General features: G+C 44.7%; 3 protein-coding genes across 5 annotated transcripts in view; 2 read left to right on the top strand and 1 right to left on the bottom strand.

The window, feature by feature from the left end:
• The first annotated feature begins 14,991 nt into the window (after positions 1-14,991).
• Positions 14,992-16,239, top strand: LOC144667702 (Ig-like V-type domain-containing protein FAM187A). Its single transcript, XM_078529156.1, has one exon. The coding sequence runs from the start codon at positions 14,992-14,994 to the stop codon at positions 16,237-16,239; it is 1,248 nt and encodes a 415-aa protein (XP_078385282.1).
• A 36,476-nt stretch (positions 16,240-52,715) lies between these two features.
• On the top strand, positions 52,716-211,458 carry LOC144668071 (solute carrier family 15 member 2-like). Of its 2 annotated transcripts, none has more exons than XM_078529841.1 (22): positions 52,716-52,835; positions 73,222-73,309; positions 112,852-112,904; positions 114,648-114,729; positions 126,078-126,219; positions 127,749-127,835; positions 130,166-130,265; positions 132,568-132,658; positions 135,045-135,122; positions 136,516-136,598; positions 140,644-140,736; positions 141,788-141,955; positions 144,432-144,520; positions 146,122-146,203; positions 147,452-147,568; positions 154,773-154,943; positions 169,580-169,626; positions 172,331-172,465; positions 175,039-175,153; positions 191,190-191,321; positions 195,557-195,664; positions 207,472-211,458. In XM_078529841.1, exons 2-22 carry the CDS (start codon positions 73,243-73,245, stop codon positions 207,676-207,678), a joined length of 2,247 nt encoding a protein of 748 aa, XP_078385967.1. In that variant the 5' UTR covers positions 52,716-52,835; positions 73,222-73,242; the 3' UTR covers positions 207,679-211,458. The 2 variants fall into 2 exon arrangements, with proteins under 2 accessions (XP_078385967.1, XP_078385966.1); XM_078529840.1 differs by lacking the exon at positions 52,716-52,835 and adding an exon at positions 59,962-60,077.
• A 17,777-nt stretch (positions 211,459-229,235) lies between these two features.
• Positions 229,236-260,351, bottom strand: part of ace (angiotensin I converting enzyme (peptidyl-dipeptidase A) 1) — a 189,415-nt gene continuing 158,299 nt past the window's right edge. For both annotated transcript variants that reach the window (XM_078529837.1, XM_078529839.1), the window contains 8 exons: positions 252,683-252,780; positions 251,410-251,579; positions 247,800-248,023; positions 246,179-246,323; positions 242,104-242,202; positions 240,914-241,036; positions 238,341-238,522; positions 229,236-231,105 (listed from right to left, as the gene is read on the bottom strand). In XM_078529837.1, the coding sequence (XP_078385963.1) occupies positions 230,885-231,105; positions 238,341-238,522; positions 240,914-241,036; positions 242,104-242,202; positions 246,179-246,323; positions 247,800-248,023; positions 251,410-251,579; positions 252,683-252,780 (1,262 nt within the window). In that variant the 3' untranslated portion in view covers positions 229,236-230,884. The remainder of the gene's footprint in view (positions 231,106-238,340; positions 238,523-240,913; positions 241,037-242,103; positions 242,203-246,178; positions 246,324-247,799; positions 248,024-251,409; positions 251,580-252,682; positions 252,781-260,351) is intronic.

Here is a 260,351-nt window from a genome sequence, read left to right as displayed (position 1 = left end):
AATGTAATGCAGTGTGATCCTTAATTGAGGTGTGCCAAGGATTGAGCTGGAAACAGCATTATCTTATATATGCTAGGTCTGCAGTTAAAATCAAAAGGTTTTTGATTTGGGATTACAGTAAATGTAATTGAAAAAAAGATGTTAACAAGTTCTCAATCATCATAAAGGTAAGGCTCAGCATATGCAGCAATGATAATGTAGTGGTTAGATTACTGGATTAGTCATTTAGAAGCCTGGACCAATGATCCAGAAGCATGTGTACAGATCCCAGCAAAGTTGCTGGGAATTTTAAATTCAGTTCATGAAATGAAAACCTGAAATAAAATGCTCATCAATAATTGCGACCATGAAACTATTGGATTGTTGCAAAAACCCAACTGATTTGTCAATGTCTTTTAGGGAAGGAAATCTGCCAGCTTTGCCCAGTTTGGCCTATATGTGATTCCAGACCCAGAGCAACCTGGTTGACTCTTGACTGCATTCTGAAATGGCCCAGCCAGCCACTTCATAATACCTGATTAACAGGATGACCTTGGCACTGGACATGACAAAGGCACACTCAACCCAGTCAACCCTGAAAAGCTCTTCTCTGGAGACTTAAGCCATATTTGCGGCCATCCCCTTGACCTGGCCATCTCACATGGTCTTGCTAGTCCCATTGCATCAGTCATAGATACGGCCATCTCTGATCACTTCATTGTATCACTCACCACCCATATTCCCCTTCCACGCGCCAACACTACTTTCTTCTGTATCAGCCCCTTGAAAAGGCTATCTGCCCAATTCACTTACCACTGCACTATAAAAATCTCAGCAACATTTCTGCAGCCAACTGCACCCTCACCTCCACCTCAATGCCCTAGTCCCCAATAAAATTATTGTTCTCTCACACCCTGGCTGCATTCCCTGACACTGCTTCATCTCTGTTCCCTTAAGTCCAAAGGATGCAGACTTGGAAGGATACAGCAGACAACTGGTTTATCACCAAATCTGGCTGGACCACATAAAATGTTATCGGCTCCTGCTCTCATCTGCTAAAATTGTTCACCATGCCAGGATCATCCTGGAATACAAAGATAGCCCCTGACTTCTTTTCCCTACTGCAGGCAGCCTCCTTGAACACCTCCCTTGTCCCCTCCACCCTCAACTCCAATGATACATGCATGGAATTCATGGACTTCTTTGTCATTTAAGATTGAGATCATCTGCCTCTGCTGTCTCACTTCCACTGGGCCAAACTTCCTATAATGCTCCTCCCCTGCCCCAGCCCTGAACTCGCATCTTTCTCTTCCTCTCCTAACTCCCCCACGCCTCTCTGAACCCATCTTGTCCATGAGACCTCATTTTCCCTCAATCCTATTCCCAATAAATTGCTGACCACCTAACTACCCCTCCTGATCCCCGTGTTATTTGATATTGTAAACTGTCTCTTCAGGTGTTGTACCACTCTCCTTTAAATCTTCTGCCATCATTCCTCTCCTTAAAAAAAAAGACAACCTTTGACCTCACTGTCTTTGCAAACTACCATCCCATCTCCAACCTCCCTTTCATCTCCAAAGTCCTTGAGTATGTTGTCACCTCCCAAATCCATTCCCATCTTTCCCAAACCTCCATGTTTGAATCCCTCCAATCTTAAGACCATAAGATGTAGGAGCAGAAGTAGGCCATACAGCCCATCAAGTCTGCTCTGTCATTCAATGAGATCATGGCTGATCTGATAATCCTCAACTCCACTTTCCTGCCTTTTTCCCCATAACCCTTGATTCCCTTACTGATTAAAAATCTGTCCATGTCAGCCTTGAATATATTTAATGACCCAGCCTCTACAGCCCTCTGTGGTTAAGAATTCCACAGATTCACTACCCTCTGAGAGAAGAAATTCCTCCTCATCTCTCTCTTAAATGGGTGACCCCTTAGTCTGAGATTATGCCCTCTGTTCCTAGACTGTCCCAGAAGGGGAAACAACCTCTATGCATCTACCTTAAATCAGATTTCTGTCCCTGCCACACTACCGAGACTGCTCTTATCAAAGTCACAAATGACATCCAAGTGACTATGACAGGTAAACTCTCTCTGCTCATCCTTCTCGACTTGTTACAGCCTTTGACACAATAGACCACAATCTTCTCCTCCAATGCCTTTCCACTGTCATCTTGCTGAGCAGGACTGTTGTCACCTGGTTCAATTTTTATCTATCTAATCACTTGCAATGGTTTCTATTCCTGCTCCTGCACTGTTACCTCTGGTGTCTCCAAGAATGTATTCTTGGTCCCCTCCTATTTCTCATTTGCATGCTGCCCCTTGGTGATATCATTTGAAGGCACAGTGTTATTTTTCACCTATACGCTGACAACACCCAGACCTAGCTCACCACCACATCTTTTGACTCTTCGACTATTACTGAATTATCAGACAGCTTATCCAATATCCAATACTGAATGAGAGAAATTTCCTCCAATTAAATATTGGGAAGACTGAAGCCATGGTTTTCAGTTCCTGCTCCAAACTCTGTTCCTTAGCTACCAACTCCATCCCCCTCCCTGATGACTGAGATTAAGCCAGTCTGTTCTAACCTTGGTGTCACATTTGACTCCAATATGAACTTCCAGCCTCACATTCATGTTATTGTTAGGACTGCCTATTTCCATTTATGTAAGCTTGCCTGACTTTGCCCCCGTCTCTACTCAACTGCTGCTGGAAACCTCATTCATGCCTTTGTTATGTCTAGACTTGACTATTTCAACATGCTCCTGGCTGATCTCCCATATTCTCTCCTCTGTAAACTTGAGGTAATCTAAAAATATGCTGCCATGTGTGTTAACTCACATCGAGTCTTATTAACCTATCTTCTCTGTGCTTGTTGATTTATATAGGCTCCCAGTCAAGCAGTGACTTGATTTTAAAATTCTCATCCTTGTTTTCAAATCCTCCATTGCTTCGCTCCTCCTTTTCTCTGTACTGTCCTTCAGTCCAACAACCCTCCGAGATATCTGCACTCATCTAATTCTGGTCTCTTGTGTATCCCCAATTTTAATCACTCATTGGTAACCATGCCATCAGCTGCCTAGGCCCTAAGCTCTGGAATTCACTCCCTACACCTCTATCTTGCTTTCCCTCTTTAAGACGCTCTTAAAATCTACCTCTTTGACCAAGCTTTTGGTTATCCCCTTATGTGAGTCATATTTTGTTTTATAACGCTTCTGTGTAGTGCTTTGGGACATTTTATGATAAAGGCACTGTACAAATATGTTTTTGTAAATGGGATAGATACAGAACAGATCTTGCTGCTCAAAACTGAGTATCCATGAGGTGCTGTGGGCCACAAGCAGCAGAAAAATTGTTTTCCACCACAACTTGTAACTTACAGGTGAGGGAACCAACAACATACTTGACCTCATCCTCACCAACCTGCTTGCCGCAGATGCATCTGTCTATGACAGTATCGGTAGGAGTGACTACCGCAGTCGTCGTGGAGATGAAGTCTCGCCTTCACATTGAGGATACCCTCCAAAGTGTTGTATGGCACTACCACCGTGCTAAGTGGGATAGATTTCGAACAGATCTAGCAACACAAGGCTGGGTATCCATGAGGCGCTTTGGGCCATAAGCAGCAGAATTGTACTTCAACACAATCTGTAACCTCATGGCCCGGCATATCCCCCACTCTACCATTACCATCAAGCCAGGGGATCAACCCTGGTTCAATGAAGAGTACAGGAGGACATGCCAGGAGCAGCACGAGGCACACCTAAAAATGAGGTATCAACCTGGTGAAGCTACAACACAGGACTACATGCGTTCCAAACAGCATAAGCAGCAAGTAATAGAGCTAAGTGATCCCACAACCAATGGATCGGATCTCAGCTCTGCAGTCCAGCCACATCCAGTCATGAATGGTGGTGGATAATTAAACAACTCACTGGAGGAGAAGGCTCCAGAAATATCCCCACCCTCAAATGATGGAGGAGCCCAGCACATCAGTGCAACAGATAAGGCTGAAGCATTCGCAACAATCTTCAGCCAGAAGTGCTGAGTGGATGATCCATCTCGGCCTCTTCCGGAGGTCCCCAGCATCCCAGATGCCAGTCTTCAGCCAATTCGATTCACTCCACGCTACATCAAGAAACAGCTGAAGGCACTGGATACTGCAAATGTAATGGGCCCTGACAATATTCCGGCAATAGTACCGAAGACTTGTGCTCCAGAACTTGCGCGCCCCTAGCCAAGCTGTTCCAGTACAGCTACAGCACTGGCATTTACCCAGCTATGTGGAAAATTGCCCAGGCATGTCCTGTACACAAAAAGAACAAACCCAACCTGGACAATTACCACCCCATCAGTCTACTCTCGATCATCAGTAAAGTAATAGAAGGAGTCATCAACAGTGCTATCAAGTGGCACTTGCTTAGCAATACTCTGCTCACTGACGCCCAGTTTGGGTTCCGCCTGGGCCACTCAGCTCCTGACCTCATTACATCCTTGGTTCAAACATGGACAAATGAGCTGAACTCCCAAGGTGAGGTGAGAGTTACTGCCATTGACATCAAGGCAGAATTTGACCGAGTGTGACAGCAAGGAGCCCTAGCAAAACTGGAGTCAATGGGAATCGGGGAAAACTCTCCGCTGGTTAGAGTTGGTTGTGGTTGTTGGAGGTCGGTCATCTCAGCTCCAGGATATCACTGCAGAAGTTCCTCAGGATGGTGTTCTCACCCCACACATCTTCAGCTGCTTCATCAATGACCTTCCTTCCATCATAAGGTCAGAAGTGACAACGATTGCACCATGTTCAGCATCATTCGCTGCGACTCAGATACTGAAGCAGTCCATGTCCAAATGCAGCGAAACCTGGACAAATCCAGGCTTGGGCTGACAAGTGGCAAGTAACATTCGTGCCACAGAAGTGTCAGGCAATGACCATCTCCAACAAGAGAGAATCCAACCATCGCCCCTTGAAGGTCAATGGCATTACCATCACTGAATCCCCTGCTATCAAAATCCTGGGGGTATCATTGACCAGAAACTGAACTAGACTAACCATGTAAATACTGTGGCTACAAGAACAGGTCAGAGGCTAGGAATCATGCGACGAGTAACTCACCTCCCGACTCCCCCATAGCCTGTCCACCATCTACAAGGAGTACGCCCCAGTTGCCTGGATGAGTGCAGCTCCCACAACACTCGAAGTTTGACACCGTCCAGGACAAAGCAACCCACTTGATTGGCACCACATCCACAAACATTCACTCCATCCACCATCAACGCACTGCAGTAGTAGTGTGTACCATCTACAAGATGCACTGTGGGAATTCACCAAGGCTCCTTCAACAGCACCTTCCAAACACATGAGCACTACCATCTAGAAGGACAAGGACAGCAGATAGATGGGAACACCACCACCAGGAAGTTCCCCTCCAAGTCACTCACCATCCTGACTTGGAGATATATCACTGTTCCTTCACTGTTGCTGGGTCAAAATCTTGGAACTCCCTTCCTAACAGCACTAGGTGTACCTACACCACATGGACTGCAGCTGTTCAAGAAGGCAGCTCATCAGCACCTTCTCAAGGGCAACTAGGGATGGGCAATAAATGCTGGCCCAGCCAGCGAAGCTCACATCCCGAGAATGAATTTTTAAAAATCCGTGATTACCATCACCATCAAGCCAGGGACTGACCCTAGTTCAACGAGACATGTAGGAGAGTGTAACAAGTTTAATTCCTGACAGATTATGGTTCACAACATTCCCTGTTTATGGTATGAGACAAAACAAAATACACATGGAGGCCTGGATACAATGATTTTCTAAATGCATTGCTATGACTTCCTTAATAATGGATTCAAGCATTTTCCCAATGACTGATGTCAGGCCAACTGGCCTGGAGTTCCCTGTTTTCTCTCTCCCCCCTTTCTTGAATAGAGGTTTTACTTTTGCCAACTTCCAATCCACTAGGACCTTTCTAGAATAAGGGAATTTTGAAAAATCATAACCCGTGCATCCACCATCTCTGCAACTATCTCTTTTAGAACCCTAAGATATAGACCGTTAGGTCCTGGGAATTTGTTGACCGTTAGATCCTTAAGTTTCTCTAACACTTTTGCTCTTCTGATGTTAATTACCCCACATTCCTTACTTATCAGCCCCTTGTTTATGCACTATTTGTGGCATGTAACTTGTGTCTTTTACTGTGAAGATTCTTGTAGCCCAGTGGGTAGCTATCCTCCCTCTGAGCCAGAAGCTCCTGGTTCAAGCCTACTTTAGGACTTGATGGCGTGTTCATAATGTGGCCAAACAGGTTGATGATTAACTTGTAAATCCTTCCAACATACGCCAAAGGCAGGTGGCATGAGTGGGAGAGATTCCTGGTCAGCCATGTGATGGAAAGAAGTTGGAGCCTCTACCATCACTATCCTTAGCTCCAATGTACATGTAAAAATGCATGTTGCTGCAGCAACTTGGACTCCTTGGGGAGCTGCTTGGCTCAGTTGGCTGGGTACAAATAGCATGGGGGGTTGATCACAAAACAATAACAGAATTACCTGGAAAAACTCAGCAGGTCTGGCAGCATCGGCGGAGAAGAAAAGAGTTGACGTTCTGTTGAAGGGTCATGAGGACTTGAAACATCAACTCTTTTCTTTTCCGCCGATGCTGCCAGACCTGCTGAGTTTTTCCAGGTAATTCTGTTTTTGTTTTGGATTTCCAGCATCCGCAGTAGTTTTTTGTTTTTATTTATAGGGGTTTGATCCCTGTTCTGGCTGGGGTGGATTCGGGACCTGTCTCCTTTCCCTGCCCGTGGCGGAGTTTGTGGCACTGTGGGTTGGATCTCCCTTCGGGCAGAGAGCTCGAGAAGCAGAAGACTGGATATTTATTCAGTGTTTCTGCTATTTCCTCATTCCCCATGATAATTTCTCCGAGCCCTGTTTTGAATGGGCCAATGTTTAATTTAGCTACTCTCCTCCTTTTGATATACTTTTAAAACAATCTGTTTTTATATTCCTGGCTAGTTTACTCTCACATTAAGTTTATTTCTCCTTTTTATCAACTGCTTAGTCATCCTTCACTGGTATCTATCAATTCTCAGGCTTACTACTATTCTTCACAGCATTATAAGCCTCTTCTTTTCAATCTCTTAACTTTTCTAAATCCACAGATGGATATTTCTTACTGACCTTTTGTTTTTTTAAAGGAATGTAGCTTTGTTGAACATTTTGAATCATTTCTTGAAATGTTTCCCACTGTTTATTTACCACGATACCTTTTAGTTTAGTTTTAGGAGTTTGGACTGATGATCAGCATCAGGAAGACCAAAGTTATGGGCCAGGATATCCATCAACATTGACAACCTCGCAGTGGAGGTCGTCAACAGCTTCACATACCTTGGATCAACAATTACCAGCAATCTGGCCCCGATGCCAAAGTCAGCACCAGGATTGCCACGGTTGCAGCTGTCATGTTAGAGCTGAGAGATTGAGTGTGGACCAGCAGCAAACTAACTGAAAATACAAAGCTGTATGTGGACTCAGATCCCTCCTTTACAGAGGTGAGACATGGACAACTTATGCAAGCCAAGAAAACCAGCTGAACATTTTTCACCTCTGCTGTCTCAGTCGAATATTGGGCATCTCCTGGCAAGCCAGAATGTTGAACGTGGAAGTACATAAGCGTGCAGGGATCCCCAGCATATTTGCCCTCTGGAGGCAGTGGCAACTCTGTTGGCTGGGTCATGTAAGCCCAATAATGACGGCCATATCCCAAAGTCATGTGCTATGGCGAGCTTGCAATCTGCACGAGACCAACAGGTCTGCAATACAAGGATGTCTGCAAGCAAGACTTCAAGTTGACCCAGATCGGAGTAGAGGCATGGGAAGTTGTCACTGCTGACTGGAGTGACCATAAGATGTAGGAGCAGAAGTAGGCCATTCAGTTTATCAAGTCTGCTCTGTCATTCAATGAGATCATGGCTGATCTGATAATCCTCAATTCCACTTTCCTGCCTTTTCTCCATAACCCTTGATACCCTTACTGATTAAAAATCTGTCTATCTCCGTCTTGAATATACCTAACAACCTAGCTTCTACAGCCCTCTGCGGTAAAGAGTTCCACAGATTCACTACCCTCTGAGAGAAGAAATTCCTCCTCATCTCTGTTTTAAATGGGTGATCCCTTACTCTGAGATTATGCCCTCTGGTCCTAGACTCTCCCACAAGGGGAAACAACCTCTCAGCATCTACCCTGTAAAGCCCCCTAAGAATCTTATATGTTTCAATAAGGTCGCCTCTCATTCTTTTAAACTCCAATGAGTACAGGCCCAACCTACTCAACCTCTCCTCTTAAGAAAATCCCTCCATACCCAGAATCAACCTAGTGAACCTTCTCTGGACTGCCTCCAATGCCAGTATATTTTCCCTTAGATAAGGTGAACAAAACTGTTCACAGTATTTCAGGTGTGGTCTAAGTAGTGCCTTGTATAGCTTTAGCAAGACTTCCCTATTTTTATACTCCATTCCATTTGAAATAAAGGCCAACCTTCCATTTACCTTACCTACTATCTGCTGAACTTGTATGTTACTTTTTTGGGATTCATGCACAAGGACTCCCAAAATCCCTCTGTGCTGCAGCTTTCTGCAGTCTTTCCCCATTTAAATAATATTCAGCTCCTCTATTCTTCCTGCCAAAGTGCATAACTTCACATTTTCCCACATTATATTCCATCTGCTACATTTCTGCCCACTCACTTAACCTGTCTATATCCCTCTGTAGACTCTTTGTGTCATCCTCACCACTTGCCTTCCCACCTATTTTTGTATCATCTGCAAATTTGGTGATAGTACATTCACTCCCCTCATCTAAGTCATTAATATATATTGTAAATAATTGAGGCCCCAGCATAGATCCGTGTGGCACTCCACTAGTTACAGGTTGTCATCCTGAAAATGCCCCCCTTCTCCCAACTCTCTGTTTTCTATTAGTTAGCCAATCCTCTATCCATGCTAATATACTACCCCCAACACCATGGGCTCTTATCTTATTAAGTAGCCTTCCGTGCGGCACCTTATTAAACGTCTTTTGGAAATCCAAATATATTACATCTAATGATTCCCCTTTATCTATCCCGCTAGTTACCTCCTCAAAGAATTCTAATAAATTTTTCAAGCATGATTTCCCTTTCGTGAAGCCATGCTGACTCTGCTTGATTAGATTATGTAATTCTAATGCTCTATTACATCCTTTATAATAGACTCTAACATTTTCCCAATGACAGATGTTAAGCTGACTGACCTATAGTTACCTGTTTTTTGTCTCCCTCCCTTTTTGAATAAGGGTGTTACATTGGCAGTTTTCCAATCCTCTGGGACTTTTCTAAAATCTAAGGAGTCTTGTAAGATTACTACCAGTGCATCCACTATCTCTGTAGCTACTTCCTTTAATATCCCAGAATGCAACCCATCAGGTCCAGGGGACTTATCGACCTTTAGCCCCATTAGTTTCCCTAGTACTTTTTCTCGAGTGATAGTTGTTGTATTTATTTCCTCCCCCTCTTTTGCCCCTTGATTATTTAGCATTGGAATGCTATTAGTGTCTTCTACCGTGAAAACTGATGCAAATTATTTATTCAACTCCTCTGCCATTTCCTGGTTCCCCATTATTATTTCCCCAGCTCATTCTGCCTGGAGACAAGCAGTCAGGAAAGGCATGTAAAAAATAGAGGACAAAAAAATGATCAGATGGCAGAAAGGAGAACTTGACGGAAGGAAAAAGCATCAGTTGACCACAGGCCAACGCTATTCATCTGTGCCAGCTGTGGAAGGGACTGCCAGTCACAAATCAACCTCTACACCACAACAGATGTTGTTCATTCCAGAAGTGACATACATCCCAGGCGCAGTCCATTGTCTCCTGAGATGGACGGATGCCTAACGAACTAATCTTTTGGTCCATTTACCCAATCAACCTATGTAATTGGTTTGGATTCTTGTTTGGGACACGAGTGTGTTGCTTTCAAGGGTTATGGGGGGCTAGACAGCAAAGTGAAGTTGACCACAACTAGATCAGCTGTGACCTTATTGAAGGGTGATGCAGGCTCACAGGGCTGAAAGGCCTACTCCTGTTCCTAAGGGCAGCATTTCCCGGTCGGCGAGCAGGTGTGGGGCCCGCTCGCCGACGTGTAAAACGACGCGGGGTGACGTCGGGCGTGCGTCCTGCCATAACCCCGCGTCATTTAGATTTTCAGGTCGGCGGGCGCACAGCCAAGTCAGCTGCGCGCCCGCCGACCTGTCAACGGTCTATTTAAAAAAGTAATTAAAATGATTAAAAGACCTGCCCGTCCAGGCGAAGAGCCCAGGCGGCCTTCCGAAAAAGCAGGTTTCATGAGGGATTTAAAATGTTCGGCAAATTTTCAAATAAAAGTAATGGACATGTCCCAGCTCATGTGACAGTGTCACATGAGGGAACATGTCAGGAAAATGTTTTCTTTCCTTTAATAAATGTTTAAAAGTTCAACCGATCTCCCTGAGGCAGCTCTTTGCCTCAGGGAGATCTGTGCGCTCCTCCGCGCGCATGTGTGAAAGAGTCTACAGACCAGCTCAGGGAACCCACCCCCCCCCCTGCCCGCACAGGGAGCGCACAGTGCTTCCGGGCAGATGTCATGCTGGGCGGGCCTTAATTGACCTGCCCATGTAAAATGGCGGCGTGCCCCCAACTGTGGGTGCCAATCGGGAACCTGCCTGCTCACGCCCGCTCCTGCACAACCACCCCCCCCCCCCCCCCCCCCAAAAACCCCAACAGGGGGAAAATGCTGCCCTACGTTTCTTGATATGGAATTCAGTTGTATAATGATTACTTGTTTCCAAAGGATCTTGGAGCAGTCACTCTCCAAGACACTTGATTGGCATCCTATCCATCATCCTAAACATTTACTCTTTTCACCACCGACACATAGTACCATCTTCAAGATGCACTGCAGCAACTCACCAAGGATCCTTCGCCAGCACCTTCCAAACCCACGACCTCTACCACCTCGGAGGACAAGAGCAGCAGATTCATGGGAACACCACCACCTGGAAGTTCCCCTCCAAGCCACACACCATCCTGAATTGCAACTATATCGCCGTTCCTTCACTGTTGCTGGGTCAAAACCCTGGGGCTCCCTTTTAACAGCACTGTGGGTGTACCTACACCACATGGACTGCAGCGGTTCTAGAAAGCAGCTCACCACCACCTTCTGAAGGGCAGTTAGGGATGGGCAATAAAAATGCTGGTCTAGCCGGTGGCGATCACATCCCATGACTAAATGAATTAAAAAAAATGTTCAGCATTAGATTAACGGTAACGCTACCACATTCCGTGCACAGTTTAAAGAAAGATAGAAGGAACTTGTATTTATACTTTCGCTTTTCATGCCCTCGTTCATTATCAAAGTCTTTAACTGCACACAAAATACTTTTGAAGTTTAGTCACTGATAATATAGGGATTTTATTTTAAATGAAATTGATGAAAATACACAGCCCATTACAGAAGTAAGCTCCTAATCTGGATTAATACTTCAGTGCGGGCCTGTACTTTGTGGGTGCTGTTACTTGGAAGCGTATTAAACTGAGAACCTGTTAAAAGATACCATTGTGCTAATTGAAGGTCAAAGGTTCATCCTCTCAACCAACATGGCTAAAAGAAATTAATTGTTACTGGGAGCTTGTTGAATGTAAAATGGCTGCCAGGAGGCTAATACATCATCAGTTACTGCACTTTAAAGTAATTAATCTGTGTGATGTTTCTGAGAAATGTGAAAAGATTTGATATAATTTCTCTTTGCTCCAACATTCTCCTGCTTCTCCTGAAGCTGTAGAATTCCACTAGTGTGGCTGCCCCTTTCTACTTTGCCCAAGTTCCCAACCTCCTTGTGTCAGTCCAGACAGTTGGGTTGCAGGATGTTCAACTATGGGAGGCTTCTCAGCCTACAGCAAGTGATCAGCTAGGATCTGCAAGTAGAAAGGCTTTCTTTAATACCACAACTGTAATGGGACCCCCTGAAAACCTTATAATATTTTCAAAATTATTATGAAATGAATCATATGTTTTTAAAGTGCGAACAATACCGTTGCTGACCCACCTATTTCCATTATTTTTAAATCTAAAACTAAAACCTCGTTAGTCTTTCCACCCCACCCCCACTAGAGCTGTACTTTGAATATCCTGTCTTCCATTCTTAATTAGCACTTTTCTTAGACAAATATCACCACCTTCAACACCTCTTTGACCCTTTTGTCTGTGACATCTTTTGATTATCTGCTCATCTCCACAATCACCACACCCTCAATGTCTCTCTCCCCCCCCCCACCCACCTTAAACCAGTTTATATTTCTCCCTTCTTCTAACTATGCTTCAGTTCTGCCGAAGGGCCATGAAGGCTCGAAACGTTAACTGATTTCTTCTCTGCCGATGCTGCCAGACCTGCTGAGTTTTTCCAGGTAATTCTGTTTTTGTTTTCCACTTTCATCTGCTGGTTGTGCTGAAGAGAAACCTAGCTCAGCAGCACCACCAGCAGGCCTATATTGTTACTGCTGTTATTTGTTTATCCACCAATCTCTGCAGCGATTACTCTATCTTTATTCACTCTATAATTCCACCTTTTCTATTCTTTTCCTTTCTTTCATTCTATCTACATATATATGTGTGTGTCAGCTGTGGCTCAGTTGGTGGTACTCTCATGCCTCTGAGTCACAAGGTTCTGGATTCATGTCCCTCTCCAAGCTCGAGTACAAAAATTGAGGCTTGCACTCCAGTGCAGAACTGAGGGAGTGTTGCACTGTTGGAGATGCCATTTTTTGGATGAGGCATTAAACTGAAGTTCCTATCTGCTGCTGGACCTGCTGAGTTTTTCCAGCATTTTCTATTTTTATCCCATGCCACTAGTTTGAAGAAGAGGAGTGGGGTTATCCTCAGTGTCCTGGCCAATATTTATCCATCAAACAACATCACAAAAACACATTTTCTGGTCATTATCACATTTGCTGTTTATGGAAGTTTGCTGTGGGAAAATTGGCTGCTGTGTTCCCTACATTACAACAGTGACTACACTTCAAAATATTTCATTCACTGTAAAGCACTTTGAGATGACCAGTAGTGGTGAAACGTGTGATATAGGTACAAGATATTCCTTTTTTTTCTTTTCTTTATGTATGTATCTATGCATTTATCAGTCTGTTTGAATATAAGTTATCCAACCTTTTTATTTTTCCATGTGTGCATTCCATCCTTACCCCATGAGCTGGAATTTCATCTCAGGTCCAGGAAATGCAAGTCGGGGCAATTCCCAATTTCATCGACCCAAGCCCGTCACCTCTTCCCACATCCACCATATTTTCAACGTGTGCAAGCAAGGGTTTGGTCTGCTACCTCCCTAGGCAGACCCGAGGCTGTGTTGGGAGAGGCTGGGTGTTGCGATGGGCTGGTTAGAAAGCTTGTCTTGGTTCCTGGGGACATCAGCCTAGCTTTCCACATCATATGCTGCTCGTCATCACCCTCTTCTTCTAAACTGCTCAACCTTTCCTCATAAGATGACCTCTTCATTCCAGGAATCAGCCTGGTGAACCTTCTCTGACCCATTTCCAATGAAAGTGTATCCTTCCTTAAATAAGGAGACCAAAATTATACACAATACTCTAGTTGTGGACTCACCAATGCCCTGTACACTTGTACAGAGTTCCCTACTTTTACACTCCATCTCTCTCTTAATAAAGCCTATTGAAACTGAAAGGACAGTTGGCTATGTTTTTTTAAGCAACACCAGATGGCCTGTCATTCAAAGCAGTCCTGGAACAGGTGGCTGTTTTTTCTCTAAGTTAAAGCAGCCAGCCAATGTTTGCCAAAGTTAAAGCACTATGGACATTTAAGTCACTTGAGATCATGACCTGAGAGTTCCCAAGTAGTGTTTTCTACAGTTTTGGATGCACAGAAGCACTTTTTCCAAGAGAAAAAGTACTCCAAAGCATCTCAATACTTAGGCAATGCTGGTTGATGTAATGGTCAACTTATCTTTTCAGGACAGAGCCCTGTGATCAATCGCTGCAGTAAAAACACATCTAATCTATGTGATATTTGAAGTTGTCAAAACATGAAACACTTTCCTGATTCCTCAGCAGCCTTCCCCAAGGTTCCTGAACTCTGTAACCTGGCGGGTTTCCCAAAGGCTTCCAAAACCTACCTAGCCTGACACAATACTGTGGGACATGAAATACAAATTTCCCCTAGGCCTGTCAGTGGTAGCCCTGAAGTCACAGGAGACGCATGTAGGGCCATGAACCCAGCCGAACCCGAACCTCTTTCCACCTATGGGAAAATTGTTTGGGACTCTTTGTGAGAGGGGATTTCAAATTCCTGGTCATGTGACATCAGTTTTGCTTATTCCCACACCCATTCCTGACTATGGGACACGAAAATCCAGCTCCATGCCTCATCTACAATTCCACCTACATCTTCTGTGTATAACCTACCCATTTCTTTCAAACCACATGTACTCCTGGTGTACCATCTATCCTGCACATGTAATGTCACCCTGTTTTCCCATGAGAGAAAATGATTATTTGCGTGAGATAGTGAAGGCAGCCTCTTCCTCTGGATGAGAGGCAGGCAGGAAAAAAACTAATTAGAAAATAAGATGCAGCCCATTACTGGGAATTAATCTGACGAGTGTTTGTTACAAAATTGCGCTTTACACCGCTTTGGTTTGCAGTCATTGTTGGTACAATGGCAGTATCAGTAAGCACTTCCACCTGGACCCTGAACCAACTCCAGAATCCCTACTGCCTGAGACATTCTGGAATGTTCCACGTGCATTACAAGTCACTTTCACAATGACAGTGTTCTAGAACCAAATGATTTTCTTTCTAGAACTTTCCAATTATCTGATGGCTTGCCTTTCATTCTGAAGGGAGGCATCATCAACGCCTGCTTGTAAACCTACCTTCCAGGTGCTTGCATTCTTTCCCCCACCTAAATGTTGCTTACACAGGTTGTCCTCTCATTTGGGCCCTTTCTGTGGGCCACACCCGTTTATGCCAGTGAGTTCGTAATAGAAGAGAAAGAAGACATATTCAAGATACAGTCCTGCCCTGCTTTCTTAATGTTCCAGAACGCTGCCTACCTGGCCGATATGACCTTTGAGCTGCCTTGCCTGTGCAAGCCCGAGGACGTGACCTCGGTTGTTTGGTATTATCAGAAAGATCTGGGCATAGGCCACACAAAGGTGCTGAGCGATTTCCAGGGGACAAAGGTCTTGGATGCTACCCGGTTGCGTTCCCGCTCGGACATTCAGTCCAGGTTCAAAATCTTGATGTTCAGCCTGCTGGTTTTCAATGCACGGCCCCAAGATTCTGGACATTACATGTGTGGCACTGTGACGGGAGATTATTTCTACGGTTTTGACATTGACGTGCAAAGTTACAAAAATGCACACATAGCCTTCCAGGAGAAGAGGGAGGAGCCCCTGCCCGACGTGGATACCAAAACGTACAAGATCTTCACATCCTACTGGGATTGGACTGTGTGCGATCGGTGTGGGGTGAGAGGAGAGCAGCGACGCATCGGCTTGTGTTACATCCAAAGCCCTTATCTGTACTTCCGGTACAAGAAGATTGCAGCCAACGTGGTCTCTTGTGGCTCAGCTGCCGTTCCCCGCAGGTACCGGCACGTTTTGAAGAAGAGGAAAGCTGAGATCGTGGTGCGGAGCTGTTTCATGCAGTGCCCAACCCAGTATCCCTCGATAGAAGGGGAGAAGTTCATCTATGATGTATTTGGTTTTACGAATGACAAGAATAAAAAGGCCCCCATAGTTCCAGTACAGTCCCACATCCACCCCATTGGGTACCCCTTGATGATTGCCTGTCCAGAAGCCAGGGCGGAGCACGCTGTGGCTTGGGACAAGGGACGTCGGCCACTGTACAAGGTGGAGTACATGGTGGGCGTGAACCGCAGCATGAGACTGTACATTGATCAAGGTAATCACCTGGTGTTTCGCTCAGTTCAGCTGAATGATATTGGGACCTATTACTGCTGGAGGCAAGGCCAGATGATGGCCGGGATCAAGCTGAGGATTGGCCTCCCGCCCAGGATCCACAGGAATTTCACTGACGAAGAGTCCATCTTTGCGATGCAAACTATTCTCAGCTCTTACTTCGTACTAATGCTAATATTTATCTTCCTGAAGTGTTTGAAATGTTGCAATCATTATCTGGATTGTTTTTAAAATAGGAAGAGGAGGAGGCCACTCAACCCCTCGAGCCTATTCAAAGAAGTTGTTCAAAGTCAGTGTCACTTCGTGGAATTATATTCGTATGTTTATTTTTTTAAATCAACTTGTGCTTGTAGGAAACCCAGGTCATTCTACAAAGGGCCTTGGGCATCTCAGTTATTAAATGAGAAGGGTTAGCTCAGATACCGGTCTATGTGTTTGGTGTCCTGTCATGTAAGTGTATGTTATCTAACCTAAGGTGTGTAAGCACCAGCTGAATAGCCACAGAAATTTTATGTTAATAGATAGTATATGTCTACATATTAAAGATTGGCTGTGCAGTGGTTGTGATGACTGTATAAGTTCAGGACCGGAGTATGCCCTGTTTCCAGCCAATGAAGTACTTTGGGAGTGTAATCACTGTTGTAATGTAGGAAACACTAATTTTTACATAGCAAACTCCCACCAATAGTAATATGATAATGACCAGCAAAACTATCTTTTGAGATGTTGTTTGAGGGATTAGTATTGGCCAGGACACCAAGAACTCCCCTGCTCTTCTTCGAAATAGTGCCATGGGATCTTTGATATCTACCTGGGAGAGCAGACGGAGCCTCGGTTTAATGCCTCATTCAAAAGGTGGCACCTCTGACAGGGCAGTACTCCCTCAGTACTACACTGGAATGCCAGTCTAGATCTTGTACTCAAGTCTCTGGATTGGGATTTGAACCCACAACCTTCTGGTTCAGAATAGGTGTGTAGTAAGTTGTTAAAGAACAATGAGGGAAGGCAAGAGTATGAATATACTGGAAAGAACTAAGACTTCAATACTGCAGAGAACTAATGAGCTCTCCAGTGTGGAATATTGACTGTATAATAAACGAACAGAACATCAAAAGCCAAGAAAAAATTGTACCAGCTAACCTTAGCACTAAATGAACATGTATGTCAGCAGTTTACAGACAGAATGTGATAACATATAGATTACAAATTTGTTTTATCTATTAATGATACAATACATGCAGCTCCAGAAGAATTTCAACCCTGAAGGACTCCTAAACATTTGACTATAATTGGTAACCATATATCACATATATACCGCATGGAAGGGGTAGTGTTTAATTATCTAATTGACTTGATTTAATACAAAGTATTAACCAGATGTTTTCAGTGATTTATGGTTCTTGAGCTTGTATTGGAGGTAAAGAATGTCTGACAATATCCTGTAGTAGCTCCATATAAGTGACAATATCTTATAGAAACCCAACAAAGTGAAGGTGCCCTGAATATAGTGAAATTAAAAATCTATTCTTTACAATTTTGCTGTGCCAAGTAAAGAGAGGAAATATTTAATTATGTTCATGGTCTCAGCCCTCCCAGCCATCTGCCTGAAATGGCTTCCAGAAGCTCCACCTCGATCAGTAGCCCACCCCTTATGAGACCCCTGTCAGTGAAAGCATATTGACACTAACTGCCAGCAGGGGGAGCAGAACTGCCTGTCTCCAGAGCCCTAATAATGTTCTGGTGGAACCTGTTGAGCTGACCATGCTGAGCAACTGTATAATTGGGCAAGAAGGCTCAAGGCCTATTCCCTGACTGTGGGGAGACCCTGGCTTGCTCCAATACTCCTGCCCAGTGAGTGCCTGGTGATCTGGGAGCCTGTGCTGTTTATATGCTGTTTTAATGGTAAATCTCTCCATCCGAACATAACGCGATGTTGGCCACCTACTGGGTGCATTAGTTAAATATTATAATTATAATATCAGGTCCAGATCGTCTGTGCTGTCCAACAACCAAAGTTTATGATTCACCAATTCTTATTTTCATTATTGAGAAACTAAAGTTCCCTTCTCCAAGGTGAAGGACACCACCAAGCTCAGGAAGTGTGAAAGAAAAGACAAGTAGTGACAACATCAAGCTTGGGCTTCTTAAATCCTCCCCAGAGACCTGAGCACATAATGTAGGTTGACATTTCTATGTAGTACTGAGGGAGTGCTGCATTGTTGGAGGTGCAATCTTTCAGATGAGGCCTTAAAATGAGGCTCTGCCTGTCCTCTCAGTTGGATATGAAAGATCCCAGAGCAGTACTTTGAAGAAAAATAGGGGAGTTTTCACAATGTCCTGGCCAATATGTTATTGTGGCCACCTTCCACCTCAGAAGATGATGGTTTGCGCTGTGGGGGTCAACTCTGTATTAAGCATCGCCTGTTGTGGCTCAGGAGCTCCACTCCGGCCTGGCAGTCTCTGCTGCATTTGCTGCAAAGGAAGACAGTGGGCTGAGAAGGTGAACAGATGGATCGTATGGGTCAGCACCTTCCTAGTTGGGGGCTGCCTGCCTTGAGAGGGGGCGGTGGCTGGCCAGTAGGATGCGATGCTCCTTCCCACCATCAGACTCAGCCTGTAGCACCCTTTCTCCATGCCAATCGAGTTGGGCATGCCACTTGTAACTGCTGTCTGTGCTAACACTCTGCAGTGATACCTGGAGTGTTCTTTCCAGGGTGGAAGCCTGGGCAAAATTTATGGCCACCCGAGGCTGCCCAAACATCAGAGTGCCTCTCTCTACCTCCCTGGCTGGGTCCAAAGAGATGCAAAGTTCCACGTTTGGCATTGGCTTGGTTGCAGGAGTTACCGGAAAGATGACATATTTGGACATTAGGCTGCCTTTGAGCTCCACTCCAGATTTTGTTGTCAGGGTTTACTCCTTTAATTTTCAACTTTCCCAAGGTATCCACAAGACAGTGGAGCTATTTGCCAGTGCTGGAGTTAGGTTCATGAGTGCCAGGGCATGTCCGCATGCTGGCAAGGACAGGGTGACCAACCATCTCCAATTGTACAGAATTGTCCTGTATTTGAGACCATTGTTCCGTGTCCTAGGCTGCATGCATTTGGGATGCTATTTTGTCCCACATTTGGACCTTGAAATCTCGCGCATGCGCAGTACCTGTTCTACTCCTGTATGTGCCCTCTCACAGCTCTGGGCACACCTCCCCACTCCTTCCCCATCCCCCTTCCTCCCCCCCGCCCCTCCCCCCATCCCCGGCTCTCACAGCCCTGGCACCCCCTGCTCTAATGGACCCCAATGCCAGCGTGTCCCTCTCTTTGCAAGAGTTGGTCACCCTGTGCAAGGGACCCAGCTTCTGTGTGTCACCATGAGCAGATACAGCTGAGGACTTGCTGATGGAGTGACTCGTACTGACAGAGAGAATTACACATTTGGCTCTCCTTTTTTGCATTGCTGTTGGCTAACAGTGTTTGAAAATGAGAAGCAAACCAGCACACAAAAGCAGAAAGCATGCTAACTCTCTTCACCCACACTACACACATCACATCGAGCTGTTGGACACACTGGTCAATATATATCCCTCAATCAGCAACACTGAAAAACAGATTATCTAGTCATTATCACATTAGTTGTGGGAGTTTGCTGAGTGCAAACTACATTTCCTACATTTTAACAGTAAGAACGCTTTCAATGCACTTCATTGGCTTTGAACGTGCGAAATTGTGAAAGACACTACAGAAGACAAATATATGAACAATAAACCTCAAACCCATAAATTTACACTTCTCTAAAGTGTAGAGTGGAGGTCTTGTGGTGCAATGGGTAGCAACCCTGCCCCTGAGCCAGAATCTCCAGGTTCAAGTCCCACTCCAGGACTTGATAGCCAAGGAAAATGTGTTTATAACGTGGCCAAGCAGGTTGAGTATCAACTTGTAAATCCTTCCAACACATACCAATGGCAGGTGGAAAGAGTGGGAAAGATTCCTGGTCAGCCAGGAAAGAAATTGGAGCCTGTACCATCACTATCCATATCTCCATGCTACAGCTTGCATGTAAAAGCGCATGTTGCCACTGCAACTCAGGCCCCTTGGGGTGGGGGTGGAGGTGGAGGGGAGCTGCCAGTGTGGATCAGATTGGTGCTAAAAGCACAGAGTTCGAGCCCCATTCCAGCTGGGATGGATTGGGGACCTGTCTCCTTGCCCTACCCATGGTGGAAGTCATGGTGCTGTGGTAGGACCTGCCTTCGGACAGAGAACTGAAGAAGGAGAAAAATCCAAGCTCTTCTAGTCTATCTTGACATCTGAGATGTTTCAAACTAGGAATTAGCCTAGTGGCCCTTGCCAGGACCCTTTGCACAACCTTAATATCACCCACCATGTGAGGAGACCAAAACAGGACATATCATTCTGAGTCTTGACCAAGTTTTTGTACAATGACAAAATAGTATGGGCCAGATCTTCTGATGCCAACAACAGTGAATATTGAGACTTTACTTACTGAGTTGCACATCATTGCCCCTTAGAAGTTCTGAGCCACGCACATGCTTGGTAAATGCCTGGGAAGTTTAAACTTCTGATGGGCAGATTTGTGCTGCCTGAGCTCCTCTGAAATTGTCTCTCACAATGAGTTCCGTTGGAGACTTGGGCCTGTTGCTTACCTGGATACTTGTATTGTCCCACTGCTAATTTCTGGTGTGTGTCAGTGATTAACAACAGAACCAAACTACAGAGCCCTCTCCCATGCATCCCTCCACCCAGCCCCAATCACTACCCCCCCCACCACCAGACTGTTCCCCAACTAACCACCCCGGACCCAACTATCCCCCTCCTATCTGACTACCCAACCCCCAACCTCCCCAATAACCCAGCCTCCCTCCAACTACCCAGCCTACCAACTACCCCCTCCCCCGACACAAAGTCTCGACTTTAAGGACATAAAAAGTTAGGGCAGTAATTATCTTTGCAGTAAGCGGTGATTGCTCCAGCATCACTGCTGATGGGAAGATGTGGCCCAATGCATTATCTTATAATAAATTGCCCTATGAATGCACCCTATTCACTCCAGATATTGATTCATGGTATTGCACACAACCTTTAGAGCTGCATGCACTAGAACGTCTAAACCTCTTTCTTTCTCTACTTATAATTCCATCTGTTCATCCATGCCTCCATGCCTCCTTCCTGGTGGACCATTAACCCCGTTCCCATGCATCACTCTACACTTCGCCAAATTAGTCACAGATACCAGTCTTCAGCCAATTTGATTCGCTCCACATGATATCAAGAAATGGCTGAAGGCACTGGATACTGCAAAGGCTATGGGCCCTGCCAACATTCCGGAAATAGTATTGAAGACTTGTGTTCCCCCAGCCTAACAGTGCCAGTACAGCTACAACATTAGCATCTACCCAGCAATGTGGAAAATTGCCTAGTATGTCCTGTACACAAAAAGCAGGACAAATACAACCCGGCCAGGGACTGCCCTGATAGGAAATAGAGATAGTTTAAGTAAGTTATATTTGGGGTGTTAGGAATGAGTTTTAGCTTTCATGTTTAAGTTTGATTTGTATTTTAGTATCTGTGTGTTAAGATAAGGTCTAATTGGGTTTTAGTTTCACTTTAAAAGGTGCCTGCATTTCTAATGAGAGTTTTACGACCATTGCAGCTAAGTTAAACAAACAAGAGTAGACAAACTGTGCTGTTGCCTAATAACAGGTGTCCAGAGAGGTAGTTCCCTCCCATAGACACACAAAACTAAAGAAACAGCGGTTTTGAGTGTTCAGTTTGAAGACAGCTGCCAAACAGAAGCCACATAGAAGGGATAGATAGCGAGCACGGAGCCAAAATTGGCTGAAAGTAGCTGCCAGAGAGAGACTGGAGCGAGAACAGTTTGCAAGAGGCAAGAAGGTCCAAAGAGACAACTGAAGATCTGTAACTCTTTGCTCTGAGCATGTAAAGCAGTTGTGTACTGTTGAGAGAGGGTGCATGGAAGACAGCTTGAATGCATGTGGTGACCCAGGGAAGAGGAACATCAAAAAGAGAGTTGGAAACCCTGGCGGTGAACCCTTGCAGAAGGTGTCTGAAAGAAAGCGTCAGTTTGGGAAAAGATTCCAAGGTGAGTTCTTGGACAGGAGATTGAAAACCTTCGTGTGAAAGACGGAGTTCAGTGAGACTGGTTGGCTCAATGTGTAACAAGTGTCTGGGGGGAGTTGAGGAGAGATCCATAGCATCTGGTTGAGGTGGCATCTGTCACTTGGTTTCATAGTGTGGTGTGCCTGACTACAGGTCACCAATTGGTTTACATGGTCTGTGTACTTACTGTGTACATTAAAGTATATGATAGTTTTTGTAACTTGTGCTATCCTTACAAATATGTATATATCTGTAAAGGTATAGTTGTGGATGAAGGAATGTTGTAATACAGTTAACCTTTCTTGTTGAAAAAATGCTTTATTCTTTTGTTAAAAGTTCATCAGCTGACTCCTGTGACTCTGTTCAGTAGCTATTCTCCATCTATCTAAACATACAAATAAAAGTTAGGATCTATCAAGCTGGGTTCCACTCTGGGATGAGGTTTGTCCAGTGGTAACCTCAGCTGAGATCATAACAAAGTGGGAGCTCTTGCAGGATTTGAAACATGGATAGTGGATGATTGGACGCGGAATAATAGTTGATTCGGGATTATCGTTATAAGGTGGGATTGGAAAACCTAGAGCATTGGTGGGATCTGTGAATCATTATAAAATGAGTACGTGGAGGTAAAGAGGTTCTGGACATAGGAATTGGAGTTGCTGTTCATAAAACTATTTTATGAGTTGGAATCTGAAATGGGTTTGGAAGTTGGTAAGGTTTTTTTTACAGATGGAAAATGTAACTGACTGGTTTACAGAAATTAACCAAGAGTAAGTTAATGGAATTGGTGGATAAACTGGGGATAGAATTACCCAAAGAGGGGAAGAAGGTAGACATTGTTGAGATAATAGCACAACATTTAAAAATGGAAAGGATACCAGGGAAACCATGTTCTCCAGGAGTTGAGTCAATTGAGTTAGCTAAGATCCAGTTGCAAATGAAGTAACTTGAATATGCAAGAGAAAGAGAAGAAAAAGAAAGAGAATTGGAATTGAAAAGGTAGAGGACAAGAAAAGAGAAAGGGCATTTCAAAGGGAGCAAGTGGAAAGGCAGGAGAAAGAAAGGAAGTTGGAACTGGAAGTTCAGGCAAGGGAGAAGGATAAAGAAAGAGTGGCAAGGGAAAGAGAGAAGGAATGAGAAAAGGAATACCAGCTTAAAGAGCTGGATCATAAGAAAGGGATCTCAGATGCTGAGGAACGTTCTGATGATGAAAAAAACCTTCAATCCAAAATCCACTGTGGAGATGTTTAAGTTTGTGCAAGCTCTCCCAAAGTTTGAGGAAAGGGATGTAGAGGCATTCTTTGTTTCATTTAAAAAGGTAGCCAGGTAAATGAAGTGGCCAAAAGAAATCTGAACATTACTTTTACAGTCTCAGTTGGTAGGTAGAGCTCATGAGGTTTATGCTTCACTATCAGAAGAGGTATTGGTGGATTATGATGCAGTAAAAAAGGCTATTCTGAGTTCATATGAGTTAGTCCCTGAGTCATACAGGCAGAAATTTTTTAATATAAGGAAACAGCCTGGGCAGACTTATATTGAATTTGAAAGGGTAAGGCAAAGTAATTTTGATGTTGGATATGGGCATTAAAGGTAAAGACAACGTATAAAGCTCTTAGGGAAATAACTCTCCTGGAAGAATTTAAAGATTGACTTCCTCTTGTAGTTAGAACACATGTTGAAGATCAGAGGGTTAGAACAACTAGACAGGCAGCAGAAATGGTAGACAATTCTGAACTGGTCCATAAATCTAAACCCTTATTCCATCATCCCCATAAACCAGAGAAGAGAAGGGACAGTCGAGAATTCTCAGAAAATTTCTCCTCAGATCAGAAAGAAGGTGTTGAGGGTAGAAGTGAGATTCGAAAGCCCAAGTGTTTTTCATTGTAACAAGGTGGGACGTGTTAGGGCAGATTACTGGAGATTAAATGGTAAACCTATTACAGTAGTAGGAACGCCTAAGGAACCCTCAGGAAAGGTTGCATCAGAAAAAGAAATGGTGATTAAAATTATAGCATTGGTACAGGTGAAACATGTTCCCTCAGAACATACAGGAAAGGGGGATATGGTTCAGGATAGCCCAGGGAATTCTCCTTTGATTACTGGTGAAGGAAGTCAGGCTAACAGAGGGTCTGGATATTTTGTGTCAAAGGGAGAAATGTTCCCTTACTCCTCCAACAAAATAAGTAAACAGATTAAAATTTTGAGAGGTACAGGGGGGCAGATCAATCACTGATGATGGCTGATAATGCAATTTGTGTTCCAGGTAGTTTTGTGAAAGAAAATTATTGATAAGAGGTATTAATGGAATTTATGAACCTGTTTCTTTGTGTAAAGTTAACTTACAAAGTCACTTTGTAAATGGAATTGTTACAGTGGGAATTATTCCTAGATCACATATTGAAGGGATGGATTTTATTCTGGGTAATGGTTTGGCTAGTGGAGCCAGTCATGCAGCAACGACTGTATTGCAGTAGGCATGCTGACCTTAACCAACTTCAGACAACTACTGTAGCCAAAATAACATGCTTATTGCTGATAACAAGCAATTGAAGGAAAAGCTGAGTAATGTAGAAAGCCAACTTTCATATGTGAAAGAGGAGTTTGCTAATGAAAGAAGAAAATTGGTGAGAACAATTAAGAACCAGTCGCAGAAAGTAGAACACTTGACTGAGGACTTGAAATGTCTCAATGATAAACTTGTAGAAGCAAACTTAACAAAGGTCAATCTTCAGTTAAAACTTGATGAATTTCAAGCATTGGAAGTTGCTATGAAATATCAGGGAAAATACCTTGATCAGGAAAAAGAATTGTTGGGAAATCAAAATAATTGGTTGAATGCAGAATTAAAAACCAAAACTAACAAACTGTTGGAGCCTCGCCAGGAAAAGAGCAATGAGATTCTCGAACTTCAGTGCAAACTGGAGAAAATGAAGGGGGGAAGGTATGTGGTATGGAGTGTCACAGTTCCAAAGTTGTTCCTGTGAATATAAACTCTTTGCTGAATTGTGGTCCAGTTGAGCAAAGAATTGATACAAGTAAAATTACTGATATATCAACCTCAGTAATGGACAATACGAAAACAACTAAAGTGCCCGCAGAATTGGAAATCAAGAATTGCCAACAAAAAGGACTAAAAGCGCAAAATGGCCTGGAAAAGTCAATAACCAGAGATACTGATTTATAAGTGCTTGCTGGTGCTAATATACAAAATACAGCAGTTAGAATCCAGGCAAGTGGACGGTTTACAAAAGACCATCCTAAACCTGTAAAGTAGTGAAATGATATAGTTTATGGATCATGCAAAAGAATTGAAGGATTGGACCGAACTATGAAACTCCACAGGGAGAACATAATTGATGCTGCTCAAAGAGGAGTGGAAAAACCCTGTTCGAAATGGGATTGTGAGAAACAACAAAATCATAAAAAGTTTAAAGATCAAAACAAGCAAGAGTACAAAACCCCTTTGTATGAACATAAGAAGCAGCTCAACAACATCCTTGAAATAGTGAAAAGAGATTTTGATCAGTGAAGAAAAATATATGTTATTGCACAAAAATGCCATTTTGACTTTGCTAAGTTGAAATGAGAATTTACCACACTTGAGTTCGGAAAATGAGCTTGAGGCTGGAATTATGCCTACAGCAAACAAAAAGGATGATTGGGCTGTAGATTTAAATGAAACATTCTTGGCTGAGTTAAAGACTGAGAACAAGAGGAAAAAGAAACATAATGGTTGAGTTATGATAATACTATGATGTGCAAATTCTACTAATCTTGTTACATTTATTGACTTTGTTTAAGTACACTTTTGTAATTGTACAATATATGTAATTGTGAAGTGAGATGGGCAATTTGTTTGTATGATAGATAATAAGCTGGGTTAGAGGCTTATGATGTTAAGTTTGTGTGAGGTGGATGTAAGGCCATTGTTAAAAAAACCTTCTCTGTCCTGAAGCTTTCTTTCCTCCAAAGGGAGAGATGTTAGGAAATAGAGATAGTTTAAGGAAGTTATATTGGTATTAGTGGGTGTTTGGAATGATTTTTAGCTTTAATGTTTAAGTTTGATTTGTATTTCTGTATCTGTGTTAAGAAAAGGTCAAATTGGGTTTTAGTTTCACTTTAAAAGGTGCCTGCATTTCTAATGAGAGTTTTACGACCATTGCAGCTAGGTTAAGCAAACCAAGAGTAGAGAAACTTGGCTGTTGTCTGGCAATAGGGGTCCAGAGAGGCAGGTCCCTCCCACAGATACACACAGAAAAACTAAAGAAACAGCAGTTTTGAGTTCAGTCTGCCAAACAGAAGCCACATAGAAGGGATAGATAGCCAGCATGGAGCCAAAATTGGTTGAAAGTAGTTGCCAGAGAGAGACTGGAGCAAAATGGACAGATAGCAAGTCCCAAGCTAAAGAAAAGATCCCAAAATCCAGGGGAGTGGAACAGGAGAAAGTCCCAAGCAGACCTTCTAGTCAAAGGAAGGACAGGAACCTGGAAAAAGGTCATGTTAAGTGAAATTAACAGTGAGGGACAGAGAAAAAGGCTCCTAACTTCAGATTTAAAGAGACAAAAGCTGCAGAAAGCAGATTTAGAGTGAGAACAGTTTGCAAGAGGCAAGAAGGTCCAAAGAGACAGCTGAAGGTCTGTAACTCTTTGCTATGGGCATGTAAAGCAGTGGTGTACTGTTGACAGCTGAGCCAGTAAGAGAGAGTGCATGGAAGACAGCTTGAATGCCTGTGGTGATCCAGGGAAGAAGAAAATCAGAAAGAGACTTGGAAACCCTGGAGGTGAACCCTTGTGGAAGGTGTCTGAGAGAAAGCGTCAGTTTGGGAAAAGATTCCAAGGCAAGGTCTTGGAGAGTGGAGATTGGAAACCCTAGTGTGAAAGACGGTGTTCAGTGAGACTGGTTGGCTAACAGTATAATAAGCGTCTGGGGGGAGTTGAGGAGAGATCCATAGTATCTGGTTGAGTTGGCATCTGTCACTTGGTTTCAGAGTGTGGTGTGCCTGACTGCAGGTCACCAATTGATTTACATGGTCCGTGTACTTACTGTGAACATTAAAGTACAGGGTAGTTTTTGTAATTTGTGCTATCCTTACAAATATGTATATATCTGTAAAGTTATAGTTGTAGATGAAACATTATTGTAATATAGTTCATCTTTCCTTGTCGAATAAATGTTTTATGCTTTTGTTAAAAGGTTATTAGCTGACTGAAGTATCTCTGTCAGTAGACCCTCTCCACGTACCTAAACAAACAAATAAATAAAAGTTAGGATCTATCAAGCTAGGTTCCACCCTGGGATCAGGTTTGTCCAGTGGTAACCTCAGCTGGGATCATAACAGCCCCATCAGTCTACTTTCGATCATCAGTGAAGTGATGGAAAGTGTCGCCGACAGTGCTACCATGCCACACTTACATGGTAATTACCTGCCCTGCTCAGTTTGGGTTCTGCAAGAGCCACTCAGCTCCTGACTTCATTACTGCCTTGGTCCAAACATGGACAAAAGAGATGAACTCAAGAAGTGAGGTGAGAGTGACTTCTCTGGCATCAAGGCCACATTTGACCGAGTGTGGCATCAAGGAGTCAGAGTCAATGGGAATGAGAGGGAAAACCCTCCACTGGTTGGAGTCATACCTAGCACAAAGAAAGATGGTTGTCATTGTTGGAAGTCAATCATCTCAGTCCCAGGACATTGTTGCAGGAGTTCCTCAGAGTAGTGTCCTAGGCCTAGCCATATTCAGCTGCTTCTTCAATGACCTTCCCTCCATCATAAGGTCAGAAGTGGGGATGGTCACTGATGATTGCACAATGTTCAGCACCATTCGTGACTCCTCAGGTACTGAAGCAGTTCATGTCCAAATGCAGCAAGACCTGGACAACATTCAGGCTTGGGCTAGAAGTGACAAGTAACATTCGTGCCACACAATTGCCAGGCAATGACCATCTCCAAAAAGAAAGAATCTAACCATCTCCCTTGACATTCAATGGCATTACCATTGCTGAATCCCCCAGTATCAGCATCCTGGGGGTTACAATTGACCAGAAACTGAACTGGATTAGCCATGTAAGTACTGTGGCTACAAGAGAAGGTCAGGGCTTAGAATTCTGCGACTTACCTCCTGACTCTCCAATGTCTGTCCACCATCTACAAGGCACAAGTCAGGATTGAGATAGAATACTCTGCACTTGCCTGGTTGAGTGCAGCTCCAGCAATGCTCAAGAAGCTGGGCATCATCCAGGACAAAGTAGCCTGCTTGATTAGCACCACATGCACCACCTTCAATATTCACTCCCTCCACTACTGATGTACAGTAGCAGCAGTGTGTACCATTTACAAGATGTGCTGCAGCAACTCCCCAGGATTCCTCTGACTCCTTCTAAACCTGTGACCTCCACCATCTAGAAGAACAAGGGCAGCAGACACATGGGAACACCACCATCTGCAAGTTTCCCTCCAATCCACACACCATCCTGACTTGGAAATATATCGCCGTTCCTTCATTGTCACTGGGTCAAAATCCTGGAATTCCCTCCCTAACAGCACTGTGGGTGTACCTACACCGCATGGACTGCAGCGGTTCGAGAAGGCAACTCACCACCACCTTCTCAAGGTCAATTGGGGGCGGGCAATAAATGCTGGTCTAGCCAGTGATGCCCACATCCCATGGATGAATAAATTAAAAAAAAAAACCATTTGCCTGTCACAAACCCAATTCCCCCAACACATTAAACTTTGTCTACAGTCCAAACACTCACTCAGCTAAAGAGGAACTGTCCCTGTGGGATACCATGGGTGACTGGACTCCAAACAGATCTAACTCCACGTCTAACTACATTCTACCTACATCCTTCCAACCAGTTCTCAATCCTGCTCAATATAGCACTAATCCAGAGGCTTTAATCCTGTAGAGAAACTCCTTGTGTTGTACCTTGTCAAAACCATTTTGGAAGCCCAAGTAGAAAAACGTCTGCTGGGTTTTCCTCATCCACTATCTTGGTGACTGCTTCAAAAAATATAATCAGACTTGGAGGCCATGACCTTTTTATAAATTTCTAAATATTCCAATCACAAACAAAAATCTTAAACAAATACCAATTCCATAGGTATGAGGGGAGAACTGGCTAAGGTTAATTGGGCAAATAGACTAAAGGATATGGAGGTAAATGAACAGTGGGAAACTTTTAAAGAAACAATTCAAAATGTTCAACAAAAATATATTCCATTGAGGGGCAAAAACTCAGCAAGAAGGACCCACCCATGATCCAACTAGGAAGCCAAGGATCGTATTCGATTAAGAGACTTACAAAGTTGCAAAAAGCAGTAGCAAGTCTAAGATTGGGAATGTTTTTGAAATCAGCAAAAACCACCAAAATAGCTGATAAAAAGGGAAAAAATAGAGTATGAGAGTAAACAGGCCAGAAACATAAAAACAGATTGTAAGAGCTTTTATAAGAAAAAGCACGAAGAGAGCTTAAGTAAGAGTAGCTTAAGTAAACGTTGGTCAATTAGAAGCAGAGACAGGAGAAATTATCATGGGGAATGAGGAGGTGGCAGAGGCATTGAAGAGATTTTTTTGTGTCTGTCTTTACAGTAGGAGACATAAGTTCCATAGCAGAAATAAATGATAATCTAGGGGCTAAGAAGAGTAAGGAAATTAGAGAAATCATATCAGCAGAGATAAAGTATTGGAGAAACTTGAGGGACTAAAATCTGACAAATCCCCGGGATTTAATGGCCTACACCCTAGGGTTCTAAAAGAGATAACTGCAGAGATAGTGGATGGGTTCACCATGATTTTCCAAAATTCCTTAGATTTAGGAATGGTCCCACTAGATTTGAAGTTAGCAAATGTTACACCATTTTTCAAGGAAGGAGGGAGAGAGAAATCAGTGAACTACAGGCCAGGTAGCCTAATATCTGTTGTTGAGAAAATGCTGGAATCTATTATTAAGGAAGTCTTAACAATGCATTTAGAAAAGCATAGTATGATTAGAATAAGTCAACATTGTCCTACTAAAGGGAAATTCTGTTTGACAAAATTATTCGAGTTTTTTGAGGATGTAACTAGTAGGGTAGATAAAGGGGAGCCAGTAGATGTAGTGTACCTGGATTTCCAAAAGGCTTTCGATAAGGTTCCACATGAAAGGTTAATGGGAAAAATAAGGGCTCATAAAGTTGGGGATAATTTAGCATGGATAGAGGATTGTACATGGAGAGTAGAAATTGCAGGGGCGCTGGCTGTAATCTTTCAGTCTTCCCTAGACTCGGGGGTGGTGCCAAAGGACTGGAGAATTGCAAACATTACGCCCTTGTTCAAAAAGCATTGTAAGGATTATCCCAGCAATTACAGACCAGTCAGTTTAACTTCAGTGGTGGGCATGACTCTAGGAACAATTATTTGGGATATAATTAGTAGTCACTTGGAAAAATATGGGTTGATAAGGAAGAGCCAGCATGGATTTCTAAAGGGGAAATCGTGTTTAACTAACTTTCTGGAGTTTTTTGAAGAGGTAACAGAAAAGGTCAATAAGGGTAATGCTGTTGATGTGGTGTACATGAACTTTGAAAAGGCATTTGACACAGAGCCACACAACAGACTTGTGAGAAAAGTTATTGCTCATGGAATAAGAGGGACAGTAGCAACTTGGATACAAAATTGGCTGAAAAATAGGAAGCGGAGAGTAATGGTCAATGGATATTTTTCGGGCTGGAGGAAGTAGTGGAGTTCCCCAGGGGTTGCTATTGGGACCCTTGCTTTTCCTGATATACATTAATGATCTAGATCTTGGTGTGCAGGGGACAATTTCAAAGTTTGTGAATGATACGAAGCTTGGGAGTGTTATGAACTGCAAGGAGGATGGTGTTGAACTTCAAGAGGACATAGGCAAGTTGGTGGAGTGGCAAATAGGTGGCAGATGAAGTTCAATGCGGAGAGTGTAAGGTGATGCATTTTGGTAGGAAGGACATGGATAAACAATGTAAAATAAGGGGTGAAATTTTGAAAGGGTGCAGGAGCAGAAAGACTTAAGTGTATATGTGCATAGATAATTGAAGGTGACAGGAAAGCAGAGAGATCAGTTAATAAAGCATACAGTATCCTGGTCTTTATTAATAGGGGTATAGAATACAAGGGCAGGGAGGTTACGCTGAATTTATATAAGACACTTGTTAGACCTTAGTTGAAATATTGTGTACGGTTCTGGGTGCCACATTATGGGAAGGATATGAACACATTGGAGAGAGTGCAGAAGAAGTTTACAAGAATGGTTCCAGGGATGAGAAACTTCAGTTACGAAGATAGATTGGAGAAGTTGGGACTGTTCCCCTTGGAGAGAAGAAGACTAAGAGGAGATTTGATAGAGATGCTCAAAATCATGAGGGGGCTGAACAGAGCAGATAGGGAGAAACTGTTCCCACTCGTAAAAGGATCAAGAACGAGAGGGCACAGATTAAAGTGATTTGCAAAAGAAGCAAAGGTGATGTGAGAAAAAACTTTTTCACACAATGAGTGGTTTGGGTCTGGAATGCACTGCCTGGAAGTATGGTGGAGGCAGGTTCAATTGAGGCATTCAAGAGGGCATTAGATGTTTATTTGAATAGGAACAATGTGCAAGGGTACAGGGAAAAGGCAGGCAATGACACTAGGTCATAATGCTCATTTGGAGAGCTAGTCCAGGCACGATGGGCTGAATGGCCTCCTTCTGTGCCATTAAAATTCTATGATCCTGTGATTGGTTAATGGATAGAAACCAGAGAGTGGGCACAAATGGGGCTTTTTCAAGTTGGCAGGCAATGAATAGTAGAGTGCTGCAAGGATCAGTGCTGGGGCCTCAGCAATTTGCAATCTATATTAATGACTTAGATGAAGAGACAGAGAGTAATGTATCCAATTATACCAAGCTTGGTGGAAAGGTAAGCTGTGGGGAGGACACAGAGGCTGCAAAGAGATATAGAAAGGTTAGGTGAGTGGGCAACAAGATGGCAGATGGAGTATAATATAGGGAATTGTGAAGTTATTAGCTTTGGTCGTAAGAATAAAAAAGCAGAATATTTTTTTAAAAGATGAGAAACTTTTAAGTTTTCATGTTCAAAGCGACTTGGGTGTGCTGGTACAAGGAATGAAGAAAGTTAGCATGCAGGTACATCAAGCAATTAGGAAGGCAAATGGCATGTTGGCCTTTCTTGTAAGGGGATTGGAGTACAAGAACAAAGAAGTCTTGCTACAGTTGTACAGGGTTTTGGTGAGACCACATCTGGAATAGTGTGTGCAGTTTTGGTCTCCACGTTTCAGAAAGGATATACTTGCATTGGAGGCGGTACAGTGAAGGTTCACTAAATTGGCCCCTGGGATGATTGGGTTGCCCTATGATGAGGGGCTGAATAAATTGGACTTATATTCTCTGGCGTTTAGAAGAACGAGAGGCGATCTCATTGAAACCTACAAATTTCTGAAGGGGCTTGACAGGTTGGACACTGAGATTGTTTCTGTTGAGTCAGGGAGTCTAAAACTCGGGGGCACAGTCTCAGGATAAGGGGCTGATCATTTAGGACTGAGATAAGGAGAAATTTCTTTACTCAAAGGGTTGTGAATCTTTGGAATTCTCCACCCCAGAGGGTTGTGGATGCTCCATCATTGAATATGTTTATGGCTGGGAAAAACAGATTTTTGGTGTCTCAGAGAATTAAGGGATATGGGCAGTGGGTGGGAAAATGGAGTTGAAGCGTAAGATCAGCCATGATCGTATTGAATGGTGGAGCAGCCTCTTGGGCCCTGTGGTCTATTCTTCCTCCAATTTCTTATGTTCTAACTAGTACTGGGTGCCTCTAATCTGTTCCTCTCCATATCTGAGTAATCATGGGGAGACAGTGGCATAGTGGTATTGTCACTGGACTAATATTCCAGAGACCCAGGATAATGCTCTAGGGACCCGGATTTGAATCCCACCATGGCAGATGGTGAAATTTGAATTCAATAAAAATCTGGAATTAAAAGTCTGAAGATGACCATGAAACCATTGCTGATTGCTGTAAAAACTCATCTGGTTCACTAATGTCCTATAGAGAAGGAAATCTACTGTCCTTACCTGGTCTGGCCTACATGTGACTCCAGACCCACACCAATGTGGTTGACTCTTAAATGCCCTCTGAACAAGGGCAATTAAGGATGGGCAATAAGGGCAGGCCTAGCCAGCATCACCCACATCCCATGAACGAATAAAAAAAAATACTCCATCAAGTATCTGTCCAATTACTGATGTCAGACTAATAGGCCTATACTTACCTGGGTCCACCTGGGCTTTTTTTTAATGATGGGGACTGCATCAACCTCCTTCCAGTTCTTGCATTCTCCCCTGATGATTGTAGGATTTGTAACTTAAAGTGCTTCCCCATGTAGTCCTCCAGGGGGCATGCACATTCTGTTTCCTGGAATCAAATTCGACAGTCAGTTCACTACAGAGTCAGTGTGATTTTCTAAATCACAAAATAATTACGAAGAGGAAGGATATTTGAGTTATCTCAATTATCCACTTAGAAGGATCCTAAAGTTACCCACCCTCTCAGTCCCCACCCATTTCAGCATTCAGTTGTTTGTGAAATGATTTCCCAGTTTTGTGCCTGCTCCTGTCTAGCTGACAGTGTGAGCAAGGGCATTCTGATCTCAGTAATAAAGTAGTCTTTTATCATTTTGTGATCCCTTGTTCCACAATGTAACTGGTAGTAACACTCCCAATATTTGAAATATGGACATCGGACTATGAGTTATTGAATGAAAGAATGCATGTTTAATTCCTTTATGTGCCAGCTTCGGTGTTATTTTAGCGATAGGACTGTCAATCCTCCAGGATTGCCTTAGAGTGACCTGGAATTAAGACCATAAGACATAGGAGCAGAAATTAGGCCATTTGGCCCATCGAGTCTGCTCTGCCATTCAGTCATGGCTGATAAGGTTCTCAACCCCACTCTCCCGCCTTCTCCCCGTAACCTTTGACCCCCTTACCAATCAAGAACCTATCTATCTCGGTTTTAAATACACTCAATGACCTGACCTCCACAGCCTTCTGTGGCAATGAATTCCATAGATTCACCACTCTCTGGCTAAAGAAGTTTCTCCTCATCTCTGTTCTAAAAGGTCTTCCCTTTACTCTGAGGCTGTGCCCTCGGGTCCTAGTCTCTCCTACTAATGGAAACATCTTCCCCACGTCCACTCTATCCAGGCCTTTCAGTATTCTGTAAGTTTCAATCAGATCCCCCCTCATCCTTCTAAACTCCATTGAGTATAGACCCAGAGTCCTCAAACATTCCTCATATGTTAAGCATTTCATTCCTGGGATCGTTCTCGTGAACCTCCTCTGGACCCTCTCCAGGGCCAGAACATCCTTCCTGAGATACGGGGCCCGAAATTGCTCACAATATTCTAAATGTGGTCTGACCAGAGCCTTACAAAGCCTCAGCAGCACATCCCTGCTTTTATATTCTAGTCCTCTTGAAATAAATGCCAACATTGCATTTGCCTTCCTAACTACCGACTCAACCTGCAAGTTAACCTTAAGAGAATCCTGGACTAGGACTCCCGAGTCCCTTTGCACTCCAGATTTCTGAATTCTCTCCCCATTTAGAAAATAGTCTATGCCTCTATTCTTCCTGCCAAACTCTTGCCCACGTTGTATTCCATTTGCCACTTCTTTGCCCATTCTCCTAACCTGTCCAAATCCTTCTGCAGCCTCCCCGCCTCCTCAATACTACCTGTCCCTCCACCTATCTTTGTATCATCATTAAAGATTGATCTTTAGACACTACTGCGAACTAGCCCAGGGAAAAATGATTGGGGCATAAGAATAAATTGTATCTTTTGCATTTCCTTTGAACGCTTTTATTTAATAAGATTTTGGAGAGGGGGAAGAAAAGGTTGTTTGACATTAATTCAGTCAAGATTATTCCAACTGGATAACAAAGTGTCTCTTCTCTTTCCTTGAGAAGACAATGCACCGGGGTATGGATCACTAGCGGGAATCTGGGGATCGGCAGTTTAAGGCAGAGCGTCATATGATGAAATTTCCAGAATACACCCAGAATTTGCAACCCTATTTAACGAAGCCTCAGCTCTTTCAATGTGAAGTGTTACCAGCACCAGTGAAACAGCGTAGCACAAATATTGTGCTCCCTGCTTGCTGTAATCATAGGAATCATAGAATAGTACAGCACAGAAGGAGGCCATTCAGCCTTTCGTGCCTGTGCCAACTCTTTGGTAGAGTTATCCAATTAATCCTGCTCCTTTGCTGTTTCCCCATAACCCAATAATTCTTTCCCTGCCCATTTATCCAGTTCGTCTTTTGAAAGTTACTATTGAATTAGCTGCTTCCACCTCCCTTTCAGGCAGCGCATTCCAGATCACAACTCACTGGGGGACAAACCGTCCCCTCATGTTGCCTCTAGTCTTTCACCAATTATCTTCACTCTTTGTCATGGTTTCTCATATCTTGGGTCTGGCCTACTCCAGGCCTGGGCCAGTATTTGGGATCCAGGAATATACTTAGGGTCCAGCCTGTACGGTGATCCGCTCCTAGCCCCATACCCTCAGTATTTTCAGCCCCAGCTACAACTCTATCCCTCAATTTCAATTCCATTTCAGTGCAGTACTGAGGGAGTGTTGCTTTGCCAGAGGTGCTGCTTGTTTTGAATGCCATGTTATATCAAAGCCCTGTCTGCCTGTTCAGAGGGATGGGAAAGATCCATGCCACCGTTCCAAGAACAGAAAGGTATTCTGATTACTGACATTCATTACTTAACCAACGTTACCAGCAACCTAATTAATTGGTTAAGAAAGAAAGAACTTGTTTTTCTACAACCTTTCAAACTTCAGGAAATCCCAAAGTGCCTTACAGTTAACTAAGTCATTTTTTGAAGTGTAGTCACTGTTGGAAATGCAGCAACCAATTTGTGCACTAACTCTTACAAGCAGCAATGTGACAGTGACCAGATAATCTGTTTCAGTGATTTTAATTGAGGGATAAACATTGGCCAGGACACCAGGGAAACTCATTTTAACATCTCGTCTAAAAGGCAGCACCCCTGACAATGCAGCACTTCCACAATACTGCACTGAAGTGCCAGCCTTCTACGCAAGTGTATTGAGTGGGCCTTTGAACCCACAGCTTTCTGATTCAGAGGTGCTAGTGTTACCCACAGCTGACAGCCAACATATGGGAGAGTTGAGAGATAGGTTTAGATGCGAGAGTTGGGCACTAAAAAATAACTATCATTTATATAGCGCTTTTCACAGCCACCGGATGTCTCAATGTGTTTTACAGGCAATGAAGAACTTTTTGGAGTGTGGCCACTGTTATAATGTAGGAAATGCAGCAGCCATTTTTTCACACAGCAAACTCCCACAATCAGCCGTGTGATAATGACCAGTTAATATGTTTTTGTGATGTTGATTGAGGGATAAATATTGGCCAGGACACTGGGGATAACTCACCTGCTCTTCTTCAAAGTAATGCCATGGGATCTTTTACATTCACCCTTGCAGGCAGATAGGGCCTTGATTTAATGTCCCATCCGAAAGAAAGCACCTCAGGCAGTGCAGCATTCCCTCAGTACTGCAGTGGGGTGTCAGCTGTGATTTTTGGGCCCAAGCCCTGGAACTTGGTCTAGAACCTTGTGACTCAGCGGCATTAGAAAGATAAGCTTCAATGGGAGAGCTTGGAGGGATTGAGTTTGATGAGAAGATTAAGGAACTAGGAGGATGAGCTTTATTGGGAGAGCTCAGATACTGGATGGATGAGCTTTACTGGGAGGGCTGAAGCTCTGGATCCATGAGCTTTGTTAGGAGAGTTAGGGTACTGGATGGATGGGCTTTTTTTCTTGTTTTTTCAATGTTTTTAAGTGTTTACCCCTTCAAAATCATTTCAGAGGTATTCATGCCCTCCAATGTTAAGCTGATTGGCCAATAACACCCGTATTTTAGCTCTTCCAGCTATCTTAATAACTTTCCAAATTTTTGAGAAACTCTCTCACGTTTAATAAGCATTATTTTATTCATTCATGGTACGTGGATGATGCTAGAATCATTGAACCAAAGAATAGTTACAGTACAGAAGGTGCCCTTTCAGCCCATCATGTCCATGCCAGCTGTCTGTCACCTAATCCCACTCACTAGCCTTTTCTTCTTGAGCCTGCAATTTCATTTCTCTTCAGATAATTATCCAGTTCGCTTTTGAAAGCCACAATTTAATCTGCCTCCATCACCCTCAGACAAGGCATTCCAGAGGCTAACCACTTACTGCATAAAAAGATTTTCCTGATATCACCATTGCTTCTTTTGCTAATCACCCTAAATCGGTGTCCTCTGGTTCTGGATCCTTCCGCCAAGAAGAGCAGTTTCTCTCTCTCTACCCTGTCAAGACCCCTCATGATTTTGAATACCTCAATGAAATACATTTTAATCTCCTCTTCTCCAAGGAGAACAGCCCCAGCTTCTCCAAGCTATCTGAACTTCCTCATCCTTGTGAATTTATTTTGCACTCTCTTTAAAGCCATCATATCCTTCCTAAAGTGTGGTGCTCAGAATTGGATACAATACTCCAGTTGAGGCCAATGTTTTATACAGGTTTATCATAACTTCCTTGCTTTTGTACTCTTATGCCCCTATTTATGAAACCCAGAATCCTGTATATTTTATTAACTGTGCTCTCAACTTGTCCTGTCACCTTCAATGATTTATGCACATGTACACTCAGGTTCCTCTGCTCCTGCACCCCGTTTAGAATTGTACCCTTTATTTTATGTTGCCTCTCCTTATTCTTCCTACCAAAGCGAATCACTTCACTCTTCTCTGCATTAAATCCCATCTGCCCATCCCACTAGCCTGTCTGTGCCCTCTTGAAGTCTATCACTATCCTCCTCATAATACACAATACTTGTGTCATCCACAAATCTTGAAATTGTGCCCACTACACCTAAGTCTAGGTCATTTACATATATATTTCAAGAAAAGCAGGGGTCCTAACACTGACCCCTAGGAAACCCCACTATATACCTTCCTCCAGTCCGAAAAACAACCCTTTACAACTACTCTTTGTTTTCTGTCACTCGGCCCATTTTGTATCCATGCTGCTACCGACCCTTTTGTTTCATGAACTATAACTTTGCTGATAAGTCTATTGTGTGGCTCGTTATCAAACATCTTTTGGAAGTCCATGAACACCACATCAACTGCATTACCATCATCAACCCTCTCTGTTGCCCATCAAAAAACTCAGTCAAGATAGTTAAACATGATTTTCCCTTAACTATCCGTTCTGGCTTTCCTTAATTAATCCACATTTGCCTAAGTGACTGTTAATGTTGTCCTAACTTATTGGACGGAATTTTATGGCACAGTCGTGGTGGGGGCAGGGCTGTAAAATGCGGCGAGCCAGTTAAAAGTCCATTGACTTTGGTGTGACCATAAAATCCTGCCAGTTTAAAATTCCACCCATTCTTTCTGAAAGCTTTTCCACCACTGAGATTAAACTGGCTGGCCTGAGGTTGCTGGGTTTATCCTTATAGCCTTTTTTGAACAAGGGTATAACATACGTAATTCTCCAATCCTCTGGCACCACCACTGTATTTAAGGAGGATTGGAAGATTATGGCCAATTCCTCCCTAATTTACTCCCTTACTTCCCTCAATATGCTCGGATGCATCTCATCCAGTCCAGGTGATTTAGCAGCTTTAAGTACAGTCAGCCTATCTAATACCTCCTCTTTATCAATTTTAGCTCAATGCCTCAGTTACCACCTCCCTCACTATGACTTGGGCAATATCTTCTTCCCTAGTAAAGGTAGATGCAAAGTATTCATTTAGCACCTCAGCTATGTCCCCTGCCCGCCTTGTGTAAATCCCTTTTAGGTCTTAATTGTCCCCGCTGCTCCTTATACCACCATTTTTCTATTTATATGTCCATAGAAGACGTTTGGATTCCCTTTTCTTAAGTGTTAAGTAGGTAGAACTATTCTGGCCTGGCTGGATGAATATCACGGTGGAATACTCTCTTTCATACTGTATCATGAGAAGCGTGACAGGCCACGCTTGGAATGCTTACAACAATCCATCCAACATTATGGTTTGCCAGGCCTTCACAGATAACTGCCATTGGTCAGAACTTACCTCCAGATTTGCAGCCATCATGTGCACTGATCATCCGCCATTTTCTTCCATCTCTAAATACATGTATGTGTGTGCATAAAGAATGACTTGCATTTATATAGCACCTTTCACAATATTCAAGCTGTCCTAAAGAACTTTACGGACAACAAAGTACTTATTGAAGTGTAGGCACTGTTGTGATGTAGAAAATGATAGATATTAATAGGTGGGCTCCTATAGTACCATTTTTTATTCTTTCATGGGATGTGGGCATCATTGGCTGGGCCAGCATTTGTTGCGCATCCCTAATGGCCCTTGAGAAGGTGGTGGTGAGCTGCCTTCTTGAACCGCTGCAGCCCATGTGGTGTAGGTACACCCACAGTGCTGTTAGGGCGGGAGCTCCAGAATTTTGATCCAGCGACAGTGAAGGAACAGCGATACGTAGCCTGATTCCCTGCAATCCTGTTGCTGATTCTCCCCTTGTTCCTCATATAGGGATATGCCCATTGGAAAGTCCATCAGTACCAGCTGCTGTGCTGAGAGCAAACAAAAAATGAAAACAATTAGCAACTTCTTACTGAGCCTTAATTTTTAGTTCTCTATCACACTCAGTAAACTAGTAATCCTGTAGGCAATAGTTAAAATGTTAGGACCCATGGTAACACTGGGAAAGCAGGCAGGTAAAATAATTGAATCTTCTCCATGCATTGTCCTATCATTTACAGGCTGAAGCTTTCTGTGCTTGCTCATAGAAAAACTTCCATTTCTTATATCACAGGACATCCCAAAGCTCCTCACAGCCATTGATGTACTTTTGAAATGTAGTCACCATTGCAATATAGGAAACATGGCAGCCAGTTTGAGCACAGAAAGCTCCCAGAAACAATGTTATGATAATGACCAGATAATTTGTCTTAGTGATGTTAGTTGAGCAATAAATATTGGCCGGTACATAGGAGAAGTATTCTGCTCCTGGTTGCTATTTTAATGGGATCCTTTATATCCACTTGAGAGGGCAGATGCCACCTTGGGTTAACATCTCATCAAAAGGATAGCACCTCTGACAGTGCAGCACTCCCTCAGTACTATATTGGAGTATTGGCCTAGCTAATGCAGCCAAGTCTCTGGTGTGGAACCTGAACTCATAAGCAGAGGCCAACAGAGCTACCACTTAGTCAGGCTGGCAACTTTGTACATCTTGTACATCTGGGATGGAGACCTGCCCCATTCTTTGGACCTTATACCCCATGAACTGTTGCAGACAAAGTAGTAATAAGAGGAAGTTTGGCCCTTTGGTTCCTGCTCCTTACTATTATCCAGTGAACTCTGGTGGCAATGTATGTCTGGTAAGGAAAGGGGTGGGGATGTCTGTGATTTCCTTCACAGCCAACCAACATCTGGGGTTGAATTTTCCCAACCAGGCTGCGGTAGGTTTTGTGGCGGGCGGTGCCGGAAAATTTGGAGTAAGGCCAAAAGTCGGAAACCTGCCCTCGGGAAAACAGTTTGTAATTTTCCACTCACCATTTCCATGTCGAGCAGATGGCGGGTCAGGTTTCCCACTGGTCCATGGTGGCAACCCCATTTGTATTCATTACCATTTCATGAATGCTCATTAAAAATGCTACTCTCTGGAATCACAAAGCCCCTCACAATTATGTGCAACACCAGTGGGCAAGTAGACTGCTCTGAAACACATTTGGATATAAGTGGTGTGCAGCTGATGGCCCTCACTTGGCTCATGACCTAGATGTGAGTGCAACATTTGGAGCCTACCTGCAGCAGTGCCACGCTAGGTTCTCAACAAAGTCAGTGAGACGCTATGCTGGTTGGGTTGTAGGCTTGCTTCCCTTGCTGGCTTCCTCCATTGTTTGGGAGGGTGTTCTTTGGGGGCTCAGGCAGGTAGGAACCCAGACAGAGACCAGAATTGCAACTTGTGGGGGGGATGGTGGGATGAGGGAAGGAGACACGGGAGACAATGGGCAAAGCTGGGGATGGGGAAATGGGGAGAAGGAAGAAAGGAGATAAGGGACAATGGGCAAAGGTGGGAAGGAAGAAAGTAGACACGGGGCACAATGGGCAAAGGTGGGATGGGGGGTGGGGGAAACAATGGCAGGCAGAGGGGGTGCTGAGGGGGAAGCTGGAGCCCAATAGGAATGCAGTCACTGTGGGAGGTGGAATGGAAAGAGAACTGTACAAATTGGAGGGGAAGCACGCAAACTCAGGAATACTGGGGGTTGTGTGTAAGTTTGGCACAAGAGGGGAAAGGCTTGCACAAAAACTCATGGAGGTGGGGGAGGGGAAAGGAGTGCACATGAGGGATGAGTTGCACAGAGACTCATGGAAGGGTTGAGCGGGGGGAGAAGGCAGAATGTGCTGTCAGCAGTCAGGAAGGAATGGAAGAGCGAAGAGAGTCATAGTCCTTGGTCTGGGGCTAAGTAGCCAGGGTGCCAGAATGAAATCAGTCCTGGGGCTATGCATGGTATGCATGTCATAGCTCTGGTCCAGGGAGGGACAATAGCTGTGTGCTGAATTGGAAAAAGGCACAGCTTGGTGTGCAGGGTGTGGCCATGGTCTTAATGTTGCTGGCCATGATCTTGCCTTGCCTGGTACTGGGCTGCAGATGGGATGGTCAGAGTGAGAGGAGGTATCTGCAGCCTGTAAAGAGGGAAGAGGCGATACAGAGAAAGGGGTATGTGAAACTTTCCTGAGGTGGGTCTGGGGGACGTGGTTGGTGACGGTGTTGTCTCTGTATGTGAGATCCACAGTGGGCATTGGGACATTGACAGTTATCGGTTCAGGTTGTAGGATATCCACAACAATGACTGTTGGTTCCAGGATTATTGGGGGAGGCTGGAGAATAATGGGAGGCATCTCTACCAGCGCACTGTGGGGTTCCAGGAAGATTGAAGGCACAGTGACAGGGCATGGAGAGAGGGTCAAAGCTGGTCCCAAAATAAAATCTGAGCATCACCATCTTGTAAAGTCAAATTAATGGCGCAGGCTGAAATCAAACCTAGAAAAGAATCTGGATGGGAAGGGTCAGAGTCAGTGTGGGAGGAGACCATGGCTACACTATGGCCCCCATTTCATGGGGCAGCCTCAACCTGCTTGCACTCAATGCATTATGTAGTTAGAGATGAGAGAAAAGTGGAACGTCACTTTGAGAAGTTTCCATTGGAGCCATTGCCATTTCTAGCATTTTGGCAAGAGACTGCAGGAGTCACGGGGTGGAATTTTACACCAGCGGGATTTTATGGACCCGCCAAAGTCAATAGACTTCTGAGTGGCTCGCCACATTTTATGGCCCCACCCCCACTATGATGGGGTCGTAAAATTCCACCCATAGGCTTCACAACATAGTCGCTCCGTTTCAGCATTAACACACAGGAATGTGAAAAATGGGAATGCAGGCAACCATTAAGGAAGCACAGGTGCTGTGAATATGTCAGATCATCGATGAAAGCCTGTAACGTGTTTTCTTCAATTAGCATGGATAATGGCTCAAAGGGCACCTAGTCATAACTCATGTGCAAGTTAAGTGTAATCAATATGCCAGATCTAAGATTAGGGAAGTGAGTTTGATAACGTGGCGCATGTCATTATTGGCTCCAAGCCTTTTCCAACCTCTGTGGGATTGAGATGTTGAGGGTTGGCATCTTGTTCACCTCACCCTGCGAGTTTGTGCCTGAGCTGCATGACTGTATCAGCGACAAGGCTGGTAGATCAGACACAGCTTGATTTAGCCTGATCAAGCCTGATCTAGGAACTATGACTCACTGAGGTGTGTGTCTCTGCGCTGGTGGAGGATGCGGGTGAACACAGTTACAGATCTTCCTCAGCATCCTCACCTGAGGTGGGCTTGGGGCTGGGGCTTATGTTGGCCCTATTCCTCTGCCTGGACTTGCTGGTGCCTGTATGAGAGTAAAGAGAGATTCAGTTCATGAGCAGGCAGAATTTAAGATTTCATGTCACTCACTGTGAATGTCAGGAGGTGATGAACTGTTGGAAGTCTCATCTGTACTAAGTTGCCGAAGGAAACAGATCTTGCCTTTCCCACAGGAGCAATCTCTGTCCTTGTCCACCAACTCGGCGGCATCCTCCTCAAATTTGGACAGCTCTGTGATTTTGGATGTCCCTCCTCCAGTCTTGGATCTCTCTCTTCTGTTGTGGGCAAGCTTGGACTGCATGAAGACAAAAGGAAGGAATGTGGTGAGAAGGGATGAAGCAGAGTTTGGGAAATGTGCAAGCCTCCTGTGTGTGGTGAGCCCTCATCAGAAAGGGCTGAGGATGGAGTTTGTACAGCATGATAGATGAGATGGTGGTGATCTGGAAATATCCCTGAGACAATCAGTGCTGATATGTGTCCCCTATTAATGTTGTATGAGATCCCTGAATAGTGTTATCTGTTGAATGCATTATGTCACGAGGTGTAGTAATTATGGTTTTATTTAGTGTGCAATGTATCTTTAAGAATAATACTTGTTAGGAAGATCACGTGATCTGTAGTAACCAACAGGAGAGCAGTGTGGGCTACCTCAGCAGTCAGTGTAGAGATAGAGTTGGGATTGAAAGCATACGTGTAGTTGCTGTTGAGTATATTGTAAATAAACTTAAAGTTTCCAGCCAAGAAGTGCCTGCAGATGAACTCTATCATTAATAGCACAACTCAGCCACCCTACAACAAACTGGCGATGAGGATAAAAGAGGATTGAACAGAAGAAATCAGGTTAGAAAGAAATTGGCATTGTACTCACCCAGTGATTGTAAGTAGCAAGCTCCATTAGAATTGAAAAAGTTATCCCCTCTCAAAATGCCACAGTTTGGGAGAATTGATCCTTTTGAACCTGCCACAGACGATTGGTCTCAAAACATAGAACGCCTCACATTCTTTTTTTCAAGCAAACAAGATTACAGAGGAAAAGAAGGGACAAGCGATCCTCTTGAGTACTTGCGGGAGCAAAACCTAAAGTCTGATTCAAAGTTTGATGGCACCCAGTGCCCCATATTCAAAGAGCTTCGTGAAGGGTCATTTTCAACCAAAGCCCTCAGTCATGATGCAGAGGTTCGGTTTTAATTCGCGAAATAGAGCCCTGGGTGAGACAATTGCATGCTACATGGCAAATTTGAAGCAGCTAATGGAACATTGTAAGTTCGGTATGACTCTGAACGACATGCTCAGAGATCGTTTAGTGTGTGGTGTGAAAGAGGACACTATTCAGAAAAGATTATTGCCTGAAATGAATCTGGATTTCAATAAGGCACTAGAGATAGCGCTGGCCATGGAAAACGCAGTAAGAGATTCACAAGCAATACAGGGTGTGCAAAATGGCACCGTCCTCCACATCGGGCGGGAAACCTCAGCCGAAAGTGGCACGGAAAGGCAAGACTCCACCAAGAAGCGGAAAACAGCTCCTGCTAGCCAAAAAATAACTTAGCAGGGAAATCAAAGAATAATTTTAATACAGATGGAAACAATCAGTCTTTTAGCAATTGGCAGTTTAAAAAAATCGAATGCTACTATTGTCATAGAAATGGACATATGATGAGGCAATGCAAGGAAAGATTCAAGCAGGCTTGTAAACAAAAGCAAAAACCCAGTGAGATCTACAGTGTAGAAGAGCCTGAAACAACAAATTCAGATATTTGGAAAAACTCAGCAGGTCTGGCAGCATCGGTGGAGAAGAAAAGAGTCAACGTTTCGGGTCCACACGACCCTTCAACAGAGTTCTGTTGAAGGGTTGTGTGGACCTGAAACGTCGACTCTTTTCTTCTCCTCCGATGCTGCCAGACCTGCTGAGTTTTTCCAGGTAATTCTGTTTTTGTTTTGGATTTCCAGCATCCGCAGTAGTTTTTTGTTTTAAATTCAGATATTTACTCATTGTTTAATCTGAAAGTTGGAAAGATAGAACCAATCTTTGTCACAGTGAAAGTAAACCTATTAGAATGGAGGTGGACATGGGAGCTTCCACTACAGTAATCTAGTGATATCTTTGGATATTTGAATAATGGTGAACATCAATTAAGTTTAGAAGGAACAGCTGCCAAGCTAAAAACATATACGGGTGAAGACATTCAAGTAAAAGGCATAAGCAGAGTAACTGTACATTATGGAAGCCAATCGGCAAAACTATCCTTGATGGTGGTAGCAGGTGAAGGGCCAAGCCTCCTGGGGCATAATTGGTTATAGGAGATTAAGTTAGAATGGGCTGAAATTTTTCAGTTGAGAGCAAATGGGCTACCAGAGCTACTTAGAAAGTACGCCACTGTCTTTAAGGACAAACTGGGGAAAATCCAGAGCCTGCAGGCCAAGGTTCATGTGGATCTGGAAGTAACTCCTTGCTTCATGAAGGTGAGATCAGTACCGTATGCCCTGTGAGTAAAAGTCGATATTGAACTGAACAGACTAGAGAAACTGGGTGTTATACAATCTGTTCAGTTCTCAGAATGGCCATAGCCCCTGTCCTTAAACCTGACCAAAGCATCCAAATTTGTGGAGTCTACAAACTGACGATTAATAAAGTCATTAGGCTAGGCAGTCACTCCATTCCAAAAATCAAAGACCTATATGCCAAGCTAGCAAGAGGGACAATGTACACAAAGCTTGACATGAGCCATGCTTATCAACAACTAGAGTTGGATAATGCCCCCCGGGAATTTGTCGCAATTAATACCCACAAAAGGTTGTACCAATATACACGATTGCCTTTTGGTGTCTCCTCCGTTTGTGCCATCTTTCAGAGAACAATGGAAAGCTTACCGCAGGGTCTGCCCCAGGTTATAGTCTATTTAGATGATGCATTGGTGACAGGATTCACTGAAAAAGAGCGTTTGGCAAACTTTGAAGAAATCTTAAAATGTTTCTTGCAAGCTGGAGTGCATTTAAAAAAAGGAAAGTGCATGTTCCAAGCGAGGAAGGTAATCTATTTGGGTCACTGGGTAGATTCACAGGGCCTCCAGCCAGTTGAGGAGAAAGGGAGAGCCATAAGACAGGCATCTGCACCAAAGGACGCCTCAGAGCTCAAATCATTCCTAGGAATGATCAACTATTATGGGCGGTTCTTACTCAATTTGTCTACAGTGCTGGCCCCCTGCATTCCCGACTCAAAAAGAGTTGGTCTTGGGAAGCGCCCCAGAAAGAAGCTTTCATAAAGGTGAAACAATTATTGCACTCGTCCAACCTATTAATGCATTATGACTAGAGGAAAGAATTGGGGCTGACATGTGACGCATCTCCCTAAGGAGTGGGAGCAGTGCTCTCTCATCGGATGGATGACGGCATGGAACAGTCAGCAGGTTATGTATCAAGAACGCTCACCACGGCGGTAAAGGGATAATCACAGATAGAAAAAGGCCTGCCCATCATCTTTGGTGTCAAGAAATTTCACCATTACATATACGGACGCCATTTTACAATTGTTTCAGACCACAAACCATTGCTAGGATTGTTTAATGAGGACAAGGCTATACCCCCCATAGCCTCAGCAAGAATACAATGATGGGCTTTAATTCTGGCAGCGTACAAATACACTTTTGTACATAGGCCTGGCAATCAAATCGCAAACGTTGCCTTTACAAGGAAATGATGAGTATGTCCCAGTTCCACAGGAACTTGTTTTATTGTTAAATTTCTTAGATTCCTCGCCAGTATGTGCTTGACAGATCAGAGACTGGACAAGTTGGGGGACACAGTCCTATCTCAGGTACGAGAACAAGTGCTATATGGTTGGTTTCAGGAGCCCGTATCTGATTAAATGAAACCGCACTTCAACAGAAGACATGAAATAGCCAGCCACGATGGCATCTTATTGTACGAAGCATGAGTGATGGTTCCCCCAAAGGGAAGGGAGCCACTTTCAATTGAACTACACAGTGCCCATCCAGGAATTTCCTGAATGAAGACCAATGAACACAGCTATCTATGGTTTTTAGAAATTCATCCATGGCATGTGGGCTTCGTTGGCTGGGCCAGCATTTATTGCCCATCCCTAGTTGCCCTTGAAAAGGTGCTGGTGAGCTGCCTTCTTGAATCACTGCAGTCCATAAGGTGTAGGTACACCCACAGTGCTGTTAGGAAGGGAGTTCCTGGATTTTGACCCAGCGACAGTGAAGGAACCGTGATATATTTCCAAGTCAGGATGGTGAGTGACTTGGAGGGAAACTTCCAGGCAGTGGTGTTTCCATCTATCTGCTGTCCTTGTCCTTCTAGATGGTAGTGGTCGTGTGTTTGGAAGATGCTGTTGAAGGAGCCTTGGTGAATTCCTACAATGCACCTTGTAGATGATACACACTGCTGCTACTGTGTGTTGGTGGTGGAGGGATTGAATGTTTGTGGATGTGGTGCCAATCGAGTGGGCTGCTTTGTCCTGGACGGTGTCAAGCTTTGAGTGTTGTGGGAGCTGCACTCATCCAGGCAAGTGGGGAGTATTCCATCACACTCCTGACTTGGTGCCTTGTAGATAGTGGATAGGCTGTGGGAAGTCAGGAGGTGAGTTACTCGTCGCAGGATTTCTAGCTTCTGACCCACTTTTGTAGCCACAGTATTTATATGGCTAGTCCAGTTCAGTTTCTGGTCAATGATAACCCCAGGTTGTTGATAGTGGGGGATTCAGTGATGGTAATCCCATTGAAATTAAGGGGTGATGGTTAGATTCTCTCTTGTTGGAGATGGTCATTGCCTGGCATTTGTGTGGCAAATGTTACTTGCCATTTGTCAGCTCAAGCCTGGATGTTATCCAGGTCTTGCTGCATTTGGACATGGGCTGCTTCAGTATCTGAGGTGTCGCGAATGGTGCTGAACATTGTGCAATCATCAGTGAACATCCCCACCTGACCTTATGATGGAAGGAAGGTCATTGATGAAGCAGCTGAAGATGGTTGGGCCAAGGACACTACCCTGAGGAACTCCTGCAGTGGCGTCCTGGAACTGAGATGATTGACCTCCAACAAACATAACCATCTTCCTTTGTGCTAGGTATGACTCTAACCAGCGGAGAGTTTTCCCCCTGATTCCCATTGATTCCAGTTTTACTAGGGCTCCTTGATGCCACATTCGGTCAAATGCTGCCTTGATGTCAAGGACAGTCATTCTCACTTTACATCGGGAGTACAGTTCTTTTGTCCATGTTTGAATCAAGGCTGTAATGAGGTCAGGAGCTGAGTGGCCCTGGTGGAACCCAAACTGGGTGTCAGTGAGCAGGTTATTGCTAAGCAAGTGCAGCTTGATAGCACTGCTGATGACTGCTCCCATTTCTTCACTGTTGATCGAGAGTAGACTAATGGGGTGGCAATCGGCCAGGTTGGATTTGTCCTGCTTTTTGTGTACAGGACATACTGGGCAATTTTCCACATAGCTGGGTAGATGCCAGTGTTGTAGCTGTACTGGAATAGCTTGGCTAAGGGGGGGCGGCAAGCTCTGGAGCACAAGTCTTCCGTACTATTACCGGAATATTGTCCGGGCCCATAGCCTTTGCAGTATCCGGCACCTTCAGCCATTTTTTTTTATATCACGTGGAATGAATCAAATTGGCTGAAGACTGGCATCTGTGATGCTGGGGACCTCCGCAAGAGGCCAAGATGGATCTGGCAGAAGATTGTAGCAAATGCTTCAGCCTTATCTTTTGCACTGATGTACTGGGCTCCTCCACCATTGAGAATGGGGATATTTGTGGAGTCTCCTCCTCCAGTGAGTTGTTTAATTGTCCACCACAATTCACGACTGGATGTGGCAGGACTGCAGAGCTTAGATCTGATCCGTTGGTTGTGGGATCGCTTAGCCCTGTATATCATTTGCTGTTTATGCTGTTTGGCATGTAAGTAGTTCTATGTTGTAGCTTCACTAGGTTGGCACATCATTTTTGGGTATGCCTGGTGCTGCTCCTGGCATGCCCTCCTGCACTCTTCATTGAACCAGAGTTGATCCCCTGGCTTGATGGTCATGGTAGAATGGGGGATATGTCGGGCCATAAGGTTACAAATTGTGTTTGAGTACAATTCTGCTGCTGCTGATGGCCCATAGCGCCTCATGGATGCCCAGTCTTGAGTTGTTAGATCTGTTCGAAATCTATCCCATTTAGCACGAATGGTGGAAGTGCCACACAACACAATGGAGGCTATCCTCAATGTGGAGGCGGGACTTCGTTTCCACAATGACTGTGCAGTGGCCACTCCTACCAATACTGTCATGGACAGATGCACCTGCATCAGGCAGGTTGGTGAGGACGTGTTCAAGTATGTTTTTCCCTCTTGTTGGTTCCCTCACCATCTGCCGCAGACCCAGTCTAGCAGCTATGTTATTTGGGACTCAGTCAGTAGTGGTGCTACTGAGCCACTCTTGGTGATGGACATTGTAGTTCCCCCACCCAGAGTACATTCTGCGCCCTTGCCACCCTCAGTACTTCCTCCAAGTGGTGTTCAACATGGAGGAGCACTGATTCATCAGCTGAGGGATGGCAGTATGTGGTAATCAGCAGGAGGTTTCCTTGCCCATGTTTGACCTGATGCCATGAGACTTCATGGGGTCTGGAGTCAATGTTGAGGACTCCAAGGGCAACTCCGTCCTGATTGTATACCACTGTGCCAACACCTCTGCTGTGCCCGTCCTGACAGGTGATGGTGGTGTCTGGGACATTATCTGTAAAGTATGATTCCATGAGAATGATTATGTCAGGCTGTTGCTTGCCTAGTCTGTGAGACAGACTCTCCCAATTTTGGCACTAGACCCCAGATATTAGTAAGGAGGATTTTGTAGGGTCGACAGGGCTGAGATTGCCTTTGTCATTTCCAGTGCCTAGGTTGATGCCGAGTGGTCCATCCGGTTTCATTCCTTTTTCGTGACTTTGTAGCGGTTTGTTACAACCGAGTGGCTTGCTTGGCCATTTCAGAGTCAACCACATTGCTGTGGGTCTGAAGTCACGTGTAGGCCAGACCAGGTAAGGACGACAGATTTCCTCCCCTAAAGGGCATTAGTGAACCAGCTGGGTTTTAAACATGTTTTAATAACAATCAAGAATGATTTCAAGGTCATCATTAGACTTTAAATTCCTGATTTTTATTGAATTCAAATTCTACCATCTGCCATGGCAAGATTCAAACCCAGATCCCCAGAGTATTACCCTAGGTCTCTGGATTACTAGTCTCGTGACAATACCACTATGCCCTCCCCTTGAGTATATTCCCAGGTGGCTTGGAATGGATGGTGAAATCGAGAGTTTAGTAAAGTACTGTGTGTAATGTCAGCAACTGCAAAGGTTGACACTGACAGCTCTGTTACACCTATGGGAGTAGCCAGGTAGACCCTGGGTGCGGTTACACATTGACTACATTGGGCCTTTCCTGGGAACAATGTTTCTGCTCATTGTCAATGCCTGTTCAAAATGGTTGGATGTATATGAGGTGAAGTCACCAACGTCGGCCGCTATAATTGTGAAACTACATCAGAGTTTTGCAATTCACGGACGACCAGAAGTAGTCATTTCCGATAACGGCACAGCATTTACGAGTGCTGAGTTTCAACGGTTTATCAGCCTCAACAGTATCACTTATGTGAAAACTGTACCGTACCACTCTTCCTCAAACGGACTGGCCGAAAGGGCAGTTCAAACGTTCAAGGCAGGCATGGAAAAGCTAACTGGTGATTCCTTGGCAACCAAGCTGGCACGCTTTCCTTTTCATTATAGGACCACCCCTCACACAACAACAGGTGTCACACCTGCGGAGTTATTGTTGAAACATTGTCTCAGGATGAGATTGAGCTTAATAATGCCGAATTTTGAGGGGAAGGTGGAAAGGAGTCAGGGAATCCAGAAAACTAGACACAACTGGCATAGTCGCAAGAGGAAATTTACCGTGGGAGAGCCGATATATGTGAAAAACTTTGGGGAAAGACCAAAGTGGTTACTGGGTGAAATAAGTGTGGTGACTGGACCTCTATCTTAGCATGTGGAGCTGGAAGGCCAGATCATCTGTAAACATGTGGACCATTTAAGGAAGAGAGAGACAAATCGCCAAGATTTGGTTCCACCTGCGATCACGACCGGCTCTGCGTTTCCTGTTGAGGATACTCAACCCAGGACTGACATGTCTGATGTTCTTGTAAGAGTTGAGGATACAGAACTGTAAGTGCCCACCAAAGCACTTGTTCAGGCAACTCCGGTAAAGGAGGTCCCTGACAAAGGATCTGAAATTGTGGAGCTGCGACATTCCACACATACCAGGAAACCACCTGAAAGACTGAACTTGTAAATTCTAAAAACCATTGTAAATATTATGTTGTCTTGAAAAATATGTACTTCTAAATATAATATATATAGCCGAGTTAAAGGGGGAGGAATGTGGTAATTATGATTTTATTTAGTGTGCAATGTACCTTTAAGAATAATACTTGTTAAGGAAGATCATATGATCTGTAGTAACCAATAGGAGAGTAGAGTGGGCTACCTCAGCAGCCAGTACAGAGATAGAGTTGGAGTAGAAAGCACACATGTTGCTGCTGCTGAATATATTGTAAATAAACTTTCCACCCAAGAAGTGTCACCAGATCAACTCCATCATTAATAGCACAACTTGGCCTCCCTACAACATGTTGAGAGTGTGAGATTGGAGTGAGCTGGAGGTTGGCTTACCTGGGTGGAGCGGATGAGATCGTTCACCCTCTTCCCGAACTGGATCGCATTGCAGGGGCATTTGCCAGCTGCGATCACCTGACTTGCTATTGCCTCCTAGGCTTGAAAGGTGGGGCTTCCTGGAACCATACCTTGGGTACAGCAAATCCAGGTGTTGGCGTCCTCCTCTGATCAGTGCCTGGAGGGAGTTGTGGCTAAACCTCGGAACATTGTTCGTCTTCTGCTGCACAAACAGCTGAAAGACGTGATCTTCCTGAAAGACAGCTGGGCTGGAGAAAGTGAAATGTGTGTGCGCTCGAGTGGCATTTAAATAAGGTGCCCAGACCTTTGACCTCATTAGGTAATGGCGGGGCGGACGAACCAGTTCCTGACACGCCATGTGATTTGGAGAACTCCTCGCCTATGCATAATTAATGAGCATTTGAGCGCAAAATCGGGCATGATTTCTCGCCACTCCAGCCAGCAGGAAACATTCTGCTCCTGGATTTATGCTTGAAGAATAGGGATTTGGGAGCGGTTGTGGAGGGTGGGAACCTCAGGAGGGGACTGGTAACCCCCACAGGAGGAGAGGTTGGGGAATGAACATGGACAAATGAAAAGAAAATCATTAAAAAGCATGAGCTGAAACAGGTTGAATGACAGGGGCTGCTGGTGTGTATGGGGTGAGCTGGGAAACTCTGCAGTCACAGGATGTGTTCTGTGGGATGTGTATTTTCCAGTGGACTTTGTGTTTCCTGTGATTGCTTGGAATCCTAAGAGGAACTGGGCAGTTACCTTAGTGCGTGCTGCTCTTCCTGGCCCAGTTGTTAGTGTGAAATCTGATTGGAGGTGAGAAGTCTGGGCTGGCTGTAACATGACACTGTAAGCAGAACACAAACTGGTTTAAAGCAAAGAAGTTCACCAAGGAGACACAGAAAAGTACTCTCATACTTACCAAGTTCAAAGTAAATGTAAGTGTTTTAAGATAAGGTTTATTTTTTTCTGCATTGCCAATTTTTATATGTTTGTTGCTATCCCATTCAGTGTGTCGTACTCCGTGGCTGTTAGCTCGAACCAAGTTATTGCCTCAGTTTAGAAATTAAATACCTTTGACAAAGTAATAACACTAACTTGTTACCATGGTATCATAGAATCTTACAAACTAGCATTCACTTTGTCAATTTATTATCAGCTTCACTTCCTCCTTCTCCTGAAGCTCTCACTGGAGTCTAGGTTCCCTGGGCACTGCCTCTCCCTGGAGTCCAGTTTCCCTGGGCATTATCTATCACTGCATGCCAGGGTTTTCAGAGCGACTGGCTCCAGACATCAGCATCTCACCAAAGTGACTGCTGCAAATGTCAGTATCAGTTTGATTGTGTAGAAGGCCAGCTACATGGCTGAGGTTCTTTCTTTCCAATAGGTTCCGTCTTGTTCCAAAGTTAACATGTATATATAGCTTCCCAGCCTAGGAAGAATAGGATACAGTTCAGGACAGGGAGCTTGGGCTAACCTTTCACTGCTAGCTCATGGAGAATGAGGCCAGAGGCAAGCAGTCCTTGGCTGACATCAGCCAACTCAGTGCAGACCAACGAGGAAAAGCTTGACCATCCTGTCCTTTTTAACTTAGTACCTGACCAGTACAGTCACTGAACTATCAGAGGGAAACTCATCTTAATACTTTCCACCAATTTATGTAAATAGCGTTGCTGGTATTCTCAGTGAGGTGACTGGTTTTGAGTAATCTATTAATTTACTGATTTATTTCCTGTTCTTCCAGTGTGTGCACAAGTTTGTACCTCAACTTCATTCATCACCTTTGATTCCCTATCCCAAGTCCTTAACACAGAAGTCTAGTGATCTCAGTCTTAAATGCTTCAGTTGAACCCAGCATATACAGCCTTTTGGTGGAAATCGTAGGTTCGGTAGATACAGATTTTCACTACCCTTTGTGCAGGGTAGCAATTTCCTGATTTCCCTCCTGAGTGGCCTGGCTCTTATTTTAAAATTATGCCTCCTTGTTCCCACCAGAGGAAATAGTCTCTGGTCTATGCCGGGTGCATAAAACTGGATTGTATTCCATTGAAGTTAGAAGGTTTAAGGATGATTTGATCGAGGGTGTTTTAAATAATAAAGGCATGAGAGATGGTAAATGTTGAGGAACTGCCTCTAAGGTGGATGTAAAGATCCAGCCTCTGTTCAGAAAAGAGCAGAGGCATTCTCCACTGCCCAATATTTATCGCTCGACTGTTACCTAAAAACAGATAATCTGGTCATTTATTTTATTGCTGTTATGAGATCTTGCTGTACAGAATTTAGCTGCTATTTCTCATACATTAGAATAGCAACTACCTTTCAACAAGTACTTAATTAGCTCTAACTCACTTTAGTACTGAGGGTGTGAAAGGTGCTACATAAATGCAGCACTTGGGACAGTGGGTTTCCTGTTACTTATTCTATGCAGTCTGAGAGGGAAGTAGATTGCATCATTGTAAACCATCAAACTGCCCAACCCCTGTCACTAAGAATGTGTTTATCTCTGTCAGATTGCCCCACCAGGTACTATAGATGGTGGTGGTGGATTCTTGGTGGCTGGCTGCTCTGAGTGAGCCTTGAACAATTTCTGCAACTATGCTTGATGGAAAATTTTAATCAGAGTTGGGAAGGATCGACTGTGGTGAACTGAGATCACCTAGAGAATCACTTTCTTAGGGAAAAATTTCAGTCTAAGCGCAGCCGAAATGAGGTTGAACTGAGGTAGCCAACTGTGGCTCTCATCAACACCCCAGTTTATTCGTTATTTCAATTCTATGATCTTAAAACCCCTTAGATTTTAACCCATTCTCAGCACAGGCCTTGCAATCAGACAAATATATTTTTGTCAGTTTTCTCCTTGTCCTGTGGTACTTCACACAGCTGTCCATTCTTCATGTTTAAGCCATAATTAAGTGTTGACAAGCCATTTGACTGTAGGTTGCAACACACTAGACTGTTTATACAATCACCCTGGTCTGCTAATGTGCATTTTCCAGTCAGTGGCCACTGGGCATTGGTTAGGAGCAGGGCCTGGATAATTTCTCTTGGCTAATTTCCCCTCGCTGAATTCCCACTCCAGGGGCATTGACGCATCTGGGCTGCAATCAGCTCAGAAGTGTGTGGAACTTGGGGGCATTCTGAACAGTGTTGCTCAGTGCCACATGAGTGAACGCATTTACCCGTCACTCCATGGAGCGAGCTTGCAGGTGCCTGTTAAAGGGCTCTGGCTTTTCTAAAATTAAAAGTGGCAAATCCTTCTTCTTTTGCTTACAAAAGGAAAAAGCGCTGACAGATATCACATAGTGAGGACAGGAACTCTGCTCAGCGTTCCAGTTGGAGCTTCACCAGAGCACCTTAGAGCTACAGCACGACACAGATAACTCGGACTTGATTGATTGATTGCGTCAAAGTATCTTCGGACTAGAGTGAGCAATTCCACAGGGTGGTCCACTGGTATAAAATCTTCGCTCAGTATTGATTGCCTTTGAAGCACTGTTTCTTGCACAGTTTGATGCAACAAATTGTTGCATATTTAGTATCACAGTTGCTGAGCGCAGTTATTGTACATTATCTGTAAATGTTGCAGCCTGAGGGGTGGCTATGTATTAGCTAGATAGAGCAAACGCAGCCTGGCCACTGATGTCAGCTGAACTCCTTGCAAGTGTGGATGGCAGGTTCAGGTTTCCACTGTTACAGCCCCATGTCTGATAGCGCTCCATCTTGTGAGGCTCCATAGTGGGTGCCTTTAGAACTCAAGGGGGATCTGTATGCTCAATTGGTAGGAATTTGCATCAATTCAGGAAAGGCCGTTAAATTGGACAATATAAATAGGTACAAGAGTCAATTGGATGTGGTTCTGCTGAGCAAAGGAATTGGGGAACCAGGGGAGAAATTGGAGAGATGTGACTAATCTATGAAAAATGGACAAGATTGTTGGATATAAAAAGGTTCCTAAAGAAAGACTTGCATTCATATAGCACCTTTCCCAACCTCAGGACATCCCAAAGCGCCTTACAGCCAATGAAGTATTATTTTATATAACTACGCTGTTATAATGTAGGAAATGTGGCAGCCAATTTGTGCACAGCAAGCTCCCACAAACAGCAATGTGATACTGACCAGATAATCTGTTTTAGTGGCATTGATTGAAGGATAACTATTGGACTGAGCACTGGGGAACTCTCCCCTGCTCTTCTACAAAATAGTGCCATGGGTTTTTGTATACCTAACTAAGAAGGCAGAGTGAGAGGCAACAGTTCTACCACTGAGCCACGGCTGACAGCTTAAAGGTTCTCTAATTCTGCAGAGCTGACTGTAAAATGTCGATGACATCTTTTCAGTTCAAAGGCAGTGATGAATTGTTGATAGAGGTGGTGCTGTGTGATAGGAGCAATGCCTGTTGTAACGGGCGTTAACTGCGTCATGGTAGGTTGTTTTTTTTCCTGTTGGTGAAACCAGTTTCAGACCAGCTGAGTGACTGTAATGTTGTGCCTGGGTGTGCCTAGCATGATAATAGGGTGGAGTAACTGTGCATAACTTAATATACTGTTCAACTTTTCAAATTATACCTATATCATTTCCTATACTTAGTATCAATATCTTGGATTAGTAAATTTGAGAGATCAGCATTGCTAAATTATCAGACTGCTTATCCGACATCCAGTACTGGATGAGCAGAAATTTCTTCCAATTAAATATATGGGCAAGGCTGAAGCCATTGTTTTTGTTCCCTGCTCCAAACTACTTTCCATGGAGCCATTGAAAAGTTATGGCACAAAAAGAGGCCATTCAGCCCATTGTGTCTGTGCTGGCCAAAAGAGAGAGAGAAAAAAATAAACTAGTCGCACATCTTAATCCCACTTCCCAGCGCCCTAGTTACCAACTCTATCCATCTCCCTGGCAACAGTCTGAGATTAAGCCACTCTGTTTGCAACCTTCATGTCACATTTAATCCCAAAATGAGCTTCTGACTTCAGATTTGTGCCAGCATGTTGACCACTTCTTTCCATAACATCACCCAACTTCGGCCCTATCTCAGCTAATCTGCTGCTGAAACCCTCATTCATGCCTTCATTACCTCTGGACTTGACTATTCCTGGCACTCCTGGCTGGTCTCCCACATTCTATCCTCCATAAACTTTAGGTCATCCAAAACCCTGTTGCCCATGTCTTAACTCACAAGAAGTCCCTGTGCTTACAGATCTACATTGGCTCCTGGTCAAGCAACATCTTGATTTTAAGATTCTCATCTTTGTTTTCAATTCCCTTCATGGTCTTGCCCCTCTTTACTTCTGAAAGCACCAGACCCATAACCTTCTGGGATATCTGTGCTCCTCTAATTTTGGCCTTTTGTGCACTCCCAATTTTACTCACTGCACCATTAGTGGCCGTCCCTTCGGTTCTCTTGTTCAAAAAAGAGGGGATAAATCTGGAATCTACAGGCTAAGTCTTATTGTCAGTTGTGGGGAACATTTTAAAAGACACTACTCTGACAAAATTTATTGTGACATGGGAGGTCATGTGTCGAGAATGGCAGCCAACATAGATTAGGATCATAAAATAGAGGAATAGGAGGAGGCCATTTATCCAATTTGTTCTGCTACTTAGTGAGATGATGGCTAATGTGTGACCTAACTCCATATACCCACCATTTCCCCATATTGCTCAACAACTTCGATAGATTTTTATGAACCAATCTCAGTTTTAAAATTAACAATTGATATAGCATTAATTCCAGTTTGTGGAACTAGAAACAGTTCCAAACTTTTACACCCTTCTAGTGCTAAAGTGTTTCCTAATTTCACTCTAAATTTTAGATAATCCTCTCTAGTCCTAGACTTCCCTAACCAATGGAATAGTTTCTCTCTATCTGCTCTGTTTCCCTTGATATCTTGAAAACTTAAATCAAGTCATCCCGTAACCATTCAAAATCCAGGGAGTTGGCAAAGCCAGGGGCAGAATTGTCCCAGATTTGCACTAAGTGCGGTAGCGGGCAGGAAAAAGGATGTTTTATCTGCCGGCCGCAATGGCAGCTTTTCACGCCGCATCGTCCCATTAATTATGTATTCCCAGGAAACACGCTGTTTCGATGATGGGCAAGCTGTCATTCACCTGCCACGCCATCACTTCACCGCTTCTCATGCCGGGTGTGTACTGTGGCAGGGGGCTTAAAGCAGAGGAAGGGAGATTGAAGAGAGGTGTTTGAAATAATGAGGGGTTTTGATAGTTTCTCCCATTCAACTGTTTCCACTGGCAGGTGGGTCAGTAACCAGAGGACACAGATTTAAGATACTTGGCAAAAGAACTAAAGGGGGAATGAGGATAATTTTCTTTACAGGTGGGTTGTTGGGATCTGGAATGTGCTGCCTGGAAAAGGTGGTGGAAGCAGATTGAATGGCAACTTTCCAAGTATTTATCCAATTCTCTTTTGAAGGAAATATTTTCAGGGTTATGGGGAATGCACAGAGGAGTGAGTCAATTTGGATAGCTCTATCAAAGAGCTGGGACAGGCCTCATAGGCTAAATGGTCTCCTTCTATTCAGTATGGTGCTATGAGTGAAATTTAATTTATACCAGGCTCTTAACCTTTGTTACTGCTCCAGATCAGGCTGCACTCCCTTACAGCTTCCTGTGCCTGAAGTTCTCTGCGGTACAGGAACTGAGGTTGTTGGCGGACAGGTGAACTTGCACAACTGTGGATGGGCCCTCAAAATAGAGCAGCTTTCTTAATGCAACTCCACCCTGAACAACATTGTTACTGTGGCACGTTGATGATCTGAGAAGGCAGCGTTAGACAGGAACTATCCCACAAACAATTACCCAAAAACAAAATTTTGTTTCAGTGTTATGTAAATGTTACCCCAAAGGCAAAAAGCTCTTTGTGCATCATAGAATCCTCCACCCTTTCAAAGACATTCAAATTCCACATAAGAATCATTTAAGCAATGACTTCCATGACCTTAAGCTGTTCTAAAGTACTTCAAAGACAATGAAATCCTTTTGAAGTGTAGACACTATTATAAGGTAAGGATCTCAGCAGCCAACTTACTTACAGTAAGATCCCACAAGCAGCAATTAAATAAATAAGAAGTTAGTCTGTTTTAGGTAAATATTGTTGCAAGACACATCTGCCCTTCTTTGAAATAGTGCCAAGGGATCTTTCACTCCCACTGGAGAGAGAGAGGATAACGCTTTGGTGTTTGGTGTGGTGTCTCATCTGAAAGGTGCCACTTCTGACAAGTGCTGCACTGATGTGTCAGCCAAGATTGTGTGTTCAAATCCAGGACCCTTTTAACTCAGAGGAAAGCCTCTCCTATTGGCTGCACATTTTCAGAAGTCGCAGGACAGGACATTTTTGATTTCTTGCTGGGGCTGAAAAACCAAGCTCTGTGCAGTCAGCACAAATTCACACACTTGTCCCTCCCCTTCTCTAAAGTCAGGACAGTTGAATAATTGGCATAATGTGCCTGTGTAACTTTGTACTTGTGCCAGCTGTTGCCTAGTGGAAATTTTGGTCAGCAGCTCGAATTTAAAAGGATGGTCCCACTTGAAGTTAAGTGGCTGTGGACAAGTGATGCTTCAACCTTACAGGGTTCAAAGTGGAGTTTAAATATTTTTCAGCCTTTTCCAAGGTTGTGTGTTGGAGAGGGGACTATGAGGAAGATTTAGGGTGCAAGGGTTGTTGGCATGTGAGGGGAGTGTGAGGAGAGTTAGGGGCTGAAGGGTGTGTGAGGAGGTTGGCATGTGAAACAAAGTGTGGTGAAGGCTGCTCTGTATGGCACTCTTTTCCTGCATCCATCTGTCACAAAGTTCAGTGAGCCCAGGACTCAGAGCCTCAAGCCTCTCTTCCACCTGCAACAACCTTATCATTGCCAAACTACTGAAGGCTCGTCAGACCCAGTGAGCTTTTCACTTTCTCCACAGCTTTGCTCCACCCGGCCCTCTCACACCCTCTGTTTTATCATAGATACAGTGCCCTGAATTCTGCTCAAAATTACTCCATCTCAACATAATTCCTCACCTCCTAAAGACCCTTTTTAAGCATCTTTTCAGAATTCTCTCTTTTTGCCCCTTGGTGCCCATCCTTTTGCCTGTTAGCTGCTGGCTGATGTTGTCAATGCTGCAGATACAGGTGTAGTCTCCACTAGACATAGGCACATGGACAGCATCCAATGACAGCAGTGAGTATCTGACAAGTGTTGACCTTTGTATTGGGAGGCTCATCACCAGGAGAAAGCCTCTGCAGGGGAGTTGCTTATCAGGGTGAGACAAAACCAGTTTCTGCCCAGATGGCAATACCAAGAAAGGGCAGCACATTAAAAGCAGCAATTCCAAGTTATCACCACAGCAACTATCACAATATTGTCTTTGAGCCCATACGCATCCTTTGAATCATAGAAACTAGGAGCAGGAGTAGGCCATTCGGCCCTTCGAGCCTGCTCCGCCATTCATTATGATCATGGCTGATCATCCAACTCAATAGCCTGCTCCTGCTTTCTCCCCATATCCTTTGATCCCTTTCGCCCCAAGAGCTATATCTAACTCCTTCCTGAAAGCAGTGTTTTGGTCTCAACTACTTTGTTGTAACGAATTCCACAGGCTCACCACTCTCTGGGTGAAGAAATTTCTCCTCATCTCAGTCCTAAATGGTGTACCCCATATCCTGACTGTGACTCCTGGTTCTGGACTCCCCCACCATCGGAACATCCTTCCTGCCTCTACCCTGTCTAGTCCTGTTAGAATTTTATAGGTTTCTATGAGATCCTCCCTCATTCTTCTGAACTCCAGTGAGTATAATCCTAACTGACTCAATCTCCTCATATGTCAGTCCCGCCATCCCACGAATCAGTCAGGTAAACCTTCTTTGCACTCCCTCTATAGCAAGTACATCCTTCCTCAGATAAGACCAAAACTGCACACAATATTCCAGGTGTGGTCTCACCAAGGCCCTGTACAATTGCAGCAAAACATCCCTGTTCCTGTATTCGAATCCTCTGGCTATGAAGGCCAACATACCATTTGCCTTCTTTACCTCCTGCATGCTCACCTTCAGCGACTGGTGTACCAGGACACCCATTGGCTATAAATTGAGGGGAATATGCATTCAGATAATAATCTGCCTTCCTCTTTTTGCTACCAAAATTGATAACCTCACATTTCACATTATACTGCATCTGCCATGCATTTGCCCACTCACTCAGCTTGTCCAAATCACACTGAAGCATCTCTGCATCCTCCTCACAGCTCACCCTCCCATCTAGCTTTGTGTCATCTGCAAATTTGGAGATATTACATTTAATTCCCTCATCTAAATCATTAATATATATTGTGAATAACTGAGGTCCCAGCACCGATCCCTGCGGTACCCCACTAGTCACTGCCTGCCATTCGGAAAGAGACCCACTTATTGTTTCCTGTCTGCCAACCAGTTTTCTATCCATCTCAATACACTACCCCCAATCCCATGCGCTTTAATTTTACACACCAATCTCTTATGTGGGACTTTGTCAAAAGCCTTCTGAAAGTCCAAATAAACTATATCCGCTGGCTCCCCCTCATCAACTCTACTAGTTACATCCTCGAAAAATTCCAGTAGATTTGTCAGGCATGATTTCCCTTTCATAAATCCATGCTGACTCTGTCCCATTCTGCCACTGTTTTCCAAGTGCCCAGCTATTAAATCTTTTATAATGGACTCTAGAATTTTCCCCACTACTGACGTCAGGCTGACTGGTCTATAATTCCCTGTTTGCTCTCTACCTCCTTTTTAAATAGTGGGGTTACATTAGCTACCCTCCAATCTGTAGGAATTGTTCCAGTGTCTATAGAATCTCAGAAGATGACCACCAATGCATCCATTATTTCTAGGGCCACTTCCTTAAGTACTCTGGGATGTAGATTATCAGGCCCTGGGGATTTATCGGCCTTCAATCCCATCAATTTCCCCAACACCATTTCCCTACTAATACTGATTTCTTTCAGTTCCTCCCTCTCACTAAACCCTGTGTTCCCCAACATTTCTGGTATGTTATTGGTGTCCTCCTTTGTGAAGACAGAACCAAAGTATGTATTTAGTTGGTCAGCCATTTCTTTGTTCCCCATTATAAATTCCCCTGTTTCTGACTGTAAGGGACCTACATTTGTCTTCACCAATCTTTTTCTCTTCATATACCTATAGAAACTTTTAGTCAGTTTTTATGTTCCCTGCAAGCTTACTCTCGTACTCTATTTTCCCCTTCTTAATCAATACCTTGGTCCTCCTTGGCTGAATTCCAAACTGCTCCGAATCCTCAGGTCTGTTGTTTTTTCTGGCCAATTTGTATGCCTCTTCCTTGCATCTAATACTATCTCTAATTTCCCTCGAAAGCCATGGTTTGGCCACCTTTCCTATTTTACTTTTGTGCCAGACAGGAATAAACAATTATTGCAGTTCACCCATGTGCTCTTTGAATGTTTGCCATTGCCTATCCACCGTCATCCCTTTAAGTAACGTTTCCCAAACCATCGTAGCCAACTCGCGTCTCATACCATCGTAATTTCCTTTATTAAGATTCAGGACCCAAGTCTCAGAATCAACTACGTCACTCTCCATCTTGAAGAAGAGTTCTATCATATTATGGCCACTCATCCCCAAGTGGCCTCGCACAACTAGATTATTCCTTTCTCATTACTCAATACCCAGTCGAGGATGGGCTGTTCTCTAGTTGGTGCCTCAATGTATTGGTCCAGAAAAGCATCCCGTATACACTCCAGGAATTCCTCCTCTACGGTATTGTTACTAATTTGATTTGCCCAATCTATATGCATATTAAAGTCATCCATAATTACAGATGTTCCTTTATTACACGCGTCACTAATTTCCTGTTTAATGCCATTCCCAACTTCACCACTACAGTTTGGGGGTCTATATACAACCCCCACTAACGTTTTTTGCCCCTTAGTGTTTCTCAGCTCTACCCATACAGATACCACATCGTCGGAGCTAATATCTTTCCTCACTATTGCGTTAATTTCCTCTTTAACCAGCAATGGTATTTATTAGATTTTTTTGAGAGAGTGATACTAACCTTCTCCTCCCCAGGCCTAAACTCTAGAACTATCCATGAGTCATCAGGAATTGAATATGTCCAGAAAATTGTTGGGAGCAATGCAGGAGAAAAATCAAAGGCGTATTAAAATAAAACACTTCTTTCAACACTTTATATTGCTGATGGGAAAGAAAAACATGTTGCCTGACAGTTCAGAATCATCCAACTGGAAAATGGCGATTCTGTTTTTTTTCCCCCAATTGTCTGGGAATGTGGGGTGTTGGGACAATGGACAGGTTGGGTGACCAATGGGGGCAGTTGGAAGGAGGAAGTCATGTGACAAAAGCCTCCATCGTTCACCTTTCCACACTTCTGTACGCCTGGGCTCCACTGAACAATATGGACACCCAGGGGATCGGCCTTTACTGGAAGGCACACTCCTAGACCCACATTGTCTTGGGTCACAGGTGGCATTGGTTCTCCAACTCTGCTAGCACTATGGACTAACACACGATGTGTACACAGGAGTCCGTATACAAGGGCCTGTACACAATGGCCACAGACACCATAACATTGAAAGATTGCATACAACAAAATGTTCCAGCATTTAAAATTTTGCTTTATTATTAAGGCAGTGAATAGGGGCTTATCTTTAAATGCACCTTTCTGCAGGTTTGTGCTTTAATGGTTAGACAATGATGGTGCAGATGGTGGGGGGAGGGGGGAAAGAGAGAGAGAGTGTGATGGCAGAGGTGATTGTGAGGGGTTGTGGAGGAGCTGTGAATGTTCTTGGTGCCCAGCGCCCCCAAAAGCTTCTAAACCTGGCAGTGATGGAGCATGGCAGACAAAGGGAGAATTGCCAAATACAAGCATACAAAATAGGAGTAGAAGTAGGCCATTCAGCCCCTCGAACTTCAATAAGATCAAGGCTGATCTGTTTGTGTTTTGAGTTCCACATTCCCATCTACCCCCGATAACCTTTGGTTCCCTTGCCCAACAAGAATCTCTCTACCTCTGCCTCAAAAATATTGTGACCCCCCACCTCCACCACCTTCTGGGGCAGAGTTCCAAAGTTGCACAACCTTCTGAGAGAAAAAAAAATCTCATCCCTGTCCTGAAAGGGTGACCCCTAACTTTAAAACAGTGCTCCCTAGTTCTGGACTCACCCACATCCTTTCCATGTCCACCTCATCAAGACCATTCAGGATCTTACATACTTCAATCAACTCACCCCTCAATCTTCTAAACTCCAGTGGAAACAAGCCCAGTCTGTCCAACCTATCCTCAGAAGACAAGATGCTCATTCCAGGTATCAATCTAATAAATCTCCTTTGAACCGACTCCAATGCATATGCAAACTTCCTTAAATAAGACCAACACTGCACACAGTATTTGAGATGCGGTCCCACCAATGCCCTGTATAACTGAAGCATAACATCCTTCAATTCCTCTCATAATAAAGGATAGCATTCCATTAGCTTTCTTGATTACATGCTGTACCTGCATACTAACTTTTTGTGACTCATGCACTAGAACACCTAGATCCCTCTGCACCTCGGAATTCTGCATTCCATTCAAGTAATACTCTGCTTTTTTATTCTTCCTGCCAAAGTGAACAACTTCACATTTTCCCACATTATACTCCATCTGCCAGATCTTTGCGCACTCATTCAACTTATCCATATCCGTCTGCAAGCTCCTTATGTCTTCTTCACAACATACTTTCCTACCTATCTTTGCGTCTTCTGCAAATTTAGCTACCATGCCTTCACTCCCCTTATCCAAGTCATTGATGTAAATTGTAAAAAGTTGAGGCCCCAGCAGACCTCTGAGGAACTCCACTCGTCACATCCAAAAAATACCCATTTATGCATACTCCACCAACTACACTGAGCTTTTATTTTCTGTAATAACTTTTTATGTTGCACCTTATGAAATGCTTTCTATAAATCCAAGCACAGTATGTCTATAGGCTCCCCTCTATCGACCATGCATGTTACCTCTTCAAAGAACTCTAATAACTTGGTTAAACATGATTTCCCTTTTATAAAACCATGCTGACTCTCCCCGATTAACTTGAGCTTTAAGTGCCCAGCTATACCTCTTCAATGATTGACTCTAACACCTTCCCCATAACAGACGTCAAGCTAACTGGCCTATAGTTTCCTGTTTTCTGCCTCCCTCCCTTCTTGAATAGAGGGGTTATATTTGCTACTTTCCAGTCTAATGGAACCTTTTCAGAATCTAGGGAATTATGGAAAATTAGCACCAATGCATCTACTACTTCATTAGCCAACTCTTAAGACCTAGGATGAAGTCCATCTGGATCTGGAGACTTGTCAGCCCACAGCTCCATCAGTTTGCTCAGTACTACTTCCCTAGTGATTGTAATTTCACCAAGTTCCTCCCTCCCCTCCACCTCCCAATTTACAGCTATTATTGGAATGCTTTTTGTATCCTCTTTAGTGAACACAGAAGCAAAATATTTGTTCATTTCATCCACCAATTCCTTATTATCGACAATGAACTCCCACATTCTCACTCTCTAGAGGACCAACACTCACTTTACCTGCTCTTTTCTTGTTTAAATGCCTGTAGAAACTCTTAATATCTGTTTTTACATTTCTAGCTAGCTTCCTCTTATACTCTAATTTCTTTCCCCTGATTGACCTTTTAGTCATTCTCTGCTATTCTTTATATTCTGACCAATCATAGAAACATAGAAAATAGGAGCAGGAGGAGGCCATTCGGCCCTTCAAGCTTGCTCCGCCATTCATTATGAGCATGGCTGATCATCCAACTCAACAGCCTGCTCCCGCTTTCTCCCCATATCCTCTGACCTGCCACTCATCTTTGCAGAGTTATATGCTTTTTCTTTCAGTTTGATGCTCTCCTTAACTTCTTTAAGTAACCACGGATGGTGGGACCTCCCTTTAGAATTTCTTTATAGTAGGAATATACTTATTCTGAAATATCCCTTTAAATGTCTGCCATTGCTTCTCTATTGATCTATCCCCTAGCCTAGTATCTGAGTTCACTTCAGCTAGCTCAGCTTTCATGCCCACATGGTTACCCTTATTTAAGTTCTTACTAGTAAGTTCTTACTAGTCTTAGACCCGCTCTTCTCCCTTTCAAACTGGATATAAAATTCAATCACATTGTGGTTGCTGCTACCTTGGAGTGCCTTTACACTGAGGTCATGAATTAACCCTGTCACATTACACAAAACCAAATCTAATATAACCTGCTCTCTGGATGGTTCCAGAATGTGTTGCTCTAAGAAACTATCTTGAAAGCATTCTATGAACTCCTCATCCAGGCTACTTCCACCAATCTGATTTTTCCAGTTTCTATGTAGATTAAAGTAACCCATGATTATTGCCATCCCTTTATCACAAACACCCAATATTTCTTCTTGTATACTTTGTCAAACATCGTGGTTATTGTTAGGAGGCCTGTAGACCATTCCCACTGGTGACTTATTTCCTCTACTATTCCTCATCTAGACCCAAACTGATTCTACATCCTGATCTCTTGATCCAAGGTCATCTTTAACTATTGCACAAATGCCATCCTTGATTAACAGTGGTACTCCTCTAACTTTACCTAGCTTCCTATTCTTCTTGAAGATCATATACCCCTTAATATTCAGGACCCAATCCTTGTCATCTTGCAGCCATCAGATCATATTTATTTAGTTCAATGTGCACTATTAATTCAGTTACTTTGTTATGAATGCTACACGCATTCAGATACAGAGCCTTTATTTTAGTCTTTGTTATCTTTGTGACATCTAGTCTTGATTCTTTGCACTCTTAGGTTTTTTTCTCTGTCCCTTCCTGTCATTCTCTGGCCCTCATTTCCCATATTACTATTTTCCACTTACCTTGTCTCTACTCCTTGATATGACACATCTTTCCACATTTGATCCCTTGACCCCAATATTTAGTTTAAAACCCTCTCTACTTCCCTAGTTATGTGATTTGCAAGAACACTGGTCCCAGACCAGTTCAGGTGTAGACTCTCCCAATAGTACAGCCCCCACTTTCCTCATTGCTGATGCCAGTGTCCCTCAAACCAGAACCCATTTCTCCCACACCAGTCTTTGAGCCACATATTCATTTCTCTAATTTTATGTACCCTATGCCAATTTGCACACAGCTCTGGTAATAATCCAAAGATTATAACCTTTGAGGTTCTGCTTTTCAATTTAGTGCCTAGCTTCTCATACTCTCTATGCAGAGTCTCTTTCCTAGTTCTATCTATGTCACTGGTACCCACATGGACCATGACAACTAGCTCCTCTCCCTCCCACTGCTAATTCCTCTCCAGCCCTGAGCAGATGTCCTGAGCCCTGGCCCCGGAAAGGCAACACAGCCATCTGGATTCTCGCTCTTTGCTACAGAGAACAGTGTCAATCCCTCTCACTATACTGTCCCCTACTACCACTATGTTCCTTTTTGCTCCCCCAGTTGAGTGGCTTCCAGTACCACAGTGCCATGGTCAGTTTGCTCATCCACTCTACAGCCCCTTCTCTCATCCAAACAAGCTGAGAGAACCTCAAATTGAACAATTGCAGAGGCTCACACTCCTGCCCTCTGGGTCCCCTTACCTGCCACACTCACAGCCACACCCTCCTGTCCCTGACCACTGACCAAATCAGAAGACCCTGTCCTAAGTGGTTTAGATGAGCACTTGAAACCCCATAGCATACTGGACTACAGGCCAAGTGCTGGAAAATTGGATTAGAATAGATAGGTGCTTGATGGCCAGCACAGACACGATGGGCCTAAGGGCCTGTTTCTGTGCTGTATAACTTTATGGGGAGAATTTTCTCCCCATCGTGCGGGCTGGGCAGGAGGGGGCGCAGGTGGGCACACAGCCAATTGCTGCCCACAATCAGCTGTGCGCCACCATTTTACATGGGCGGGCCAATTAAGGCTCACCCAGTGTGACATGCACCCAGAAGCGCTCAGCACTACCTGTGCGGCAGGGAGAGGAGGGAGAGTTGGGGCTTGTGCTCTTTCACACATGTCCGATTATTTTTATTATGACGTCTTGAAAAAAAAAAATAGAAAAAATTATTCAGACATGTCCCCTCATGTGACAGTGTCACAGAGCTGGGACATGTCAATGAATCTTAATAAAAAAGTTTATTTGATTTATAACCCTTCAGGAAACCTCATCCCGCCCATTGATGTGGTTTTATGAGAACTTCAAAGGCCGACTGGGGTCTTCGCCTGCCGGCCAACCTTAAGGTTGGACAGGCAGCCCAGACAATTAGTTTAATTAGTTGTTAAATAGCCTTAATAGGCCTTTGACAATTCAGCAGGCACACACCCAACTCCAGTGCACACCTGCCAAACTGAAGATCGGAATGATGCACGGTGGCGTTGGGAGCATGCCCAACATCACCACACATCATTTTACACTTCAGTGAACAGGGCCCACCCCCCTACACCAACCAGAAGATTCAGGCCTATGATTCTATGACCACCTCCTGGTACAAAGCATCCAGGTAACATCCCCCCCCCTCCCTGATGTGTCAGAGTCTGCAGCTCAGCCTCCAGTTCAATGATTCTGAGTCAAAGTTCCTCAAGCCACAAACATGACAGATGTGTTCACCCAGGATCACAATGTTATCCAGGAGCTTCCATGTGCTGCAACCTCAACACATCACCTGTCCTGCTATCCTTAATGTGTTTTAAGTAATTACATTAATCACTTATTTATGTTGCTTTTTTTAATATATTTTATTAACTTTACCACCAATTTGCATACTATTTTAAACCTTAGGGATATAATAGAACTTACTCACTTACCAGATACTTTGCAAACTGTGAAAGCTAGCTGCTTTCCCTGTAGTAGAGCACAAACCAATTCCTACAGGTGAGAAAGATAGAAAAAGGAAATAAACACCTCTTTCCCTGAACTCCAAGTCTTCACTCAGTTAGTCAGCTGCACTCACTTGCCAAGGCTGTACTAAAGGGCCCTGAATTTATAGTAAACTGAACTGGGGCTACAGTGACCAGATTCAACCAGTTAGCTAATTAACTTCTCAGCTCCTACAGCTGAGAGTGAGTTTACCCTGTCTAAACTGCAAGAAAGAAAGAACATAGCCTGCTTACACAGTACTTTCCAGTTACTGCTAATTACAGATTAGATTTTCAGAGCAAAATTTGGATGACACCAAATTGGGTTGCATTGTTAACAGAAAGGACGACTGTGAAAATACAGGAAATGTTAACAAAATGGGTGTGTAATTGGCACCTAAATTTCAATCTAGAAAGTGTGAGGTGTGCATTTTGGTAAAATGAATATGGAGGCCAAATAATGCTTGGAAAATAAGGGTCTAAATGTTGCAGAGAAGCAAAGGGATCAAGAGATACACATTCACAAATGATTCAAAGTAGTGACACAGGTTAACAAAGTTATAAAAATGCAAACAAAGCACAAAGAGCTAAACCGCTCTTGGAATACCTGAACAATTCTGTCCTCCATATTATAACAAGGATATAGAGGCACTGGTGCAAAAAACTTACATAGTTATTACTACAACTGAGAGGTTATGGCTGTCAGGAAAAACTGAACAGGCTGGGGCTATACTCTCTAGAAAAGACAATGTGACCTGATAGAGATTTTTAAAATTATGAAGGGATTTAAAAACATTCATTCAAGGGATGTGGATGTTGCTGGCTAGGCCGGCATTTATTGCCCACCCCATCCCTAATTGCCCTTGTCCAGAGGGCATTTTGTTAAAGAGTCAACCACATTACTGCAGCCCTGGAGCCACATGTAGGCCAGCAGATTTCATTCCCTAAAGGACATTGGTGAACCAGTTGGTTTTTTTACAACACACAACAATGGCTATCATCAGACTTTTAATTCCAGAGTTTTATTAAATTCAAATTTCACTACGTGCGGTGGTGGGATTCAAAGCCAGGTCCCCAAAGAATTACCCCGGGTCTTTGGAATACAAGTCCACTGGCAATGCAACTACACCACCACCTCCCCTATTTGATAGGGCAAAAGTAGAGAAGATCCTTTCACTTGTGGAAAAAACCAAAACTAGGTGCCATAATATTAAGATAATCACTGATAAATCGAATAAAGAATCCAAGAGAAACTTCTTTACTCAGAGACTGCTGAGAACATGGAACTTGTTTCAATATAGAGTAGTTGAATAATGAGCGTAGATGCATTTAAGAGGAGACTGGGTAAACTCATGAGGGAGAAAGGAATAGAACAATATGCTGAGACAAAGAGCAGTGGGAGACTTGTGCCCTGTTGGGCAGAATGAGCTCTTTTCTCTGCTGTAACTTTTTTGGATTCATTCATGGGATGTGGGTGTCAGTGGCTGGGCCAGCATTTATTGACCACCCCTAATTGCCCTTGAGAAGGTGGTGGTGAGCTGCCTTCTTGAACCTCTTCAGTTCATATGTTGTAGGTACACCCACAGTACTGTTAGGCAGGGAGTTCTGGGATTTTGAACCTGTGATAGTGAAGGAACGGCGATATATTTCCAAGTCAGGATGGTGTGTGGTTTGGAGGGGAACTTCCAGGTGGTGGTGTTCCCATGCATCTGCTGCTCTTGGCCTTCTAAATAGTAGCAGCTGTGGGCTTGGAAAGTGCTGTCTAAGGAACCTTGGTGAGTTACTGCAGTGCACATGTAGATGGCATACACTGCTGCCACTGTGAGTCAGTCAGTGGTGGAGGGAGTGGATGTTTGTGGGTGGGGTGCTGATCAAGTGGGCTGCTTTGTCCTGGAGGGTGTCAAGCTTCTTGAGTGTTGTTGGAGCTGCACTCATCCAGCAAGTGGAGAGTATTCCATCACACTCCTGACTTGTGCCGTGAAGATGGTGGACAGGCTTTGGGGAGTCAGAGGTGAGTTATTCACCGCAGGATTCCTAGCCTTTGACCTGCTCTTGTAGCCACAGTATTTATATGACTAGTCCAGTTCCGTTTCTGGTCAACGGTAGCCCCCAGGATGTGATAGTGGGGGATTCAGCAATGGTAATGCCACTGAATGTCAAGGGGTGATGGTTAGATTGTCTCTTGTCGGAGATGGTCATTGCCTGGCACCTGTGTGGCATGAATGTTACTTGCCATTTGTCAGCCCAAGCCTAGATATTGTCCATGTCTTGCTGCATTGGACATGGACTGCTTCAGTATCTGAGGAGTCGCGAATTATGTGGAATGTTGCGCAATGATCAACAAACATTCCCACTTCTCACCTTATGGTGGAAGGAAGGTCATTGTTGAAGCAGCTGAAGATGGTTGGGCCGAGGACTCTACCCTGAAGAACTCCTGCAGGGATGTCCTGAAGCTGAGATGATTGACCTTCAACAACCACAAGCATCTCTCTTTGTGGTAGGTGTGACTCTAATTAGTGGAGAGTTTGCCCCTGATTCCCATTGACCGCAGTTTTGCTAGGTCTCTTTGCTGCCACACTCGGTCAAATGTGGCCTTTATGTCAAGGGCAGTCACTCTCACCTCACCTCGGGAGTTCAACTCTTTTGTTTAAGTTTGAACCAAGGCTGTAGCGAGGTCAGGAGCTGAGTGGCCCTGGTGGAACCCAAACTGGGCATCAGTGAGCAGGTTATTGCTAAGCAAGTGCCGCCTGATCGCACATTGATGACCTCTTCCATTACTTTCCTGATGATCGAGAGTAGACTGAAGGGGTGGTAATTGGCTGGGTTGGATTTATCCTGCATTTTTTTGTGTTCAGGACATATCTGGGCAATTTTCAACATAGCCAGGTAGATGCCAGTGTTGTAGCTGTACTGGAACACTTGGCTAGGGGTGTGGCAATTTCTGGAGCACAAGTCTTCAGTATTGCCGAAATGTTGTCAGGGCCCAGAACCTTTTCAATATCCAATGCCTTCAGCCGTTTCTTGATATCACGTGGAGTGAATCGAATTGGCTAAAGACTACCACCTGTGGTGCTGGGGACCTCTGGAGGAGGCCGAGATAGATCATCCACTTTGCACTTCTGGCTGAAAACTGTTCCAAATGCTTTAGCCTTATCTTTTGCACTGCTGTGCTGGGGCTCCCCATTATTGAGGATGGGGATATTTGTGGAGCCACCTCCTCCAGTGAGTTGTTTAATTGTCCACCACCATTCACGGCTGGATGTGGCAGGACTGCAGAGCTTAGATCTGATCCATTGGTTGTGGGATCACTTCGCTCTGTCTATCACATGCTTCTTATGCTGTTTGGCATGCAAGTAGTCCTGAGTTGTAGCTTCACCTGGTCGATACCTCATTTTTAGGCATGCCTGGTGCTGCTCCTGGTATGCCCACCTGCACTCTTCATTGAACCAGGGTTGTTCCCCTGGCTTGGTGGTAATGGTAGAGTGGGGGATATGCCGGGTCATGAGGTTATAGATTGTGGTTGTGCACAATTCTGCTGCTGCTAATGGTCCACAGCACCTCATGGATGCCCAGTCTTGAGATGCTAGATCTGTTCAAAGTCTATCTCATTCAGCATGGTGGTAGTGCCACACATAACGATGGAGGCTACCGAAGACAGGACTCATCTCCACAAGGACTGTGCGATGATCACAATGCCATCATTGACAGATGCACCTGCAGCAGGCAGAATGGTGAGGTTGTGGTCAAGTATGTTTTTCCCTCTTGTTGGTTTCCTCACCACTGCTGCAGGCCCAGTCTAGCAGCTATGTCCTTTAAGACTCAGCCAGCTCAATCAGTATTTGTGCTACCGAGCCACTGTTGGTGATGGATATTGATGTCCTCTGTTCAGAGAACATTCTGCACCCTTGCCACTCTCAGTGCTTCCTCCAAGTGGTGTTCAACATGGAGGAGCACTGATTCATCTGCTAAGTGCAGGTGGTGGTATGTGGTAATCAGCAGGAAGTTTCCTTGCCCATGTTTGACCTGATGCCATGAGGCTTCATGGGGTCCGGAGTCGATGTTGAGGACTACCAGGGCAACTCCCTCCTGACTGTATATCACTGTGCTGCCACCTCTGCTGGGTCTGTCCTGCCGGTGGGACAGAACGTACCCAAGGATGGCAATGGTAGTGTCTTGGGCATTACCTGTAATGTATGATTCCGTAGATGATTCATACAAGTCAATGTAGTTCTATGTATTTGATGTTTATTAATGCAAGCCATCTAACCATGTGTGTGTACAAGTGGTTTTGTATCTGTGCATATATATTTATATATATATATGTATGCGTGTGTGTGTGTGTGTGTGTGTGTGTATGTGTCTATATATCTTTGTCTCTTCGTGTGTTTTTACAGTGCCTCTAACTGATTTCCTTTTTATTCAAGGTCTTGATATGTTGTACTGATATGACAATGCCTGAGTATGAGACATTGGATGATCGCTGCTCGCCAGGGAGTGACTGCGTGGAGCCAGGTACAGTCTGAATCCATTCAAATGTACAGCTGGCTAAATGACAAATCCCAGAGTCAGATTTGACTATCATCCCACAACATTATACAGCCTTACACCCAATAAAATACTGAAACTCCTGAACATCATTAAACTTCCTGTCATTCCTTGATGCCCTTGCCAAATAAAAATCTCACCATCACAGCCTTGGAAATTTCACTTGACTCCCAGATCCCATAACCCTTTTCAGGAAACAAGTTTCAGATTTGCACTAGCCTTTGCATGAAAATGTGCTTTCTCTTTTCACTCCTGAAACGCTTTCATTTTAAGATTGTGTCCCTTGTTCTGGATTTCCCCAGCAGGGGAAATAGTTTCTATATACCCTATTGAAGTGTTTTATAATTTCAAAGATGACGATTAGATCATCCCTCAACTTTCTCATCTCAAGGCAAATTACGAACCCAGTTAATGCAACCTAGCCTCATGATTTAACCCTTTCAGTCTGGCATCACCACGCCAGTGAGAACATTCAGAAAAGGACTTCCACATCTAAATCAAGTGAGTGAGAGTCCTTGTCATGGCAGATCCTTCAGTCATCTCTATATTTGAGACATTAGGTGCCACCCTCTTGGTTCCCCCTCCCCACCCCCAACATTATGGGAGGATCAGTAATTGGTTGTATGGGAAATGCCATAGAGTGAGGGCCCAGGTCAGTTTGGAGCTATCCAAGTGTGAAACAAGCACCAGTTGGCTAATTTCACTGAGCCCCAAACACGTGTCAAAGTCTGCCAAGTCAGCTCAAAAACTGTTTCAAAAAATTTATGGGGTGTGGGGATCACTGGCAAGGTCAGTGTTTTTTGTCCGTTCCTAATTGAAAAGGTGGTGGTGAACTGCCTTCTTGAACCACTGCAATAAAGGCAGTGGGTGTGGGACGGAGAGTGGTGTAGCGGTATTGTAGGTGGACTAGTGGCCCAGGCTAATGCTCTGGAGATGTGGGTTCAAATCCCACCATGGCAGCTAGCATCTGGAATTATAAACTTATTCTCAGTAATGGTGACCATGCAATTATCATTGATTGTTGTAAAAACCCATCTGGTTCACTAAAGCCCTTTAGGGAAGGAAATCTGCTGTCCTTATCTGGTCTGGCCTCCATGTGACTCCAGACTCCAGACCGACAATGACTCTTAACTGCCCTCTGAGATGGCTGAGCAAGCAATTCAGCTCAAGGGTAATTTGCTAGTGACACCCACATCCCATGAAAGAATAAAGAAAAAAAATGTCCATATGGTGTAGGTGCACCCACAGTGCTGTTAGGGAGGAGATCCATGGTTTTGACTCAGCAACAGTGAAGAAGTGGCAATATATTTCCAATTCATGATGGTGTTTGACTTGGAAGGGAATTTGTAGGTGGTGGTTATCCCATGAGCCAGCTGCCTTTGTTCATCTAGGTGATGGAGGTTGCAGGTTTGGAAGGTGCTGTCAAAGGAGTTTTGGTGAGTTGCTGCAGTGCATCTTGTAGATGGTACATGGTGCTGTCATTGTGTGCCGGTAGTAAAGAAAGTGAATGTTGAAGGTGGTGGATGGGGTGCCAATCAAGTTGGCTGTTTTGTCCTGGATGGTGTAGAGCTTCTTGAGTGTTGTTAGGGCTACACTCATCCAGGCAAGTGGGGAGTAGTCCATCACACTCCTTACTTGTGCCTTTTAATATACTGGACAGGCTTTGGGGAGTCAGGAGATGAATTATTCACCACAAACTTCCCAGCCACTGACTTGCTCTTGTAGCCACAATATTTTTACGCCCGGTCCAGTTAAATTTATAGTTAATGGTAACCCCCAGGATGTGGATGATTTGGGATTCAGTAGTGGTAATACTGTTGAATGTTAGGGGGAGATGGTTAGATTCTCTCTTGTTGGAGATGGTCATTGCCTGGCACTTATGTGGCACTTGCCACTTATCAGCCCAAGCCTGAATGTTGTCCAGGTCTTGCTGCATGCAGACATGCACTGCTTCAGTATCTGAGGAGTTGTGAATAGAACTGGACACTACAATTATCCCCACTTCTGACCTTATGTTGGAGGGAAGGTCATTGACAAAGCAGCTGAAGATGGTTGGTCCGAGGACACTACCCTGTGTCAAAGTGTGCCAGACTCTTCTGAAGGCATTGAGGGAAGTTGACTGCAAAGATCATTAAGGGACATTTGGGCGATGGGTGTTTTCTAATTCATGCAAATTAAAGTTTACATTACTGGCAGACTGTGGAAAGGTCCAACCTCCCTGGGCGAACCAGTTTTACATGTTTTCAGCTTTTGCCCTGTGACACTGTAATAAACACAGAAATTCCAGCAATAAATCTCATCAAACATCAGGAATAGATTCTTCACTGAGATCATTGGGAAAGGCTGGGATCAATGCTGTGTCTCCAGCACTCCCTGCTTGCAGCTCACTGCAGAGAGAGTACGTGGCACATTGCTTTGTGTCTGTACAGCATGACATTTACATGTTTATTCCTCCAACAAATAGCAAGCAAGACATGACCTCCTTCACTTAGCCAAAGATACACGAAATCCACAGGGAGAGGAGCACAATGGGTCTTCAGTGTTAGCCCGGTACTCAAGTATTCATAAAGATAAAAATGAAGGCTAGGGAACAGCTTGTGTACTGTGTGACCTGTGAAATGTGTAAGGTGTAGTGTAGGTACATACCTGAGCTAGGCAGAGTGAGTGTACATATAATGGTTGTCATGGAGTCATTAGATTCAGGAAATAGACGCTGAGCTATGAAAGAGATGGATACATTGTGCAGTGCATGGGCTAGGAAAGCATTTTTAAACTAGACTTCCATAGCACAGCTAAGGTGAAGAAGGGGAGAGGGCACGGAAAAAAGAATTGAGGTTCTGTGTGCTTAAATAAATCACCCATGCAGGCCTACAACAATTAGAGAGAATGTTGGTGATGACCTCTTTAAAGCCTACAGGAAATGTCCGCCCCTTGATTTGTACCATTTATGGTTTGTGGGCGGGATTAGGAGCTGGTGGTAACAATTTTTAAATTCATTTACGGGTTGTGAGTGTCGCTGGCTAGGCCAGCATTTATTGCCCATCCATAATTGCCCTTGAAAAGTTGGTGGTGAGCTGCCTTCTTGAACTGCTGCAGTCCCTGTGGTGTAGGTACATGCACAGTGCAGTTAGGGAGGGAGTTCCAGGAGTTTGACCCAGTGACAGTGAAGGAACGTCGATATATTTCCAAGTCAGGATGGTGAATGGCTTGGAGGGAAACTTCCAGGTGGTGGTGTAATCATGTATCTGCTGCCCTTGTCCTTTTAGATTGTAGTGATCATTGGTTTGGAAGGTGCTACCTAAGGAGCCTTGGTGAGTTCCTGCAGTGTTTCTTGTAGATGGTACACACTGCTGCCGTTGGTGGTGGATGGAGTGAATGTTTATGGAAGGAGTGCCAAGCAAGCGGATTGCTTGTCCTGGATGGTGTCAAGCTTCTCGGGTGTTGTGGGAGCTGCACTCATCCAGGCAAGTGGGGAGTATTGCATCACATTCCTGACTTGTGCCTTGTAAATGGTGGACAGGATTTGGGGAGTCAGGGGAGGTGTGTTACTTGCCACAGGGTTCCTAGCCTCTGACCTCCTCTTGTAGTGACAGTATTTATATGGCTGGTCCAGTTCCTTTTCTGGTCAATAGTAACCCCCAGGATGTTGATAGTGGGGGATTCAGTGATGGTAATGCCATCGTATGTCAAGGGACGATGGTTGGATTCTCTCTTGTTGGAGATGGTCATTGCCTGGCAGTTGTGTGGCATGAATGTTACTTGCCACTTGTCAGCCCAAGCCTAGATATTGTCCAGGTGTTGCTGCATTTGGACATGGACTGCTTCAGTATCTGAGGAGTCACGAATGGTGCTGAACATTGTGCAATCATCAGCGAACATCCCCACTTCTGACTTTATGATGGAAGGAAGGTCATTGATGAAGCAGCTGAAGATGGTTGGGCCGAGGACACTACCCTGAGGAATTCCTGCAGTGATGTCCTGGGACTGAGATGATTGACCTCCAACAGCCACAACCATCTTCCTTTGGGCTAGGTATGACTCCAATCAGCGGAGAGTTTTCCCCCAATTCCCACTGACTCCAGTTTTTGCTAAGGTTCCTTGATGCTACACTCGGTCAAATGCTCCTTGATGTCAAGGACAGTCGCTCTCACCTCACCTTGGGAGTTCAGCTCTTTTGTCCATGTTTGAACCAAGGCTGTAATGAGGTCAGAAACTGCGTAGCCCTGGTGGAACTCAAACTGAGCTTCAGGGAGTGGGTTATTGCTATGCAACTTGATAGCACTGTTGATGACACCTTCCAGCAGTTTACTGATGTGGCAGTAATTGGCTGGGTTGGATTTGTCCTGCTTTTTGTGCACAGGACATACCTGGGCAATTTTCCACATTGCCAGGTAGATGCCAGTGTTGTAGCTGTACTGGAACAGCTTGGCTAGGGGCGCAGCAAGTTCTGGAGCAGAAGTCTTCAGTACTGTTGCCGGAATATTGTCATTGCCTTTGCAGTATCCAGTGCCCTCAGCTGTTTTCTGTTATCACATGGAGTGAATCAAATTGGCTGAAGACTGGCATGTGCGATGCAGCCATGGATTAGCTAAGGGTGATCAACATAGGGAGGATCAGCTCCTGGTCATCACTATGCAGTGACTGGGATATAGCCTAGTGCGTCTTTGGCTGGATGAGCAATTCTCATCTTACCACTGACCAATTTGTCTAATGAGACCAGACTAACTATAGGGTAACCCCCTTTTCAATTTTTGGATGGATCTATTGGTGACAGGAGCATCTGCTAGAAAAAGGCAGGACCTGATTAGAGTCACTCACTCTGGTTGAATGAATTCTTGGAGATTTTATCACCCCCCCCTCCCCCACCACCACCACCCCCCCGCCCCCAAACCCCACACCCCCAACCACCCGGCCAGTCAAACAGACTTTTCCCCATCTCCAATATTTTAATGAATCAAAATAGGATCATACGAATTAGGAGCAGGAGTAGGCCATTCGGCCCCTCGAGCCTGCTCTGCGTTTGAATAAAATCATGGCTGATCTTATTGTAGCCTCTACTTTTCTATCTACTCGCTATACCCTTTGACTCCTTTATCAGTCAAGAAAATCTATCCAATTCGACCTTCAAAATATTCAATGACCCAGTCTCCACTGCTCTCTGGGAAGGCAATTGCATAGATTAAATACCCTCTTAGAGAAAAAAAATTCTCCTTATCTCCATCTTAACTGGGAGATCCCTTATTTTTAAACTGTGTCCCTAGTTCTAATCTCTCCCCAAGGGGAAACATCCTTTCAGTATCTACCCTGATCTTATATGTTTCAATAAGATCACCTCTTATTCTTCTAAACTTTAGTGGATACAGGCCCAACTTGTCCAACCTTTCCTCATAAGACAACCCTTTCATCCCAGGAATCAGTTGAGTGAACCTTCTCTACACTGCTTACAAAAATGTTCAAAGAAAATGTAAAACGCTTGTTTGAATTCTGATGCTCTTTCTCCTTCGCGCTTGCAGCAATGTCCAGGAGATTCACCTGGAATTCCTGGAGATCCTGAGACAATTCTGCAGGGTTGGAAACCTTAGGCTGAATGAATATCTGCCTGCTGAGGCCAGATAATCTTGTCAGGATTCCCAGTGCCATTTCGGTTGCCATCTGCGTGGCTACCTTCACTTCCTAATCCCATCCACAAACTAAAAATGGCACAAATCAAAAGACAAACATTCCCAGCAGGATTTAGAGGGATCCTCACAAGTTCCCTCTTTTTTTTTGGAATGCGTGAGTAATTTATTTAAGTGTGTGTCTCCTTTAATGTTTTATGCACAGCTGCATGCGCACGCTAACTTTAAAGGGACACACTTGTCATGCCTAATTACACAGGGACTTTATTGTTACTCTGTGGCCATGCAGCTTAGGGCGAATTTTTTGTATGTTCTCAGCTAAAACTCTATAAGATTTTGCTTGTATAACATTGCGGCGTTTTGCTACTGAGACAATTTCAAACTATTTGCAATTACTGTAGAACAAACAGAACTCCTCTGGCAACCCAATATTTTCTTCATAGTATCAGATGTGACTGGCTGGGTGGGGTTCTTGTCTCTGAGTCTATAAACGTTGTTGGAGAAAATCCCTCTGCAGAGACTGGAGCACAAAATCCAGTCTGACGTTCCCATAGTACTGAGGGAGTGCTGCACTGGTGTAGGCGCCTTTCAGATGAGCTGTTAAACCTAGGCACCATCTGCCCTCTCAGGTGGACTTAAGATCCCATGATGCTATTTCAAAGAAGAACAGGGGAGTTCTTCTGCAGTCCTGGCCACTCTTTATTCCTCAGCCCACAAAAATAGATTAGCTGGTCATTTAACTCAGTGCTGGTTGTGGGTCTTACTTGTGTGCAAATTGGCTGCCATGTTTTCTACATTAATACAGTACTCCATTGGCTGCAAAGACTTTGGGATGTCCTGAGGTGATGAAGAACACTGTATAAATACAACCCTTTCTTCTTTCATGAGACTTTCTGGCAATTTCACTGTAACGAAAGGGTGAGGGGGACCATGGCTGCACCATGGGAGGTGAAAAAGCTTTTAAGATGCTTGTCAGGGACCTCTGGTCTGAGCTTGAGAGGATCTGGCTGCAGATTGCAGCATCCAGAAAGCTAACGAGATAATCTGGCCCTCTTAGCTTTCTTGTACCAGGATGGGGATTGGTTGATGGAGGTGACAAGGGTCCAGATATGTTTTCCTCCTGAGAGATAGCAAGATGTTTGATTCCCATTCCAGGGCAGCAGCTCAACACGTTCACTCCTCTAATGTAGCTGGGAAATCCGATTGAAATCCACATTCCATATGATCGCCCAGCTCTCCAAGGTGAAGATGTTGGATTTCACAGTCCCAGCATGATCATCCTGAGAGATGTTATTTATTGTGCCAGAGACTCCTGCACCCTAGCTGCAGCGATCATTGTGATGACTCTCCGTTCCCTGGAGAACTGGAGAGATGCCATGGGCTGAATTTTACCAGCTCTCTGGAGATGGGCTGGGAGTGGGAGGGCATAGAAAGTATCGTGAGGGAGGCTCGATGTCCTGCTGCTGCCACCACAGGGTATTGTTAATGGTGAGAGTGGCAGTGTCTGGGGCAGGTGACCAATTAATGCAATTAATTAGCCAATTAACAGCCACATCCTGCCCCACTACCTCTTTTTAACAGCATCAGGATGGCCACATGGGGAGACCGCCAGATATATTGAGACGGCCTCCAAGTGGATCCCGGGGTAGGAGGGGCTGCACAGATCCTGGTAAATATCTCAGTTCAATATTGGGTCATGCATCTTTCCCATATGTCCTTGGGACACAGGAAGTTTTTTTTATACTTGTTCATGGGATGTGGGTGTCACTGGCAGGGCCAGCATTTATTGCCCATTCCTAATTGTCCTTAAACTGAGTGGCTTGCTAGGCCATGTCAAGAGTCCACCACATTAGTGTGGGTCTGAAGTCACATGTGGGCCAGATCAGGTAAGGATGGCAGATTTCCCTCCTAGTGAACCAGATGGGTTTTTACAACAATCAATGATAAGTTTCATTGAGATCTGAAAAAGAGTCATATGGACTTGAAACGTTGTCTCTGCCTCTCTCTCCACAGATGCTGTCAGACCTGCTGAGATTTTCCAGCATTTTTTGTTTTCGTTTCAGATTTCCAGCAGCCATAGTATTTTGCTTTCATATTAATGATAGTTTAATGGTCGCCATTACTGAGACTAGCTTTAAATTCCAGATTTTATTTTAATAATTGAATTTAAATTCCACCGGCTGTAATGGTGGGATTTGAACTTGTGCCTCCGCTGGTTAGAGTCATACCTAGCTCAAAGGAAGATGGTTGTGGTTGTTGGAGGTCAATCATTTCAGTTCCAGGACATCACTGCAGGAGTTCCTCAGGGTACTGTCCTAGATCTAATTATCTTCAGCTGCTTCATCAATGACCTTCCTTCCATCATAAGGTCAGTGGGGATGTTCACTGATGATTTAACAATGTTCAGCACCATTCATGACTCCTCAGATACTGTAGCAAGTCTGTGTCCAAATGCAGCAAGACCTGGACAACATTCAGGCTTGGGCTGATAAGGGGCAAATAACATTCGCACTGCACAAGTGACAGGCAATGTCCATCTCCAACAAGAGAGAATCTAACCATCGCCCCTTGACATCCAATGGCATTACCATCACTGAATCCCCCACTATCGGCATCCTGGTGATTATCATTGACCAGAAACTTAACTGGATCTGTCATATAAATGTTGTGTCTACAAAAGCAAGTGAGAGTCTGGGAATTCTGCAGCTAGTGATTCACCTCCTGACTTTTCAAAATCTGTCCACAATCTGCAAGGCTCAAGTCAGGAGTATGATGGAGTACTCTCCACTTGCCTGGATGAGTGCAGCTCCAATTTCCTCCAACCACTCCAGAAGCTCAAGTATCCCACTTGATCAGCACCCTATCCACCACCTTAAACATTTACTCCCCCCACCACCGATGCACAGTGGCAGCAGTGTATACCATCTACAAGATGCACTGCAGTAGCTCACCAAGGCTCCTTGGACAGCATCTTCCAAACCCTTGACCTCTGCTACCTAGAAGGACAAGGGCAGCAGATGCATGGGAACACCACCATCTGCCAGTTTCCCTCCAAGTCACTCACCATCCTGACTTGGAAATATATCGCCGTTCATTCACTGTTACAGGGTCAAAATCCTGGAACTCCCTTTCTAACAGCACTGTGGGTATATCTACACCACATGGACTGCAGCAGTTCAAGAAGGCAGCTCACCACCGCCTTCTCAAGGGAAATTAGGGATGGACAATAAATGCTGGCCTAGCCTGCGATTCTTACATCACATGAAAGAATAAAACAAATTAATAGAAAGTTAACTGAGTGACAGGAAAAAAGAGAGTAGTGTTGAATTGTTTCTTTTTGGACTGGAGGAAGGCAAACACTGGAGTTCCCCAGGGATCAGTACTAGGACCATTGCTTTTCTTGGTATATATTAATGACTTTGACTTTGGTGTGCAGGGCATAATTTCAAAATTTATGGATGACACAAATCTTGAAAGTATTGTGAACTGTGAGGAGGATAATGTTAGACTTCAACAGGATACAGACAGGTTGGTGGAATGGGCAGACAGGTGGATGATGAAATTTAATGCAGAGAAATATGAAGTGATTCATTTTGGTAAGAAGAACAAGGAGAGGCAATCTAAAATAAAGAGCATAATTCTCAGCAGGTACAGGAACAGAGACCTGGGGCTATCTATACACAAATTGTTGAAGGTTGTTGGGCAAATTGAGAAAGTGGTTAAAAAGGCATATGGGGTCCTGGGCTTTAAATATAGAGGCCGGGAGTAGAAATTTAAGGAAGTTATGATGAATTTTTATAAAACACTGGTTTGGTTGCAACTGGAGTATTGTGTTCAGTTCTAGGCACAACGCTTTAGGAAGGATGTTAAGATTTTAGAGAGAATGCAGAAAAGATTCGCAAGAATGGTTCCAGGGTTGAGGAACTTCCGTTACAGGGATGGATTGGAGAAGCTGGGGCTGTTCCCCTTAGAGGAGAGAAGGTTGGGAGGAAATCGGTATTCAAAATCATGAGGGTTCTACACAGAGTAGACAGAGACAATGTTACCATTGGTGGAGGGGCTGAGAACCAAAGGACAGGGATTTAAGATGATTGGCAAAAGGACCAAAGGCAACATGAGGATTTTTTTTTACACAGCGAGTTGTTGGGATCTGAGAGTGTGGTGGAGGCAGATTCAATTGTGTTGTTTAGAAGGAAATTGGATAATCACCTGAAGATAAGAAAATTGCTGTGTTATGGAGAAGGTGTGGGGTATAATGGGACTAGCTGAATTACCCTTGGAGAGAGCCAGCATGGACAGGATGGGCTGAATGACCTTATTCTGTGCTGTAACTGTCGTATGATTTGTGCAATAGTGTAAAATGTCTAATAGTAAGTTGGCAATTCATTTTACATCACTCCTGGTTTTACTTCCATTCATATTGATAGGACAGAGTCGTGTGGTTAGGATTTCTCCTGTGTTAGGAGCATGGCTAGTTCTGGAGCTCAGGTTTTCAGAATTACAGCTAGGATGTTATATTAGAACCTGTAGCCTTTGATGTGTTCAGTGCACAACCATTTCTTGATGTCACATGGAGTGAATTGAGTTGGCTGAAGACTGCCATCTGTGAAGGTTGGAACCTCTGGACCAAGCTGCAGAGGGTGGTTAAAGATGTTTGCAAACACTTTCATCTTGAGTTTTGCACTCATGTGCTGGATTCCACCATCACTGAGGATGCGGATGTTTATGGAGCCTCCTCCTCCCAATAGATGTTTAAGTGTCAACCACCATTCATGACTGGACATGAATTTTGACCTGATCCCCTATAAAAACAGTCACTTTGTAATACAGAATTTGACTATTGCTGTAAAGAGACATGTTGTTGAAGCTTTTCATCTTGCACTCATCAGGATAAACACAAGAATTCCAAATTTCAAACGATCAATTGTTGTGATTGTTTGAAATTTGGCATTCTTGCATTTGTCCTGATAAGTGCCTGACAAACATGCCTCTCTTTTTAGCAAGATTGCTTATCTGCATACCTGTTCATAAAATATGAGACAAACATGTCTCACACACTTGGGATACCAGGTAATCTATAAAACCAGGGACAGGTTAGGAAACAGAATTTTAAAACTCTAGCAATTGAAAGGAGCACAGCTAGGTCACCATACTCTGGGAAATTGTTCAGCCACAGGAACATTTTCAATAAACAATTCAATAAAGAAACAGGATCTGCTTTCTTTCAGACCATCATACGGTAAATCAGAACCCTGACAGGCTGACCTGTACTGAGAAAAATAAGCACACACTCTCACGCACACACACATGTGCACCAGCTCATGGACACACACGTGCACACAAACCACACACATTGACACGCTCATGCACATATATGTGCACACACACACACATGCATTCACACACAAACTATTGATCATGGGCAATGCGTGGAGGAACATTTCACCCGTGAGAGTCGTGTCAGCGTGACTACCCCTGTCAGCTCATTTACTCTACCTGATCTCTGCTAGCTTGTGCCCTGGCTTAGTACCTGAGTCAGCTTGGGGCATTAGTTGCTATAAGAGTTTCATTATATAGACAGGCTTTTGTTAATTTGCTTGGCCAACACCCACAAAATGAGAAAGTTTTATTGAGCAACACAAATGCCCTCGAGCAGGCTCATTTTAAAACTGTGTAAGAATCCACAGTAGCTGATTTACGGGACCGCACCCCCTACAACCAGATGTTGCACCAATCACTTTGCGTTGCGCCCAAAGGGTTGACTAACGCCACAGGAATGTTCCTCAAGTCACTCAGTGAACAGTTTCCTCCCCAGCTGATAATATTTTTTGTGGATCCTGAGACTTTGGAGCTCGATACGTTGGCTTGTGGAAGGAAACCTCTTTTTATTAAATGTTCCTCGTAATTCAGCTTGAGCATATTGCCCACAGACAAGTTTGTTGCTGACACACCAAAAATATAATAACTAATACATTTATACAATGGCCTCATACAGCCTGGTTTCGTGCAGACATAAGGTGGTCAAACTTGGCCCCCGTAGGTGATGAAAGTCCGATCGTCCTGTGAGTTCTGACTGCGAGATGGACCGCTACCTGTTCTTATGTAACCCTCTTTACCCATCTATCTTGGGCCCAAAGAGCTTCCATGCTTCCTTAAAGGATCTTCCCCTTTAAGGTGACTCATATGATATGATGTACAGAATGCATAAAGAAATGAATTTCCTTCTCAGTAAACCACTATACCTTGACATAATGGCTACCTTCATAGAATCAAAGAATGCTGCAGCACAGAAAGAGGTCATTTGGCCTGTCAAATCCATGCTGGCTCTGCTCAAGAACAACTCAGCTAGTCTCAGTCCCCTGCCCTTTCCCCTTAACCCTGCAAATGTTTCCTTTTCAGCTGCTTATCCAATTCACTTTTGAAAGCCACAATTGAATCTGTCTTCATCACAGTCTTAGGCAGTGCATTCCATTTGATGGATGGTTTAACTGCTAATCAATTTAACCTGATATCTCGAGCCTAACAATACAAAGGATCATGATCTTGACCATCCCACAGAGTTAATGTGATTACAGGCTGGTCTAATTCACCCGTATTCTGTACCTTCATTGTTCTAGCTGGCCTCGCATTTTAACACAGGTCCTTACCGGACAGTGACCTCTGGGAAACTGACATAAAGCAAATTGTAACAGCTCAGTGAATCAAACTCCGTTCAGTAAATGATCTTAGTGTCTTGGTTTGTACAGTCTGGGATATGGAGTGATCACAGTGCTGAGATTGTACTGTCTGGGATATGGAGTGATCACAGTGCTGGGTTTGTACAGTCTGGGATATGGAGTGATCACAGTGCTGAGATTGTGCAGTCTGGGATATAAAGCGATCACAGTGCTGGGTTTGTACAGTCTGAGACAGGGAGTGGTCACAGTGCTGAGATTGTGCAGTCTGGGGTATGGAGTGATTAAAGTGCTGGGATTGTGAAATTTGGGATATAGAGTGATCACAGTGCGGGGATTATGTGGTTTGGGACAGGGAGTGATCACTGTGCTGAGATTGTACAGTCTGGGATATAGAGTGATGGCTATGGAAATCTGTGCACTTCTTTGAAAGGTCTATATAAAATCTCATAGCTAATAACACCCTCCAAAACATGTAGTAGAAACTTGTGCCTGTTTCAGCCTGACACAGCTAAACAAAATAAGTGGCAGCCATTCAGTAATTCATTCCTCAGGGCAATGCCTTGACCAATCAGGGTCAAGCTGCCTGGTTTAAATTTCAAACAATGCTTGACAATTAACTGTCAGTCACCATCAGTGGTGCATTCTCCATGGCAGTGCCACTTGCCAACCAATCAACACTCTCTCCGCATACAGTATAAATTGTTATTTTCCCCTTGTATTGGTATTCTTGCGAATGTCCTGATGAGTGCAAGACAAAAAGCTTTGACATGTCTCTTTTTTCAGCAATACTCAAGTTCTGTACTACCAAACGACTATAAGTTTGTGAATTTAAATAACTGCTGAATTCTAAAGGAGCTATCAGTCAAACTCACCAGAAAATCAGTCAGCATGTTTATGTTTATATTGTGTGGCTTAGCTCCTCTATCAACCAATTTACTTAGAGACAGGCAACTGACTGATCTTTGAAACATCATGCTACTTAAACTGGGACCAACATCACTGAGTAAAGCTCATTTTTAACTCCTTACGGGCTATGACTGAATGCTAGGAGCCAATAATAGCCTAAAGTGAGGAGAAAAATGTTTCATTTGATACTAATGGGTTCCCAGAAAATGAGACGAAGACTAAAACTGGATTTATTTCTGGTAAGACAGCCCATTCCTTTTCACCCGTTAGAGGACTATGTTATAACTATATAGGATTTTGCTCCATCGCAACATTTGTGTCTTAACAGGAATGGTAGCATGTTGGTATTTGGGCTTGGTATTGGTTATTGGGCTTGTAATCTAGAGGCCCAGAGAAATGCTCTGGAGATACAGGGTCAAATCCCACTACGGCAGCTGAGGGAATTTAAATTCAATTAACGAATAAATCTGGAATAAAAAGGTAGTCTCAGTGATGGTGACCGTGAAATTATCAGGTTTTCATAAGAACCCATCTGTCATCCTTACCTGGTGTGGCCTACATGCGACTCCAGGCAAACAGCAAAGTAGTTTGACTCGTAACTGCCCTCTGAAATGGCCTTGCAAACCCACTCAGTTATATCAAACTGCAACCGAAAGGTGGGACAGCCGACCTTGACTGAGACACCAAAAATGAGAAGGCACATCCTGCCCAATCGACCCTGCAAAATTCTCCTTACTAACAGCTGGGGACTTGTGCCAAAATTGGGAGACCTGTAACACAGACTGGTCAAACAACAGCCTGACATAGTCATACTCATGGAATTATATCTTACAGACAGACAATGTCCCAGACATCTAGGATTGTCAACTGTGATTAAATGTATTCCTGGAGTTTCATCATACGACTTGCCCCCCACACTCTTGCCATTAATTGGCCGACACATCCATCCTTGTGATGTACGGCCTTCCTACACCAACTGGAAAGCAAAAAGACTCATTACCCAATTTTATGATGCTTGCCAATCAGCTGTTTCTTTCACGTCTTCAATATTTTTACATCTTGTGAAGAAAAATGTTCAAAGAAAATGACCAAAAAAAAAATATATTTTTTAATGCCCCAATGATTTTTCTCCAGGATTGCATACAGCAATATGCTGGAGATTGAACTTCAATTCCTGGAGACTACAGGCCAATCCTGGAGAGTTGGCAACCCTACGAGACACCACCATCCCGATTCCTGAGTATGTCCCGTCCCTCTAGCAGGACAGACCTACCAGAGGTGGCGGCACAGTGCTATAAGGTTGGGAGGGCATTGCCCTGGGAGTCGTCAACATTGACTCTGGACCCAATGAGTTCTCAAGGCATCAAGTCAAACCTGATTATTACCACCTACTGTCCTCCCTCAGCTGATGAATCAGTAGTCCTCCATGTTGAACACCGCTTGGAGGAAGCACTGAGAGTGGTAAGGGCGGAGAATGTACTCTGGGTGGGGGACTTCAGTGTCCAAGACCAAGAGTGGCTCTGTCGCACCACTACTGACCACGTCCAAAAAGACATATCTGCCAGACGCCCAGGTGGTGACAGAATCAACATGAGGAGAAAATTACTTGACTTCATACTCACCAACTAACCTGTCACAGATGCATCTGTCCATGACAATATCGGTAGGAGTGACTATCGCACACTCCTTGTGGAGACAAAGTTCCGTCTTCACACTGAGTGTACCCTCCATCATGTTGTGTGGCACCACCACCGTGCTAAATGGGATAGATTTTGAACAGATCTAAGCAACTCAAAACTGGGCACCTATGAGGTGCTGTGGGCCATCAGCAGCAGCAGCAGAATTGTATTCAACCACAATTTGTAACCTCATGGCTCAGCATATCCCTTACTATATCATGATCGTCAAGCCAGCAGACCAACTCTGGTTAAATGAAGAATGCAGGAGGACATGTCAGGAGCAGTACCAGGCATACCTAAAAATGAGGCGTCAACCCGGTGAAGCTACAACACAGGACAATATGCATGCTAAACAGTGGAAGCAGCATGCAATAGACAGAACAATGCAATCCTACAATCAATAGATCAGATCTAAGCTCTGCAGTCCTGCCACTTTCAGCCGTGAATGGTGGTGAACAATTGAATAAATAACTGGAGGAGGAGTCCCTGAAAATATCCCCATCCATAATAATGGTAGAGTCCAGCGTCTCAGTGCAAAAGACAAGGCTGAAGCATTTGTAACTATTTTGAGCCAGAGGTGCTGAACGGAAGATGCTTCTCAGTCTCCTCCTGAGGTCTCCAGCATCACAGATGTCAGTCTTCAGACAATTCAATTCATTCCATATAATATTAAGAAACAGCTGAAGGTACTGGATCCTGCAAAGGCTATGGGCCCTGACAACATCCTGGCAGTTGTACTGGTGACTTGTGCTCCAGAACTAGCTGCACTCCTAGCCAAGCTGTACCAGTACAGCTACAACACTGGCTTTGACTCAACAATGTGGAAAATTGGCCAGATATGTCCTGTGCACAAAAAGGACAAATCTAACCTGGCCAATTATCCCATCAGTCTACCTTCAATCATCAGCAGTGATGGAAAGTGTCTTTGATGGTGCTATCAAGTGGCATTTACTGACCAATAACTTGCTGACTGATACTCAGTTTGGGATATGCCAGGGCAACTCAGCTCCTAACCTCATTACAGCCTTGTTCCAAACATGGACAAAAAGGACTGAACTCTGAGGTAAGGTGAGAGGGATTGCCCTTGATATCAAGGCAGCATTTGACCCAGGGTGACATCAGGGAATCCTACTAAAACTGAAGCCAATGAGAATCAGGGGCAAAGTACTCCACTACTCCACTTGCTACAGTCATATCTAGCACAAAGAAAAATGATTGTGATTGTTGGAAGCCAGTCATCTCAGCCGCTGGGAACAACCTGATTGAGTTTCTGATAATCTATTCTAGAAAGGATAAAGTAAAGGCTTGTATTTATATAGTACCTTTCACAATCTCAGAATGCCTCAATTTGTCCACAACAAGGCTCCACAAAGCAATATGGTAATAATCAGATAATTTGTTTGAGGTGTTGATTGAAGTATTGGCCAAGACACTGGGGAGAATTCTCCTTCTCTTCTTCAAAATAGTGCCATGGGATCATTCACATACACCCAAGAGGGCATATGGGGCCTCAGTTTAATGAGTCACGTGAAATGTGACAGCTCTGATGGTGCAGGGTTCCCTCAGTACTGCACTGGAGTGTTGGCCTAGATTGTACGGTCATAAGTTTTTGGAATGGGCCTTGAACCCACTGGCATTGTATAAATACACAGTCCCTCTTCTTTCATTCTCTGTGGTGCTCTCTAACTATCCATATGCAGATTGCTGGCCAATGCAGGCAGGACCAGGAAGATGAAGAAGTGTCAGTTTGTGGGCACACTTTGAGAGTGCTTTTTCAGACATGGCATCTGCTGCTGTCAGACTGATTCAAGTCTCTGGACATAAAATAAAAGGGATAGAAAAACAGCTCCTCCATACTGCCTTAGGACTTAGATGCAGCACGAAATTAAGATCAAGTAAACACACCAAGGGATAGCACCATTAGTTTCACAGCCACTATTCATTTATAGGTCAATAAATTGGGAGCGCTTTATTTTGCCTTTACTAGAGAGTTTCCTTGAGTAGACACATTAGGGAAGCAGAGGAAGGATAGATGAGCAAGGTAGGATAGCTATCAACCAATTATGAGGTTTATTAATCTTCGCTATCTGTTGGGAAAGATTTTTTTTTTGGATGCCACATTTGGCATCTAACTGCAACAGTTCCCTAGTGGTGATGGGTTCACCATTCCTCCTCAAAGTATGTCACCTTCCCAATTTTTAAAAATTATTTCATGGCATGTGGTAAAGCCAGCATTTGTTGCCCATCCCTAATTTCCCTTGAACTGAATGGCTTGTTAGGTCATTTCAGAAGGCAGTTAGGAGTCAACCACATTGCTGTAGGTCTGGAGTCACACGTACAAAAGAGCTGAACTCCAGAGGTGGCGTGAGAGTGACTGCCTTTGACATCAAGGCAGCATTTGACCGAGTGTGGCATCAAGGAGCCCTAGAAAAACTGGAATCAATGGGAATCAGGGGGAAAGCTCTCTGCTGGTTGGAGTCATACCTAGCACAAAGGAAGATGGTTGTAGTTGTTGGATGTCAATCATCTCAGTTCCAGATCATCACTGCAGGAGCTCCTCACGGTATGTCCTGGGCCCAAACATCTTCAGCTGCTTCATCAATGACCTTTCTTCCATCATAAGGTCAGAAATGGGGATGTTCACTGATGATTGAACAATGTTCAACACCTTTGGTGACTCCACAGGCACTGGAGCAGTCCATGTCAAAATACAGCAAAGCCTGGACAATATCCAGACTTAGGCTGACAAGTGACAAGTAACATTCGTGCCACATAAGTGCTAGGCAATGACCATCTCCAACAAGAGAGAATCTAACCATAGCCCCTTGACATTCAATGGTATTACCATCACTGAATCCCCCACTACCAACATTGACCAGAATCAGAAATGGACCAGCCATATAAACACTGTGGCTACAAGAGCAGGTCAGAGGCTTGGAATCCTGAGGCGAGTAACTCACCTCCTGACTCCCCAAAGCCTCTTCACCATCTACAAGGCACAAGTCAGGAGTGTGATGGGATACTCCCACTTGCCTGGATAAGTGCAGCTCCAACAACACTTGAGAAGCTTGACACCATCCAGGCTAAAGCAACCTGCTTGATTGGCACCCAATCCACAATATTCACTCCCTCCACCACCGATGCACACTGGCAGCAGTGTGTACCATCCACAAGATGCACTCATCTTGCAGGAACTCACCACGGTTCCTTAGGCAGCACCTTCCAAACCCACGACTGCTACTGTCTAGAAGGACAAGGGCAGCAGACACATGGGAACACCACCACCTGGAAGTTCCCCTCCAAGCCACTCACCACCCTGACTTGGTAAAATGTCGCCTTTCCTCTACTGTTGCTGGGTCAAAATCCTGGAACTATCCCCTAACAGCACTCTGGATGTACTTAGAGCACAGGGAGTGCAGTGGTTCAAGAAGGCAGCTCACCACCACCATCTCAAGGGCAATAAATGCTGGCCTAGCTAGAGATGCCCACATCCCATAAAAAATGAATTAAAAAATGTAGGCCATAATAGGTAAGTGTGGTAGATTTCCATCCCTAAAGGACATGAGTGAACCACACGGGTCTTTACAAGAATTGACAATAGCTTCATAGTTACCATTGCTGAGAATAGCTTTATATTCCAGATTTATTAACTGAATTCAAACTCCACCAGCTACTGTTGTGGGATTTGAACTCATGTCTCCAGAACATTAGCCTGGGCTTCTGGATTACTAGTTTAGTGACATTACCACTACACCACAGTTGGGGCCCATAGTCAAGTGCTTTCATCTCTATTTGCAATCCACTACCCATGATCAGTCCATGCAACAGAATCTTTGCTCAAGCATCCAAAAGTTATGCTGAACCCCAGTTGCATTTCAAGCCCGTGCCTCAGTGTGTTTGGTTGCTCTGAGTCCCCCAACATTGAAGAGAACAGGATCAGTCTCCATGCGGCTATTCCCCCTGTGACCCCTCTGCTCAAGATCTCAAACGAAATTGACCTGCTTTAACCCCTCTGGTCCCTTTCTTCTTCTTATGCACTGAAGAGACATCTTGAAATATCCACTGTGCATGTGAGCAGCATTGTAGAAAGGCAAGTTATTGTAGTTGGATTTCCTGAGGTGAGAATCTAAATGCTAGGATGCACTGAAGAGATGCAGTACGGTTGATAGCGTGCTAATCATGGCGTTCAACTCTACAGTCTCTTTATTGAATTATTAGCTGTTTTTAGATCTATTTTCCTGCAGTAACTACACTTTGGAGAGAGCAGTCTGTTCTGTAATCAAATTAGTCTTGACAGGGTAAGGCTGCTACCTGAGGCCAATGTCTGATAACAGAGGATTGATGCACTGCAGATCATGAGTTGTAACCAGCCAGGATTTAAATAAACTATTACGACCTGAAAGCCAAAACATGGATGAGGACAGAGGCTTGTGAAAGTGAATGGACTCTGTGCCCTTGGAATCTTAGCAGTAAAGACAAGAGAATAAATCAGCAAGAACAATTTGCATTTATATAGCACCTGTGTAAAATGCCCCAAGGCACTTCACAGGAGTATTATTAGACAACATTTGACAATGATCACATAAGGAGATATGACGTCAGGTGAGCAAATCAAAGAGGTTTTAAGGAGTGTCTTAGCAGAATTGGAGAGGTGAAGAGGTGGAGAAGTTTAGGAACATAGGGCAAAGTAATATAGGAGCAGGAGTAGGGTATGTTCTGCCATTTAATGAGACCATGGTTGACCTGCGACCTTACTCGTGTGACTTGCTTGCAGTTTTTTATGTCTTTGTTAACCTGCGTTGCTACTTTTAATGATGTGTGAGCCATGATCCCTTTGCTCCATTATTCCATTTAGACTTTTATTCTCCTATGGTGACAAATAAACAAATATTAAGTAAGATGGCATACAGCCAGCATCCATTAAACTGCATCCTAACAAAATGACAGCACAGGGAGGGAATTCCAGAGCTTAGTGTCTCAGCAGCAGAAGGCACGGCCAGCAATGGTGGAGCGATTAAAATTGGGAGTGCACAAGAGGCCAGAATTAGAGGAGTGCAGATATCTCGGTGGATCCTGGGCCTGGAGGAGATTACAGAGATAGGGGAAGGGCGAGCGCATGGAGCGATTTTAAAACAAGGATGTGAATTTTTAAAACAAAAACAGAATTACCTGGAAAAACTCAGCAGGTCTGGCAGCATCGGCGGAGAAGAAAAGAGTTGACGTTTCGAGTCCTCATGTGAATTTTTAAATCAGTCCCTTTTAATAAGTTAAAGGCTATTGCCAGTTGTTGCCTCTGTTAATGCAGGTGGCAATGTTAAACACATTGTATCTGTGTGTATGGAACAGTACACATAAAAATACAAGAAAATGTCAAAGGCAAAATAGCATTAAGATGCAATGGGCCAGATACACTGGCATCATCATTGACAAGTCAAACATACATTTAAGTTGGAAAGAAGCTTATTGGGTATTTTTGAACAAAGCATGTCATATTTTAAACTGAAAATAAATATATTTATAAATAGAAGGGTAAGTTTGTGAACCACGGACCTGGCCACTGAGCCTCAGGAAACCATAAGCAGAATGCATGTGATCTTCTGATCCATGCTGTGGGGCCTTGAAATCTTTACCCGAGCATCAGTATTATCCGAATCCTTCGCATGCTGTGACATGGGGGCTGACTATAACTGGATCGTGGAATGGGAGGGAACCCCTGGCAGAGAGCTCAGGCCGGGGCCTGGACCTCCACTTAAATCTTCCCCCACTGTCTCCAACCTGGGACCGACAGGGCTAATGTCAGAGCTTGTGGGTGGGACTAGGAAATCGGGTCAGAAGCCTAGGAACACCAGGGATTCAAAGGAATGTTCACTGGCATGAGGTTAGTGCTAAGGAGGGTGGGTCTCCCTGAGGATTCTAGCACTGCGAGGGAGAAGGCCAGGGCAGGGGATACCCAAGGACTCCTTGCAGCATCTTTGGGGTGCCCTCCTGCCCCTTGTGGCTAGGGTTGCCAACTATGATTAAATGTCTTCCTGGAGGTTTGCCCCATGCTCCAGCCATTCGTCGGCCAATACACCTGTCCTTGTGATGTACCACCTTCCAATGCAAATTGGAAAGCAAAAAAACTCATTACCCAATTGGATGATACCTGACCAAGTCAGCCAAACAGATTTCTTTTTTTCCTATTTTCAATATTTTTATATCCGGCAAAGAGAAATGTTCAAAGGAAATGAAAAGGAAACAATTTTTTTTAATGTCCCTATGATTTCTCTCCAGGGTTGCACACAGCAGAGTCCTAGAGATTGATCTTCAATTCCTGGGGACTCCAGGCCATTCCTGGAGGGTTGGCAACCCTATTCCTGACCCGTCAGGAATCCCCCAGAATAGTTCAGTTAACATTTACCATTGCCTTTTCGATGACTCCACCATAGTGTTGGTGTAATCTTCATGTGGGGTGCCTGATAGCAATAACTATAACTTACACTCATATAATGCTTGAAACACAATAAATGCTACAAAGCACCTCACAGGAGTGTTATCAAACAAAATTTGACACTGAGCAACAGAAAGAGATATCCAGATAGGTGGCTAGAATCTCAAAGAGGCAGGCTTTAAGCAGCATCTGAAAGAAGGAAAGAAAGAGACATGGAAAAGGAGGGGTTTAGAGAGAGAATTCCAGAGCTAAGGGCCTTGGCAGCTGAAGGCACAGTCGCTAACAGTCGAGCGATTAAAATTGGGATGCTGCAGAATTGGAGAAGCACAAAGAGCTTGGAGGGTTTTACTGCTGGAGGAGATTACAGAGATAGGGAGGGGGTGAGGCTTTGGAGGGATTTCTAAACAAGGATGAGAATTTTAAAATCGAAGTGTTGCTCAACTAGGAGCCAGTGTAGGTTGGCGATCACAGGGGTGATGGGACTTGGTGTCAGTTAGAACATAGGTAATATTGTTCCGAATGAACTTCAATTTATGATGGAAGAAGAGATGTCGGCCTGGAGTGCATTGGAATAGTTGAGTCCAGAGATAATAAGGGCATGGATGAGGATTTCAATAGCGGATGAGCTGAGGCAGGGGTGGAGATGGGTGATGTTATAGAGTTGGAGATAGGCAGTCTTAATGATGGAGATGTGGGTGGAAGTTCAACAAGGCTGTGAACAGTCTGGCTCTTTCTCAGACACTTGCTAGGGAGGGGGTGAAGAGATGGGAATGGAGTTTATGGCAGTTATGATAGCGTCTCACACCAATGGCCTCTCCAGGCCCGACTTCTGTTCATACAGTAGGCCACCTGCTTGGATGAAATCCCTTCCTCACCTGTTTCAAGGTAAGTTATGACGGCGAGTGGGGGGCTGTAAATACATTCGGATTCCTGTGCAAACCTTTAGTCATCTTAATCCCCTCGCCTGCAGCATTCTCACCATGTGTGGAGTTAAAATAGGCTCCTCTCAATTCCTCGACAATCAGTTTTAACTCCTGATAAGAAACACATCCTGGTGAACTGTAGTGGAAAGGCTGCACTTGGTTTTAACAGACGTGACTCATTTGTGTGTTGCTTGACCAGAACTGCTGAGAAGTTGATAGAAAGTGGCTGCTGGGCCATTAGAATTGGTTAAGAGGATGCCGAGGGCAGGGGAGGTCCAAAGCTTCCCAAACCAGCTCAAAATTTTCAAATCCCAGTAAAAGTGAGTTCCATTTTAAGATATACCAGACCAGCTCAGACAAATTTTACTGGTACCCTTCATTTCCAAGTTTTACTGGTTTTTCCCTTTGGACGACCCCTGAGCCTAGGGCACAGAAACAAATGTAAAAGCTCATAACAAAAGCAAAATACTGCAAATGCTGGGAATCTGATATAAAAACAGAAAATGCTAGAAATACCTAGCCAGTCTGATGGCATCTGTGGAGAGAGAAACAGAGTTAATATTTGGTCATCGACCCGAAACCTTAGCTCTGTACCCTTCCCCGTAAAAATTTATAAGTTTTACATGTGAGACTTTAAAAAAAATAATGTAACATTAGTTAAGATATATCATCAGTGCTGTGCCTTGATAAGGGCTGGGGGCAATGATCAGTGAAGTTTTGGGCACATGTGGGGGGACTATTAATAACTTATTATAAAATGTATTGAGACATTAAGTTACGTGGTGGGAATAGTTTCATGATAATTGATGGTATTCAAAAGAACCTGGACTAATTAATTGAATGAGCTGAGGAAAATCATGTGTAAATATAAAACGCAATAAAAGTATCTTTCGGATCACCAGGACATCTCCACGAAGCACTTTTGAAGTGTAGTAACGTAGGGAAATACCACAGTCAATTTTCATCTAGCACAGCCCTGGAAAGCAGCAATACAACGAATAGTCGGTTAACTTTGTGGTATTTTTGTTTGATGGTTAAATGTTGGCCAGGACAGTTACTCAACTCTCCTTCAAATACTGCTGTGTGATCTTTCACATCCATCTAATATGTCACCTGAAATAAGGCATCTCCAACAGTACAACAGTCCCTCAGTAAACTGCATTGAAGCTTCAACCCAGAACATAATCTCAAGCATTTGGAGTGGGGCTTGAACCCACAACTTACTGACTCAGGGGCAAGAGTGCTATCACCTAAGTGAAGGCTAACACAGATACAAATGGGAAGCTGTGACTTCCAATAGCAAAGCTCTACAACCGTTGAATGATATGCCAATCAACCCTAAATAAAACTGAGACAAATGCCTGGTTAGTTTGGATTCAAAGGCATGAGGATAGACTGATACATTCAAATGCTCTAGGATTTACAATGTTGTCATGATCACAAAATAGCCATCACTGCAATCTACCTCATGAAGCTTAATATAGTCAATTAGGGTGTTTAACTGAATCTTTGTTAGGTTGCTAGGTTGTGTTCTGAGTCATTGCAAAATGCTACTGAAAGTGGTCTATTACCTCCTTAAGGAGATTAGCTGGGTTGGGTTAGGAAGCTCATAGACAGAAGGTCATGATTGCCTTTCTCTCTTGCATAATGTTAAATCAATTCAAGGATGTTCCTGTGTCCTAGGATGAGTTCTGGGACTCTCGGGGTTGGGGAGGGGGTATTGTTGAGGGAATTCAGGCTGCTTGCTTGGCCTGAACCTGACAGGTGAGGTCCATACATGCCCTTGTGAAAGCTGGAGTGTCCCACCTTCACCTTCACTCATACACTGAGTTCCCATCCACCTGAGGAGTGACTTAGGGAGACCCCACTGCTGGTCCCACTTTGGCCATGTCCATCCCCACCCACTCTGTTACCGTATAAAGAGTAGGCTCAGGATTCCTTCCTTACAAGGCAACAGGAAACTCTCCCAAAATATAACTGGCCCTGTACCACTCTCTCGGGGATTATAATGCACTCTGGCTGGAGTGATGGAAGGAGACTAGTGGTACCCCACAGGAATTAGTGGTCGAGATGCAGTAGTGATTGCTGCTGACTGGCTAAATGGCCTTTCTCAATCCGTCTTTACTAGTTTTCAAGACAACCTGATGGTGTACCTGAATTTTAGAGATATATAGGCAGAGACCAAACGCATGGGGCTTGGGTTTCTCAATCAATGCCTACTGCTGTGGTGGTGGAATGTGTTACTGTTTTTGAGAGGGAGCAGTCTTTTTGAGGAACCTGATTGGCCACATTCTGAGATTTCTTAGAATGTGATTGGCCGTTGTTTCCTGCAATGTGATTGGTGAGGGAATCAACGCAGAAAATACCAATTAGAGAGCAGAGAAGTGAACTGTGACAGACAATTAACCAGTGAGAAGGCAGAAGAAGCTAGACTCATAAACAGAGCAATATTTTAATAACATACTGATGAGAAATTAGTCGGGGGTGGGGTGGGGTGGGGGTGGGGGTGGTGTTTAATCCCCATGCAGCAGAAACATGTTGGCGAGGGAGCAATTAATACAATCTGGAGATTTATCCTCTGATCTTCAATCCTGATCCTACCAACTGAAATTTTAGACTTTAGGCAGGGTACTTGTCAAATGCCAGTGGGGCCCTTGCATAAATATGTGGATCAAACCCTGACTGAAATATTCACCACAGGCCAATGCTCTTGGGACATCCCCACTAGGGTAAACCTGCTGGGAACAAAAGCCAAGGTTAGAAGACCCTGTGAGGTAGCTTTATTCAAATGCTCCTCCACACCAGACACAGGGAAGAATTTTCCCACCATCGGGGGGGAAGTGCAAGAGCGGGTGCGTGCAGGTGCGCTTACGATCGGCGCCCCCAGTTGGGGGCGGGCCGCCATTTTACGCTATGCGCTCCCTGTGCAGGTGGGGAAGGATTCCCTAAGCCGGGAGTGGGCTCTTTCCCGCATGCGCGTGAAAGAGCACGCTCATCTCCCTGAGGCTAAGTGCTGCCTCAGGGAGATCGGCGCCAAATTCAAAAATGGTCAATGCACAAACATAAAATTTCCCTGACACATCCCCTCATGTGACAGTGTCACATGAGTTGGGACATGGCCATCACTTTTATTCAAACTTTTATTAAATTTTTAAAAACCTTCATGAAACCTCATCCCACCCGTGGATGAGGTTTGATGCTTTTTCTGAAGCCCGCCAGGGCTCCCGGCCTGCCCGACAACCTTAAGGTTGGATGGGCAGGTCCATTAATTACTTGAATTAGTTTTGAAATGGCCTCAATTGGCCGTTGACAGGTCGGTGGGCACACAGCTGATTTGGCGGAGCCCCCGCCGAACTGAAAATTGAAATGGCGTGGGGTGACGTTGGGAGTTCCGCCCAACATCATCCCGTGTCATTTTACACGTCGGCGAGCGGGCCTCGCCCCCTGCTCGCCGACCTCAATATCCCGGCCATGGAAACAATGGACATCCCTTGCCCCTGGCATCACTCCCTCTCGCTCATGCTGCCCCATTATCATAAAACCTAGGACTACTCCCTCTGCTCTCCGGCTGTAGCCTCCTGCCACCCAATTCCTGTTTCTCACCAACTGCCCAGTCATTTTAGTCAGGGAATCAGTGTGGAAAGTTAATGAATTGTTAATATTGGGCGAAGCTGCTTTGGGATGGGCCAGCCCCTCGCTAGACCTTGTACCTGTCCAAGAGTTAAAATCCAGCCCTATTTCCCTGCCTCCCTGCATAGGACTCAGGCTCCTAGCAGAGCTGGGGGAGGCTGGAGTGGTTATCGCAGAGGGATTCTATCTGGCTGTGCCCCTCTTAATGTCACTGTGCAACAAAGATGCTCTTTGTTTGCCTATAAGTGAGGCTAATTGAGAGTATTTAAAACACAAACCCCAATCCACAAATCTACCATCGCTGGAGAGGCCAAGTTAGTTAAACAGCAGTGCCGTCCTGAGGTGATTTATGGAACTGAAAAATCAGGTGGAATTTAATGCCCTCCCTCGACGCGTGTTTGCTTGTTGGAGGGGCATATAGTTGGGTGGGAGGGTGCCAACTGGGGACCCCAGTGCCTTCCCACCTCTGTCCTGATTAAGTCCGAAGCGGGCAGGCTTGTGGATGGCCTTCCTGCCCCACAGCCAATTGAGACCTTTAAGTAGGCAATGACCTGCCTACTTAGGGGCAGAGACACAAGGAACAAAGGGGGAGGAGAAAGAGAGGAAGAGCAATAGTGGTAGGAGACTCAATATTGAGGGGTACAGACAGTCATTTCTGCGGCCGCAGATGTGACTCCAGGATGATGTGTTGGCTCCCTGGTGCCAGGGTCAAGGATGTCACTGAACAGCTGCAGGGCATTCTGAAGGGGGAGGGTAAACAGTCAGAGATTGTGGTTCATATTGGACCAGCGACATAGGTAGAAAGATGGATGAGATCCTGCAACAAGAATTTAGGTAACCAGGTAGCAGATTGAAAAGCAGGACCTCAAAGGTTGTAATCTCTAGATTACTCCCTGTGCCACATGCTAGTGAGTATAGGAATAGGCGGGTAGAGCAGATGATTGCATGCCTGAAGAGTTGGTGCAGGGGGGCTTTAGATTCCTGGATCACTGGGTCCGTTTCTGGGGAAGGTGGGAGCTGTATATGTCCGACGGGTTGCACCTGAACTAGAATGGGAGCAACACTCTTGTGGAGGGGGGGGTTTGCTAGTGCTGTTGGCGGGGGTTTAAAATAATTTGGCAGGGGGATGGGATATGGAGTGGAGTTATAGTAGGGGGTGAAGTACAAACAAGTATAGAAGAAAAACCAAATCAGTCTGGAATGCCAGAGTGTATATAGTCAGACTAAGGAAAAAGGGAGCATGGCAAGGCTGGATGGCATTTATTTTAATGCAAGGAGTCTTGTGAGTAAGGCAGATGAGTTGAGGGGGGAATATGATATTGTTGCTATCATGGGGACATGGTTTTGGGAGGGACAGGACTGGCAGTTCAATATTCTGGGGTATACAATCTTCATGTGAGATGGGGTGGGGGAGCGTAAAAGAGGGGGTGGTGTCGCAATATTGACCAATGCCTGCCATTGAAATGGCGTGTTTCCCAGGAATGAATGATTAATGAGGCGATTGGGACGATACAGTGTGAAAAGCCACCATTGTGGCCGACGGGTAAAACATTCTTTTCCCCGCCCACTTCCACACTTAGTGCAGTTATGGGGTGATTCCTCCCTATGATTCTATGATCCCATCTTTAACTTCTTTAGTTAGTTTCTTGCAGAGTCTTTCTTTCTCTGTGGAATAGATCTTTGTTGAGAGTCATGAAATATATATAACTTGAGTAGTGCTGAAAAAAGAGACATGTCGAAGCTTTTCATCTTGCACTCATCAGGATACTTCACTAGAATACCAATATAAGGGGAAAACAACAATTTATATTGTATGTGAAAAGGGTGTTGTTTGGTTGGCAAGTGGACTCTAATTGGTGGAGGTATTGCCATGGAGAATGCACCAGTGATGATGACTGACAGTTAATTGGCAAGCATTGTTTGAAATATAAACCATGCAGCTTGACCCTGATTGGTCAAAGCATTTCCCTGAGGAATGTGTCAGTGAATGGCTGTGACTTATTTTGTTCAGCTGAAACAGGTGCAATGTGTGTACATGTTCTTTCTGTCTGCAAAGACCAGGGCCCCGTGTATTAATATATGTAGCTCCCAGTACATGGAAATGTGCCACACTGCAAGCCCGACTGACAATGTTATATTGATTGTCAGCATAATTCTTACTTAGCGCATTGAGGATTATTTACCAAATGTTGTCCAGTCATGGAATTGCATCTAATGTTAAGACATTGTGTTTGGAGTTTTACAAGGATGGGCTGGTTGTGTATGGCCTGTACCTTGCCTGTTGCAAACAGCGGCTGGGGCATACTGTTTGATATGATCCACTAGTCTTTGGGATGTATGGCCTACATACCAAACATAACATTTGCATTGAAACTCATATACCACATTACTCATTTGTGTGATAGGCAGGACGTCCTACTGGCTTGACAGCAGCATCCTGTTAGTGGTGAATGCCACTCATGTTGCTACTGCGTAGTAAAAATGTGAAACAGCTAGCTTCACCTGTTGCTCAAATTTTTGAGACACCTTGCCCTTCGAGGTTAATCTGAAGTAGACCAGGCAGTTTTCAGGACCAAAGGCCCATTCATGAGTTTGTGATATGCAGCGTGAAATGATCTGATCAGGGTAGCCATTATCCTGCAGGATGCCTTTGATGCCCCTATTTCAGCATCAAGCCTGCATGGTCAGCAAATGGCTCAGGCCCTATTTACAAGGTTGCTGATAAGACCAATCTTATAGTGGAACTGTAAGAATCCCAACGCATGTATTGACCAGTGAAGATAGGCTTGCGGTAGACCGTGGTAGAGAACTTCCTGGCAGATTTCCCAACTAGTACATCAAGGATGGAGAGTTCATTTGACTGCTCCATTTCAAAGGTGAATTTGAGTGCAGGATGAAGTCCATTAAGGCATGCAGGGAAATTATTACATGCAGCTGCGGATTTAAATATAGTGAATGTATCATCCACATATCGGAAAAATGCGAGGGGTAGGAGGTTAGGTGTCATTCCATCGAAGACACGTTTCTCATGGAACCCAACAAAGATGCTTGCGAGAGCTCGGCCTACAGGCGATCCCATGGCAACGCCATCTACTTGGGCATGCATGGTGTCTTTAAAACTGAATTCAATTGCGCAAGTTGCCAAGTTCATAAGTTTAATGAACACTGATTCATGCAATGGTGGCAGGTCTAGATCACCATGATATAGTGCTGCAGTGTAAGTATGCCTTCCTTAAGAGGAACATTGGTGAATAGTCTAGCAATGTCAAATGAGCACATGGACACAGCATTGCTATCGATGTGCAAGTTCTGTCTGGTCTTCTCAAATGTGAAGGATTCCTTCACTGTGTATGTGGAAAGCTTGCTCAAAACTGGTTGTAACAATTCTCCCAATTATTTGGCCAATTCATGTTGTGCAGAACCGGTCATAGATAAGATAGGTTGTAAAGGGACATCACTTTTGTGTGTCTTGGGCAGCCTATACATACGCAGATGCAGAAAACCGTGAGGATGAACCTTGTCATATATATCATGCGGTAGCTCATTGCTCTTACACAAATCCAGCAAGTTTTTTTTTTAGCTTACTTTTGAGTAAGGCTGTCCGGTCATGTTGAGTGTCAAGTCTAATAGATATGAATTTGGGCTCATCATTAAGAATGGCGTGCATTTTGTTGATATAGTCAAGCTTGTTGAGGATGACTATTCCTGTCCCTTTGTCAAGTTTACCATGTGCACATCCAGGTTGGTCTTAAGGCCTTGCAACGCTGTAAGGCATTTGTGTTGTGAAAGTCAGACAGGTCATTCAGAATCTTGCAATATGCGTGCGCTTGATCAGCTAGGCGCACTTTCAAGGATTCATATTTATATATGATATATATGGATATATTTATATATATGGAGATATATATATATATATATATATTAAGAGGCAAAGACACCTCCAACCCCATCAAGTCCCTTCCTCCCCTCTTCTTTGCATTCAGGGAGTGATGTTCTGGAGCTGAGTGCTTGCTAACCTACTTTTTATCCTGGTTTCCAAATCCCTCCATGGCCTCACCTCTTCCCACCTCTTAATCTCTTCCAGTCACACAACTCTCCAAGATATGTGCACTCATCTAATTCATACCCCTTGAGCATCCCCCATTTTAACTGCTTCACAATTGGTGGCTGTGCCTTTAGCTGTCTAGGACCTAAGCTCTGGAATTTTTTCCTAAACCTTTCTTCCTCTTTGTCGCTCCTTCCTTTAAAACGTTCCTTACAACCTTTCTCTTTGACCAAGCTTTTTGTCATCCTCCCTAATGTCTTGGGCAGCCCATACGTACCGGGATGCAGCAAACCGTGAGGATGAACCCTGTCACATATACCACGTCTTTGGGATGTATGGCCTACATACCAAGCTCATCGCTCTTACACAAATCCAGCAAGTTTTTTTTTAGCTTACTTTCGATGTCCTTATGTGGCACAGTGCCAAATTTCAATTTATACTTCTATTGATCAAACCAGAAGGTTGCCAAGAACTAGGAGCTAAATGCCCCTTCAGAAAGAGGTGTCACTGATATACAGTAACAAAAAACCAAAACCTTTAAGGAAACTTTGTGAATCAGCTTAAAGTCACATACCCAGGGTTGATAGTGGAGACCAAACCCCACCCTGATGTCCGCCGGTTGCAATACCTCAAGTGTATTGGCAGACAATCGCTCCCTCTCTTGGGACAGGCAGGCAGGCAGTCAGGCTGAGTGACCCCGTCGATTGTTTGCGGCCTAGACCTGTTGATGGCCACCTTTAGCCACGCCCAGGAACACTCCAATTAAGAAGTCTTTGATCTGCCCGCTCCATTCCACACCATGTGGCCAAAGATCAGGTGCAAAGGACTGAAATGCAGCCAGAAATTGAGGGGCAACCCCCTCAGATTATGCAATAGGGGCTGCAACCTCTCCCACTCTTCATAGATGTGAAACATTAACTCCTCCAGGCTGCAGAAATTACAGCAGCCTTGGAGTCCATGAATCGATTTAATAATCTACTGCATGGGACCACCACATTTAACACTCCTCTGAAGCACCTTGGGGCATTTTACTCTGTTAAAGGCACAATATAAATTCAAGCTCTTTTATTGTTCTTAGCCTTATCCTGAGCCTTAACTATACTCAACAATGCAGTTTCCACAACCCTTTGGGGCATTTTCCTCCCCTCAGCCCTAAATGATCGGCACTATATCCTGCGACTGTGCCCCAGTATTCTAGATTTCCCAGCCAAGGCAAACAACATCCCAGTGTCTACCCCAAGCCCCTTATCGTTGGCTGTGCAGCCCCTGTGCTGCACTACCTTGGTGAGGGTGTAATTCAGTGTGCAGAGCAGTAGAGGGCAGGGCAGTCAGTGCATCTGTCGCTACCACCAGACAACACTATCTTTCAATCAATTCAGGATTGCCCTGTTTGATTTTTGTTTGTCTTACCCGCCTCCTTGCTGAAATTTCCCTTGGGGCCTGGCACCTCCCCCATTATTCAAGTGGACAGTGACTTATGGAAGGGCTGTTCAACCCTGGTGGGCCGGGCATGGGGTGCTTTGGAAGGGGTCCTCATCTGGGAGGCTATAAAATCAGCCCAGGGTCCTGCTCCGGATTAATATCCAGTGACAGCTGTTGTTATTGTTATTGTTGATTATGTTGGGACACACATCTGGGTGGACGGTGGGCAAGGATGGTATCAAGCTTGGATGTGATACCCCCACTGTTAAATAGCCACCTGTACTGAGGTACAGGCGGGTTGGCAGTAAGAGTAAAAAGAATGGCAGAGAGAACTGTGTGGGGGACAGGAATGGGAGATGAGAAGAGTAATACTATAAATGGACTGCATTCCATTCTGGGTGGGGGACTTCAATGCCCATCACCAAGAGCGGCTCGGTAGCACCACTACAGACCAAGCTGGCTGAGTCCTAAAGGACATAGATACTAGACTGGGTCTGCAGCAGCTGGTGAGGGAACCAACAAGAGGGAAAAACATATTTGATCTCATTCTCACCAATCTGCCTACTGCAGTTGCATCTGTCCATGACAGTATCAGCAGCAGTGACCACTGCACAGTCCTTGTGGAGACAAAGTCCCGTCTTCACATTGAGGATATCCTTCATTGTGTTGTGTGTCACTACTACTGTGCTCAATAGGATAGGTTTCGAACAGATCTAACAACTCAAGACTGGGCATCCATGAGGCGCTATGGGCCAAAAGCAGCAGCAGAATTGTACTCAACCACAATCTGTAATCTCATGGCCCACAGGATTACTTACATGCCAAACAGCTTAAGCAGCAAGTAATAGTCATAGCTAAGCGATTCCACGACCAATGGATCGGATCTAAGCTCTGCAGTCCTGCCACAATCAGTTGTGAATGGTGGTGGACAATTAAGCAACTCACTGGATGAGGAGACTCCACAAAAATATCCCCATCCTCAATGATGGGGGAGCCACCACATCAGTACAAAAGATAAGGCTGAAGCAATCGCAACAATCTTAGGCCAGAAGTGCCAAGTGGATGATCCATCTTGGCCTCCTCTGGAGGTCCCCAGCATCACAGATGCCACTCAATATCCTGGCTTGGAACTATATTGCCATTCCTTCACTGTCGCTGTGTCAAAATCCTGGAACTACCTTCCCAACAGCACCATGGGTGTGCCTACACCACATGGACTTTAGCAGTTCAAGAAGGCAGCTCACCACCACCTTCACAAGGGCAATTAGGAATGGGAAAAAATGCTGGGCTAGCCAGTGATGCCCACATTCCATCAACGAGTTAAAAAAAAATGATGACTTAGTGTCCCGTGTGCAGCTTCCTGTGCACTGAGGGAGGACAGGTCAATAATACTATATTAATACAATAATAGCCCTGATTGGAGTATATGAGTAAGGAAGCCTTACTACAATTGTACAGGCTTTGGTGAGATCACACCTGGAGTACTGTTTTGGTTACCAAGGAACGTAAGAAACAGGACAGGAGTAGATCATGCAGCCCAGTGAGCCTGCTCTGTCATTCAATACCACCGTGTTTGATCTTCTGCCTTAACTCCACTTTCTCATCTACTCTACATATCCCTTTACTCCCTGAGAGGCCAAAAATCTATCTATTTTAGTCTTAAATATACGCAATAATGCAGCACGCATGACCCTCTGGGGTATTCTCATCTTAGTCCCAAATGATTGGCACCGTATCCTGAAACTGTGCCTCAATATTCTAGATTCCCCAGTCAGGGCAAACAACCTCTTATTGTCTATCCTGTAAGCCCCTTCAGAATCCTATACATTTCAATGAGATCATCTCTCATTCTTCTAAACACCAGGGAGTATAGATCCAACTTATTCAGTCTCTCATCATAGATCAATCCTCTCGTCACAACAATCAACCTAGTGAAACTTTGCTGTACCCGTTCCAATGTAAGTAAAACATTTCTTAAATATGGAGAGCAAGATTGTGCAAAGTCCTTCAGGTGTGATCTCACCAAACTCCTATAGAATTATAGCATGACTTTCTTATTCTCGTACTTCACTCCCCTTGCAATAAAGGCCAAATGCCATTTGATTTTCTAATTGCTTACTGCATGTTAACTTCCTGTGTTTTTTATAAGTATCTCTGAACATCAACATTTAGAAGTTTCACACCTTACAGAAATATCCTGCTTTTCTATTCTTATTACCAAAGTGATAAACATCATAATTCCCCGCACTATACTCCACCTGCCGCCTTGTTCTCCACTCACTAAACCTGTCTGTATCTCTTTGCAGCCTTTGTGTCCTCTTCACAGCTTACATTTCCACCCAGTTTTGTATCGTCAGCAAACTTAGATACAAAACTCTCTGAATCTTTGTCTAAGTCATTAATATAGATTGTAAATAGCTGAGGCCTCAGCACTGATCCAACTTGAAAATGCCTCATTTGTCCCTACTCTTTGCTTCCTGTCCATTAACCAATCCTCTATCCATGCTAATATATTATGCCCAACTCCATCAGCTCTTATCTTGTGTATTAAGTTTTTGAGTGCCATCTTATTGAAAACTTTTGGAAATTCAAGAACTGGTTCCCCTTTATGTACCTTACTAGGAACACCCTCAAAAAACTCTGATAGATTTGTTAAACATGATTGATTCTGGTCATACTATGATTTTCCATGTGCATTACTGAGACTTACATAATCATGGATTCCACTGGGACTGTTCTAGAATCTAGCGTATTTTGGAAAACCAGTGCATCTGCTATCTCTGCAGCCATCTCTTTTAGAACCCTAAGATATTAGATCATCAGGTCTTGGGGAGGGGGAGTGGTGAGATGGAGAAGGGAAGTGGCGAGATGGGGAGGGGGAGGCAGGAGATGGTGAGGGGGAGGAGGGAGATGGTGAGGGGGAAGGGGGAGGGGAAGGGAGGAGGGCTTTTAGTCCGTTAAGTTTCTCCAAATCTTTTTCTGTGCTAATATTAATTACTTAAAGTTTCTCACTCTTGTTAACTGCTTGGATACCCTCTATTTCTGGTGTGAAAGATATACTTGCCTTAGAGGGAGTGCAATGAAAGTTCATTAGTCTTGTTCCTGGGATGAGGGGGCGAATGAATGATGGCCCCTGCACTCCCTGCTTTGTCCATGTCTGCCTGAGTGATTGAGGCTCCTGTTCTGACTTATACTGCTCAAAGTAATTGAAAGGAAATGAGGTGCCTAGAACTGTAGACCAGGATTGTGGAGGGTCAGAGTTCTGAGCTGATATTAGTCTGGAAACCGTTTAACATGGATGCTATGAGAAGCTGAGGGGATGAGAGAGGGTTACTGTCAGGAGCCGGAGCTGATGCTGGAGAGTGGGTTGGGCTTTACTTCAGGCTGAGCTCCTCCATTAACTCATGGCCCAATGCTTCGAATAGAAAAATTATTAAATTTTTCGCAAATGATTTTTTTAACAGGTACAACAGTTTTTTTGATAAGCTTGTTGAAAAGCAGCAGAGTTGATTTATGAAGTATGTGTGTGGATGATTACATATGTGCTCAGCCTGACTTGGCAAAGGACAGCATTGGAAAGTGGCTTAAATGTGCACAGCTCCTCATTATCAGAAAGAAAACCTTAAAAAAGATTTAAAACATTCCAGTCTTCAAATTGCACATTTCTGACCATTCAATCTTTAAAGATGGCTATTGACAGCTGAAGGCTGTTACTCAGCCCTATAAAAACAGCCTATCCCATAGTATGTTTTGATGTTATTGTTCTGAGGGATCTGGCATTGGATGAAAAAGAAAGACTTGCATTTATACAAGTGTTTTTTTATCACCTTAGAATGTCCCAAAGGGCTCTACAGCCAATGAAGTGTAGTCACTGTTGTAATAGAGAGAAATACAGCAGCTACTTTCCACATGGCCAGCTCTTAAAAACAGCAGTGTGATAAATGACCAGATTATCTGCTTATTATTGATGTTGATTGAAGGATGAATATTGGCTAGGACACTTAGGATAATTCTCCTGCTCTTCTTCAGATAGTGCCATGGGATCTTTTACAACTACTTGACAGTGAAGACTGAGCATTGTTTAAACATCTCATCTGAGAGACAGCACCTCCAACAGTGCAGCACTCCCTCAGTCCTGCACTGGAGTGTCAATCTAGATTATGTGTTCAGGTTCCTGGAGTGGAATTTTGAACCAATAGCTTTCTGAATCAGAGGAGAGAATTATGGCCAGGATATTGCTGTCAGCGTGCGGGGGCGGGCCCAACACGCCAATGCGCAAAATGACCCGCGCTGACATCGGGCGTGCGTCCCAATGTCATGGCGCATCATTTAGATATCTTGTTCGGTGGGCGCGCGCCGGAGGCGTCTGCGTGCCCGCCGAACTGTCAAAGGCCTATTAAGGCCATTAGGAAAGTAATTTAGTTAATTACTAGCGCTGCCCGTCCAATCTTAAGGCTGTCGGGCAGGCGAAGAGCCCAAGTGGCCTTTGCGTTTTTCAGGAAACCTCATCCACGGGCGGGATGAGGTTTTCTGAAGGTTTAATAAAGTCAATAAATAAATTATTCTAAATTGACAAACGTGTCCCAGCTCATGTGACACTGTCACACGAGGGGTCATGTCTAAATAATTCTTCTCTTTCTTTATTAAAAAATTTCAATATGTACTTAATCTCCCTGAGACAGCTCCATGCTGGGCCTTAATTGGCCCGCCCACGTAAAATGGCGGCGCGCAGCCAATTGCGGGCATGCAAATGGCTACACACCCGCCCCTGCCCGCTCCCGCCTAGCTATAGGTAAGTTTCTGGTCTATATTAACTGAGCTGTGGCTGATGCTGAAATTATGTTTTGTGTATGTGATTTATATCACAGAGCTGTATTGAAGGTGCTAAACCCATCCTGAGAGTGATTAAACTACTGGCCTTAAGCAGGCAAAGGTCACCTCTGACACTCAATGTTGGTGCAATCTCTTGCAGGTGTGGTGCTGGAGGTTTTGAGCACGGCTAACATTGTACCTTTGTTTAAAAATGGAGTGAAGGATAGACTGAATAATTATGAGCCAGTCAACCTAATGTCAGTGGTGGACAAATTATTGGAATCAGTTCTGAGAGACAGGATAAACTGTCACTTAGAAAGGCCCAGAGTAATCAAGAATAGTCAGCATGGATTTGCTAAGGGAAGCTCGTGTCTGACTAACTTGATTGAATTTTTTAAGGAGATAACAAGGAGGATTAATGAGGGTGGTGCAGTTGATGTGGTCTACATGGATTTTAGCGAGGCTTTTGACAAGGGCCCACATGGCAAACTGGTTAAAAAAATAAAAGCCCATGGGATCCAGGGGAATGTAGAAAGCTGGATACAAAATTGCCCCAGTAGCAGAAAACAAAGGATAATGGTTGACAGGTGTTTTTGCTACTGGAAGGCTATTTCTAGCGGGGTTCCACAGGGCTCAGTACCAGGTCCCCTGTTTCTTGCGGAATATATTAATGATTTGGGCTTAAATGTAGGGGGCATGATAGAGAAGTTTGTGGATGTCAAAAATATTGGCCACATGGTTGATAGTAAAGAAGGAATCTATGGACTGCAGGAAGATATCAATGGACTGGTCGGGTGGGCAGAAAAGTGGCAAATGGAATTCAATCTAGAGAAGTGTGAGATGATGCAATTGGGAAGATCAGACAAGGCAAAGGAATACACAGGGGAGGTGAATGGCGAAGTGGTATTGTCAGTGGACTAGTAATCCAGAGAATCAGGATAATGCTCTGCGGACTTGGGTTCAAATCCCACCACACCAGATGGTGGAATTTGAATTCAATAAAAAATTGGAATTAAAAGTCTAATGATGACCATGAAATCATTGTTGATTGTTGTAAAAACCCATCTTGTTTACTAATGCCCTTTAAGGAAGGGTTATGAAGACTGTGTGGTTGACTCTTAACTGCCCTCTGAGAAGGCTGAGCAAGCCACTCAGTTGTATCAAACCACTGCAAAGTCACAAAAAGGAATGACCTGGCATTGACCTAGGCACTAGAAATGACAATGGCAAACTCAACCCAGTTAACCCTGCAAAGTCCTCCTTTGGCTAGTGCCAAAATTGGCTGTAAAGTGTTTTCCGACATTCTGATGTCATGAAAGGTGCTATATAAATACAAGTCTTTCTTTCTAGCTAACGATCTTCATTTGGAACTTATTCCTCAGAATTTGATTAATGGGTTCCCACAGTGATGTATGTTGGGTGCATTAATGACTTAAATGGGATAGAAAGCCACATATCTAAAGCTGCTAATGACATCAAGATGAGCAGCAGTGTAGCTGGAAGCATAAGATTACAAAGAGCTATTGGCCTGATCTTCCACGAAATGGCAATCATTGTTGGATCACCCGCTTGAACTTTTCCACGCCTAAATGCTGCCCTGCATTCCTTGCTGGGGTTCTGAGGCTGGTTCCTCCAGGAATGCGGAGTGCAGTGTCCATCAGAGAGCTCACTCACAGCGCTGTAGAGTCAGGGGTAAGACAAGGCAAGCCACCTTTTTATGGCACTAGCTCCTGTATGGTAAGTTTAAATGTCCAGTGTGAATGTTAGTGAATGGGTGAGTGGATAAATGTTCATAAATGGGTAGGGTGGTAGGCTGGGTAGCCTAAGTGGGTGAGGTGGCAGGTGAGTAGGGTGGCAGGGGGTCGGGTAGTAGGTGGGTCGGGTGGCAGGGGGTCGGGTAGTAGGTGGGTCGGGTGGCAGGTGGATTGGTCAGTGTGAATAATTCAGTCCCATGGAACTGGTTGAAGTCTCTGACTCTAGCTCAGAATTGGAGACATTCACAGTGGGTCTTGGGACTTCTGCGGGGTCCCAATGTGCATTTTGGGTTGTACGTCCAGTCTCCGACAATCCAGAGACCAGAAGATCTGGGCCAATGATAGATTAAATGAATGGGCAAAATTGTCACAAATGGATTTCAATGTAGGTAAATGTGAAGCCATCTACTTTGGAACTAAAATGTATACAACTGTGAAGTTTCTAAATGATGAGAAACTAGAAAAAATGGAGGTTCATAGAGATTTCAGGGTCCAGGTTCATAGATCATTAAATAGTTATGTACAGGCACAGATCATAATTAAAAGGGCTATTGGAATGCTGGCCTTTCTAGAGGGCTAGAATGCAATGTGATTGAAGTCATGCTACAGCCACACAAAGCCCCGGTGAGACCACATATGGAGTACTGTGAGCAGTTCTGGGCATCACACATTAGCAACCATATGATGGTCTTGGAGAGAGTGTAGCATAGATTTACCAGAGTGATACCTGGACTCCAAGGATTTAATTATGAGGTGAGACTACACGAACTAGGGTTGTATTCCTTGGAATTTAGAAGGTTAAAGGGTTATGAGATTGAAGTTTTCAAGGTATTAAGGGAAACAGATAGAGTAGAGAGAGTGAGAAAGAAATTATTCCCACTGCTAGGGGCATAGTTTAAAAATTAGAGGAGTAAAATTAGGAAACACTTCTACATGGAAAGGGTGGTAGAAGCTTGGAACTCTCTTCTGCAAATGGCAAATTATGCTGGATCAATTGTCAATTTTAAAGCTGAAATAGAGAATTTTTTGTTAACCAGAGGTAACAAGGCATAGAGACAATGGGGGAATATATGGAGTTATGTTGAAGGTCGATATGATCTCATTGAATGGTGGAACAGGCATTTGTTTGCAGGGGTGGTCGGGGGGGTGGAAGGTGGGGTTGGTGGTACTGTTGTTAAATGGCCCACTCCTGTCCCTTTGTTCCTATGTTCCACTGCATGATTAGCCTTAGGGTGAAATACTCCTTACTCCCAATTTCCTTCCATTAGATTTTATCCTTCCACCACAGGGGACATTGTTTGGATCAATTCCTTTCATAATCCAGACAGCTTCAGTTTCAGTTTGGTTGTCACAAATGAAAATTCATTACATTTCTTTGAAGTTTAGGGGGTACATTTTGGGAACACTAGAGTGAAAATAACTTCCCTTAGATTCCCAAGTCTGGGGTCATCCTGATTATTCTTCATTATATATTCTCAACACTGATGATGTCTTCTTGTGATGTCGTTGGCTCACTCACTAGCAAAACCCTAGTCTATTAAGTAAAGCTCCACACACACTGTAGTATCTCACTGTCCTGAAACCCATCAGCATCTTTGTGTCTCTTGTTTCAGCTTCAAAGCCGGAGTCATCCAAAGTGAGCGGACGAGCCTGGGGAAGGTTCCTGGTGAGTTTGGGTTATGTGCTGGGGTGGGATGAGTTGCTGGTGAGCTGGCTTTCTATCTGCCCACACTGTCTCGTATAACTTGACTCTGTAGATGAGGTTGAATGCATTAATGTAAATGGAATTGTTGTAAACTCGATCTTCACCTTAACGAGTGATTCACCTGTATCAGGGAAATTTCATTGTTAACAAAGTTTCACGATAAGAGGGAGACTTCACTTTAATGGTCTGTAATTGTTTACTTTTTAAAACTCCCCTCCCCAGGGACCTGACTCTGACAGTAGATCAGGACCATGATCATGGACACTTTCAAACACATGGTCATCCTGCCTGTGTGAGTACAGCCATGGATGCCCTCAAAGCTTAGCCCAATCCTGTCTCCATGTAACATTCACACAGGATAATGACCTGGATCAGGCACACTTGATCACAGTCCAGCTGATAGGGAGGCCATATGTGACATCTCTACTGGGGCCCTGACTGGCACTCAAACCTGGGATTTGAGCGAGGTTGAGATCAGGTTGGGCTGTGATATCCCACCACAGCTGAACATTCAGTATCGAGGCCAGGGGTCTGCAACCTGTGACTCCAGGGCCACAGCTCATTTACGCCTCCCAACCTTTTCTAGTTGGATCATATGAGCATGAAAATGCCTAAAACAAATTAAGCTAAGAAAAGTAAGAGCTGATCATTATGCTGCAATTTACAGTTTTGAATAATTATTTTAACAAAAAACATGATCATGCTCTAGATAAACCTGTTGGAGCAGTATAGCTACACAATAGTTACAGAGATTCAAGGAAAGACCATTATTATTTTTACTATAGTTGAGATGATAAATTATTTGAATGTACTGTTAGAAGCCTTTTAGGTCTTGTGGTGAAGTGGATAGTGTCCTGCTTCTGAGCCAGAAGCTCTGGGTTCAAGTCCCACCCCAGGACTTGATGGTCTAGGAAGGTGCATTCATAACTTGACCAAACAGGTTGATTATCAACCTGAAAATCCTTCCATTACATACCAATCGGCGGTGGTAAGAGCGGGAGAGAATCCGTTCTTACCGAATAATCCCGAACCAAAATCCTGGTCAGCCCTATGGCGGAAAGAAAATTGGAGCCTCTGCCATGACTCTCCACAGCTCCAGACTACAACATGTATTTTTAAAAGTGTATGTGGTCACAGCAGCTCAGACTCTCTGAGTGAACTGTAACACATTAAAAGCTTTTTATTAAAATCACGAGAATCGATGGCTGAAAAAATGGTCTTAATTCTACAAATCTTAAGTTAAAGTTTGTTTTAAAGATGACTCTGCTGACAAAATTATAGTTAGAAAAGTCAAAAAAATGTTACAATTTATAGTCAGGTCTACTTTAATTTCTATTTTTCCTACTGATACACAAATTCAATATTTATTATATATGCAAATTATGCATTCACCCAGAGTCACTTGGCAATTTGCCAAGTGTTTGGTGTAAAAATGTCAAATTTTGATTTTGTGTCTCGCAATAGCTTTTATATTAGATAATTTAAAAAAAAAATAGGTTTGCTGACCCCTGGTCTAGCTTGATGTGGGATGACTCTGGTGTGCTAATGGAGGATACCTGCTAGCAACGAATCTCTACTTCAGGACAGCAGGAGAGAAAATTGGGAAATAAGGATGGACACTAAAGGCCCCCGTTTAGGAATAGGCTTGGTCCAATTAAAATGTTGGTTCCAGACTCTGGTTTAATTGTTGTTTTTTTTTTCCAGAAAATCTTCGATTTGTCTTATGCTGCTGTCTTCACTGTGATCACTGAATTCTTTGAAAAACTTACTTACTTTGGGGTACGAGGTAAAGGAAAATTTTTATAAATATCTGGGGTTAAGTGTTGTTCCCTACATATTCCAGGGGCCATAGATTGTTTCCTAAGGATCCTTGAGGTCTTCTCAAAATATCTTAGAATCGGAGAGTCATTCCATAAATATGTTTGGCTAAGAGGGTTTCACTATTCAGGGGTAGGAAGGCTTTTAATAAATATCCAGAAATTAGTGGGCCATTGCCAACACATCATAACTTACAGCCAATGTCCCAGACTCCTCCATCACAGACCCTGGGTATGTCTTGTACATCAGTAGGACCAACCCACCAGAGGTGGCGGCGGCACAGTGGTATGCAGTCGGGAGGCAGTGGCCCTGGGAGTCCTCAACATTGACTCCAGACCCCATGCAGTCTCATGGCATCAGGTCAAATCTGGGCAAGGAAACCTGCTGATTACCACATACCATCTTCCCTCAGCTGATGAATCAGTACTCCTCCATGTTGAGCACCACTTGGAAGAAGCAGTGAGGATAGCAATGTACTCTGGGTGGGGACTTCAATATCCATCACCAAAAGTGACATGACAGCACCAATACTGACCAAACTGGCAGAGCCCTAAAGGACAGAGCTGGCAGTCTGGGCCTGTGGCAGGTGGCGAGAGAATCAACATGAATCAACCTACATGACCGCATCCTCACTAGTCTTCCTATCACAGATACATCTGCCCTTGATGGTATTTGTTGGAGTGACCACCACATAGTCCTTGTGGAGATGAAGCTCCATCTTTGCGCTGAGGACATGTGTGGCAGTAACACTTTGCCAGCTGGGACAGATTCAGAACAGATTTAGCAGCTCAAAATTGGGCATCCACGAGGTGCTGTACGCCATCAACATCGGCAGAATTGTATTCAACCTGATGGCTCAGCATATCCCCTCCGCCCTACCAATACCTTGAAGCCTGGGACCAACCCTAGTTCAATAAGAAATGTAGGGACACATTGGAGGATTGGTACCAGCCTTACTTAAAAATGAAGTGCCAACCTGGTGAAGCCAAAACACGGGACTAATTGCATGCTAAACAGTGGAAGCAGCATGCTATAAACAGAACTAAGCAATCCCACAACCAATAGATCAGATCGAAACTCTGCAGGCCTGCCACATCCTGTCGTAAAAGATGGTGGACGCTTAAACAACTAACTGGAGGAGGGGGCTCTACAAATATCCCTGTCTTCAATGATGAGGGTCCAGCATGTCAGTGCAAAAGAAGGGGCTGAAGCATTTGCAACTAACTTCAGTCATAGTGCCAAGTAGATGATCCATACCGGCTTCCTTCTGAGTTTCCCAGCATCACAGATGCCATTCTTCAGCTGTTTCGAGTCACTACATGTGATATCAAGAAATGGCTGAAGGCACTGGAGATTGCGGAGGCTTTGGGTCCTGACAACATTCCAGCAATAGTACTGAAGATGTGTGCTCCAGAACTTGCCACACCCCTAACCAAGCTGTTCAAGTACATCTACTACACTAGCTTCCACTCGGCAATGTGGAAAATTGCCCAGGTATGTCCTATCCGCAAAAAGGATGACAAATCCAACCTGGCCAATTACCACCCCATCAGTTTACTCTCGATCATCAGCAAAGTGATGGAAGGGGTCATGACAGTGCTATCAAGTGGCACTTACTCAGCAATAACCTGCCCATCAATGCTCAGTTTAGGTTCCACCAGGACAACTTGGCTCCAGACCTCATTACAGCCTCTGTTCAAATATGGACAGAAGATCTGAATTGGATAGCTGAAGTAAAGTCACTACCCTTGACATTAAGGCATCAGTTCACTGGGAGTGGCATCAAGGAACCTTGGAAAACTGAAGTAAATGGGAATGGGGGAAAACTCTCTTCTGGTTGGAGTCATGCCTAGCAGAAAGGAAAATGGTGAGCCCAGGACAACACTGCAGGAGTTCCTCAGGGTAGTATCCCAGGCCCTATCATCTTTAGCTGCTTCATCAATGCCCTAATGGCAGAAGTGGGGATAGGAACAAAGGAAATAGGAGCAGGAGTAGGCCATTCATCCCCTTGAGCCAGCTCCGCCATTCAATTAGATCATGGCTCATCTTCTACCTCTATGCCATTTTCCCCTCACTATCCCCATATCCCTTGATATCTTTACTGTCTGGAAATCTATCGATCTCTGTCTAGAACATACTCAATGACTGAGCCTCTGCAGCCCTCTGGGGTAGAGAATTCCAAACATTTTCTACCCTCTGAGTAAACAAATTCCTCCTCATCTCTGTCTAAATGGCTTACCTCTTATTCTGAGACTCTGACCCCTGATTCTAGAAACCCCAGCTAGGGGATACCTCCTTTCTGCATCTACCTTGACCAGCCCTGTAAGAATTTTGTATGTTTCAATGAGATCACCTCGCATTCTTCTGAACTCAAGAGAATTCAGGCCCAGTCTCTTCAATCTCTCCTCATATGACAATCACGCCATCCCAGGAATCAGTCTGGTGAACCTTTGTTGTACTCCCTCTACGGCAAGCATATCCTTCCTTAGGTAAGGAGACCAAAACTGTACACAATACTCCAGGTACTGTCTCACCAAGGCTCTAAACAATTCCAACAGGATAATTTACTCCTGTACTTAAAATCTCTTATAATAAAGGCCAACATACCATTTGCCTTCCTAATTGCTCGCTGCAATCTGCATGATGGCTTTCAGTGACTCATGAACAAGCACAACAAGGTCCCTTTGGGCATCAACGCTTCCCAATCTCTCACCATTTAAAAATACTCTGCATTTCTGTTTTTCCTACCAAAGTGGATAAATTCATATTTTTTCACATTATATTCCATCTGCCATGTTCTTGTCCACTCACTTAACACGCCTAAATTCCCTTTGAAGCCTCTTTGCATCCTCTTCACAATTCACATTCCTACCTAGTTTTATGTCATTAGTAAACTTGGAAATATTACATTTGGTCCCCACATCAATGATATAGATTATGAATAGCTGGGGCCCAAGAATTGATCCTTGTGGTACCCCACTATCACAGCCTGCCAACCTGAGAATGACCCGTTATTCCTACTCTCTGTTTTCTGTCCTTTAACCAATTCTCAATCCATGCTAGTATATTACCTCATGTGCTCTAATTTTGTTTACTAACCTCTTATGTGGGACTTTACTGAAAGCCTTCTGAAAATCTAAATACACCACATCCACTGGTTCTCCCTTATCTATTCTGCTAGTTACATCCTCAAAAAATTCCAAAAGTGATTTGCCTTTCATAAATCCATGTTGACTCTGCAAATCCTACCATTATTTTTGAAGTGTCCAGTTATCATATTCTTTGTATCAGATTCTAGCATTTTCTCTACTACTGATGTCAGGTTAACAGGTCTGTAGTTCCCCGTTTTCTCTCTCCCTCCTTTCTTAAACAGTGGGGTTACGTTTGCTGCCTTCCAATCTGCAGGCACATTTCCAGAATCTATAGAGTTTTGTAAGTTGATCACCAATGCATCAACTATCTCTACAGCCACCTCTTTCAATACTCTGGGAGTAGATCATCAGGTCCAGGGGATTTATCAACTTTTAGTCCATTAATTTCTCCAGTACTACTTTACTAATACTATTTTTTTTCCATTCCTCATTCCTGCTAGTCCCTTGGTTCTCTAGTATTTCTGGAAGGTTTTTTGCATCTTCCTCTATGAAGACAGTCACAAAGTATTTGCTTGGTTTCACTGACATTTCCTTATTTCCCATTATAAATTCTCCAGTCTCTGCCTGTAATGGGCCCACATTTGTCTTTGCTAATCTTTTCCTTTTTAAACACTTCTAGAAGCTTTTAAGTCCGTTTTTATGTTTCTCGCTAGTTTACTCATACATTCAATTTTCTCTTTCTTTATCAGTTTTTTGGTCCTTCTTTGCTGAATTCGAAAAAACTCCCAATCCTCAGGCTTACTACTTTTTTTGGCCACCCCTTTGATCTAATATAATCTTTAACCTGTTTTGTTAGGCCATGGTTGGCTCACTTTTCCTGTTGGGTTTTTGTACCTCAAAGGGATGTACATTTGTTGTAAACCATGTATTCATTATTTAAAGGCTAGTTATGGCCTGTCTACCATCACACCTGTTAATGTAGTTTCCCAATCTACCACAGACACTGCATAGTTTCGTAGTTTCCTTTGTTTAGATTTAATACCCTAGTTTTGGAATGACCAATATCATTTTCAAACTTAATGTAAAATTCCATTATATTATAGTCACTCTTCCCTAAAGGCTACTTTATAATGAGATGATCCCTTCCTCGTTCCACAATACTACATCTAAAATAGCCCATTTCCTAGTTGGTTCCTCAACAACTGTTCTAGAAAGCCATCTTGTTTACATTCCAGGAATTCATCCCTCACAGCAGTAGCGCTAATTTGGTTTACCCAGTCCATATGTAGATTGTAGTCTCCCATGATTACTGCATTATCCTTGTTACATGCACCTCTAATTTCTTGATTTATACTGTGCCTTACCTTACTACTACTGTTAGTTGGCCTATAAATAATTTCCACCAATGTTAGCTATCGCTTGCTGTTTCCTAGCTCCACCAATCTAAGATCCTGTCTCACTAATGTAATGATCTCATCCTTTATTAACAGTGCTACCCCACCTCCTTTTCCTTTTGCCTATCCTTCCTAAATGTTGAATATCCTTGAACATTCAGTTCCCAGCCTTGGTCACCCTGCAGCCAGAGACTAGGTTCTCTGTGATAGCAATTAGATCATACCCGTTTACTTCTATTCGTGCCATCAATTCATCTACCTTGTTGTGAATGCTGCATGCATCCAGAGAGGGTGCTTTTAATTTTGCCTTTTTAACATTTTTCTATATTTTTACCCTATTTGGTGCTGGCCTTTGTTTCCGCTGCCTTTCAATTTTTCTTACTACTTTTCTTCCTACTAAGCTGGTGCTCTCTTTCTCTCCTATTTGAGTTCCCTCCCTGGTTTACATCTCCCTACCAAACTGGTTTAAACCCTCCCCAACAGCACCAGTAAATCTCCTGGTCCTGCTAGGGTGTAACCTGTCCGCCGTGTATAGGTCCCGCCTGCTTCAGAACAGGCCCCAGTGCCTCAGAAACCTAAAGCCCTCCCTCATGCACCATCTCTCCAACCACTCATTCATTTGCTCGATCTTCCAATTTCTGTACTGACCAGCAAGTGGCACTGGGAGTAATCCTGAGATTACTGCCTCTAAAATCTTGCTTTTTAATCTCTTTCTCAGCTCTCTAAAACTTGCTTTCAGGTCCACATCCTACTATGTCGTTGGTACCAATGTGGACCATGATTTCTGGCTGTTCACCCACGAATGACCTACAGCCGCTCAGTGATGCCCTTGACTCTGGAACAAGGAAGCCACAACACCATCCTGGAGTCACATCTACGGCCACAGAAATGCCTGCCTGCTCCCCTAACTGTCAAATCGCCTATCACTATTGCTCTTTCACTTTTCTTCCTCCTCTCTTGTGCAGCTGAGCCACCCGTGCTGCCATGCACTTGGCTCTGGCTGCACTCCTCTGAGGAACCATTGCTCTCGCCAGTACCGAAAACAGGAAACCGGTTAGTGAGCGAGATGGACCCAGGGGACTCCTGTACTACCTGCCTGGCCCTCCTAGATTGTCTGGCATTCACCACCCCCTCTCTGCCTGTTCTCTCATAACCTGCAGTGTGACCATCTCCCTAAATGTGCTATCCACGTAGTTCTCAGCCTTAGCACCTCAGCGAGACAGAGAGATCACCGGGAGATGTAACCGGGGAATTTACACCATCTCTCAGAGAATCACCGGGAGATGTAACCGGGGAATTTACAGCCATCACTCGAATTCCAAAACCTGGAGCTCAAGTTTTTGAATCTGGTGACACTTCCTGCACATGTGGCCGTGTAGGCCACAGGAAGCATCCATGACTTTCCACGTGTTACAGGATGCACATTCCACATGTATGCCCTGTCATACCTTAACTTTACTTTACAGACTATTTATTATAAATTGAAGACTAGAAATATAGTCCCTATTGCTCCTAATTAGCTTTACTGTTGCTAGTAAACATTATTAGTACTAATTAAACCTTACAATTACCCCGAAGGAAAAAAACAGAGTTTTGAAAGAAAAATGAGCAAAATACTTAGCAACCAATAACTTAGCTGTTTCCCTCTGACATCATTCTTTGAATTTATCTCAAAACAGGGTCGGTCCACAGTCTGAGCCCCCTGGATCTTATAAACTGGCCTGCTGCTCTCCACACTCATTTAAACTCAAAGTTAAAGTGGATACTTTTTAAAAAATTCATTCACAGGATGTGGGCTTTGCTGGCTGGGCCAGCATTTAATGCCCATCCCTAATTGCCCTTGAGAAGGTGGTAGTGAGCTGCCTTCTTGAACTACTGCAGTCCATGTGGTATAGGCATACCCACAGTGCTGTTATGGAGGGAGTTCCAGGATTTTAACCCAGTGACAGTGAGGGAATGGCGATATATTTCCAAGTCAGGATGGTGAGCGACTTGAAGGGGAACTTCCTGGTTGCGGTTTTCCCATGTATCTGCTGCCCTTGTCCTTCTAGATGGCAGTGGTCATGGGTTTGGAAGGTGCTGTCTAAGGAGCCTTGGTGAATTCCTGTAGTGCATCTTGTAGATGGTACACACTGCCGCTACTGTGCGTCAGTGATGGAGGGAGTGAATGTTTGTGGATGTGCAGGTATGTGCAGGACATACCTGGGCAATTTTCAACATAGCCAGGTAGATGCCATTGTTGTAGTTGTACTGGAACAGATCAGCTAGGGGCACGACAAGTTTTGGAGCACAAGTCAAGCGGGCTGCTTTGTCCTGGATGGTGCCAAGCTTCTTGAGTGTTGTGAGAGCTACACTCATCCAGGCAAGTGGAGAGTATTCCATCACACTCCTGACTTGTGCCTTGTAGATGGTGAACAGGCTTTGGTGAGTCAGAAACAGGATTCCTAGCCTCTGACCTACTCTTGTAGCCACCATATTTATATGGTTGTCCAGTTCAGTTTCTGGTCAATGGTAACTCCCAGGATGTTGATACTGGGGGATTCAGTGATTGTAATGTCATTGAATGTCAAGGGGTGATGGTTAGATTCTCTCTTGTTGGAGATGGTCATTGCCTGGCACTTGTGTGGTGTGAATGTTACTTGCCACTTGTCAGCCCAAGCCTGGATATTATCCAGGTTTTGCTGCATTTGAAAATGGACTGCTTCAGTATCTGAGGAGTTGCGAATGGTGCTGAACATTGTGCAATCATCAGTGAACATCCTCACTTCTAACCTTATGATGGAAGGAAGGTCATTGATGAAGCAGCTGAAGATGGTTGAGCCTAGGACACTACCCTGAGGAACTCTGTGGTGATGTCCTGGAACTGAGATGACTGACTTCCAGCAACCACAACCATCTTCCTTTGTGCTAGGTATGACTCCAACCTGTGGAGAGTTTTCCCCCTGATTCCCATTGACTCCAGTTTTGCTAGGGTTCCTTGATGCCACACTCAGTCAAATGCTGCCTTGATGTCAATGGCAGTCACTCTCACCTCACCTCAGGAGTTCGGCTCTTTTGTTTAAGTTTGAACCAAGGCTGTAATGAGGTCAGGAGCTGAGTGGCCCTGGCGGAACCCAAACTGGGCGTCAGTGAACAGGTTATTGCTAAGCAAGTGCCACTTGATAGCACTGTTGATGACCCCTTCTATTGCTTTACTGATGATCAAGTAGACTGATGGGGTGGTAATTGGCTGGGTTGGATTTATCCTGCATTTTTTTGTGTTCAGGACATATCTGGTCAATTTTTAACATAGCTGGGTAGATGCCAGTGTTGTAGCTGTACTGGAACAGTTCGGCTAGGGGCATGGCAAGTTTTGGAGCACAAGTCTTCAGTACTATTGCCGGAATATTGTCAGGCTCCATAGCCTTTGCACTATACCGTACCTTCAGTCATTTCTTGATATCACGTAGAGTTGATCGAATTGGCTGAAGACTGGCATCAGTGATGCTGGGGATCTCCAGAGGAGGCCGAGATGGATCATCTACTTGGCACTTCTGGCTGAAGATTTTTGCAAATGCTTCAGCCTTACCTTTTTCACTGATGTGCTGGGCTCCTCCATCACTGAAGATGAGGATATTAGTGGAACCTCCTAATCCAGTGAGTTGTTTAATTGTCCACCATCATTCACAAGTGGATATGACAGGACTGCAGAGCTTAGATCTGATCTGTTGGTTGTGGCATCGCTTAGCTCTGTTTATCACTTGCTGCTTATGCTGTTTGGCATGCAAATAGTCCTGTGTTATAGCTTCATCTCATTTCTAGGTATGTCTGGTGCTGCTCCTGGCATGCCCACCTGCACTCTTCATTGATCAGGGTTGGTCCCCTGACTTGATGGTAATGATAGAGGGGGGGATATTCCAGGCCATGAGGTTACATGACCAACTCCTTACATGACCAGCACCTTCTCCCTCAGTCACCAAATTCCCAAGCTTACGTCTGTGACTAGCTGCTGTCTTTGTGCTTGTCTGCTTCATGCGCTTAGCAAGACCACCCCTATTTCTACTCGCTGAAATTGTAGAGATGAGTCAGCACTGCTGGCTGGAGAAACTAGTTCAAACTAGCTACCTATTTAACTGACTAATTACAGCTGACACTCCTGGAGGGAGCCTGTTTATCCCTGACTAAGACTGAAGGAAACTTAATTTTAACAATAAATTGTAAAGTAGTTAAATTCTGAAAGTAAATTAGACTAGATTTTAGGAAGAGACTAACCTTTAAAATTCACCGTTAAAATTCCCTCACTCACCAAATTCCTCATCTCACACTCTGTGACTAGCTGCACAAAGTGACCAGCTCCTGTCCTTGTGCTTGCTCACTATATTGACTGACAGTTGCAGTGTTTAGCACTGTGACTCCTCAGATACTGAAATAGCCCGAGCCTGTACGCAGTAAATTTCTAACAAATGCAAAAACAATAAGCGATAACACTGGGGGAATTTCAATTACCCTGATATAACTGGGATACAGTCTGTGTAAAAGGAACAAAGGGCACAGAATTCTTAAATTGCATTCAGGAGATTTTTTTTGAGCCTGTATGTGTCAAGCCCAACAAGAGTTTGGAGTGGGTGTGGGGTGGGGGTGGGGGGGGCAGTTCCTGATTTAGTTTTAGGGAGTGAAGCTGTACAGGTGGAAGTAGTATCAGTGGGAGAGCACTTGAGTGGTAATGATTATTAGATTTAGCATAGTTATGGAAGGGGAGAAAGTAAAATAGGAGTAAAGTTTCTAAATTGAGGAAGGCCAATTTACTAAGCTGTGAAGTAATTTCGCAGAAGTGGACTGGAAGAAGCTACTTGAAGGTAAATGTATGTCAGAGCAGTGGGAGGCATTCAATAAAGAAATTCAAGGGATACAGGGTAAACATGTCCCTGCAAAGAAAAAGGGTAAGACAGCCAAATCTAGAGTCCCCTGGATGACAAGGTGTTTAGGTGGTAAGATAAGGCAAAAAAAGGAATCTCATTCCAGACACCGAGAGCTTAATACTGCAGAAAACCTTGAAGAGTAGATGAAGTGGAGGGTGAAATTAAAAGGGGAGATGAGTGACTGAGCGGGGGCAGGGGGAGCATGGTAGTGAAGGAGGTGGAAGATGCGGATGAAGGAGGGGGAGATGGGGTGGCTGAAGATGGGGAACTGGGGGGTGAAGGAATGGGAGATGGGGGTGAAGGAGAGGGAGGTGGGGTGAAGGAGATAGAGATGGAGGGGTGAAGAGGGGAGATGGGGGTGTGAAGGAGGGGAGGAAGAGGTCAGGTGAGAGTGACTGCCCTTGACATCAAGGCAGCATATGACCAAGTTTGGCATCAAGGAGCCTTAGCACAAACTGAAATCAATGGGAATCGGGGGAAAACTCTCTGCTAATTGGAGTCATACCTAGCATAAAGGAAGATGGTTGTGGTTGTTGGAAGTCAATCATCTCAGTTCCAGGATATCACTGCAGGAATTCCTCAGGATGGTATCCTGGGTTGAACCATCTTCAGCTGCTTCATCAATAATCTTCCTTCCATCATAAAGTCAGAAGTGGGGATGTTCGCTGATGATTGCACAATGTTCAGCACTATCCGTGACTCCTCAGATACTGAAGCAGTCCATGTCCAAATGCAGCAAGACCTGGACAATATCCAGGCTAGGACTGACAAATGGCAAGTAACATTCACACCACAAAAGTGCCAGGTAATGACCATCTCCAACAATGAGAATCTAACCATCACCCCTTGACATTCAATGGCATTACCATCACTGAATCCCCCACTATCAACATCCTGGGGGTTACCACTGACCAGAAACTGAACTGGACTAGCCGTATAAATACTGTGGCTACAAGGGCAGGTCAGAGGCTAGGAATCCTGCGGCAAGTAACTCACTTCCTGACTCCCCAAAGCCTATCCACTATCTACAAGGCACAAGTCAGGCGCGTGATGGAATACTCTCCACTTGCCTGGATGAGTGCAGTTCCAACAACACTTGAGAAGCTTGATACCGCCCAGGACAAAGCAGCCTCCTTGATTGGCACTCCGTCCACAAACATTCACTCTAATACGCACAGTATTAGCAGTGGGTACCATCTACAAGATGCACTGCAGGAACTCACCAAGGCTCCTTATACAGCACCTTCCAAACCCATGACTGCTACTATTTAGGAGGACAACGGCAGCAGATACATACCACCACCTGCAACATCTCCTCCAAGACACACACCATCCTGACTTGGAAATGTTTCACCGTTCCTTTGCTGTTGCTAGGTAAAAATCCTGGAACTCCCTCACTAAATGCATTGTGGGTGTGCCTGCACCACATGGACTGCAGCAGTTCAAGAAAGTGGATCACTACCACCTTCTCAAGGGCTATTCGGGTTGGGCAATAAGTGCTGGCTGAGCCAGTGATGTCCACATTCCGTGAGTGAATTTAAAAAGCCACGGGATCAGAGGGTCATTCATTGAATTTTATTGGGTCAGAGTTTCATTAATTTAATGTCCTGGGGTCAGAGAGTCATTCAGTGACTATCATGGGGTCAGAACTTCATTCATTGAATATACTGTATTCTGGAGTCAGAAGCTTATTCACTGGATATTTCATGTTGACACGGTCAGTCACTGAATATTCTGATGTCAGTCTCTGGCATGGCTATTGAACCCGCAACTTTCTGACTCTAAGGCAAGAACGCTTACAACTGAGCCAGAATAATGCAGAATAATGACTTCACTTCACAAGGCACTCAGATAATTTGTTCAAGACAATTTTGTTCAGCCAAGTCTGTAACCAGTATCCATGAACCCTCTTTCCCATTTGTTTTGTTTCAGCTGTCCTAGTGTTGTATTTAACTAATGCACTTATCCTATCTGAGAGCAAAGCCACATCCCTCTACCATGTCTTCATCTTCCTTTCCACGTCCTTCACCATCGTGGGAGCTTTTTTCTCGGACTTCTGTTTTGGGCGATACAGGTATGAGTCAACAATGAACTGAACAACTACCTGAACGGAACTAAGACAGATTCGAGGTTCTTTCACTGTCTCTTAGAGGAGATTAGGGGAGCTGATCTAATTTAAGTGTTGAAGATGATTATAGGAGTTGATAGGGTAGATAGAGATAAACTATTTCTTCTGGTAGGACAGGATCAAAACTTAAAATCAGAGCTGGGCCATTTAAAGTTGATGTCAGGAAGAACTTCTTCACAGAAAGAGTAGTTGAAATCTGGAATTCTTTCTCCCAAAAAATCTTTTGAGGCTGGGGAATCAACTGTAAATTTCAAAACTGAGATTGATAGATTTTTGTTGGATATGGGTATTAAGGGTTATGGAGTTAAGATACAGATCAACCATGATGGAACAAGCTCAAGGGTCTGAATGGCCTCCACCTATGTGTATGCTCTTACTTGAAGTATGGCACTGAATGTTACATACAATGCCTGGATTCACTCCAAGACACTGACACGGGGCCATCATAGGTTTCTAAGAAAGAGTGAGCTGGTTGGTCATGTGGCCTCTCAAAATCTGTACTTACCTTTGTGAGTTGGTCTTGATGCCCTCAGGACAGATGACGTTACTCACAGTGCCAGCTCTCATCTGTGGCGGAGAGTGGCACATGACACCAGCTAGCCTTTCAGTTGTTCAGTTTCGTTATGGTGGGGTGTCACAGAAATATTTGATCCAATTATCCAGCCATTATCTCCTGCTCTACTCACTGCTGGGGCATTGCAAGCGCCTCCCGATGCTTGAAGTCCAGAAAGTAGTAGATGTGTGGGCTACAGCGATGGGGGCACTTTCCACCTTCACCACCCAGCAGGTAAACTGGCATTGCAGATCTGTCTTCCAGGGAACAAAGCCACCTGGTGACCTGGAGCCCCTGCCACTGGAACTATGTACAACTCCCTCAATGCTGATTCTTGTGTTTTGTTTTGGGTGCCCCTTTAAAGCCAGGGAGAATGTACAGCATAGATTCACAAAGGTAATCCTGGGGATGTAGTTATGAGGAAAGACTTGGGATACTGGGACTATTTTAGAGAATTGGGATAGTTCTGCTTAAAGCAGGGAAGGTTAAGGAGAGATTTAGTATGGATGTTGACAATCATGAAGATTTTGATTAACTAAATAAGGAAAAACAGTTTGCACTGGCTGGGAGGTTGGTAACCAGATGACTCAGTTTTACGAAAATTGGCTAAAAAGGGGGAGAGAATAGGAGAATTTTTTATGCTGTTAGATTTGTAATTGAAAAGGAGAGATTTGCAGAGCAGGGGAGAGTAGGATTAATTGGATATCTCTTTCAAAGAGCCTGCATAGATACCTTGGGCTGAATGGCCTCCTTCTGTGTTGTAAGATTCTATTATTCTATTTATATTAGAGAGCCAATGGGTCTGGATAGGGTAAATGGATCATTGACCATTTAAGTAATGCTGGGCGATCCTCAGATGCTGTTATTGAGTTGATTCTATGACAGTGAATCCAACCCTTATCTTCTCAATCTTGAATTACAGGACTATTCTCATGCTTTCTGTAGTGTACCTGGCTGGTTCCATTGTTCTGTCAGTGACTGCTATTCCAGGACTAATGGGGCGGTCTGGGTGAGTAAAGAGACTTTTCTTGAGTGTGCCTGGGAAGGAGACAGTTACAGAATGACCAGCTGTGATCCTTCATTTCATTTCATTGTACCCCCACTGGGCTCGGTTCTCACCCTCTTCACCAGGTATTCCTGGGGTAGGAATGACCTCAGAATGGGGTTGGCAGCTTTGGCATCCCATTAAAAACCAACAATTCAGTTGGTGCCATTTTGAAAGGGACCTACTGCCAGGTGTCCATATCGCCCACCTGTGTTTCAGGCGATATGACACTTTTGATTTGGAAACCTGGCTTCTAAGATGTAAATAGTTTCCTAGTTACCTACTTTATAAGAGTACAGGGCAGTGCAGACTCAGATCAATTCCACCTACCCAAAGGTAAGTGTCGGATTATATTTTTGGGATTCAGAGGAGCAGGAGTGAATTTTCAGGGCCCATAAAACATAATCTGACCTTTTGCCCCCCCCGCCACCTCTGCACCCCAGTGATTGCAAACCCTACCCCACACCTCTCTTCCCCCCCCGTTACCATGCTGGTGATAGCTTTGGCCTAATTTCCTGTGCTGAATCTTGAGTGTTGCTTGTTTGGCAGCCTGTGTTGCACCTGGACAATATAAAGGACATGGGAGCCTCATAATGGCAAGAACCTGTTTGTAATGGGGACTGGCGGCCAAGCAATAATCAAAATCTCCCGCTTCATGAGTCTTCTTTGTTCCTTGGAACTAACATAGGGGACCCAAAGGTTCGTAGGGTTGTAGGTCCGCTCCTGATGTTAGTTGATTGAAAACGTGGATGTGGACCACATTGGTACATCTTGGACACATCTTGGCTTCGAGACTCTGTTGGTGGGAGACTGTTTTGGGAAGATATCTCTACACACCCCAAACATTATCTATGTTGCCAGAAAGGCGAGGCTGGCAATGGGAGTTGTAGGGAGGTGAAATTCCCTCACTTGGTATTTCCTTGGCCCCATCTACCTAGTGCTGAACATCCTGGAGGTGAAATGGACCCAATGTGGCTGAACCCTAGCCGAGACCCCTATCCCTCACCAAAACCTGAAGTATTCTTCCTAGTACCCTTGTAAAGAAGGTCAGTCAGGGGTGGCAAAAATCTGCTGGCACTGCCAAGACCAGTGTCACGTGTCCTGCCCCATCCTGCTCCTGGGTTGGGCACCTGATAATGTGATCAATCTTGACCCTGGATAGTTTGATGGAGCAGGCTTTTGAGGAGTTTGGGGGTTTTCTGGAGGACCTGTCCAGTAGTCAATGGAGGGTCTCCGAATTGAGTCTGAAAGATCTGTAAAGAGCCTCTGGTTCAGGGGCTATGGAGATTTCATGGATGGTTGCTGCAGAAACTATTAAGGACAATTGAGGGTACTTTCAAGAAACTTAGTATTTGCAGGCATCTTGGATGATCTCTGCTCTGAAATTCTGCCCCCTCCTTAGGAAAAGCGACTGACATTTGGTAGCTTTGTCCAGCAGCCAAGACTGGGCAGTCCACCATTTGTAGAATGATGGAAACATGATTACACCACAGAATTGATGGGATAGTTCAGCAACACATGAGGGTTGATCTTACCTACCATTCTGCTGGGAGTATGATTGGTGGGGGAAGGGGTGGTGGGGTTTAAGATGGCACGGGGCAGAGGGGGAAGGGATCGATAATGCTCCTGCGCACGCCGCCCCACCCCACCACCATCTTAAGTGACCTAAGATCGGACATGACAGGGCAGCCGTTCCCAAGCAAGCGGGTGCCTACTTTATATAAAAGATCTGTGCCTAATAATGTCATTGGCATTGCAACCGCATTTTAACTTAAAATGGAGGAAATCTTGCACAGAGCCAAACTGGACAGCAGGACTTGGTGGGAGACAGCAGAGAGCTGGAAGAGACCTCAATGAGTATTAATGTTACCTTTCTGTGGAATCCTTGTACGGGAGCAGGAGTCCTTGGGCTCCCTAGCCCCAGTTTTGCCTCTTCCTCTCATTGCTGAGACCTTCATTCAAACCCCTTCCCTCCCCATTGCTAACTTCATATTAGGGAATAGCTTCCAGCATCTTTGAACTCCTGACCCATTCCTGCTCCTGCTGGCTACAATGACACTCCTCCAGTTCCTGATGGGGTACAGTGCTGCTTTGCAGAAATGAGATCCTCATGTTAAAATGGTCCCAGCTTCATGCTGAACTCTCCTTAGGGTAGGAAGGGGAGATTTTCCTATCACCCCATTCCTGCTGTGAGTTAAAGTTGAGCCCATGGCCTACTGTGCTCCCCTCCACTTCACTGCTCCTACATCACCTATACTCAGTAAAGACTGACTGGACTCTCTTTCTGATTGTAGGTTGGGTGCCTACCTTGGGCTGTTCCTCGTTTCCCTGGGATCTGGTGGAATCCGATCCAATGTGTCACCCTTTGGTGCTGATCAGATTGGCGGAAAAGAGGTGAGGACACACTGACCGTCTGTTATTGAGAGTTCGGGTTGGAAAGTTGTTTTTAAGTGGAAGCTAGGTAAACATATGAGGGAGAAAGGTATAGAGGGGTATACTAATTGGGTTAGATAAAGAGAGTTAGGAGGAGGCTCGAGTGAAGCATAACTACCAACATGGACCAGTTGGGACAAATGGCCTGTTTCTCCACTGTAAATCATGTCTAATTCTATCTAATAAACCCTTTACTTCCAATAACATGGGAAAGATCGGACTATTGCCAAAATAAGGAAAGTGCCTCGTCACATTGCTGAGAAGCATTATAATGTGCTTAGCATAAATTACTTTTGAAGGAGTCACTAGTTATAGACAGACACAGGGGCCAAATGAACCACAGCAACACTGACTCACTGACTCAAGCAAGAACTGAACCCGTTACAGATAGGGGCAGAGATCACGTTGCACAAAAAAGGTAGGACTGCAAGGGATTCTGGCCTAGTTTCGATCATCTAAAGGTGTTGCAGGGAAAGTTCCATATTTCCTCCTGTAACTGGCCTGGGTCTTTATCTGGTTTATTGCCTTTCCCATGAGATCATAAGGTTTTGTGTAGAGTGGGGATTGTCAGTAAGGCATTGCTTTTCTGTCATTGTTCGTATATTTGTAAGATTCTACACACAACAATGAGATGAATCTTTGAGCGAGGAATGTTGGAAAACTCCCAGCTCTTCTTCAAATAGCAGCGCAGGATCCTGAACAGGTTGAAGCCTTTGGGACGTGCAACATAAATGCAAATTCTCTCTTTTATTACTTCACCGTGATACATGTGATAACTAAATGAAAAGCAAGAACTATGATGTGGCTCAATACCTTTCCACCATTGATTGTAAGAGTGGATTCGCTTAAGAACCAATAACAAGTCTCAAGTCCGATTCACGTCACAGCCCAGAATGAGGCGGATTCTCACACAGAAATACCAAATTACTTTTTGGAGTAAATATGTTGAAAAGATGAACAGGTTTAATGAGTAATAAAAACAGAAAATGCTGGAAAAAGTCAGCAGGTCTGAAGAAGTCATATGAACTTGAAATGTTAACTCTGTTTCTCTCTCCACGGATGCTGCCAGACCTGCTGACTTTTTCCGGCATTTTCTGTTTTTATTTCAGATTTCCAGCATCCGTAGTATTTTGTTTTTATCTTAGGTTTACTGAGTAACTGAGACAACAATCGTTGTACATTTTAATGAAAAATTGCATGTGTTTTAGAATTGAGAAAGATGCAGGGTTATGGGTGAAAGTGGGACTGTAGGTCAGGATTTCTCTAGCACAGAGCTGACATAGGCACAGCAAGAGTGCGCTGTCCTTCTCCAGTTCCTGGGGACCAAAGGTTATGGGGAGAAGGCGGGAGAATGGGGTTGAGAAACTTATCAGCCATGATTAAATGGCGGAGCAGACTCGATGGGCCGAATGGCCTAATTTCTGCTCCTATGTCTTATGGTCTTATGGTCTCCTGCCCCCTCGGTTGTCCCAAAGACCACTGCCAGGCCTCCCAATCACCTTCTGTCCTTGTAAACACCTCCCCCTTCAAGAACTATCTGCTGACCATTTCTGGCGTAACAGATACGCACAATTGTCACCTGTTTCGCCTGCGAGCTGTTTGAGAGCATGGAGCAGGTGCCTAGAGCGTGTTAACCTGATTTAAATGAGTCCCGGTGCCCAGTCTCTGGCTTGTTCTAGTGCAGGGCTCATTCCCAACTACCCATTCAGGCTGGTAGCCATGCACAAAACCAACATCCACACCTGCTTCACTCCATTGGATAGACAACATTTTAATGTCTAAAGCAACAATCTATCCCTCTCTTCATTTAATTAATTCAGTCAATATACTCGGGAGATTTGCAATAAACAGTCATATCCCTCCAATCAGATATTAGCTTTTCCAACAATATTTATTTAGCTTTAAGGTTGCCCTAACAGATTCTAGGAGGAAATAAGAGTCCTTCTTGGTTTGAGGTGAGGCCCCCCCATTGCTCCAGGGTCAGTTTGTCACCTGGTAGTCTCAACGGCCCAAGGTAACCATGCTCCCACCTGCCACATCAGTGATGAGTTAAAGAAAGAAAGATTTGCATTTATATAGCACCTTTCATGACCTCAGGACATCCAAAGTACTTTACAGCCAATGAAGTACTTCCATCTAACTGAAGTAAATTTACCAGAGGAACAAGGCTAGAAAGTGGAAGTTTAAATATCAGTGCAAGCATTTGGGACAGAGTGAGTTGGAATCTGTGCTGTTACTAACTGGGTTTATTTATTCCTGGCAGGAGAAAGGCTATCGGATGTACTTTTCATTCTTCTACTTTTTCATGAACCTGGCTGCTTTCATTGCAGGGATCACCATCCCAATTCTGAGAGGTGAGGAAGCTCAGTGAGTAAAGCTGATGAACTGGTGGCAAGATCAGAATATCCTGCAGAAATAAACTGTTTCACAAGTTCACTCCTGGAAAGTTCTGCGGCAATGCTGATGGGACAGGTACCATGAATATGGGAGGCCACTGAAATGCAATTCTCGTCAGCCAGTAGCTCTGGGGTGGCATTAACAGATACCTGGAGCCAGCCTCACAGTGATGAATTGACCGCAAGGTGAAAGACTGAGATCAGTCTCCAATATACATGAGAAACAGATTGGGCAGAGTGCCCATCTTGGTCTCTGATTCCAAATTATCAAGTGACAGTAAGTAGTGAGCTCATTGTATCTAGCTGAGAGGGGAATGGCTGGCTGTGTCCTGCTAGGACATAAACCACACACAGACCCAAGGCTTAACTAAACTGAATGACTGAGATAGGAAGGAGAAGACCATAAATACATAGAAACTTTAAAGAAAAGAGCCCAATACTGGTTCAGGCTTTTGGCTTCATGTTTGGCCATGTGTCTTCCAGTGATATCTGATCTATCCCAGTATCTTCCAGTGATATCTGATCTATCCCAGTATCTTCCAGTGATATCTGATATGTCCCAGTGTCTTCCGGTGATATTTGATCTGTCCCAGTATTTTCCAGTGATATCCGATCTATCTCAGTGTCTTCCAGTGATATCTGATCTGTCCCAGCATCTGTCAGTGATATCTGATCTGTCCGAGCGTCTGTCAGTGATATCTGATCTGTCCCAGCGTCTGTCAGTGATATCTGATCTGTCCCAGCGTCTGTCAGTGATATCTGATCTGTCCCAGCATCTGTCAGTGATATCTGATCTGTCCCAATGCCTGTCAGTGATAACTGATCTATCCCAGTGTCTTCCAGTGATATCTGATCTATCCCAGTATCTTCCAGTGATATCTGATCTATCCCAGTATCTTCCAGTGATATCTGATCTGTCCCAGTGTCTTCCAGTGATATTTGATCTGTCTCAGTATTTTCCAGTGATATCTGATCTATCTCAGTGTCTGTCAGTGATATCTGATCTGTCCCAGTGCCCGTCAGTGATATCTGATCTGTCCCAGTGCCTGTCAGTGATACCTGATCTATCCCAGTGCATTCTAGTGATATCTGATCTATCTCAGTGTCTTCAAGTGATATCTGATCTGTCCCAGCGTCTGTCAGTGATATCTGATCTGTCCCAGTGCCTGTCAGTGATATCTGATCTGTCCCAGTGCCTGTCAGTGATATCTGATCTGCCCCAGTGCCTGTCAGTGATATCTGATCTGTCCCAGTGCCTGTCAGTGATACCTGATCTGTCCCAGTGCATTCTAGTGATATCTGATCTGTCCCAGTGTCCGTCAGTGATATCTGATCTGTCCCAGTGCCTGTCAGTGATATCTGATCTGTCCCAGTGCATTCTAGTGATATCTGATCTGTCCCAGTGCCTGTCAGTGATATCTGATCTGCCCCAGTGTCTGTCAGTGATATTTGATCTGTCCCAGCGTCTGTCAGTGATATCTGATCTGTCCCAGCGTCTGTCAGTGATATCCGATCTGTCCCAGTGCCTGTCAGTGATATCTGATCTGTCCCAGTGCATTCTAGTGATATCTGATCTGTCCCAGTGCCTGTCAGTGATATCTGATCTGCCCCAGTGTCTGTCAGTGATATCTGATCTGTCCAATCTACCACCTGACCCACATTAGGCATTATTATTTGTGTTTATTGCAATATCTGACTAATTACTGTTTAGCAACTGTGCATTGATAGTTGATCAATGCAGCGTTTTACTGACCAGTATAACTATTGTCTGATCAGAAAATGCTGGAATATTCAGCAGGCCAGGAAGCATCTGTGGAGAGAAACATAGTTAATGCTGGGATTTTCCGGCCCCACCTTGGTGAGACCCGCCATGGGGGATGCGATGGGTCAGCCAAAAGTCCATTTACCTTCATCAGCCAATGTTTCAGGTCAATGACCTTTCATCAGAACTGAAGACAGATCGAAATGTAATAGATTTTGAGCAGTGGAAGGGGAGAGGGGGCAGGAAGAACAAAGGAGAAGGCCTGTGATAGGGTGGAGGGCAGGAGAGATTAATTAACAAAAGATTTCATGATGCAACAGCCAAAGAGAGTGGGAATAGGTATGATGTTTCTCTCTCCACTGATACTGCCTGATCTGCTGATAACTTGTAGCATTTTCTGTTTTTATTTCAGGTTTCCAGAATCGGTAGTATTTTGCTTTCGCATGGTCTGATCAGTGAGTCCAACTGTCTGACTAGTATGTACCAATGTCTGAGTGGTGCACCGTATTACATACACTGGAGAGTGTAGTGAAAGTGAGAGTAGTTACTGTTATATTAACTATGCTCTGTCTTTGCCCACAGAGGATGTCCAGTGTTTTGATTCAGACTGCTACGCCCTGGCATTTGGAGTGCCTGCAGTAACCATGTTATTTGCTCTAGGTAAGTTTAATTTTTGTGTGAACCTGCTTTCTGTGGACTCAGTGCTGAACACACACATCTGGTGAGTTAAGATATGCTAGTGTTTGTAGACCACTCATTAGAAGGGAAGTGTAAATTGAAGTTATCTTTAATATTATTCCTGCTTCTCTATGAAGCAGTTTGCAATCCATTTTAACCTTTGCCTTCCTCTCAGTGATTGAACACTGTCGTGCTCAGTTCCCGACCTCTTTTCCTCCCATCCTCCTGTTATTTATCTTTCAGTTTTCAGTTCTAACAAAGAGTTACACTGAAATGTTAACTTGATGCTAATTGACCCTCTATGTATCTCCTGCATTTTCTGTTATAATTCAAATTTCCAGCTTCTTTATTTTTACAATCACTTTAGTTTCTGTCCATTGTGTTCTGAGGAAGATCAGGTCCAATCTCTAGTCACACATGTGAGGGTCTTGAACCACTCATTAGGGAAGAGTAGCCTTCCTTGTGGTAGTAACTTCTTCTCTGTGGGTGCCAACCAAGGCTACAGAGTCCCGACTACCCATGACAGCGTGGGGCGGGGGATGGGGACTAGCCACACCCAATGGATACATGTACCCCCCAATGCATGTCAACACAGTATGTGGAAATGGTGGCCCAGTCACTGTCTGGAGAGGGTCTTGAACTCAACCGGAACGCTATCCTGAACCAGTGATCACTTCAGCCAGATCTGAGAAACCAGCTGGATGCCAGCCAAGTGCTTAGGGACCATAATTTAACTACACTCACCAGGCCTATCTGGATTGGAGCTCAAACCCTTCATCTTCTGTGTCAGAGGCAGGACACAACCCCTGACTCCTCCCTTTTGTTTCAGCTGTTTATATCAACTATTGACTGAGAGGAAGGCAAAGGTTAAAATGGATTGCAAACTGCCTCATAGAGAAGCAAGGATAATATTAAAGAAGGGATCGATAAAAATTTGGTTTGAGATTAATTTTAAGAAGGCAGACAGGACTTTGCGGAGATGGATAAGTGGGAGTTGGTGGACAAATACGGGTGAGTTAGGACAACATTGCAGTAGTCAAGTCTAGAAGGGACAAAGATTTGTGTGAGAAGCTGACTTAAAGGTGGGGTGAGCAATGTTGCAGAAGTCTTAGTGATCGATTGGATTTGAGGCTTTATACTTAGCCCAGCAGGACACCAATGGCTATCATTATGTAAGTGTCACCATTAATGACAGCAGGAGAGTGCACACACCATCCCTACAGGTTGAGATAGACCCTATGGTTGACGTACACTGCAGTCATTGCGTGCAGGGTAAATAATGTACAGTGAGGCTAAAATAAAGAACTTGTGTAATTGGATTGAGTTACTGAGAGATTAGCTCTCCATGCCTGAGCTAACATGTCATGTTTTTCAGTGATTTTTGCACTTGGCACCTCTACGTACAAGATTTATCCGCCTACAGGAAACCTATTCTGCCAAGTGTTATTTGCCACATGGGTAAGTCACAAACCATTTGGTACATCACTGTCTGTGCGGCGAATCACTTTCTGTGTGGTGACTCGCTGAGTGTATGCTGATGGAATTACCATGCTCCAGGACCTCTGAGTTGGTGCTAAGAGATGCCAAGGATAAATCTGAGAAAGTGAAGGTGGAACCTGTTCAGCCTTTTCTCCTGTCTAGCATATGTTGTCCAGGTCTCACCACTGTAGGGAAGTGCGCTGAGCATGCAGGCTTGCTGGACTTGCAGTTTGGTTTTCTCAGTCAAGTTGCTGTTCCACATTCTCTACTCAGCTTGGACATAGCAGCTGCAGCTTTTGCAATGCATGTTGATTTTAACGTCAAGTGTCAGATTGCTAGTGATTGTAGAGCCTAAATATGTGAAGCTATCAACAACCTCCAGTGACACATTGTCAGTGCTGATAGATAGCGGTATGGCAACATCCTGGACCATGACATTTTCCTCCTGATGTTGATGGTCAAACTAAACTCTTTACAATAGTGAGAGGGTCTATCCATTTGCCACTGAAGGTGTTCCTCAGTATGAAATGTTCGTGCAGCAGCGTCAATGTCAGCTTAGAGCAAACCTCTGATGTTTTCTAGGATCTCAGGTGGGCTAGGTGAGCAGCTTTCCGTCAGTTTGGAAATGTAAGTAGACACCCTGTGTAGAAGAGCTGAAGGCATATGACAGCAGCAAAGAGAAGAATATGCCAAAGACTGTTGTTGCCAGAACACAACCCTATTTGACCCCACTGGGGATCTCAGAGTGTTCTGATGTTGTCCCATCATAGCTGACCGTACCCATCATGATGTCATGGCAAGAGTAGATCACATTCAGCAGCTTCAGTAGGCAGCCAGCTTTCTTCAACAGCTTCAACGGCTTTCTCTGCTCACATGGTCAAATGCCTCAGTGAGATCGATGAAGATGATATGTAGTGCTCTCCTTTGTTCACAGCATTTCTCTTGCAGTTGCCAGGCTGAGAAGATCATGTCAATTGTAGACCTTCCAGTTCTAAAACCACATTCGAATTCAGGGTAGATGCGTTTAGCCAGGATCTGTAGCCTGAAAAGGGGAACATAGGCAAATACCTTTCCCTCAGCGTACAACAGGGAGATGCCTTGGTACTCGTTGCAATCGCTCTAGTTGTCCTTGTTCTTGTATAGGGTCACAATCTTTGCATCACTCACATCCTGGGGCACTGCCTCCACCCTCCAGCAGAGACAGGGAAGTTCATTCAGGTACTTCAGGAGCGCCAGTTTCCTGTGCTTGATAAGTTCAGACAATATAGCATCAACACCTGGAACTTTGTCCATGGCAAGTGAGTCAAAAGCTTTGCTAAGCTCTTCCACTGTGGGTTCGACATTCAGCTCTGCCGTCAGGCTTTCTATGGGGCCTAGAGCTTCCTCGGTGACAGTGTTCTCCCTAGAGTACAACTCGGAAGTAGTGTTCCATCCACCTCTTCAACTGTTTCTTGCATTTGGTGTTGATCTCCTCTGCCTTTGTTTTCAATTATTTGCTGATGGATCCACTGCCTTTTTGTTTCCATCATAAATGTCTCTAGAATTCCCTTGTTGAAGGATACCTGGATATTCTGGCAAAGTTGTAACCAGTAGTCACGGGCGCACTACCTAGCAATCTGTTGGACTTTACTTTGAGCAGCTCTCAGTGCATTCAGAGTCTTCACACTTGGATCTCTCATGTAATTAATGAGAGTGCACTATTTGTGACAGATTCCATCACAGTGATGTTAGCCTCAAACCAATCAGCATTTTCCCGCTCTTGCTTCCCATATGTTGAGCGTGCGGTATTGTAGATGGGGTCTCAAAGTATGTTCCATTTCGCTTCTGCACTCTGTGTGGAAATGCCAGAGAGCGCCTGTTCAATTGAGTCATAGAGCTGTTGGTTTTTATCTGGATAGGCAGTATGGCTGGCGTTGATATGAGGACAGAAATTCTGCTTTGAATGAAAAGACTTCAAGGGTTGCATCCCGACCCTGGTGCACACCAGGGAATGATCTGTATCACGGTCAGTGCTGTAGTAGCTGTGTGTGTTGAGAATGTTGTTCAGACAGTCACGTTTGGTGATGATCAGGTCCAGCTGGTGCTAATTCCTTGATCATTAATGTCTCCAGGACACCTTGTAGTTCGATTTGTTCTGAAAGAAGATGTTAGTTACTAGAAGCTTGTGGTAGCAGCAAAGCTCAAGTAGTCTCTGCCCTTTCTCATTTATCGTTCCCAGGCCATGATGTCCAAGGCAGAAGAGCCAGGCCTCATGGTCTATGCCCATTCTTGCGTCGAAGTCCCCCAGTAGGTAAAGATGTTCTGACTTAGGGATTCTACTGATAGCAGTGGCTCCTCAGAGAACTGGTCTTTCACCTCTATAGTGGAGCATAGTGTTGGAGCATAGATACTCATGAGGTTAATTGCCGCTGTTTGAGTTGAGAGGTGCATGGAAAACCATTTGTGGGGGGTTCTATCATTGAGAGTAATGAGTTCCTTACGGCTAAGCCTACAACTTGCAGACACGTTTTCCCAGAATTCTTCCCCTGCCAGATGAATGTGTAATATTTTTCTTTCAGTGAACCACTCTTGGTGAGCCTGGTCTTTTGTGGGGAAGCTATGTCAATGTTCAGCCTATCAAATTCCATGTCAAGTTTAGATGTCTTGTGCACATTATCGACCAGCTTCAAGTTGTCTGTCAATCCCTTTCACATGGTCCTGATGTTCCAGCTTGCTAATCAAAGACTTCGCATCTTCTTTCTTCTTTATTGTTTTGTTTGTTTGCCTGGAGCGATGGATTCTGTCCACGTGTTGAGCAGAGACTCTAAGCCTCAAGCAACATTGAAGCTGATGGGCTGTGGTGTCAGCTTCTGACTGTTGAAGGCTATCTGACTGGAGGTGTGTGGTGGCTGACCACTGGGACACGATGATCCCTCCCACTATCGGAGACAGCCCGTAGCATCCATTCTCTATGAGTTGGGCTTATTACCCATAGATGCTGTCTCCCGTGTTGTGTTAACGTTCTGCTGAAATACTGGAGCGTCCTCTCCAGGGCACAAGCCTGGGCAAAATATTTGGATATCCTGGGCTACCTAAACATCGGGATCCCCCCTCTCGACCTCCTCGTTTGAGTCCAAAAGAATGCAAAACATTATGTTTGGCAAAGCTTGGTCGCAGGAGTTGCCAGAAAGATGACATGTTTATTCATCAGTCTGCTTTTGGGCTCCACTCCATAACTTTTGCCAGGGTTTACTCCATAAGTCTTCAAATCTCCCGAGGTATCCACAAGACAGTGGAGCTATGTGTCAATAGCCGGGAGTTTGGTTCATGAGTGCCAGGCTGTGTCCACATGCTGGTGGGCTTGTACACTGAATGACTGGGGGCCAAACCGCCTCCGAGTTCCTCTGAAGTTTTAACCTGGGGCTGCGAGGGACCCAGTTTCTGTGTGGTGCCACGAGGAGGCAAAACTGAAGACTTGCTGATGGAGAGACTGTGTAATGACAGGGAGGGACTTGCACATTTGACTCTTGTTTTCGCATTGCTGCCATCATGCAGTGTAGGCTGAAAATGAGAAATAAACTAGCACACAAAAGCGGAAAGCATGCTAACTGTCTTCACCCACACACTAGATGCATCACATCAACCTGTTGGACACAGGGGCGTTTGATGAGACAGTGTAGAGGGAGTTTTACTCTGAATCTAACCCTGTGCTGTACCTGTCCTGGGAGTGTTTGATGGGGACAGTGTAGGGGGAGCTTTACTCTGTATCTAACCCCGTGCTGTACCTGTCCTGGGAGTGTTTGATGGGGACAGTGTAGGGGGAGCTTTACTCAGTAGCTAATCCATGCATTAGCTGACCATGTCCTATTCCCAGCACTATTGATAAGCACAAAAACATCTTGATAAACATTATGTGAATCATGCCTATTATATCACTGAATGAATTATTATGTCAGGCACCCATTGTGAGATGGGGTGAAGTTGCAGCTGGTGTTGTATCTCACACTATGGAATAGATAAACTTTGTCCTATTTGTGTTGAACAGAGTGCCATCATAAACAAGGTCAAATGGTACATGAGTAAAAAAAAGGATGGAGCTAAGGAGCATTGGCTGGACTGGGCTGACCAGAAATATGAGGTAGGTAACTCTGTTCTCCCTGTTGCCATGACAGTACCATGCATAGAAATGGATTGAATGATAGGCCTTGAGATTCTTGGCTTGAAATAGACCGATTGGATGATTTCTGCTGTAGAGATGGGACTGAACCATGGGGCAGAATCCAGTTCTACTGGAATTCTTCCCCATTTGCAACAGCCCATAAATTCCGCTGGGGCTGGGTGGGGGAGGGGGTGGTGGGGGAGTGGGGGTGGTGGTGGTAAAGGGGCTCTTACATAAAGTTTTTTGGCTAACTGTTTGCCACTAAGCAACCTTTTGTTTCCCAGTTTTTTTCTTAGTTTCCTGCTGTGCTGTCTCTCTCCAGGCTCCACAAGGAAGGTTTACACCCTCGCTCTTCTGAGTTTACTATGCTCTTTTGTAGAATCTATGGTGATGTTAAACATGTTGATGTTTCACTTTGTTATAACCCTACAATGCTTGTCTGGCAAGAACGGTGACAGAAATCCAAACCTCTGCCCATTCTGCTAGTGAAACAGCCACACAAAGTTGTGTAACAGAGGAACAAACCCATGACACATAGAATGTCCCTCACATGGTCTCGAGAAAGGACCTTGACCCCAATAGGGTTGCCAATTCTGATGGGACATATTCCTAGAGGTGCTATCATATGACCTCTTGCTGTCAGACACTCTGCCTCCATTTCATTGCCATTGGTCACCTGACATGTCCATCTACAGGGAGCCCCATCTTCCATCATCTTCAGAAATGAACAGACCCTCCAATACCGAGTTGGTTCATTCTTGACTGTTAGCCAAACAACCCTTTTCCCACTTCAGGTATCTTTGTAAGTAATATTCAAAACATTCATTTTTTCTTTAAACACAATGGTTTTTTTTCTCCTGAGTGTTGCCCACAGCAGTGCCCTGGAGAATGGACTTTAATTTTTGGAGACTCCAGGGCAATTCTGGTGGGTTGACAGCTCTGGGCCCCACTCTGCTTCCCCGACACGGGTCAACAGGTAGAAATAATTTGCAAGTGTTGTATTTGTTACTTGTCTTTCTCTGTTTTTCAGCAAGAGATCATCAATGATGCAAAGCGGCTGTACAGCGTGCTGGCATTATACCCACTGCTGCCAATGTACTGGGCGCTTTATGAGCAGCAGGGCTCACGATGGACACTTCAGGCCCAAGAGATGGACAGGAATGTGGGATCTATAAGACTGAAACCCGACCAGCTGCAGGTACAGCCCCTGCTCAGATCTTCCAGCAGTGACAGGGCACAGCTAAGCTGCTGGCTTAAGTGATTCCAGGGACAGGAACAACATTTCAAAGTGGTGACAGATTGTTGGGCCTTCATACTCAAGGGGTCTTCTCTCACATCCTGAATGCCTCTGAGTGGGGTATGGGCAATGGCTCATACAATAGTATTTACACAGGGAAGGGACAGGGCATTGTGGAGAGCGAGGAACAGTGGGATTCATTTTAGATTGCTCTAGCAAAGAGCATGAACCCATAACCACATGGAGAGAATATGGATTATAAAACCATAAAATGGTTACAGTACAGAATAAAGCTATTTGGCCTGTTGTGTCCAAGTTGGCTCTCTTCAAGAGCAACTCAGTATTCCCGGTCCCCTCCCCATTCCCCGTAGCCCTGTAATTTTTTTTTTTCTCTTCAGGTGCTTATCCAATTCCCTTTTGAAAGTTGCAATTGAATCTATCTCCACCACACTCTCAGGCAGTGCATTCCAGATCCTAACCACTCACTGTGTAAAAAGGCTTCTCCTCATCTCACCATCAGTTTCTTTGCCCTTCCCCTTATATCAGTGTCCTTTGGCCAATGGGAACAGCTTCTCCCTAACAATTCTGCCAACGCCCCCCCCCTCATGATTTTGGGCACCTCTGTCAAATCTCCTCTGAACCTTCTTTCCTCTAAGGAGAACAGCCCCAGCTTCTCCAAACTATCCATGCCACTGAAGTCCCTCATCCACTAAAGTCCCTCATCCCTGCAACTAACATTGTAAATCTTTTCTGCACCGTCTCTAAAGCCTTCACGCCATTCCTAGAGTGTAGTGCCCAGAACTGGACACAATACACCAATTCAGGCTGAACCAGTATTTTATGAAGGTTCATTATAACTTCTTTGCTCTCTGCCTCTATTTACAAAGTCCAGGATCCTGTATGCCATTTTAACCACTTTCTTAACTTGTCCTGCCACCTTCATTGATTTGTGAAGATATACCTGCAGATATCTGTTCCTGCACCTCATTTTTAATTGTGACCTTTATTTTACCTCTCCTCATTTTTGCTACTAAAATGAAACACTTCACACTGCTCTGCATCAAATTACATCTTCCACCTGTCTGGCCATTCCAGCCTGTCTGTGTCCTCTTGAAATCAATCACTATCCTCCTCACATTTCATAATACTTTCAAGTTTTCTATCACCTGCAAATTTTGAAATGGTGCCCTTTACACCTAAATCTAAGCCATTAGTATAGATCAAGAAAAGTAGTGGTCCTAGTACTGACCCCTGGGGAACCCCACTGTATGCCTTCCTCCAGTCTGAAAATAATTGTTCATCGCTACTCTCTGTTTCCTGTCACTCAGCCAACTTTGTATCCATGCTGCCATTGCCCCTTTTATTCCATGGGCTTCAATTTTGCCTATTAGGTGGCACTTTATCAAAAATCTTTTGGAAGTCCACATACGTGAAATCAAATATAAAAGCAAAGTACTGCGGATGCTGGAAATCTGAAATCAAAACGGAAAAAGCTGGAGAAACTTAAGCTTAGCTCTGAAGAAGAGTCATATGGACTCGAAACATTAGCTCTGTTTCTCTCTCCACAGATGCTGTCAGACCTGCCGAGTTTTTCCAGCATTATCTGTTTTTATTACATGAAACCAGAGGCTCATTACCTTCATCAGCCCTCTCTGTTACCTCATCAAAAAACTCAATCACACGAGTCAAACATGATTTACCTTTCATTAATCTATGCTAGCTTCCCTTAATTAATCCACACTTGTCATGACTGTTAATTTTTTCCTGGATTATCGTTTCTAAAAGCTTTTCCACCACCTTGGTTAAACTGACTGTAGTTGCTCAGTTTATCCCTTCACCATGTTTAAAACAAGAGTGTAACATTTGCAATTTTCCAGTCCTCTGCCGCCCCCTGTATCTAAGGAGGATTGTAAGATTATGCCCAGTGTTTCTGCAGTTTCTTCCCTGCTTCCATCAGCATCATTGCTTTACATCTCATCTGGTCCTGGTAAATTAGCGACTTGAATCCTAGCAAGCCTTTCTCTTTATCAGATTTTACCTCATCCAGGCTGCCCTGCGGAGCGCCCTTGGATTCCTTCAGATCCGTCACTTTTATCTGTTGGCCTCCGGCACTATTTTCCACAGGCTCGTTCTCTCTTCACAGTCATAGAGAGAGGGACATTTGAACTCCAGAGTTGGTAGGGAAGGGGAAATGACTTCCACAAACATAAGGAGAAGGGCATGAGCCCCAGGGTCAGCAGGGAGAGAGAGTCAAGAGCCTCACGGTCACAGGAAGAGAGAAATGAACTCCAGAGTTAGCAAGAAGAGAGTTATATGCCCCAGAGTTAGCAGAGCTGAGAACTCCATTATTCTAAAAGGTTCAAGCCCTCGCACTCAGCAGGGATATTATTCTAACTCACGTCCCTTCATTTATTAAAATGATTCTAATCTGTTCCAGAGCCTGAACGTTTTATTTGTGCTGTTGCTGTTGCCGCTATTTGAAGGGTTCATCTATCCTCAATTTGAGAAGAGAAAGCTCCTGATTCAGTAAGAACATCCATCTGTGCTTCGTCCTGTCCACCTAACCTTACCCAGCCCATCGAAATATCTCCCGAGAATGTTCAATATACTCACCTCATCCAACCCACTGAAACATCTTAGAGAATAAATGAAAAACCACAGACGCATGCATTCATGTCTCAGTTGTGATGCGAGGGCTCCTGGATTCTTTTGGAATCTTTCACTGGGCTGTGTGTTGTCAGAGGCCAGTGGTGAGAATCCTTGTTGCAAAAGAGGCCCATTGATGAGAATCACTCTATTACAGAGGTTCTGATGGTGAGAGTCACTCTATAACAGGGATCTTGATGGGGAGAGTTGGTCTATAACAGGGATCCTGATGGTGAGACTCACTTTATAACAGGGATTTTGATGGAGGCAGTCAGTCTATAATAGGGATTCTGATGCTAAGACGCACTCTATAACAGGGATCTTGATGGAGAGAGTCGGTCTACAACAGGGATCCTGTTGGAGGCAATCGGCCTATAATAAGGATTCTGATAGCGAGACATGTTCTATAACTGGGATCCTCATAGAGAGACTACCTCTGTAGCAGGGTTCCTGATGGAGACACTTGGTCTATAGCAGGGATCTGGATGGAGAGACTCCCTCTATAATTGGGATCTTGATGGAGAGACGTAATCCAAAACAGGGATCTTGATGAAAAATCCCCTCTAAAACAGGGATGCTGATGGAGAGACTACCTCTAGAACAGAGGTGAGACTGTCTCTTTAACTGGGGTCCTGATGTAGAGATTCTCGTGTTAAAGAGACGAGGAGAATTTATTTTATGCAGCAAGTTGTTCTAATCTAGACTATACGATTTATACCACAGAAACGGACTCAACAGTAACTTTCAAAAGGGAATTGGATACATACTTGATAAGTTAATTTTCAATGTTATTGGGAAAGAGCAGGGGAGTTGGATTAACTGGATAAAAGGTTTTCGGGATAGGTGGAATGTACAGTTGAGGCCACAATCAGATCAGCCATGATCTTATTGAATGGCGGAGCAAGCTCGAGGGGCCGAATGGCCTACTCCTGCTCATAATTTTTATGTTCATATGTTTTGTATGGATGACAGGACCAAAGATCTGGCATAGTCACGATAGACTGAATGGCCTCCTTCTGGGCTATATCATTTTATGATTCTATAACAGAGGCCCTAATGGTGAGTCACACTTTAACAATACAGGGGGCCCTGATGGTAACATGTATTATCTGTATACTTGTTTAGATTCCAGCCTGTAATCTGTCCCTTGTAACTGTTACTCTATATAAATCCCTACCGAACGACTCGATTAGATGTCAGCCTGCAACTCGGTCCTGGGTATGCTATTCTATGTTCAAACCACCCAAATTCTTTGATTATATGCCAACCTGTAAATCTCCCTTGTTCTGATGTTTAAATTTCTGATATTTAATTCACACTCTCTTTTTCTGATGATTAACTCTCTCTCTCTCTCTCTTTCTGACGATTAACCCTCTCTCTCTCTCTTTCTCTCTCTAGCTATCTCTTTCTCTCTCTAGCTATCTCTTTCTCTCTCTCTCATTGTGATGATTAACTCTGTCTGATTTGCTGCTACCCTACAGGCCAGTCACACGGATGTCTGTTGGAATGCTGGGAGCTGCTGTTGCGTTCTGTATCACCGGGCTTCTCCAGGTGCAGATTCAGGTGAGGCAAGGCTTGATTCAGTGGGAAGCTACAGATTGTTCTATAGCTTTCATTTAATTATTTGTACATTTTGGAGAGAATATTTATACATGGTTGATTTTAATACTGATTGAGGAGGGTGGTAGCTACAGATTGGTTCAGGTTAACTGAAGCTACATTTAGTCTTAAATACAATAGTGAGAGACAAAATAACCCGTGCTGTACCTGTCCTGGGAGTATTTGATGGAGACAGTGTAGAGGGAGCTTTACTCTGTATCTAACCCCGTGCTGTACCTGTCCTGGGAGTGTTTGATGGGGACAGTATAGAGGGAGCTTTACTCTGTACCTAACCCCGTGCTGTACCTGCCCTGGGAGTATTTGATGAAGACAGTGTAGAGGGAGCTTTACTCTCTATCTAACCCCGTGCTGTACCTGTCCTGGGAGTGTTTGATGGGGCCGGTGTAGAGGGAGCTTTACTCTGTATCTAACTCCATGGTGTACCTGCCCTGGGAGTGTTTGATGGGGACAGTGTAGAGGGAGCTTTACTCTGTATCTAACCCCGTGCTGTACCTGTCCTGGGAGTGTTTGATGGGAACAGTGTAGAGGGAGCTTTACTTTGTATCTAACTCGGTGCTGTACCTGCCCTGAGAGTGTTTGATGGGGACAGTGTAGAGGGAGCTTTACTCTGTATCTAACCCCGTGCTGTACCTGTCCTGGGAGTGTTTGATGGGAACAGTGTAGAGGGAGCTTTACTCTGTATCTAACTCGGTGCTGTACCTGCCCTGAGAGTGTTTGATGGGACAGTGTAGAGGGGGCTTTACTCTGTATCTAGCTCATGCTATACTTTGGGTGTTTGATGTTGACCCTTTGTGCCTGAAATAGGAAATATTCCAATTCCTGCTGCAGTCAGCTTTCCCTTTGATGAACTCAGTGCCTAAATATAAAGAGCTGATGCTGGTTAGTAGAGCACAGGACGATGGAGTTGCCAATCCTACGTCTTTGGGAGATATTGATTCATGTGCTTATTCCAGCGGTGGCGCAAAGTGAAATCTGCTCCTTTGTAGCAACGGCACTCCTAACCCCTTCTACCATCAAACAAACTTAGTGCCAGGAACAACAGAGGAGGGCTAGTTCATTCCAAGCTGTGGAGGAGGTTGCAGTGAGAAGGGTGATAAAAGGTGGTCAGAACTGAACATCTCTCAGCAGGTAGTGTAGAAACTTCAAATTCCTCTGGAAATTCTGGTGTTTGACAAGGACATTTTTTCACAGAGGTGGCAGGTTATGCCTCACCCGGATGGTATGACTGAATTGAAAATATTTAATGGAGCAACTTGCCAAGTTAACATTGACTTCTTAGACCATCACATTGTAATGGACTCACAAACGGTAAGAATGGATTCTGTTGCAGCTTCTTGTTCAATGATTTAACATTATCATCAAAAGAACTGATGGGTAGATGCCACGCAATAATAATTCAAGTACTTATGCTTATCCTCAAAGTGAGCAGTAGGACGATGCATAAAGAAAGTTAGAAAATTGCATTTATATAGGCTCTTTCACATCCTCGGGATGTCCCAAAGTACTTCACAGCCAATGAAGTATGCTTGAAGTGCAGTCATTGTTCTAATATAGGAACCATAATTGCCAGTTTGTGGACATAAAATTCCACAAACAGCAATGTGATCACCTGTTTTAGTGATGGTGATTGAGGGATAAATATTGGCCAGGATACCAGGGAGAACTCCCTTGGTCTTCTTTGGGTAGTGCCATGGAATGTTTAACATCCACCTGAGAGGGCCTTTGTTTGTGATTCATTATGATAGGTGGCACCTCTGACCATGCAGCACTCCCTCAGTACAGCACTAGAGAGTCAGCCTAGATTGTGTGCTCAAATGTCTGGCATGGGGCTTCAAGCACCAACCTCAAAGGCCAAAGTGCTACCAACTGAGTCAAAAGAATTCTCTTCCATAAGGGCTGGATTCTGCTCCATCATCCCACCTGAAATCATGGACAGAATTTTCCTGTTGGCGTGTGTGGGCGGGTCCTGTCCGCCGACGCGTAAAATGACGTGCGGTGACGACAGGCGAGCGTCCCGACGTTGCTGTGCGCTATCGCAATATTTCAGTGGGCGGGTGTGCGATGATCTCCAGTGTGCACCCGCCATTAATTAATGGGCCACTTAAGGCCCTTGAGGCGCCAACCGACGCTGATTTTTCGGGGCCCGTGTGATCTTCAGGATGTCTTACAGGTGCAACAGGCAGGCGGGTAGGACACATTTGTATAAACCTCATCCAAGGCGGGATAAGAGGGGTCAGTGGGGTTGCGAATGTTCTCAGTCAGATATTTATTTTTGAAAGTTACTGAGACTTGCCTGTGTGAGCAGAAATACTTCAAAACTCACACCAGCTGCTTGGACAGGAGTAACAGCCTCCAGGTCAGCACTCTGCAGTGAAGAATCCTTTTTGGGGCCTGCAGATTTCAGGAAGCCTTCCCTTAGCCTGGGAATGGGAGTTGTGCTCTCCACAGGAGGCACCTCCTCTGAGGAGGAAGGGAGGGCTAGAAGGGGGAGGAGGCCAGGTGTGCACATTCAGCCTTCAGGGGAGCCACCTTTGGGAGGAGAGGTGCAGGCACAAGGGGTGCAGGGCCAACAGAAAGCCCAAGGCGGAAGGGGCCAAGAAGATGCCACTATCCTGCTGCCAGGGTTTACAGGTAGTGATGCAGCTACCTCAATATGTCTGAGGTGCAGTGCCAAAGGAGGCTCTGTCTCTCAAGGGAGACAGTCAACTTTTTCTGTCAGATGATTGGGCCTGAGATCTCCTCTAACTGTGTGGGTGGGCACCCCATGCCAGTGGCTCTGAAGGTCACAGCTGCCCTCAACTTCTATGCCTCCGGCTCTTTGCAGGGGTCGAGTGATCTTTGCGGAGTCTCCCAGTCAGCTGTCTGCACTCGTCAAGCAGGTCACAGACGCTCTGTTCAGACGGGCATTGACCTTCATCCACTTCCGCTGGGACGAGGCCAACCAGACACAGTGAACCAGAGGCTTCGCGGCCATTGCTGGCTTCCCCCGCGTCCAGGGTGCTATAGACTGTACACATGTGGCCATCAAGGCGCCAGCAGGTGAGCCCGGTGCCTTCGTCAACAGGAAGGGCTTCCACTCCATGAACGTGCAGATAGTGTGTGACCACAGGATGCTGATTCTGCAAGTCTGTGCAAGGTACCCAGGCAGCTCCCACAACGCCTACATCCTCAGACACTCCCAGGTGCTGGGGCACTTCAGTGCTCCAGCCCGGCTGGATGGATGGCTGCTGGGTGACAATGGCTATCCCCTCAGAAGGTGGCTCATGACGCCTCTCCACCATCCAATAACAGAAGCTGAGCAGCGGTACATTAGGAGCCACGGCTCCACAAGGGCTGTGGTGGAGAGAACCATCGGTCTTCCCAAGATGCGCTTTCTGATGCCTGGACCGTTCAGGGGGCGCACTCCAGTACCCCCCAATCGTTTGTCACTGATAGTGGTTGCATGCTGCGCTTTCCACAATCTGGTGCTGGAAAGGGGCGATGCTGTGGACAAAGAAGATGTAGACGCAGTGTCTGCAGCTGCACACGATGAGTCCAGCAGTGAGTCCGAGGATGAGCACGCACAGGGACATGCTGAGGGGGTAGACGCTGACCCGCGGATACTCCAGGGAGGCAGGGACACCTGGAAGGCTTTAATCCAATGAACCTTCAGCTAGAACACCACAGATGGACCTCCAACAAAAGCCTGGGCTGTAGGCTCCATATTCAATACCTGAGTGCTACATCTGCCTGGATTGGAACATTAGCTAAGGGCCAAGTCAATAAAGCTCAATGTGACACAACAAACTCATAACATCCTGGGTAACCGTCCACCTGCAGAGGAAAAGAGTCACCCTCAGCCACGGTCACATGTCTAAATTTAATGATATAATAAAATGATCTTAAGGAAACAAAATGACATGGTGTTAAACACCCACATCAACTAATCATGACCTCATTACAGGCAACACCAAAGCACCAGTGAGAAGCCCGTGGTGTGCCTAAGGTGCCTTAAATTTACGCTTTTGGGTGCTATGTCTTGGTGCTCCCGCCTCGCTGGCACTGGCATCTGAGACAGCCTGTTGACCCTGCTGTCCTGTTGGCCTCGATGACCTTGGCGGACGTCCTCTGGCCCATGGAGCCTGTGCCGCCTGGGAAGTAGCGGCCAGTTCCACAGCTGGCATCTCCCCAGTCGTCACAGCCTCATCAGATGCAACGGTCACTGGCAGAGGGGCGGAGGAGCTGCTGCCCTCATCCAGAGCGCCCTGAGAGGAGCCCCCAGAGACGACAGGCAGTTGCTGCGCCGACATGAGGTCGCTTCGGAACTCCCTGCTCATCATTGATGGATGGGCACCGGGCTGGGAAACTTGGTTTCCAGACCATCTCCCACACTGGCACTGACCAGCTGAGATCAATGCCTATGTGAGCCTATGTGAGCCCTGATTGTTCTCCTGGAGGAGCCTCGCCATGAGAGTCGCCACTCTCTGCATGGAGGAAGCATTGTGCTCGGCCATGAGGCTCATTGCATCGGCGAGGGTCTGCGTGGGCTCCTCCACCACAGAGACCAAGCCAAGCATAGCCTCATGTATCTCTGCCAGATCTTCCTGCACACCCTCTGGACTTCCAGCGTTTGCTGCCTCATGGACGACTCTAGAGGCACATCATCAGCAACCGACTGAGCATGTGCCTGGTCCCCTGCAGTCCTCCAGCTGTTAGCGCCATGGGCACTTTTCGTCTCCGCCAGCTCCTCCAGCGACTGTGAAGTGCCCTCACCACTGTGCCCTGGGATACTAGCTGATGATCTAATTCTCACCGAGGTGCCAGTATCTGTGCTGGTGCCTGCCTGGCAGGGATGGTGTGACGCTGATGGGTCAGAGACTTCAGGACCCTCAGGTTTGAGAGGGGGTCCCTGTGCCTCCTCCTCCTGGCCCTGATCCGGTGTTGCTGAAAGGAAGAACAAGGACATTTGATTAGTATCATTATGTGCTCATCCTTCCATAAGCAATGGTCAACCCATGTTGCAAACTTCAATCACTAAACATTCAACAGTGTCATGGCTGCTGGGATACTAATGGTGACCTCAGTGCTGGGCAAACATACCTGCCCATGGCCTCCCAGCCTCACCGACATTGGTGGACCTAGGCGCATGGCATCTCTCCAGATCGAGGGCCTCCTGCTCGAACCTGGTAATGATGGCCAACTGGGCCGGCCCTCTGCCAGTCCTCACCCGCTTGGTGGCATTATGAACATTCTTCTCCTGAAAAGGAGAGAAGAGCATTGGTTAGTGCAACTTGTACCTGGAATCTCTTCGCTGCCGTCCCACCCCAATCAGAGTGGGACATTGCAGGGCTCCAGTGCCTCCTCACCCCGCAGCTGCCGAACACTCACTCAAAGATGCCAGGCCTGTCCCCCCTCCCCCCCAATCCCGTTGGCCAAATGCTGCCGACATCACATTTGGCACCACACGGTTCAACCTTGCAAAGCAAGGAGGTGCAAGCACGTGGAGCACAGAGGGCAGCAGATCGATCGGTGCCAGTGCCACCTTGGAAGCTCCCCTCCCAGCATCTCATCACCCTGACTTGGACACGTTTTGCAGTTCCAGCACTGCGCCTAGGGGCAGCTCCTCCAGGCTGACCCCAAACCAGTCATGTGGGTCTCAGTGTAACACATGCTGCGGGGGCAGAACCCATCTCTTCATCACCCTCTCAGGGTGACCTCGGCATGGGCAATATCTGCTGGCCCACCCAGCGAAGGACACATGCCGGCAATGATTCAATGCAGTAACTGCACTCAGAGTTGGGGGGGGGTGGGGGGAAGGGGGAAAGCCGACCTGCTGGGTTAAGTGACCAATGTCAACATGGTGCTCACCCTTCCAGAGAGCAACAGGTCGTTGAAGCGCTTGCGACACTGGATCCAGGTGCTCCGCACCACGTCGCGGGAGCTCACCACCTCCGCCACCTCCTCCCAGGCACATTTGGTCATGGGGGCCTCCTCCTCCTGTCCTGGGGTACGAGGACCTCCCGCCGTGCAGCCATCTCCTCGAGGAGGGCAGCAAGGCAATCGTCTGAGAAACAAGGGGCGCAGTGGCCCCCTGCCCTACCCTCCTGCCTGGCCTGCTCACCAGCAGCGCTCTGGGGAGCCCTTCCACTGGCCATGACTCGCAGCCTTTGCAAGGCTGCAGCAGCCTTTTAAACAGGCTGCTGGGTTGTCATTGGACCCGGTGGTCATAGCAGTCCCTCCGCCGCCCACCCACTCCCGCTGTCCTGGGGAGCTGCATTTTATGCTGGGTGGCCCACCTGCCCGCGCCCGCATGGCCCACCCCGCCCGACTGGCAGAAAATTCTGCCCCATGTATGATTTTGATGGATAATGTTGGTAAGTGCAGGCGAGGAGGTGGGGTCAGCTCCAGGTCCCCTGATGAATTGTTCTTAATTCCACTTTACTTACCACTGCTTCTTGGAGATGCCATGTATAAGATCGCATTAGGCCTTGGGAGGTCAGGTGGGGGGAAGGGGGCAGTTGTGAAGGACCCAGAATGCCTCCAGTGGAGGAGAATGCCTTGTCTTCTCTACCTGCAGTCGGCCCTGAGACTTGCCAGTTAAAGGCCTCAGTCTTGACTGAAGCCTTTAATGAGCCTTCAGCTCTGATCTTCATGAAGTTTCACTCATTTAAGGTCCTTGCTGGATCTCTCACCAAACTGTTGGTGGGCTCCATCTTGATTACCTCCCAGAGGTGAGGGGCTTGCTTTATGTTTGTACTCAGTGAGCCTTAACTCTGGGCAATGGTTTGCGGCTGTGCCAGGTGGAGCGGGACAGGCAGAAATCCTGCTCAGTCTGAACTTTGTCCTGTGCTGTCTTGACTCATAGTATCATCCTCCTTGCATGCATTGCTCAATTGGTTGGTTTTGAGAAATAAAGTTTTTTACCCATAACACACATTACTCAACAAAATAATGCCTCAAATAGAAAAAGAACACCAATGTACAGTTTGTCAAAAACTTTTAAAAACCTTTGAACTGAGGACCAGAAGTGCCCAACAGTGCTGTCTGCTGACAGCACTGCCTTCTAGTGACTGGTATCAGAGCAATGAAACATCCAATAGTAAATTACATAGAATTTTATTGCACAGAAACAGGATATTCAGCTCTACAAGATCATCTTTTCATCTTACTTCACCTCACCTGATCAACTTCACCTTCCATTCCTAATTTCTCCTCGTGGACTTAGCTGACTTCCCTTAAATGCATTTGTAATAATTGTCACCCCAAATGGTAGCAAGTTCCACATTCTAACCACTCAATGGGTAAAGAAGTTTCTCCTGAATTTCCTCTTTGATTTATTAGTTTCTATCACATTTATGACCTCTAGTTTTTGACATTCCCACAAGTAGAAACATCTTGTCTATGCCATTCTCTACCCTACTGAACCCTTCCATAATTTTAAAGGCCTCTATCAAGTACCTATGAGCCTTCTGTTTTCTGGAGTAAAGAACCCAGCCTGTCCAGTCTATAAATGATTAGATAGGCTGAGAAATGTGAGTAGGAAATAATGCAAAAAAGGCAAAGGAACAAAGTTAAATGGTTTCTGCCAGATTTCAAAGCACACACTCTATCCACTCAGACCTATGGCCAGCATATCAGGATTGACAGGAGACAGGATAATGTTTTATACTCCAATCCATTGAAAACTCCAATATCTACACTTATAACTAAGGAGAACAATTAACACCTGCTTATAACAATAGTATCCGGTCTGCACTTTGGAATTGTTGAGGCAGCTTGTTCCAAAAATGTGCTCTGTAGCAAACACTGTCTTGTGCTATTGGGCAAGAGTTATTACCTCAGAGTTACCATCGATACAAACCTCATTCCTGTGGCCATTTTGTATGGATGTCCCTGGACAGTGAATGTCAGAAGGCTCACCATCACCATCCAACAAGAGTTTCTGAATTGTCATCAGAGTCAGAAATCTGGACTGATGTTCCCCTTCCTTAACTGAGGAAGTCGAAGGCAATTGTAGCCACCCTTTTCAACTTGCGGAGGTGACCCAACTCTTTACAGATTAGAGGGCAGTAATTTAATGGTTGCAACTGTGACGATTAACTCAAAGGTCATGGGGTCAAGTCTCACCATGGCATGTTGTGAAATTGATTTCAATAAATCTAGTGATTTGTGGTCTAACACCAAAAAAAAACGACAGTTGCTGCATTGTTGTTAAAAGAATTAACTGTTTCATTGATGCCCTTCAAGGAAGAGATCTGCTGCCCCTGAAAGCTTAGGCCTGTGTGTGACTCTAGTCCCACACTGTGTGACTTACTCCAAAATACCACTTTCACAGGGCAACTAGGGATGGATAATATAACCTTACAGAATCAGCCACACCCTGAGAACAAAAGGGAACAACCCTGTGCGCTGTGTTGAATGGCTCAGTACCACTCGACTCGTTGCCAGCCCAGCCAACATTTAGCTGACTATACACAGAAAAAAGATCTCAACCTGCTTCCCAGATTGCCTTGAGTAACTTGTTTCTTTTCAGTTTTCCACCAGTTATCTTGTGCCCGTCGATACCCTCACACTACACATCGTTCCAGTAAACTGTACAGTGCTTCAGCTGCCAGTGGACATAAATGTCACAATGAACCCAAAGATCGGCAGTACATTCTTCATGGTGCGAGATTACAAAACCAGGGGACTTATTGTCAAACAGGTGAGCAGGAAGAAATAACAGGTAAAGATGGTGTGGTAAAAATGAAGCTTTTTTTTATTATTTCACAAGATATGGGCATCACTGGCTGGGCCAGTATTTGTTGCCCATCCATAATTGCCCTTGAGAAGATGGTGGTGGCTGTTGTGTTCTTATAATGATATAAGTTCTTGAGCTTATTCGCTATATAAAACACAAGGCAGCAATCACTCATAAGGGATTGGGTTAACACATTGTGTGTGTATATATATATATATATAAATATATATATACACACACAGTGACATATTCATATCCTTAAAGGTATACCACAACAGTGGTGAGCCACCTTCCTGAACCACTACAGTCCATTGCTGTAGGTATGCACACAGTACTGTTAGGAAGGTGTTCCAGGATTTTGACCCAGCAACAGTGAAGGAATGGTGATATATTTTCAAGTCAGGATGGTGTGTGGCTGGGAGGGAAACTTGTAGGTGGTGGTGTTCACATGCATCTACTGCCCTTGATAGTAGTGATCACGGTTTTGGAAGAAGCCGTGGTGAGTTGTTGCAGTGCATCTTGTAGACACACTGTTGCATCGATGGTGGAGGGAGTGAATGTTTAAGGTGGTGGATGGGGTGCTAATCAAATGGGCTGCTTTGTCCTGGATGGTGTCAAGCTTCTTGAGTGTTGTTGGAGCTGCACTCATCCAGGCAAGTGGAGAGTATTCCATCACACTCCTGACTTGTGCTTTGTTGATGATGGACAGGCCTTGGGAAGTCAGGAGGTGAGTTACTCGTTACAGGATTCCTAGCTTCTGATCTTATCTTATAGCCACAGTATTTTTATAGCTGGTCCAGTTCAGTTTCTGGTCAATGGTAAATCCCAGGATGTTGATAGTGGGGGATTCAGTGATGGTAATGCCGTTGAATGTCAAGGGGCGATGGTTAGATATTCTCTTGTCAGATTCTCTTGTATTAAGATTTTCTTTGCCTAGCACTTGTGTGGCGCGAATGTTGCTTGCCATTATTAGCCCAAACCTGAATGTTGTCCAGGTCTTGCTGCTTATGGGCATGGGCTGCTTCAGTCTCTGAAGACTCATGGAGGGCACTGAACATTGTGTAATCATCATCGAACATTCCCGCTTTTCACCTTATGATAGATGGTTGGTCATTAATGAAGCAGCTGAAGATGGTTGGGTCTAGGACACTACCCTGAGGAACTCCTGCAGTGATGTCCTGGGACTGAGATGATTGACCTCCAACAAACATAAACAACTATAACCATCTTCCTTTGTGCTAGGTATGACTCCAAATAGCAGAGAATTTGCGACACCCACCCCCCCTTCAAGATTCCCATTGTGGCATTCGGTCAAATGCTGCCTTGATGTCAATGACAGTCACTCTTGCATCACCTCTTGCGTTCAGCTCTTTTGGACTAAGGCTGTGATGAGGCATGAGCTGAGTGACCCTGGTGGAACCCAAACTAAGCATCAGTGAGCAGGTTATTGCTAAGCGGTCACTTGATAGCACTGTTGATGACCCCTTCCATCACTTTACTGATGATCGAGAGTAGACATATTGGGTGGTAATTGGCCGGGTTGGATTTGTCCTGCTTTTTGTGTACTGGACATACCTGGGTAATTCTGCACATTGAAGGTAGATGCCAGTGCTGTAGCTGTACTGGAACAGCTTGGCTAAGGGTGCAGCTATTTCTAGAGCACAAGTCTTAAGTACTATTGCTGGAATGCTGTTGGGGCCCATAGGCTTTTCAGTATCCAGTGCCTTCAGCTGTTTCTTGATATGACATGGAGTGAATCGAATTGGCTGAAGACTGGCATTTGTGATGCTTGGACCTCAGGAGGGGGCTGAGATAGATCCACCAGGCACTTCTGGCTGAAGTTAACAGAATGCTTCAATCTTGTCTTTTGCACAGACGTGCTGGGCTCCCCCATCGTTGAGGATGGGGATGGGGAGCCTCCTCTTTTTTCCTACCTGGGAGCCGAGCAGAGGCAGTCGGGAACCGGGAGCAGCATAAATAGAGTCCGGGGATCAGAGTACGGCCTTTCCTACCTGGGAGTCAAGCGGAGGCAGTCAGGAACTGGGACCAAATCAGCTTCTGAAGAAACTGAGTGGAAAAAACAACTGTGACATCACAGGAAATCAGTAAGTTGAGGCCGGTAAGTGCTTGGTGTAAGCAACAAAAAAGCCAGTTTAGGATACAGGAGTTAAAGTAGATCTATAAATAACAAGAAGTAAAACTTTAAAATAAAAAATATAACATAAAATAATTAAAATAAAATAGTTAAAATAAAATTATTAAAATAAATACCGAAAAAAATACCAGTGTAATTAAGAAATGTATAACTTTTAGTTGTAATTGTGGGTGGTACTAGCATTTATTAAACACAGTAAATTGTAGTATACACAGGAATTATTCCAAATAAATTAAGAAAATAATTAAAATAATTTTTTTTTTATTCATTCATGGGATGTGGGCTTCACTGGCTGGGCCAGCATTTATTGCCCATCCCTAGTTGCCCTTAAAAAGGTGGTGGTGAACTGCCTTCTGTTCAAGTCCACGTGGTGTAAGTACATCCACAGTGCTGTTAGGAAGAGAGTTCCAGGATTTTGACCCAGCGACAGTGAAGGAATAGCGATATATTTCCAAGTCAGGATGGTGAGTGACCTGGGGGAGAAATTCCAGGTGGTGGTGTTCCCATGTGTCTGCTGCCCTTGTCCTTCTAGATGGTAGTGGTCGTGGGTTTGGAAGGTGCTGTCTATGGAGCTTTGGTGAATTCCTGCAGTGCATTTGTAGATAGTACACACTGCTGCTACTATGCGTCGGTGGTGGAGGGAGCAAATGTTTGTGGGTGTGGTGCAAATCAAGCGGACTGCTTTGTCCTGGATGGTGTCAAGCTTCTTGAGCTGCACTCATCCAGGCAAGTGGGGAGTATTTCATCACGCTCCTGACTTGTGCCTTGTAGATGGCGGACAGGCTTTAGGGAGTCAGGAGGTGAGTTACTCATTGCACGATTCCTATCTTCTGACCTGCTCTTTTAGCCACAGTATTTATATGGCTAGCCCAGTTCAGTTTCTGGTCAATGGTACCCCCCAGGATGTTGATTGGGGGGGATTCAGTGATGGTAATGCCATTGAATGTCAAGGGGCGATGGTTGGACTCTCTCTTGTCGGAGATGGTCGTTGCCTGGCATTTGTGTGGCATGAATGTTTCTTGCCACTTGTCAGCCCAAGCCTGGATATTGTCCAGGTCTTGCTGCATTTGGACATGGACTGCTTCAGTATCTGAGGAGTCACGAATGGTGCTGAACATTGCGCAATCATCAGCGAACATCCCCACTTCTGACTTTATAATGGAAAGAAGGTCATTGATGAAGCAGCTGAAGATGGTTGGGCCGAGGACACTACCCTGAGGAACTCCTTCGGTGATGTCCTGGAGCTGAGATGACTGACCTCCAACAACCACAACCATCTACCTTTGTGCTAAGTATGACTCCAACCAATGGAGATTTTTCAGTCTAACTCCCATTGATTCCAGTTTTGCTCGGGCTCCTTGATGCCACACTCTGTCAAATGCAGTCTTGATGTCAAGGGCTGTCATTCTCACCTCACCACTGGAGTTCAGCTGTTTTGTCCATGTTTGAACCAAGTAATGAGGTCAGGAGCTGAGTGGCCCTGGTGGAACCCAAACTGGGCGTCAGTGAGCTGGTTATTGCTAAGCAAGTGCTGCTTCATAGCACTGTTGATGAGCCCTGCCATTACTTTACTGATGAACGAGAGTAGAGTGATGGGGCGGTAACTGGCTAGATTGAATTTTCCCTGCTTTTTGTGTACAGGACATACCTGGGCAATTTTCCACATGGCCAGGTAGATGCCAGTGTTGTAGTTGTACTGGAACAGCTTGGCTAGGGGCGCGGCTAGTTCTGGAGCACAGGCCTTTAGTACTATTGCAGGAATATTGTCAGGGCCCATAGCCTTTGCAGTATCCTGTGCCTTCAGCCATTCCTTGATATCGTGAGGAGTGAATTGAATTGGCTGAAGACTGGCATTTATAATGCTGGGGATCTCTGGTGGAGGCCGAGATGGATCATCCACTTGGCACTTCTGGCTGAAGATTGTAGTGATGTGGCAGGACTGCAGAGCTTAGATCTGATCCGTTTGTTGTGGGATCGCTTAGCTCTGTCTATCACTTGCTGCTTATGCTGTTTGGCACGCATGTATTCCTGTGTCATAGTTTCACCAGGTTGACACCTCATTTTAAGGTATGCATGGTGCTGCTCCTGGCATGCACTCCTGCACTCTTCATTGAAGCAGGGTTGATCCCCTGGCTTGATGGTAATGGTAGAATGAGGGATATGCCAGCCCATGAGGTTACAGATTGTGGCTGAGTGCAATTCTGCTGCTGCTGATGCTGCTTCTGAGTGCCTCATGGATTCCCAGCCTTGAGTTACTAGATCTGTTTGAAATAAATCCCATTTAGCATGGTGGTGGTGCCGATGGAGGGTATCCTCAATGTGTAGGTGGGACTTCGTCTCCACAAGAACCATGCGGTGGTCACTCCTACCAATACTGTCATAGACAGATGCATCTGTGGCAGTCAGGTATGTTTTTCCATCTTGTTGGTTCCCTCACCACCTGCTGCAGACCCAGTCTAGCAGCTATGTCATTTAGGATCGGCCAGCTACCGAGCCACTGTTGGTGATGGACATTGAAGTCCTCCACCCAGAGTACATTCTGCGCCCTTGCCATCCTCAGTGTTTCCTCCAAGTGGTGTTCAACATGGAGGAGCACTGGTTCATCAGCTGAGGGAGGGCTGTAGCTGGTAATCAGCAGAAGGTTTCCTTGCCCATGTTTGACCTGATGCCATGAGACTTCATGGGGTCCGGAGTTGATGTTGAGGACTCCCAGGGCAACCCCTTCCCGAATGTATACCACTGCGCCACCACCCCTGCCAGTGGGACAGGACATACCCAGGGATAGTGACGGCGGTGTCTGGGACATTATCTGTAAGGTATGATTCAGTGAGGATGACTACATCAGGCAGTTGCTTGACTAGTCTATGAGACAGCTCTTCCAATTTTGGCACTATCCCCCAGTGTTAGTGAGGAGGACTTTGCAGCATTGACAGGTCTGAGATTGATTGCGTTGTCGTTTCTGGTGCCTAGGTCGATGGCGGGTGGTCCGTCAGGTTTCATTCCATTTTTGTGACTTTGTAGCAGGCTGTTACAACTGAGTGGCTTGCTAGGCTATTTCAGAGTAAGAGTCAACCACATTGCTGTGAGTCTGGAGTCATGTGTAGGCCAGACCAGGTAAGGATGTCAGATTTCCTTCCTTAAAGGGCATTAGTGAACCAGATGGATTTTTACAACTTCCATGGTCATCATTAGACATTTAATTCCAGATTTATATTGAATTCAAATTCCACCATCTGCCATGGTGGGATTTGAACATGGGTCTCTGGATTACCAGTCTAGCAACAATACCACTATGCCATTGCCTACCGCCCTAAGTTAGTAAATTGGAATAAATTAGTAAATAAATACCATAGTAAATGTTTTGTATAATGTTTAAGGTCAGTGCAGCTTGGCCAAGTAGAATGTACATCTTGTGGGATGTGGGAAGCTGTGCAGGCACAAAGTGCCCTTGATGACTACATCTGCAGGAAGTGTCACCAGCTACAGAAACTTGAGTTCCGAGTTGTCGAGCTTGAGCGGCGGCTGGAGTCACTGTGGTGCATCCACAAGGCTGAGAATTACATGGATAGCACATTTAGAGAGGTGATCACACCACAGCTAAGAAGTACACAGGCAGAGAGGGAATGGGTGACCACCAGAGTATCCAGGAGAAACAGGCAAGTAGTGCAGGAATCCCTTGAGGCTATCTCACTCTCTAAACTCTTTTCCATTTTGGATGCTGGTGAACGAGATGGTTCCTCAGAGGACTGTAGCAAGAGCCAGGTTCGTGGCACCACAGATGGCTCAGCTGCATAGAAGTGGAGGAGGAAGAGTGGAAGTGCTATAGAAGTAGGGGATTCCATAGTTAGGAGAGCAGACAGGTGTTTCTGTGGCCGTAGGCGGGAATCCAGGATGGTATTTTGCCTCCCTGGTGCCAGGGTCATGGATGTCATAGTGCAGCTGCAGGACATTCTTTTGGGGGAGGGTGAACAGCCAGAGGCCGTGGTCCACATTGGGACCAATGACATAGGTAGGAAAAGGGATGAGATTTTAGGGAGTTAGGAAGGGAATTAAAAAGCAGGACCTCAAGAGCAGTAATCTCAGGATTACTCCCAGTGTCATGTGCTAGTGAGCATATAAATAGGAAGTTTAAGCAGTTCAGCACATGGCTGGAGAAATAGAATAGGAGGGAGGGCTTTAGATTTCTGAGGCATTGGGATCGGTTCTGGGACAGGTGGAAACTGTATAGGAAGGACTGGTCACACCTTAACTGGACTGGGCAGGGTGGTTTGGTAGTGCCTTTAGGGAGGGTTTAAACCAGATTGGCGGGGGGATGGAAACCTGAGGGGAAATTCAGAGTGGAGAGGAGAAAAACTAGCAGTGAGAAGTAGTGAAGTATCAACTGATAAGGAGAATATATCAGAGAGTAGTATCAAGGTAGATAGAATACTTGGAGAGTTTGATAGAATTAGAGTAGGGAACAGTAAGTCATAAGATGGAGCCAGAATAAGGGGGGGGAAGTAAAAAAGCCTAAATCAAGCTCATGTGCATGTATGTGAATGCACGGAGTGTGGTTAATAAGGTTGGTGAACTTAAGGCACAGGTTGACAAATGGAATTATAATATTATTGCTATAACAAAGACCTGGCTCAAAGAAAGGCAGGACTGGGGGTTAAATATTTGAGACAGGAAAGGAAGGAAAAGCGGGGATGGGGGGATTGTGGCAATATTGATTAAAGATGGCATTACAGTACTGGAGAGAGAGGATGCTCCAAAGGGGTCAAGGACAGAATCTCTCTGGCTAGACGTAGGGAATGAAAAAGCTGCAATAACATTGATTGGTGTAGTATATAGACCACCAACTAGTGGAAGGGATGTGGAGAAACAAACTTGCAAAGAAATTACAGAGAGGTGCAAGAATTATTGGGCAGGATTTTCACCTTGTTGGGCAGGCCCGGGAGCAGCCGTGAAACTGACCGCCGCCCACGATTGGGCCCCAGTTGCGATTTCATGCTGGCTGGTCAATTAACGGCCGGCCAACGTGAATCGTGCGCTGCAATGCTCAGCTCTGCCTGGGTGAAGGTGGAGAAGGGTGAGCGGTGAAGTCAGTGCATGTGCGCCGGTGCACCCACTGAAAGCTCCCTGATGGCACAGAACTGCCTCAGGGAGCTGAAGATTTTTAACGTTAAAAATAAACAATTGAAAAATAAGGAGAACATGTCACCTCACGCGACTCTGTCACATGAGCAGGGACATGTGAAAAATGAGTTTTTAAAAGATTTTATATTTTTTTAAAAATCTCTGCTCGAAACCTCATGCCGCCCGTGGATGAGATTTCGCAAAAAATGCAAAGGCCACTTGACCTATTCGCCCACCCGCCAAATGAACAGTTGGATGGGCAGTGAAAAATTCCATTTAATTAATTGATTAAGGGCCTTAATAGGCCTCTTAATTGTTGGCGGGTGCGCTGCCGCCTTTCGGATGCGTCTGAAAGCGAAATATCGCGAGAATGCACGATGACGTTGGGACGCAGTCCGGACATCATCGCTCACTATCTTCTCCCATTCGGGTCGCGCGCGTGACTGCCCGACGAGGGGAAAATTCTACCCATAGAGTAATCATAATGGGGGACTTCAATTTTCCAAATATAGACTGAGATAGGAATAGTGCAAGGGGACACGAGGACCGTGAGTTCCTGGAATGTGTTCAAGATAATTTTCTGCAGCAGTATGTTTCCAGTCCAACGAGAGGACAGGCATTGTTGGACCTGGTTCTGGGGAATGAGTTGGCCCAAGTGGATCAAATATCAGTGGGAGAGCCTCTTGGGGACAGTGGCCATTGTATCATAAAGTGTAGGTTAATTATGGAAAAGGACAGGGAACAATCCAGAACAGGGATAATTAATTGGGGGAAAGCCAACTTCGATGGGATGAGAATGCATCTGAGTCGAGTGTGTTGGAATTAAATGTTGGCAGAAAAGACAGTGGCTGAACAATGGGCCCCCTTCAAAGAAAAAGTATTGCAGACAATGTCAAGGTATATTCCCTTGAAGGGGAAAGGTAGGACAAATAAATCCAGAGTGCCTTGAATGATGAGAGAGATAGAGTGAAGATGAAAAGGAAGAAATGCGAGTACGACAGATGTCATGTAGAGAATACAGTGAAGAATCAGGCTGTATTTAGAAGGACCAGAGGGGAAGTGAAGAAACTAAGAAGAAAAGCAAGGAGAGAGCATGAAAAGAGTCTGGCAGCGAACATAAAAGGGAATCCAAGGTCTTCTATAAGCATGTAAATAATAAAAGGGTGGTAAAAGAAAGAGTAAGGCCGATTAGGGACAAAAAAGGGGACTTGCATGTGGAGGCTGGAGAAATAGCAGAGGTGTTGAGTGAGGACTTTGCTCCTGTCTTTTCAAAGGAACAGGATCCTACCCAGGCTGTGGTGAGAGAGAAGTTAACTGGTATACTAACAGAACTTACAATTGAGAGGAAGGAGGTGTTGGAAAGGGTGTCTTTATTTAAAATTGACAAGGTGCCAGGACCAGATGAGATGCATCCAAGGGTACTGAGGGAAGTGAGAGTGGAAATTACAGAGGCATGAGTGATAATCTTTCAGTCTTCCTTAGACACAGGGAAGGTGCCAGAGGACTGGAGAACTACAAATGTTGTATCCTTGTTCAAAAAGGGGTGCAAGAATAAAGCTGGCAACTACAGGCCGGTCAGTCTGACTTCAGTGGTAGGGAAGCTTCTGGAAACTATAATACGGGATAAAATCAGTAGTCACTTAGATAAGCGCAGGATAATTAAGAAAAGCCAGCACGGATTCATTAAGGGAAAATCATGTTTAACTAACTTGCTGGAATTTTTTGAGGAGGTAACAGGTTGATAAGGGAAATGCTGTTGACGTGGTGTATATGGATTTTCAAAAGGCATTTGATACAGTTCCACACAACAGACTTGTGAGCAAAATTCTAGCTCATGGAATAAAAGGGAAAGTAGGCACTTGGATACGAAATTGGCTGAGTGACAGGAAACAGAGTAGTGATAAATGGCTGTTTTTCAAATTGGAAGAAGTTTTGTAGTGGAGTTCTCCAGGGGTCAGTGTTGGGACCCTTTGCTCTTCCTGATATATATTAATGACTTAGACTGTGTGTGCAGGGCATGATTTCAAAATTTGTAGATGATACGAAGATTGGAAATGTCAACGGTAATGGGGATAGTCTTGAACTTCCAAAGGACATAGACATGTTGGTGGATTGGGCAGACAAGTGGCAGATGAAGGTCAATGCAGAGAGGTGTGAGGTGATTCACTTTGGCAGGAAAGATATGGTGAGACAGTATAAAATAAAGGGAGAAATGCTAAAGGAGGTGCAGGAACAGAGGGACCTCAGTGTATGTGTACATATGCCTTTGAAGATGGCAGGGCATGTTGAGAGTGCAGTTAATAAGGCATATAGTATCTTAGGCTTTATTAATAAGGGCATGAGTACAAGAGTAAGGAGGTCATGTTGAACTTGTATAAGACACTAATTAGGCTTGATCTGGAGTACTGCATCCAGTTCTAGATACCATACTTGAGGTTGGATGTGAAGGCATTGGAGAGAGTACAGAAGACATTCACAAGAATGATTCCAGAGATAAAGAACTGTAACTATGAAGATAGATTGGAGAGGCTGGGACTGTTTTCCTTGGAGAAAAGAAGGCTGAGAGGAGACTTGATAGAGGTATTCAAGATCCTGGGAGGGATGGACAGGATAAATAGTGAGAAACTGTTCCCACTCAAGAGATCATCAAGAACTAGAGGGCACAGATTCAAAATAATTGGCAAAAGGAGTAGAAGTGATGTGAGGAAAAATGTTTTCACCCAGGGGTGGTTGGAGTCTGGAATAAACTTCCTGAAGGGGTGGTGGAGGCAGGCTCGATCGAGGTATTCAAAGGGGAATTGGATTGCTACCTGAAAAGAGAGAATGTGCAACATTACGGGGACAAAGCAGGGGAGGGAACGAGGTGGAATGCTCTTTCAGAGAGCCAGTGCAGACTTGATGAGCTGAATGGTCTCCTTCTGCACTGTAAAGATACTGTGAATCTGTGATTTTAGTTGTTTAATTGTCCATTGAAATTCATGAGTGGATGTGGCAGGACTGCAGAGCTTAGATCTGAACTGTTTGTGGTGGGATCATTTAGTTCTGTCTGTCACATGCCGCTTCCACTATTTGATATACTAGTTGTCCTGTATCGTAGCTTCACCAGGTTGATACCTCATTTTTTAGCTTTGGCTGGTGCTGCTCCCAGCATGTCCTCCTGCACACTTCATTGAACTGGGGTTGATCCCCCAGCTTGATGGTTATGGTAGATTGACGGATATGCCAGGCCATGAAGTTACAGTTTGTGGTTCAATACAATTCCGATGCTGCCATGGCCGTCAGCACCTCATGGATGCCCTGTTTTGATTTGCTAGATTTGTTCTAAATCGATCATATTTAGCACAGTGAAAGTACCTCGCAACATAATGGAAGGTATCCTCAGTGTGAAGACTTCATCAAGGATGGTGCGGTGGTCACTCCTGCTAATACGGATGCACAGGTACATCTGCAACAGATATATTGGTAAGCCGCTCTTGGTAATGGACATTTTAAGTCCCCTGCCCAGAGTGCATTCTGTGCCTTTGCCACCCTCACTGCTTCTTCCAATTGGTGTTTAACATGGAGGAATGCCGATTCATCAGCTGAGGGAGGGCAGCAGATGATAATCAGCAGGGGGTTTCCTTGCCCATGTTTGACCTGATGCCATGAGATTCATGGGGTCAAGAATCAATGTTGAGGATTCCCAGGGCAACATCACTGTGCTGCCACCTCTGGACAGGACATACCCAGTAGTGATGATGGTGGTGTCTGGGACATTGTAAGGTATTATTCGATGTATATGACTATGTCAAGCTGTTGCTTGAGTAGCCTGTGGGACTGCATTTCCAATTTTGGCATAAGAAACCATAGGTTAGTAAAGAGCACTTTGCAGGGTCGACAGGGCTGGGTATGCCATTGTCGTTTCCAATGCCCGATACTCAGTCTGGTTTCATTCCTTTTTGACTCTATAGCAGTTTGGTGCAAGGAGTGATTGCTAGGCCATTTCAGAGGGCATTAAGAGCCAAGCACACTGCTGCAGGTCGTAGTCACATGCAGGCCAGATAAGGGTGGCAGTCTCCCTTCTGGAAAAATACAGGTGGCTTTTAACACCAGTCACCAATGATTTCATAATTATTAATTAATTGATTTAAATTCCACCAGATGCTGCTGTGTTTGGATTTGAACCTATGCCCCTTGAGGATTAACCTGGGTCTTCTGGATTACTAGTCCAGTGACATTACTGCTGTGCCAGCACCATCTCCCCCTACTTTAAATGAATGATGTATTTTTTTGCCGTTATACATTTGAGGTTAAAAACTAGGTTTATTCCCAGAAAGGGTCCCCCCTTGCCTTGATACACAAAGCCCCAGGATATAAATGTTTGCTCTGTTGAGTTTTCAGATGGTTAGGCCATTCAATTTAATACGAGCACTGTGATGTAATGATTTTATGATTCTACCTGGGTTTTAAATACCGATATGTTTGATTGGCAGCTCTTTTTGACCCTGAGACATATTTAAGCTTCATTGTATTAATCATTTTTTAAAATGTATTTTTCAGTCTGCCTTACAATTTTTGTAGAAGGAGCTTTACTCTGTACCTGCCCTGAGAGTTTGATGGTGACAGTGTAGAGGGAGCTTTACTCTGTACCTAACCCCTTGCTGTACCTAGCAGGAGTGATTGATGGGGACAGTGTAGATGGGGCTTTACCCTGTAACTAACCCCGTGCTGTACCTGTCCTGGGAGTGTTTGATGGGGACGGTGTAGAGGGAGCTTTACTCTGTATCTAACCCCGTGCTGTACCTGCCCTGGGAGTGTTTGATGGGGACAGTGTAGAGGGAGCTTTACTCTGTAACTAACCCCGGGCTGTACCTGCTCTGGGAGTGTTTGTCGTGGCAGAGTAGAGGGAGCTTTACTCTGTATCTAACCCCATGCTGTACCTGATCAGGAGTGTTTCATGGGACGTTGTAGAAGAAGCTACACTGTATTTACCCCGTGCTGAAACTCATCCAGAAATGTTTAAAACTGACAAGTCTAACTAAAATAGGAAGTTTTCTTTCTCAATCCCTCATTGTAATGGGCCAAACTTCACAAAATGCCCAAGTAACTGGGGCTTTTCAATCCCATTGTTATCATAGAATCATAGAATTGTTACCTTGCAGAAGGAAGCCATTTGGCACACCATACCTGCACCGGCTCTCCGAATGAACGTTTCACCGAGAGCCATTCTCTCGGTTTCCCCCCATAACACTACAGATTGTTCCTTTTCAAATAATCATCTAATTCTCTCTTGAATGCCTCGATTGAACCTGCCTCCACCACAGTCTCAGGCAGTGCATTTAAGACCCACTTGCTGTGTGAAACAGTGTTTTCTCATATCGCTTTTGCTTCTTTTACCAATTACCTTTAATTGTGTCCTCTGGTTCTCGATCCTTCCGCAAATGGGAACAATTTCCCCTTATCTACTCTGTCCAGGCCCCTCATGATTTTGAATACTTCTATCAAATCTCCTTTTAGCCTTTTCTCCAAGAAAGAGTTCCAGCTTCTCCAAGCTATCTTCATAGCTAAAGTTTCTCATCCCTGGAACCATTCTCATAAACCTCTTCTGCACTCTCTCCAATTCCTTCATGTCCTCCCTAAAATGTGAGGCCCAGCACTGTATGCAGTACTCCAGCTGAGGTCCAACTAGTGTCTTAAGCTCAACATAACCTCCTTGTTCTTGTACTCTATGCCCCTATTAATAAAGCCCAGGATACTGTATGCTTTATTAACTGCTCTCTCAACCCGTCCTGCCATCTTTAATGACTTATGCACATATACACCCAGGTCCCTCTGCTCCTGCACCCCCTTTCGAGTTGTACCCTTTATTTTATGCTGTCTCTTCATGTTCTTCCTACCAAAATGTATCACCTTTTATTTTTCCGCATTGAACTTCAACCTATACACCCATTCCACCAACTTTTCTATGTCCTTTTGAAGTTCTACACTGTCCTCCTCACAGTTTCCAGTTTCCAAGTTTTGTATCATCTGCAAAATTTGAAATTGTGCCCTGCACACCAAGGTCTAGATCATTAATATATATCAGGAAAAGTAAGAGTCCCAATACTGACCTCTGGAGAACTGCACTACAATCCTTCCTCCAGTCCGAAAAACATCCATTAACCACTACTCTCTATTTCCTGTCACTCAGCCAATCCTGTACCTATGTTGCTACTGTCTCTTTTATTCCATGAGCTATAACTTTTCTCACAAGTCTGTTGTGCGGCACTGTATCAAATGCCTTTTGGAAGTCCATGTACACCACATCAACAGCGTTACCCTCATCAACCCTCCCTGTTACCACTTTGAAAAACTCCAGCAAGTTAGTTAAACATGACTTTCCCTTAAGAAATCCAGGCTGGGTCTGTTTGTCCATGTGAGTATTAATTCTGTCACGAATTATAGTTTCTAGAGGCTTCTGCACCACTGAAGTTAAGCTGACTGGTCTGTAGTTGCTGGGCTTATCCTTACCCATTTTTTTTAACAAGCGCATAATGTTTGCTATTTTCCTGTCCTCTGGCACTTCCCCTGAGTCCAAGGAAGACTGAAAAGTTATGGCCAGTACCTCCGCAATTTCCACTCTCTCTTCCCTCAGTATCCTTGGATGCATCTCATCTGGTCCCAGTGCCTTATCAACTTTAAGCGCCGATGGCCTATCCAGTACCTCCTCCTTATCAATTTTGAACCCTTCTAGTGATAGAATTTCCTCCTTTTTCACCACGGCCTTGGTAGCATCTTCTTCCTTGGTAAAGACAGATGCAAAGTGTTCATTTAATACCTCAGCCATGCCCCCTCCCTCCACATGTAAATCCCCTTTTTGGTCCCTAATTGGCCTTACTCCTCCTTTACCAATCTTTTACTGTTTATATGCCGATAGAAGACTTTGGGTTCTCTTCTACGTTAGCTGCCAGTCTCTTTTCGTGTTCCCTCTTTGCTTCTCTTATTTGCTTTTTCACCTCCCCTCTGAATCTTCTGTATTGAGCCTAGTCCTCAATTGTATTTTTTTTACCTGACACCTGTCATAAGCACACTTTTTGTTCTTTATCGTAATTTCTATCTCCTTTGTCATCCAGGGAGCTCTGGATTTCTTATCCCTACCTTTACCTTTTGAGGGAATATGCCTTGATTGTGCCCGAACCATCTTATCTTTGAAGGTAGCCCATTGTTCAGCTACTGTTTTTCCTGCCAACCCTTGTCTCCAATTTATTTGGCCCAGATCTATTCTTACTCCATTGAAGTTGGCTTTCACCAGTTAATTATTCTTACTCTGGAGTTATGGTAATGTTTGTGTTTATTGTTACTCCCGCAGATTCCTGACAACAAAATGAAGATTTTGGATAATTCAGCCCTCGTCCGGTATGTTGTTTTCTGAGCACAGCTGTATTAATCGCTAACCATGTGTGCTGCAGAACAAATCTGCCTGTACTGGGGCATTGCCGATGGTATCTATATGAAATTGAGGCATTGCAGAGGGTATCTGCATGTATTGGGCATTGCAGAGGGAATCTACATGTATTGGGGCATTGCAGAGGGTATCTGCATGTATTGGGGCATTGCAGAGGGTATCTGCATGTATTGGGGCATTGCAGAGGGTATCTGCATATATTGAGGCATTGCAGAGGCTTTTTAAAATTCTTTCATGGGATGTGGGCATTGCTGGTTAGGCCAACATCTTTATTGCCCATCCCTAATTGCCCTTGAAAGATCACCTTCTTGAACTGCTGCAGTCCATGTGGTGTAGGTACACCCACAGTGCTGTTAGGAAGGGAGTTCCAGGATTTTGACCAAGTGACTGTGAAGGAACGGCGATATATTTCCAAGCCGGGATGGTGAGTGCCCTAAAGGGGAACTTGCAGGTGGCGGTGTTCCCATGCATCTGCTGCCCTTGTCCTTCAAGGTGGTAGAGATCACGGATTTGGAAGGTGCTGTCAAAGGAGCCTTGGTGAGCTGCTGCTTTACATCTTGTGGATGGTGCACACTGCTACTATGCATTGATGGTGATGGAATGAATGTTGAAGGTGGTGGATGGGGTGCCAATCGAGCAGGTTTCTTTGTCCTGGATGGTGTCGAGCTTCTTGAGTGTTGTTGGAGCTGCACTCATCCAGGCAAGTGGAGAGTATTCCATCACACTCCTCACTTGTGCCTTGTAGATGGTGGACAGGGTTTGGGGAGACAGGAGATGAGTTCCTCGCCGCAGAATTCTCAGCCTTTGACCTGCTCTTGTAGCCAATATTTATGTGGCTGGTCCAGTTCAGTTTTTGGTCAACGGTAGCCCCCAGGATGTTGATAGTGGGGGATTCAGTGATGGTAATGCCACTGAATGTCAAAGAGAGATGGTTGGATTCTCTCTTGTTGGAGATGGCCATCTCCCAACAACAGAGAATCTAACCATCTTCTCTTGATGTTCAGTGGCAATAACATCACTGAATCCCCCACCATCACCATCCTGGGGGGTTTCCATTGACCAGAAACTGAAATGGACTAGCCACATAAATACTGTGTCCACACCAGCAGGTCAGAGGTTAGGAATCCTGCGGCGAGGAACTCATCTCCTGACTCCCCAAACCCTGTCCACCATCTACAAGGCACAAGTCAGGAGCGTGAAGGAGTACTCTCCACTTGCCTGGATGAGTGCAGCTCCAACAACACTTATGAGACTTGACACCATCCAAGAAAAAGCAGCCTGCTTATTTGGCAACCAATCCACCACCTTAAACATTCACTCCCTTCACCACCGGTGCACAGTAGCAGCAGTGTTTACCATATACAAATACACTGCAGCAACTCATCAAGGCTCCTTAGACAGCACCTTCCAAACCGAGAACCTCTACCGTCTAGAAGGACAAGGGCAGCAGACACATGGGAACACCACCATCTGGAAGTTTCCTTCCAAGCCACTCACCATCCTGACTTGGAAATATATCACAGCTCCTTCACCTGTCACTGGGTCAAAACCTTGGAATTCCCTTCCTAACAGCACTGTGCATATACTCATACCATATGCTCTGCAGTGGTTCGTGAAGATAGCTCACCACCACCTGCACAAGGGCAATTGGGGATGGAGCAATAATTTAGGCCTTGCCACCGGCGCTCTCGTCCTGTGAAATAACAACAAAAAAATTCCCTTTCTTAACCTTGAAGCACTGAATCCAGAGATTGAGCTACTCTCACATCTGTGTTCTCATGAAATTTCAGAATGCTTCTCAATCTGTGCTATGTTGAAAGGTTGAGCTGCTGAAATAATGCCCATTGGACAGCTGTGCAACCCACTTGGCAGTCCTCTTGTTTTTATTGCATTAACAAGACTTAGCATCTACAGAGAGGTGAGAAAAAAATTCATGGCCTACAGGATCCCTAGAGTCCCTGCTGCCACAGTGATGAGCCCATAGACATTCAGGGATGAGTTTTATGGGGGTTAACTTTAATATTGCTATGCCCATTTAACATGTGTAAACAACTGTGACCCATCTGCTTAGATATTTGCACTACTGCTAAATTGGTTGGGGCCTTTTCTGAAGTGGCTGTGCTGTTGGTTGCATGAAATATTGTACTAAGCTCCTGTTTCCAGTTCAGACCCAAACTTTTAGGTCATTTAGGCTAGTTAGAGCCTGCGATGTGACGTGAATGTTCGACTAATATTTCAGGATCTTAAGCCGCTTAACCAACTGTTCTTAGAGGGAGCATTGGAGACGGCTAAGAAAGGGGGCCTCTAAAAAATTGATAAATTTCTTTTTGTTGAGTCCTCCTGCACCTGCAGAGCATTGCACGGCCCTACCATGCCAGCAAACACCAAACTGATCACCTCTCATCCCCTCCTGGGACTCACCTGTAGGTCTCTGGCAAGCTGAACATTGTTAGTTACCAACAGCTGATTGATGCCAGTTGCTCACTGGAATTATGATTAGGCCCAAGTGCAAATACAGTTGGCTAATTAATGTACCTTCAGTATGTCCAATGTGGTAGCAACTTTAAGAGTAGCTTGTTAATGACCTTTTGGTTAGACCAGAAGGATTGACTGGTTTATGAGGTGTTGCACATTAATAGAATGTATCATCTGCAGAATCTTTCCTGTGTTGGAAACGCCGGACACCAGTAGCAACAGGACTCTGAGATTGATGTGCAAACCAAATTCTGTTAAAGATCTGGCTGTGAGACCATTTGTCTCATCACTCTACACACCTGTAAAACTTGGCAGGTGAGAAATACATACCTTGGGAGTTAGTACTGTTTGATTTTTCAATTGTAATTCCCTATAACCATTCAGTACTGGAAGAAAGTTTCAATCTTCTGTTTAAATCTTCCCCGTCCTCATATCCAGGGCTCTTAACCCATTACTGACATTTCCTGTAACTTAGTTTCTCTGCCTTCTACAATCCTCCCAGCATTCTCTGTTCCTTACTCTGCAAGTTTTGCGTAGCTTGTGTTTTCTGCTCTTTCCCATTTTAATTGCACTTTTGAGATATTTTGAGGACTGTTTAGTTTATATTTATTTCTCTCCATCAACAGTAATACTTTGAAAGATGTTTCATGTTTCCTCAAGTGAGGTATCTCTCAATTAACACTTCCCAATGAGTTAATTTGCCTCTTGTTGCTTTCAATGTAGCCCTGTTAAAGCCTCTGCTCCTTACTGGCAATAATCTAAACTACAGTCATATTGTGCTCACTGGACTCCCAAACTCCATTAGTTCTCTGTTAGAATGTTATTCTGGCAGTTGTAGGAAGATGTAAACTGCCCCTAGAGGTGCCTGTTCACACTGGAGCTAGGATGCCATCCTACTCTAAACTCACTAGTGCTGATACTTTTACCTCCTTAACCCAAATGATTGGATCATTCCCAATGATTAAACCCACCCCTTCTTACACTTGTCACTCTGTTTCTGTGTTTACATGTCTTATCTATATTTGTAGAATATATTTCTCATCGCATATCCCCATGTAAAGTTTTTCTCTGCTAATGTATATGGCTGTGTATTTCTCTTAGTGTATGTATATCTCTGCACATAAATATAGACACAAGTACATTATTGAAAGACATTCTGTGTATATGTATATATACCTGTATGACAGCTTGGTTCTTTTGGTAGCTTCCTTGCATCTGAGTTTGAAACACAGAGATATGGACATACTCCTGGGCTCCATTTCAATTTCACCAGGTCACTTCCTGACTATCCCAAGCAGCAAATCGGTTAAAAATTGCACAGCCCAGAAGCTGCACGGGAAATCTCAACAAGAAAGGGGATGCAGTGGACCTGTTGAAGTTAATGGCAGGGCTTCTTAATAACTTTCTTCAGTTTCACGCCCAGCAGCTGCGCAAATTGATGGATTGCCTGGCTGCAGAGTGGGAATCTCAGCGACAGGAGAATGCAGCCAGGGAACCTCGGCAAGTTTCTGGCACTCAAGAGGGAAGAATGCGAGATCTGGGCTTGTTGGGAGTGGGGGCGGTTGTGGGCTGGGGCGAGGAAGTTTGCCAATTATGGCGTGGGGAGAGAGAGAGAAGCAATGAAGGTCAGAGGAGAGACTGAAGGCTTCCTTGAGGTAATGTCAAAGGAGGACTCCTCTTCCTCTTGGTTTACCAGGTGTGCTGGAAAAGGCACTTACCTGTTTGAACTGGCAGCTCCAGCCTCCAATCCCCTGATAGTTTTCTGGAGCCCTGGAAAACTTTTGCTACAATTGTTACATTGCAATCAGGCTCCCAATTTCACTGTGCCTGATTTAAATATGTATAAATAACGAATGTTCTGCCTCTCGACAGGCAGGTCAATCACTCAGTTTGAAACCTGCCACTATATTATTGAATAGGGGGTGCGTTCCCCACTTTTCAACTCATCATGAGGGTGGGGTAGGGTGTTAATGTTGAGGCCCATGTCAATATTTAACAAACATATACACACATAAAAATGTATAAACACATGCATACCAACATATAAAAACAATTAAATACACAAATATACACAAACATACAGTTACGCAGAAACAACAGACAGATGGACAATATTTAAGAATGGGTTAGAGAAGTGGATGCCCGAAAAGGGACATGAGAACAGGGCAAGCACATAGGACTAGAGTTACCACTCATGTGGAGGAGAAACAACAACACACACCAGTTGGGCCAAACAGCCTGTTTTTGTGTTGCACTTTCTATGTAATTCTATGTAATACATGAAAACCCAGAGGTACACACTGACAAACATACACACACATAAAAATGTATAAACACATACATACCAACATATAACACAATTAAATGCACAAATATACACAAACATACAGTTATGCAGAAACAACAGACAGATGGACACAAACAATACACACACCCCTACCACCACTACCATATAGAAGGTCAAGGGCAGCAGATAAATGGGAACTCCACCACCTGGAAGTTCCCCTCCAATTCGCTCACTACCCTGACTTGGAAATATATCACCATTCCTTCACTGTCGCTGGGTCAAAGCCCTGGAACTCCCTCCCTAACAGCACTGTGGGTGTACCTACACAACATGGATTGCTGTGGTTCAAGAAAGTAGCTCACCACCATTTTTTCAAGGGCAATTAGGGATGGGCAATCAATGCTGGCCTAGCCAGCAAGGCCCACATCCCATGAATAAATTTTAAAAAAACACACATACACAAATACACACACAAATGAGTACCCCTTTCTCTCTGAATGGATGCTAATTCTGTACCATGAAGTCTTGAACCACCACCAGGCAAGCTATTAAGACTTTTAGACTCTGATATAACTTAGTGTTCTGCGTTCCTTTGCCTTAGGTGTACTTTACAGTTGTCAGGAGGATCTAGTTTTATCTATGTTGAAGGAGAAGTTGACCTGAAGGATGGGGGTGTTTATACAATTGCTCTCTATCAAGCTAATCACACCGAGAATGTAAGTATGCTAGAAGGGGCAGTGAACACAGCTCCTACCCAATATACTGAGCTACATCAACAACTGGCATCCTTGGTCTATTTCCTGTGACCTTGAAAGGAAATCCCAGGCCTTCTCCATTCCCAAAAAGCTTGGTTTCCTCCTTCATGTGAAAGACTCTTCAGAAATACAACTCTTTATAAAGCCCAAGAAAGCCCAAGACTTGAATACTGCTCCCATACCTGGGGAGGTCGTCCCAATATGTCTCACAGTTCTGGATATAAGGAAAGATCAGTATCTTATAGGCGTTTTTCATCTCTACCCTCCCATATCTGTAATGATCATTCTCAATGTCCATGTGATCTTATCTTCCCTAAATTATCTCTACTGTTGTGGTTATTGTTCCTTTAATCCATAGTATCTTTCGAATGAGAACTGGATAAGTATTTGAAAAAGAGAAGAACTAATTGTAAATACGGAGTGAAACTAATTGGAAAGCTGAGGGCTGGCACAATGGACCAAATGACCTCCTTCTCTGCTATAAAGATCCATGATTTTATTGTAAACTCTGTTCTTTTGAAGTTGTAAATACTGTATCCTACATATTCGTAATCCTTCCTACATCCTACTACGCCTCCATCTCTCTGTGGAACTCCATGATTCCTCAGTCCTCCATTCCTCTTTAAGTATTTGGCTTGCAAATCCAAGCTTGCTGCTGTCGAATCATGCCTTCATGTCTAATTCATACTTTTAAAAAATTCTTATTAAGATTTATGGAGGAATGGTAGGGACACTATCATAAGCCCCAGCACAGTGGACTATGGACAGGCAAAGAAATCTGGGTTTCAGGCTCCTGATTGTTGTCTGCTGATCTCTGGTGAGGTAATATTAGTGGTGAGGCCTCCTGCTGCCGATGGTACTAAACTTTGTTTCTCCCCGGTGCTTCTGCTGCTGTCTCCTTCCTTGGCTGCCACATACAAGTGCCAGCGAGAGGGTAAGGCCTGTTTTCCCAACTAATTTTCCTCCTGTCCACTGCTATTCCTGCTGCTCTTTGCAACCATAAGTTAGTCCATGGTGGTTGGCTTGGCCTCACAGTGGGATTAGCAAGTAGAGCAGAAGGCCCAACAAAGGCCTTCCATCCCTCCAGTTACTTACCTGCGGTTGGAAGAGATGACAAGTAACAGAAAGCCCAGCTGACTGAGGAAGGGCCCAGTGAAAACAGAGGCCAACTATTCCTGTACCTTCTCAGCCCACTATCTTGCTCTGCAGCAAATGTGGCAAAGATTGCCATGCAAGGGTGGGGCTCCTGAGTCCTACCATGCAATGTTTAACATGGAGTTGACCACCAAGGTGCAAAACCACCTTCTAATGAGATGGAAGACTGCCAGAAGAAATTACAGTCTTACTGCAGTATTGCCTTCGTCCTCCTTCAGGTCTGTTGGTGGGAAAACTGCTGCGGGCTGCTATGAATACTGACTGATCCTGACCAGGAAATTGGGCTGAGGACGTGCTATGGTCAGGGGTTCAGGAGGAAGCCCCTCCCGCCCTATCCTGCTGCTCCCTTCCTAGTCATAGGACTAGAAAAATCTAGATCAAATGTGGGAATTCTTGGCAGGATTGTTACCCACTTCATGGCTTTTATAGTCTTCCTGATTCAAGGTGGATGCTGTTTAGTGTATGGAATAAAGTCAGAAATGGGTTTGCAAGCTACCTTTTCTATCGGGTGGCACAGCACCAGCATCTTGAGAGGCAGGATTGATTTGCCTTCTCACCATCTTGTCACTAAACTCTCAGGGATGGATTTTCAAATCGGAGTCGGGAACCTGACACCTGGATGAATTCTCAGCCCCGAACTCATGCCTGAGCTGTGTTACTTTTGCAGCACTATTTTTGAGTTAAATGGTCTGATTGAGCAGAAGGTGAGCTCAGCGCCCAATTAGAAGCATCGAGCACCTCCAGGAGGTGGGAGCTGCCTGCTTGACAAAAGTAGGCGGCAGCCATGTTGGGGACTACTTCTGTCTTGCAGAGGAGAGCAGGCAGCTCATGAAAGGGCCATAAAGGTGGTGCAAATTGGTCATGGACCCCAAGTCGAGGTACACAACTCGACCTGGTGCTAATTTCACCCCACAACTTTCACAAAACAAAACACAGGTGGAAAAAAACTTTCTTTTCCCCTATGGTAACCCTGACAGCTGTGGACTAACATGTGCCAGGCTGTTCCGCTATGTCTGGAAAAAAGATTGAAAATCCCATTTTGTTCAGACCAAGTCCCATAACAATAGGTTTGAATTTTTGATAGGGACCATGCAGTTGAGAAAGCTATGGCTGTACATTTATCTGTTTTTTAAATAGTAGAACAGGATCTTCCGAGGAAGGAAACCATCTTTGGATTGCCGCTCCACTCAAACTTTCTCCCGCCTTGACACTGCTCCACATTTCTTGCCGGGTCTACCATGTCCGGCTTTCCCAGAAATGTGGAGTGCAGCGTCCTTACGAGAGCTCCATAGGACTGCAGTAGAGTTGGGGGAAGACAGAACACGCCCCCTTATTACAGCCTTGGTTCAAACATGGACAAAAGAGCTGAACTCCCAAGGTGAGGTGAGGGTGACTGCCCTTGACATCAAGGCTGCATTTGACTGAGTGTGGCATCAAGGAGTCCTAGCAAAACTGGAGTCAATGGGAATCGGGGGAAGCTCTCCAATGGTTGGAGTCATACCTAGCACAAAGGAAGATGGTTGTGATTGTTGGAGGTCAATCACCTCAGGTCCAGGACATCATTGCAGGAATTCCTCAGGGTAGTGTCCTCGGCCCAACCATTTTCAGCTGCTTCATCAACGACCTTCCTTCCATCATAAGGTCAGAAGTGGGGATGTTTGCTGATGATTGCACAATGTTCAGCACCATTCGCGACTCCTCAGATACTGAAGCAGTCCATGACCTGGACAATATCCAGGCTTGGGCTGACAAGTGGCAAGTCACATTTGCGCCACCCAAGTGCCAGACAATGACCATCCCCAACAAGAGAGAATCCAACCATCGCCCCTTGACGTTCAATGGCATTACCATCACTGAATCCCCTGTTATCAACATCCTGAGAGTTACCATTGACCAGAAACTGAACTGGACTAGCTATATAAATACTGTGGCTACAAGAGCAGGTCAGAATCTAGGAATTCTGTGGCAAGTAACTCACCTCTTGACTCCCCAAAGCCTGTCCACCATTTACAAGGCACAAGTCAGGAGTGTGATGGAATATTCTCTACTTGCTTAGATGAGTGTAACCCCAACAACACTCAAAAAGCTTGACACCATCCAGGACAAAGCAGCCCACTTGATTGGCACCCCATCAGCAAACATTCACTCCCTTCACCATGGACACACAGTGGCAGCAGTGTGTACCATCTACAAGATGCACAGCACGAACTCACCAAGCATCCTTAGACAGCACCTTCCAAACCCACGACCACTACCATCTAGAAGGACAAGGGCAGCAGATAAATAGGAACACCACCACCTAGAATTTCCCCTCCAAGCTACTCACCATCCTGACTTGGAAATATATCGCTGTTCCTTCACTGTTGCTGGGTCAAAATCCTGGAACTCCCTTCCTAACAGCACTGTGGGTGTACCTACACCACATGGACTGCAGCGGTCCAAGAAGGCAGCTCACCAGCGCCTTCTCAAGGGCAATTAGGGATGGGCAATTCATACTGGCCCAGCCAGCAAAGCCCACATCCCACGAATAAATTTTTTAAAAGTAGCTGCCGTATGATAAGTTTAGAGGTCCGGTGTGTATGAGTGAACGGGTGAATGAATAAATGTTAGTGAATGGGTAGGTGGTTGAGGAAAGTGGGTAAGTGGGGATGTAATAAGTGTGTAGGGTGGCAGGTGGATTGGGTGGCAGGTGGGTGAGGTGGTAGGTGGGCAGAATGGCAGGTGAGTAGGATGAGCTGGGTGAGGCGGCAGTTGGGTAGTGTGGCAGGTATCTAGGGTACCAGGTGGGTGAAGTAGTAGGTGATTAAGGTGGTGTTGGGTGATGTGGCAGGTGGGTGGGGTGGCAGATGGGTGTGGTGACTGGCGGGTAGTTTTCCAGGTGGTTAGAGTGGGGTGGTAAGTTAGTGGGGTGGTAGGTAGGGGTGGTAGTCAGGGGGTCAGTGTGAATGAATTGTGTGGGGAGGTCAGTTCTGTAGTTTCTTTCTAACATTTTTCGAACATTTCCTGGGTAACTATCCAGGTAAGCACTGTGGAACTGTCTGAGGTCTATGACTCTAGGTAGCGCCGGAGACATTCGCAGAGGGTCCCGGGGAGTAGGGCAATTGCCCATCAGAGGTCAGCGCATCAGGACTCCTGTTGCATCCCGACACCCATCTTGGGTTGTGCGTCCGGTCTCCGACGATTCAGAGACCGGAAGATCTGGGCCATTATGTTTATGGCACTGAAAGCAGCCTTCAACACAACTGTTCTATGCTGGTGTTTATGCTCCACATAAACCTTCTCCCAACCTTCATCTGTCACTGAGTCAAAATCCTGGAACTTCCTTCCCTAACAGCACTGTGGGTGTACCTACACCACATGGACTGCAGCAGTTCAAGAAGGAAACTCACCAGCACCTTCTCAATGGCAACCAGGGATGGGCAATAAATGCTTCATCTTCTTCATCTCACCCTAAAAGGAAATCCTTCTATTCCTTTCTCCCTTAGGTGTTAATCTAGCAGCCCCTTAATGGCCTCAACTACTCCATGTTATAGTAAATTCCAAGAGAAATCACAGTGCACACAGCATCTACTTTTTAAACTCTAAGGGACAGATCTTGACTGCTGGGTGTCTGAGTGAGGAGTGTGCTGCATGTGCCTGTTAGTGCCAGTAGGTGGTTGTCTATTTTGAGTGCTGCACCACAATTACGTACTTGTGTACAGCAGGGCCAAATATGTGGTTGAATCTTAACTGCTCTCAAGGGCAACTAGGGCTGGGCAACAAATGCTGACCTTGCCAGGGATCCCCACACCCCATGAATAAAAAAACTAGTCACCCTTATATAGCTGGCCAGCTTCTGGCCAGCATAATATCGAGTGATGGGACCATGTTATTCGCACAGAGACCCTCCTGTTCCACTTGGCATAATAAAATTAGGCCAAATTGTACTGAGTGGAGTGTCTTTGATCACTGAGCGTCTTGCTCAGTGGGCAGTTAAAATAACACGAGGGTCCTCTGTAAGCCCCAGGCTCCTTGTCATTTAGTAGAAGGGGTAATGGTGGTGGAGTTTTTTTTTAATTCATCCACAGGATGTGGGCTTCACTGGCTGGACCAGCATTTATTGCCCATCCCTAGTTGCCCTTCAGAAGGTGGTGGTGAGCTACCTTCTTGAACTTCTGCAGTCCATGTGGTGTAGGTACACCTACAGTGTTGTTAGGAAGGGAGTTCCAGGATTTTGACCCAGCGACAGTGAAGGAACAGCAATATATTTCCAAGTCAGGATGGTCAGTGACTTGGAGGCGAGCTTCTCGGTGGTGGTGTTCCCATTTATCTGCTGCTCTTGTCCTTCTAGATGGTAGTGGTCGTGAGGTTGGAAGGTGCTGTCTAAGGAGCCTTGGTGAATTCCTGCAGTGCATCTTGTAGACGGAACACACTACTGCTACTGTGCGTCAGTGGTGGAGGGAGCGAATGTTTGTGGATGGGGTGCCAATCAAGCAGATTGCTTTGTCCTGGATGGTGTCAAGCTTCCTGAGTGTTGTGGGAGCTGCACTCATCCAGGCAAGTGGGGAGTATTCCATCACACTCCTGACTTGTGCCTTGTAGATGGTGGACAGGCATTGGGGAGCCAGGAGGTGAGTTACTCGCCGCAGGACTCCTAGCCTCTGACCTGCTCTTGTAGCCACAGTATTTATATGGCTAGTCCAGTTCAGTTTCTGGTCAGTGGTAACCCCCAGGATGTTGATAATGGGGGATTCAATAATGGTAATGCCATTGAACATCAATGGTTGCATTCTCTCTTGTTGGAGATGGTCATTGCCTGGCACTTGTGTGGCGCAAATGTTACTTGCCAGTTGTCAGCCCGAGCCTAGATATTGTCCAGGTCTTGCTGCATTTGGACATAGACTGCTTCAGTATTTGAGGAGTCGCAAATGGTGCTGAACATTGTGCAATCATCAGCGAACATCCTAATTTCTGACCTTATGATGGAAGGAAGGTCATTGATGACCTTCATCAGCTGGTTGATGGTTGGACCGAGGACACTACCCTGAGGAACTCCTGCAGTGATGTCCTGGACCTGAGATGACTGACCTCCAACAATCACAACCATCTTCCTTTGTGCTAGGTATGAGTCCAGCCAGCAGAGAGTTTTCCCCTGATTCCCATTGACTCCAGTTTTGTTAGGGTTCCTTGATGTCACACTTGGTCAAATGCTGCCTTGATGTCAAGAGCAGTTACTCTCACCTCACCTTGGGAGTTTAGCTCTTTTGTCCATGTTTGAACCAAGGCTGTAATGAGGTCAGGAGCTGAGTAGCCCTGGCGGAACCCAAACTGGACATCAGTGAGCAGGTTATTGCTATGCAAGTGCTGCTTGATAGCACTGTTGATGACCCCTTCCATTACTTTACTGATGATGGAAAATAGACTGATGGGGTGGTAATTGGTCAGGTTGGATTTGTCCTGCTTTTTGTGTACAGGACATACCTGGGCAATTTTGCACATAGCCGGATAGATGCCAGTATTGTAGCTGTACTGGAATAGCTTGGCTAGGGGCGTGGCAAGTTCTGGAGCACGAGTCTTCAGTACTATTGCCAGAATGTTGGCAGGGCCCATAGCCTTTGCAGTATCCAGTGCCTTCAGCCGTTTCTTGGTATCACATGGAGTGAACCAAATTGCTGAAGACTGGCATCTGTGATGCTGGGCACCTCCAGAGGAGGCTGAGATGGATCACTCACTCAGCATTTCTTTCTGAAGATTTTTGCAAATGCTTCTGCCTTATCTTTTGCGCTGCTGTGTTGGACTCCTCCATCACTGAGGATGGGGATATATGTGGAGCCTCCTCCTCCAGTGAGTTAAGTGTACGCAACCATTCACGACTGGATGTGGCAGGACTGCAGAACTTAAGATGTGATCCATTGGTTGTAGGATCACTTAGCCCTCTCTATCACTTTCTGCTTATGCTGGACGCAAATAGTCCTGTGTTATAGCTTTACCAGGTTGACACCTTATTTTTAGGTATGCCTGGTGTTGCTCCTGGCATGCCCTCCTGCATTCTACATTGAACCAGGGCTGATCCCCTGCCTTGGTGGTAATGGTAGAGTGGGGGATATGCCAAGTCATGAGGTTACAGATTGTGTTTGAGTACAATTCTGCTGCTGCTGATGGCACACAGCGCCTCATGGATGCCCAGTCTTGAGTTGCTAGATCTGTTCGAAATCTATCCCATTTAGCACAGTGATAGTGCCACACAACACAATGGAGGGTATCCTCAATGTGAAGGCGGGACTTCATCTCCACAATGACTGTGTGGTGGTCACTCCTACCGATTCTGTCAAGGACAGATGCATCTGTGGCAGGCAGGGTGGTGAGGCCGAGGCCAAGTATGTTTTTCCCTCTTGTCGGTCCCCTCACCACCAGCTGCAGACCCAGTCTAGCAGCTATGTCATTTAGGACTCGGTCAACTTGGTCTGTAGTGGTGCTACCGAGCCACCCTTGGTGATGGATAAATGAGGTGACAAATCCACCACCTCCATTTCAACTTCGCTAAAAACTAGAAATTAATTTCAGGCTGTTCAGCATCAAATTAGGAAAGGCAAGCTTTCAAACAGGTCTCATTGAATATTGTGCCAAGGGTCCTGTCCTTATGCAATATTCACAAACAGCTGGGTTCACTGCATAAAATTAATCTTCTGGAGTATATGTCTCAGGACTAGGACAAGTATGGCATTTAATGACTAAGCCATTTGGGATTGGGGCTGGGGTCAGGTGAAGGGATTCTTGCTTGGAATGCAGTATTATATTGGTCATTTGCTCTTTGATTATATTTCCATCATGCATGGAAAGTCAGGAACAGCTCCATCAGCCTCGAACCATTAATTTCCAACTCCCTGTGGAGTACTTGAGCGTGTGTCCTTCCAACTTACAAAAAACAAAACAAAATGCACTCTCTCAGGCAGAAAATTAAAGACTTCCCAGATGACAGGACAATTAGGAGAATAAATAGGATTCTGTATATGTACAAAAGACAGGAAACAAAGAGAGCAGCTTCCTGTTTAATGTATTTCAATATATACAGATCATTGATGATACAAATAACTGGGTTTGGCAGGGATTAGTTCAAATTGCTTTACGCAATTTTAAAATTAAATTGGGAAACATGACTGATGTGAGGGATAATTTGACAACCACTTGCTCATCAATCACTCTCTGCCCTGGGCTTCCATGAAAAGTGGCCATCTTTCTGCTCAATCTTTTATTCACAGTGAATGTTGTCTCCTTCCCATCATTATTCAGAAAAGGTAATAGCATGGGGGCAATGAGGCAAGCAGAGCATTTGAACAGAGAGGGAAGTCAGGACTAGCTGCATTCCATGCTCATTTAGACAGGAGCCTCCAGCTGTGTTGGTGTGTTATCAATCATTGGAGGCATATAAACATTTTCCAGTTCTATCTAAATATTCATATCGCCACTGCTCTCTGAGTGCCAGAATGGCTCTGGGTTTGTGGAACCTAGAGAGGGAGGGAGAAATGCATTGAAAACAGTCCAAATAAAATATATCTAATCCTCTGTGTCTTTTGCTTCTTTCTGCCTGTTGAAAGCAGAGTTCTCAATCCCAGGAAGTGAACGTGGGCATTTAGCAATGCCTAAAACTAGGAGAGATGATTGATGCTCACCTTCCCATAGCCAAACTTCAAAACAATTAATTTGACTTTTTTATTCTGTCTTTCACATTCCCTTGGTGCCAGTGGGAAGCAGATAATATGGGTAAATTCCAGAGAGCCAAAGCACTTCACATAAGAGTATAAGAAATAGGAGCAGGAGTTGACCTTTATGGCTTCTCAAGCCTGCTCTGCCATTCAATACAATCATGGCTGATCTTCTGCCTCAACTTCTCCTTCCCATCTGCTCCCCATAACCCCTGTCTCCCTCAGCGATCAACAATCTATCTATCCCTACCTTGTTTGTACTCAACATGGAAAATCTACACCCCTCTAAGTGAAGAAATTTCTCCTGATCCCAGTCCTAAATGATCAGTCCCTTATCCTAGCGGTGTCCCCGTGTTCTAGATTCTCTAGCCAGGGAAACAGTATCTCAGTATCTACCCATCAAGCCTCTTCAGAATCTTGTATATTTCAATAAGATCACCACTCATTCTTCAAAAACCCAGAGACTCTAAGCCCAATTTGCTCAGCCTCTCATCATAGGACAGCCCCCTCATCCCGTGGGATCATCTGCAGGAACAAATCTAGTAAACCTTTAAAATATGCCTCCAATGCAACCATATCCTTCCTTAAACATGGAGACAAAAACTGCACACAGTAAGGCACCAAAGCCCTGTGCAATTGCAGCAAGACTCCTAATTCTTCAAATATCACCATGCGATTTTTACATCCATGCAAGAGAGTTCACAGGGTCTCATCTGAGAGACAACACCTCTGACAGTGCAGCACTCCTTGATTGGAAAGTCAAGCATTTCAGGGATTCAACTGTTCCGAGACTGAAACCATGCATTACTCTGTATGTTATATTCTATCGTTCCATTTTTGCCAAATATCTATCCAGCGCCCTCTTGAATTTGCCCACATTATCTGTTTTTTCACTGGCACCCAGGGCAGTCTATCTGCACACTCACCACCCTCTTTGCATCCTGAATCCATGGCCTTTTGTTTAGAGTTTATGATAATGCCAAACTGGGTTTGATTTATCCTAGAATCTTTAATTCCCCATTAAGATCTCCCTCTGTAAACACCCTGATTCCTGTAGCTGCTTCTTGTCTTTATCTGTACCCTACCCAGTGCCAGAGTGTCTCAATGCTGTACAATGTCCAGACTATATACAGTGCTGTGGTGCAGCCTAAGGCTTTGTGCAAGTTCATTATCACTTCTTGGGACTTACATACTCTGTTTGCTGGACTGCTTCTTAAAGTGTCAGCTTGGCCTCAATGACAGCATTGACACCTTTCCCTGCATTAGTCACTACAGTTAATTGGCTGTAAAGCACTTCAGGATAACCTGAGATTGCGAATGGTGCTATAAATTCTTTCTTTCCTTGCTGCTGCTGTTCTCTGTGCTGCTGGTTTCAACGAGATGTGTTTTGACTCCCTCCCCCTTCTGCAGCTTGCAGACACGGTACCTATTAACTAGTACAAAGAACAAAGAAGAACAAAGAAAAGTACAGCACAGGAACAGGCCCTTCGGCCCTCCAAGTCTGCACCGATCATTTGCCTGCCAAGCTAAAACATTTTGCACTTCCAGGGTCCCTATCCCTCTATTCCCATCCTATTCATGTATTTGTCAAGCTGCCTCTTAAACACCACTATCGTACCTGCTTCCACCACCTCCTCTGGTAGCGAATTCCAGACACTCACTACCCTCTGCATAAATAACTTGCCCCGCACATCTCCTCTAAAGTTTTCTCCTCTCACCTTAAATCTATGTCCCCATAGTAATTGACTGTTTCACTCTGGGAAAAAGCTTCTGACTATGTACTCTGTCCATGCCACTCATAATTTTGCAAACTTCTCTCAAGTCGCCCCTCAATCTCCGTCGCTCTAGTGAAAACAATCCGAGTTTCACCAACCTCTCCTCATAGCTAATAACCTCCAGACCAGGCAGCATCCTAGTAAACCTCCTCTGCACCCTCTCCAACACCTCCATATCCTTCTGGTAATGTGGTGACCAGAATTGCACGCAGTATTCCAAGTGTGGCCTAACCAAGGTTCTATACAGCTGCAGCATGACTTCCCAGCTTTTATACTCAATACCCCTGCCGATGAAGGCAAGCATGCCATATGCCTTCCTGACTACCTTATCCACCTGCGTTGCCACTTTCAGTGACCTGTGGACCTGTACACCCGGATCCCTCTGCCCGTCGATGCACTTAAGGGTTCTGCCATTTACTGTATAATTCCTACCTGTATTAGACCTTCCAAAATTCATTATCTCGCATTTGTCCGGATTAAACTCCATCTGCCATTTCTCCGCCCAAGTCTCCAACCGATCTATATCCTGTTATATCCTTTGACAATCCTCTTCACTATCTGCAACTCCTCCAACCTTAGTGTCGTCTGCAAACTTACTAATTAGCCCAGTTACATTTTCCTCCAAATCATTTACGTATACTACAAACAGCAAATGTCCCAGCACTGATCCCTGCGGAACACCACTAGTCACAGCTCTCCATTCAGAAAAGCACCCTTCCACTGCTACCTTCTGTCTTCTATGACCAAGCTAATTCTGTATCCATCTTGCCAGCTCACCTCTGATCCTGTGCGACTTTACCTTCTGTACCAGTCTGGCATGAGAGACCTTGTCAAAGGCCTTACTGAAATCCATGTAGATAACATCCACTGCCCTTCTATCGTCGATCATTTTTGTCACTTCCTCGAAAAACTCGATCAAGTTAGTGAGACACGACCTCCCCTTCACAAAACCATGCTGCCTCTCACTAATATGCCCATTTGCTTCCAAATGGTAGTAAATCCTGTCACGAAGAATCTTCTCCAATAATTTCCCTACCAGTGATGTAAGGCTCACCGGCCTGTAATTTCCTGGATTATCCCTGCTACCCTTCTTAAACAATGGAACAACATTGGACATTCTCCAGTCCTCTGGGACCTCACCCGTAGCCAGTGAGGATACAAAGATTTCTGTCAAGGCCCCAGCAATCTCCTCCCTTGCCTCCCTCAGTACTCTGGGGTAGATCCCATCTGGCCCTGGGGACTTATCCACCTTAATATTCTTCAAGAGCAATACAATTTCCTCTACATTGGAGAGACCAAACGCAGACTGGGTGACCGCTTTGCGGAACACCTTTGGTCTGTCCGCAAGCATGACCCAGACCTCCCTGCCGCTTTCCATTTCAACACTCCACCCTGCTCTCATGCCCACATGTCCGTCCTTGGCCTGCTGTAATGTTCCAGTGAAGCTCAACGCAAATTGGAGGAACAGCACCTCATCTTCCGACTAGGCACTTTACAGTCTTCCGGACTGAATATTGAGTTCAACAACTTTAGATCATGAACTCTCTCCTCCATCCCCACCCCCTTTCTGATTCCCCTTTTTCCAATAATTTATATATATTCTTTTCCACCTACTTCCATTATTTTTAAATGTATTTCCATCCATTGTTTTATCTCTACCTTTTAGCCTATTTCAATCCCCCCACCCCACCCCCACTAGGGCTATCTGTACCTTGCTTGTCCTGCTTTCTACCCTTAATGTCACCATTATCACACTCCTTAGATAATATCACCACTGTCAGCACCTCTTTGTCCTTTTGTCTTTGACATCTTTTGGTTATCTCCCTCTATCCAGCTCTACTTGTCCCACCCCCCCCCCCCCCCTCCTTAAACCAGCTTATATTCAACCTCTTTTCTATTTTTCCTTAGTTCTGATGAAGAGTCATTCGGACTCGAAACGTTAACTGTATTCCTCTCCGCAGATGCTGTCAGACCTGCTGAGTTTTCTCAGGTATTTTTGTTTTTGTTTTGGATTTCCAGCATCCGCAGTTTTTTGCTTTTATCTTGGAAAGAAGCATACCTGGTGGCAGTGACTGTTAGTCAAGCAGTGTGTTCCCTCCATCAGTAGATGATTATATATGGTTTTTTTGGCATTCTTGCATTTGTCATAAGCGCAATATCCAAGTTCTGTACTCCCAAGTGACTGATTATATTTGCATTGACAGAGACTAGCTGCTCCAACAAGAGCGATTTAGATTCCCATTAGCAGGAACATGTAGTTTTAGCACCAGAGCATTGCCCTCCTCTTCATAGCTTGTGTTGTCTCTAGCACTACAGCATTAGGTTCCCACTCACAAAAATATGGTTGCTGTAAATTTTAACTCCTTAGCAATGCTATGAAAACTGGAGACTCTGCGAGTGGAATGGGCTGTGCTTCAGGCTGCTTCCAGGCCCAGCACTGTTTAAGGCTTCAATTAGTGCCTATTTTGACACTTTCTGAATGACGCACTGGTCACATGTAGTGTCAGGAGCTCAGCAGCTCCATTGAGGTGAGTGCACAGGAAGAGAACCCAGTGACTTAAGTGGATTATTTGAAAATAGTCTCTTAAAATTGGTAAATCCGTGTTTAAGGGTGTGAAGAGGCATGCCACTACAGCAGAATCTCATGCAGCCTGCTTCTAATGAGTATGCTTTGGCTTAAGGGGATCATTGCTGCCTCTTCCTCCTCACCTCCATCTCTATGGCAGCTATAGTGATTGGGTAATAAATTTTTCTTAAATATTTTGTTCAAATTACTTTTTTATTGATCTTTTGCCAAAAAATATCCTTCAACTAAACATGACAATCGATGTTCCAAGCTGGAAGTTTAGAATCTCATTTATAAAAATTTCCTGATTAAATATCTTCACCATTGACTGAATGGTAAGATGCATGCTTTGCAGAGGCAACTGTTGATAAATCATAGTTAGAATAGACACAAGAACTTGCAATTGGTTAAGGACTGTACAGATGTAAAAACAGATAACTTGAATTTTTTTGTTAGTGTGTGTCAAACCAACTTGTTTGCTTTAATGCTGCCAGCTGATATTCTGACACTGACAAAAGTGGTTAAGGTTCTTGGCCAGGAATTCAGCCCACAACTGAATGTGGTTGAATGACTTACGACCATTGCAGCAGTCAATGCATTGTTCAGGTGCTGCTCATGGGTCTGGTTACTCCACCAGACAGTAGCACAGGAATTTGATGGAGTAAACACCAAAATGTTTATTGTTTAAATGAGAGTTTGTCTGCTATTTTTAAATTTCTGTTTGTGGGCGACGCTAGTTTAAATTCTATAAGCTTCCATCTTTTGTCATTCTCTCAGCTGTATATGAGCTTGGCTCAGTCAGTAGCACTCTCACCTCTGAGTCCATTGTTCCCCATTGCTTTCTTCATGGCAATTCCTCAACCAATCAGGGTCCACTTACCAACCAATCAGTGCCCTTTTCTCCAGTAGTATAAATTGTTGTGATTGTTTGAAATTGGCTTTCTTGCATTTGTCCCGATGAGTGCAAGACGAAAATCTTCAGCAACATGTTTCTCTTTTCAGCAATACTTTAGTTGTACCAGGTGCAGACATGGAATTATCCCTTACAAAATATGGAATTTGAGTAAGGATTGCATTGGCTTTGGATACAGTGGCATTTTTAGGCTCTTGATTAATAACATACAAAACAAAAACCTGGAAAACTCATCTGCAAGTGCAATAGTGCATAAATCGGAATTAATTTCCTGAATTTCTCCTGAGTTTGTGTGAAACCCGAGACTGACAGCTGTCAACAAGAAGTGAAGGGATTTTATTTTGAGTGATCTGATAGTGGCCAGGGATGGGTCACTGAGTGGTGGGGTGGTGGGGGGGATGAAGAAGGTGTTCAAATCTCAAATCAAGGTCAAAGGAGACATCTTGTTGCATAGTCTGAGTGGTTGGGAAGGATAGAGTCCACGGTAAGGGATTAAAGTTTTAAAGTTTGTGGTGGAGGCTGAAACTGATGGCTTTGGTTTTCCCAGTAAAAGCTCAAAGAAGCTACATAGAATTAGGTAAGGTTTACAGCACAGAAACAGACCCAACTGGTCCATGAAAATATGGTCGCCCTACTTTGGTGTAATTTTTTATTCTTTCATGGGATATGGACGTCTTTGCCGTTGAACTGAGTGGCTTGCCAGGCCATTTCAGAGGGTAGTTAAGAGTCAACCATGTTGCTGTAGGCCTGGGGCTGAATCTTCGGCTTGGCAAGCGGGGGCAGGGACCGCTTGCCGAGGTGTAAAATGATGTGTGGTGACGTCGGGCGTGTGTCCTGACGTCACAGCGCGACATTCAGACTTTCAGTTCGGCGGGTGTGCAGCCGAGTCGGCTGTGCGTCCGCTGAGCTGTCAAAGGCTATTAAGACCATCTAATTCTCAATTAAAATTATTAACAGGGCTGCCCGTTCAACCTTAAGGTTGTTGAGCAGGCAAAGAGCCCAGGCGGCCTTCGCATTTTTCATGGAACCTCATCGACAGGTGGGATGAGGTTTCATGAATGATTTTAAATTTTGCCAAAAATTTTTATTGAAATGAATGCACATGTCCCAGCTCATGTGACAGTTTCACATGAGGGGACATGTCATGAAAATTTTCTCGCCACTTTACTAAACTTTTTGGACTTAAATCTAATCTCCCTGAGGCACCTCTGTGCCTCCGGGGGATTTCTGCGCTCTTTCACGCACATGCACGAAACAGCACACTCCCGACTCAGGCAACCCCCACCCCGCCCGCACAGGGAGTGCACAGCGCTTCCAGGTGCGTGTCACGCTGGGCAGGCCATAATTGCCCCGCCCATGTAAAATGGCAGCGCGGACCCAGTCAGGGCCCAACACCCCCAGCAGGCAGAAAATTCTGCCCTGGAGTCACATGTAGGCCAGACCAGGTAAGGACGGCAGATTTCCTTCCCTAAAGGATGTTAGTGAACCAGATGGGTTTTTACAACAATGATAGTTATCATGGTCACCATTACTGAGACTAGCTTTATATTCCAGATTTTATTAATTGAATTTAAATTCCACCAGCTCCTACTAGCTGCAGCCTCTGGATGACTAGCCAATGACATTACTACTATGCCACTGCCTCCCCTACATTCAGCTCCTCTGTATGAGTGAAAGCTGCTCCTATGTCGACCGAATTGATGCCGGTTGATGCCGATGAGGGTTCAGGATACACTTGAAGGTATTTCTGGAGAGAAAAGGGATTGAAAGATTAGGAGAGGAGCTGGATAGATGGGTTGAAATCAACCAAAAGAGGGATGGGTTTGTTGGGGCTGGTGACTTATCTAAATTCTCAGTAATTTTCATGATCCTCTGTTCTAGGAATAATGATTTTTCTCTTTGTCAGGTCACTATGCAGTTGAACATCGATATTTGCCCAAAGACTATCTCAGTGCTATGGCAGATTCCTCAGTACCTCGTAATTTCAACGTCTGAGATACTGTTTTCGGTGACAGGACTACATCTGGCTTACACTCAGGTAATGGCAAGACCAAAGGATTTAATTTACAAAGATGCTTCATATGCTGGTTTTGCTCAGGTCAGCTAGTGTCATCAATTATTAAATAAATAAGCCAATAACCAAGCTCAACAGAAACCTTTTCTTTGAGTATCACCCCAGTATTTTAACTTTGTGTTGAAAGTTCTTCTATTGCCTTGAATAACTTGGAACCTCAGGGTTTCTTCTCAGACTTAGGAACAGGAGGAAGCCATGCTGCCCCTCAAGTTTGTACCAGCATTCGATTAGATCATGGTTGATCTATATCTTAATTCCATTAACCCGCCTTGTTCCATAAGCCTTGCCTCCATCAGCATAGTGAAATAGAGTTCTATCGCTGTGACAGATTAATGGCATTCACAAGAAAAATCCGCTTTTGCCTCTGGAATTATGTCAACCAAATCAGCATTAGGATGGGAACTGATATTGTCTGAACCAGACTAGTTGGAGGCCTAAATTGAAGCCTGGCAGACCCAATTAATCAGACTTTCTTCTACTGTTGTTTGCATATGAACTTGAGACAAAAAGACTTGTAAAATAAACAGATGGTTTCTGAGAGTCAAGGCTGATTGCAACTCCATTTTTGAGATAAGGGGAATAATCCCAGGATTTTTGAGCAGTTCCATCACTGCATTTGTGGAATTTTCTGGGGTTGGAGAGAAATAAGTTTTGATTCACTAAAAAAAGTCAGATATTCCCATATTTGGGATGTTAGTACAGTGCACTGTGTGGATGTGTAGTGTAGAGCTCAGCTTGTTTCAGGTTGAGTGGAACACCTCGTTATGTTCTGAAACTTTGAAAGCCTTTTTCAATCTGTTTATATTTTCATGATTGAAGTACATTCTTACTAGAATGAGGAGAGAACAGACACTTTCCATTTGCAACAGGCAATATCCACTGGGAAATGTGATGAGTAACATTAATGAGCAGTAATTGCCTAATAAGTTGCAAACTCAGACTAGAACTATCCTAACACACCCGAGCAACGTCCTCTTTCATGCACAGTACTTTTTTTCTCAATGATGGCAGTACAAGAAAATAAACCTTTTTGATAGAGTCAGTAGGGTAACACATGCAAGAAAGCAGTCATTTCTTCACACTCTTCCCTTGAAGAACAGTGTGAAGCAGCGGAAGGATTTGCAGACCAACTAACAGCCTGACAACCATGATGTGAAACCCCCCCACCACTTAACACCCCTGACCCTTCCATAGTCACAACTCTCTTCAGAAAAGCTGGTATGGTGGTTGGTCCTAAATACATTGATGCACAAGCAAAGAGTGAGGGTGCTAAAGGAAATGTAACCAAAGTGTTTTTCTTTTGGATTTCCAGCATCCGCAGTTTTTCACTTTTATCAAAGGGTAGGAGTGTTAGAGTAATATACACCCAGAGGTTGGGTGGGGTGGAGAGAGTGGGGTTAGTGGAGTAATATGCACCCAGAAGGATGGATATTAGAGAAATACAAACCCAGTGATTGTGGGGGGAGGGTTGGTTACTGGAGTAATATACAAGCAGGGGATGGAAGTGTTAGAGTAATATACATCCAGGGTTTGAGGGGAGGTGTTAATGGAGTAATATACACCCCAGAGGGTGGAAGTATTCGAGTAATATGCACACCGAAGGTTGGGGGAGTGTTAGATTACCACATTGTGGAAGAATCAAGCTGATTTACTACCCTTGCCATTATTGTGACTGGGTTGATAATTGAATTTGAGGTTTAGTGTTCTAATTTGCAAGAAGTAGCAATCCAGTATATCCAATGTTAGGATTCTGGTTTAAGGATAGAATTCATATTAGTGCTTGAGCCTGTGACCCATCTTAATGTCCCCAATTCATAAGAACATAGGAGCATAAGAAATAGGAACAGGAGTAGACCATTCAGCCCCTCGAGCCTGCTCTGCCATTCAATAAGATCATGGATGATCTTGTGATTTGATTTCCAGATTCCCATCTAACCCCGATAACCTTTGATTCCCTTGCCTAACAAGAATCTATCTACCTCTGCCTTAAAAACATTCAATGACCCCGCCTCCACCACCTTCTGAGGTAGAGAGTTCCAAAGTCGCACAAACCTATGAAAGAAAAAATTTCTTCTCGTCTCTGTCCTAAAAGGGCGACCCTTAATTTTAAACCAGTGCCACCTAGTTCTGGACTCACCCACAAGAGGAAACATCCTTTCGACATCCACCTTGTCAAGGCTATTCAGGATCTTGTATACTTCATTCAAATCACCCCTCATTCTTCTAAACTCCAGTGGAAACAAGCCCAGTCTGTCCAACCTTTCCTCATAAGACAACCCACTCATTCCAGGTATCAATCCAGTAAACCTCCTTTGAACCGCCTCCAATGCATTTACATCCTTCCTTAAATAAGGGGACCAAAACTGCACACAGTATTCGAGATGCAGTCTCACCAATGCCCTGTATAACTGAAGCATAACATCCTTACTTTTATGTTCAATCCCTCTCGTAATAAAGGATAGCATTCCATTAGCCTTCTTAATTACTTGCTGTACCTGCATGCTAACTTTTTGTGACTCATGTACTAGAACATCTAGATCCCTCTGCACCTCAGAATTATGCAGCCGTTCTCCATTTAAGTAATTCTCCGCTTTTTTGTTCTTCCTGCCAAAGTGAACAACTTCACATTTTCCCACATTAAACTCCATTTGCCAGATCTTTGCCCACTCACTCAACCTCTCTATATCCATCTGCAACCTCCTCATGTCCTCTTCACAACATACTTTCCTACCTATCTTTGTGCCATCTGCAAATTTAGCTACCATGTCTTCACTCCCCTCATCTAAGTCATTGATGTAAATCGTAAAAAATTGAGGCCCCAGTACAGACCCCTGTGGGACTCCACTCGTCACATCCAAAAAAGACCCATTTATGCACACTCTCTGCTTTCTGCCCGCCAGCCAATCTCCTATCCGGGCTAATATGTTACCCCCTACACCATGCGCTTTTATTTTCCGTAATGATCTTTGTTGTGGCACTTTATCAAATGCCTTATGGAAATCCAAGCCATTATGCCTACAGGCTCCCATTTATCCACATGTTACTCCTTCAAAAAACTCCAATAAATTGGTTAAACATGATTTTCCTTTCGCAAAACCAAGCTGACTCTTCCCAATTAGCTTGAACTCTTCTAAGTGTCTGGCTATAACCTCCTTAATGACCAATTCTAATAATTCCCCCACATCAGATGTCAAGCTAACTGGCCGATAGTTTCCTGTTTTCTGCCTCCCTCCCTTCTTGAATAGAGGGGTTATATTTGCTACTTTCCAATCTGATGAAACCTTTCCAGAATCTAGGGTATTTTGGAAAATTAACACCAGTGCATTGATTACCTCATTAGTCACCTCTTTTAAGACCCTAGGACATAGTCCATCGGGGCCCGGAGACTTGCCATCCTGCAGCTCTATCAAATTGCTCAGTACTGTTTCCCTAGTGATTTCAATTTCACCAAGTTCCTTTCTCCTGTTCACCTCCTGATTTGCAGCTATTACTGGAATGTTTTGCTGCAGTACAGTTACCCTCATTACTCATAATGCAAAGATATTGTGGTCGATCAATGCACCAGCATAGTCGTTATCTGCTGTAGGGCTGAAATGATTTCGTGCTCAATATCTCATAGTGATCTACAAAATGCCATTGGAGTGGACAGCTTAAAGCGGATCAGAAGACAGATAGATGTGCATCTGGGGGAAAAGCATGAGGGCAAATGGGTAAGAGTAGGTGGAATCGGTCTATAAAAAAGGAATGATTTGTTGGCCTCTTGACCTAATCCTACTCATGTTGAAAGTTAAAGGATTTGATAGGTTGACACAGAGAAACCAATTCCTCTGGTGGGAGAAACAAGAGCGAGTGGGCATCATCTTTAAACGAGAGCAAGCCATTCAGGAGTGAAATTCACGCTATGGGCAGTGGAAGTCTGGAATTCTCTCCCCCAAAACCCTGTGGCTGTTGGGGGTCGAGTAACGTTTTCAAAAGTCAGATTGATAGTTTTGTTGTTGGGTATGGGTATGAAGTGATATGGTGCAAAGATGGGTAAATTGAGTTGAGATACAGATCGACCATGACTTGGTTGAATAGTGGAGCAGGAGTGAGGGGCTGAATTTCTCCTCTTGTTCCCCTGTTCCCTCCAAATGAATTTACTGCTTTGTAGAAAGGAATGATTGCCACTGGTAACAGATTACTTGTTGATTACATTTCAGGCTCCCTCCTCCATGAGGTCTGTGGTGATGGCAGTTTGGCTCCTTACCATTGGCATAGGAAATCTCATAGTCGTAGTGTTCGCGGAGAGTGCAATGATAACTGACCAGGTATGTGATCCACGGCAACGCAGCGATATAGAGAGAGGAGTCAATCCTAAACCGACCCAAGGCAGGCCATTCAAAACAATGGGCAGCTGGTTCCAAAGCACAAGGCGAGCAGAGAATTGAGAAATTCACAAAACTGGGCCTTTGTGGATCACTGCCCACAAACCTCTGCTTAGTGCTATCACCCAGTAAAGCTAGGCATCCTGTGGCTCACTTGGTAGCATTCTGACCTTTGAGTCAGAAGATTCTTTGTTCAAGTCCTGCTCCAGGACTTCTTGGCCATAGAAGGAGTGTTCATGAGTTGGTTCAAAAAGTTGATCATCAGCTTGCTAATTCTTCCAATGCTCCCACCCTATCCTCCAAAGGGGGTAAAAATGTATGTGAAGCTTTGAGCCTCCAACCACTCATCCTTGGTTTCACCATCAGTAACACTTTCATCCTCAATTCTGATGGGTATTAATGTTCCTTTTCATTTCAGGTCTGCAACATGTGGTGTTGCTTGGAGTATAAAGAAGGAGGTTATTATCACAAATGGGATGTTGAACTTTATTTGCAAAAATGTGTTGGTTCTGAATTACCCCTGTCTCAGCTCAACCTGCCACTGACACCCTCATCCAGGCTTTAGTTATCTCCAGAGTCAACTGTCCCAGTGCTCTCCTGACTGGCCTCTCATTTTCCAATCTACATAAACCTGAGCTTATCCAAAATACTACTGCCTGCATCTTAACTCACACCAAGTCCTGTTCACCCATCACCCCGGTATTCACTGACCTACATTAACTCGTAGCCTGGCAAAGCCTCGAATTTAAAATTCTCATCCTTGTGTTCAAAATCCTCCATGACCTTGCTCCCTCCATATCTCTGTAACCTTCCCCAGCGCTACAATGCTCAGAAATCTGCTCTCCTCCCATTCTGGCCTCTTGTACCTGCCTAACTTTCATCACTCCAACATTGGTGGTAGTGCCTTCAGCTCTTCAGCTAAGCTCCAAGCTCTTTAATTCTTTCATTTAACCTCTCTGACTCGCTGCCTCTCTCTCTTTCTATAAGGCACGCCGTAAAACCAACTGACCAAGATACCTTGTATGATTCAGTGTTAGAAATATTTATTAACATTCCTGTGAAGCACCTTGGGACATTTTGCTACATTAAAGATGCGATATAAGTACAAGTTGTTGTTGTAATGGAATTCAGCTCCCTAATAGTCAGTCTTGTGGTCTGCTGATACCAGAATCTCATCAGCAATGTTCAATGGAGATGGATACACTGAAGCAAATGATAATAAATTCTACCCCATAGTTACTGTTATTTTGTGAGTGCTTTCTGCCTGTTTTTTTCTCCTTTCACAAACCTGAAGTAAGACACTAAGGCATGACCTTATATCGGTAGGCCCTGGGAAACGGAAATACTGTCGCCACTGCACTAGTGCACCTACTTTCCCAAAGACTGATACCCAACGGTTTGCCTCAATGGGGCAATTACACAGAATTACTTAGAATTTATGGCTCACGAACAGGCCAATCAGCCCAACAAGTTTATGCCCTACATGAGCCTTCTTGCTACCTAGTTCATCTCGTCCTATAAGCATATTCTTCAATTCCTTTCTCTCATAGGCACTTATCTAACTTCCTCTTAAGAGCATCGATACTATTCCCCTGAATTCTCCCGAAATCTTTATTAAATTTATTAGTGACTGCTTATATTTTTGGCCCTTGGTTTTAGGTTTCTCCACAAGTGGAAACATTTCCATGTCTATCCTTTCAAGCCATTTTATAGTTTTAAAGACCTCCTTTAGAATCCTAGGGCAGAATTTTGACCTCAGCGGGTGGGCTCGGCAGGGGTGGGGAGTGGCAGTCGGGAAGCTGACCACTGCCCGCGATCGAGGCCAGAAGCCAATTTCACGCTGGCAGGCCAATTAAGGCATGAAAGGTGAGTGGTCGTGCTCATCGCAGCCTGTGCGGGTAGGGGAGGAGGGTGAGCAGGCTGAGCTTGGACTTCGCGCATGCGCGTGAGTGCGCACTTGAGAATCTCCCTGAGGCAGAGAGCTGCCTCACGGAGATGAAGAGTTTTCAAAAAAAAAATAAAGATTTGAAAAATGTTATAAAACATGTCCCCCTCATGCGACTCTGTCACATGAGTGGGGACACGTTATAAGTGAAATTTAAAAAAAGTTATTTTAATTTTATTTGATGTTGGAAACCTCATTCTGCCCATGGATGAGGTTTCCAAAAAAAATGCAAAGGCCTCTTGGCCTTTTCGTCTGCCCACCAAACGTAAGGTTGTACGGGCAGTGAAAATTTTAAGTTAATTGATACTTTAATGGCCTTAATAGGCCTTTTAATTGTCGGCGGGCGCGCTGCTGATTCCTGCGCGTGCACCCGCTGACTGAACTATCGCGCGACTGCGTGTTGATGTTGGGGCGCTCACCCGACCTCAGTACATGTCATTTCAAGCTCGAGTGGGTCGGGCACGCACCCGCCTACCGAGGTGAAAATTCTGCCCAAAGAATTGTAGAAATTTAGAGCGCTGGAGGCGGCCATTTGGCCCTTTGTGCCTGTGCTAGCTGAAAAAGAGCTATCTATTTCCCAGCTCTTGATCCGAAGCCCTGTAGGCAATGCATTTCATGTGCATATCCAAGTACCTTTAAAGTACAATGAGAATATCTGCCTCTACCACCCTTTCAGATAACAAGTTCAAGACCCCCATCACACTCTAGGTGAAACAATTACCCGACTTCCCTCTAATCTTTCTACCAATTCCTTTAAATCAATGCCCCCTAGTTATGGAGTTCTCTGCTAAGGGAAATAGATCCTTCCTGTCCACTCAATCCAGGCCTCTCATTATTTTGTACAGCTCAATTAAATCTCCTCTCACATTCCTCTGTTCCAAAGAAAACAGCCCCAGTCTTTTCTTGTGGGTAAAATTCTCCAGTCCTGGCAGCATGCTCATAAATTTCCTCAGTACTCCCTCTAGCGCAATCACGTCCTACGTGTAATGCAGTGATTAGGACTTTATTCAGTGCTCTAGCTGCAGTCTAAATAGTGTTTTATACAGTTCTAGCAAAACCTCCATGCTTTCACATCTTATGCCTTGACTAATAAAGGAAAGTACCCCATATGCCTTCTTAACCATCTTATCTACCTGTCCTGGTACCTTCAGGGATCTGTGGACATGCAGTCCAAGGTCCCTCTGTTCCTCTACACTTCTCACTATCCTACCTTTTATTGTGTATTCTCATGCCTTGTTTACCCTCCTGCAATGCATTACCTCACACTTCTCCGAATTGAATTCCATTTGCTACTTTTCTGTCCACCTGACCAGCCCATTGATATCTTTCTGCAGTGTACAGCTTTCTTCCTCATTATTCATACAGCCAATTTTTCTATCATCTGGAAATTTCTCAATTATGCCCCCTAACCAAGTCTGAATCATAGACACAAGCCACAAAAAACACTGGACTAGCACTGAGTCCTGTAGAACCCCGCTGGAAACAGCCTTCCAATCAAAAAGACACCAGTCAACCATCGCCCACTGCTTCCTGCCACTGAACCAATTTTGGATCCAGTTTGCCACTTTCCCTTAGATCTCATGGGCTTTTATATTTTTGACCAGTCTGCCATGTGGAACCTTGCCAAAAAAAAAACATGCTAAAACCCATGTGGACTACATCAAACACATGACCCTCATCAACTCTTCTTGTTACCTCCATAACAAATTCTAGCAAGTTAGTTAGATGACCTTGAGTAGGTTTCCCCTCAGCCTTCTCTTGTTCCAAGAAAAAAGCTCCAGCCAGTTCAGTCCTAACCGAATACACTTTCACTTAAATGACAATTTTTCACAAAAACATTGTAGTTATGGATTTGTACTCTCAATTGAATTGTATTGATGATTTTTTTACCTAATTGATTTTTGGGGATCAATAGCGTCTTAATCGCTATGTTATCTTTTCTCTGGTATCATCCATGTAAATCTTTTTTGCACCTTCTCCAGTGCCTTTTTGTAATGTGGAGACAATGTGCGCACAGTATTCTAATTGTGATCTAAAAAAGATTTTATATAAGTTTAACTTGGTTTATCTCCTTTTCAATTCTAGTCCAGAAATGTATCCCAGTGCTCCAGCGCTTTGTTTTTAGTTCTATGGGCTTATTAACCTATGTTGTGACTCATATTGATCTGTGTAGATGCCATTGCTCCTCTCCCCCATTTAGTCTCTTATTTTCCAAGGGTCATGTGGCCTCATTATCCTTCCTAACCAAATGCACAAACTCACACTTAACTAAATTAAAGTTAATTTTCCATGTATACAACGTTTCCTTGTGTGAGACAATTGAATTGCTTTCAAAGAACAAAAAGGCTTTTTCCTGAATTTTGTGTTGATGGGAAAGTGAGAACTGTGCTCCTCATGGTGTTGTCTATTTGTGCTTCTGTCTAGTCTAACAACATTGTGGTTTATATGTGAGGAAGGTAATGGAACATTTTAAAATTACAGGATAAATAACTTGCACCATTAAAATTTAGGCCACTCTTTTGGATATTAAAGGTAGGAAGGTGTCATATGTTGTGCTGCGAGATCTGTAGCTTATTCTGGAGAACAGAAACATCTCACCTTCACCTGCGACTCTCTTCCCTCTCTGTTCTCCCTGAGCTCCAACTTCCCAATTCCCACTCCCCTCTCCCATAATCGCCATCTCCTATGTCCCTGCTCTCTCAGGTTCAATGACTCCCAGGTTCTTGGTCCTACATTTGCATCTTCCTCACACCACCCCCCAAACTGGCCCCTCCAACTCCCCAGTCTCTCAGGCTCTCGGTCCCCCATTTAAAACATAATAAGAAAAAGGAGCAGGAGTAGGCCATTTGGCCCCTTGAGCCTGCTCTGCCATTCAATATGATCATGGCTGATCTGATTGTGGCCTTAACTCCACTTTCCTCCCTACCCCCCATAACCCTTGACTCCCTTGTCAATCAAAAATCTGTCTAATTCAACCTTGAATATATTTAATGATCCAGCCTCCACTGCTCTTTGTGGAAGAAAATTCCAAACACTAACAGCCCTTTGAAATTCCTCTTCATCTCCATTTTAAATGGGGGATCGCCTATTTTTAAACTGTGCCCCCTACTTCTGGATTCCCCCATGAGGGGAAATATCCTCTCAGCATATAGCCTGTTAAGCCCCTCAGAGCCTTATATGTTTCAATAAGATCGCTTCTCCTCTTTCTAAAATCCAATGAGAATAGGCCTAACTTGCTCAATCTTTCCTCATAAGACAAACCACTCATTCCAGGAATCAGTCTAGTGAAGCTCCTCTGAATTTCTTCCAATACAAGTATATCCCTCCCTAAGTAAGGTGACTAAAACCATACACATTACTCTTAATGTGATCTCACCAATGCTTTGTACTTATAGCAAGACTTTTACACTACTTTTATACTCCATCCCCTTGCAATAAAGGTCATCATTTTTTTTGCCTTCCTAATTACTTGCTGTACCTGCTTGCTAACTTTTTGTGATTTGTGTACAAGGACACCCAAGTCCCTCTGTGCTGCAGCCTTCTGCAGTCTCTCTCCATTTAAATTATATTCTGCTTTTCTATTCTCCTGCCAAAGTGGACAATCTCACATTTTCCCACATTGTGCTCCATCTGCCAATTTTTGCCCACTCCCACTCATTTAACCTACCTGTACCTCTGTGTGCTCCTCACAATTTGCTTTCCTACCTATATTTGTATCAGCAGCAATCTTGGCTACAATACTGTCAATCTCTTCATCCAAGTCATTTATATAGATCATGAAAGTTGAAGCTTGAACACTGATTCCCCCGGCACTCCTCTATTTACAGTTTGCCTCTCTGAAAATGATCCATTTATCCTGGCTTTTCATTTCCTATTAGCTAGCCAGTCTGCTATCCATGCAAATATATCTCCCCCAACACCATAAGCCCTTACCTTGTGGACTAATCTTTTATGTGGTAGCTTATTGTATGCCTTTTGGAAATACAAATACACTATGAGCAGGATTTTCGGGTTGCCGTGTGGGAGTGGCTGGGAAATGGTCCACTGCCCACAGTCAGCCCCCAACCGTGACTTCACATTGGCTGGCCAATTAATGGCTGATTAATGGCCAGCCAACACGAAACGCATGCTGAAAGGCTCAGTGCTGATGGGGTGCGGGCGGGAGGAGGGTTAGCGCTGAAATCTCAGTGCTGCAGGCATGGGGGAGCGCGCAATGAAAGCTCCCTGAAGGCAGAGAGCTGCCTCAGGCAACTGAAGAATATTAAATACAGAAATAAAGATATGGAAAGTCTGAAAAAAATGTTCTCACATAGGACTCACTCATACACACACACACATATACATAATAAAATTGATGTGAAAACATTTTTATTTTTTAAAATAAATATTGGAAACCTCATCCCGCCCGTGGACGAGGTTTCCTCAAAAATGCAAAGGCCGCCTGGCTGATTGGCCCGCCTGCCAACCGTAAATTAATGGCCCTAATAGGCCTCTTAAATGTCAGAGGGCGCGTTGCCGACTCTCGCGCATTCCCGCCGACCAAAATATCACGTGAGTGTGCGATGACGTTGGGACGTAAAATTCTGCCCTGCATCTACTGGATCCCCTTATCCAGCTGCTCGTTACATCCTCAAAGAACTCTAATATTTTTTTCCAAACATGATTTCCCTTTCACAAAACCATGTTGGCTCTGCCTAATTGTATTATGATTTGCTAAATGCCCTGCTACTACCTCTTCAGTAATGGATTCTGCCATTTTCCCAATGGCAGACATTAGGGTAACTGGTCTATAGTTTCCTGCTTTCTGTCCTCCTCCCTTCTTGAACAGAAGTGTTGCATTTGCGATTTTCCAATCTGCTGGGACCTTTCCAGAATCTAGGAAATTTTGGAAGAATACGAAGACAAGGCTGAAGCATTTGTAACCATCTTCAGCCAGAAGTACTGGGTGGATGATCCATCTCAGCCTCCTTCTGAGGTCCCCAACATCACAAATGCCCGTTTTCAGCCAATTTGATGTATTCCACGTGATATCAAAAACGGCTGAAGGCACTTGACACTGTGAAGGCTATATTCCAATATTCCAATAATAGTACTGAAGACCTGTGCTCTAGAACTGGGCGCCACACTAGCCAAGCTGTTCCTGTACAGCCACAACACTGGCATCTATCAGGAAACGTGGAAAGTTGCCAATGTATGTCCAGTCCACAAAAAGCAGGACAAATCCAACCCTGCAAGTTATCGCCCCATCTGTTGACTCTCGGTCATCAGCAGAATGATAGAAGGTGTAATTGACAGTACTATCAAGTGCACTTACTCAGCAATAACCTGCTCACTGTCACTCAGTTTGGGTTCCGCCAGGGCCACTCAGCTCCTGATCTCATTACAGCTTTGGTGAAAACATGGACAAAAGAGCTGAACTCAAGAGGTGAAGCGGGAGTGACTGTCCTTGATATCAAGGCAGCATTTGACTGAGTGTGGCATTAGGAGTCCCAGCAAAACAGAAGTCAATGGGAATCGGGGGAAAACTCTCCACTAGTTAGAGTCATATCTAGCAAAAAGGAAAATGGTTGTGGTTGTTGGAGGTCAATCATCTCAGTCCCAGTACATTGCTGAAGGAGTTCCTCAGGGTAAGTGTCCTAGTCCCAACCATCTTCAGCTGTTTCATCAATGACCTTCTCTCCATCATAAGGTCAGATGTGGGGATGTTCGCTGATGATTGCACAAATGTTCAGCACCATTTGTGACTCTTCAGATACTGAAACGATCTGTGTCTATGTACAGCAAAACCCGGATGATATTCAAGTTTGGGCTGATAAGTGGCAAGTAACATTCATGCCACACAACTGCCAGGCAATGGCCATCTTCAACAAGAGAGAATCTAACCATCGCCCCTTGACATTCAATGGCATTACCATCACTTGAATCCCCCACTATCAACATCCTGGAGGTTACCATTGACCAGAAACTAAACTGGACTAGCCATATAAATACTGTGGTTACATAAGCAGCTCAGAAGCTGGGAATTCTGTGGTGAATAACTCACCTCCTGACTCCCCAAAGCCTGTCCACCATCTACAAGGCAGAAGTCAGGAGTGTGATGGAATACTCTCCACTTTCCTGGGCGAGTGCAGCTCCCACAACACTCGAGAAGTGGACACCATCCAGGTCAAAGCAGCCCACTTGATTGGCACCCCATCCACCACCTTAAACATTTATTCCCTCCATCACTGACGCACAGTGGTAGCAGTGTGTACCATCTACAGGATGCACTGCAGAAACTCATCAAGGCTCCTTTGACAGCATATTCCAGACCTGTGACCTCTAGCATGAAGAAGGACAAGAGCAGCAAATGCATGGGAACACCACCTCCTGCAAGTTCTCCTTGGTTCACCACCACCTTCTTGGGGGCAAATGAGAATGGACAATAAATTCTGGCCTAGCCAGTGAATGAATAAAAAGGAAAAAGGCCCATCTCTGAAATACTTGCACACTCACCCTGGCTGGATTTAAAGGTCATTGAGCCTTTTACGGCGCTGCAGCCAGGTTCTTTGGGTGATCCCTCGACTGCTGACCTCCATTGTAACCTCTTTCCAAGCTGGTTTCGTCTGGCTGGCGGGCCTCCTCCTCCCACCTACCGGCACGGGGACCTCCCAACTATCACACACAGCCTGCCGGACAACTCATAGGGAGTCATCATCATACCGTGGGGCTGTCCTGGATCTGGGCCCCTCACCAGCTGATGGTGCCATTCTCTCTCATCTGTGGAGAGACAAAGAGAGTTAAAGGGCTGAATTTAAGTCCTTTCACAAACACTTGCTATTCATAAGGGGAATGGGCTAGCTGTGTTCAAATGTCCTTACCTCCCTGACAAGTGTCTTGAATGACTTATCACCAGCGTAATAGCCATGTACATTTAAAACGAAGCTCCTACCTGCAGGTGCTGCAATATTTTAGTGGGTTTCACAGTCTTGTGACAAGTGTAATCTCCAAATGATGATTTCTGGTGCAGGTTCCACAGTCCAGTGCCAGGGGTGCCTTTAACTGAGTAGCCGTGACTGACTTCCTGTTCATGGCCTGCCCTTTCTGCCCCTGGACTGTCCTGTCTTTTCATTCCTGACTGGGGGGGCTGCCCACCGTTGCATTCTGCTGTTGGCTGGCTTCCCGCCAGGTGGCCATTAATTGGCTGCAAGGTGCATTAACAGGTGTCTTTGAAAGGCAAGGGCGGGAATCGGCAATCCACACACTTCCAGGCCGGATTCCCACTGACCAGCATAAAATCGAGCCCATAATTTTTTTAGTCATCATTTGCTGGTTTTTAAAACATTCCTAATCTTTTGGGCTACCATGAATCTTCGCAGCATTGTATGTCTTTTCTTTCAATTTGATTCCACCTTTGATTTCCTTCAGTAGCCATGGATGGCATATCCCTTCCTTAATGGAATGTATCTTTTTTTGAGAGTTATGAAATATCTCCATAAATGTATGCCACTCCTTCTCTACTGTCTTCCCTTTTAACCTATTTCCCAGTCTACTCTTTACCAACTCTGTCTTCATACCCTTGTAATTGCCTTTAATTAAGTTTAAGGTACTAGCTATGGATCCACGTTTCTCACTCTCAAACTGAATGTGAAATTCCATCATGTTATGATCACTCTTGCATAGAGGGTCCTTTATTACAAGGTATTTAATTAATCATGTTTCACTACGCATTACCAGGTCCAAAATAGCTGGTAGGTTCCAGAATGTATTGCTCTAAGAAGCCTTCCTGAATATAATCTATGAGCTCTTCCACAGGATACAGGCTGATTTGTCTAATTGATGTGAAAATTAAAGTTACCAATGATTATTGCAGTACCTTTCTTCCAAGTCCCCATTATTTCTTGATGCACACTCTGTCCTATAGTGCAGCTACTCTTAGGGGGTGTATAAACTACTCCAACCACAAATCTCTTTCCCTTGCTATTTCTTATCCCCACTCAAACTGATTCTATATCTTGTTCTTCTGAATCAAGATCATTTCTCACTATTGTACTGACTACTGTCTTTATTAACAGCACTGCCCTCCCTCCTTTTCCTATATGGTCCTTCAGAAATGTCAAATACCCTTGAATATTCAGGTCCCAGTCTTGGTCACCTTGCAACCATGTCTCTGTAATAGCTATTAGGTCGTACTCATTAATTTCAATTTGTGCTATTAATTCATCAATCTTGTTATGAATGCTGTGTGCTTTCAGATAAAGAGCCTTTAATTCTGTCTTTTTACAGCTTTTTGCCTACTCTGACCTTATTTTCTGCTGCACTCATATGTTTGGACACTCTGTCCTTTGCTGTCACACTCTGGTTATCATTCCCCGTATCATTACCCTGCACTATTCCATTGTCCTTTATCTTCAACTTTCCAAATCTCCCCTGAAGTGAACGCCCCCACCAACCCCCTCCCCTAATTCCTTTTGTCCGATTTTCAGTCTCTCAGGTTTCTGGTCTCCCAGGCTCACAGACTCCCAGGTTCTTTATCCTCCATTTCCCTCTCCTGAGCCCTTGGGCTTGACTTTATGGGGGTGTGCTGGAGGGCGGGGGGACATGGACTGCTCAACCCCCTGGAAGGAAAGTCGGCCAGCAGTCGAAGCACCTGGAAGAAACCCATCCTACAGCCATGATACGCTGGGGGTGGCTTAAAGAAGCTCACCACGGAACTTCCACCTCTCAGTGGACAGGAAGCCCTGCCCTCGAGAGCTACTGGCCAGTCTGATTGCTGGCATTTCCAGCAGCCCCGGCAGCACCAGAGCTCAGTGCTGGGAGCTGGCGTGACTGCAGGAGGAACAGGAAGCAGAGTAATGGCTGCTGGAGACAGTTAATTCCTAAGCTGTTAGGGTGGGGAGAGATCTGAGAACCCAGGGAGCGGGGAGATAGGGATGGGGGAGCTGAGTTTTGGAGGACAGGTGGTGAGGAACAAAGTGGGAGATGACACCTTGGTGGGGGTGCCCCCAATGTGCATAGGGCACCTCCTGAATGTTGTGCTTCCTTCCTGCTTTTTTTCAAAAAATGGACTGACCACCCCTGCTCGCCTGCCCACACTAAGAGTATTGTGGTATGAGCCGTGTAATATCCTGGTCAGTTGGCTTGGTACCGAGCCTAATTGCCCTTTAATTATTAATTTAAATATGGCGTGCAGCATTCCGTACTATCGGGGACAGCTTGGGGCATGGGCAGGAATTGGTGGGCTGGGCACCCCTGTATTTTGCATGCCCCGCCCACCAATAGACACAACCAGTGGAGGTGGTGTGGCGGGGGGAGCATAAAATCCAGTTCCTGGTCTCCAAAGTTCCCGGTCTCCCACCCCTTATTTGTGTAAAACAAAAACAGAAACAGAAATACCTGGAAAAACTCAGCAGGTCTGGCAGCATCGGCGGAGAAGAGCACAGTTGACGTTTCGAGTCCTCATGACCCTTCAACAGAACAGACCCATTTTTAACCCATATTTGTGTATGTTGCTGACAGTCAATGTATATTGATGACATGTTCACTGATAGGTAAATCCTGGATATTAGTTGCAAAGCGGGGAGTATGTGAATTGTCTAATATACTTCTATATGTGATAAATTCCTTTAACCCATGACTCCTTTTAACCTGCAGCTTTGATTTACTATCCTTAGTTCCCTATTATGTTCACCAGGATTTATCCTTTCCACTGTTCAATCATGTGATCAGAGAATGCAGCACACAAGGGGACTATTTGCCCAGTATCCTCTACGAGGCAGATATTCTTAAGATTCACTAATGTGTGTTATTTTCTGTTTGGTAACAGGCAGTGGAATTCTTTGTGTTCGCTTTGCTCATGGGACTGATTACATTGATCTTCATCGTCAAAGCAAGGTTTTATAAATATCGCCCGATCGATACCAGAGAGTCTTCCCTTAGTGAGGCCGACAAAGGGAATGAATCTGATGGGCTGAACTCAGAGTTAAAGACAACTCCGTCTTATACAGGTGAAGAGCACAAAATCAATAGGTAGCTCTTCAGGAAACAAATGGGCCACTTGTCCAGAAGCTGCCAAACCAAAAGGACACTGAGCAGATTCAACAAGGGTGTGTGTATGTGTGTGTTCAAATTGTGTGTGTGTCTGTTTGTATTTGTTGTGTGTGTCGTGTGTGTGTGTGTGTGTGTGTGCACATGTGCATTATTTTCCATTACATTAAGTTATCCCTTCTTTCCTATGGTGACCTCTGCAATCTGATTGCATTGGCCTTAGTTTGAGATGAACAATAAACTCAATGTGTGCAATAAGGTAGAAGTTGCTGGATATTCAAAAATCAAAATTACCTCACTTCCTTTTGACTGAAATCATTGGAAAGGAAAAAGAAACATTCCCAGTACAAGCCATTGCGTGTTCTCATAAATACCTCCTCTATCTTCAACTCAGTGCCCTTGCCCTGAACCCATTCATGCTGTATCTGTCCAAAGTACTCCCTTAAGTCTCTCAACCAATGATCGTTACCAAGGGCTTTTTTTTTAAATTATCCATGTCAGAATGCAAAGGCCTTCATGTCTACCCATGTTCAGACGACTGGTCCATTGGAAGCCCCACTTGGCCAGTTGCCCTGTTGTGTTCACCGTTTAATAGGACCTTCACTTCCTTGTCAATCACAGGGAATCTCACTGGGATCAAAACAAGACTAAATACTACTTAATGTTGTCTTGCATTTCCTTACAGGAAGTGTCCCAACTTCTCAGACTGACTTACAGCCTTACAGAAGGAAACTGCAGCCTCCTTCACCAGAGAGAGAGGTCATGTGTAACAGAAAGCATCACCCTTGGGTCTCCAGTTTTATAGCAGCAGTTATTCTGATTGTGTCCAGTATACATTCATTAGAGGGTGGGTGGACCCAAGAAAAGGAACCCATTTGGCGTATCAAATGACTAGTGTTATGGGTAGCTTTGATAGGTCTGGAGCATGCCCAAGCATGATGTGGGCAGAACAATAGCTCTCAGGTCAGGCTAAAATGACAATGGACAATATATGGGTAAGCAAATTAGAACCTATTCCTGTTCTCTCAGTCAAGACATGATCACTGTCCACTGAAACATGTCCTGATCCTATTGGCTCAGCGTGCGACTGGGTAATAAGGTAGCAGAGGCCTTTGGTAATCTGCCATCCACACAACCAGAGCAGCCATACTGAAATGGTCCAGAAGATTATATTAAAAACACAGGGCAATTTAACAATTGACCAAATACACATCACTGCAATGCATTAAACAAGGTTCTCAGTTGAGCATTGAAGATTTTGCATGTGATTGTGTGGATGTGTGTGGGAGTCTATATATGTTGGTGTGTGAGTGAGTTTGGGTGTATGTTGGTGCGGGTGAGTGAGTATGTATGTGTGAGTTTATATATATTAGCACATGCGAGTGTTTGTATGTGAGAGTTGTGTGTGTGTGTGTGTGGATATGAATGAGGATGTCTCTGTGTGTGTGTGTGAATATGCCTCTGTATCTGTAAGAGTTGTGTGTGTGTGTGAATGAGCATGTCTGTGTATGTTTGTGTGTGTGATTATGTCTCTGTAATTGTGAGAGCTGTGTGTGTAATTGAGTATCTTTGTGTATGATTGTGTATATGTTTCTGTGTATGTGTGTACATGTGTACATGTGTGAATATGTCTGTGTATGTGTGTGTGAGTTTGTCTCTGTGCGACTGTGTGTAACAGGGATACCATCTGTAACTGTGTTTCTGTCAATCTGACACCAATCTCTGTATGTATCATGTGAATGATGTTGTCACTGGCCAGTCCATGTCCCTGTTGTTTGGACTAACACTTAATAATAAAGTGAGCAAAAATAGTGATGTGCAATGATGGAGATAAAATCAAGTGTTATGTGATTGATTTGTCAGCACTGATCTGATTATTCTCAGGAGATTAATAAAATAATACCCAGTTGTGCACCTTTCTGTAGGTACTAGGGGATGTTAAATTGACCACAGCCAACATCTATTTGAGGGAATTTTAATCCAAGTGCCTCAGGCGGAAAGCATTTCATCATCCAAATGCCTCAGCTTCTGACAGCCCACTATTGACTTCTTGTTACTATAGATGACTATTTTATGGGAGTGGTGGAGGAAAGGAGAGGGTGACATGGGTGAGAGGGAATCATTTCCATAGAGGGTGTGTTTCCTTCACTCAGATACCAAGCTGCATCATTTGCTGTAATTTAGAAGAAAGAGTTAACTCAGTAAAGACTGAATGGGCCGGGCCTCTCTGGAAAAGAGAAGACTGAAGGGTGACTAGGTGGATGTCTTCAAAATTATGATAGGATTTAATAGGGTAGGCATAGAAAAGATGTTTCCACTTCTGGGGAGTTCAAAATTAGGGCCATAAATAGAAGTTAGTCACTAATAAATCCACTAGGGAATTCAGGAGAAACTTCTTTACCCAGTGAGTGGTGAAAATGTGGTAATTAATACCCTATGGAATAGTTGAGGAATATAATAGATGCATTTAAGGGAAGTTAGTTCACTACACAAGGGAATAAGGAATCGAAGCGTACGCCTAAAGGGTGAGATGAAGCAGAGCCGGAAGAGATAAAAGCAAAATACTGCAAATGCTGGAAATCTGAAACAAAAACAAAAATTGCTGGATAAACTCAGCAGGTCTGACAGCACCTGTGGAGAGGAATACAGAGTTAACGTTTTGAGTGCGAATGACTCTTCATCAGAACTTGTTTATCGCATAAACACCGGCATGGACCAGATGGGCAGAGTGGCCTGCTTCTGTGCTGTAAAACGCATTGTAATTCTATATCGCTCAAACCCCTTCACATCTCTCCCAGAATTCCAGTTAATTGAAGTTAAGGAATGCTCCAAATGAAAGTCAAAACTGAAATGGGAAAATACTGGAAATAGGTCAGGGGGCTGCTGGGGAGAACTGGTGCTGTACCATTTCTGAACAAACATCCACACTATAAATCTAAACAGATGCTGATTGACTTGTGAGTTTTATTTGAAGAATTTTCCTGTGGTCCAATGGCTTTGAGAAGGAGATGGAAGACACCACATTCTGTGCATTTATTGACTGGGAATTTCCTGGAAGCTGCTCCAGCTTCTGGCCAAGCTACGGCAGCTCCCAGGAAAATCCCAGTTATTCTGTCTTATTGGGCTCTGTGTTTATTACATTAAATTAATCCAGCACACTCTGCTTTTGCTATTTTTGTTTAGGGGATGAGGGATCTAAAAAAGTACTCCTATGATTGCTCTGTATTGGGGCTGGGGGGTGGGGGAAGGGGGTGAGGGACTTGCTATATAATTCAGTGCTCCTTTCAGCTTCAATCTACAGGTTAGATTGTCTAGAATATTACAGCCCATGGTTGTGGGCTACGCTTGAAAAGACCTTGTAGAATGTCCCTGAGCATTTTAAAGCCAACAAAGTACCTTTGAAGTGTTGTCAGTGCTGTAATGTTAGCAACGCAGAGCTGCCTGATGCTGTAACCAACCTGATATAGAAAATAAATTGTATTATCTTATGGTTGCATTAAGAACTTTGACACAGGCAAAATGTTGAAAATAGCCCAGGAGTGAACACCTCAAATCAAGTTGGATCAAAACCCTGAAACTCCAGAGCAAAGTTGTATTTTATGTTTATCCTGCTGTTACTGTCAGGATAAATATCAGCAAAAACAATCTTCTGCAGCATTTCCTAAAACTGTGTTTACAACTATCCAAGTTTAACAAGAGAATTTTCCCTGTGTCTTGGTTATTGTGTATATTTCAATTAATATCATTAAATAGATTAAACAAGTAATTTATCTCCTTGCTTTTTGTGGGAGCTTGCTGTGAGCCAATTGATTACCATGCTGCCTGATATTACAACAGTGATTGCATTCCAAAACTATCTCACTGACTGTGTAGCACTTTGGGATGTCCTGATGATCTGAAAGATGCCACAGAAATGCAAATTCCTTCCCTTTAGCAAAAAAAAAACCTAAAGATACCGAAGCAAATAATGCTGGAGGAATGTCTTTTCTCTCTTCCTCTTCACTGGTTCTATTTTTTCTAAATCTGATCTTTCAATCTGCATGGGACTGGATGCAAGCTCTAAGACCCACTTGCTGGGGCTGAACCTCAGTTGGGGATTTTAAGAGACCTGTTGCTACTGCTAGAGCTGTCCTAATTGGTAATAATGTCTGTAGAGGCACAGTTGAGTGAAGGACCTGCTGCTAAGTTTTGATCCCCACATAGATAAAAGCAAAGAACTGGAAATCCAAAACAAAAACAGAAACAGAAATACCTGGAAAAACTCAGCACGTCTGGCAGCATCGTTGGAGAAGAGCACAGTTGACGTTTCGAGTCCTCATGACCCTTCAACAGAACTAAGTAAAAATAGGAAAGGGGTGAAATATAAAATATAAGCTGGTTCAACCGCAGAAGATGCAACACCTGCCCCTTCACTTCCTCTCTCCTCACCGTCCAAGGGCCCAAACAGTCCTTTCAAGTGAAGCAGCATTTCACTTGCACTTCCCTCAACTTAGTCTACTGCATTCGTTGCTCCCAATGCGATTTCCTCTACATTGGAGAGACCAAACGCAGACTGGGTGACCGCTTTGCAGAACACCTGCAGTCTGTCCGCAAGCATGACCCAGACCTCCCTGTCGCTTGCCATTTCAACACTCCACCCTGCTCTCATGCCCACATGTCCGTCCTTGGCTTGCTGCATTGTTCCAGTGAAGTTCAACAATTTTAGATCATGAACTCTCTCCTCCATCCCCACCCCCTTTCCGTTTCTTCCCCCTCCTTTTTGTTTTGTCCAATAATTTATATAGATTTTTCTTTTCCTACCTATTTCCATTAGTTTTAAATGTATTTCCACCCATTATCTCTACCTTTTAGCCTTTTTAGTATTCCTTCACCCCTACCCCACCCCCACTAGGGCTATCTATACCTTGCTTGTCCTGCTTTCTACCCTTAATTAGCACGTTCCTTTGGATAATATCACCACCTTCAACACCTCTTTGTCCTTTCGTCTGTGACATCTTTTGGTTATCTCCACCTATCACTGGCTTCTTGTCCCAACAACCCCCCCCCCCCAGCCCAACCCCCACCCGCCCCGCCCCACATGCTGATCTCTGTGGACATATGGGGGTGTTGATGACTTGACTGCATGATTTTGGCATGTGGTCAGATCCTTCCTGAGGCCTTCAGGTGTAAAACTATCTAGCTTCCATGGGGTAGATCTTTATTTGCATTTGTTCATTTTCACCACAGCCTTAATGGGGCTGTTGACATTGTCTTGTTTCTTCTCTGGTTTTCTTCAATTCTCCCTCAGTCCAAGTCTCAATGTTATCCACCATTTGATTTTTCTTCTTCCCCTTCTGTTTTTACCCTCAATTTCTCCTTCAATTGTTGCCAGGATAAGCCTGTCAGACCTTTGTTTCCAAAGTCCGTACTCTCTCTAACTCTACTTAACAACCCTTTTGATTCCTGAACTTCTACTCTTGATCTAACCCACTCATTTATCTTTGTGTCCAACCAGCTGACACTGAGCATCCCCCACCATTACCCACATTTCAAAAGCTGTGATCCTCTCTTATCCTCTTTCTTGCGAGCCCAATTCTCACACCCATAGAGTGCAACACTCCACACTAGTGACTGGAATAGATGCTTTTAAGCTTCATGCTGATGCCTTTTGATTTCCATATACTAGTTTTTAAAAATTCATTCACAGGATGTGGGCTTAGCTGGAAGGGCCAGCATTTATTGCACAACCCTGGTTACCCTTGAGAAGATGGTGGTGAGCTGCCTTCTTGAACCACTGTAGTCCATGTGCTGTAGCTACACCCACAGCGCTGTTAGGGAGGGAGTTGCAGGATTTTGACCCAGCAACAGTGAAGGAACGGCGATATATTTCCAAGTCAGGATGGTGAGTGACTTGGAGGGGAACTTGCAGGTGGTGGTGTTCCCATCTATCTTGTTCCCAGCTGTCCTTGTCCTTCTAGATGGGGTTTGGAAGGTGCAGTCTAAGGAGCCTTGGTGAATTCTTGCAGTGCATCTTGTAGATGATACACACTGCTGCTACTGTGCGTCAGTGGTGGAGGGAGTGAATGTTTGTGATGTGCCAATCAAGTTGGCTGCTTTGTCCTGGACAATGTCAAGCTTCTTGAAGGTTGTTGGAGCTGCACTCATCCAGGCAAGTGGAGAATATTCCGTCACACTCCTGACTTGTGCCTTGTAGATGGTGGGCAGGCTTTGGGGAGTCAGGAGGTGAGTTACTCATCGCACGATTCCTAGCCTCTGACCTGCTCTTGTAGCCACAGTATTTATATGGGTAGTCCAGTTCAGTTTCTGGTCAACGGTAACCCCCAGGATATTGATAATGGGGGATTCAGTGATGGTAATGCCATTGAACATCAAGGGGCGATTGTTAGATTCTCTCTTGTTGGAGATGGTCGTTGCCCGACAATTCTGTGGCACGAATGTTATTTCCCACTTGTCAGCCCAAGCCTGGATATTGTCCAGGTCTTGCTGCATTTGGACATGGACTGCTTCAGTATCTGAGGAGTTGCGAATGGTGCAGTACATTGTGCAATCATCAGCGAACATCCCCACTTCTGACCTTATGATGGAGGGAAAGTCATTGATGAAGCAGGTGAAGATGGTTGGGCCGAGGACACGACCCTGCGGATCTCCTGCAGTGATGTCCTGGAACTGAGATGATTGACCTCCAACAACCACAACCATCTTCCTTTGTGCTGGATATGACTCCAACCAGTGTAGAATTTTCCCATTGATTCCAGTTTTGCTAGGGCTCCTTGATGTCACACTCGGTCAAATGCGGCCTTGATGTCAAGGGCAGTCACTCTCACCTCACCTCGGGAGTTCACTCTTTTGTCCATGTTTTAACCAAGGCTGTAATGAGGTCAGTGGCACTAGCGGGACCCAAACTGGGCGTCAGTGAGCAGGTTATTGCTAAGCAATTGCCACTTGATAGCACTGTTGATGACCCCTCCCATTACTTTACTGATAATCGAGAGTAGACTGATGGGGGGTTAATTGGTCAGGCTGGATTCGTTCTGCTTTTTGTGTACAGGACATACCTGGGCAATTTTCCACATAACCGGATAAATGCCAGTGTTGTAGCTGTACTGGAACAGCTTGGCTAGGGGCACGGCAAGTTGGAGCACAAGTCTTCAGTATTATTGCTAGAATGTTGTCAGGGCCCATAGACTTTGCAGTATCCAGTGCCTTCAGCCATTTCTTTATATCACGTGGAGTGAATTAAATTGGCTGAAGACTGGCATCTGTGATGCTGGGGACCTCTGGAGGAGTCAGAGATGGATCATCCACTCAGAACTTCTGGCTGAAGATTGCACAAATGCTTCAGCCTTATCTTTTGCACTGATGTGCTGGGCTCCCCCATCATTGAAGGTGGGAATATTTGTGGAGCCTCCTCCTCCAATGAGTGGTTTAATCGTCCACTGCCATTCACGACTGGATGTGGCAGGACTGCAGAACTTAGACCTGATCCGTTGGCTGTGGGATCGCTTAGCTCTGTCTATCACTTGCTGCTCATGCTGTTTGGCATGCATGTAGTCCTGTGTTGTAGCTTCACCAGCCTGACACCTCATTTTTAGGTATGCCTGGTGCTGCTCCTGGCGTGCCCTCATTGAAGCAGGGCTGATCCCCTGGCTTGATGGTAATGGTAGGTTGGGGTATATTGCCGGGCCATGAGGTTACAGATTGCGATTGAGTATAGTTATGCTGCTGCTGATGGCCCACAGTGCCTCATGGATGCCGAGTCTTGAGTTGCTAGATCTATTCGAATCTACCCCATTTAGCACGGGGTTATGGCCACACAACATGATGGAGGGTATCCTCAATGTGAAGACGGGAGTTCGTCTCCATAACAACTGTGTGATGGTCACTCCTACCGACACTGTCATGGACAGATGCATCTGCGGCAGACAGGTTGGTGAGGATGAAGTCAAGTATGTTTTTTCCTCTTGTTGGTTCCCTTGCTACGTGCTGCAGAACCAGTCTAGCAACTATATCCTTTAGGACTTGACCATCTCGGTCTGTAGTGGTGCTACTGAGCCACTCTTGGTGATGGATATTGAAGTCCCCTGCCCAGAGTCCACTCTGCACCCTTTCCACCCTCAGTGCTTCCTCTAAGTGGTTTTTTACATGGAGGAGCATTGATCCATCAGCTGAGGGAGGGCGGTACATGGTAATCAGCAGGAGGTTTCCTTGCCCACGTTTGACCTAATTCCATGAGGCTTCATGGGGTCCAAAGATGATGTTGAGGACTCCCAGGGCAACTCCCTCCCAACTGTATATCACTGTGCCACCACCTCTGCCGGGTGTCTCTTGCCAGTGGGACAGGACATACCCAGGGATGGTGATGGTGATGGTGGTGTCTGGGACATTATCTGTAAGATATGATTCCATGAGGATGACTATGTCAGGTTGTTTGTTGACTAGTCTGTGGGACAGCTCTCCCAATACTTAAGTCACTGGTCACACCTCTTGCCGTTGCTAATATTTACATTCTTCAGTTCTCAGCCTGAAGGCAGGTTTAACCTACAGCGCCACGATCTCCACCACATGTAGAACAATGAGGCAGGTCCTGAATCCACCCCAACCGGGATGTGCTGTAGGCACCAATCTGACCCACAATGGCTATCCAGCCAACTGAGCCAACCAACTTCCCAAGGAGATCAGCTGCTATGGCAACATGCATTTTAACATGAATGTTGTAGCCTGAAGATATGGATAGTGATGGTAGAGGCTCCAATTTCTTTCCATCACATGACTGACCAGGAATCTCTTGCACTCTTACTGCCTGCCATTAGCGTATGTTGGAAGGATTTACAAGTTGATATTATCAACGCATTATGAACACACCTTCCTTGACCATCAAATCCTGGAGTGGGACTTGAACCCAGAGCTTCTGGCTTAGAACAGAAGAGCTACCCACAGGGCCAAAAGACCTCCACATCACATCACATCAGTAGGGAATGATAAAAGTGTTATTTAAAATCACAGAATCAATACACAGCTACTTAGTATAAGTATGAAAGAGTCTCTTTTAAGAAATCAAAACCAACTATCCAATGCCCCTTTCTTATGAGCACTAAATAACCCCAGAGCTACTCTGCTGCCAAGGCTGCAATAATGCCTCTGCAAATTCATGAACACTTTAGACATGTGCACCACAATGAGAAGAAGTCCAACATCTGTTCTAGTTTAGGAGAAAGATCACCTGATTTGTCCTGAGCTGTAGTTGAAGGTGTAGGTGCAATTTTCAATGAGGCTCTAAATTACATCCAGATTGTGCCTTTATTTTGCATATACCAAATTGACGCATCTTATCAGCAAAGAGTGCACTGTGCTGTGGGAGATGTGGGATTTACCCTGAGAGCTTCATCAAAGGGTACTTTGTGCTGATCAAGGTGAAAGCACCCAGAGTGGGGACAGCAAGGCAAGATACAGAGTAAAGCTCCCTCTACACTGTCCCATCAAACATTCCCAGGACAGGTACAGCATGGGGTTAGATACAGAATAAATCTCCCTCTACACTGTGCCCATCAAACACTCCCAGGGCAGGTACAGCACAGGGTTAGATACAGAGTAAATCTCCCTCTACACTGTGCCCATCAAACTCTCCCAGGGCAGGTACAGCACAGGGTTAAATACAGAGTAAAGCTCTCTCTACACTGTGCCCATCAAACACTCCCAGGGCAGGTACAGCATGGGGTTAGATACAGAGTAAAGTTCCCTCTACACTGTCCCCATCAAACACTCCCAGGACAGGTACAGCACTGGGTTAGATACAGAGTAAAGCTCCCTCTACACTGTCCCTATCAAACACTCCCAGGACAGGTACAGCACGGGGTTAGATACAGAGTAAAGCTCCCTCTACACTGTCCCACCAGGCAGGTGCAGCAGGAGTTAGATTTTTATTTATTCGTACACAGGATGTGGGCATCGCTGGCTAGCCTGACATTCATTGCCCAACTTTTGTTGCCCTTGAGAAGGTAATGGTGAGCTGCCTTCTTGAATGGTTGCAGTCCATATGGTGTAGGTACACCCACGGTGCTGTTAGGCAGGGAGTTCCAGGATTTTGACCCAGCGACGGTGAAGGAATGGTGGTATATTTCCATGTCAGGTTGTGTGTGGCTTGGAGGGGAACCTCCACGTGGTGGTGTTCCCATGTGTCTGCTACCCTTGTCCTTCTGGGTGGTAGAGGTTGCAGTTTTCGAAGGCTGTGTCGAAGGAGCCTTGGTGAGTTGCTACAGTGCATCTTGCAGATGGTACACACTGCTGCTGTTGTGCATCGGTGGTGGAGGGAGTAAATGTTTAATGTGGTGGATGGGGTGTCAATCAAGTGGGCTTTTTTGACCTGGATGGTGTCGAGCTTCTTGAGTGTTATTGCACCTGCACTCATCCAGGCAAGTGGAGAGTTTCCATCACACTCCTGACTTCTGCCCTGTAGATGGAGGAGAAGCTTTGCAGCAAAATCCCCAGTCTCTGACTTGCTCTTGTAGCCACAGTATTTATATGGCTGGTCCAGTTCAGTTTATGGTCAATCATAACTCCCCCAGGATGTTGATAGTGAGGGATTCAGCGATGATAATACCATAGAATGTCAAGGGGCGATGGTTGGTTTCTCTCTTGTTGCTGATGATCATTGCTTGGCACTTGAGATGCACAAATGTCACTTGCCACTTGTCAGCCCAAGCCTGAATATTGTCCAGGTCATGCTGAATATGGACATGTACTGATTCAGTATCTGAGGAGTCACAAATGTTGCTGAACATCGTGCAATCATCAGTGAACATCTCCACTTCTGACCTTATGATGGAGGGAAGGTCATTGATGAAGCAGCTGAATATGGTTGGGCCTAGGACACTACCCTGAGGAACTCCTGCAGTGATGTCCTGGGTCTGAGATGACTGATCACCAACAATCACACCCATCTTAATTTTTGCTAGGCATGGCTCCAACCAACGGAGAGCTTCCCCCTTGATTCCCATTGACTCCAGCTTTGCTAGGGCTCCAGATGTCACACTTGGGTAAATGTGGCCTTGATGTCAAGGGCAGTCACTCTCATCTCACCTCTTGAGTTCAGCTCTTTTGTCCATGTTTTGAGCAAGGCTGTAATGGGGTCAGGAGCCAGGTGGCCCTGGCAGGACAGGAACTGAGCATCAGTGAGCAGGTTGTTACTGAAGTGCCACTTGGTAGCACTGTGGATAACACTTTCCATCGCTTTGCTGATGATCAATGGTAGACAGATGTGGTGGCAATTGGCCGGAATGGATTTGTCCTGCTTTTTGTGGATAAAGATAAAGGCAGGTGTCTCAGTCCAGGGCCTCTTCCCTGTGCTTTGTGCAGTCTTCAGTCCAAAGAGATGGTCCAGCTTCACACTCACTGGACACATTAGTGGTGCCTGCACCTCGATGGTGCTGGTCATTGCTGCCAGAATGTCATGGGCAGGTGTCACAGAGTTCCATCATTCTCTCTGTGTGCTCTTAACACCTTTGAAGTAGGGCTGGTCCCCCATCTCTTCAGCATCTGTGACTGGTGACATTGTGCTCCTGAAGGGACCAGGTGCTGAAGGCTAACAAAGGATCAGGTTCATTTAAAGTTTCATGGCTGTGTCTCAACGATATGACCCTGATCACAGAGCGCAAGCGAGCTGCCCTAGGCCAGACAGAAGCCAGACATTCACAGATGCTACGTGATCTATGGAGTGTCCTTACTTCATGTCGTCATCATCCTCCTGGAATCCAGTGACTAATAGGGCCTCCATTGCATCTCCATGACAAGAGCCTTATAACAGAGGATATGTGCGCTGCCACGTGCGCAGACTAGAGTCAAACATTCTCAGGATGTGAGGATCTATGGGGTCTCCTCGCGGCATGTCATCATCATCCTCCATGATTCCAGCAGCTATGAGGGCCTCCCGAGTGCGCCTGCCTCGTCTGGCCAGTGCAATGGCCCCTTCGGCGGCATTGTCACCTTCGAGGACCTCCCCCCGGCCCATCCCCATTGTGATGACTCAATGGGGCAGACAGGTTTCGTAAAGAAACACTAAAACTTTATTACGGAGACATCTTGGAGTGCTTGCACCTAGACTCGTTCTCTCATCCCAAAGACTCCGCCCCCAGATTGCCCGCGCTAAGAGCTCACTGGTCAAAGCCCCCGCAGTACATCACATGACCTGCGATTGATGGGCGGGAGGGACAATACATGCAGTTTCCACATTTCCTCCCCCTTTATTTTTTTTACAATTACTCTTTATAAAATACATTTGTACACTCAACAAATGTATATTGAATTTCAGGTGACTATAAATCAAGTCTTTGAGGTGTTCTTTATTTTTGGCTAGAGCGGCTTAGCTCTACCACTGGAGAACAGGATCGACAGGATCTGGAGCTGCACGATGAGACACATCATTGGAACTGGACTGGTCAGCATTTGGCAACTCCCCCGAAACACCTGCAATGTCTGTTCTAGGTCAGTCACACACCTCAGAAGTCGACAATTCAACATTAATCACAGGTTGATCAGTTAATTGTTGGAATGTCTCTCTGGCACGGATGTGATCTACTGGCACGGATGTGATCTACATGCTTATGGATGATTCTATCTCCCACTTGTACTTGGAAAGCTAATGGACCAGTCTCTGAAACAATGGCCCAGAGCCCAACAGTGTCCACTGTCTAAAATATGCACGTATACCGCATCACCTACACTGAATGCGCGAGCTTTACTGTGTATGTCATGGTTAAATTTCTGATTACTCTGGTTCCGTGCTACCTTCCCCTCTAAATTTGGAAACACCAGGTGTAAACACGTACGCAGATGGCGTTGAACCTGGAGTCGAATGTGGTGTTGTACGATAACAAGAGAAACTAGGAAAGTCAAGATTCCAAATTGCCTTCCAATAACTTTTCCATACGAGACTTGTAGGTTTGTACAGCCCTCTTGGCTAGACCATTCGATGAGGGGTGCCAAGGAGCTGTCTTTATATGACAGATTCCATTCAGGTCCATAAATTCCTGAAATCCGGTGCTGGTAAAGGCTGTACCGTTTTTGGAATGACAATTTCAGGTAGGCCATATATGCTGAAACTGTAACATAGTTTCTTGATATTTGCGTTCAACGTTGACGATTTGACTTCATATACATCCGTCCATTTTGAATGTGCATCCACAATTAACAAGAACATGGTACCTAAAATGGTCCTACATAATTGATATGTAGTCAAAACCCAGCGTCGACCAGGCCACTACCACGGATGCAGGGGAGCTGAAACAGGCAACTTCTGTTGTTGCTGACACTGCAGACAGTGCTTGACCAGGCTTTCAGTGTCATTGTCAATGCCTGGCCACCAGCCATAGCTTTGCACAAGCATTTTCACCTTTGAAATGCCTGGATGCGCACTGTGAAGCTCTGTCAAGAGTGGCTCTCTACCCTGCGATGGGACCACAACTCAACCCCCACAACACAATTCTGCCTTGACAGCTTAATTCTGTGTTTCTGATATGGAATGGTCTCAATTCTTCAGATACAGGTGAGTAATGTGTAAGCCAGGGCGGTACATAAAGTATACTCGTACGCAGATAATGTCAGAGCCCAGCATTATATTCTTGCTGATGCTATTGGTGGAACGACCTTGTCCTCACTGAATAATCCCATTGATTGTTTATGGTCCGAAACAATAGTAAAATGTCGCCCATGTAGGTACTGGCGAAACTTTTTTACATCGAATATTTACTGATAATTCTTCTTTCTCTAACTGAGAATAGCCCTTTTCAGATTGGGAAACGGCTCCCGAGACAATACATGTTTTTCTGACCCATTTTCCATTTTATGTGATAAAGCGGCTCCTATGCCATGGGGAAAATTTTCTCCCTGTTGGGGTGAGGGGTTGAACAGAGGCGGGCGGGCGCGTAGCCGACCGGCACCCCTGATCAGCTGGGCACCGCCATTTTACATGGGCGGGCCAATGAAACGCTGTGCGCTCCCTGTGCGGGTGGTGGTGGGGGGGAGGGTGTTGCCTGAGTCGGGGCCTGTGCTCTTTTCATGTGCATGCGCCCGAAAGAACGCAGAAATCTCCCTGAGGCACAGAGCTGCCTCAGGGATATTAGTTTTAAGTTTAAACAGTTTAATAAAGTGTTGAAAACATTTTTATGACACGTCCCCTCATGTGAAACTGTCACATGAGCTGGGACATGTGCATTAATTTTAATTAAAAATTTTCTGAAAATTTTAAATCATCCATGAAACCTCATCCCGCCCGTGGATGAGGTTCCATGAAAAATACGAAGGCCGCCTGGGCTCTTTGCCTGCCCCGACAACCTTAAGGTTGGACGGGCAGCTCAGCTGATTGCCGTAATTGCTTTTTAACAGGCCTGAATAGGCCTTTGACAGTTTGGCGGGCACGCAGCCGAATTGAAAATCTAAATGACACGTGGTGACGTCGGGACACACGCCCGATGTCACTCCGCGCCATTTTACCCGAAGATTCTGCCCCATAGGGAGAAGCATCACATGTTAACACCAGCTCTTTCGATGGCTCATGGTGTACCAATAAACACAACAAATACAGCAATTTCCTTGCTGTCATAAAGGCTTCTTCTTGTTGTGAACCTCATGACCAACGGTGGTCCTTTTTCAGCAGCGAGGGGAATTGGGCCAAACCAGTTGATAGGTTAGGTAAGAAACGGCTAAAGTAGTTGATCGTGCCCAGGAGGGACTGAGTTCTGTAACATTGGATGGTGATAGTGCACCTTTAATTACCTGAACTTTATCTTCCACAGGGTGAAAACCCCTGGTGTCCACCCTGTGACCTAGATAAGTCACTTCTGATGTTTGAAATGTGCATTTTTCCTTCGTTAACCGTACACCGGCTTCCATGAACCTTCTCTGAACCTCGGTTAACCCAGTAATGAGAACATCATCCAAATACACAATCACTAGTAGACGTCCTTGCGGAAGGTTACATACAAACATATGAATTAAGAGCAGGAGCAGGCGTCTCAGCCCCTCGAGCCTGCTCCGCCATTCAATAAGATCCTGCCTGATCTGAATATAACCTTAACCCCACATTCCTGCCTACTCCCAATAACCTTTCATCCTCTTGTTAATCAAGAATCTATCTAGCTCTGCCTTAAAAATATTCAAAGACTCTGCTTCCACCGCCTTTTGAGGAAGAGATTTCCAAAGACTCACAACCCTCTGAGAGAAAAAGTTTCTCCTCATCTCTGTCTTAAATGAGCGACCCCTTATTTTTAAACAGTGACCCCTAGTTCTAGAATCTCCTACAAGATGAAACATCCTCTCCACATCCAACCTGTCAAGACACCTCAGGATCTTAATGGTTTCAATTAAGTCGCCTCTTACTCTTCTAAATTCCAGTGGATACAAGCCTAACCCGTCCAGCCTTTCCTCATAAGATAACCCGCCCATTCCTGGTATTAGTCTGGTAAACCTTCTCTGAACTGCTTCTGAACATCTTCCTTTAAATAAGGAGACCAGTACTGCACACAATACTCCAGATGTGGTCTCACCAATGTCCTGTACAACTTAAGCATAACCTCCCTACTTTAGTATTCAATTTCCCTCACAATAATGATAACATTCTATTAGCTTTCCTAATTAACTGCTATACCTGCACACTAACCTTTTGTGATTCATGCACTAGGACACCCAGATCCCTCTGATTTCCTGCCAAAATGAACGATTTCACATTTGCCCACATTATATTCCATTTGCCAGATCTTTGCCCACTCACTTAATGTATCTGTCACTTTGTAGCCTCCTTACATCCTCTTCACTATTTACTTTCCTAACTATCTTTGTGTCATCAACAAATTTAGCCACCATTCCTTCAGTTCCTTCATCCATTTATATAAATTGTAAAAAGTTGAGGCCCCAGCTCTGATCCCTGTGGCACGCTACTTGTCACATTCTGCCAACCAGAAAAAGACCCATTTATGCCAACTCTCTGCTTCCTGTTAGCTAACCAATCTTCTATCCATTCCAATATGTTACCCCCTACGCCATGAGCTTTTAGTTTCTGCAATAACTTTGTATGTGGTACTTTATCTAAGTGCAGTACATCCACCAGTTCCCCTTTATCCACAACACATGTGACTCCTTCAAAGAACTCCAATAAATTGTTAAACATGATTTCCCTTTCACTCTGTTTGCTCTGGCTTATTGCCTTCAATTTTCTAAGTGCTATAACATCTTAAATAATAGCTTCGCCATTGTTCTCTGGAAAATAGCACATGCTAATGAGACTCCAAAAGATAGACGAATGTACAGATAGAGACCCTTGTGTGTGTTAATAGTTACATGTTCTCTCAACATGCAATCCAATTCTAATTGTTGATAGACGTGGCTCATATCTAATTTCATATATGACTTGCCTCCTGCCAGTTTGGCGTATAAATCGTCAATCCTTGGAATAGTGTGCTTGTCTAGTTTTGCTACGTCATTTACTGTCAACTTGTGGTCTCCACACATACGTATGGTTTGGCTGGACTTGATCACTGGAACTATGGGTGCGGCCCACTCAGAGAATTGGATGGGCTGAATTATGCTCAGGCTTTCTAACCTGCACAGCTCTACATGCACCTTCTCCTTCAGTACATACGGGTCTGGCCTTGAAGAAATGTGGTGTTGCTTGGGGATCGACATATATCTTGGCATGCATGCCTTTCAACTTTCCTAATTCATCCCCAAAAACCGTGTCATATTTCTTCAGAAGTTCTGGAATTCCATCTGATTTTAGGTCAAGTTTCATCTTCTGTAGCCAATCTTGACCTAAAAGACTGGGTCCCTCCCCTTTAATGATTATCACAGGCAATTGGGCTGTCTGTTGTTTGTAACAGACTGGGACAGTGGCAGTGCACTTGACTTGAATAGATTTTCCCTTGTAAGTTATTAACTTAGCGGTTGTCCGCTCCAAATTTATTGGCCGTCTTCCTTCATTAACGTATCTGAAAGTGTGCTTTCCAGCCACTGTAGTTGAGGCACCAGTATCCACTTCCGTACGCAGTAGCTTCTTATTTACTTGTACAGTCACCATGGTAGGCTCAGTTTTCACAGCAGGTACATTATACAGGGAGTACACATTAGTATCAGCAGCTTCAGCCTTTGCTGTACCCGTTAACTCGATCATGTTTGTTTGCTCTCTTGCAGACTGCCTCATCTTTGTTTGGCATTGCCTAAACACGTGTCCCTTCTTATGACAATAATGAGATTCTGCCTCTCTGAATTTACAAGTATCTGCTCCGTGGTCACCACATCTATAGCAATTTTGTCCTGAAGTCGTTGACGAAGCATTTCCGTTACACTTCTTAATGTTTCTCACAGTGGACATTGAACCACGCTTCAGTTCTGCAGGTCTGGTTTTCCACACTCGGCAGCAGGTTCCTGACCAACATGAAGTACAGCGCCATTACCCATGTGTTGCAAAGCCTATGAGTCTCTCGCAGAGCATTCCATGGCGAGGGAGGTCTGTAGAGCGAGCTTAAAGTCAATATTGATTTCGGCAAGCAAGTGGCGCTGTATGGTGTCATCCTTGACTCCGCATACCAGCCGGTACCACAGCATTGATGCAACCCCCAAAGTCGCAGTATTCCGTTAACTGCTTGACGTTCGCCACATAGGTTGCGATGGACTCTCCAGGGGGCACAAACTCTTGAATTAAATTTAAAGCGTTGTATTATCACAGAGGGCTTTGGCTGGAAGTGTGCTTTCACTAGGTCCACTAATTCACTCTATGACTTGGAACTGCACGCGCTTGGGGCAGTCAGGTTGTGAACTAGGTTGTAGGTTTTACTGCCAGATGCACTTAAAAGGATCCACATTTCTTCGGCGGTTATTTCATTCGCTACATAGTAAAATCCAAGGCACTCAACATACTGACTCCAATCTTCAGTATTAGCATCATATGGATCGATCCCTCCAAACAGCAGTATGACTGGTGAGTAGTTTTTAAAATACGATTTACTGACAGTAACAGGGTGAGGTGCACAATCAAAGTTGATTTTACCCTCGTCACCAAATATGATGACTCAATGGGGCAGACAGGTTTTGTAAAGAAACAGTAAAACTTTATTTACGGAGACATCTCGGAGCGCTTGCACCTAGACCCGATCTCTCGTCCCAAAGACTCCGCCTCCCTGATTGCCAGTGCTAAGAGCTCACTGGTTGAAGCTCCCTGCAGTACATCACATGACCCATGATTGACGAAGGGAAGGACAATACATGTAGTTGCCACTCCCGTCGATGTCCTCCTCACTGGACATCGATGGGAGACCTGTAGCTCCTCCATCTCCTCCTCAGCCAGCCCCTCTCCCCGTTGCAGTGCCAGGTTGTAAAGGTCTCAGCAGGCAACAACGATGCATGACACCCTCTGCGGACTGTATTTCAGGGCTCCACCAAAACTCATTTTCAGTTGGTTTGCTCCACCAAGTTGCGAGTTGCCTCGTTATACCTTCGCTCTGCTGCAGTCTGAGGCCACCACATGGGTGTCATCAGCCACGGCCTCTGTGGGTAGCCCTTGCCCCCGAAGAGCCATCCCTGCAGCCTCTGTGGACCCTGGAAGACAACAGGGATCTGCGAGCGACTGAGGATGTAGGAGTCGTGCACACTCTCTGGAAACTGTGAGCATGCCTGCAGGATGCGTTTCTGGTGGTTGCACACCAGCTGTACATTCAGCAAGTGGAAACCCTTGCAGCTGAAATAGTTTACTGCTTGTCACGGAGGTCTGAGTGCAGTCGATGGCACCCTGCACCTTTTGAAACCCGAGCTCTGGGCAAATCCCAGTGCTCTTACTTCCTGGTTTTCCTGGTCCCAGGTGAAATTCACTGCCATGGGCAGTGGATGCCCTCCATGTCCCCACGGCACCAAATCCTGCAGCAGGTGGCAGATGTGACCGATCAGTTTCCTGGACATGCGCATCTTCGGCAACTCTAGTTGTCGGTCATCTGCAGGAATGAAAGGCAGCGTCTATAGATCCTGGGTCTAGCTCGACACTGACCAATAATGGCTCACTGTGGCTCTTCAGCAGTGTGTGCGGGAGCCCCAGCTGCCTCTTCCTGAGGGTGCTGCTCCTCCCTCTGCCCAGACAGGTGCCACCGCTGCTCTCTTCTCCATCGTCTTCGCTCTCTGTAAGACATGAGGCATACAGCTAGTTCACCAGGCTCCATGCTCCTCAAATACTCCTCCTGCAGGATGAAAGAGAGAGACATGTGGGTTAGCTTGGGTGTGCTAAGAACTTTTCTTGGTTAAGTCTGAAGGCCCCTTAATGCATCCCAGAGAGTGCTGGCCACCACTTGGATGGCCAGAGTTTAGTGAGCTGCATGGCTGCCTGAAACCCCACCCACCTCCGCCCCACTCCACCTGACCGATTGGCAGCAGCTTTGCCCATTGGACTGCAGGCTGTGCTCTCAGCTCAGGCACAGGCATTCTCCTAACCCACACTGCAAGGCTGTACTGTTAGCTTGAACCATCGGGGAGACTGGTCCAAACCGGGATGATGATATTGCAAGGGGCTGTGAGCACCTCCACCATTGACTGCTCCATGGACACCTTTCGCAAGGAGATTATCCAACTTGCTCAGTCAGCCAATTGTTCTAAGATGCTCATTAGTTTGCAGTCTGTGCCCAAGGGGTGAAAAACCCTGGAGCACTTCATGGCAATTTCACGCCTCTGCATTGCTTGAGTGGGCAGATTAGCTAGAGGCCCGACTCCAAGAATGTCAATGTGGCTGCGTCTGAACTCTCTCCTCAACCTCAGTGCAGCCCTTGCCCCGTCACCGCACTGTCAGCCAGCCGGGGAAAAGTGACTTGCCTGCGCCCTCACCTGCATGCACAGTGCCTCAACCTTGAAGTCCAACAGGCGACCTTGGCGAGTGCTGCGCAACGTTACTGTGCACTCACCTCCGTGTTCCCCTTGGAGTGCAGCTCGCCAGGTGCTGTTGTGAAACACGTCGGCGTGTAAGAGCGTCCAGCGTGGGGGGGATGATTCTGATGAGCCTGGCTTATCATGAGATGCAGATGTATTACAATGAAGCTCCCAACGTCCGACAGCGGGAAACGTGGCCCCGCCATTGATGGACAGAGCCGACGATTGCAAACTGGTTTCACGGTGTTGTGAAGCTGATTCTTGGCCTTCTCGCCATCTTGTCTGCTCACACCACCAAACACGCCCGACGCCAACGGGCATGAAGAGTTCTGCCCACAGTTTAAAAATAATGGGTCTCCCAGTTAAGGAGGAGATAAGAATTTTTTTTTGTCTCAGATGGTCGTTAGTCTGTAGAATTTTCTTCCCCAGAGAGCAGTGGGGGCTGAGTCATTGAATTTATTCAAGGCTGAGCTAGACAGATTTTTGATAGACAAAGGAATCAAAGGTTATGGAGGCCAGACAGGAAAGTGGAGTTGAGGCCACAATCAGATCAGCCATGATCTTATTGAATGGTGTAGCAGGCTTGAGGGGCTGAATAGTCTACCCCTGCCCCTAATTCTCGTGTATTCCAATTTTATTTCATTAACTGAATTTAATCTTCCCAGCTGTTGTGACATCTTTGGAACCAGACCAGGCTTCTGGAGTATGAGCCCAGTAACATAACCACTATGCTGCCATTCTCGCTCTGCCGGTGTAATTCCTATCATAAGAGATTGATTGAATGGCCCTCATCGATGCATTAGTTATCTCTAGCTTGCCTATTCCAGTGTTCTTCTGGTTGGTCTCCCATCTTCCATTTGACATAAGATTAAACTCTGCTGCCCATATCCTAATTTGCACCAAGTCCCATTAACCCATCACTGCTGTGTTCACTGACTTGCATTGGCTCCAGCAAAAGTAATGCATCGATTTTGAAATTTTCATCCTTACGTTCAAATCCTCCCATCGCTGTAACCTTCTCCAGGCTTACAATTGTGGGGAGATGGTGGTGTTGAGGTATTATCACTGGGTTAGTAATACTAGAGACCTAGGCCAATGCTCTGGGGTACATGGGTTCAAATCCCGCCATGGCATTGGTGGATTTCAAATTCAATTAATAAAAACATGGAATTAAAAGCTAATCTTAATAATGGTGATGTCATCATCGATTGTTGTAAAAGGCATCTAGCTCACTAATCCCTCCCTTTAGGGAAAGAAATCTGCTGTTCTTGTCTGATCTGGCCTACATGTGACTCTAGATCTGCAATAGCGTGGTTAACTTTTAATTGCCCCCTGAAAGCCACTCTCTTCAATAGCAATTGGGCAAGTAATGCTGGCCTTGCCAGTGATATCCTCATCTCATGAAAGAATAATAAAAACCCTGTTGGTGTCCGAGCCAGATGCTACAAAGGGGAATGAAGGAACAGAACATATAACCGGGCCTTTCTCTGAAGATTCCAGTGCTTCTCCTTCCTGTGGTTTGTTCTGACATTGCCATGACTAGCTTGGATTCTAGGAATATTATTCCCACCCAAAAGTACATGGCATGTAGGCAAGGGTATGTCCCTTTCAGTGATAGTGGAACTATAGTGAATAAAGCACACAGGACACAATACCGTTTGAAACAGCTCAAGTATATTGTGCATGCTGTTTGTTACAACAATTTCCTCAACCATATACTCTTGGTTTACATTCTCTGAACACTTCCTATGTGAATCACCACACAAAATTCATGCAATGGATGTATATATCTACATTAGAGAAACAATGTTATGGGCTAGATTTTTCTGGAACACAGCAGCAATTTTTCCAAGGGTGCCTCTGGATTTGGTTTCCATGGTAAATTCTTGATATCAGTCCTCTCCCTTTTTCTGCTTAAGGTATTGGCTCCTTGCTCGGTTTCAGTTCTCCACGAACGTTGCTTGCCTTCTGGGTTATCTTCCCCGAGCCGAGAGTTGATTTGAGTGCTAATTTGCTATTCAGCTACCCAAGGCACCACAGTTGAGTCTTACCTTCTCTTCAATGCATGTCTGCATAAGGTCACTTCCATGGGGGGTACCACTGGATGGCAATCAGAAGGGAAAACACTAACTAAACCTTACCTCCCCAGCACAGAAGGTGCATTGCAGAATCCCAATAGCCACCCTGATTGAGATCATCAAACTTTGCACAGACTGCAGATCAAACATGGGACCTTCACTCTCTACTGTTCAAACCCTCAGGGCAGAAATTCGTGAGCCATTGTTGGGCCAAATAAATTACATTTAGCACCTCTTCAATAGTTGGATATTTTAGAGGGGGGGAGGTGGTGAAAACAATTTTAAGAAAAAAAAATGTCAAACTGCTTTCAAGGTCTCGTGAGGCTTTACCGAGGCCTGGATGTAGAGCTGGGTGCAGTGCTGCCGTGTTACTCATTTTAAAACAATCTGTGGTTATTGAGGTATGATGGGAATATCAATGATTTATGACATTTCCCCAGACTATTCACATCTTGCACTGAAATCCTGCGATTAATGATTTTTCCTTAAGATTGGTTGAAAGGTCCTTATGTTCTGCTCGAAACCTGGCAGTTCAATTGCTTGTTGATGCTATGCCAGGATTGTGGGAATCTTACATCAGCTGCTCTCACGATTGAGGGTGCTGCTTGGTGTGACAAGGACACGGGGATACAGAGGCACAGCCAATGTGTAAAGGTTGGGAGGAACTTCAAGGGAATTCTGGTATTCAGTAAAGAGGGGAATGGTGGGGAGGGAGTGGGTATTCAGTAAAGAGTGGGGTGGTGGGGGGGAGTGGGAAGACAAAACCTTGAGCGGGGAAACGTACATTCTAGAATTGGACAAATGAGGGGTATCAGCCCTGTCATCAGTTAAGTGTTTGCTCGCTGTAGTGAGACATGGTCATACGACAATTAGACATTTTCAAAGCGGACAGACTCAAGATCGCAACAACATCCAGAGAACAACATCACTATAGGACAGTATATCTTTGTCATGGAATCTCAACAATGTAACCTGACACTGCTCTAATTTACATTATTTTCACATTCAAAAGTTACAGCAAATCACAGGCGTAAGAGAATCCTTTAATATATTATTTTATATCCCCGCACCAAATATCTAATCGATGCTGAAGTGTCCAAAGTATGAAGACTGTCCACCCCAAGAGACTGATTAAACATTCTTACAGCAGATGTACAAATACAAATTGAGTGTTGAATTATTGTTCTTTTTGCATAGTGAAGAGTTCTGACCTGATGAGACTTGTTTTCATTTCAATTCAAGTTCAGATGATGATTTGTTAGGACGCCTCTTTCTTAAAATTATTCTTGCTACAAGGGCTATTACTACTATGACCAGGGCAAGGGTCAGTACAAGCAGGATCCACTGGCCTGCTGTTGCCTGCTCTGGTCCTAAACTCATGCCCAGAAAATCCACTTGGCTGTTTGAATCTTGTGTCGGCGGAACTGGAGGTTCAACTGCGGCATGAGCTGGAAAGAAATGTGTGAAAGTTAATCCCTATTCTGATTAGCATACAGGGTGACATGAATAAATGTTGGAACAGAAGGAAGCCATTCAGCCCCTCAAACCTTCTCTGCCAGATATGGCTGATCTTTACACCTCCATTTATTCCCCTTCACTCCCTATCCCAGGCTGTCAAACAACTCTCAGCATGCACATCCTTTACGGAGAGAGTTCTAGATTTCCACATTGTGTGTGAAAAAAAGCTTTTTGATTTCACTTTTCACTCTCACTCTAATTTGAAGATTATGCCCCTTGTTCTAGAGTCTCTCACTAGAGGAAATAGTTTCTCTCTATTTACCATATTGAATATATTTATCGTTTTAGACACTTTGATTATATCACACAAAGGATAATAGGAATCTGGCATTCTCCTCCCCGCTCCACGAAAAAGTTATGGATGCTGGGGAGGCCAGATGACATTTTCAAGTCTGGGCTTGATAGAGTTTTGTTAGGCTGGGCATATGGAATAAAGGATCACTCCCTAATCTTCAATGCTGAAGAGAATACGAGCATGGAAACCTGTTCACATAACTTAACCTGATATAATTCTGGTGTTGCCTGTGCTTCCCTCCCCTCCCAAACCAATATAACCAGGTGCCCAGAACTGAACACAATAGTTCAGATAGGGTTTTGTTTTTGTTCATCCACGGGATCTGGGCTTTAGTGGCTGGGCCAGTGTTTATTGCCCATCCCTAATTGCCCTTGAGAAGGTGGTGGTGAGCTGCCTTCTTGAACTATTGCAGTCCATGTGGTGTAGGTACACCCACAGTGCTGTTAGGGAGGGAGTTCCAGGATTTTGACCCAGTTGGACCCAGATGGCTGGTGTAGATCAGGTTGGTACCAGAGACTACACTGCAAAAATTGGCTGTAAAGCACTTTGAGATATCCAGAGGATGGTCATGAGAAGTGCTGCAGAAATGCAGGTGATCAATCAATCCTGGAACCAATTAAGTTTCTACAGTAAATTGGAGCCTGCTTAAGGCCCATGGTGGGCTTAGATTTCAGCTGATATGAACCTCTTTGATGCTGTTTCAGGCCAGTATAGTGGAGATTCTCTGGGGATCTGGGAACACCGGGACATTCCCCCATTTCATTTCAGAGGAGTGGCAGGCCAAAGCTTTGCTCTACTGGAATTTCTAGGGCCAGTTTAACCAGGTTCTACTCTGGATTTCTGCCCCTCTCAGCCTCTGACGCTCTGCTCCCCAGGGCCTCAGAGCTCTTGCATGCAAAAATGTGGCATTTGTAAGGTACATTCCACACACCAGAGAGGACAATCTCAGGAGAGACTTCATTATCTGGTAAAAGGTCAGGATGGGGTAGTTGAGGTGAATAGCAGAAATGCATTTGAAGAGGACTCTGGTTAAAAGATGAAGTTTGCACTAGAGTACAACGAGGTAGAGTTGTAGGAGGTTCATGTGAAACATAAACACTGGCACAGAGTGGTTGGGCTGACAGATCTGTTTCTGTGCTGTATATTTTACATAAATCTATGTAATACCTCAAAAGAAGGCACACACTTCCACCTTGAGCTCCTGGTACATCAATCTTTGAGCTACACATGCTAAAGATGAATATTTAATCTCTGTATTTTCAATGTAAACATTAAGCCCAAGTCTCTTTCTTGGCCATTGGCCAAGCTACTTATTCAAGCGGTTTTCATGGTTATAACTTCCAGATTTACTGCTCAAGTAATCCAGAGTGGGAGGAGAGTATTTCTGGCGGCTTCTGATCTCCTGGCCTAACTTTGGTGAGACATCAGCAGCAATCATGGAAATTTGTCTATTTTTAGCTGCCTATGTTGTTTCACCAGGAGCCCCACCCACCACACTGGGGTAAAACTTGGTACCTTTACACTGAAGTAGTGTGTCTGGGTCCCGCCTCTGGAGAACTGGCTAAACAATTCAGCCTTAATATTTTAATAAAATTATAATTTGATCCCACTTATGATGGATACCTGGATGTCCTGTGTTACAGTGGGTAGCATTCCCGCCACTGAACCAAAAGATCTGGGTTCAAGTCCCACTCCAGAACTTTATGGCCAAGGAACCCAACAGGTTGAGTATCAACCTACAAATCCTTTCAAAATATGCTGATGAGGCAGTAATAGCTGGAGAGATTCCTGGTCAGCTATGTGACTGAAAGAAATTGAAGCTTATACCACCACTATCCATAGCTCCAGGCTACGATATGCATGTGTATGTTACCACAGCCCCTTGCAACATACACATGCATCTCGTTTTAGGGGCCAGTTGACTAGTGTAGATCAGATTGGTGCCAGCAGCACAGGGTTTGGTCCTCAGTCTGGTTGGCATCACTTGTAACTCAATTGCAGACATTTTCCTTCTTTATTTAAGGAAAGGTTTTTTAAATATTCATTACTGCCCATCCCAAATTGCCCTTGTTGGGTCTGGAGTCACATGAACATTAGTGATGGGTTGTTACAACAATGGTTCAGTGGTTATCTTCAGACTTATAATTCTTATAGAACTCAAATTCCACTATATGCCATGGTGGGATTTGAACCCAGGTCCCCAGAGCATTACCCTGGTGTAATCTCTGGATGATTAGCCTGGTGACAATACCACTACGCCGTTGCCTCCCCAGGGAGGTAGCTTTAATCAAGCAGATCCTGGGAAAACACAGTCTCCTGGTCCAGCCATTTCTCAAACTCCCACATTTTGTGACTGAAACAGTGATAATACAGGAAACAAACCTGTTCACATTCCATATTCAATTCACTACTAAAAACTCAACCATATACCACAAATTAAGATAAAATAATCACAGTTTAAAATAATATATTTCACAGGCTTGATTTCTGATCCTGCTGACCTGGTGCTATTTTATTGTAGTGATTCGCGAAGTTTTTGACCATTGGGTTTCTGTTTATCAGTGTAGGGCAGGATGGTCCCATGATGGTTGATAAATATTGTTAAAGTTATTTGTTTCCAGTCAGTTGAGGGCTAAAAGTCTAAAGATTGACAGATTTGCACAACAGGCAAAACAAGGGCAACTTTATTACTGTGGTCTCTGCTGCTCAGGCTAAACATCTGCTTCCCTCACTGGACATTGTTCATGTTGGACATTGTGCATCTTGATCATGGCACATGTAGCCCAATCACACCCTGGACTGTAAGGGTTAACATGCTCCGTGACTTAATAGGAGGAGATAAATCGCCACTATCAACATCATCGTAGGAAAATACAAGGAAGACAAGGCTATTCAACCCCTCAAGCCTGTTCTGCAATTCAATTATGGCTGACCTATATTTTCATTTCATTTACCTGCCTTGGTTCCACAGGCTCAATACCTAACAAAAAGATCTATCAATCTCAGTTTAGAAGTTTTCGGGAAGAGGGTCCCAGATTTCCATAACCCTACATCCTTAAACAAACTAACTCTAATATTAAGGGAGGGACATAATCAGCTGGAGATTGTCCTATCAGCATGGCAACTATGTCCCAGGCTTTAACAGGAGCATGGAACATAGGAGCAGGAGCAGGCCATTCAGCCCATCGAGCCTGCTCTGCCATTCAATATGATCATGGCTGATCATCCACTTCAATGCCTTTTTCCCACACTATCCCCATATCCCTTTATGTCATTGGTATTTAGAAATCTGTCAATCTCTGCGTTAAGCAAACTCAATGTCTGAGCTTCCACAACCCTCTGGGGTAGAGAATTCCAAAGGTTCACAATCCTCTGAGTAAAAAAAAATTCTCCCCATCTCGGTCCAAAGTGGCTTCCCCCTTAGTTTGAATACAGGAGCAAGGAGGTTATGATAAACTTGTATAAAACTCTGGTTCGACCTCAGCTGGAGGATTGTGTCCAGTTCTGGGCGGCGCACATAAGACCATAAGACTTAGGAGCAGAAGCCCATCGAGTCTGCTCCATCATTCAATGAGATCATGGCAGGTCGGATAATCCTCAACTCCATTTTCCTGCCTTTTCTCCATAACCCTTGATTCCCTTACTGATTAAAAATCTGTCTATCTCCGCCTTGAATATACCTAAAGACCCAGCTTCTATAGTCCTCTGTGGTAAAGAGTTCCACAGATTAATAACCCTCAGAGAAGAAATTCCTCCTCATCTCTGTTTTAAATAGGCGACCCCTTACTCTGAGATTGCGCCCTCTGGTTCTAGACTCTCCACAAGGGGAAACATCCTCTCAGCATCTACCCTGTCAAGCCCCCTAAGAATCTTATATGTTTCAATAAGGTCACCTCTCATTCTTCTAAACTCCAATGAGTACAGGCCCAACCTACTCAACCTCTCCTCATAAGAAAATCCTTCCATTCTTGGATCAACCTAGTGAACCTTCTCTGGGCTGCCTCCAATGCCAGTATATCTTTCCTTAGATAAAGGGACTAAAACTGTTCACAGTATTCTAGGTATGGTCTAACTAGTGCCTTGTATAGTTTTAGTAAGACTTCCCTATTTTTATACTCCATTCCCTTTGAAATAAAGGCCAACATTCCATTTGCCTTCTCTATTACCCGTTGAACTTGTATGTTAACTTTTTGGGATTCATGCACAAGGACTCCCAAATCCCTCTGTGCTGCAGCTTTCTGCAGTCTTTCTCTATTTAAATACTATTCAGCTCCTCTATTCTTCCTGCCAAAGTGCATAACCTCACATTTTCCCACATTATATTCCATCTGCCAAGTTTTTTCCCACTCACTTAACCTGTCTAAATCCCTCTGTAGACTGTGTCATCCTCACCACTTGCCTTCCCACCTATTTTTGTATCATCTGCAAATTTGGCAGTAGTAAAATCACTCCCCTCATCTAAGTCATTAACATATATTGTAAATAATTGTGGCCCCAGCACTGATCCCTGTGGCACTAGTTACAGGTTGACAGCTGAAAATACCCCCTCTCAACTCTGTCTTCTATTAGCTAGCCAATCCTCCATCCATGCTAATATACTTCCCCCAACATCATGGGCTCTTATCTTATTGAGCAGTCTTACCTTATCTTATTAAGCGTGGTACCTTATCGAACACCTTTTGGAAATCCAAGTATATTACATCTACTCGTTCCCCTTTATCTATCCTGTTTGTTATCTCCTCAACGAATTCTAATAAATTTGTCAGGCATGATTTCCCCTTAATGAAGCCATGCTGACTCTGTTTGATTAGATTATGTAATTCTAAATGCTCTGCTATTACATCCTTTATAACAGACTCTAACATTTTCCCAATGACAGATGTTAAACTAACTGGCCTGTAGTTACCTGTTTTTTGTCTTCCTCCATTTGTGAATATGGATGTTACATTGGCAGTTTTCCAGTCCTCTGGGACTTTTCCAGAATCTAAGGATCCTTGGAAGGTTACCACCAGTGCATCCACTATCTCTGCAGCTACTTCCTTTAATATCCTAGGATGCAAACCATCAGGTCCAGGGGACTTATCAGCCTTTAGCCCCATTAGTTTCCCTCGTATTTTTTCTCTAGTGATAGTTATTGTATTTATTTACCCCCCCTATTTTGCCCCTTGATTATTTAGCATTGGAATGCTATTAGTGTCTTCTACCGTGAAAACTGAAACAAAGTATTTATGCAACTCCTCTGCCATTTCCTGGTTCCCCATTATTTTCCCAGCCTCATTCTGAAAGGGGCCTATGTTCACTTTGGTCTCTCTCTTCTTTTTTGTATATTTAAAGAGGCTTTTGCTATCCATTTTTATATTACTTGCTAGTTAACTCTCAAAGTTTATTTACTCCCTCTTTATTATTTTTTTGGTCATCTTTTGTTGGTTTTTAAAACTTTCCCAATCCTCTGGATTACCACTAATCTTTGCCACATTGTATGTCTTTTCTTCAAATTTGATATTGTCCTTAACTTCCTTGGTTAACCATGGTTGATTTATCCCCTTCATAGAATCCTTCTTCCTCACTGGGATATATCTTTGTTGTAAGTCATGAATTATTTTATTAAACATCTGCCATTGTTCATCAACCATTTTTTTTTTTGCTAAACTCCTTTCCCAGTCCACTCCAGCCAACTCTGCCCTCATTCCTTTGCAATTACCCTTATTTAAATTTAGCACAGTTGTTTCCGACCCACGTTTCTCACTCTCAAACTGAATGTGAAATTCTACCACATTATGGTCACTGTTTCCTAGGATATCTTTTACTCTGAGATCATTTATTAAACCTGCCTCCTACACATTACCAGATCCAAAATAGCCTGGTTCCTGGTTGGATCCACAACATATTGTTCTAGGAAACTGTCCCGAATACACTCTATGAATTTTTACTTATGGCTACCTCTGCCAATTTGATTTTCCCAATCTACATGAAGATTAAAGTCTCCAATGATTAATGTAGTGCCTTTTTTACATGCCCTTATCATCTCCTGATTTACTCTCTGTCTTACAGTATAGCTACTGTTGGGGGCCTATAAACTACTCCCACCAGTGTATTCTTCCCCTTGTTATTTCTTACCTCCACCTATATGGGTTCTACATCTTCTGATTCAAGATCCTTTCTTGCTACCGTACGTAGTCCATCTCTCACTAACAAAGCTACCCCACCGACCTTTCCTTCCTGCCTGTCCTTTCGAAAAGTCACATGCCTCTGAATATTTAGTTCCCAGCTTTGATCTCCTTGTAACTATGTCTCCGTCATGGCTATAAGATCATAGCCATTAACCTCTATTTGTGTTGTTTAGGAAGGATGTGAAAGCATTGGAGAGAGTGAAGAAAGAATTCACAAGAATGGGTTCCAGGGATGAGGAATGTCAGTTACATAGCATGCTTGGCGAATTTGGGGGTGAGGAAATTTGGGTGAGGAAGCTGCGGTGTGATGAAATTTGATAGAGGTATTCAAAATCATGAGGGCTCTGTGCAGAGCAGATAGAGAGGAACTGTTCCCATTAGTGGAAGGATTGAGAGGGCACAGATTCAGGGTGATTGGAAAAAGAAGCAATGGAGACATGAGGAGAAACTCTTTCATGCAGCGAGTGGTTAGGGTTTGGAATGTGCTACCTGAGAGTGTGGTGGAGGCAGGTTCAATCAAGGCATTCAAGTGCGAATTAGATTATGGTCGGAAAATGAAAAATGTGCAGGGTTTACGGGGAGAAAGCGGGGGCATTGGCAGTGGTGTACTGCTCTTTCAGAGGGCCGGCACAGTCACAATAGGCCGAATAGCCTCCTTCTGTGCTGCAACAATTCTGTCATTCTGCAATATTTTGCTGACCTGGCGTCCAGTCATAGAGAGGCCATCCCAAGGTCTCATTATTCTTTCTGTTTTTCTCAATGAGCCAATCTGTCAGCGGCTGGAAGTATTTCAGCACGGAATTAGCAGACATCGTTGAGTTCCCTGTGATCATCTTCATGGCCTCGGGCCAAGGTTTGCTGCTTCCCAGTTTCATGGCGTCCCTGAGGTGGGAAATACAACAACTTATATTTACATAGCGCCTTTAATATAAGAAAAACATTGCTTCACAAGGCGTTATAAAGCAAAACTAGACATCGAGCCACATAAACAGATATTAGGGCATATAGCCAAAATCTTGGTCAAAGAGGTAGGTTTTAAGGAGACCCTTAAAGCAAGAGAGAGAGGCTACACTCAACCACATTACAACAGTAATTCACCATATGTGAAGTTATTTGGATGTTCCTGGAAAGTATGATTAAATGCCGTATTGGATGAACAATTTTGAACAATGTGGTTTCTCCATTTCCTACACATGCAGCTGCATGGTAACTGAGTGAGAATGCTAATTTAGGCCCGGATTTTCACCATGACAGAGAGGCTCCCTATTGCAGCAAAAATCCGGGAAATGGATGAAATGTCAGCGTCCTGCCACTGAACCCGGCATTTCCCATCTTCGTGGTGGAGGGACTAGAGTTGGGCCAGGTTTCATGCAAGTGCCATTTGTCGAGGCAGCTGGCCATTTAAATCACCAGCTGCCTACGCTGAAGTGAGATTTTGGAAGAACAGGAGTGTGGAATCCGGAGTGCGCAGAATAGAACAGGTAAGAGGATGTCCAAACTTGGTGATTCCTTCGGAGAGCCAGGAGAGGTAAGGTACCCCTTTGGATAGGGTCCCAGGGTACCTTTGAGAGAGGTAAGGCACTCTTTGGGATTGTGAGAAGTGAACATGATTATGCACTTTTTACGCACAAACTCACTGAAACTGACAAGCTGGAAAAGAGCTGTCCAGTTGTCAAAACTGTGTAGTAAGTGTCAAAGCTGTCAAGGAAATGTTCAAGCATACTAGATGAGTTGGCATGGAGTGGGTAAGGGAGGTGGGTGGGGGGCATGGGTTGGCATGAGTTGACACTAAGTTGGCATGGGGGTATAGGGGAAATGGGGGTATATAAAGGAGCACTAAGTTGGCATGGGGGCATCAGGCCATAGGAGAGGGTAGGGGGTATGTGTTGGCATAGTTTGGCATGGGTGATGCATGGTGAGTATGTGGTGTGGTGAGGAGTGAGGGCTGGAGGGATGTTTTTTGTTTTATTATTACCTTGTATTTATTTAAACACAATGCCAGGGCACAGAGGCAGGCCTTATGCCCAGCCCATCTCCTGGGGTTTCTTCCAGGGTCGCTCACCCCAACTCGTTCCTCAGCACACCCCCACTCCCCCTACCGACCCTGGCCCACTAACCCTTGACCAAAAACCCCACCGATCTCACCGGATATCTCCTGACTTGGCGAACCCAACCCGGGGATGAAGATTTGGGCCTCTTACTGTTTACAAAGAACAAAGAAAAGTACAGCACAGGAACAGGCCCTTCGGCCCTCCAAGCCTGCGCCGATCATATTGCCCGTCAACTAAAACATTTTGCACTTCCACTATCGTACCTGCTTCCACCACCTCCTCTGGCGGCGAATTCCAGACACTCACTACCCTCTACATAAAAAACTTGTCCCGCACATCTCCTCTATAGTTTTCTCCTCTCACTTTAAACTACAGTTTTCTCCTCTCACCTTACGTAGCACATTGTGGGTGATTTTATGTCATGGATTCATGTCCACTTGTTTCATTTAAGGACTTTATAATTGAATACACTTCTAGATACTGTCTATGAGGAAACTTTTCACCTTGTCCAGAACAGTAGACCTGGGGGACGTGGGAATATTTAAAACCAACCTGTAGACACGATCGCCTTGTTCCTTGCAGAGGGGCTGGTGGGGGTGGTGGTGTGGGAAGGGTCTGGGGCACCTCAGCCCAGAGTCTGAATCATCACTATTAATATATAACAGTCAGCAATGTGAAGGCTCTGGGACACAGGATTTCAATTTTCTTTAGGATTTTAACCCAACTCTTTCCTGCTTGCTGTAGAGTAGGGATGGAGAGGGGGGAGAAGCTTCGTATCGAGACCAGTATTTCAGTGAGTGAATGGTCAATCTAAGGAACATGTTCATTTTGGAGGCAATGGGAACTGTGCTGATTCATTAAAATGAAAATTAGATTGATTTCTTTCAGAAAATAACATTTTGGGATAGGGTAAGTGAGTAATTTGAGACACAACATGGTGAGTGCAGCATGCTTAGGACAAAATTGGTGACTTTGGTTCCCACAACAGGTTCCCAAGGCTCTCCACCAATGGGCTTTTCCTCATGACCTGTCTGGCTCTGTTGTAGAGTCATTGACAGAGGGTGATCACTGTGATTAGTCAATAACTCCATTGTGGTTGTGAGGATGGTAGAAGATGAACTAAATGGATCTTGAGTACTTTCCTCCAGTATTTCCTATATGGTCTGAGCGTCTTGTCTAAAAAAGGTTTGAGGATAGGAAGACATCTTGCTTTTCATCTTACCCAATGCGTTTTCCTGCAGCTTTAGATTTGTAGATGTCACATTTGTACAGAGGTCCTGTTTGACCAGCAACTTTACAAAGGCTCTCGTGGAATTGGAACTGGATGATGAAACTCACAAAGTACCTGAGAAAGAGTAAGACAAACAGTTGGATCTCAGATGTGGCATTTAAATGGGCATATTAATGACTTAGGATTCTGATGACAGGTCACAGATCTGAAATTTTAACTCTTTCTCTCTCCACAGATGCTGCCAGACCTGCTGAGTATTTCCAGCATTTTCTGTTTTTATTTCAGATCTCCAGTATCTGCATTATTTTACTTTTGAAACCCAGTACTGCTCTGCTTGCTCACCCCAGCACTATATTAGCATGCTATTGTGAGGCATTGTCTAATCCAATTTCATTCGGGTGAGGGTATCTGTACTAGGTGATCAGCCATGTTAGAGAACTGCTTTCAAGTTGGAGGTCCACCGAGTCTCTTGGTCATCTTAAGCAGCCCTCTCTTGTTGATTTTGCAAACTAGCTCCCAAAAATTCCTACAATCCCATTCCCTGACTCTCCCACTACTCGCAGTTGAATGGGAGGAGGGGAGGCTTCACTCAGCAAGAATGAATCAATTAACTTCATAGCCTCAGGTTCTGGGAGACATTTTGCCCCTGTTACAGAATATTGAGTAAATTCCACTTGTATTAGCATTGCCAATGACAGCTCACCTAGACCCAGGCCATGACCTTTAACCACACAATTCAATGTTTGTCACAAGATAAATCCCAACCAATGTAACAAGGAGTATTTTTGAATTTATTTTTAAGTATTCATTGCATTAAAATAATTATCTTTTTATTCTGACGGTGGATACAGTGGAAGTTGTAAGCTTGATTGCCAACTCCACTTGGGCATGTTGTGGGAGCATCATCACACACAGTCAAACAATCTTATTCTATCTCCAGTTTTTTAATAATAAATGGAATAGTTAAAGAAAATATTAAAAAAAACTACAACTGTTTAATGTCCCGATTAGTTTTCTCTCCCCAGGTTTGCCCGCAGTAGTGTCTAGGAGATTAATCTTTAATTTCAGGAGATTCCAGCATGACCCAAGCTGTTAGTGGTAAATATACAATTCTCCAATCTGTTATCAGGATACACTGGCACCATCATAGGGCTGGAGAAAGATCCATGTCAAAGACACACCTGACGTAAGGAACACTTGAAGGAATATGAAACTTTGCACCAGGATCAAAATCTTCCTCCGAGCGAGGGACAGGAGGGCACACGCCCTGATATTTTAACCTGTAGGAAAGAGGTACAAAGTAAGCTGGACAGCCTTACAACAGTGGCCTAGTCAGGACTCCATCCTCAAACTTCTACCTGATCCACTTCGGGGAGTTACTGGACCCAGAGTCTGAGAGGTCAACAAACAAAATGAAATTTGCAAATGGAAGAATGCTTTATTTGGGCAGTATAGAAACACAGAACTTATAAATAAAATATACAAATATTTTACATATTTACATATGATTGTATATTATATATTTATATATAATAAATATGTAAAACATAAAATATATATGGTCTCTGTATGTGTTGCGGAGGTGGTGACATAGTGGCAGTGTCACTGGACTAGTATTCCAAAGACCAGGGTAATGCTCCGGGAACCCAGGTTCAAATCCCCTGTGGCAGGTGGTGAAATTCAAATTCAATAAAAATCTGGAACTCAAAGTCTGATGATGACTGTGAAACCATTATCAATTGTTTAAAAAACCCATCTGGTTCACTTATATCCTTTAGGGAAGGAAATCTGCCGTCATTACCTGGTCTGGCCTACATGTGACTCCAGTCTCACAGCACTGTGGTTGATTCTTAAAAATGCCCTCTGAACAGGAATTAAGAATGGGCAGTAAACGCTGGCCTAGCCACTGACGTCCACATCCCATGAATGAATTTTTAAAAATGCACTGGTAGAGGAGTATGCTTGAGGGTTGAAGCAGTTTTAAATTATTTATTCTCAAGACGTGAGCATCACTGGCAAGGCCAGCACTTATTCCCCATCTCCAGTGACCTTTCTTCTTGAACCACAGTAATTTATGTGGTGCTGTTAGGGACGGAGTTCTAGGGCTGCAGTGACGTAATAGTGATATGTTTTCAAGTCAGGATTGTGTGTGTCTTGAAGGGGAACTCGGTGATGGTGGGTGTTCCCATGCTCCTGCTGCCCTTACCCTTATAAATGTAGAGGTTGCAGGTTTGGAAGGCGCTTTCAAAGGAGCCTTGGTGAATTGATGCAGTGCAGTGCAACTTGTAGATGGCATACACTGCTGCCAATGTGTGCTGGTGATGAAAGGAATGAATGTTTAAAGTGGTATATGGGGTACTGATCAAGTGGGCTGTTTTTTCCTGTATGGAATTTGAGCTTCCTCAGTGCTGTTGGAGCTGCACTCATTCAGGCAAGTGGAGAGTATTCCATCACACTCCTGACTTGTGCCCTGTAGCTGATAGGAAGATGTTGAGAAATTGGATGGTGAGCCACATGCTGCAGGATATCCAAATTCAGATCTTCCTCTAGTGGCCACACCATGTTTGCTCCCCGCACTTCAGTTGAATTGGTGGAATTAGTTGGTGGTCTTGTTGGGTCAGGGTGCATCCCTGAGCTGGGTGTTGGGTAAGCAGCGCAATCTCACTCTTTAGTGTGAAAGACTGGACTTTAATGCACTTCAAATATATTGTGACATCAGGCACATGCATTCACGTGTTCACTGTTACTATTGTGTCACATGTTGTCACATGTGACAACCTGAGAACATGTTTCTAACAATCTAGTCAACCAATTGTATGATTTAGATTATAATATTCAATCGTAATGCCAACGTCAAACATTTTGTTTTTACCAAACATCTAATTGTTTGATTGGCTGCTCGAAGAGCGTAGTTGTCCAATGTCAGGTTTCGATGTGATGAGTTGTCAATCATGTCAATATCTAAATATTAATTTGATTTTTTGCATCTGAAGCTCAATAGTTAGAACTGAACATCAATCAATCTTAACAAGTACTCCATGAAAGTAGGAGTTGTTGGCCATTATTTGAACACAGAGTTCAGAGCCCTAATCATGGGTTTAACAGGACCATGATCATCTGATGAACCTTTTGTATATTGATGATAAATCCAACAAGACCATCAAAGATATCAGCTCAATAATTGCTGTAAGCACATTAGAAAGAATTGAAATTGGATAGAGGAACAAAGGAATCCAGGAATATAATTATACAGATCACTATGATAGGTGACACAGGTCAAAAAGCCCATAAAAAAATCAAGCCAAACACAAGGGTTTTTCTTGAGCAATGGAATTCAAGTACACGGGTTATACTAAACTTATATTGAACCCTGGTTCGACCGCACTTAGAGTTACAGTTGCCATGTTATATAAAGGAAATAGAGGCACTGGAAGGGGGCCAGCACAATACTGTGAGATTAAACCTATTAGGATTGAATTAACTGGCTGGATGTCTGTTGTCTTAACAAGAGAAGCCTGAGGGTGACATAACAGATTTAAAATTATGCAAATAATTTTGTAGAGTAGACACAGACCAACTCGACTTGTAGAGAAGAGAAAAACTAGCGTCCATCAATAATAGGCGAGTCAAGAAGTCAATTGTAAATTAAGAAGAAACCTCTTTACTCGGAGAGGTAGCGAGAATGTTGAACTTGCTACACAGGGAGTGGTTGAGGTGAATGATATACATGCATTTATGGAGAAGTTCAATAAGCATATGCGGGCAAGGAAATAAAGGATTATGTTAATAAAGTTAGATCAGGAAGGAAGGGCAGAAACTCAGGTGGAGCATAAACTCCTGCATAGATTAGTTTGATCAAAAGGCCTGTCCCTGTGCCATACTTTTAATAATTTCTCATTAGAATAACCTCACTTTATGCAGCTGTCTCTGTGTTTCAGTGTCTCCATCTCACTCTTAACTGGTTTCTCTGTCTTTTTTTAATTCATTCACAGGATGTGGGCTTTGCTGGCTAGGCCAGCATTTATTGCACTTCCCTAGTTGCTCCTGAGAAGGTGATGGTGAGCTGCCTTCTCGATCCTCTGCAGTCCATGTGCTGTAGGTACAGCCACAGTGCTGTTAGGGAGGGAGATCCAGGATTTTGACCCAGCGACAGTGAAGGAACAGCGATATATTTCCAAGTCAGGATGGTGAGTGACTTGGAGGGGAAATTCCAGGTGGTGGTGTTCCCATCTATCTGCTGCCCTTGTCCTTGTAGATGGTAGTGGTCGTGGATTTGGAAGATGCTGACTAAGGAGCCTTGGTGAATTCCTGCAGTGCATCTTGTAGATGGTACACACTGCTGCTACTGTGCGTTGGCAGTGGAGGGAGTCAATGTTTGTGAATGTGGTACCAATCAAGCGGGCTGCTTTGTCCTGGACAATGTCAAGCTTCTTGAGTGTCGTGGGAGCTGCACTGATCCAGACAAATGGGGAGTATTCCATCACAGTCCTGACTTGTTCCTTGTAGATGGTGGACAGGCTTTGGGGAGCCAGGAGGTGAGTTGCTCATAGCAGGATTCCTAGCCTCTGACCTGCTCTTGTAGCCACATTATTTATATGGCTAGTTCAGTTCAGTTTCTGGTCAATGGTAACCCCCAGGATGTTGATAGTGGGGGATTCAGTGATGGTAATGCCATTGAACATCAAGGGGCGATGGTTGGATTCTCTCTTGTTGGAGATGGTCATTGCCTGACACTTGTGTGGCGCGAATGTTACTTGCTATTTGCCAGCCCAAGCCTGGATTTTTCTGCAATTGGACATGCTGCAATTGGACATGGACTGCTTCAGTATTTGAGGAGTCGCGAATGTTGCTGAACATTGTGCAATCATCAGTGAACATCCCCACTTCTGACTGTATAATGGAAGGAAGGTCATTGATGAAACAGCTGAAGATGGTTGGGCTGAGGACACTACTCTGAGGAACTCCTGCAGTGATGTCCTGGAGCTGAGATGACTGACCTCCAACAACCACAACCATCTTCCTTTGTGCTAGGTATGACTCCATTCAGCAATGTATTCAGTTTCTCTCTCTCTCTCTATCTGAGGCACTCGCAGTTCCTCTGTCTCTCTCTGTTACCCAAGGTACTTGCAGTCTCTCCCTCTCTCTTTTTGCCTAAGGAATGAGCAATCATTTTCTTCCTGTCACAAGGTGATAGCATTCTTTTCTCCCTTTCATTTGTAGTTCCCTATTTTATTTGTGGTTGTCTCTGTACTGTACCTGAGATTCCACCACTCCTGGTTGTAAACATCTTCTGGGATCCTTCCATCAAACACCTTCCATCGCCATTGATCCATCAAGTAGCTGAATGGAAGGAAAGCAATCTTGTCCAAGGCCATGCTCATCAGGTAGTTAATATCGCTCTCTGGGTAAGAGGAATGTCCAGAAATTATATTCCACAATTGTTGCTATTTCATCAATTATTCTCAAATAATAACTCCACTTCCTGACTCTAATGTCAGCAGACTCCTGTTATCGGAGTAAATGAACGGACAGCACAATATACTGCAAATGAGTAAGGCCATTTGGCCCATCTTAGCTCATTCATCTAGAACGATACCACACTCCCCTGTCACAGTATCTAACTGCTTCTTAACTGATCCTGGGTTGTTATCCTTCACTATATGGTCTGGGAGCACATTTCATTTGTTGGTGTTAGAATACAAGGAGTTAGAGGTCATGCTTCAGCCAAACAAAACCTTGGTTAGACCTAGGAGCTAAATGAAGTGCTCCTGTTTCTATGTTCTTAAAAACCGAAGGTCTCATGACACTATTCAAGGAAAGCAATGGAGCTAGTGCATTGGTCAATATTTATTTCTGAATCAGCATCACCAAATTAAACTATCTTGCCATTATGACATTGCTGCTTGTGAGAGTTTGCTGTGAGCAAATTGGTTGCTGTGCTTCCTTTATTATAACAGTGACGACACTCCAAAAACACTTCATTGGTTGTAAACCACTTTGGAATGCCTTGAGGGTGTAAAAGGTACACAGTCTCATTACTTTCATGCAGAGCATTAGGTCTCTGGGCACAATTTTACAGATCCCTGCCGGTGGGTTTGAAGGTTGGAGGGGGTCTAAAAATGCAGCATGTGGCCTACCTACCCACCCTCGACCTGTCTCCCACTTACAGGGGGCAGTAGAGGTGACAGGTAGCCCACTTAACTTTGCGCCTATTGAGGCCCGTTAATGGCCAATTAATGGTCATTTATTTTACCTGCGACAGGGAGAGTCCCATGCCAAGCGAGTAGCCTGGCAGTTTTTACTTGGCCAGCTGGTGTCGGGCTGTGGTGGGAGGGAGAACACCTCCTTTGGGGGTCTCCTGTGCCCATCGGAGGCACCCCATCCAAGCTCAAACAATCCCCTGTAACCCTTCCCCCCTTGAGCTCTCAAACCCCCCCACCAAAACCCCCTTACCCCCTCATGGGGGCCTGCCTGCCACCCCTGGTATCCCGGACCTACTTTGAGTCTGGCCTCCATTGGCTCCTCTTGCTTGGGAGCTGCCTGTAGTCCCAGCAGTGGTCACTGCTTGAACCTGCACGCTGCTGGGACTACAGAGTTGCCAGCCGTCTGATTGGCTGGCAGCTCTCTAAGATGGTGGTGGAAATCTTGGCCTCAGCCAATTAATAAATTGCCAAACTTTAAATGGTTGCCGGGTAGCGGGTAACTTTTTGGGTGGTGGGGGCGGGGGCAGGAAATCACGCCATCCAAAAAATCCTGCCTTCTGAGTTAAGCCACCAATCTCTGGACTTTCTAACCACAACTGCCTGTTCAAGGTAACGACTAGCAATCATTCCCCTTTGACCTCAAAGACATTGCACATGTAAGAGCCTGCAATTACCTTGGTTATTTTCCACCTTGTTGAGGAGTCCGATGCTGTGGAGATGTTTGGGAGTGGATACTGACAGAGCCATAACGTCTCCAATGGCCTCGTGGAACCCAGGGTTAGCACCATCTCGGAATGTGATGGGCTGGTCTTTGTACTGAAGGAAATACTGAACGTGGCCCATTTCGTGATGAACCGTTATCAGGTCCTCCATGTTCACCACCGTGCACTGCTTAATCCTGACAAAAGAACAAAAAATGGCTTGAAAGGACTTTTGTAGCACTTGGCAATGGGGGCAACCCTCCGAGCAATCCACTATAGCGGGAAATTGTGGGCAGCCTATCGCCAACATGGAATCATAGGCCGATGGTGGCAGAGCTTGTTGAAGGTTGTCACTGTGGGGTCTTGGGCTGCCAGGCTTGGCTTGAATCTGGGTTGTAAAGGAAATAATTACTGGTCAGCCTGTGGGTGGGAGGGTCATGTATTTTGGAGTAACACATTGACAGAGAGCTGTCAGGGCAAAGAGCGGAGTTGTTCTTTTACAAACCATTCATTACCAAGTGGGCGACAATCATATGGCAATCGACAGCTCCACGATTACTTGGCATTGTGCACCTTACTTCCTGTCCAGTGAAACGCACTGTGTCTTTGAGCAAAGCGAATAAAATGATCGGATTTTCCTGGCGGCGTGTCATCTCGCCAATTCTGTCGTTGGTTTTGAGTTCAGGATGGAAGGTCTGGGGGTGGAGGTGTAGCTAATCTGACCCACTAGAGTTTCTGAATGGTCAGAAAATAGGCAGTAGTGATCTGGCAGAACCAGGATTCAGGTTTCCCAATCACTCACCAGGCTTCTGACAGCCCAGGAATGTTATGGCATGGAAAGCATCCATTCAGCCCATCATGCCTGTGCTGTCTTCATCCGCTTCTTTATAGATCCCGCTCCCCCCCACTGTTTCTGGGTGTGCGTTCCATGTCTGAACAACACTCTGCTAAAATAAAATTCCCCTTACCTCACTCTCCCTTCATTCTTTGGGTGATAATCTTAAATTGTCACCCATCAGTTACTGTCCAATCAGTGGAAGTAATCCTTCCCCAGTCAATGGAACAAAACAGCTCATCATTTCAATCAGTTTGTCCTTAAACCTGCTCTCTTCCAATGAGAAGAGCCTTAGACCTTCCTCAAAACTAAATCCATTCACATCATTCATCCCTTTCGCTCTGATCAGCTGCAACTCAGTGAAAGCACTTTCTGGTCAGGAGGTCAGGGGCTCAAGATCCACCCCAGAGACATAACCCAGAGCCGTCTTTCCAGGCTGACCAATCCTGTGAGGAAAAAAAGTAAGGAACACCTCAACAAGGGGTTGGGGGAGTTAGTGTCTAGGGGGTGGGGGATTGGGGGGGGCTTTTGGGGGGGGTGGGTGGGAGGCGGTGGGGGATTGGGGGGCGGGGGGGTGGTGGGGGCTGGTGTTGCTGATGAGGCCGTTGGCCGGGTTGGGGGGTGCTGAGAAGAATGTTGACTGGGGCGGGGGCATTCAGGGGAATGAAGTGCACAACGTCTACTGGGTCGAAGGAGGTCCAGAAACAAAACCACGCCCTCACAACAATATAAAATACTTTACTTACATTTCTTTCTGTTAGTGACAGGAAACAGAGAGTAATTATAAATGGTTGCTTTTTAGATTTGAGGAAGGTTTGCAGTGGAATTCCCCAGTATAAAACAAAGGGAGAAACTAAAGGAGGTAAAGGATCAGAGGGACCTCGGTGTATACGTACATAGGTCATTGAAGTTAGCAGGGCACGTTGAGAGAGCAGTTAATAAAGCATACAGTATCTTAGGCTTTATTAATAGGGGCATTGAGTGCAAGAGTAAGGAGGTCATGTTGAACTTGTGTAAGACACTAGTTCGGCCTCACCTGGAGTACTGCGGCCAGTTCTGGGCACCATACTTGAGGAAGGAGGTGAAAGCATTGGAGAGAGTGCAGAGAGATTCACAAGAATGATTCCAGGGATAGAGAACTGTAGCTATGAAGATAGATTGGAGAGGTTGGGACTGTTTTCCTTGGAGAAAAGAAGGCTGAGAGTAGATTGATAGAGGTATTCAAGATCCTGAGGGGTATGGACAGGGTAAATAGTGAGAAACTGCTCTCACTCAAGAGAACATCAAGAACTAGAGGGCACAGATTCAAAATAATTGGCAAAGGAGTAAAAGTGATGTGAGGAATTTTTTTCACTCAGAAGCTGGCTGGAGTCTGGAACAAATTTCCTGAGAGGGTGGTGGAGGCGGGTTCGAGGTATTCAAAAGGGAGTTGGATTGCTACCTAAAAATAGAGAATGTGCAAGGTTACAGGGATAAGGCAGGGGAGTGGGAGAAGGTGGAATACTCTTTCAGAGAGCCAGTGCAGACTCAATGGGCCAAATGGCCTCCTTCTGCACTGTAAATATTCTGTGATTGATGCATCCTGCCTTCTTGACCCAGTCGACTCTACACGCTGCTCCCTCATAGCTCCGCGCTGCTCCCCAACACACAAACATACACATGCACTCCTCCTGCAACAGACAGATGCAGAAGCCAACTCCCCAAACCCCCCTCACCAACCCCTCATCAATCAGAAGCCCCTCTCCTCAAAACCCCCTATCCCAGCTCACTCAGAGGCCCCTCTTCCCAAACTCCTTCCCCCCACTAAATCAGCAGGCCCTCTCCCAACCCCAGGCTTTCCAGGTCCCCCTCTCAGGTTTGCCGGACAACCCCAGGCGGGTTTGGCTGTCCGCCAGCCTTGGGCATGCTGGACCCCTCCCCACTTTTCCGGGCTTGCCTGGACCATGGGCTCTGGAAACGTCCCCATCTCCCATACTTACCTGCCGGACACCTTAGAGTACACAAGTCGCATTGCTTCAGTTCCATGTTCTCCTGGCTGCTCCTTGTGGCTGATTGGGTTCTGGGCCCCCAGTAGGAAAACACAGTTTGGGCCAGTGCTCCTATTTCCCAGTTTTTACTGGTGTTCTGTTTTAAGGTATACAGGACCAGTTCAGACCAGTGCCCTTATTTCCCCGTTTTTACGGTTTCTTCGTTCCGGCATGTGCAGCAGCACAGTGCAGACATCAAAGGTGCTCGGGTAGCAGCAAGAGTTTCCCCAGTCGCTGCCTGGAGGGATCCAGGACAAATGGTGCCCCAGGAAACCCATGCGCAGGAAGCGGGACAGTAAGGACAATTGTGGGACCATGCCGTAAAAACCCAGATGATTGGTCACCCTGCCTCTTTCAGATGAACAGTTAACGTGTGGCCCTCTCTCCCAGAAGGAAAAAGCAGTAAAAACTGGGAAATAAGAGTGCTGCTCCGAACTGTTCTTTCCTTCTGGGCTGTCGGAGGGAAGTAAAAGATCCCACGACATTATTCAAAGAAGGGCCAGAGGAGTTCTCCCCAGGGGCCTGGCCAATATTTATCATCAAGCAGCATCATTAAAACAGATGATTGGGTCATTATCAAATTGCTGTTTGTGGGACCTGGCTGTGCACAAATTGGCTACAGTGTTTTGCTGGTACATTAGTGACTCTACTTCAAAGAGGCTTCATTAGCTGCGAACCTATGAGGCCTCTCAGCAATATCCTGCCAGCCCCCGACACTAACCTAAAGTCTTTCTTGTTGAAGAAGTCCCAGGCGGAGGCATGGCAAACAACTTCACGGTCTGCCGGTTTCACAATCATCGACTTATCCCAGAATTCCTTTGGCATCGGGATGAGGCCAAGTGATGTGAAGAAGCGGTCTGATTCCTCAAACATTCTTGAGGGAGTCCAGGCCTGTTTACGACAGAGATTGTGTTAAATGTAGTAGAATAAATTGAACCAAACAGGAACAGTGCCACCCTGCCATGCCTTTCTCCTGCTTGCTGTCCGCTCTGCACTCAACACGGTGACACAGAAGATTCTTGAATGCAGAGAACAGACGGACGACCTATTACCAGGCTTGGTGAACAATGCTGTAACTGTACAGCACATTCGGGTATAAGAGGCATCAATGGGCTACATTAGGATATCATTGTGAGAGCGAGACTGAGGTCTACCTGTACAGATTAAATTAGGGTCACATTGTGTGGAGTTAGATTGGGATCTCATTGTGTAGTGGTTAGATTGGGATATTACTGCACGGGGTAAGACTAGATCTAACATTGTGGGGTTAGGTTGAGATTTCATTGTATACAATTTAGATTAGGATCACACTGTGCTGGGGGTGGATTGGGATCCCTCTGTGTGGGTTAGACAGCAATCTCCCTGTTCAGTGGGATAAGTTGGAAGCTCTGTCAGAGGGTTAGATGGTGATCTCACACTGTGGGAGTTAATTATGGATTTCACTGTGCTGGGGTTAGTTAGGGATCTCACTGTGTGGGGGTTTGATTGGGTTCTCACTGTGCGATGGTTGTATGTTGACGGCACTGAGTGGTGGTTGCAAAGGGACATTACTGTGCAGCATCCGATGTGGAGCTAACTGTACGCGTTTAGATTGAGGCACAGCTGTGCATGTAACATTGGGATCTCATGTGCGGGGTTTCAATTGGATTTCACTGTATGGGTTCAGATTTTAGTCTCCCTGTGCAGGGCAATAATGAAAACTTGCGATACAATCATAGATGGGTATCACTCTCTGCAGGTTTAACCTGGGATCTCACTGTGCGGGTTTAGATCGGGATCTCACTATACGGGTTTAGATTGGGATCTCACTGTGCGGGTTTAGATCGGGATCTCACTATACGGGTTTAGATTGGGATCTCACTGTGCGGGTTTAGATCGGGATCTCACTATACGGGTTTAGATTGGGATCTCAGTGTGCGGGTTTAGGTTTAGTTTGGAGTAGAAGGACGAGGGAGGAGCCCGGTGGAATGTGAAGTATTCACTCAGAGACTAACCTGGGCCACCATTTGAGGTGTGGCATCAACGTGGCTGGCACTAGGGTATGGCATCACCAGTTTGTAGATATTGTTCCATGATTGGGCCCACATATTTCCTGGCAAAGCAGAAAGATAATGTTATCCAGCTGCAGAAGACACAAGTGTTAGTCTTATTGTTAATGCATTGTTACGTCATCTGCTTAAACTTCTGTTTATGACGGTATCAACTCAGAAAATCTACAGGTGCAGCCACGGAATCAACCACATCTTTCTTTCCCCCTCCGTGAATCAGCTGATAGTGCACTTGCTTCTGAGTCGGATGTGGGTTGAAGTCCACTCCAGAGACTTGAGTACCAAATCTAGGCTGACATTCCAGTGTAATCTGAGGGAGTGGTGCATTGTTGGAGGTGCTGTGCTTTGGATGATTTATGAAACACAGTAACTCCTATCCCGCCGACAGAACTTCCCCGTGTGTGCACTTGTCAGCACAGAAGGCAATGACCTCATCTGCAGGAGACACACATCCACCCTCCTAAATAGTGTTAGCTTCTTTTTGGCAGTGTTCAAACTTTTAATAATGAATTTTATTTTATTGCCCTTGTATCCCCAGAATGGTTTCTTCCACAATAAAACAACACAGACAGGTGGGCCATCCCTCCAAATAATTAAATTGCTGGTCCAAAATTTCACCAATTCCACACTTCCTGTGCCCTCCAGCGGACAGGCACTTGAGGCACAGCCATTTCCCCGCCTCTGTCTCTCTTGTGTTTGTTTTCTCACTCCAGCCATTTCTTTCGATATTTCGTCTTTTAACATATTTCTAAAAAGACACCAACATGATGTGTCATTTTAATTGGAGGCTGGGGGTAAGGATTGGCTGACAGAGCGGGTCCCATTTGCCACTTTCTCTTTCTAGCCCTGTCTATGAGGTTTTGGAAGGGCTGTGGATCCAGGCGATTGTTAAAAGTGTTCGCTTGAGGCTGCCAGCGCTGCAATATTTCCGATTCTAGGGCCTGCAATACCTGCTCATGTGCCCGGCTGCACATTGCCCCCTATAGAGATGGTGGCCACACATATAACTGCGCATGCAATTGGCAGGAAGCACAGCCTTTATTAAACCCTGTCTGCCCTCTCAGGTGGATGGAATTATTTGAAGAATTGCAGTATTTAGAAGACGAGAACAGGAGTTCTTCCCAGCGTCCTGGCCAATATTTGTCCCTCAGCCAATTTCACGAAAACAGATTACCGCTCATTATCACATTGCTGTTTCTGGGAGTTTGTTGCATCCAGATTTACTGTGTTTTTTACATTAGTGATTTCGCTTGTAAGAAAGGTATTGCAATAATCATGGGTGATTTTGATCTTCATATTGATTGGATGAATCAGACTGGCAAAGCTGCCTTGCAAGATGAGTTCATGGAGTGTATTAAAGACAATTTCTTACAGCAGTATGTCCTAGTGCCAACCAGGCTATTCGAGACCTTGTAATGTGCAATGAGACAGGATTGATGACCTCATAGTAAAGGAGCCTCCAGTCAACAGTGATCATACGTGACAAATTTCACATTCAGTTTAAGGGTGGGAAGTTTTGGTCTAAGATTGGTGTTTCAAACTTAAATAAAGGCAATTACAAGAGTTTGAAGACAGAGTTGGCTAAAGTGACCTGGGAAAATAGGTTAAAAAAAATGACAGTAGAGAGGCAGTGGCAGACATTAAAGGAGATACTTCATAACTCTCAACAAAGATATATTCTATTGAGAAAGAAAGACTCTACGAGAATGATGCAACATTCATGGCTAACTCAGGAAGTTAAGAATAGCATCAAATTGAAAGAAAGATTCAATTCTGTGAAGATTAGTGGCTGGTCAGAAGATTGGACAGGTTTTTGAAACCAGGAAAGAATACCTAAAGAAAAATGCGGGAGAAATTATGATGAGAGAAAGCTAGCTAGAAATATAAAAACAGATAGTAAGAGTTTCTACAAGTATTTGAAAAGGAAAAGACCAACAAAAATGTGTGAGGATGAGACTGGGGAATTAATACTCAGAAACAAGGAAACGTTGGAACCATTGAACACTTTTCTTAGATAATATCACCACCTTCAACACCTCTTTGATCCTTTTGTCTGTGACATCTTTTGATTCTCTGCTCCTATCACTGCTTGCTTATCTCCACAACCACCCCACCCTCCACTTCTCTGCCCCCGCCCCCCACCTTAAACCAGCTTATATTTCACCCCTCTCCTAACTATTCTTCAGTTCTGTTGAAGGGTCATGAGGACTCGAAACGTCAACTCTTTTCTTCTCCACCGATGCTGCCAGACCTGCTGAGTTTTTCCAGGTAATTCTGTTTTTGTTTTGGATTTCCAGCATCCGCAGTAGCTTTTTGTTTTTACAAGTATTTAGTGTCTGTCGTAATTGTAGAAGACACAAAAAAATCTCAAGAATACTTGAAAGTCAAGATGTAAAAGGGAGGGAGGAACGTAAAACAATCATGAGGGAAAAGATACAGGGATACCTCCAGAACTAAAGGCTGACAAGTCTCTTGGGTCTGGTGCCCTGCATTTTAGGGTTAGAACCATAGAAAAGTTACAGCACAGAAGGAGGCCATTCGGCCCATCTTGTCCATGCCAGCCCCAGGACACGCAGGTGCCCTTTCTGATCCCACCTTGCTGCACCCGGCCCATAGCCCTGCAGCTTACAGCACTTTAGGTGCAGATCCAAGCACTTTTTAAAAGAGTTTAAAGTTTCTGCCTCTACCACCAACTTGGGCAGCGAATTCCAGACACTTAGAAGAGGTGGCTGCAGAGATAGCAGAGGCATTTATTGTGATCTTCCAAAATTCCCTAGATATTGGCAAGGTCCCAGCGGATTGGAAAATCACAAATGGCAACACCAACAGTTCAGATCCAGCAGAAGTGGAGGCACAGTGGCATACAGTCGGGAGGGGATTGCCCTGGGATTCCTCAACATCCGGGCCCCATGAAGTCTTATGGCATCAGGTCAAACCTGGGCAAGGAAACCTCCTGCTGATTTCCACATGCCGTTCCCCCCCAGCTGATGAATCAGTGCTCCTCCACGTGGAACACCACTTGGAAGGAGCACTGAGGGTGATAAAGTTGCAGAATGCACTCTGGTCTATGTCCATCACCAAGAGTGGCTCGGTAGCACCGCTACTGACCAAGCTGGCCGAGTCCTAAAGGACATAGCTGCTAGACTGGGTCTGCGGCAGGTGGTGAGAGATCCAAAAAGAGGGAAAAACATACTTGACCTCATCCTCACCAACCTGCCTGCTTCAGGTGCACCTGCCCATGACAATATCAGTAGGAATGACCACTGCACAGTCCTTGTGGAGATGAAGTCCTGTCTTCACATGGAGGATATCCTCCTTCCTGTAGTGTGGCACTACCACTGTGCTAAATGGGATGGATTTTGACCGACATAGCAACTCAAGGCTGGGCAACCATGTGGAGCCATGGGCCATCAGCAGCAGCAGAATTGTATACAACCATGATCTGCAACCTCATGGCCCGGCATATCCCCCACTCTACCATTACAACCAAGCCAAGGGGTCAACCCTGGTTCAATGGAGAATGCAGGAGGGCATACCTAAAATGAGGTGTCAACCTGGTGAAGCTACAACACAGGACAACTTGCGTGCCAAACAGCATAAGCAGCAAGCGATAGAAAGAGCTAAGCGATCTCCCAAACAATGGATCAGATCTAAGCTCTGCAGTCCTGCCAAATCCAATTGTGAATGGCGGTGAACAATTCAACAACTAACAGGAGGAGGAGGCTCCACAAATATCCCCATCCTCAATGACGGAGGAGCCCAGCACATCAGTGCAAAAGATAAGGCTGGAGCATTCGCAACAACCTTCAATCAGAAATGCCAAGTGGATGATCCATCTCAGCCTCCAGAGGTCCCCAGCATCACAGATGCCAGTCTTCAGTCAATTTGATTCACTCCATGTGATATCAAGAAACAGCTGAAGGCATTGGATATTCTGGCAACATCGTGCTGCAGAATTTGCCGCGCCCCTATCCAAGCTGTTCTAGTACAATGGCGTCTACCCGGCTATGTGGAAAACTGCCCAGGTACATCCTGTACACAAAAAGCATGACAAATCCAACCTGGCCAATTATCATCCCATCAGTCTATTCTCGATCTTCAGTAAAGTGATTCAAGGGGTCATCAACAGTGATATCAAGCAGCACTTGCTTGGCAATAACCTGCTCACTGACACCCAGTTTGGGTTCTGCCAGGGGCACTCAGCTCCTGTCCTCATTACAGCCTTGGTTCAAACATGGGCAAAAGAGCTGAACTCCCGAGGTGAGGGGAGAATGGCTGTCCTTGAAGCAGTCCACGTCCAAATGCAGCAAGACCTGGACAATATCCAGGTTGGCCTGTGTTATGCTCCTTCTGTCGGGTCGCTTTGCTCACGCCTATCTACTGGTGAGTGAGTTGGTAAACAAGATACTGCAGATGCAGAGACCAACGTAAGATGAAGCACATACTGTTTATTAACACAAGTAACAGAGCACTAAGACAATGTGTGCTTCTCAAACCAGACCCTATTCTAAGCTACTGATTAACATTGTAGCCCGTGCTACACAGCAATTGGGTAATACAGTCACGTGGTCAATCTGCTCACGTTCTCTTAAAGGTGTATTGCACCTCAGATTACCACATTCCCTCCCCTTTACTCGAAAGTACAACTTACAATCTTTACAATATATCAACTACTTACATCAATAAACTATTTACAAATTCCACCTGTCTGGATGCTTCTTCAAATGTGTTGAACATTGTAGTTCTACGACTCTGGGTGGTTTATCCGAGGCCTCCCTCTCAGGAGTCATCTGTCCAGCAGGCTCTCCAGCAGGAACCTGTAAGTTTGTCTCCTCAACTCTCTCAGGCTCAACGGATCCTGCAGGCACGTCCAAACCAAGTAGAGTTCCTTCCACATGTGGTGTAGACTCCAATGGGAATGCTTAGCGCATCCTTTCTTGTTTCCCTTTTCTTGAGGTGATCTATGTGTCTCCTAATTATCTGACCTTTGACTGATGTATAAGACAGAGCTCCTGTCACTGCACTAACTTCACCTGATAGCCATTTGGGCCCATCTCCAAAATTCTTTGCAAAAACTGCTTTTCCGACAGTGAAGTTTCTTTCATGACTGTGGTAATCGTGTCCATATATCTGGGCCTCCTGACTTCTCTCTACCCTCCTCCCTAAGCTTGGCCCGATGAGGCTCAAACGTGTCCTGAGATGTCTGTTCATCGATAACTCTGCGGGGGCAATACCGGTGGTCGTGTGTGGCGTAATCCTATTACTGTGTAGGAAATGTGATAATCTATTTGCAATGGAGTCTCCTTCCAGTTTTTTCATTCCGGACTTGAAGGTCTGGACTGCCCTCTCGGCCATGCCATTGGATGCAGGGTGGTGTGGCGAGGTCTTAACATGTGTGATGCCATTGAGACTTGTGAATCTTTGGAATTCCCCGCTGGTGAATGCCGTTCCATTATCAGACACCATTATCTCTGGTAAATGGTGTATTGCAAAACTCTGACACAATCTGTCTATGGTGGCAGCAGATGTGGGTGATCTTACCTTGTACACATCCATCCAATTCGAGTGAGCATCTATAACCAAGGCGAACATTGTGCCCAAAAAAGGCCCCATGTAGTCAACGTGGAGGCGGGCCCATGGCCTCCCTGGCCTTTCCCAGGGATGCAATGGAGCAGAAGGGGGCAATGTCTGTATCTCTTGGCACTGTATGCAGCTCTTGGCTAAGTTTTTGATTTCTGTATCCATCCCTGGCCACCATAAGTAGCTGCACACCAACGTTTTCACTCTAGAGATGCCGGGGTGAGCACTATGTAATTCGATCAATAATAGTTGTCTTCCTCTTGGAGGCACAATGATTCTCACTTCCCACTGTAAGATGCCATCCTGGCAGGTGAGCGCGCATCTCCTATTAAAATAGGGCTTCAGTTCGTCAGACTTTGGCTTGTTAGACCATCCCTGTAAGACTTGTTCCCTTACGTGAGATAAAGCTGGGTCGCGCTCTGTCCACTCTCTTATTTGTTTGGCATGTACTGGTGATGAATCCGGAAAGTTTAATAACAAGACAAGTTCTTGATGGATGGGGACATTCACATTGCTGTCCTTTAGAGGTAATCGGCTCAGTACGTCAGCATTTGCAATCGGGCTTCCCAGCCAGTGGATAAAAGTATATTCGCAAGCAGTTAGAATCAGTGCCCACCTTTGGATGCATGCTGAGGCAATTGGGGGTATTGCCTTATCTTCCCCAAACAAGCCTAGTAATGGCTTGTGGTCAGATACTATGGTTAAGTGGCGACCATGGATGTATTGGTGGAATTTCTTAATGTTAAATACGATGGATAAGCCTCTTTCTCTATTTGTGAGTATCTTCATTCTGCCTCACTGAGTGTTCTTGAGACGTAACCAATGGGCCGTTCGGAGCCATCTGCCGTCTGGTGGGAGAGGACTGCCCCTACTCTGCAAGGAGATGCATCGCAGGTTAAAATCGAATGTTTCTTTGGGTCGAAATGTACCAACAGGGCCAATGAATGTAGTAACTGCTTTACTGCCGTAAAAGCCTGTTGTTGTGGAGTTTGCCAAGTCCACCTGTTGCACCTGTGGTTTTTCTTGAGCAAACCATATATTGGAGCCAGTACTGTTGATGAATTTGGGAGGAAAATGACCACAATAGTTTATCATTCCCAAAGAGGACTTGGGTTCTATGGCGTTTTTGGGTGCTGACACCCCACCTTGTCTTCTATTGGGTGAAGGCCCTGCGAGTCGACCCTATGACCCAGGTAAACCACTTCTTTTGCTTAGAAGATACATTTTTCCCTTTTCAAGTGTACTCTGGCTTGTGAGAAATGCTTCAGTACCTCTTCCAGGTTAGCCAGGTGTTCTTCATCAGTTAGCCCTGTTACTAGGACATCATCGAGATAAACTACCACATGGGGTAGACCTTGGAGTGAATTTTCCATTGTCCGTTGTAGAGTGGCACAACCGATGAGACTCTGAAGGGTAACCTGGTATATTGGTATAACCCCCTATGGGTGTTGATAGTCACAAAATCTTGAGTGGCCTTTTCTAGCTCGACTTGCTGATAAGTGTGGCTCATATTGAGTTTCGTATATGCGGTTCTCCCTGCCAGTTTGGAGCACAATTCATCAATTTCCGGTATAGGACGCCTGTCAAGCCTGGCCACTTTGCTAACGGTCAACTTGTAGTCCCCGCATATTCGCACATTCTGGTCAGGCTTTAGTACTGGCGCTGCCCATTTGGAATATTGTACAGGTTGTAAGAGTCCCAACCTTTCCAGCCTGTCCAATTCAACATCGACTTTTTCTCGTAATGCATACAGGACTGGCCTCACCTTCAAGACTCTGGCAGTTGCCCCAGGATCCATGTGGATTTTAGTTTGCAGCCCCTGAATCTTCCCGAGCTCCTCCCTGAACACAGGGGCATATTTCTGTAATAATTCTTGCCGGTCTTTCATTCCGAGTTGAAAAATCTCAGTTCACTCCAACTTAATTTCCTTAAACCAGTTCCGACCAAGTAGACTTGGATCCTCCCCTGCTACCATTATCGGGGGTAAATTGACAGACTGATTTCCATACTGTACTAGAGCCTTGCAATACACCCC

This window comes from Cetorhinus maximus, chromosome 25 (assembly GCF_964194155.1).
Source record: "Cetorhinus maximus chromosome 25, sCetMax3.hap1.1, whole genome shotgun sequence".
In the NCBI taxonomy this organism is placed as follows: Eukaryota; Metazoa; Chordata; class Chondrichthyes; order Lamniformes; family Cetorhinidae; genus Cetorhinus; species Cetorhinus maximus.
Note: the sequence above shows the minus strand (reverse complement) of the source record. Positions and strands in the feature narration are given on the sequence as shown.

Coding starts and splice junctions, on each gene's coding strand:
- LOC144668071 (XM_078529840.1), top strand. Junction 175,154..191,189: donor AAGCTAATCACACCGAGAAT/GTAAGTATGCTA, acceptor TCTCTTTGTCAG/GTCACTATGCAGTTGAACAT. Junction 191,322..195,556: donor TACATCTGGCTTACACTCAG/GTAATGGCAAGA, acceptor ATTACATTTCAG/GCTCCCTCCTCCATGAGGTC.
- LOC144667702 (XM_078529156.1), top strand. CDS start 14,992: ATGTTGCTTACACAGGTTGTCCTCTCATTTGGGCCCTTTCTGTGGGCC.